At 41.5% G+C, this 284923-nt stretch overlaps 1 protein-coding gene and 1 long non-coding RNA gene across 4 annotated transcripts; one reads left to right on the top strand and one right to left on the bottom strand.

The window, feature by feature from the left end:
- The first annotated feature begins 28852 nt into the window (after positions 1–28852).
- Positions 28853–215637, top strand: rnf220a (ring finger protein 220a). Of its 3 annotated transcripts, XM_032565517.1 has the most exons (16): positions 28853–29424; positions 43073–43160; positions 45444–46507; positions 169922–170051; positions 177559–177607; positions 181735–181830; positions 184586–184628; positions 187230–187354; positions 189253–189382; positions 196882–197074; positions 197531–197586; positions 197725–197842; positions 204963–205074; positions 207798–207992; positions 208434–208508; positions 213412–215637. In XM_032565517.1, the coding sequence occupies exons 3-16, from the start codon at positions 45853–45855 to the stop codon at positions 213481–213483; spliced, it is 2049 nt and encodes a 682-aa protein (XP_032421408.1). In that variant the 5' UTR covers positions 28853–29424; positions 43073–43160; positions 45444–45852; the 3' UTR covers positions 213484–215637. The 3 variants fall into 3 exon arrangements, with proteins under 3 accessions (XP_032421408.1, XP_032421409.1, XP_032421410.1); XM_032565518.1 differs by lacking the exon at positions 207798–207992 and having other exon boundaries at positions 28860–29424; XM_032565519.1 differs by lacking the exons at positions 28853–29424; positions 43073–43160; positions 45444–46507; ... (2 more) ...; positions 181735–181830; positions 207798–207992 and adding an exon at positions 184199–184426.
- A 55391-nt stretch (positions 215638–271028) lies between these two features.
- LOC116721220 (uncharacterized) lies at positions 271029–272278 on the bottom strand. Its single transcript, XR_004339555.1, has 2 exons — positions 271762–272278; positions 271029–271359 (listed from the first exon to the last, which is right to left on the bottom strand). It is a non-coding gene; the product is annotated as an uncharacterized LOC116721220 (long non-coding RNA).
- Positions 272279–284923: the final 12645 nt, after the last annotated feature.

Here is a 284923-nt window from a genome sequence, read left to right on the forward strand (position 1 = left end):
CGTCCCTTTGGTTTGAGGAGGGATTTACTCCCTGTTAAGAAGAGTTATGTACACTTTGACGCTTTTTTACGCCCTGACTCTTGTTCTTTTGACATATTTCACCTGAGCCTCTCACCCACTCCGCACGTGAATCCCCGGCTCAGACGCACTTTTAAGAAGAGAAGAAAGAAATCTTATTTGATATTTGGCATTAACCTTTTCACATTTGAGGTTCTGGTGTATTTTTGAAAGCTGTTTTTTTTCTTCTTCTTTTTTTTCCAGACAAATGTGTTTGCAGCCCTGGTGCGGCTGTGTAAAAACGACCAAGTCTAGGGTATAGCACAATTCAGAGTGCTTTACGCCACAAAGACACAATTAAGTAACCAATTACGAAACAAGCAATGAACGTTACATTTTGTCAAATTCCATCATCAAAATCATCGATAAACGTCAAATATATTGATCGATGTTCCAGTTACTAGGCGTCAAAGTCGGCTCTCAACCGGTTGGGTTTTTCAGCCCTGATTTAAAGGAGCTCAGTGTTTTGGCTGTTTTGCAGTTTTCTGGAAGTTTGTTCCAGATTTGCGGTGCAGAGAAGCTGAATGCTTCCTCTCCATGTTTGGTTCATCTGAGCGAGGCAGCGTAACTTTTTTACTGGAGATTGTTTTTAAGCGAATTAGGTTTGTTGTAAAAGAATATTTTAGTAATCGAGTACTCTATAGAATATTTTCACGATTATCCGAGGAATCGGATATCTCTCTCTCTGCGCCATTCCTACCGTTCGCTCCAAAGCGAAGCGAATGCCGTCCGAAGCGATTCCGACGCCAGAAAAGTTGTCATACTCCAACCATCGCACCGCAAAGTTCAACCCCTTTTTTTTGCCCCCAAAACGCCGCACAATTCAACACCACGCTGCCAGCACTTCACAACAACTCATAGGCGTAAGTGAGAGCGCTGCCCTCCACAAATAATGATCCGGCCGGAACACGATGCGCTACGCAACAAAACACAATTTAACGAGGCTTCGAGGCAGATCAGTTTTCCTGGAGGAATTTTAACAATCGAGGTACACGAATCACTCGAGGAATCGTTTCAGGCCTAAAGCGAATGCGGATAGATGTTAGGTTCATTCACACCTTAACTTTTTAAGTTGACGAGACTTCCTCTGGCATTCGAGTCATCAGTCGATGGCTTTCTACTTCCCTGCGGCATCACGCAGATACCTGTTATTCATTAAGGCTGGACAAGGTCCCACACTCATCTTGCATCCACACACACTGAGCAGGATGCCAATGAAGGTTAAAAACACTCCAATGATTAACAAGCAGCGGCACTTTGGGGTCATGAAATCTCCTCATCATTTCGATGTCATCTGTATACCAACTCTTTGATTGGTATACCACTTGCACACTGTACATTGTGCGTCTTTACACTGTAGCTTTTTTCTTTGGTCAGTTTTGAATCAAGTTTTTTAAAATGAGTAATGTTATTTTAGTATTGCTATGTCCAATAAGATTTCTTTCTTCTGTAGGCCAACTCCGTGGTTGGTAAACAGCGATGCAAATGTACAGATATTTTTTTTCCTACGTTCACAAATTGGTTTGAACGGAGGTCGGATTTCTTTGGCATTGAAAACACTTCAGGTGGATTTGACATAAAGAAAGCACGAATATCTGTAAACCAGCTTTGTTTACTAAATGTCCCAGAGGATGTGTGAGGATGTGGACCTTTTTGTTGTCCAAAACCTCTGGGCACTAAGTGTGTATGAACCTGTGTGATGAGCTAAAGAGAGAGTAATAGAAGAACCAGAATCCTGAGATAATAATAACAATAGTCATAATAATGTTAATCACTGATAAGTCATGATATGTCCAACTGGGGAATTATTTTTCAAATGGGTTTAGATTTTTTTTTTTTTTTTAAACCCAGGTTATATGTGTATGATTTTTAAATTTGGTAAATAATCTCAAACATTTGCAAATTGGCAAATACTTTCTGACAGAGAAGACGAAATGCTAAAGAAAAGGGCTGCTCAAAATACTGAAAGCAGAGAAGCCAGCAATTGTGCCACTGGAGATTTTTAATAATTTCTTAAAAGGCAAATTTTAATAAATAAAGTCTCACCCCCACCAGTTTTTTTATTTTATTTATTTATTTTTTTTTGTGCAATTTGATAGTGTTGCAATAAAAAAATTATTAATTTTAAGTTTGTATGCCATATTTCTTAATTAGGATTCTGTTATATTTTTATCTGAAGCAATGCTGATGTTTGAAAATGTGTATTTTTTTAATATTCTGCATGGATTTATGGATTTATGATGTTTAAATGCAATGTTTACTACAGTTTGTTTCCTTTACCCCCCCCCCCCCCCCCCCCCCCCCCATTCTAGGGCAAATCTGTTAAGGATTTTCTTAGCTACCGATTCAAAATATCAACTCCATGTGTGGGATATAAAAAAAAGTGCTACTTCTCATGGAAGGAAAAACACATGGATGCAAATTAGGAAGGACTATTTATCTGTTTTAAATCAGAAAACATCTGCAGATTGCTGAAGTGCAACATTCACATTCAGCCAAAGTCCTGTTGTTGTCCTGACTGCTCAGGATGTGACCCTGCTCCTTGACGTCATAGACACACACACACACACACACGCACACGCCCCCACCCCCACACACACACACACACACCCACTCAGTGAGAATGGAGTCGTGGAGTCACACAAAACAATGTGTGTATGGACAGGATATGAGGCAAAGGAGAAAACCTGGCCCAATCTCCTAATTCCAAGCTTACAACAATAACATTTGATCATCAGTTTTCTGCGTCGGAAATATCACATCAGCTTTTTGGTGGGAGTCTGAACATCCACACGTGTTGATATTACAAAACTCATGATTGTAAGCGTCCGTCAAAGTCTAGGTTATGCTTGAAATGATCAGAAAGTCTAACTTGCGTCCACATTATTGTTCCTTCTTGGCGTAGAGATTGTAGATTTAGTGAAATAACTCGTATTGACGGCTTCATTCTCATTGCGGAAAACCTTAAACTGTGAAAAAAATGTTCTCTTCATCCATTTTTACACAGTATATCAGTTTTATCAAATCCATGAAACGGACCCCTACGTATTTACGCTGCAAATGCCAACCTGCTGATCCTAAACATGCTTTTAGGCCTTTCCAAACTGAGCCGCAGTTTGTAGTAAAAGTATTGCTGATTGCATTTGTGTATGCAATTTGTGTATGTGCTAGTCTCACTGCAAGATGCCCGTGCCTTACTCACTGGACGAAATCACAGAAATTCCTAAATTCCTTTTTTTTTTTTAAACGTAAAAACTCAGTTCTCACACTTGATTATTAATCGATTGATTTATCTAAATATGTCATATTTCTCATGATAATGGGGCATCTGATGAGGATTATTCAGCAAAAAATTAGAAAACTATATGGTGCATACACATACCACACAACAAGAATGCAACGCCTGAATGATTATTTTGAGCAATGCTCAATCAGTCGGTCAGCTCTGAAAAGGGCAAAGGTCAAATAGGGAATATTCAGAATATTTTACAGTCATCAACCAATAACTTCAATAAATGGAGCAGCTTAAAGACTCAGACAGAAAAAGTGCAGTGTACACAAGTACATATCTCTTGTTTTTGCCGTTATGAGCATCTATAGTCAAGATATGATATCTCTTGGTGCATTTATTGTCAAAGTAACTTAGGAAAACAATGCTGCCCTCTAGAAACTGCCCCGCCTCCCTTTGCCCCCCAGGATTTTCTCTCATGCAGACTTCGGCATATCTGCTGTGAAATGTACAAGATCTTCCCAAAACATTATTTTGGTATCCTGTTGGCAAGTCAACCTTCCACCACGCCAACACACTGCCACAAGGTTGTGGTTTTGGTTTGTTACCACGGAGACTAGCACAGAGCGACGGTCGCAGTGTGGCAGCGATCCTCATGTTGGCAGGGCGCCGAGTGACAGCCAGACACGCGCACGCGCGCACACACGCACAAATCACACACACGGCCCGTCTCTCCTCGAGGCTCAGCAGGCAGGGCGGGTGGGCGGGATCTGTGTGTGTGTGTGTGTGCGTGTGTGTGACAGTGTAAAGCAGGCGAGGGTGACAGTGACGTGACACTGGTGAAATAATTATGAGTCCAAAACAGGGCTGACAGGGAGCAGCCCATGCCCTTCAACTATCTGTCAACTGTCATTAAGCCAGAAGTCCCGATGCACACAGCCTGAGGAGAGAGGAGGAATGGGAAGAGAAAAGGAGCGAAAACAGGAACTACAGAGGACAATATAAAACCGGGCCCCAAAAGCCTCGTGTCACAGAAGAACGCAGATGTTCCGTTCCCGACCGCAGTGTTCCTATTAAAACGGCCTGTAATGACAAACCTTTCTTGGTGGAAAAAAAAAAGACAAAAAAAAAGCTAGGAACTTGTCGGGACTTCAGTCGATTCCAACTGTTAGTGAAGGAAAGTCAATTTGTTTTATGTCACCTTGTTTTCAGGGTTTGTCTGTAAAAAATAGTATTGTTGTATTTGCTGATATCATTATTATTACCATTTCTATTTGATGGCTAAAAAAAAAAAAGTGCAGCTTAACAAAAGTTAGATACTTGTTGATCTTACGGTCTGTTCTAACTAAGAAATCCCCCAAAATTCTTGGCCCACTTGTTGACAAAAATGGGAAGCCTTTTAAATGAAACCCAAGATACTTTCCGGAACAATGAAATATCAGAAGATTTTTAGATGGAAAAGTTTGGATCAGCAGCTTTAAACCTGGAAGGAGCTGCTTCAGAAAGGACGTAGACGTGTCTCGGCCGTCTGCTTTACAGGAGGGCAGGGCGAAGACGGATATTATAAGGACGACTATTGCAAGAGATTCTTTTCCAGTTTGTAGAGAAATCAGAATTAGTCTTGGGTCCATGTGTTCCCCAAAAGTTCAGCTCAGCGTGACCAGTCTGATTATTAGGATTCCCGCAACAATGTCCCAATGGGTTCTTTTCTTCCCTTTTCTTTTTTTCTGAAACACAAAAACTGTAAAGTGTGATTTATGAATCGCATCATTTCAAAAAACATTACAGGAAACCTTTTACAAGAGAAAAAATCTGGGGTGGCGTTTCCAAACCTGGAGTCAGCAGCGTATTTAAACAGCACGCTAAAATGTGCATTTGCCACATTTTCTCATTGAATCACCATGACGGTAGTTTAGAGGGGATATTGGAAAGCGGTGAGCTAGAATTTCATTGATAATATGATAATCAAATGTGTATTTAGAAATCAGTGAATCTGAATATTCCAAAAATAAGTAGCACAACGGAAAGGGGAAAAAGATTAGCTGTTTTAGGGTACGAGAAAATAGAATCGTTGTCCACAGTATATGACAGAGGGAAGAAGCTGCAAGAAAAGAGAGCAGGAGAGAAGGAAGCGATCGATGATTTAAACAATAATGGAGCCCTCTGTATTCACTGTCACACTCTCACTTTCGGACGTCAGGATTGTCTTACAGACACACACAAGTCCTGACTGTCCATCTGGGTTACGTGACATCTCGAAGCTGTCTGTGAGGAAGCCTCACTGTCCACCTACCGCTTTCGGTTTCCTCTCGTTGACCGTCCTCTCATGATGAAGTCAGCCCCTTTAAGCCCTTTCTCCATTTTTCTTGTCGGAATTTTTGTTTTTCCATTTATGACCGCAGTCGTGAAATAACCCTTGTTCCAGAGTTACTGGGCCAAGACATGACTAAACAACAAATGAAGCATTATAGCTTTCAAAAATCCCATTCTCCTACACACACATGCGCACCCACCCATACACACATACACACACACACACACACATATTTCAACTGCTAGTCAGCGAAGATGCCTGTGTGAAACTCCCTCGTTGCCTCACTACTCGCCTTCCTCAGTCTTTCCTTCTCTGCCACTTCCAGCCTTCTGTTTAAATTAAGGTGAGCTGACAAACAAATTATATCTGTCACATCCTGTTTGCATGAACCAGACGGGAAGTCAATAGCGTCAGCCATTTTGGTTGGCCTGCGCTCTAATCACACTTCAGGTCCGTGGCAGTGAGTATAAGGCCGAGAGGCAGCGGTGGGGACACGGGCTTGGCGAATAACAGTTCGCCTAATAAGCCCATTCCGCGAAAGAGATGTACGGAGCCTGGTGCCGGGAGAAAAACCGGCGAGTGACTGAGGGTCACTGTGCGTAACACAAACCCTGTAAATTCTAGACACTAACAGGTACCATAGAATTGCACAAAAATCTGTGAGGGACGGCGGAGTCCCAGAGCGAAATTCTGTGAAAGAGGTGAACGGAGCCTTGTGCCAGAAGCCCATTAAAATGTTGTTTACATCGTTTTAAACTGTGTGATTGTGAGCGGGAATAAAAACAGCAATAGGTATTTTGTTCCATATAACACAGTAGGAGTGTAACAGGTAAACCTTTATGGATGCAAACTCGACTAAAAACCCACCTGTTTAGGATTGTATTTGAAACGGAATCAATTACAAATTTATTGATGGAACTTGACTTAATGTTGTGTTTTGATTGTTGATTCTATGTTGAATTGTGTTTCTGTGTTTGATATGATGTAAAGCACTTTGAAATGCCTTGCTGCTGAAATGTGCTATACAAATAAAATTTGATTGATTGATTGAATAACAACCCTGTGCATAATCGGGGTTGTTCAAATCAAAGCAGAGCATTTCTGCTTATTTATTTTTCATTTTTTAAATGCTTTTACTAGAGTCATTTGCAGATAGTATCATGTTAAAACATGACAGGAGTCACCACATGTTGTCAAAAAGATGGAATCTGTCATTTACAATGCTCTAAGTTTGCCTTATGTAGGAAATATCCCTGAAAATTTGGGTGTTTTAGTTCAAGCCTGAAACTCAACTTGGTCCTTTGAGTCACATTTTTATTAGTCAATATTTTTTTATTTCTTATCACAGTCACAATTTAAAAGTTACACGTATGCTGTACATTTATGATTGGTTTCTTAACAGATACCCCTTGACAGCCAAACTATACTTTGGGGGGTCTTGTCTGATTTAGCCAACACATGTAAAACACAGTACTGCTCCTTAATTTAAGCCTCTAAGTTGAAATTTACTTTTTTAAAACATGAAATTTTAGATTTATCCACTGGCTGTCCAGAGATGATATGATTTTTATATATATATATAATCACCACACAAAATAAATCAAACCATGTGGTCCATAAACTCCATTTTGTGTTTTTCCACAAAAAATAGGGTTGCTTTTAGGAGGTCACTGCAGTCATCTTACCTTCCTGTTTATCAGACAAACGCCGACCGTCTCGTTTTTTTTCACACTTTCTCTTTCTTACAAACACACAAATGCCCCCCCCCCCCCCCCCCCCCCTCCCCCTCCCCCGCCCACCACACACACACGCATGAACAGCTGTAGCCCTCTCCCTGTGGTGGCTTATCTCAACGACATCCGTCAGACTCAAATGCTTCAGGCTGTCTTTGTGTAGGTGTGCCTTTTGGTGTATGAGTGTTTGAGCTTTAAGGTCAAGAGTCAAAGGTCAGGACACCTGCGGGGCTCATTTAGACCCTATTTCCTTCTAAGATACACAAGTTATGTTGAGTTGTCCTTAAGCAAATGGCAAAATGGGATATTATAAAGCGGTCATAAGGTTTAAAGAATTAGTAAGTCTAAGACTGAGGGGACCAGTTCAGCTTTTTCTTTTTCTTTTTTTTTTGTTAATCTGAACTTGCATATGTTGATGACGTACATCAAACCAATTGTTTTAACGGAACATTGAGAATTTCAGGTTCAAATTCAGAAGGCATTAAATAGTAAATTGCAGAACAGGCAAGCATTGGTTGCCGTGACCCTATCCCTACAAGTGGAGCTTGGTTGGCCATAATCTTAAAACTAAATTCAAAATGTATTAAACGCTACATCAGAGCTCGGGTCTTTCTTTGCAGTTTCCTCATCCATTCAGACTGACGCGTCCAATTTGTCCGTTTCTCTGGCACGCCGTCCTTTTTTACTTGTCACCCTCAGGTTAAGTCTTGTATACTCATTTGACCCCGGCGCTCTGCTGTTTAAAAATGCATGAACAATAAATAAGGATTCTCCTCTCATTGCTACTTGCTCTCTCTCCTACTCTCTCACGCTCTCTCTCTCTCCTGTCTCTCCATCCATCTCCTCATGTTTGTGCAGAGCTCATTTAGGCTCTTAAAGGAAATGGAAATCCGCACGGTGACCCTGCAGTCACCGAGGTGCCTAACTGATATCCTCTCAGTCAACATTTGCAATTCTTTGACTTGAGCGCACTGACTCCGTATCTCATGGGGCGGACGTATTTTAAAGGCTCTCGCCGACTCCAGCCTCATTGAAGTCGAGCATTAAAGAACTCCGATGTCCCGTTTATCAAGGAGTGTAACTCTGACGCCCGACGGAGCCTAAAGCAGCCGTCTGTCTAGCCACAGTCTCACTGTAAGGTCGGCATGTATAAAAATGAAGGAAATAAATGCACTGCTGTAATATCTGATGCAGTCTGGAATACCATAAGATTACTTTACTGTTCTAACTTATATTAACCGCAGCTTACAGGTTGTGTTTCACCCAAAAACTTCAGTGTATTTTCCTGGGATTTAGTGTGATAGACCAACCCATAGTAGAAGAAGAAGTTTTATTTATATAGCACCTTTTTTGGCAACATGGCAGTTCAAAGTGCTTTGCATGAATTAGAAGAGCAACAACACAAGTACAATAAAAGAAAAACTACACTTTAAAATGTTCCAGTTGTTCTGGGTTGCTAAGCAGACAGTATTTTTCTCAGTTTGGTTAGTAAAGTATAGGGCTAAATGTTGGTTCTCCATGTTTGTTTCTCGTTCTGGGTTGCTAAGTACTCTGTAATTTATAAAGCAACAGGAGTTTTTCTAGGTCTTGCTCCGACATCAAAATTGTAAATCTAAATGTTGGTTCTTCAGTAGCTCCAGGGGGCGCCACCACACATCTCTCTAAAAAAACGGGCAGGCAATGAAGAGATGTGGTCAGCGTTCTGTCAGAGCTACATTCTCTTTTCAATACAGTTCATGCATGGACACTGATTTGCGTCTTTTCACTGCATTACCTAAATCCAAAGGTTACACATATTTTTAAAAAAAATTCAGATAAAGTACCACAACACGGATAGATTTGTACCTACAGCAAACTAATCGGCTAGTCTGAATTATAAATGATATTTTCCAGCAATGAATTTCCGTAGGACAAAATGAAGTATCTGGGTTTATATGAATCCATCAAAACCTCAAGGTTCTCCGTTGCCGCTGCAGACAACATCATTGGAGCAACGGCCACAGCTCCTGCCCGCCCACATTCCCATCTTTCTGCCCAAAAATAGTGAGGACCAGACTGCAAAGGAGACGCTCCAAATTGGCTAGAACCAAACCAGACATTAACCGGCCACAGTGAGACTTGACAATAGCGAAGCGGCTATAAGACGCTCCACTCTTCCCTTCCTGCCGTCTGAAATCTTGATTTCCAAATAAAATGCTAGGCCTTATTTCATCTAAAAAAAAAAGGGAACATTGGACCAGTGAGTGGTCTTCCCCTTAACTGAGTAGCCTACCAACCCAGACTGAGAGACCAGTCATAGGCTCAGATGTATTGAGGTAAACAGCTGACTAGCTAATACCCAGAATTGAGCTTTTTCACAATATTCTAATTTTCTGACATGTTGAATTTTGGGCTTTCTACATCTGTAAGCCATAATCATCGAAACTGTAAGAAATAGTGGACTGAAATATTTCACCTGGTGTAATAAATCTATATATGAATTTCACTTTCTGAAACGAGTGACAAGAAAAATTAAACTTTCCACAATATTCTAGTTTTTGAGGCCTGTAGGTCTAATTCATTTTGTTTACGTCTTGGTAGTTAATTAGCAATTGTACTGGTGTGATTGCTAATTCTTTTAGTCACTAGATACAATATAATTCTCATAAGTAATGTATCCCTCTTCTTTCCTTTTCATGTATAGAAGAGATACAAACTGTTGGAATTAAATAAATATTTGCTTTAATTACTGAGGCATTTACCAACACATGTTGGCTCAAAAGTTTTTCAGTGGATCCAGAATTTCAGCAGCGTTTTAAAAAATATACAGGAGTTTCTGTCAACATTTGTCATAAGATAGACAACCTAAACTGAACTATGTTTTGAAAAAAACATAGCATTTTCTTCATTGTTCTTTGTTTTTATTGAGGAATTACGTAACTGGATGTGAAGTGATTTTAAAGTCGCACTTGCTCCAACAACTTCACAAACGCACTTTGTTTCAATGTGACATTCAGAAATACGGTTGCATCATTAAACTGACGTCTGCACGTGTAACTTGGGTGCAACCGGAAGATGGAAAAGAAACAGACCAGCAAGGACAAATGCTTTAAAACTGCAGGAGATCCATCAATCTTTCCCTAGATCAATTTCCTAAGGGCCAAGGGATCAAGAGGAAAGCCTGAATGGGGTTAATCTGTGGAAATCATTTTGTTATTAATAATAATTTCTCAAATATCTAACAGCCGGGAAAGACGTACTGTAACGCTAATCAAAGCTGATGCCTTTGCACATCAGAAAGTTTCCCCCCCAGTCTCGATCGCCGCAAGTGGTGTGTGGATTCAGTTCTTTTGTATCCACTGCGACCATGAAATGAAAGTATCAATCCCGATGCGTTCCAGTTACTCGTGGTGCAAATCTTTGCTTGAACTCACTAGGAATTAGAATCTCTTTTTAAAATGATCATAATGGGAGTTTTTAATCATAAATAGTTGCTTTCAGTTCCATTGGTCCTCGGTAAACGAGCCCTTTTTTTCCACATTAATTGCTGTTTTGCTCATAAATAGTCACAATATTATGTTTTTAAACACATGCAAAGTGTGTGGGTGTGCGGGCGTGTGTGTGTGTGTGTGTGTGTGTGTTGGCGTGCGCATTCTCGGAGAGTTAACACGAGCATAATGAAGTAGCAAAAAGCCGCCTTCGTCCTCAGACCCTGAAACAAGCAATTATGCCTAATTTGTCCTTTTTAAAGACACAGGGAAGCCATTTGTCCTAAAACACACACACACACACACACTCACATTTTATACACCACCACAGTGAGAGAATATTCATGTCTCTTCCTCCCCCTCCACAAACACTTAGGACCTAATTATTGTTATTAGCATCATGCTTGAAATCTCTCCACAAGGGCATGTCAGCGTACTTCAACATCTGTACACTTCCTTTCTTTCATCAAAGAAACGGACGAGGCGGGGGGAGAAGGGGAGGCGAGCTGGATGAAGCGACAAATAAAAAATGTTCTGAGATCACCTTGAAAAGGCCTAATCAAAGCGTTCCACACTTTCAAATTCTTTTGTTCCACTCACAATGAGCCCGTTGCACGGCGGCTGTAATGGGCTCTAAAACATCGGTACGATACGTACATGAATATTGATTTAGCCATAAGCGTCACCATTTCCATCACGGGAACGTTGCTGTGATCTCACTATTACCGCAAGGCCATTATGGCTAAATGAGTTTCTTACCGTGACAATATGTTAAATATAAAGTATGGATTAGAGTGCCGCTTCTTACCGCCTACCTGTTTGAGATGAATGCGATAAACACTGGTACGAATCAATGGATTGCATGTTAACTTTAATGTAATGTTTGCCAATGAATTTATAGGACTAGTGATGGGACGGCTGTAGCCCCATATCTTAGCTTAACTTGGAAAAATATGAATGCTTCGTACGTCAATACATCCATTTGCGTTTAGTGTATATATGAGAAGTCGTGTATTTGTCTAACTTTATGTATGTATTCTTGGTTTTGTGTAATGTTTAATCGAGACGGGAGTGGTGCAAAACTAAGTAGGTCTTCCTCAACGCAGTGTACTGGTTGAGGGGAGGGACAGATTTCCCACCTGGCTGTCGTTTCTGCCCCCCTCTGTGTTTTCATGCAATGCTATGATCTCATGTGATTGGTCGCAAAAGAGCCACGGTGCCAATTAAAACACAGTTTTGCCATGTGCAGGGCGGAGGCACTGAGAGTGAGAGCTGAGCAACAAAATGAGACGGTGCTTTTGAGCAGGACATATTAAGCTACAGAATGCCTTCTTATTGGCCACTTTATTAGGTACACGTGTTGGCATAAATAGCGGTGAGCAACATGGCTGGAATAAAAGGAATTTTGGCAATTATATGTGGTAATGTTAACGTGCTGAAACTCAAACTGAGGATCAGAATAAGGGAGAACTGTGATCTGTGTGACTTTGAGACTTTCATGGTTTTTGATGCTGATGATGCTAATACACCCCCCACCCCCTCCAGAGCCATTTCTTGAATTTAAAGGGAATGGTCCTCTAAACGGATGGTTGTGGTTGCTCTCGAAGCAAAGTTAAAACTCTCACCATCAATAAATAAATCATAAAGTGAATTTCGCATCCCACATCGGACTTTGTTTTTCTGTTCTTGCCCTGAGTTGCCTTGAGGATAAGCAGATACGCCCTCTTCTGGATGGCAGCCACAATACAACACTAAAACCGGGTTATTGCTGTTATTATTGCCATTGAGGTTGCTAAGCAGATGCAATTTGTTAAATGATAAACCATTTCTAAACAATCAGAAGCCGTATTTGTTTACATCCCTTCTCACAACTTGAGTGCCTCTCTTTAACACCTCCGAATGGAAAGACTTTCATTCTTATGCTTAACAGCCACTTGTTTTAATGATAGTTAAATATCAGATGTTATTTGCAGAGGGAAATTAAACAAATAACCTTTTTGTGAAACCTTCTGTTGGCAATAGCTAATTTAACAGCACAGTTTCCGACTGGAGAGCAACTATCAAAGCACTATTGTCGATTAGAGTCAATGTTTTCCACAGAAGAGAGAAAGCACCATAATGTTGAAAAGTTACTTTATGAAACTGGGGGCTTGAGGCAAGACGGGATCTGCTTTCAAATCAAAGTACCGGCATGAAGACCATGGCAAACAGGGAGTCCACAACAAAGGCAGGGCAATGCCAGGTTGCTCATTCTCTGGTCCTAGATACCAAGGTGAAACGTAGGCTATGAGCGCTTGAGGCTCAAGCGGGGTCAAGGTGGCAAGGCCACATCTGCAAGCAGAGAGATCATCATGAAATGCACGGGGATGTATAGGCCCCATGTTTATGGCCCAACTGTGTTTTGTGGGCTTCCTGTTTTTTTTGTTTCTTGTGAACCAGCATGAATTAAAGGCATATGTCACCTCCGTAGCACAAGGACCGTTTAGGGCCACGGTGGCCTTTTTGGTTTCTGCGGGCCGAGATACCAGTGCAAAAGGCACAGATCGGGTCAAAGGAGGCCCACAAAGGGGTTTCTGTTTTTCACGTTCGGTGTGAAAGGTGGGCCGTGTATGGACCTCAAATCGTATGGCCTGAGTGGGATCTTTGTGGTCCGCCTGTTTCTGTGGGCCCAGGTACTGGCGTCAAACGAGGGGCACTTGTAGTCTCCATCACTTGTGGGGGAGAGCCTGTTTCAAACCACAATAACGGGCCCTTCTAGGGCCTGACAGGGCTAAAGCTCAAAGTCAGCCTAACCCATTCAGGTTCCTCTGTGTGCCGATATGTTATGGCCACCACATGTCATACATTTATGATAGTTGTGGGGCTCAGTGTGAGCCCTACAACCTCATTTATTGGGCCACATTTACTGCCAACGGTATCCCTAAATTGGACCAAGTACTGGCATGTTTGTTGGGTTGTGTTTATACATTTGGTTATCAAAGGTAAACTTGAAGTTTAGTTGACAGGTTTCTTGTTCGGACCATGAAATTAACCAAAAAAAAGTTTTCAAAATCCCCAAAAGAGTCTTTAGTTTCCCGTGTCCTTCTTTTCTGCTTAGGGTCACACTCCCAGCTTAAGCCTACCGTAGTTGTTAACAAGCAAAAGGTGAATGACATGCTCCATCAGAGAGGCCACAACGGAACCTTTAAAAACAACTTACGCATAAAAAATCTTCTATTAAGCAATTACAACAAGGTCTTTGTTTTGTTTTTTGTTGTTCTTTTTCATAACGACATGGTCTAAGGTGATTCAATTCAACATGTTATATATTTTACACCTAAACACAGTGTGCACATCTAATCAATTGAGCCGTTGACTTTTTAATGGCCGCAGTAGAGTGTGCTGCCGAATGGATAAACACACACGCACACCCCCACACACCAAATTAACTGTCTTGCTCTCAACTCTAATGCATCTGTCATTTCAGGGGTAAAACCCCTTTGATCTCTCTCTCCTTCTCCGTCTGACAGCCGGCTCGCTGCTCACTGGTCCTAAATGAATTGATATTTCTTCTGGCCACTTGAATTTGTCACTTGACTTCTTTCTCGGTGTAATCTTCACTCCTCAGTAGTAGCAGTCCCCGGCCTGTGTGTACGTGCATGTGCACACACACGTGCGCGCGCGTGAGCGAGCTTCGAAACCTGGCTGACAGGGTTTCTGTGTTTTGGATGAAAACACATGGCTAATAGAGTCGCTGACTGTCAGGCTGGCTAGTCAGAGAAAATGCCTCCAGAAGGCCTTCATGACGATGAACCTGTCACAGGTGATCTCATTTTTCCTTCAAAAAAACCAAACAAAGCAAAAAACAACAACAATGAAATTTAATCGCTTGCAGAGGCATGACTAACACAGTGTAGGAAGCAGTGTGGAGTAGGACAGTGTGGAAGTATATATATTGCTTTCTGACACCTGGACTTTGTCACTGCACAAAATGCTTCTCAACATCTCCCGGTTGGGAACCTGAGATATTTGGTCTTTAAAGCTCCTGATTCAACAAGCATCTGAACAAAAGAGCAACTGTTGAAATAGAAAAAAAAAAAATGGTTATTGAAATAAAACTGTTGAAATGATTCAATCTGCTGGTTTTCCTTAGAAAACTTTCGAAACTAAGTTGAAAAACAAACTGAACTTAATGTGCCATTTGATAACAATGGTCAGTTGGAATGCATATGATTAAATTAAAATTGCATTTTGTTGTAAATCGCCTCAGGATGACCCTACGAATTGGCGCTATATAAATAAATTGAATTGAATTGAATCGCACCAGTCTGTCCTTGTTGCACAAAACCCACACAGCCTGATTCTGTCATCCCCATATTTCTCAGTTTAGATATTATTCTTATCCTAGTTCTCACTTTGTCAAAACGTAACAACGGTCAACTATGCCGAACATTTTAACTTTTTTAAATTTTTTATATCGATATTCTTTAAGGGGTTGTTGAAACATTTCAGTGGATTTAAGTCCATTTCACTCTACTGTGCTTAAATCACGTTCAATATATCCACTGCAAAAAAATAAAGGATTTCAGGCCAACTTTTTTTTTTTTTTTTTACAATTTCTTTGGAATCTCTTCTGTAACAGATATGGGTTTGTTTTTTTTCATTAGATTTTAACATCTAATGAAAGAAAAATGCCTTAAATCTCACCTTTAACTTACTGAATATTTTACTATCAACACACAGCTGATGGACATCAGCAGTTTGCCTTCTGTCACAACACTGTGTTATTCCTCCTTACCTTTCCATCCACCTGTCACTCAGTTCTCTATCATGTACAGTATTTTCTGTCAGTGTGTGTTTTAACAAAGGAAGCGGAGTATCTGGAGGTGAGCTGGGTGATGGACATGTTTTCACACACTTTAAAACACCGAGAGGCATTGCTTTAAAAAAAAAAAAAAAAAAAAAAGCATTTTCCTCTAATTTGTTGTGTTTAAGTTTGATTCATGAAGCTCCTGCTGTAATTGCTTAAGGTTCATAGTAAAGTGAATTCAGTATTGAACTGCAAAAGCTTCCCTGTTTGAAATCAATGAAGGATGATCTTGGCTTTGTGTAACTTATTAAATATGTCATAGAATATATTTTTAAAAATACTCAAACTGCAATATGCTGCAATAACAAGAGCCCTTCTTTAAACTTTGCCTTTTCTTGCTTTTTCTAGCACAATGATCCAGTTGTTTGGCCATCACCATTTTGCAGAATCTGGCAGAATCTCAATTAGTTTTCCTGCTCTGTACTCTCTCTCTCTCTCTCTCTCTCTCTCTCTCATTTTTTTAGGGATAACTTAAACAACTCAACCCCTAACAATGGCCTAGTGCAAACCCACAAAGCAGTGATGTGTAAAGAGCGAATCACCACACTCTTTTCCAGCTTCCAAAAAAACCCAAAACACAACTACCAAAGGATACTTTGCAGACTAATGGTCGTCAGCAGATTCTACATCTACCCTTTCATCCTTCCAGTCTAAAAATAAAAATAAAAAAATGTCCCAGAAGCCCGATTAATTCATTTTGATGAAAAAGAAAAATAATAACAATAAGAACTCTGAGGCTTTGTCTCTCATGTGTTTTTCCACTGCAGGTTTTGCTTAAAGCGTTATAAAATGCCTGAGCCTTCGTTCAATCACTCCACATCTCTATCAAAACGGCAGTTGGGGGAATATGGCACAATAATATTCGGCATAAAATCAATGGCTTGTTTAATTTAAAGAGGAAGCAAATGGGGAGGCAGGGTAATTGCAGAGAGAGGCCCACAAATCAACCGTCCTTGTTATCCCATTTGATGCACCATTAAACATCTGCAGGAATAAACATTATTTTTAGCTCAGCTACCAGCCTCTACCAACTATAGAGCAAGGGGAGCAGATGGGGGAAGCAAAAAAAAACAAAACAATAATAATAATAATAAAAAAGATGATCTTTAATGCCAAAAGTCTGTTTTTTTTTTTTTTTTTCTATTGGTAGCTACTGGGTTTTAGCTTGTCTTGGCACATATTTGAAAGAAATGGGAGTGGATCCCAAAGGAGAGGATAATTCCCAAGCTCATTCAGGGTCTTCCCCAGTGTCTTCTCCCAATGGACCTTACCAAGCTCCGCCCACAACCGACCCACGTGACCGCAATTCTCACAAACAAAGCCTCGCGGCGCTTTGTTTCTATGTAAACATGACTGATTAGTGCATCATTTCTACCGGATTTTCACAATATATCAGCTACTACAATGGACAGAGGAACTAACAAGTTCATGTCATCATCTGGGAGGAGGTTACTGGTTTCTCAGTCACAAGCTGGTTGCAAACCTGAGGCCAGCAGGTGTCAGTCAGTTATGGTAGATCTGAAATTTGGTTTGATGACGTCAATATGAGAAGCTACAGACTGATAGGAGGAACCAAAGAGCTCTGTGAAGGTAAAGGCAAATCTTTTGAAGTTGGGACATAATTAATTTAATTTCACATAATTACCACGGTAGAAGCTATTTGTTTGTTAAAATTTTATAAAATATATTTGTTCTATTTGATGTTTGTTGTGAATGACGTAAACTCACAAACGAACGAGGTAATTAGTCCAACGTATAGAAACTACAGCGGCTGTAATGCGCCACAGCAAAGGTAAACAAAGGTAAAATAACCCGAACAGGTGATCAACTCAAAACCACTCCTACCTTTTTACTCTCTCTCTCTCTTTGTAGTTTAAGCACACCTGTTACCGTGGCAACCACCTGCGCCCAGCAAGACGAGCAAAGATTACGTTAAAAACATAACATTCAGTCCGTTACGATATCAAGTTTCCAGGCTTGATATTTATTTCTCGATTATTAATCAGCGCTTCCCTGAACACAGCGATGGTTGACTGACTAGCTGTACTTGGTGCTAACGTGGCTAACACTAGTAACAGTTTAGTCCAAAGCCTTTTCTGCTAAAATAAAATCTTTAGTGTATGTCAGATACAGACACATTGCATATTGATCTGTTTAGCTAACGTAAGACTGTGTAGCAGACAGGCTTCAAGGTGTACAAGTTGTATCAGTTCTGCCATTATGCTGTACTTAGCTAACGGGAAGCTAAGCGTGTTTGTGAGACGGCCACGCACGTGACCACGTAGAATGGGCATCAGCCAATGAAAAGTGGCCCCTGTGGTAAGGTCCATGGAGCATTCTTAGGAAAACTTCTAAAAAAAAAAAAAAAAAGGTACTTTAGACGCAGAGACATTCCTATTGCTGGGTTGCAGACACGTGACCCGGAAGACACGCGAAATTCAGACGGTGGTCAGGAAGTGTGGATTTCTCCTGTTCAAACCAGAGCAAAACGGAGCACAGTGAGTACCCAAGTGCCCTACATGGGCCGGCACAGACGTGGAAGCTCCTTCCCACCATTTGTAACCGGGGTTCTCATTCTTTTGCTAGTGAGAAATGTCTGACGACTGTAGATCTTTCTCGAAACTCTTCCGCCTTCTCCTGAGTGCTCACACCGCCAGTCTATTCAGCCATGCCCCGTACCCACGTACACAACTTCAACCTAAATCAAGGAAACATCTTGAAAACGTGCTGCTAATTGAACCCCCCCCCCCCCCCCCCCCCCCCCCCCCTCACACACACACACACAACATATTTGCTGACAAACCAAAGCCACCAGCAGGTTACAGTGCTCAGCCATTTTACAGATTTCGTTCGACCTTTGTTGCAGAAATTTAGGCAGACCGGCTCCAACGCTGTACGTACTGCTAAGGTGTACCTAATAAAACGGACAGTGAGTTCATGCTCGAGAGCCATCAGCTTTCCTCATATGTGTACAGATGGCGCACCTTTTCTATGATGCCCTTGAAAGTGCCCCTCTGGGAGTTGTCAGAAATTAACTTTATCTGCTCTTTAATTACGGTACATGCTTTCCGACTCATCCCTCCCACATCCCCAAACCCCGACCTCCCCCTCCTCAGCCCTGCCCGCCCCTCACGCTGTCATTTTCAAAGCTATTTTAAGACAATGTGTGATTATCTGTGACATTGCTTGACATGTGCCTCAAGGCGCTCTCTCTCTCTCTCTGTCTCTCGTTGCTCTCTCTCCCTCTGTTCCTCTTGCTCGCTCTGCCTTTCTGTGTCTTGCTAATCAAAAAGCCAAGCCACGCAGACTGCTCAGAGCAAATAACAATCCAGCTCCCGTATACGTTTGAAGTTGACAGAGCGACCGGAGCGCGGTGAGGGAGAAAACACACTCTGATCGTCCTCCTTCCCCCCCCAAACCCCTTCCTCGGTCTTGAAATGAACACGATATTTCAGCCCCAACATTTCTTGCACCGGAATTTTTTATTAAATTTTTTTTTTTGGATATCTTGTGATTCCCTCCACGGGTTGAAGTCTTTAATGAACAGTTTTTACTCACTTTTTTCCCCCAAAATATTTGAATTTCAGACATAATTTTTTTCTCTAGTAGGCTCTAACAGGCGTGTCATTTTTATGAGGTGAATATCCTAATGACGTTTCTCCTCCGACACGTTTTTAATTACCGCTACACCAAATATATATTTTTTTCAATTTCCCTTCATTCCCTCCCCTCCTGCCCCCTCTTCTATTATTATTATTCCACTGTATTAATATCATTAAGTTTAATTCACACTACGATGCCCGATACCTGTTTCACCCTGTCAGGACAAATGATGAATGCATAAAGTACCTGCTGAGAAGGAAAGACTGCATGTGCTGTGCAGATTCGTCACGATCGTAAAATTTTAATTGATGATTAATTAATCTCATAATGACTGAATATTAATTTAATCGTCTCCTATAAATATTATATCACTTTTACGGGATGAGCATGCTGATCATTGAATCATTTGCATAACTGCTGTAAAGAATAACAGCAATTCATCGCCCCTTACTGTATAATTAAGTCATTAATACAGAAAGGTAGTTTAGAAAGTGACTTCCTATTTCATGTCAAGTGGAGATTTGAAACAAAAAGGTGTGTGTGCGTGGGTGTGTGTGCGCCGGGGGTAGGGGGGAGGTTGCGATGAGATGGTGTCATCTAAGAGGCGAGCTTTAGTGGTTCTGTAAGTTCTGCTGTAATGTTGAAGCAACATGGCAACCAGGATACGTGACAAGCGGAAGTAGGAACGAATGAAATGGGAACACTTGGTAATAAAGTGACACGGAGCCAAAACAAGAATATTGTTTCATTAATAAGACAACAACGCAGTTTCCATGTAAGGATACAAACGTTGTTGCAGTGGATCTTTCTTTTTCACTTTTTAACCTTTATAAGTCAATTGACAAATTCTCGGGGTTTTTTTTTTTGTTTTTTGACAACAACCTGCTCAGGAAGTACCAAAACATCATACGACAAGAATTATTATTTTTATTTTTTTCTAGTATCGGAGTATAGGGGGCTGCAAATAAAAGCACACCACACTATTAATATTTATTTTCCTAAAATGCTTCCACTTCCACGCTAACTGCACTTTTGTGTCATTCTGTCTGCACCTACTGGATTGTGCTTCAGTACAACGGCTGGCAACAGGCTGTAGTTAGACAGGTGGTTGTTGAGTTAGTGTTACCTTGTGTAGATTTGTGGATTGTGGATGTAAAAACTCTACATCCGGGAAATCATGTCGTAGGACATGTATCGCTATATTTCATTAAGCTAGTTAGAATTAGAAGCGTAGTAATCTTCAACTTTTTGATAGACCTAAACAGCTTTTATACATATATATGTATATATAAGTTTACATTCTTTTTTATTTTTTTGTTTGATGCTTTTACTTCCTGACGGAGATCAAAGTATGACCAACAGGAAGTTGGTAGAAGTTCAGTCGATGGTCTCTTCTGTCATTAAAATCGACTATTCTGGACGATCCTCGATGTGTTTGTTTAAAGCACTGGTATCATTAGAGCGTCGTCTTCGTCCTGTCTCCACTTATCATATAATTAAATGTTTTACGTCTCAAACAGAGAAAGCATTTCCTCGTGGTTTCAGCTGGGCCCCGTAAAAACACCAACGGGGAACAAACAAATCGACTTCTGCAGCGTCGAGAGAGACGGGCCTCAGACGGCTAGCAGTGAAACATTGATGAAATTACCCATCCGCCTTCCCTTTAAAATGTTGGCCATGTATCATAGCCAGAGCAAATACCACATAATTACATAATTAATCAGATCACGTATGTTTCCCTTCCTTCATTTTTGCTCCTTTGTGCATGAGTCAAACGCATGTAATCACTTGTTCTGTAATGTAATCTGATCAGGGCCATGTAATTCTTCATTTTGCAACAGCTCCCTGGAGCAAGGGATCCGAGAGCGAGATGAATGCGGCTCAGCCTCCCTTCCCTGTCCTCTCTCTTCCTCCCAGCTCTGCTTTGCTTAAGCGGGGCTTCCTCGGCGCGGCGAAGCGCCCGGACGCGGCGCTTGTGTGTCAACCCAATCTCTCGCCCTCACTTGTCTCTTTACATATCTGTCCATCCATCTCTCTCATATTGCTCTGCTTCTCTCTCTCTCTTTCTCTCTCTTCTGCTCCTCATCTTCACCCTCCTTATCTCTTCCAATCTGTTATGCTTCCTTATCTCCATTCTCTTCATCCCCGTTTTCTCCTCTTCTTCATTTTCCTTTCCGACCCCCCCGCCGCCTCCTCCTCCTCTTGTCCCTTCCTCTCCCTCCAGTGGCGACACCAACCATCAGGTTCCATCTATCTGTGTGTACGTCAGCAATTAGAGCATCGTGGCAGCCAAATGCCAGCCATGTCCCCAAGCTACACACACACACAGAGACAGAGACTCAAAGGCAATGCCCTGACAAAACAGCATGAGAACAAATCACACCATAATTTATAATCTCGCCGTGCTAAAATCTCATTATATTACAGACATACGGATTCGGTGGCATGCACGGCCGGGGAGCCGGCATTATAAATTCCCACCAATCATAAATTATGAAAGGAAAGATAGAAATGACCAGTGCCTGTCCGGATTAGCTGTAAATCACCCTCAGACATGGTTTGTTTAAGGAATCAGGTCCCGTGCGGCGTGAGCAGCCTTAAAGGGCGTTGCTTGAGTCACAAAAGTGGCGAAGAGTCGAGTTTAAGCCACTTTGGATGTAAAGAGGAAAAATAGATGTCCAGTCCCCAGTTATTCATTATTAATTATTTTTCTTTCTGTCTGTTTAATAAAAATCTGCTAGATCCCACAAAAAAGACCAAAAATTGTATATATCTTATCAGGACCTTTTTTTGTTTTGTTTTACACTTGTCTGGAAAATGACAAAAAAGTTTATTGGTATTCCTAACTATTCACTATGAAGAACACAAATTACACTTTGCTCTTGATCCCATTAAATATTTTACATAAAATGACTCAAATTTAGTTGATGGAAAGCTTGGTATTTTGAATTTAATAATAAATAACAGAACCTTTGGCAGTAGTCAGTGGCAACTACGGATAGGGATCCGATGAGACGACGGCTATCACCAACAGGTAGTTTGTCCCACTCTTCCCAAGTAAAGGACTCATGCTCTCAGATTTTGATGGCTTGGCGTCTCCAAAAAAACCTTTTGCGTCGTCGTTCAATGGACTTAAGACAGTGGATCAATGTTTTTTGCAAGCAGACAAGCCACTGTTTTGCATCAAGTTTGACGTTCTTCACCTGCAAAGTACTTGATTTAGCCAATATTTATTGGAAGATGTGCAGAGATGTACAGAATTGTATTGATCAACCTGTAGAACTGCATAAAACAAGGACAGGATAGCGATATAGAAATGGCCAGCAAGATATAGGGAAGGTAACGGGTGGATCTGTCAATGACTAAAAACAAACCAGAGATATTAATACAGAGGAGAGTGATTATTGGCTCTTGGAATATTGGAAACAGCATAACGTAACAGGCTGCTGTTGTGAGGGAATCTAGTGGCTGACAAGAGAGGAGGGGAAATGGCACGGCATAACCACAAAAGGAAAATGCTTAAATCTGAGCAATAACTAAACACGGTCAAAATAATCTGCTTACTGTTTAACTCAGACTTGTTAGATGGAAACAAAGCGTCTAAACACACGGATGTCCTAAAATTCAGAAAGAACACAACACAGTGAAGAACTGAAAACAAACGAAACTCGTAGCAAAAGTTCTTCGTTTGATCGAAGTGTGTGAGCAGCCATAACCTGTGACCGAAGATGACGTATCTGACACTATAAGCAGTGAGTTTTGGTAGTTTTGATGCTAAATGCAGCAAAACAGCCTGCAGACAAAACCTAGCCCTTTCAGTGTATCAATGCTGATCCTTAAGAGTAGGCAGTATTGATACACAATGCATCAGACAAGTAAGGATGCCGAGGCCCAGTCGGCTAACAATAATCACTCCCACAGAGCAAAGAAAGAAAGTGACCGGGTTTGACAAATCATGTAATCTTTTTTAGACATTTTGTGAATGTGTGGATGCAGCAGGTACCATGCCGTACTATACAAATCAGACAAAAAGTAGTTGAATGCTTTATACAGTTTTGTACCAAGAAGTCTTATGCCAGCTATGTGGATGCCACTGACATGTACCTACCGTGGAAACCATATTCCCTGAAGTTTCTGGCCATTTTGAGCAAGAGAACACACCTTTGCACAAAGCGAAAATGGTTCAACAATGATTTGAGGAGCACAAGACAGAGTTTAAAGTACTAAATGGCTCCAGAGCTCTTAGAATCTCAATCCTATTGAGAATCTGTAGGATGCGCTGGACAAATAAGTCTGACTCATAGAGACCCCACTTTGTAACCTTCAGGACTTATCAATCAATCAATCAAATTTTATTTGTATAGCACATTTCAGCAGCAAGGCATTTCAAAGTGCTTTACATCATTACAAACACAGAAACACAATGCAAGATAGGATCAACAATCAAAACACAGCATTAAGTCAAGTTACATCAATAAATTTGTAATTGATTACATTTCAAATACAATTCTAAACAGGTGGGTTTTTAGTCGAGATTTAAAAGAAGTCAATGTTTCAGCTGTTTTACAGTTTTCTGGAAGTTTGTTCCAAATTTATGGTGCATAGATGCTGAAAGCTGCTTCTCCTCGTTTGGTTCTGGTTCTGGGGATGCAGAGCAGAACCAGAACCGGAAGACCTGAGAGGTCTGGAGGGTTGATACAATAAAAGCAGATCTTTAATGTATTGTGGTGCTAAGCCGTTCAGTAATTTATAAACTAACAACAGTATTTTAAAGTCTATTCTTTGAGCTACAGGGAGCCAGTGTAGGGACTTTAAAACTGGTGTTATGTGCTCTATCTTCCTGGTTTTAGTGAGAACTAAATCACTTATGTGATCTGCTGCTAAGCTACCACAGCGCACCTTCAAAAAGGCCCAGAAGGAGGGCAGTCAAATGGAGGCCGATACCAATGTTTAATGTATGATATTGTTCTTTTTAGTGGTGCTTTCTCCAGCCCAGGTTCAGGCTGGTGCATACAACGATGCCAATCTACCCAGAAGCATGTTTGCTCCCTTTGAACAAGCTCAATGGCCAATGGAAGGCATGAAGGCACCTGCAATTAAATAAAGGTAAACTCCATGTCTTCAACGCAACAATGTGAAATTGTTACAATTTAGGGAAGAATATTTGACAGCTTTGCTTGGAGCACAATCTAATCTTGCCATTTTAGCAGCAACAGATAATTAACTACGTGTAGTGGTATAGAAATATACATATTTCTACACATAGTTTCCAGGTGAGAAGTTCCGGTTGGGTAAAGTGGGCGTGGTATATAAGAAGCCGCTGCTTCCAGTGAGACACATGTCTTCCTCGTGCTCCCACTGTGCGGCTTGCATCCCATGGGTTCTGACGGTAAACGGCAACAAATTGCAAAGTGTGGTGCATGCTGCTCTGATTTCCTGGTGGTAAAACGCCACTGTGCTCCTCTCCTCCTCTTCCTCCTTGTTCTGCGAGTGTGTGTGCGTTTGTGTGGATTGAGGTCTGGTCTCGGTGCTGGTGTGGTGTGGTGACGGTGTCTTCCTCTTCTGTGTGCCGTGATTCCTGAGTTTGGGTTGTCTCACTGCGTCTGGTGCTTTAAAGGGTTTTTGTTGGCTGTGTTTGGTGGATGCCGTCCCTATAGTGGCCCCTTCTGCCGGTAACTTCAGCTACTGTAGTTTCTTCTGTTTTTCTTAGTGGGGTTTTTTTTTGTCATAAAGAACTGGTTTAAAAAAAAAACGTATTTTAAAAGAATTTAGTAAATAGCTTTTTGTAAATTTGAAACTGTCTCAGATGTCTCAATTTCATGCATAACTGAACCTGTGTGCCTTAAAACGAAGGTAATATTCCCTGGGTGAAATTCCCAGGCTGGCGTTGTTGAGCAACCTATTATTTGGGTCCAGAAATTTAAATTGCACAATATTCCTGAGTTTCATCTAGTGTCGCCACCTACTAATATGCAAGTATGCATGCGTAAACTCACTTTTCAAGAGAATGAAACATTGCTTTATTGAAACCAACTTTACCAACAACTCTTTCCACATCTCTTTTTTTTTGGTGGTGTTGTTTGGACCATTTTATCACAACCTCTCCAGTAGTTTTCATTTAAGTCCTTTTGTTTTTGAGGTCTTTTTTTTTTTCTTCCCCAAAGTGGGATTCAATTTACAGACAAACCTGGTCAAGGCAGAGGTGAGAGTGTGCCGCCAAAGGCCATTCCCGACCCTCGACTGTCAGCTTGGCTTTTCATTAGCTCTCTGCCACTTCGTGTCAGATGTCAGGGATTTCATAACACCGAGACGTGACTCAGTTCAGATGGACGCCAAGAAATATCCGAACAGCCCCGCGTGTCGACCCGACTCTTTGAACAGACGCTTACATCGTGTCACAGGACCATGGGATTATATGGGTGGGCACTTCAATACGGTAAAATATATTTTGGGTTAACAGAGAAGGGGAAAAGAAGCAGAGTGGAGACTTCTGGAGTGAAACAGGTGCAATCAAAGTGCTTCCTTGTCAATACACACAGAGGCACCATTTAAAAACATCAGGGGGCTGGACTAAAAGGGTGGCATTAGACTTTGAATGGAGAAGGATCTAATACATGGATGGTCCTCTTCCTCAGGCAGCCCATTGACTCCAAACTGAGCCTATTAGCAAGACAACACACCACTAATGGCAGTGCTACTGCTGCCGCTGCCCCTCCATGTGCAAGGAGACCACCCAGCACACGCACACACACACACACACACAAACCAAACGCACTCACGTTCCCTTTTCGCTTTTCCCACGCCATTGTTACATATCGTAGTCGGGAATCCGGATCAAAGAGTTACTTCCATTCGAAAACATACCAGTCTGTTTGAGTTAAACGTGGCTCCGTGTGCAGTGAGCTGGTTGTGGTAGATGAAGAGTCTCGATGTGTTCGTGATGCACTTTTAGATGCTGGGGAGGAGCTGGAAGAGGAAGGCTCATTTTGTTGGTAAAGGGCTTTCAAGGGACGCTACAGAACCTTTGAGGGTTTTGAGAAAAGGAGCTCAGCCGTCTTATCTGCACTTTTTTTTTTGTTTATTTGTTTTTTTGCTAACAACTTTTCATATAAATCCTGATAACCCACTGAGCAATCAACCTGATTCCAACGTTAAGGCCAAGCATAGGACTGTTGGCCATAAGGCAGTGTTGTTGCCAGTACGTAACGTTTGTTGCAAGAGGTGCAATAAAGTTTGATAATTCATACAAAAATGACAGGAAACTTCAAACTGAAGCTAAAAGTCGGCTCCAAAGCAAATTCATTCCTTTTTTTTTTTTTGAAGTTGTGGTATTACTATACAGTGATATCAATGTGCATTAAAATACTTGCGTTCAAAGCTTAAATGGATAGTTGTAAACGTGACAATGCATCTACATATCCGTACTGCACTGGTGGATGGAAATAACACACCTTTGAATGTTTAACATTTGGGTTGTGAACTAGCAATGTAGAAAGGTTAAGCCCGTCATTGACTTTGAAATTAGCTCATATACTCCTTGTTTTTATTGTCTAAAATTGCAGACAAAAGTGTCCACCTTTGGGCCAAACTTACAGCAGTTCAACCCATGTTGGACGTTAAGAAATCGTTCTCACTGTCGAGGTTAGATTCTCTCCCTACATTGTTGTTGGAAGCCGTTCTGGCCCTGTACATTCATCTGCTGATGATGTTACTCCTGAATACTTTTCCATTTCATGGCCATAGTCTGGCCCGAAATGCTTTACATGTTACGGTCTCTCTGAAGTTATGCACAAGAAGGTCTGTTTTCCAAGCAAGTAGCTGTCGGTATCTCTAGAAATAACCTTCCGATGCAAATATCAAGACAGTTTAAAGGTTCATAAAAGAGCAGTTGCGTAAATGTGCTGCCATTTTTTATTTTATTTATTTTTTAAATCTGGAGCTGTTTTATCTCAGCAGAAGTCCACTTTTGGTTTTGGGGCCTTTTATACTGGCTGTTTGTTGTCCCACTGAAGGCCAAACTTGTCTGGATCCATATAAAATTAAGATGCCAGATGCATTATACGCTGTAGACAGAATCTTACCTGCTTCTCACCTTTTAAAAAGGCATTACATTTTAAAAAAAAAAAAAAAATCCTAAAGAATCCCTTTAAATATTGATTTTGCGCGCAAAAGGCATTAGAGTTCTGGAACACAGTCTTCATTTATGCAGTCGAAGGCCAGTACACTCAGCAGTTCAGAGAGGAGGAGAAGCTCCAGGATCAAGGTGGATACACGTTCACTTCCACATGTGGCCAGCAGGGGGACGCAGCTGAGAGGGGACAGGAGAGCTGCTGTCGTTTAAGACTCGCGTTTTCCTTAGCAGATCATTTAAAAGCATTTTTTTCTCTCTCTCTCTCTCTCAAGTGAGATAAACTTTTAAACCCTGCACACGTTCTTCTTTATTAGTATTCAGAGCATTGGTCAACATGGTTTGATTTAGGAAGCTGGTAACCGGGAGATGTACTTCTAATTTAACTCCCATAAAGAGAGAAACAACAAATCAGGAAAGACAAATTAGGTATTGGATTATTATTATTATTATTATTATTATTATTATTATTTATTTTTATTATTATTATCATTATGAAACAACTTGGTTAAAGCCTCATTTTGGCTTTTTTTTTAAAAAAAGTGTTATTATTATAATGCATCTAAACTTCTTTATTGTTGCATCCAATGTGCAAACGGAGAATTAGAATTTGAGTATCTGGACATAATACGAAACTACACATTCTGACAAGTGTGTTTTATCACCGTGAGTCTCGCGTCCCTCAGCCACCCAGCCCGGCTTTAGTGAACTCTCTCCCTCTGTCTCACTAACTTCAGTCTCTCTAGTACCCACTTTCTAAGAGTGTCTGCTAGTCCACTTCTTTTTGTTAAGAGCTGGACTTCATTGGCTTTATGGCAAATAGCCGTCTCTCTCTAGCGAGTGAAAGAGAAAAACGGGGGGTGGAGGCTGGGGGGTGGGGGGGGGGGGAGCTAGGATGGAGGGAAGAGAAAGAGAGAGGAGGTTGTGGGAAGGGGGGATAATTCATTCACTTTGCGCACAAAGCGCAGTGGAAATCACCCAGGGGAACGAAACGCCAGACAGCAAAGGAGCAGGGGGGGGGGGGGGGGGGACAACCCAGTCCACAAAATGTTTTTATTATTATTTGATTCAAAATGTATTCTCATGTTTAATCTATTACACATATGAGTGCTTTAATCCGTAAAGTTTGCTCTTGCTCGGTTTAGGCCGCTGGTTTGTCTGCATTATGGACAACAGTTGAGACGAGGAGAAAAAACAAAAAGAATCGGGTGATTGTTAGATTTAAATAAAAAAAAAATGTTTTGTTTTGTGAGGTTTTCCTTCTCTGTGCCTCCGTACGGCACTGAGCAACCCGAGCGCTGCGCGGCAGCACTGCACCTCGGTGCGCCCTGGACCCCCGGTCACCCTCCTCCCTCCCTCCCCTCCCCCCCACGTCCCTCCTCATCCACCCCCACGCTCTCTGCTCAGCTCCAGCCTTACACACGTCGCTGTTGAGCACTGTGACTCCCCTCCTCCCCACTCTTCCTCCTCCTCCTCCTCCGCAGCAGCAGCAGCACCGCCACCCTCCCCTCACACCACTGCCTGCCACCGTTTCTGCGATCCAGCGCTCTCTCTCGCCGGCTCCGCCGCTCCTTTCCTCACTGGTCGTCCCTCTCTGTGCGCGATCGTGCCATTGATGCCCACTTTACAGCGTGTCTGTGGTGGAAAGTCAGCCTCTCTCTCTCGCTCTAAGTCCCTTACTCTCCCTCGTCCTACTCTCCGGTTGCGCTGTGGCAAACTAACAAACAAGAGGAGGTGTTAACTACTTATTTTTTCTTTTTCTTTTTTTTTTCTTTTTTCTGGCTCTTTCCCCTCCACCCCACCTCTCCAACAAAAAAAAAAACAAAACAGCTCGCCTCCACGTTATCTCTCGGTTGCGGCTGCGTATTCGTCCAGAAAGGGCCGGTGCCGCGCCGATGATACTCCCAACTCCGCAGAAAAGTTTTCGGTTTGTTTAGAGGATAATAAAAGAAAGAAAAAAAAAAAACGAAAGAAGGGGGGAAAGAAGAAAACGCCGGAAACCAAGCAGCCGTCTTCAGTAGAAGCGGATTCTCGCCACGGAGAGGTGAGTAACTCCTGTCTGTTGTTTGTTGTTTGGTTTTGAAGCGCAGAACACGTTCCGCTTTCACTCCTTTCCTTTCCGTCGCGCTCGCCGCGTCTCTCTGATTTCCTTGGAAGCGTTTCGAACTTTCTCCGCGACTGTTGCGCAAAAGAAAAAAGAAAAATTATTATTAAAAAAAAAAAAAAAAAAGAATCACAGCACGGGTTTTGGACACTTCACGCGCGTGCGTTTAAAATCTGTTTATAACCGTCTTCATTTGCGTGCGCGTGCAGGCGCGTGCGTCCAGTGTGCGCCGCGGGGTTCCCGTAGACGAGAAAAGTGGCATCTTGATTTGTTGCGGTGCGTGCGTCGATGCCATTACGCACACGTTGCTGTCACTAAAGCGCATTAGCTCTCTCCACAGAACGCAGCTGATGCTTTTCTCAACTTTTTTTATTTTTTTTTTATGAGTACTGAACGCAGATTTGTAGGCGAGGATTCGGCTTTCCGACAATGTTCCCGATCTTTTCACACTGATGGAACCAGAATTTAAAAAAAATTAAAAAAAAAAAAAGAAACTTTCTCCTGGAGTTTTTATCAGCACCCGCCGGCCTGCTGCTCCCAGCTATGTTTAGTTGGAGATCAAGAACACGAACCCAGCAGCTCTCTCTTTATCCTTCTTTTCTTTTCTTTTTTTTTAAACATACAACCAACAGAATGTTCCAGTTACGTTTACGTTAGGGTATTAAAAGAGGTCATAATATGGAGCGCATGTGGGGTTAATAGCCATATACTAACCAAGTTATAGCTGCGGTTGAATAAAGACCATAATGAGGTAAATTTGGATGCGTTGCATAAAGTAAGCCGACGTTTAACTTGCTGCTCTATATCACAGGATTTGCGTTTCAGTCCCACTTGAAAACTGTTCTTTCCTTTTGTTTTGTTTTTCATTCAAATCCTACTTTTTCGTATAATTAAAAACTATTTTAAGAAAACAAAGCAATGAGAGCGAGGGGAGGGGGGGGTGATGTGAGATTTTTTAGCACAAATTGGGGGGCAGATACGTGCATTTTACCTCGCAAATGGGTCATTTTTGTGGAAAACCTTGTTAAAGTTAATGTCTCGGGGAGAGAAACAGACGGCTTGCATTGAGGATGCGCGCGCACGTGGGCGCGTGCACGCACCCAAACATACACACACATGCAAAGGGGGAATAGAGGAGGGGGGGCGTAAAAAAAAAAAAAGAAGCAGTTGGGAAACACCTGTTAAGAATATAATTTACATCATCGGCCCCCCCACCCTCTCCTAAATAAGCTGAGACCAATGCAGCCTCTGGAAGACCCCTAAGGCGGGATTCCTCCAGCTTCATTCGGGCAGACAGAGCCCGAATACGGACTGAGAGCTGCTGCTGACTCGGTGTCGCCCATCATTTGAGTCTGAGGTATCTATTAAGGAACATATGGGAGAATTTAATAGGGTTGTGTTTATCTGTAATTTTAGAGGAACGACGAAGAGTCTGAAAAATAAAAGTGAAGTAAACGGAGTTTGAGTGAGCTTTTTTTTTGTTTGTTTTTTTTAAACGCTTCTCGTGACATTTTAGATCCGAGATGAAATCGTACCGACTTTTCCCTGACGTTTTCCCCAGATGATTTTGTTCCGGACCGCAAGATTTATTTATGTATTTATTTATTTTTGTGTAACTTGTTGGCAGAACGGAAGCCAACAAGTTACAAGGGGACGCGCACGCGCCCCCCTTTCAATCAGCAGCGAAGTGCCGCGCGGCGCTCGGAAGAGGAGAGAATAATGATACAATTAGAAGGCCGCGCGGAAAGTACGGCGGAGTTATTAGCACCAATTTTCCCGAGTTGGTGCCAACAATAAACTGCGCGTAAGAAAAAAAAAGAAAAAAAAAAACTACAGGCACTTCACGGAGAGCAAAGGTGCGCCCGGGGCGGGTCACCGATGATTGAGTTACGGCTCCTCCAAAAACAGGAACTCGGAGACTCCGTTCCGAGTCCGGGTCCGGAGCTCTAACCACATTCCTCCACGAGGAAGTCGTTCCGATTGATTTTTTATCGATCAGATCAGTCAGCTCTAGCTTTAAACGACCAGCAAAAGCTTCTTCTTCTTTTTTGTTTTGTTTTGTTGCAATTTACCTGCTGAACATATTAGATTAATTGTCTTTAAAGTGCAAAACGAGACGGTGTCGCAGGAAGCAGTTACCGCCGTGCCGATAAATCATGAGTTATAACAGAGTGACACGCCTGACAGTCATTCACTCAATCTGGAGTTATGTTCTAATTAGTCGATATTAATAAGAATATATTGCAAGAAATAAATTCACGAAACAGCTGCGAGTCGTGTTTTCCGCTCTTGAAACACGGACCTACATATTGTTTCTATGAAACAAATTTATATAAAAAAAAAAAAATCATTTTTTTTAATAAAGATTTTTTAAAAGCCTTAATTATGTAGATATATATATTATATATTGTATATATATTATTTATTGATCGTTTAGGTTTCTAAACAGTTATTTTCTGTCAATTCATTAAGGTTTTTTCAACATTAAAGTCTTGTCTAATAATAATAACAATCATTTAAAAAATAAATAATAATAATAATAATAATAATAAAATATTGAAGGACTCTTATTTTAGATGCTCTCTTCTGTTTATTATTTTACGGAAGGTTTAAATTAAATGCCATTTTTAATTAGGCCTGGATTGATATATATATTTCAAAGTTGTGGTTACTTATCTAAATGCAGTTTTTTCTTATCTTTTAAAAAGTGTTATTATTATTATTATTATTATTATTATTATTATTATTATTATTATTATTATTATTACTATTATTATTATTTCAGGTCGCAGCTCGCTTATTTATTGCGTGAGTGGAACTGTTTTGAAGACGCAATGTTTCTCACCTCGTTTCTAATTAAATCAATACATCCGATCGTATTTTGCAACTTTCGGCGTTATTACTTAGAACCTTAGCCAGTTGTTAGATTTTTTTTTTTTAAAAGAAGAACAAAAAAAGATACTATTTAGTTTTTTTAATGTTACTATTTATTTATTTATTGCGACAGAGTTTTAAAATCCGGTGCTCATGTGTCGCTTTTTATTTAAAGATTCTTCTTTCTTTTTAGGCCTGAACTTGTTTTTTGTTTGTTTGTTTGTTTGTTTACCATCTTTCTCGTCCCAAAAGTATCATCTATAAGAGCGAGGAAAGAAAAAAAACAGAGAGAGGAACGAAAGTGTCGATGTTCGAGGAAAAGTAGAGCAGAAGAGGATTTATCTGTCAGCGTTTTGCTCCTCCAGCAGCAGCAGCAGCAGCAGCCTCTCCCTCCCCCGCTCTCACCCCGCAGTCAGCTGTTATTGCTCCCCATTGATCTCCTCTCCTCCGCCCGCTCTCTCCCTCTTCGCCGCCGCGACGAGCGAACTAAAATGAATGTCCATTTCACGCCGCTCTGCCGCAGGATCGACGTGCGCGAAGGAGGGGAAGCGTCTTTGAATTTGGGTGCCAAGAAGAAAAAAACAAAACAAAAACAAAACAAAAGAAACAAAAACTAATCTCTCTCTCCGCGTCTCTAATTGCCAGGTGAATAAGTTGGCTTTCGCTTCCACGGCAACATCCACCGCGATTCAGTCAGTGAGGAAAAAAAAGAAATCCGGACACGCGAGTTTGTTTGAAACGACCTCAGTGCCACACCTGAACCGCCTCTGTTTATTTCTCCAGTTTATAATTAATAATGATTATTTATTTTTTTTAATGACGAGTTCGTTTTCTAACCCGATGCCAGTGGCGGTGTTTAAAAGCCGCAAAACCTCCTAGGGATTCATCAAATAAAAACAACTAGCTCATGCATAAAGTGTGTTTTTTGATCTTTTATGTGGAAATATTAATGCGTCATGACGCACGGATTAACCCCCCCTCCCCCCCTTCTACGTCCCATAAGATGACACTGATAGTAAATTACCCACGAGCCGCTCAGTCGCGACTGCTTTGATGACCCCCTTCAGTCTATTAAGTCCTATCAATATGTACTAAATCCTAATTCTTCATTAAAAGCACAACCAACTCCTTCTCTGCTTCTCGAGACCACACACCGTCCTCCCCTCCCTCCCCCTTCACTTTTGCGTTATTTTGTTGTGCTAATAAGAGCCCTTGTTCGGCACGCGGTGCGGTAATTGAAACGAACGCGTCGCCGGTAAATAACACGTGTTTTGACACCAGCAGAGAGGAAAAGGGGGGGAGGAGAAAAAAAAAAGAAAGAAGAAAAGTGCGCCGGACGCGTTTTGCATCTCCAAAAACTTTGCCATCATTGTTATCTCGTTCACGCCATAATGATCATGATTAGATGCGCGGCCGGAGGCAAAATCACTGTAGCGCTGTCGGTCTTATCAAAGACAAGAAAGGCGTGATTCCTTTATTGTTATTATTATTATTATTATTATTATTGAGGCATTGAAAATTGCAGCCTGTCCGCTGCTCAGATTGTGTTGTAAGAACTTTTTTTTTTTTTTTTTTTTAATGGATCCGTCTAATGTTCCGTGTTTGAACTTTTATTTTTGGAAAGCTTGGATTTGACATTTTTCATTGACATTATTATGCTTCAGCTTTTTATTTATTTATTTATTTATTTTTTCGGATAGAATTTTGTTCCGGTGTGACTAAGTGAGATTCCTATTTCTGCTGCTGCAGACCGTGGCGCCTCTGATGGAGGCTGGGGAATGGCCATCTCTTTAATTTACTGGCCACCCACCCCACTGCCTCCTCAGGCCGAAAGTCTTACACGGATAATGGTGTTTATTAATTTGAGTTTAGCATTTGGCAACAGGGCGACCACTGGGGGTGGACATGATCACGGGGTGGAAGGGAAGGTGGTGCAAAGGCCACCCCTTTTAAATTGACTGATCATTTCTATGTGCAGATTTTTTTTTTCTATTAATGCAAGCATGTTGGAGAGGAGGAGGATAAAAAACAAACTTGAATCAGTTGTTTTTTTTATTTTATTTTATTTTTTTTTAATGTTTTGAAATCTTGCCCAGCCTCGCTTTTAAAAATCATGCCTGAATGACATAGTGATGGACATTAAGGGCTCCGGCTTGCTGAATTTGAGAACTTAAAACGCTCTTCAGAAAACTCTGAGCAGGGGTTTGACCTGAATGTCAAGTTTTGCCTCGGCGACATGCCTATGTGAAAATCCTGAAATTCTGTCGTTGCGTTTGTGTTCAACCGAGAGCCAGATTTGGGAGGATGTGGGCCTGCGGGGCTGGAGCCACTTTTGGTGCCTTATCAACACGACTTTCTTGCCCTCGTGCAAATTAGAAACCGTTCGTAATTAGGCACAAATCAATTTTAACTATATTTATGCTTTCCCACGTCAAAGTAGACTTGTTTTGTTTTTGTTTTTTTTTTCAAAAGAATCTTTACATTTGCTCTTTCTAAAAAGCTTCTTAGATTCCAAATACCCTCAAACTTGGGGTATTTGGAATCTAACAAGATTCCAAATACACTGGATTCACTGGTGTGCTTACGGTGAATCACCAAAAACCAAAGGGAAGGACTTAAAGCTTGTTGCCATGACATCCGGCATCACTGACATGGCCCTCATCGAATAGTTTAACTTTTTTGTCATTCATGACAATCCAACAGAAATCAAACCCCACAGAAATTATGCTTGGAAAACATCCAGTCATGAATGTTTGGGGCCCATTGATTATCACCCCATTAAGCCACTGCTGAGATCTGGCTGTGACGTACCACCAAATACCGGCTTCCATCTCCTGATTACCTGTTCAAAGATTCGCAGCGTCTTTCTGTTGTTGTTTTTTTTTTTGGTTGCTATTTGCCGATTTGTTTGTGTCCCCCAAGGCGTGCCGCTGTTTAATATCTGTCACTTATACCTTGTTTTTGCCCCTTCATTCCCCTCTGGAGCCTTCATAAATCAGTCCCAACGTCATTTCCTTGCCATATCTTCGAAAAAATACATCTGTCTCCATTGCTAATGGCATCATCCGACAAAATTCCCTTCTGTAGAGCCGAGTTTTCTCCCTCTCCCCCTGCAAATATGCATACAGACACACTTATTTCTGTTATTGATGACAGGAAAGTGGAGTAGCTCCCATCCAGTCATTTTCTATTGGAAGGAAATCACTCCATAGAGGAGGATGCTGTGCTGTGCTTAATGGTTTGATTGCATTGGAGAAGGCAGCCCTCTCGTAATGCCGTTACAGAGGGAAATATCACTTGGAGACGCTATTGGCAACAAGAGAAAGTCAAAGAATTAGCCTAATGGGGGGAGTTGTGTCGGATGTCAGATACTTTCTATTCCCTATATTGCTCCGTGTCTCCGTCTCCGGTGCGTCTCACCATTCTTCTAGGGCCCAAACCGGCCCCTCCTTCCTCGCATAACGTCTCTCTCAGGTTTCTTCCCCCATTTGTCAGCTGCATTGCTTGACCGGATCACAAGCTCCCTGCTTGGAAAATAAGCTAATATGTGCCCACCCCACTCCCCATCACCAACCCACCCACCCACCCATCCTTCTACACACCTCCCCAGAAGACACTGTTGGTGCATTTGCTCTCATCGATTGCACACAGGCGCTATCTGCCTGGTTATAATCGTTCTCTGTGTAAGTCATGCGGGCAGGAAGCGAGGCTGATATGGAAGGGGAGTGTGGGTGTGTGTGGGGTGAGGGGAGTGGGGCAGGCTGATCAGCGTGTAAATGGACACGCGTACCTGCAGGAACACATCCCGTCGCACGTCTGCCTGTCCGCGCGCACTCCGGCTGACGCTCACGATAGACCCTCGCAAAATCGGGCCCCCCAAAAAAATTCCAAGTCGGCATCCAAGTCCTTTGATCGATATCATCCCTTTGTTTCGCTTTTATTTCCACCTTCTTGTCCTGGTAATCGCTTTCTGATTTTCAAAACGGCTTCTACAGATGTTGTTGTTGGGCCATCTCTGAAGGCCACCAACATTGAATGGCAAGCCAGACCCACTGCTGCCTTTCCTGCCAGGACGGGACACCCACACCAAAAAGCACAATAAGTTTTCCTCTGTTTTAAATCGCCGTCATAAACTATACAAAAGAGGATTACCACAGCAGAAATCAGTGAGTGAAAACAGTTTTTTTTTGTTTTTTTTTTAACCTGGCAGCAGTTTTTTCTTGTTAAACTTCATCTAATTGACTTGCATGCAGCTTGCTGTAATGACTGGCCGGCCTGCCGCCTGCCTGCCAGCCGGCTAGATTAGAGACTGCTGTTGTACAACCCAGCACAGTAATAAAGACTCATGCAAGGGCAGATGCTACCACACACACACTCACGCACGCGCACACACACCCAGTCACACTCTGACAAAGAAGATCAAAATCTTGGTATCCCTGTCAGCCAAATCTTTACCTACTGGTATGTATGAGGCAATATTAATCGATTTAAAGTAGATTTTAGATGGGGTTAGAATTCTACAAACCTGCCCATGTTCCATGAAGATTGAGAAAGTCTGCAATTCTCTACGTAGCATGCTAAACACATAAGCTGAAACGTGCTGCAGAGAGCCGGGCCAAAGGATAAGCGGTACATCCAGTTGCCTAGGGGGCCCCCTGCTGGTCTGGGGTGAGTGGGACGGGGAGCTCATGAGAGCTCAGGGTAAGGCGTGTGTGTCGCAAACGGATAAGGCGAAAATGTTAATGGCTGAAATGACACAGACCATGCAACAAACTCATTAGTGGCGGGAACGCGTCTCGTCCCATCCCACGCCGAGACATAACGAGGGATTCGGATACAAAAAAATTCTGTATATGTATTTATGTTTTGGTATCAAACCCACCATAGAATTAGTCGATAACAATAATAATAGATAGGTGAACCCTGGACACTGGCACTGATCACACTGTGTAAGTTTTTGGAAATTTACCAACAGATTTTAAAAAAAACAAACCAAAACTTTTTTTAAAAATCCAGAGTTTTCCCAAAACATTACCAAAGTATTGTCTTGTTCTGATGAAACCAGCGCCATGTGTCGTCTCACACACCTCCTGCTTAGTGGTGGATAACGAGCTAACTGGAAATGGGGCCCCGAGTCTTAATCTGCCTTGGGCCCTGTTTAACTTCAGGTCAGCTCTAATGTTGCACTTCACAGGAGACAAATAAAAAAGAAAAAGGGAAAAAAAGCTACTTAATATTGGTGCCTGGGAGCCAACTGAAAGCATAACAAAAGGAATAGATCTGGTTTACCAGTGGGCCAGAAATACACTTTGAAGGTAGGCATTTATGAGCAATGGAACAGCTAAGCCCTGTCTGGAACCAGGAATTAGCTGGCCCTGCTCAAGCGAGCCTTCCTAGTCCTACTAAAAAAAAAGAATAAATAAATAAAGTGCAAAAATCCCCATCACACGTCGGGGTTGTTTTGTTTTGTGTTCTTTTTCTCAAAGCGATTTCTCCTCTGCTGGCCTCGACTTTGTCTCTGAAGTCAAAGCGAAACTTAAGCAGTGAATCTTTTTTTTTTTTTTTTTTTGTTCTTTGCGGAAGCATTCGATAAAATCCATCAATAAAAAAAAAAGGCGGCCTGCTTAAATAAAACATCCCCACCAAACGTGTTCCAGTGAACTGAATCCAAGCTTATCCGATCATTATTGATTTGTATTTTTTTATTTTTTTGCTCCAGAATATTCCCCGAGCGTCATCGTCCGCCTCTCTGTGTTGTGTTTGTTTGCCTCTTATCAAATCTTCCGGCGATATTTGTCTCGGTTGTTGTGGCGCAGCAGCTGTCGACGAATAACACGCTTATGGATTTCATATCGGAGAGGGACGAGAGGGGAGAAAACACAGAGAAAGGAAACGCGAGATTAGATATTTGAAAGGCATTCCGAGACGATATTGTGTTTTTTTTTTCTCTTCCTTCTAATAGCTGAAAGTTAAGACAAGGACATGCGAAAGGAAAAGGAAGAGAGCGGAGAGACAAATGGCTGTGATTCTTATTCACAAGGACATTTGAGCTTCGCCTCATGGCCAGACATGAATGAGTAGATTTCAATAGTATCGACTGTTGCTTCGGACATCAGCAAACACACACGCTCTCTCTCTCTCTCTCGCACAGGCACAAACATCGCAGACCGTCTGGAATACAGAACGGACCTGTCTGCAGGTCAGGACGTTTCCATTTTGCTAAAAAAAAAAAAAAAAAAAAAAGGAGAAAAAAAATAAATAAAGGCCCCAGACGCAAAAACACGCAGGCAGTTTACTTTGACCATCCCCTTGCTTGTGCTTGCGTCATGACGGCAAAACGTTTTGAATCTTTCAGGGGTTTTAAATACGAGTGGCGTCTTTGTCTTTCGGGTATGAAAGCGTGTTTTCAGTCCTGGTCTACAGATTGTAAACTTTTTATCGTTTACAGAGCAAAGATCTAGCAGAAATCAAAACGCTATTCATAAAAAATCTTTAAATGAAGTAAACACCAGGACACCAGGATTCTATTCTCATCAAACCAACTTTAGCAGAACAGGCTCCTTGGTGATTTTATAAACTTTTCGCATCTGTGTGCAGGAAATTTGACCAATTTTCTTTCTCAAGTTGCTTCAGTTTGCCAGCTCTTCTGCTGTTCAGTGAAGCTCAGGTTTGGTCCTTTTGTATGGCGCTGCAGAGAGAGATGGCTGCATTCTTAATAGCTACAAGGTGCTAACATGGTATGTCTTCAAAACCAGACCAAATCCTCACAAACACCAGATCCTTAGCAAACTTTATGTTGTGCTTAATTGCCATCTTTCTCTACTTTGGTCTCATCCTGTCCAAACAACGTTGTTCCAGTAGCTGTGGGGTCCATCCATACAACTTCACCCATATTCTATTCTTTATATAGAGAATACACTTTTCCCTTGCTTGGTCTTTTTTGTAAAATGTGCTGTCATGAACCTTATGTTTCAACGGGCAAACTTTAGAGGCCCGTAGAGTCTCGATGTAGCTTGGTTTCTTTCTTCGCAGTTTCTTTGTCTCATGTCGAGGTGAATTTGCTGAGACTTCCAGTCCTTTGAAGACCGCCAAGGGCTCTAAAATGTTGCCACTTCCCGCTAATCATTCGCGCAGATAGAGTGATAGACTTGAGCTCGTTTTGAAATCGCCTTCCTGTATCGAACAATTGCCTCGCTCAGCTTACCTTTGACATTCAAAAGGAGTTTACTTTTAAAAAATAAGCCAAAAATTTTGGTCGGGCTTAAAGACAAACCAGCAAGGAACTAATTTCGTTTGCTTCGTATTAAGAGCAGTTGGTTTCGGTTGCTTCTGTTTTTATGATTTCTACATTTGAGGCCTGATCTTTGTGACAATGTTTTTAGCTCTAAAACTCTCATATTTCTTTTTTTTTGTTTGTTTGTTTGTGTCTTCACCAGGCAGTTAAGAGGACTGACATAGCTTGGCCTGTCTTGTAATAAAATACAAGAGTGGCACTTTCACGCTTGTCAACATTTTCTAAATATACCCGGAGAGCTGGAATCGTGAACACTCTTAACTCACACTCACATTTAGGTTGGCCCACGTATTTTTTTATTTATTTTTAAGACCGCCTGCTTTTCTCTCCATCTCCATTAAAAGAAAAGAAAAACCCTCAGCTCTTCGGCTGCTTTACTTTCCCACACACACACACACCCACCCCCCCACACACACACACACACCCCCACACACACACACACCCACACACACACACACGCAGCAGTCAAAGCTGACAAGACGTTTTTATGGCAAAAAAAATTGGATGCTCTCTCCTCGTTCCTCTCCGAAACTCAGCAGACACTCTGGAAAACTTGACATGACATGTTTCGTCTTGGTGTTGCCATAAAATGCATCAGTTAGAGTAGACACTCAAGGCAGTGCTGCTAAGAAAAAAGAAAAAAAAAGAAAAGAAAGCTATTTCGACAACAGTTGACAGAAAGGATATTTTTATCTACACTCAGAAGAGTTTGACGAAAAGGAAGAGTGTTGCATTATCTGAGAGATGAATGAAAGTACATTTTATTCTGTTTGCCTTGAAGTGTTGATCCTCAGTGCCCTTTAAATTTCACACCTGTTTTGTCTTACAATCAAATAACATTCTATGATTTAAAAAACAAAACAGCAAAAAAACCCCAAATTTTTTTCACAGAATCCTCGTCCTTCCGGTAACTCGTATTTGAAGGCCGAAGCTCTCCCCCCGGCGTCGATGCTAAAGCACATTGTTTTTGACACTGCAATTTCGTCGGACTTGCGCCACGTTGTCACTTAAAGTGCAAATTTGACGTGAAAAAGCCCCTGTCTCTTGCTTCTCTGTGTTTAATATCGCGCTGACAACTGTATCATTCCTGCACACTGTAATCAAATAATGACACCGTGGTAAATGTTCCCTCGTGACATTTCCTATTACGAAACGCGCGCGCGGCCCGGTGTCACACAATGCGTGGGCGGTCTCGCGCGGTGGTAAATGGGATTGTAAGTGGCATCCGGCCGACGCTCGGCGTGTTTGCATGGTAAGTAATTGCACTCGTATATTGATGATATGCATAGGTGTACGTCGCCTGGAATTATGATTGTTGTCCTGGAAATAAGGTTGGGGGGGGAAGGAAACACGCATCACTCTCCATTAACATCTGTTTGACACTTCTATTAGGGAGATATTACATGTGTGGCCGATTGCACTTTAAATTACACATAAGGGAATGTTTGACACCTACTCTACTGATAGGAAAATAATAATCAACGGTTAAAAGTTTTAGGGTATACATGGCCAAATTAATCCGTGTAATATGTCCCGTATGTGTGTTTTAACATTTCTCACATTATAACTCCCATTTTACCAAAAAATGCTACATTGTGAGAAACCTCTGCTTCTTATAGGTCCCAACGCATGGGGCTCATCAGAAGAAGTGCTGTTTTTGGGGTTAGATGTAAGGTTGGGTCGGGGTCATGGTCAGTGTACCACCAAGACACAGGGCAGCCGTTTTGGATCATAGAGACAATATTTGTAGCCTTTAGCTCTGATTACACAGCTCTGATCACATCATTGTTTTCCCCACTTTATTGCCTTAAAGATACATTTCTGACTCATGACTTTTCTATGCAATCTGTTACGGTAACAATGCATTGCAGAGCAATATGTCATCAAGGTTTCCCCCAGAAAACTAGCACCCAACCCGGCGGTTGGGTGCTAGGGCAGTCATTCATCCAACAGTTTGTCGTGTTTTTTGAGCTACAAAATGTTTAAAGTTGACAGGAAATTTGAAAATATCACTTGATAATTGTGTGTTGTTGAAATATTTGAAGATGAACACCTGTACACTGACTATAAAGTCTTAAAAAAATGCAAACATTTAAAAAAAGACTTAAATAAATAAGCAATGCTTAGCCTGGTGGGGGCACAAGTAAAGCCTGGTGGCCCGCCAGGCTTAAAATACACTGGGCTAAATTGTAGAGTTTTTAATTATTGTCTAATCAAGATGAAGTCTACCCTACAAATCAAACAAACTAAAAAAAGGATTCCATGAATTTGCAGCTGATGGCGCTTCCTTTGACTTTGTCAATCAACTTGTTTTTATTTGCATGCTGAGAATCCACTGAAAGTCGCCCAAGTGTGTTAGCAAACGCCAGCTGGTTACCTCGGTACTTAGTTCTTTGTGTCATCAGCACAAATATAAACAAAGCAGACTTTACACTTGTATCTTCATTTGCACTTTCTAAAACACTCTGGACATCCTGAAATCCTGATGTGGAAATCCATTTCTCTTTCCCTATCTGTGTTTTTATTGTCACTGTACATTGATTGGTGGAAAAAAAACAAAACATCACGAGACTACCTTTAACTCCATCTTTTATTCTTCTCTTGTTTCCTCACTTCGTCTCTGTCTTCTCCCCTCGCCCATCCTTTAGATTCCACCTCCCCTTTCTCTCCTTGCGCGTTGCGGCCTGTGAGGAAACATCCGTTCTCCTCTTATTGGATTGGCTCCTTCACTTAGTGGCCCCTTGAATCGCCAACCCCTTGGCTTGTTGGGGGTAATGATGATAAAATTGGAATATCTCTGTGCTCATCAGCGTGTTGCCCCCCCATGTATATTAACACCTCAGATAGCCTCTTTTTCTAAAGGTTGTTCAAGGGAACGCATGTACCGACACGCGGAGGGAACAGAGTGAAGAGCCAGTTGAGAAACGGTAAAAGAGAGCAAATAAACTGGACAGGAAAGTAACAGAAGAGTGGTTCAAAGAAAGAAATTTTACTAGGATTAAAGATGGAAGGTGCTACTTTCGGCGTGACCAACAATAGAGAGGAAAATAACAAGTGCATTGATGTTGCTGGTGAATTAGGATGAGAGATGTGTAATGTGACTCCGTGGCATCGTTCCAGACCAGAGGTGTGTTATCGTAAGCTGTTCTCACTCCACACGCGTCCACTGTACACTTGTGGTAATGTAAAACATCTCACCATCTCCTCCTCTCTTCCCCGGAGCACGGATTCCCACCACGACCCCAGCCCCCCCTCCCTTCTCCGCTGCAGCATTGTTTTCCGTGTGGGTGTGTGTATTTGTGTGGGAGGTACAGGAGAATGCCAAGTCCCAGATCAGATTTGAAAATTGATTTGAAAATTGACTGTTTTGGACAGCTGATAGCTATAAAAGACGTTTCTTCTTCTTCTTTCATTTCCCAGGGAGTTCTTCCTTTGATGCTGGATGGTAGTCGGTGAAGCTTTGAAGCTCAACCAGAGCAGCTCACTGCACCACTCGATGCTGTGTGAGGTAAAGTTTGCTGTGTGTTTAGACAAGCATACATTACCAGGGTTATGACAGCTACATCTATGACATGAGACAAAGATTAAATTTGATGAAAACTAAGACTCTATCTTGTCCAATTCGACTTGTTGATATATTTTTCTACTTTGAAACTGTAAAATAGAAATGAACCAACGTATTGTAGACTCAATAATAAACCGTGAAATGTGGCATTTTGTTGAATAGAAGCTATGAAGCAGATTTAGTCTTTTAGCTGCCATTGGTTAGGAATATCCTCACATTGTTGATGCGCCGTTTTTGTCTCGCCTATTACTTTCACTGTTTATTTTTTCTTAAATATAACTGCAATGATGCCAGGCAAATGGCTTGAATTACTAACGCTGTCAAATCGACATGGCAACAACTCAATAACTACTTCTTCCTTTTATACTTCAGATTCAAAGTGTCACACTTGGACATGGAGCGTGATCCAAAAATCACACACAAGAAAAAGTGACATTTTCTTCTTTCTTCCACTACTAAACTTGTTCTAATCAGAACCTTTGATGCTTTAAAAAAAGACTACATTGCTGAAGTTCAGTAGTAAATTCTTTCTTAGCACATAATGTATCCAAGATGCATCAATGCACAAAACTACAAGTTCCTTTTAGTTTGTTCAATCAACACAACAAGGCGGCTGAAGAACGGCTTCCTGTTTTAATAAGAGTCTCAAATATTGAGTCTACAAGTTGTCAAGCTTAAGTAAATGATCTCCATGTTAGGGGCTCATAATAATAATAATAATAATAATAATAATAGTAATAATGACTTACTTGATTCACAGATGATGCAACATGCTGACAGCAGGTTCACATTGTTTTGTGCAACAAATCTGACTTTAAAAAAAAGTTATTTTTTAATTTTTTTAATTTTTGACCTTTGTAATAAAATCTATTTTAGGCATTGCTTGTAACAGTTTAACTAATACATTTGTGACCTGTCATTTAAGAAGACTTAAGAAAATCATCTGCATTTTACGCAAAAAAAAAAAAAAAAGTATCTCCTCGCACATGTATGACAGAGATATCTTTACCCATTTTAAATGTAACATATTGGACTTTTAACAAGCCAGTCACCTTTAAATTGCCCTATGAAGATAAACATCTCTAAGATGCTATTTTGCATTTCATCGGCTTCCTCTCTGCGTTCCTCCAACCGACCGTGCCCTCCGACAATCTAATCCCCGGGAGAGAAAATTCTGGTCTCTTGCTTCGGATGCTTTATGCGGGAGGGTTAGGGGGGGTCGTGAGGTCAAGTACGGCTAATTTATTCACTCAGTCAGATTTCCTCTGACTGGTGGACGGCAGATGGAGAGGCCGATATGATATCGCCCATCTGAGTCACCCGGGGGAGAAAGACGAGGCTGAGGTGGAGACATCAGGGACAGATGTAGGGATGAGAGGAGAAGAGATTGACAGGAAAGATGCAAAAAGAAAGGGGGCACAGATAGCAAAAATTGGGGGAATTAATAGTGGTTAGATGGAGAGATAGGACGACACAGCCCGCAAGAGTGAGGGGCTACGTTCGCCCCACTGAGTCAGCTGTTGAGCTGAACATTGAGTCACACAGGCTCTTATCAGATGTGTGTGTGTGTGTGTCCCCTTATCTTAAGACAAGTGGTTCTGGTCCAATAAAATCCTGGGAGATGGTTGGTATAAGCTGCTTAAACCCAAGATCTGACATCGAGGAATGAGGGAGAATAGATAGTGGTGGAAAGATGAGAAGAGGTGATGAGGATGGAAGGAAAATGAAGAGGAGGAGGAGACGATCGGATAAGGAGTGCTGTGAGGACAAGATGAGAACGACTTGAAAGAGATGAGATGTGGAGAAAAAAAACGTAGAGAAAGAGGTGATGTGAGAAGGGTTTGGAAAAGTTTTTTTTTGTAAAAGAAGAAAGTGAAAGTGGGGTTTTGAAATGTTTGTACGCCATCTTTTTCAAAAAGGAAGGATTTGTGCAATCGGATCAACGGTGTCAACTTGAGGACACTTTTTTTTTTTTATCCCCGGGTGGTCTTTTTATTTTCTCTGCTTACAGACATCAGTCTGTCTGCTGAAAATGCTTAATGCCTCTTTGAGGAATAGCATTAGGACAAGAGTGTGTCTGGGTTCTTGTTATTTGGAATACATATCGAAAAGCAAAGGACTTTAGGTAGTTGGGTACCCATTTTTTGCATCTAAACGTGTGAAGGTGCAAAAGCATTTTGATTTCTTTTTAATTTGACCAAATTTTGTTTTTCTTAATCTTCTCAGATGCTGACTGCCAGAAGATGAGGAACCAGCTTTGACAATCCACAGATATCCTCCTTTTTTGGACCATTTGACTTCAACATCACATCCAGCATCTGCAAGCGAGGGAAGATTTTACCTGCTCTTGGTCCGGAAGACAACCTCCAAAACTGACTGGTCCAGTGGCAGTGGCATTTACCTGAATGGTCTGAGCCAAATCATCCCCTTGTGAATTTGGTTGCTGAAACAGTAGATGATTTGAGTTTCTTGAGAGACTTTCTCCAAAGACGAAATCATTTCAGTCAACATCTTAATCTCCTGATTCCTCTCAGACTCATTGCAAGGGCTACTGAGTATTGTCTTTAGCTTCCCTAAGGAGGAATCTTTTCCTCCTCCTCCTAAAATCCTTACAACGTCCTTCAACCGCCCAGACATGGACCTCCACCGGGCAGCCTTCAAGATGGAGAGCTCCTCCTATCTGCCAAACCCTCTTGCTTCTCCAGCCCTCATGGTGTTGGCCTCTACTGCTGAAGCTTCCCGTGATGCCTCGATTCCGTGCCAGCAGCCTCGCCCCTTTGGTGTCCCGGTCTCTGTCGAAAAGGATGTCCATTTGCCATTCAACAATGGTTCGTACACCTTTGCGTCAATGTATCACCGCCAAGGAGCGGTCCCTCCAGGATTTCCCAACAGGGACTTTCCTCCGTCCCTCCTCCACCTTCATCATCAGTTCGCCCCGCCCAACCTGGACTGCTCGCCCATCAGCATGCTGAACCACAGCGGTGTGGGCGCCTTCAGGCCTTTTGCCTCGCCTCCGGAAGATCGGGATGGGGCACCGGGCGGTTATCAATCTGCGTTCACCCCGGCAAAGCGCCTCAAGGGCTGCCTGGATGCGGAAGCTTCACCCCACCTGCGTTACTCTGATGCCGAGGGGAAAGAGTATGACTTTGGCGGCACCCAGATCCCTCAGGGAGGCTCGCCCAGTAGCGCCTTGAAAGCAGTTGAGGACAGCGGAAAAAAGATCTTCGCCGTGTCCGGCCTCCTGTCAGACCGAGAGACTTCCTCCAGCCCAGAGGACCGCATTGAACGCTGTGAGTACTGAGTTACGTTTCCCATAACCCTGTATTGAGTGTGATTGCACTTTCTGCACAGCTTACAAAGGAAATAGTTTTCTTTGGTAAATGCTAGCATTACCACTCTTAAACCAGCTGTTCTTCAAACTCCCAACATGCATGGACATCGTTTTATGGTCATTTATGGGAATCTGATCATTGTGTGTCCTTTAGCTCTGTTTATTTATTTTCTTTGTTTAGCCTTAAAAATGCATTGAAAATGTCACTTTTTCAACCCAAACGTCCCTCCATAAAGACCTTGGAAGACAGGTTTGGTTAGCCCATTTGACCAATCCCCCAATCACCCTTTAACCACATTTACACATCAGTAGGCATCTTTATGTGGTCCTAGTTTCAATATCTCATTTATCAACCACAATTTCAGATAACGGCATATTTTATGTCTATTCACTAAAAATTTGATTTGGGGAATTTGGAGCAGTGTATGGAGCCGTGTTTTCTACCAGTTTTGTCCATCACACAATTGAAGGATTTCACATGTCATATTTCTAATGATATTTTCCTCAATCATTTGACGGATTTAGAGATTTGGTCAGCCTAAGATAAAGACAGACACTTTCCTGCATTGCTTTCTCATAAGAACAACTTTAACAATGTAAAGCGAAAAACAAAGTTGCTACATTTTGTGAGGAAACTCACAGAGTTGTCTTACACCAATGAACAATTCCATCTATGTTCTCTTGTCATCATCTCTCCTGGCTCTTGGTATCCTTTCACAAGTCCACAAGCTTCACTGGTCTCATTAGCATTTACCAGTGGAACGATGCCATTTGGCCCTCACGCACTGGGGATCTGATCATTGTGTGTGCGCATATCTGTGTGTGTGTGTGTGTGACGGGTTCAGAGACTGGCCGTGCTCTTTGCCATCAGCATTCATCATCGCTTTGCACTGGCAGCCACATTGCCAAAAGATTTACCCACACACCCTTACACTTGGCAGGCTGCGTTTGCGTGTGTGTGTGTGTGTGTGGCCGCGGGGTTGTCAAAGCTCCAGGCACAAACACACAAACACTCTAGCAGAGACACAAACAGCTTTTTAGCATGACCGGCGACATCTCCTACACATGTCAACAAGCTGCGTCGGATCCTGGTGGCAAATTGGGAGATGTGCAGACGGAGATCCGGGCTCGCGCCGTCTAATTAGGGCGGTCCGTATTTTTCTGCATTCCAGATTAAAAGCTGTAACAGACTTTCCGCCTGTTTTCTTATCAATACATCTTCCATCTTCTCACTCTCTCTCTCTCTCTCTCTCTCACGTCTTTGGATTTGTGAGTGGGTGATTCGTCCATGATGGAACAGATGAGAGACAGAGACGATGACCTGAGACTGATCCGATAAAAAAAGAAAAAAGACCATCGCAGGAGAGACGGGAGAGGGTGAGAAAGAGGAATGAAGGAAGAAAAGTTGAGGCGGGAAATGAAAGAAAACGAGACCCAGCGGCGGTGGGAGGGTGGCTAAAGATTACGTACATGGGTGTGATTTAAAGAGACAAGATCAAGCACCAGGGACAGTCAAGTCAAGTGGAATGTCTTTAGATATTTTTCGAATCTGTACCTAGCCAGGTTAACAGTTAGCAAAAGCAGCTTCCACCTCAGCCGTAGGCTTTAAAGACATTTCAGGGTGTGGAGGAGCTGCTTACAGCACAGCGTTATGGGTTCTCCTTCACTGAGCTTGGCTATCCAGAGGAGCCGTAACGAACAAACAACTCTTTGGGACATTCCCATGAGGGTAATGCTTTTGCTGTTTCACACACACACACACACACACACACACACACGCCTGTGTGCACACCCCTACACACTCACGTAGCTAGCTGGCAGCTTCACACAGTAACCTATTTTGGACTGCCATACTGATTAGGAACTTTATTATGCTTGGGATCATAAAGTATCATTACTGACTGTGGTCACAGAGCAGTAACGTCTTTTGAGTCTTTATATAGAAGGTACACAAGCAGTTTAAAATATCATGTCAATGTTTGCACCATTTCACTACTTTGGGGGTTATTAGCATTTTTTTTTTCTTCTCAACTTCACAAAACACGTTTTATTGAGAAATCTCACGGACACGTTGTAGTGCGGCAAAGACGTCGAAGATAACAGGGAACGTATTGTCCCGGTGTGCGGAGGTATCTCGAGATAACTTTTCAGCGCTGATATAATTTGTAATCTTTGGATTTAATTTACAATTGCTAATAAAGTGCAGATATCTCTCGTCCACGTGAAAATTAATTACATGTGGCTTTATGGACGCCATAAACCAACGGGAAGCAAAAATAGTTCCAGGTTTCGCTGTTGATTACGTCGGATTTGTTTGAGTGTTTGAGCAGCACATGGACAGTAGCAACTACGTACTGTGCTCTACGTATGGACATGTTAAAAAGTTTGTACTCATTGAACATTTAAATATTTTGTCATGTCGCAACCACAAACTTTATCAAGTACTTTATTGGGTTGTAATATGCTAGACCAACAGCAAATGGTGCATAATAGGAAAATGGAGGACAAGGGTTGTTTTCGTTTCTTTCTACAAATGAAAATCTAAAAAGCGGTCCCTGTGTTTGCATTGTGCAGCCAATGCTAAGCATGAATATCTTCAGTAGCTGCAGGTTTTTCTGGATATGTTTTCTGTCATTTTTGCACATATTCAGACTAAGATTTTTGCCCATTCTAATAGTTCAAGGTCAGTCTGACTGGATTGAGAGCGTCAGTCAATTTTCAAGTCTTGCCAAAGATTTTAATCTGGACTTTGACTGTTCCATTCGAACAAGGGCATATATTTTGATTTAAACCATCCAGTTGTAGCTTCGCTCAAAGTTTACGTTCACAATCTTCCTACTGGACGGTGACCGCCATGTTTTACTGGGACGATGAGTAAATTAACCAGCTTACTTCCATAGAGTGGTATGGTATACCTGGACAGGACAAAACCAAATAAGACAAAAAAATGAAAAGATACATAGATACAACCTTCTTTACAACTTTATCCTTGTGCATAGGGTTTTATTTTGGGGGTATCAGAATAAAGTGGCCTGAATAGAACGGCATACCACACCAAAAAATATATAAATTTCTTTCCACTTCACCATTTTCCACCGCTTAGTTTCAGTCTATTGAAATAAACAAAACAAAACGTTGAAGTTTGTGTTTGAAAGTTGACTAAAGGCATAAGAACCCTTTTGTGAGGCACTTCATACATTATCTCTTTGTTTCCCAAGCTGATTTCTGTCATTTTTAGTATAGAAATTTTAATAGAATAATCTGCAGCGGCATCCTGGCATGTTCTTTTCCACATATAGGGAATGCATAATATATACAGTATATACTGTATATATATTTATATTTTTAATCATTCATTCCACTTACAATCCGATCACACCTTTTATCCAAGTCCATACGTGTAAATGCGATCCACGCTCGACTGTCTCTACGCATCAGAACAAAAGCATTAAGCGTCTCGAAAATCCCGCAATCCCCGTCTCTTCTGTGAAATTCGGTCGAGTCCGCTGCCACTCCAAGCAACAGTGGCCTTCTCAATGCTAAGCCCCCCTAGATCCCGCCACTGCACCGGCAGGCACGTCGGCTGTTAACTAAACCCGCTAACCTGTCAGCCGCTAAACCTGCACATAAAAGCCCCATCATGCCTTAAAGAGGGCCGCGCACGTCGCGCCGTTGCAAAAGCCATTAGCATTTACTGTACACAGATTGTCGAGGTTTTAGCATGAGCACAAACGGATTCAAGAGAAAGCAGAGGAGGAGGGTTTTGAGGTGCAAAAAGAGAGAGACTTAAAGAAGGAGTGGAATTATGGGATATGAGGCTGGAATTAATGGGACTGTTGACAAATTGAACGATCCACCCTTGCGGTGCACTTGTTTGTTTGTTGAGGGGATTTGCTGGTGTTGGATGAGGTGTCAGTGGGGAAGTTGTGTGTGTGTGTGTGTGTGTGCGTGTGCGGGGGTGTGTGTTTGTGTGTGTGTGTTCTTTGGTATCAGCACGTTCTACCCTGTTTGTTTTCTCCTGCCTCTTTCTTGTCTCCGTGCCTCCTCCTTTCCTCTCTCACTTCCACCATCCGCCTCCTCTCATATGCATGAGCGTCTCCCGGTGCGAGCGCGACAGCTGTAGTCTGTTTGTTGACGTTCTCTTGGCTCTGCACTTTTACAAGGCTTTGAGAATTACACTGAACCTGACCCTCAATGCTAAATTAAGCCTACTTTCTTTTTCCCCAGCCCCTCCCCTTTTCCTTTGTTGATTGTCTGTATTTTTTCTCAGGCCCTCGCGACATTATTTTTGATCTTCTTTTAAACCGATATTCTTTCCTCTGTTTTGAGAACCAACTATTCAAACCTCTGGGCTTTTAAACGTAAAATTTCCAACCAGTCGATTGTAAAATGGCAACTTTAAGAACACGATAAACAGTAAAGAAATCAAAAGAAGAAAAACCCGGCTTAAGCAGCGCCTGGCTAAAATTCTTACAAAACAATTTGTCTTTGTGTTGTTCACTCTTTCCATTAAGTTGTTAAAGGGGATCTGTTGTGCAAAATTCCTTTTTCTGTATGTTTTTCTACTTCGATTTGTGTCGTTGCTGCTTCCAGAAACAATCCAAGCCTTTTTTTGGCAATAAGATATTTTTTCAGAAAACGAGAGGTTCCAGAACCTCCCGATTACGAAGTCACAATGGGTGGGCACTGCCCCGTTGCCTAGCAACTTCAGTTAAGCCCAGCCCTTCATCTATCAGCCCATTCAGAGCCGCGCAAGCATGTTTGCTCAGTTGATTTTACCACTGTGTACTGTTGGAAAAGACAAGTGTTTTGTTGTTCACTTACAATTTACCGTTCAGAAACCACTTGCTGCATTCTTGATGTTTGTGCAGGAGGCTCCGGTTCTGCTGCTTCAAGGTCGAACATGTGCTGTTCTACAACTGTACATCTGTTTGCAGCCATTTTTGCACGTGCAAGAAGTGATTATAAATGACGCATTACAGGGTGGGGGTTGAGGGAGTGACCAGAAACAGTTTATTTGGATCTAAAGTGACAGGTCCATTATCTGAGAATGGTTTTGTGCAAAAAAAATGTAATGAACCTTTTTATAAAGACCCATCCTAACCCGTTGAAGGAAGCATGAGCATTATTTTGAAGTTTTGATAACTTTGTCCATGACCATTTAGTTTAGCTTTTTTTTGTTGTTGCTAGGTTTATTTTTCACGCTTTCAGGTTCAAAATAGAGCCATCTTCCATCAGACATTTCTACCTTTCATTGTCATCATTAGAGTGCTCCACAGCCACTTTGTCCACTAAACATTTAAAACGATTTTCTGTATTATACTCAAAGTTCCCTGTAAGCCAATGAGGTTGTAATGCCAATAAATGAATATCACTAACAGAAAGACAACTGGAGTTACTCTGGGTGTGATCCGAGGTCACAATATTTCCAGAAGATAGTAAAAGATCATAGATCCATAAATAGAAGCTGGGTATAGCACAACTATTCAGGAAATAATATGTGTTGACGTTATGTTATGGAGATTTGAACATTTTACATCTTTAACAATGTTTTCTTCACATTACATTTTCAAGATGACGCGTGAGAGATGAGGAAAAGATGGCGGCTGTTGAGGTTCCTGCGCAGAAAACAATGCTATACATGCACTAGCTGAGCCTCAGCGACATCATCTTCAAACACTCTGGATATCCAGTAAACACGCGGACAAAAATCTTCCCTTTGGAAAGTTTGTTTTTCAAAAACGAATCCACAGTCAGTGAATTGAAACGAAAGACAGAAATAAGGAAAGAAAGGAAGAAGGGGATCCAAAATGCGTGTTGGATAGCTGTTGTAGAAATGAGAGAAAGGAGAGTAAATTTTGTTTGGCAAGAAAAGAAACTCTCCAGGCGCAGAGGGCAGGGAGGATCCCGTCAGTGAGGAAATGGTGGGATGAGTTAAAAGGCGAGATAAAAGCCAATACAAAAAAAAGAGAGAAAAAGTTGTGGGAAAGAATGATAGAGCAGATAGTGGGGAGATCAAGAGATACTGAGTGAAAATACAGATCCCACCTGCCTGGTTTGACTTAGAGCAGAAGATTCGCGGTTATTTGTAAAATGAAAAAGTTGGCGTTAAGTCACTTAGCAAAAAAGAAAAAAAAAATCAGAATTCCCATTTATTTCTTCCCTTTTTCTTTTTTTCATTTTTTGTATTCCCAACGGTATGAGAACGGCTTAAATGTCAGACGCGCATGCAGCTGTTAAAACACACAGCGAGAGGCCTTCTTTTTTTATCCTCCTGCTCTCTTTTCTTCTTCTGTCCCTTCAGCGGAGCAAATCTCAGGCCCGTTGTTTCATCCTGAATAGTTGCACAAATGACTCTGCTACAGAAAAAAGTCAGAAAAGTAAAAAATAAATCAAACAAACAAATAAAGCGTGGGAAGGAAACCTTTTGTCTTTTATCCATCTTTAGTTTTAGCGGTGAAATTCCTGCTCCACAGCCCCTCCACTCAGTTAGATTTTGTTTTTAGACTAACCAGGTGGCACACACACACACACACATACTGTATATATATATACTATATATTTCTGTACTAATGTCTTTATTTTATTTATGTTTCAATATCATATCGCTGTCAGTTATTTTCATTTTGGTCTGAGTTAAAAACCAGCCAAGGAGAGACAGAAACACTCATCCCTTTTTGCTCGTCCTCACAGAAATCTGCCCTTCTCCCTCCTCTTCCTCTTCCTCCCCCTCCATCTCTGCCTGTCACGGTCTGGTGGCAGGGTTAAGTTAAGTAAGAGTGTTCTAATAATTAGGACTGGGACCTGCCTGCCTGCTCCCCAGTGTGTGTGTGCGTCTTCCTGTCAGTGCTTAGCCAGATGTTAAAAGGCTTGTCCCTCTCATGTTGCCTCCCTGTCAGTCTCCGCGGCGTGCCACACACACACACGCCCACACACACACGCACATACACCGACGCACACGCAGGGATACATGCTGGAGACCATCCTGCTTGTGGTGGCTTTGTTTACACCCGTGCGTGTGCCCTGCTCTGCCTCTCCCCACGCAGTCCAAAAGATGAGCAGCGATACCCTTCTTCTGCTTCTGGGCTGAAAAAACCCCAACATTTAAAAAAACAAATTTAAAAAGCAATTAGGGTGAATTCTACGGGTGCGTGTATACGAGCATGTCACTCGGTGTGAGGCTTCTGGTCACTCTTGCGACAACGCCCAGATCAAGGATTAGCCGCTTCCTGTTGATCCTTTTGTTAGTTGAGCCGCACCATTTGGACCTAGACAAATGTGTGTGTAGGGGGTGTGTGTGTGTGTGTAGGAGGACATACAAATGTTGATGCTGGACATTGTGAAAGGCACAAGAAAGAGAGAGCAGCATTCTGGCATATGGGTCTGTGGTAAAAATGTTCATACAGCTTGATTTTCTTGTTTATGCTTTGACAACCACAAACTTCTACATATTTTACTGAGATTTTTTTGAGGTAGACGGAACAGGATATGCCACGGTTACCAAAGTTTTTCTACAAATAAGCTTTTAAAAAGTGTAGAATGTGTACATTTATTCAGCTCTCTTTAACCAGAGAGCTGACACCAAACTGCTCTGCTTCTGAAAATGTGGTAGTAAGTGAAGAGAGTCCATCTCTATTTAATTTACCCTCCATATGAATCCTGGTGTTCTGCAAAAGCCTCGGATTTTTGTTTAAAGAAACAAAAACGACAAACAAAGAGTGTCGTGAAGATCCGTAATCGCATCAGAAATGACTCGGAGAAGTTCAGAGAGAAGTGCAAAGAAAACCTGATCAGGTCGGTTTATCTTTTGCACATAAACCCAGAATTATAATAGGATGGTTTAAATCAGAGCAGGTTCATTTTGATAGATCGGTCCTGTCAAAGTCCAGCGCTAAATCCAACTGTAATTCAGTTTCCTTCCACTTGAAAATTTTATACTTCTTGTTGTTCCATCATTAAAAAAATATATGCATCACCATCAAAGGCTCCAGGGTACTGACAATTAGCCAACTCTCTTACTCAACCGTTGACTTAATACCTGACTTGTTTCCTGTTTTAATCCTTTCACGATTTTTTTTTTTATAAAACATATAAAAATAAGGGAGCGGACAGGATGTCAATTTTGCTCTTCCTGTTTGACTTACACACACGCACACATTTGTATATATATGTATACACACACACACACACACACGGACAGAAGAAGTTCATAAGATCCCAAGTTGCAGGATTCCACTTTGTTCCCTGCGGTGATGTCAGCTTCAGCCAATAAAATGGCCCCCGTGTTAAAACTCCACTGAGTCACATACAACTGCAGCACACCTGGCAACACAACACACATTTAACTTTTAATATGTACGTGCACACACACACACACATGCCGAAATACACAGGGTCGTGTCATGACTGAGCCCTGAACCTTCTTCTTTCGTTGTCTGATCTCTCGGCGAACGCGTTCCAAAATGGTAAAGCGAGATCTACGCAGGTCGAGTAAACTTTATGAACGTTGGGGTAAAAAATACAAACACGCATTCAGTGCGTTTGACGAGCTTTGAACCTTAAGAGCTATGTGCTTGGAAAAACCTGAAATGGATTCCAGTTTAAATTTTAATGTGAAGATGCTAAAGAGCTTAAAACATCCTCGCAAAAACATTCATTGCGTCTGTTACGTCGCCATGGGGATGCTGTATTCAGAAGCCTTCACTGTGTGTTTTTTTGCGGGATCCGCTGTTCATTTTTGCCCTGCCGTCTTATTCGAACACCTGAGCCGCGGAGCTCTACAGCTCCTCTAGAGTTACTAAAGATGGCCTCTCTGATCAAATCTACCCTGAGAGCAAAAGGTTTTGTGTTTGTTTCGTAATTTTATCCCAATTCTAAAACCCCAATGACTAACTTAAACCTTAATGTTTGGTGTTTTCCTTTGAGGTCTTCGCAGAACATCGGAATTTCCTACGGACATTAAACCACACGCGCGAGATCTCAGGATAAAACAGACTGAGTTCATGTTTGTTTTTTTATTTTACTTTTCGAAGAGCATATATCTTCTTTGTTTCTCATCACATGAAGTCCCAATGAAACGCATCAAAGTTTGTGCGGTTGAAACATGGCAACAAGGGACAGAGTTCAAAGGTCGCATCACCTCGTCTTTTTCAAGGCAGGAGGAGTCGCTTTGTGCTCACCTCTCTGAGAAAAGCTCGGGGAAGCAGACGCCACCTCCATCCAGATGTGTTAAGAGATTCCTCTTCATCCCCCCCACCCCACACGCTTTCTCTAAATCTTTTTCTTTTCTCTCAACCCTCCCACTCTTCCATCCATTCTGTCCTCATCTTCTTCCCCCTGCCCCACTCCTCCTCCTCCTTCCACTTCTTTCCTCTCCTCAGTAATCTAATCTGCAGCCAGTTTGTGGATGCAGTCTAGTGTGACAGCCGCCCCTTCCACTTCTCTCGCTTTCACACACACAAACAGCAGGCCCGTTTCCAAAATAATAATAATAATAATTTTTAACAAAAGCCCACTTTCTTGGCAGTGGACCACCCTCTCCCCTCATCCCCCTTTTCTTCTTTCAGTCTTGGTTACAGCCTCTTTAACATTGAATTATTCATCAAATCTGATTGGGTCCCGCTGATGGCGGCTGTGATGCGAGCCGACGATTTGTGTGTTTACGTCGGTCGAATGTGTTGCGGGTTAGAGGATTCCTAACATGCTGTCACTTTGCAAGGCCGGACCGATGCGTTACTCGGCTGGAGACACGATCTTCGTTTTTGACGCAAGCAGCTAAAAAAAAAAAGGAAGAAAAAAAAGGTGTGTAAAAATAATTGGCAACATGATGATTGGAGTTTGGGTTATTTGACAAAGATTTTTTTTTCTTATTTAATCAGTGAAGTTCATCCACTTTATTTCTTGTCGTCACCTTCCTGATTCCAACCCAAAAGGATGAATGTTTGCACCTTCTGGAAAAAAAAGAGAAATATTTAAAGTCCCTTGAAAAGGTGAAACAAATCAATAAAGGGTGTTTTATATGCATACCAGAGTGTGTGCGTGTGAGTGTGCATCCTCATATGATTTGCATGCATCCATACTACTCAATAGTGGATGTAGATGCAGCTTTCTGCAGGGGCTTTTTTCTTCTTTTTTGTGCTCTTTTTTTAAACACTCTGCTTTCCTAACATCATTCTCTTACAGTGCACACTTTTCATGTTTTTTTGCATAAACTCCCCCCCAAAAAACATGAACTTGGGGAATGAAAGCATTCCCTACCGGAATTCAGCATTAGACATAATGGCGCGTGTCTTCCGCGAGTCATGATCAGATTTTTTTTTTTTTTTACACAGAAAGTCAGTCAGACTTTCTGAAAGGCATAAACAGTCGACGGCCACGGCTTCGCCCGCACTTCAGGACAGACGCCGGCGCGCCGAGGGCGAGCGTGTTGATGCTTGCACATATTGTGTTTGCAAGCTCAAACACCTCTCAGGACACTTCAGTTTGACCCCTCGGTGCCGGCGCATATCTAGGAGGCATTAGAGGGAGCACGCGTCGCCGCCTTCGCCCCCCCCCGAGTCGCTGAGTAGAGCCGGCGTGCATTCTGCTGCCCTCTCCGGGTGTGGCGCCGGGGTGGGGGTTGGGAGGTCGCTTTCAAGCAAAAGTGGCGAAGACTTCTGCTGCTTTTCCAAAACACTCGTTCGTACTTACTCACACCCATCTCTCCATTCCTTGTCACTGTGTATGTGTGCGCGCGCGGGTGGGCGTGTGTGTGTGTGTGGAAACCCAGCCCACTGTTCAGCAGATGAATAATTTAGCGGTGTGTGTATCATCTGTTTACCGTGCTAATCCATCTGTCAGCAGGCACCTATTGATTCGCGCCTGCTTGGTAATTGTGCATCCGTGCCACATGCACACACACACACACACACACGCAAATGAGCATACACAAGCCCTGCACGCATTACAAGACACATGCACACACATCAGTGCTACCATATGATCTGCGAGTTAGCTCATATTCCAATCGTGGGGTTGTCAGCAGGCCTCATTTTAACCGAGTGAAGCTGAATTTGGGGTCAAGGTTACTAAAACAACCTGCTACGGGCTGAAATAGCTTCAGATGCGGTTTTGTTTTGTTTTGGCTTCTTCTACTGTTTTCAAGAATTTGATTTAAAGGGTGCAGTGGTTTGGAAAAAACTTTCACGCCTTTCTCACGTGTTTTCTTTCCACGTTTAAACTAATAGCTGAAATTTCCCCAGTGAGTGGGAAGGGAAAGGATGCAAATGTGCGAAATTTACGTAAATGAAAATCTAAAAATGGATACATGCATGGATGTTTGCTATGATGCCCCTAAACGAAGTCTGTTGCAAACAATTGGTCAATTGGTTTCTCACCTAATTGGTAAGAAAAACATGCAGTTTAACCTTATTGCAGAGACTCAGCTGTTCTGTTAAGCTCTCATGTTGCATTAAGAGTTCATGTATCTTTGTTTTTATTTAATATGAAGAAATCAAAGAAATAAACTTGACTTGGTGGCATATGTGCTGTTTTCAAAATTACTCTAAGGAAGCAATTCCTTACAGCGATTGCTTTTCTGATGGGCTCTCTCGTTTAAAGTTCAAATGTTGTGACTAAAGTTTAATGTTGCTTCTTTTTTTAAAAAAGTTTTTTTAAATAGAAACTTTATAGTGAAATGTTACAAAGCAGCATGTCTCAAATATTTAGGAGGCAGAATGATTTACAATAATCAAAGGTTGCATCTTAACTATTTATTCTAAAATGTATTTTCTCTGTTCTCTTTTTTTTTTACGTTTCTACAAAATTGTAAAAGAAAAAAAAAAAAGCATCCAGTGGGAACTGGCCACAACATGCTAATCCAATATAGCCACTGTGCTTCTTTCAGCACTGCTTAAAACTCACTTCCTTTACCTATTAAAGGATATCATATGGCATCAGCATGTTGTCAAAAGTTTGAATTAAACTTATTTCGCTGATCGGGTACATCTCAAAAATGACAATTTTGCGAAAACAAGCTTAAAGGAAGCAAACTCTAACAGACTGACTGAGGCATAGTGGAGGAATAAGGATGCAGCTTGTGCTATAATGAATTCACGGGTGACCATTGATGGTTGTAATTATCAAATGACTGGTTTTAAAAGCTCATTGATTGATGTCATTAGCTCCATGAGTGATTGCTAATTGCCGCGCCGGAGTGTTAACGACACGGGAACGCAGGCGCACTGACGCGCCCGGCATTTATCTAAGACAGGCGCACATTCCTCCTTCTGGCTCGTGGACCGACAGGGCAGCGGCCGGACGCAGATACGTAAAACACATGTCGCCGAGGCAACAAGAAAAAGAGACGCAATCGAGATGAATTATGTTATTTTTATCGTTTTATTCCCCCGAGGGAAGTCTTTTTCATTTTTAAATTGTTTTCCAGATCACATTGGGTGCTTTTAGAAGAAACAAGCAGTAGCTAAACTGCTACTGCTTGCAGCAGTTCAGCTACATTCAAACAGGGCTTTAATGTTTAGCTTTTACATTAAAATTTGAATATATATAACGTGGAAGAATTTATATTGTAAAGTTAAAGAAAAAAAGAAACAAAAAAAAAACCTGGAGACAGATAAAATTGGTCCTAAGGTAGAACCGTGAGGAACACCACTATCCATTAATGCTCATTTTCTATAACATTCATATAAAACTTCCATCTAAAACAAGCCTAAATAGAGGAAACATTTTTATACATTCGGGGGGAAAAAAAAAAAAAGACTTTCAAATGAATTCTTCAAATCAGCTGCTTCACTCGAGGTTATGCAAGACTTTGCGGAGTAGCTATATGTGCAGCAGTATGACCTTCTGAGCAATAAAACATGAGATTATTATTAATATTTAAGAGGTGTCAACCGTTGGGACACGTGATGGGGGGAAAAAAGTGACTGACGGGACATTACGTTCAGGCCTTCAAGGCGTTCTGGTCCGCACACAAAAATCACAGGCAGAGTTCACCTCAGTTCTTGTAGACGGCCGTTCTTTTCTGTTTTACTGATCATATTAGTTTTCTTAACTTCGGACTTGAAATCTATCTTCTCTTCCTCAGACTTTGTGGAAACGCTCATCTTATTTTAAAGAAGACGCAACGGGCGAAAAACATCTCATGATTCAACACCTACCAAAAGTGAAAGAGATTTCATTTTGGTGCCAGGACGTGGCCTCCAGACGCACACACACACGCACGCACGCACACACCCCCCCACACACACACACACGCCTACGCACCCCCATATGCATGCATAACACAAAAATACAGATTTCGATGTGGAACGTCTAAAATCACATCTCCGTGGCAAAAATGTTTGGAATCCTGTCCTTTTGGAAATGCATCACATTGATGTGTTTGTTTCCTCACTCCTTGAGTGTAGCTCCTTCTGTAGGTGTGTGCGTGTGTGTGTGTGTGGGTGGGGGTGTGTGTGTGTGTGTCAGGGGGTGTTAGAAGTAGGCAGGGGCTTAGCAGAGCAAAAGAGAGCAAATCTGTCAGCTCTCCCTGGGCAGACAACCTTTCTGACCCTCATTCAAAGACATATTGATTCTCCTCTCCATCCAACAGGGGAGGGTGTGTGTGTGTGTGTGTGTGTGTGTGTGCGTGTGTGAGAGAGAGTGCTTAACACAGCCTCTTTACTCATAACTTCCTTCTTCATAAGCGAAAACAGTGTTTTTTCCCCCCCCTACCTGCCTCTAACAAATCAAATGTTGTTTTTTTTTCTTTAATTTCTGACTCCAGTTCAGATTTTTTCTCTTTTTAAATCCACAAATCTCGAAGCACTTTCTGACCTAGTTCGCTCGTCTTTGGGGTTTTCGTCCGCCTCGCTCTATTTCCTGCATGTTGCACACTGTTTTCCCTTTTGATGATGAAAAAAAAAAGAAAAGAAAGAAAAAGCATCAGTGGGTGAGAAAATAACAAACGGAGCATGCCACAGAGGCAAGCTCTCCTCTCGTCTCCACACTAACAGCACATTAAACCTCGCTGCGCACTTGTTAGATCTGCCTTGTTTCCCCAAGAAGGAGCCTAATGACCTGTGGGACGGCACCGATCGGCGCTCCGCAGACTGTTAGAGGCCATATGTGTACTCTCGCGTAATTGTCGGAGCAGTGTCATGCGCAGGTCGGGGTCGTGAGTGAAAGCCAAGCGAGGAGATGATGATAAAGCAACCGGAATCTTACAGTAGAAGGCGTTGTCACCCGTTCTGCCTCGTTCTGCATCCAAACTGCGACCTTAGCGTCTGAAACAGTCACAGATGATGTCGTGCGTGTGAATTACTACCGTGATCAAAGTGGTTTTCTTTCATTTTGGAATTTAAGATGACATCTAAATACATATTTTGTCTTGTTTTGCATCTTAGAGTCTAAAACAGAAAAGTTCTTCGCCGCTCGTCTGATTGATTGAATCCGAATAAGTTACAAAATCGCATAAACTTTGTCTCCGACTCTTTCTAGTTTAGTTACCCCTGGATAAATTTATTATAACTTTATTTATTTATTTTTTTGGAAGCAAGGTTCTTTAAGAGCAGCATAATCATAATATATCTGCACTAGATAGGCCTGTTTGTGTCTTAATGTCAGTTAAATCCAGATGAGCTAGTCCCTAAAGTCCGAAGCTAACTGCTAACGGAAACTAACTTTTAATTCCTTAAAAACAACTCCCACATCAAATATGGCGTATCTTAAATTCTAGAAATCCCACTTTGTGAACATTTTTGCTTTGAACACATCGGATGGTTATTTATAAAGAGAATCTACTGTCAACTTACAAGCTGCAAGTTGTTCTGATTGCACACCTTTGACATGACCTCCGTTTATGTTTCACACAGGAACACTCCTGGTGGTGTCGCCTCGTACCTCTACTTCCTGTGTAAGCTGTCACTGAATTTCCTGTAAATAACCATCCAATTACAACATGGCGATGGTTTAAGTGTTCACAAAAAAAAAAAAACGTTCACATAAACCATGGTAATATTCTGGGGATTGGAGTTGTTTTGAGACAGCAGAAAGCTGCTCTGGTCGTTGCTTTCGGGAGTTGTCATTAGCTTCAGCCTCCAGGAAAATCCATTTACGCAGACCCAATACACCTAGATGTGCTGACACAGTGTTAAGACTGCAGTAGGTACTGTTTATGAAAATGATTTTTTTCTTTACATATTTAGTAAAGCATGAGACAGATAATCTGTGAAAAAAAATCAAGCTCCTCTGCCTCATCTCTGTGGTCTTTCAGCCATTTGCAGAAATTCACCCAGTCAGTAAAAAACAATCAGAGCCGTCAGGAAGACTTTAGCGCTGTCAATCATCCTCCTGAATGCGCTGCTAACACCCTCACCCTTCCTCTGCTCAGCTACAGCTCCTTACCTCCAATGGAGCTTGCCATGAATGCTAAGGCTAGTTAGCATGGCCACCAATTATGATGGATAAACAGTTTTCCTGCAGCGTTAAGCTTTTTCTCCACCATTAGCACACCTGCAGTGCATACACTACTTGATTGGCCACAGTGAGAATTTTAAGAAACATGTTAAAAAAAAAACACATTTTTAGAAAAGTTACCTACAAGTTTAAAGGGTGAGAGCAACTGCTTAAAACACTCTGATTCTCTTACAGTATTCTCCCTTTTCCTCAAACGCAGTTATTCTGGGAAGTTCACATGAAAAGCTTCTGATCGGCTCATTCTAACCTTTGGGTGTCAGACGACGGGGGGAATACAGAAACGGCTTAAAGCCGAGCAAAGCATCGCCGACTTTGTCGGAGGGTATTGCTGAAAGTACGGTCGGAATCGGTGTGTGTCTTGAGCTCAAACGCCGGGTCAGATGTCTCTGCGACCCCGGCGCGGCAGCACCGGGTAAAATTTTCCGGTAATGGCCGGTCGCCGGGGGCAGCTGGCGCGTGGCCCCGAGGGGCGCCTGCTGCGAGAGGTAAAGTCTTCCACACGGCGGGGTGGCGGTGGTGTAATGTCGACAGAACGCACGCCGACCTTCCTGCTGAAAGCACACACGCACACACACACACACATGCCCAATACGTGCGCTGTTAGTGGGATAAGCTGAAAAGTGCTGCCTATTACAACCAAAGGCAGGTGCACCTGGACGCTGGGCGAGGAAGAGGAATAGAGAAAATGAGAGAGGTCAGAAAAAGAACATGTGAAAGTCGAAGCAGGTGAAGAAGAGCGACAGATTTGTGGATGATGATGATGATGATGATGATGATGCCGTTAAATCTGTCTGTGAAAACAGGTGTTGTGTGTCTAACATGCAGGCAGACAGACGTGACACCAAGAGACGGGAACAAGTGACAATCGGTTTCACTTCCGAAACACACAATCTAGTGGTTCATTTTGTACAAGAAAACCCAACATTCAGCATTAAAAGCCTAAAAAAAAAAATCCAGTTACATCAGGTTGTTGAACTGGATGTATCATTACATCCCCACTGATCACTGATCGCATTAATGGGCAAATTGCGCTGGTTTCCCGTTTGAGTTTGATGGCCTTCCATGTCTTAACTCCCTAGATAAACGGAGTTCTGACTCTTGTTCCTGGCTTACTGTCTTCTAATTCATCAACACTAACTTGCTTGTTTTACCTTTCTTTAAAATGATAAACATGAAAATTTGCTCCAAGCGTCACCACGAGCGGCCCCAAAAATCAACCCAGCGGCGGTGCTCCAGTGCTTCCTGCACCACGACTTGAGAACCATGTCGTTTCACCGTAAATATCGATTAGAATTGAAATAATCCTGCCTTAACGTTGCTGTTTCGGTCTCCTTGTTCCTTTGTCACTGTGTCCTCTATTTTTCTCTCTCTCTCACACACGCAAACAAACACACACACACACACACACACACGCAGGGCGGGCCACAGATGGCATGGTGGTGTCAGGGTGAGAGGGGTTTGTTAGGATCAAAGAGCTCCAGTGTGTGGCCCCTCCACCCTTCACTTGCTTTCTTCTTCTCTTCCTTTTTTTCCTGTGTGCCATTTTATTCCTCCCCTTCCTCTGTTTTCAATCTCTCTTCCTCTCGCCCCCCCACCCTCACCACCTCCAACTCTCTCTCTCGCTTCATCTCTGTTCATTTTTCTCCCTAATCTGTCCATCAGAAGTGTTGATAAATTATTCATGCCTCTGTCTGTCCCCGAAGCCTTGTCACCTCTCCTCCACCACTCGCCAGTTTCTCAGCTTCCTCTCCTCTGTTGCCTTCATCCCTTCCTCCTCCTCCTCCTCCTCCTGTTTCTCCTTTGCTCTCATCTCCTCTTCCCTTTCCTTCACCTCCTCCCCCTCCCTCCTCTCCAGCCTCGCACAAAGTTCGACCACACACGATCAAGTTGAAACCGAAATGTAAAAACCTTTAACTTGTTTTTGGTGTGTTTGCTTTTTTCAGAGTCAATGCCAATGTTTCGTTTTCTTTTGAATGAGAATTCGTTTGGAGGTTTCACTTTTGGATTATAGCGATATCTAGTTTTGTTGTAGTCTGCTTAAAAAAACAAAGTTGCAAGATTTTGTATTGTAGTAAATGTAGATAAATATGCACCAAATGAATAAATCAGAAATCATCTCATAAGTGGTGATTAGGTTTGATTTGGGCGATATGGCTCACCACCACCCAGGGTGTCAATACATTGAGGGCGGCAAGGCCACCAAAATGAGGATAATCTTCCAATTCCTTATGGTTCAGTTGTATTAAAAATAGTTATTTTAAAACGTTTCTACAGTATATTGAAAAATGCCGTAAAAAATATTGACAGGTCAGAAAGAAAATCAAAAATTGGTATCGGCTCAGAAAAGATCGATCGCTGCATCAGGCTTCTCTTAAATGTAGAGTTCACCATGACAATGGCAGGATAGATATGAAAAAAAACAACATTACTTCCTTTCTTCTTTTATTTCCTGTCAGCTTCACACCGCCCCGACGGAGCACCAAACACCAGGATCAAACTGGGAACAAAAAGAAAGATGAGTGGGGTAGAAGTGAAAAAAGACATTACATGGAAGGCATTACATCTTGCATCTAATCTAACTTTCCCTCCTCGAATTAATAAAGTCTGGTTTAAGACGGCTTATCCTGTGCAGCAATTACCTCCAGGCACACAGGCACAGACTCCAGTGTAGTTTTTAACCAGAGATAAAGTTTACTGTGGAAAGCTATTAATCATTGGAAATCCAGATGAACGCAAAAATTTGGGAATCTAGTGATTAGTAATAAATTGCCTTGTATTTCCCCGTAGGTAGAGAGTGTTTGTCTGCATATGTGTGTGTGTGGTAGCTGATGCCACAGTGCAAAGCACTCGCGTTGAACCCCTGGGATATTAGAATGCAGCTGAGTGTGTGTGTGGAGGCATGTTTGGGTATGTGTCACATATGGTGTATCTCTCTCAAAAGATGGGCCTGTCGCAACCACTCTCATCCTCGGTTACCACGACGATTAATACATTTTAAAAAATGTCCCCTCCACTTTCCCTCCTCCCCATGTCGGTTTCTCACACACGCCTACACCCCCCCCCACGCCCGCACACGCAGGCACACACTCTGCTCGCTATTCAGCGGGGGTTACTGCAACATCAGCAGCTCGCACATCTCGGCCTTCAGAGGCTGATCAATCTGAACCTCCGCTGCACAGATAAATTACGCAAGTCGAGGAGGAGGAGAAGGGAAAAGGTAGCGGGAAGGGATGAGAGAAAACAGAGACGTATAATAATGTGGACGGGTTAGTTTAAAAAAAATAAAAATAAAGCCACCTGGAAAATCCCGTTTTAGAAAAACGAAGAAAAAACCCCATCAAACGCAGAAAAATCTGAGTTTGAGCCGCATCGCGTCGATGTTTCATTTAGCTGCTTTCGGTCTAAAAACGACCGAGTACTTTAAATTCTCCTAAATGCTACTTTTACTAGGCCTCAATAGATGCCTTTGTTTTGAGGGAATGGGAAATTTCCCAAATCTTTTTTTTTTTTTTTTCTGTGAAGAAATGGGATTTTGGTCCAGTTTTTGGGGGGGGGGGGGGGGGTTTGTCATGAAGCTCACTTGGTCTGTCAGTGTATGACAACACACGTATGAAAAATACCGACATATTAGCATTTCTTCCAACAGTGGACTTTTATACAAAAAAAAAATTTCTTCTGTGTCCTGGGAGCCAAGGCGAACAGCGCGGCGGGTCAGGTTGCCTTACGGCGTCGGGGACGATTTGCTCCCTGGAAAACAGGAGAGTATAGGAGCTTGTGTCTGTTGCATTATTGACGTGAATTATTTGAAGGCGCAATAGATGCATCTGCTTCAGCAAGCGGCAAATCTAGCAGGCAGAAATCGTAACTTAGCAGGTTTCCCCTAGTGTATTACAAGCCTGGCGGGCCGCCGGGCTTTATTTGTGCCCCCTCTCCGCCCCACCATGCTAAGCATGACTTATTTTAGTCATTTTAAAATGTTTGCTTTTTTTTTTTTAAGACTTCATAGTTGGTGTTTAGGTGTTAATCTTCGAATCTTTCAATAACACATATTTATCAAGTGATATTTTCAAATTTCCTGCCAACATTTTTTAACTCAAAATCACGACGGGCTGTTGGATGAATGACTCCACCGTCTTTGTAATCTTTTATTACAAAGATTGTAATAAATGATGTGAGCCTGCACTAAAGCCTGTATCTGAATTGTAGATGCATATTTTCTACAAAACAAAACAAACTTGACCATATTATCACATTAAATTCTTAGACAATTTAGTCCAGCACTGATTACTTTTATGAATAAATAAATAAATAAAGCATTGTTTTAATTATTCTATCTTTTCAGTATTAGGACCACTTTAGGTTAAGTCTGCAGAAATATGTTGAATTTTTGGTTCCCCTATTTCTGATACTTTACAACACAGTCCACAGTTTGTGAAATCTTGCTTATTCATGAAAACGTAAAAAACTGGCGAGCGGTGCCGAGGGATGACCTGTTCTGGCCACTGATCTGCCGGCTCACAGTTTGTTATTAATACCCCTTTTTGTCGAGAAACGTCTCATAGATGATTCCTCTGACTATTACTTCATCTCCGTCTCGTCTGACATCTTTTTTTTTCTCCCTCTAACATTTGAAAGATCACAGAAATTTAAATCTCGCCCTCTGTGCCCGCGACAGCACGTGAAAAATATTTTTCTCCCCCCCCCCTCCTCATCCCTGCTTCGCCTCCCTCTCCTCTTATTCTTGCCGGTGATAAATCCATAGTGATCTATGACAGCTTTGTTGCTGCTGGGAGGCCCCTCCTGCCTTGTTTGGCTGTGATTCCAGCCGACAGCTTTAGGAGCGTGTCTTTATTTAAGAGCTGCTGTAATTACACAGGCTTTAGCATATGTAGACGGCCAGATATGATTCAAACCACCATGACAGGGGGAGAGGAGAGCTCAACGGGTGAATGAGAAGGGAGATAAAATACAATGGCGGGAAGCACGAGAGACGGAGAGCTGAGGAAGAGATGGAAGCAGGAGAAACAGAGAGGGAGAGACATAGTGAGCAGGGCAGACTGATGGAGCAATTGAGAGACGAGGAGAGGGCAGCAGGGAAGGGTGGGGGGGAGAAGAGAGGAAGAGATATGGTTTGGCAAATAAAAGAAGAGCACGGTGCTGCTGCAAACTGTTCGCCTTATGATGCCTCATTAGGGCTTAGGGCTGTAGATAGTGCCTGTTAGAGAGATCTATGGCCTCAGCGTGGAGAGAGAGAGAGGCTGAAGAGAGGAAAGTGTGAGGGGAAAAAAAAAGGAGAGATCAGTGAACAGGGCAGAAAAGGTGCAAGGCAAGAGCAACAAAATGAAACGGAGAGATTAAAGCACCCCCCCCCCATACGAGACGTTTCATCGATTACAATTAATACTCAAAAGTGTTGATAAGAGCTACAACAGAATATATGACTGCAAGGATGCAAAAAAACAGATTTAAGGACTGAAAGAACAACAAAAGATGGCAAGGAAGAGGAGATGAACACTCTATTGACAATCTATTGACTATCAAAGCGTTCCCCAAACGAGTGAGCTTTATGAGCTGATGGCATATCGGTGTGTCAACATCCTAAGACATTTTTGTAGTTTTTACTTCTGTTTGCCATTGAAGAACCATAAAAATCCAGGACCTTTTAAACAGCATTCCAAACTTTAATCGTCTTATGACCTCAATGTGACACAGTTTGAAGATCACCGTGACGTATTCATTTACTTAAAGTGACAAGCAGGGGAAAGAGAGAAATAACAATGCAACAAGTATCTTTGGAGTAGCTCCACAGATCCACAGCTGAAGTGGGATCATCTATAGAGCTTGAGAGAATCTGTTGGCAAAAAACTGTTAGCCACACACTCTACAAATCTTAGGCCTTTGCGACAAAGTGTCAAGAATGTTCAGTATAAAAAGTAAAAAGTCATGTTGGCCATGGTCAAAGTTGATGAGACAACGGATGACATAAAAAATGGGTCGATCCGGAAAAAAACCCCTCACACTCATCAAAACATGTTATGCTAGAATGGAGGTTCTCCTATTTGCAGGACAGCAACCCAAAATGTGCAGCCGGATCTACAGGGAAACGGTGAAGATCCCTGCATAATGCATGTGCTACAATGGCCAAGTCAAGTTTTCGATCAAAATCTAAAGGGTGAAATTTTCAAAATTTGACTCTCTGGATGTGCGGAACCTACAAAAACATTCCCCCGAAAGACTTGACATTAAAGTCTGTGGTTGTGACAGAACTCAAAAAAAAAAAAAAGTTCGAGCCACGTGAATGCTTTGGGCCAAGGCCGTGTGAATTCAAACGGGCTCGTTGAATGAGGAGCCACGAAAAAGATCAATTATTGTTAAAAGAGGAACAAAAGGGAGGAGAGAGCAGGACCGAAGCGAGATAAGAAATCCAACACCGACCAGGTGACACAACCGAGGAAGGAGAGGGCCAAAGTTCACTGAGAATAAACGTCTCCATTTCCCCCCCTGCGAGAAAGATAGCGGACCGTATATCACTCGGCCAAACAAGCGCTAATTAGGAGGCCGAGCTTTAAGAGGAGAGTGAAGCGGCGGTAAAAGAGAGGCAGGACGACGGGCTGAAGGCCGTTAATCCACCGACCATTGTCAGTCGGTACAGGAAGGCCCTCTCTGCATGTTTCACCACAGAGGAAGAGAGAGAGGGAGCGAGAGAGCGAGAGAGCGAGAGAGCCGTAAATCTGCGACGGAACCTGTACACAACGCAGGCACAATGCAGCACAGATGCACCCCTATGCGGCACATGATACCGGCTGACACTCGGTGACAAACTGCTTTCATCAGAGCCTCTACACAAATCAAGTGCCAGCCCATCTCTCTCTCTCTCTCTGTCTCGCTCGTTCTCGCCCAAACCCAGCGTGACTGAAGCATAATCAGTACGCCGTTCTGCCGCAGTTATCCAAAGTAGTAAATCAGAACTTGTTGTTTCTGTCCTGAAAGGCCGACGCTTATCTGCCAGCTACAGGTGTGTGCATGTGTGTGTACGGTCTGATGGTTATCTTTATCTTGTAGCCACAGAGGGGCCCTTTGTGGTCGCTTGCTGATTAGCTGTCTGTACACATGGCCGACCATAAATCCGCCCAATCTCTCCGCGAACCAATATTAGCACTAATGAGGCGTACGAACAGGAAGTGTGCGCGGGGAGTTTCTGTTCACGTGTGTAGGCGTGTGTGTGTGAGTGTGTAATAATTGCACTGTCATTACCACAGGGGTCCAGTTGAGGTTTTCTCTGATATTTGTACGGCTGACTCACAAGAGCTGTCTAAGTGGGCCATGGAGAAAACAGAAACCGTGGATGCACACTTGTCTTACCAAGACCTTCTCCCCCCCGTCTAAGTGATACTGTGACTTGCTCCTGCTCTCCAGTGTCTGGGGCAGACAAAAAAAACACACACACACACACACACACACACACACCAACACACACACAAATCAGGCTTACACCTCCCGCTGCACTCTCCACGGTCCAAACGTGCACATTGTTCATCTTAACCACCATCATTTCCCTAACCGCCGCTTGCGTCGCCGTGGAGGATCCCTTCAACTGGGCTGATCATAGTCATGATAGGCCGCATACGGGACCCTGTGCAGGGCGATGCTGTCCTGCAGGAAACACAGAGATGCATTTGGTCAGTTGAAGGTTTAAATAAGTCGTTGGGATGACGACACGTGAAAGACAAACACCTCTTTGATAGTGTTAGGGAAAATAGTTATTACAGATAAGCCACGCTGATAAATAAAATAATGTACCTCTAAGTCGTATTTTTATTTTTTTGGTGGGGGGGGGGCAAACTGAAGGGCTGGCCCAAGAATATATGAGTGCTTGAGAGTATATTAAAATTGCTGCGTCAAACTGGACTCTGAGATAAGAAGCAAAAAATAAATAAATGTTTAAGCGATAGTTTTGGATCCAATGCTATTCTCATTAGCATTTGACGATTAGTTGATTGATAATTAGTTATTATTTACACTGGAAATGGTTGTAGGAGGCAGTAAATCACCAATAATCCGTATGTCAAACACGTAATTTGATCAGTTTGTTTCCTGTAAAAAGCAAAACGTGACCACAGTTTAACTGAAAGTTGTCTAATTGACCTTTTTTTTTTAACACCCCATTACTTCTACGTATATCTGCAGACTGGAAATGTTTTGAGATGTCATCCACCACCACTTCCTGTTTAGAGACCCATCAGGTTGGGTGTAAATTACCACCAAGAGTAAAAATCACAAAGGCTGATGAATTAAAACGTTTTTGTTTTTTTTAAAAAGACTGAACAACTGTCATATTTTTAAAAGCAGAGCACTTTTTAAAGACGGTTGAAGTTCACTTTAGTCTTGCCTCCTGTCAGACAAACAAATAACTTCAGACAGAAAATATGTTTATGTGAGATGTTAACTGCTCTTAGCTACTTACTATAACTCACTTAAATAAATAAAAAAAATCACAAGCCATCCATTTAAGTGGGCTTTTCAGCACAACTGCTGACAGAAACTCCAAACTATGAATGATTTTTCTTTGCATGATTACAATAGAAATGTTCTCTATTGTCCCACAGAGGGGGGAGTTCAGGAGCGACAGCAGCATCCGATGTATGGGTTCACACAGAAAAAACCGGGCCAACACTTCCACCGATAACGGCAGTAATATCAATCTGTACAAGATTGTAACATGAAGATACCGTGCAATAACTAGAATGGAAATATTCCTTTCTAGTTGGCGCTAGATCCGAGGGATGTGCAACTGTGCATGTGTATTGATCTGTATTTATGATGAAGTACAGTACAGACCAAAAGTTTGGACACACCTTTCTAATTCAATGGGTTTTCTTTATTTTCATGACTATTTATAAGGCAAGAAATCCCACTTATTAACCTGACAGGGCACACCTATGGAGTGAAAACCATTTCAGGTGACTACCTCTTGAAGCTCATCAAGAAAATGCAGAGTGTGTGCAAAGCAGTAATCACAGCAAAAGGTTGCTACTTTGAAGAAACTAGAATATAAGGGGTATTTTCAGTTGTTTTACACTTTTTTGTTTTGTGCATATTTCCACATGTGTTATTCATAGTTTTGATGCCTTCAGTGTGAATCTACAATGTCAATAGTCATGAAAATAAAGGAAACTCATTGAATTAAAAGGTGTGTCCAAACTATTGTCTGTACTGTATATGAGTGCAGAAAAATAGCATGCTATCAAAAATGAGTAAAAATCAGTGTAACTGGATGTACAGTACAGACCAAAAGTTTGGACACAACTGTGTGTCCAAACTTTTGGTCTGTACTGTATGTATGCACGTATAGACCTCTGGTAAATCTTGAGTGCCGTTTGTTTCTCCTGTAGGTACGGTAGCTTTTGCAAAGTTTGCTTGTAACTCAGACCGGATTGACTTGCCCCGGGCACTTAGAAATGTACCGACCGTTATCCACAACGCGGTTTAGATGGAGCTGGAAAGCGATCAGCGAGCTTTTTACACTAATAGGGGTTTAACTAGTTGCATAATGTTTTGGTCAGACTCTCATTGTTCTTCCAAATGGGACTTATTGACCACTTGTGCAATCACAGTCCATCACCACACATATACAGTAGATTAGCAGCGGCCTCTAACTCTTCCCCCCCTCCTCCTCCTTCAAAGTCTCTTCACACCCACTCGTGTCTTCTTCCGGTGTTCATCTCCTCCCCTCTCTCCCCCCACTTCGCTTTCTAATTTGTAATTCCGCCGAAATGCGCTCCCGTGTCATAACTGTCGTGCATTACCAGTGTTGACAAAGAGGTTTACAATACATAATGATCACAACAATGCAAAGAGATGATTAAGGTTGCGACGTGATCATTTATGTTGCCTTTGTTTCCCCTCGCGCGCCGAGGAGAGCGACAGCAGGTAAACAGGCCCGGCGCTCGCAGTGGTTAGGTGATTCAGTGGCGTGGCGCGCTTCCGAATGGTAATTTGCAGAAATGAAAACTTAATCAAGCGTGCTGCAGAAGTGGCCCTGAATAATTTAACAGCGAGGGGCGTTGGGGGGAGGTGGGTAAGAGTGTGGTGGTGGGGGGGGGGGGATAAGCAGGCAGAGGGAGGCTGTCAGGAGGGAAAGGAAAGGAAGGGGAGATGGTGGAGGAGAAGATATTTGTCTCTCTGCCTCCCATCACATTCACCCTCCTACATTTCTTCCAACTCATTTGTCACATTTTGCTTTTCTTCCTGTTTTTATTATTTTTTTCTTCCTTTCTGGTTTGGACCGCCTTCGAATACAAGTCCAGTTTCTTCGCCAACCTGCCCTCCCGGAATTCTTTTCCACAATCCATTTTTATCTCTTTCTTTTCTGTTTCTAGTTTTGCAGTTTTTCCAGCCAGTTTGTATCTTATTTTCTTCTCGTGGCCTCTTCACTTTTCATCTTTTTTTCCACGCACACTTCACCCTCACTTCCTGTCTCGCTTTGCGTTCGTCCTGGTCTCGGCTGCGTATAAAGCAGCAACAAATCTCAATATTACAGAGTTTATCTTCGTCAAAAGCTTTTCTCGGCGGATAATGAATTACTGAGCCCCACTTAAACTTTTAATATCTCCCTCCTCCTACTTTATCTTTGATTAATTCCTCAGCCCGGAAAAGAAAGAGTTTCAATTAATACTAAAGCCATTAGTCTTACCATAAGGAGGAAGCACTTTTTTATTTGTATTTTTTTTTTTTGTTGTTATTCCAGATGAATCTCCTAACCCTCCAAAATGATTAAGAGATGGAAAGTTAACTTGTTTCATTTTTTTTTTTTTTTGAGAATGTTAAAATGTGAAATTGAATCCTGATTGAAAATTCTCACTCAAAAAATGTGTTTGTTTCTCTGAAACGTTTGAGATTTACTCTGCAGGATCGTAAAATAGACCTCGATTCTTTATATTGAGTTCTCGCAGTTTGAAATATGACAGTGTAGCTTTTTTTAAAAATCTAAAATAAAAAAATATCTATTTAAAACAAAAAAAGAGCATCTACAGACTGGTGCTATATGTTTATCAATTTATACAATTTTAAATAATATAAATTATATAATTTATAAATCGTATAATTTATAAATTATATAAATTATAATTTATATATAAATTGTATAATTTGTAAATTACACAATTTATAAAAACAATTTATAAATTGTGTAAATAATTGTTATAGTTATTTATAAAAATGCTAGATTTAATTACTTCAGTTTTGATTAAACCAAAAGCAAAAAGGAAACCAGACCAATAACCATAAAAGTACGACTCAAGTTCGTGTTGCACAGTATTTCAACTTGTTGCCATTTTGCCTGACCCTCCTCTTCACCAGACTGTCTCTGGAAGGCAGAGCATCTTCAGTCAGAGGCTCCTTCAGGTTCAATGCAGCACAGACGGCTGCAGAATATCTTTCCCGCCAACAGCCATCACCATTTTCAATAACTCTTTGATCAATCTAAATTAAATTACACAACATTTAATTTCCCTTTGGGGTTAATAAAGTATTTTAGAATCATGCATGTGCAATAAGCTGACGAGACCTCATAGACGACTGCCTGTTTTTGCCACATCCAAAGATATTTCCTCATTTCTCTTTACTTGTAAGCAAAGGCAGAGGTGATCATTAGAGAAAAGTAACAGGTTGGGGAGGGGCATCGCCGTACACGTCAAGCAGCTTTTAAAATGCTGCGTTCACTCTGTAGGAATGTTAGATTTCAAACCTCGACGTTTCGAAACTTTTATTTACACGAAGAGATTCAAACTCCCGGTAAACTCCGCTGAGTCGTGTCTCTGTACCATATGAGCACAAACAGGACAAACTGTCGCTTGCTATAGTATCATTTTCACAGTATTGTTACTCTAATATCTGCTCCTTGAAGTTGCATTAACAGCATCCTGAGTGTGTGTATCTTGCAGCAAGACACACACACTCGACTATCCTACATAGCAAGGATAGTAACTTTCCTTGCCATCTCTGAATCGAAGCCGTCAGAATATAGATGTTTACGTTACTATCGAGGTTGTCTCTTTATTTTTCACTACTTTTCTGTAAAAATATATGAATTCATCCTTTTATTTATAGCATTTTTTAAGGAATTTCAAAATGAAAAAAAAAACATATTTAAATAAAGGATCCCCCCCCCCTACTCTGAACAAGAAATATGGGCTGAAGAATTAGCATATGGGGAAAAGCGTCAGTAGATCATTTTGTGTGTTTTTTTTTTTTTAAATTTCATTTAAGTGTTTTACATATTTAAAACTCAATATTCAAAAGCTCCTTTTTTTCCAGTCTGGTGTGTATTTTTATTACTTCACCATTTTCTGTATTTCAGATGTTGATTTATATTGATCGATTGTAACCAAATAATTACCCCAAAGAAAAAAGAAGGCTTTCTGAGTCTTATTTTTTTCTAAAAGCCGGAGAGTATTTTTTTGTTTAGCTTTACCGCATATGAAAATGAAAATGTTTTACCAGCTTCAGTATTCTAATAGAAGCTTGTTTTTTTCACTCAGACCTCCATCGTAATTTATTTAGCTAAATGTAAGCCTAATTGAACATTTTCTGTTTCTTGTGTAATAGAAAGAAAGAAAAAAAAAAAACGTGTCCAGAGTTTGGGCCGAGTTTACAAAACTCGAGATAATGGGTTGGTAAAAGTTTCCATTCATCTCAGCAAATTGAATGTAAGAGCCGTGTAAATAAATTCATTTCTGCTTTACTTTTCTGACATAAACGTGCAATAATAAACTTTTTTTTAAAAGCAATCCTTAGAGGAAGAGAATCAAAAAATAAAAAAACAAATCTAGGGAAAAGTCCTTCTCTCTTCCCTTTACTCTGTCTTCTACACAAAAACCAGACTCTGAATTTTATTAAGTGCCCTTTAGAAAGAGTGAAAGTGAGACAAGAGGGGAAAAGTCACCCGCAGCATGGTAATCAGGCCGGGACCCAGAGAAAAGAGGAGAGTTTGTTAAAGGAGGAAAGACGGGAGAGGAGAAGAGGGGGAGGGGGTCAGTTTCAAAAACAGGAAAAGGAGTACTTAAATATTTCTTTTTCATCGTACTCCTGCTGCAGAGGCCTTTGACTTGACCAGAACAATATCTGGAGGAACAATATCAGAAAAAAAACAACACCCATTTCTAATACTTTTTTTTTTTTTAAAGCCTAAACATGGTTCGAACGGAATAAACGCTTTTTTTTTTTTTTTTAAATCACATTATAGGACAGGAATGTTCCCTTCCTTTGGTCCGGTAGCCGACTTTGGCCTTAAGTTCTCGAAGCACACTTTAAGCCCAACTGTACAAATGAGCAGTCTGAGAGCGGAGCACATGTGAGAGCAGGAGGAGACAGAAGGGCAGAGAGTGGCAGGAGATAGCAGGAGGAGGAGGAGGAGCTGGGTGATGCCCTGCATGACTGCGCTCTCCCCAGAGGAGCCCGAACACGCACGCTCTCCCACTTTCAGAACAACGGCGGCTGTGCGGGTGGCTGTCTTGTTGGCAAAGGTTTCTGATTTCACGGCCTACTGGGTGGTGGCATTCAGCCTTCATCAGGCAACCCCCCTCCCTCTGCACCCCTTCACCCTCCCCTTTCAGACCTTTCACTGCCCCCCACCCACTCCCTCCACCACACACACCCACACACCCCCACACACACTCAAAATAGTGACCCATCCCCTCTGGTCTGTCCAGTCAGTCTTCAGTTTCTTTCTTCCCAATCTTCAAATTCTTATTTAACGAAAGAAAAAAAATGGTTGTCAAATATTTGAAATGCAATCTTTGAAAGAAAAAATAAATGACTGATGATTAAAGTAAAATCCAAATATATCTGGGCTGGTCCAAAAAAAGCTGTGTCAGGTTGGACTTCCTGTGTCCAACCTTCCAGTTATTTTTATTTTTTTTTAAAGAAAGTTAATGCTGGCAAGTGTTTTATCATTATTTAACACTGAATGGGGAGAATAAACTACCGACTTTACAACCACACAAATACAAAGTCTCCGACTGAAAACTAGGAAGTTTTTTTTTTAACAAAATCCGCATTTAAAAAAAAAAAGAAAATATATGCTGAAGAATATTCTAAGAACAAATTAGAGCATTTTCCACATTAGCATTAGAGTGTATTATTTAAGCTAAAAAAGAAGGAGAGAGAGAGAGAGAGAATCCATCTTGAAGCTTGAAATAGGAATGTTGGAGGTCAAGAGACAAGAGGGCCCACAGACACACACATTTATACACTGGAATGAGAAGAGACCAGACTTTTCTTTGTTCAGTTTTCTTTAAAATTATATATAATGATAAATTATTTTCTATTAGCCAAGATAGAAAATGTCTATCAAAAGGAAAATAAACAGAGGAAAAAGTATTGACATTGGAAAAAAAAAAGAGAAGAAATTATATGCTTCTTAAATTACATGTCATTACAAATGACATGTTAAAATTAGCTATGCCTCTCACAGCAACCAATTGACAAATCTTGGCATAAACCCTCCTCCTAATCCAACCTTTTTTTATTATTTTTTTTACATGTTTCCAGTAATCATTTATCTTGTGTGATGAGCTGGTAATAGTCTTTTTTGGCTGGATGACCATAATGCAGGGGTGCCCAAAGTCAGTTCTCGAGGGCCGGCGTCCTGCACGTTTTAGTTCTCTACCTGGTGGTGGTAACAAACTTTTCAGCATGTCAGGGTTCTTCTTAGGCCTCTAATGAACCATCATTGGATCCAGGTGGGTTAAACCAGGGAAAGAACTAAAATATGCAGGATGCCGGCCCTCGAGGACCCACTTTGGGCACCCCTGCCCTAATGAATAGCTTCCACCACGGATTCCCTATCAGATTGAAGTCAGAACTACGACTGGGCCACTCCGAGAACATCAAGTCTGCTTCCTTTTAGAAGAAACGTGTCGCAGACGTTAAAATATCGCTTTCAACCTAAAGTTGAGGGTATGAATCATTTTGGTTCAAACATTTGAAGCAAGGTGTTAAATAAACACACGGAGAGCCACTTATAAATGAGGAAAAATCAAACATAAACAACAAAATCATTTAATTCAGCGTAAAGACCCGGCTTATGTCGTTTATTTTCGCCGTTCCTCTGAAGCTCAATAATTCACCCCTGTTGGAGTGAGGACTCCAGCTGATAGGCGGAGACGTCCCTCCCGTCTCTTCACCTCGTTTGTACAGATACAGTAGATTGAAGCCTGGCATCCTGCACTGGAAGCTCTTTTTAATTTAAGACTGAGCTGCATTAAGGACCAGTTGAAGAATTGCTTTCCTGAATTTACCTTTGGACTGTAAAACTAAGTCTCATTAAAGAAGCCGCTCCGTCCTTCCCCTACCAGGCTATTAACCCTTTGTGATATATATATATATATATATATATATATATATATATATATATATATATATATATATTTTAAGGAGTTACACCATAAAACCACTTTTGTTTCCTTTCTCTTTTTTTCTTTAATGGCCCCAAGTGAAAAAAAAAAAAAAAAAACAGGGTTCCACGTGAATTTAATTAAAGCTTTCCTCCGAAAACGTCCGGCCTCGGTCCAAATATTTGAAGAGAGCAATGCCTTCCTCCCTCCTCCCAGTTGATTAAAATATGTGATATTTCACATTAGTTTAGTTTTTATGGGCAGTGAGGTAATTCGTTGTCACTAAATGGCTTGTCAGAGTGCTCTGTGAGTGATGTAATGCTATGAAGTCTATCGTTTGAATTGCCCCTACGCCTATTAGAGAAAATCGACTTCTGGGCCCATTATTTGATTATCTCGCAGGAAGTTTGGTGAAGGCTCTTGGCATCATGTTATGGGAAGGGATTGAATTTTTATTTATTTATTTTTTTTCAGCAGCTGTGAAAGTGGGCCAACAGTACGACGCTGTGTGTTCAAATAAAACACCCAAATGTCTCAAAAAACACACTTCACCACGTGCCCACACGCCTTCCAAGTCGCTTTTACCCTTTAATTAAAGTATGTCAGGTTCCCTGTGGTTGCAGAAACACTTGAACACGTTCTCGAGGTCCCGTATCAAGGTAAAAAAAGAGAAAAAAAAAAATAATCTTGATACCGGAGCCTAATTAACACGCATCTAAGAATACTCAGGAGGCAAATTAGCACTGCCGTCAGAATAGGGACAGTGTGTGTGTGTGTGTGTGTGTGTGTGTGTGGGGATGCGGGTTGGGGCTACAAGACGAGATAATTCCACTGATGCATATTTATCTCATGCTAATTGCCGTGCACGGCCCGAAGAAAAGCGTGCACTTAATTAATTGACATGGAGGGGGGCGCAAATGAATTAGAGGCACTCAATCTGGAGAGACGGAGACAAAACAGAGATGGGAGGAGGAGGAGGGGCGGGGTGGTGGGAGAATTGGTAAGAGGTAAAGACAAGAAGGCACAAACTGTATCATTGTTTCCTGTTTATATTGCGTTAATATTTTTTTTTTGCCTAAAATGTAATTTTCCATTAGAATAAACTTAATAAATTACCTTTTTATTTTCATCCTGTCATCTTAAAATGAAAAATTATAACATCCAGACTTTATAGGACTGACCAGCACAAAGCTATGCATAACTGGGAAATGAGAGGAAAGGAATTCACATGATTTAAAATACCTCTTTTTTTTTTTTTATGCACAAAAATCTTAAAAGTGTGGAGTGTATTTGGGTTCGGTGCCCTCTAGGCTTCTCTAAATTTCAATAGTCGCCTTCTTGAATTTTAGATTACACGTTCAATCGTTTGTGATTTTGCAGTTGGGAACTTAAATTCCAATTTATTTAATGCTCAGCCAACGTTTGCCAATTTCCACTAATTAAAAAAGACCTTAATATCATGTATATCATATCATGCTTAACAATCGGTGGTCCGTCACATGAGAGCCCAGTAGTTGAAAGTTTGTAGTGACAAAATATATTTTAAAAACTCTAAGAGACAAGATAAAGACCACTACATTGATAGGTTTTATGCACTGGAGGGCGGATGCTGCATTATGAGGGCAGGTGAATTTCGCTTTGTGTTTTCCAAACAAGCGGGCCACGCCGAATCTGTTAATCGGCCCTAAATGTCCGTCGCGGTTTTGTCACTCCGTGTGTCCTTAAATGCCCGGATTTCAGAGCTGTTTTGTCTCCGAAATTGCTGTGTCTGTCCACCTCGCCCCGTGTAATTCGGTTTGTGAAGCCGGCCCCCTACGTTACGGGGGGACCCCTCCCCGCATTCGCACACACACACACAGGAACACGCTCCCTTCATACCTCTCATTTTATTTGTTTACGGTCCTCATCGCGCCCCCCCCACCCCGCCTCCACCACCCCGTCAAGGAAAACAGAAGCGGGACCTTTTTTTTTTTTTTTTTCCACGCCCGCCTTAAACCCCCTACTTGCAACCCCCCACACCCCCGCCCCTCCCTCTTTGCTCCGCCCACTCGGGAGGCACAAGAATTAAAACAGAAATGTTTTTGAACGCACTCACAACACTCATCCATTTCAAGCCACAGATGGTCTTTTCAATGAATGCTGTGAATGTGGGAGTTTACCATCGCCTTTTAGACCCCCCTTTACCCCCCACCTTCCTCCTCCTCCACCTCTTCCTCTGTGTCCAGGCAGCCGTTTTGCTCCTTCGTTTCTTTTTCTCTTTTGTGCACCCATGGTCTCTTTTTCTTTTCCAAAATAAGGGGGGGGGGGGCAACTCCTTTGTGTCTAACCAACAGCCGCTGACTATACTTGCCTTCTGCTCTTCTGCCCCCATTTTAACCTTACACACATCGTTTCTAAAAAAAAAAAAAAAAGATGCTAAAATGAAGTCCTATAGTGCACAGGAGCTTTCTGGAAACGTTTTGATGAATAAGTTCTCGTCTGAGCCGTGATGCTGCCGTTTCGTTGTAATCTCGAGAGCTTGTGTGAAAAAAAAATCTGCCAATAAAGCCAAAACATTCTCGCTCGAATTAGTCAGGGTAACACTCGAGAAAACATCATTGCTACTGTACAGGAAATGATAAAACCAGCCACCTGTTCCTCGCTCACACACATACACACACACACACACGACTCTAGCAGGCGTTCTTCCTCTGCTCATGCAGGAGCAGCCAGCTGTCCTCGTTGGTGGTCTGAGTTATGCCCCGAATTTTTACCCGTATGTAAAACAAAACGCAATCCTGTTTTGTGCGCGACTCTCGGCGTCGTGTCGTTTTACGGCGTCATTTTTACGCGTCTACGTTCTTGTTTGACAAGGCGAGGCAGGAGGGATGGGGTGAGGGGGGGTAAAGTTTCATTCACTCCTGCAACTTCGTTCCTGACTTTTCAGCTGTTAATGTATTTAAAGCAGCCGTGAAGCAGAGCTCAAAGGTGACGGCAAGGTGGAAACATGGCAAATGCTATAGGATGTGGATGGTGTCTTCCCCCCTGGACCCCACCTCCTCCACCCCCTGCTCTCTCCCTAGGTGGCTGCGGTAATAAACACACAAGTTGTCTGTGTGTCTTTGCGGCCTTGGCAGGTTGAGGCCTACTTAACCAGGCGAAGCCGCTGCTCTTTTTTTTTTAAGTCCCTTTGAATGCCTCCCTTTGTCGGCAACACGCCACCATGTTAATGTCATGTACCATAGAAATTGCCGCGGCTATGGCTATTAGCCTCGCCGCTAAAGTACAGAGGGGTGATGGAGAGAGAGGGAGCAGGCGAGGCTGCCACCAAAACCCACCGGCTTCAAATGCAGGACTATAATTGCATTGCTGTGAAGAGGGTTAGCCCTGTCTCTCCCCCTGTCTCTCTCGCTCTCTTTTTCCTTACACCACCACCCCCCACCACCACACACACACACATCTCTCTCATTCTGCCTTTCTCTCTCGCCCCCCACTCCCCCTCCGTCTTGTGTGTGCGATTTGTCCCTTAAGCCGGCGTAACGTCTCGGCCGGGGCCGCAGAATGTGGAGAGCAAATTGGAGGCAGAGCGTGAACAATGGAACATGCATCGCTGCTGGGACATTCTTCTTCTTTACTGGGACCAGTGGGGATGGGAGGGCGGGGTGAGGGGGGTAGGGGGGTGAGGAAAGAAAGTCATTTCGTAAAGGGGGAACTCTTGGGTCATATGGAGATTCAGATGCAGACTCTGGGCGTCCGGCAAAAGGTTGTGGTGGATTTGCACCAGCTAATAACAGAGCGACAGATTTGTTTGAATGGTATTTAGATATCAGGTTGAATTAATAATTGTAAGAAATGCTTAGCATCTATTAGTGCACATGCTGTCAATATTTTGTTTTACCTCCTTTTTTTTTTTGCCAGGAGGCAGAAATGGGAAGAGTAGCCAAAAATTGTAATCATTACTTTAATTTATTATTAGTGAAGCAGAAATGAAAATTAGTCCGCAGGTAAGAGTAGCATAAACAGCTGTTTACTGTTTGATTTTAATATCTAAAAAAAAAAAGATGTAGTCAGACACTAAAATATAAAATTGTTTGAAAATCCTGATATTTAGGGAATAAAATTTGATAAATAGCATCAGAAAGCAAATTTAGGTGGAAGAAATGCACGTTTTGCAAACTCCACATGCTTTACATTTGTGATGGTAGGACAAAATCCTCATCTTTTTTTATTTTTGTTTTTTTTGCAGGCATATCTCAAACAACTCCGGCTTTATTCTCTGACTCTTGAAACTCTTATTCTCAGAGTTTGGACACTCTCCGACTCCAAACATTGCAATTTTGCTCCTACAAAATAAACGCTGCATTTATTGGAGAATCTTCAAGCATTTCTCCGCATCTTCACCGGTACTCGTGTGGTTGGTGCTGTACGCGATACATAACGTGCGCAAGTAATGAATCATATCAGGAGACATCCTGTCAGACCGCCACCTGCAGAGCTTCAGATTTCTTCCATTCAAAGTCGCTACATCATTATTTTCCTATGTTTGTTTTTAGTTTCGTGTTTCATGTGGCCCACGTCTACGTAAATCTCAAATCCGTGTGTTGGAATACATGTATCTATGTTTCAAGCCGCTGGAGCCAGATCACCGGAGAAAAAGCATATGGGTGGGAGATTAAAGGAGATAACAAGAAGACAGGAAAGACAGGGGAAAGGATATAAACATGAAATATGTACAAGTTAAGCTGAAAAGCGCAAGTGACAGCAGGGAAGCACAAAACGGAGACCTTGAGCACAAGCTAGAAAAAAGTATTAAGTAAAATTCATGCTGGACGGTCCAGTGATTAGGGTATTTCTTTTTTTTTTTTCTTTGACTGCATCATTTTCAGCTGTTAACATTTTCTGACTTGACCTCAGCCGCACCTGAGTACAGAGGCCCTTTGAAGCCAGACGGACTGAGGCGAAGCGGGATGAGGCTGGGGAGGGGAAGCACGAAAAAAAAGGGGCTCCGACAAATGAGAAAAGAAGTCAAACGCGGCACACAGAGGACGAAGAGAAGCAGAACAGCTTGTCTTCGCTGGTGAATGGTGACGTGTATCATTCACGTTGAGTCAACAGATTAGCGACAGAGGAGGCTTAGCTGCTCCTGGCCTCCCTCGTTTGATGTTTCGGGGGAGGCCTAATTTGATTTTTCACCTCCCATTGTTTCAGCGTTGTGTGCCCCTAATCCACTTTAAAGTGGAGACAGCTTTCATCCTTTTTCTCTCTCGTTCTTTTGTTATTCCCGCATTCTCCAACATTAGCAGAAGAACTTGACTGCTGGAAAAAAGTCGCCAGCAGCATTTTAATTCTTAACTCGGGACGCGACTGGATTTTGAGCTGCGATATCTGATGGTATTATGACGCCTCTGGACTTCCCGCCAAAATGTCTGTCTTTCTAAGCTCTGTCCAGTTTCTATCTGGTTGCTAATTTGAGCAGTGAAGCAAGAGTAAAGTATTATGACAGGAACCAGAAATGGAGTTTATTAATATGAGTTTGAGTTCCTGTTTTTAAATTTGAGGCTCTTATTTTGAAGTAAGAAAGGAAGTACTTAAAGGGATCCATGTTTAGTTGTAACAATGGACTTTATTTGAGAAATATTTTAGATGTAAGAACAATACTGTTATATTCTTTGGTATATAACTAAACAGTTATTGTTTTAGCATAAAACTAAACGGCACACAGTTTAGTTTTTATAAATTTTAATAAAACAATGTCACACGAACGTCGTGTCACGCTGCAATTCATTCTGGGTAAATTACGCCTATTAGTCCAACTCAGCCCAGCCAAAACAGCGATGAGTAACGTCATTTTCATTTGAATCAGAACGAGTTTAAATTTATTCCGATGTAGAAATCACGAGAGGTGATGAAAATGAGGAGAACCAAACAGAAACAAGAAACAATGCATTTTTTTTCTGCATTTATCGGTCATTTTTAGAGTAAGACTAGCTTAAATAGCTTAGCGAATAGATAAGTTCAGTTTTTGTACCGTCAATACTGTTTGTTCAGAACACAATATTTGCTTTGTGAATTTTGTGAAGATAAATAAAAAGGTTCGTCAAAATATTCATGCTAAAATAGCATCTTGTCTCGCTCTCAGAAACCGCTTGGGTATGAGCTGGACCGCTATTTTTAGCAGAAAATACTTTTATACACTTTTTGTTTTTTAACCTGCTACGTAAGATTGCTCTTCCTTTTTTTGTTTTGTTATCCTTCACTCAAGTAGATCTTTTGAAATGAAGAGTTCTGCCAAATCTTGATGGTAGTAAAATTTAAAAAAGGGTTTCAGGGATTTAACTTGACTAAAAGATCTCCCTTTACCCCGTCCTAACCTCAGCTGCAAGCTGTGTTACCCTGAAAGAAAAGCTGAGAGGAGGAAGAATAGTAAGGAGAAAAAAAGGTGGAAATTGTCACCATTGATACCCCCTCCTCTCTTTCCTCCTCTTTTTTTTTACCCCCTTCCATGGAAAAAAAGGGCCATCCCCTTTGCTCAGTGACTGCACTCAGTTCACTATGAGGGAGCTTAATGCACCCTACCCTAAAAGTTCCTCTGAAAGAGGGACAGAACCGTCCATGCACACATTACCCACGCACACTTGCTCTCAAAAAAACCGGCAGACTTGAAAAGAGCAACACACACACACACTATCTCGTTTTGTGTTGACTTGTTCTCCACATGTCTATATCGCCTTCCCTGCTCTTCTCGTAGCATTTTGTCATCACTTACATTCTTTTCCTTATGCAAAATCATTTTGAATCACAGTAATGTCAAAAAAAAAAAATGCTGGATGGAAAAACAAACTTTCATAGCCGGAATTTAAAATCGTCTTTTTCTGGAGGTTTGTGAGTGTGTGGGTGTGTGTGTGTGTGTGTTTGATGGATTAGCTCTATGAGGGACTCAGCGGTACACTGATATCTTTGCTCAGTGCTCACAGCATGATACACTGGATGCTGGCACGTGCTACCAAGTCTCTCTCCACACATACACATAAATCTGTGAGCAGGGATTTGGTGTCCAGCAGTGTGCAGACAACTCAGTAGTGAGCTGTCACTCTGCGTGTGGGTGTGTGTGTGTGTGTGTGTGTGAAGCCTTGTTCTTCTAACGGTCCTCTAATCCTTCCAGAGTGGCCCTGATAGCACTAATGACACACACTGGGACACTACAGGGTGCTGCACCTGTGTGTGTGTTGGAGCCATTACCACTTGCTGTGACACTTAAACAAGATACTTTTTTCTGTCTTCTGCCTTTTTTTTTCAGTTGGGGTTCTTTCTATATTTGGAACAAAATTTCTAGTGAATCAAACTCACACAACTTAAGAAATATGTCTGATGTAATTTAAAAATAAAGAAAAACAGAGCAAATTATAAATTGTCCGCTCTGGGTTTGAAGCAGCACCGCATGGGAGGATGATGCAGTGGTTTCATCAGGGTTGTTTTCGGCTCCAATCTCAGCAAGGCTGACAAAGAAAGTGTGTGTGTGTGTGTGTGTGTGTTGTGTGTGTGTTAGAGAGAAAGAGTTGACGTCATGTTTGAAGGCGTTTGACCAAAGTCAAAACCTGCACCTGTTCTGTCTGAAAAGTTTGGTATACACTAAAGGTTTGCTTAACTTTGTAGCTGCAGTCGTATTTTTGGTGTTTTTGTCTCTTTTTACAGTAAGAATTTGGATATTGCTTACTTTCCTTCTAATCCTTCTAATGCACAGTTCTTTGAAGCATGCATGCCACTTGATTTGTTTTCCCCACCTTTCCTAACATTATTATGGCAAACTTCAATGTACTTTGCAGGATTTGATTTTACAGACCAACTCCTGGTAACGAAATACCGACAACTCAGCTAGGCCTGTGATTCCACGGGTGATTCGAGTACCTCGATTATTAAAATTCCTCAAGGCAAATCTATCTGCCTCGAAGTTTTGTTAAATTATGTTTTACTGTTTAGCGCACCTTGTTCCGGCCAGATCACTATTTGCGTTGGGCACCGCTCTCACTTCCGCCTACGAGTTGTTGCTAAGTGCTAGCAGAGAAAGAGGAAGCCCTAATTCCAGCAATTCTTAAGTCAGAGATTCTTAACTGAATCACAATCTGGACTTGGACTGGTCCATTCTAGCACATGACTGTACTTTACCCTCAACCACTCCACTCTATGTTTGGCTCTGTCCCTTCTGTAGAAAAGCAACCCCACGGCACGATTCTGCCAAAAAACACAAGTTTTCGCCAGACTTAAGAAATTTTGCTGTGCCTTGCATGGCTTATGGTAAATGATTTCTGTCAGCTTTCTTTCAACAATGCTTTACGGCATTATGAAGTGCACAACCAACAGTGTCAATAGGCGTCCTGTCAACCAGAAAAGTCCCACCTGAACAAATGGTTCCTGTGGATCCACGGTTACCATGGACTTCTTTCTTTGATGCTGCTCTGCTTAATCCTTTCCTCTCCGTTTTCCTTTCCCAGCCTTATAAATTCATCTGGATGAACAAGATGTCTTGGTGAGTAGTGTAGTCATGTCATATCCTTTCCATTTTAGGATTATAGATCAAACGGTGAGGCGTTCAAAGCTCGGGATGTTTTAAACTCGCCTTGAACGTGTCCAAAACTACTTTTTCTCCCTGGTGTTGGTTTTCACGATGCATCTTTGTTCACTAATGTTCTCTTAAATTTTTTTTTTAAAACTCACAGAACAACACTGCAATTAGATTACTCACAGGTGGACTCAGCTTAATCATAGTTAATCATTGAATAAAACTATTTCTTGTTTTTTTTCTTTTCAAAAAAAAAAAAAACGCGTACCTTTTTTCTTCCACTCCACAGTTATCCACTCTTTGGCTTATCTCATAAAATCCCAAGTGAGGGAATTTCTAACCACACTGAACATAAATGCATGGCATTTTTTGCAAGGCAGTTTAGTTATAACTGTTTATCTAATTAAAGGGCTCTTCAGGCCTGGAGGACCTGAAACGCATCGTATCTCTCCAGAGGAAGCAGACTGTTCAGACTCATAAACTAAAAAAGTACCTGTTAGCTTAAAAAGACTGCTCTGATACTGGACTGCCTCTGGCTGCTGGGCAACCGGCTTCCTGCATACACACATGCAATGCATGTTGGGGCCTCTAACTGACAGGGAAATGTCTACAGTATATGTCCCTCAGTGGCAGGTCCCAACACAACCATAGGTGTGTTTTTTATTATTATTGTTATTATTTTCCTGTAACAAGTTGCATCCCAAATGAACTTCTACTTCTGCTCGTCATAACTCTATATGCATTTAGCTGAAAACATGACTCAGGTTCCGGTCCTGTTATCACTTCCGGGATACTGGAAGGCGAAGGAATTAAAACTCAGCAGTCGCCTTTTCTTCTGCGTTAGGAGAAAAAAAAAATACTGAAAAGTATCTCAGTTCTGCCCTGCTGTTGCTTCCCCCCTTCATTTGTGCGAGGAGGACGTTTCCATCTCTGTGTCTGTACCTAAAAGACCCATTTGCCTTTCTGTATGTGGGGAGGAAAGAGGGAAAATGGAACAATCTGCTTTCCCTGTGCGTGTGTCTATGTGCAGGCGTGTGGGTGTGTGTGTGTGTTCGATGGCAGCAAAGTGACGTTAGATTATAGGGTCTGGTCCCTGAGTGAGAGGTGGAGGGAGATGCAGGGGGTGGTAGTGCAGGGACAGCCAGTGACATGATGGGACTCCTAATGGCCATAATTGGCCCTGGCTTTGACAGCAACTATATGATAGCTGCACAATATACACAGCCCAACCTCGCTGTGTGTGTGTGTGTGTGTCTCGGTGAGGGTGTTGGTGTGATTCTTTAAGGAGAAATTTACACAAAATTGCAGCCGGCTTGTTGAGCCGCTTGTTTGCAACCATTGCCTGTTTCTATGTGTTTTTCTTTCTTTTCTTTTTTTGTTTGACTGTGTAGATGTGCGTGTCAGATAGAAATATTGTATAAACACAGTTGACTTGACTCCTGACAGGTGTAAAAGGTAGCAGTTAAGCCTGTTCCCCTCCCACCTGTTTTCTGTTTTGGTGGGTTTTTTTGTTTTCTTTTAAAGCTACCTAAACCACAGTGCAGACGCGCATACAGTGACACTGTGTTTGGCTTTTATTGAGTCTTTTTCTTGATGGAAATAAAACCCCATCCAACTAAAGCATACAGAAGCATTTTCACCAAAAAACGAAAAAGCTTTGTCTATGTAGGAACTAAAAGCAATCAAAACAAATAACTATATCTATGACTAAACCGGGTTCCTGTGGAGTAAATGTCTCAAATTTGATTTATACATTTCCAGGTTTAGAGAAGGATGGATGGGAAAAAGTATAAAGTAATTATTTGTGTATTCTGCAGACGCTCTCTAATCATGCTCCTGAAAAATTTTATCCATCCATCAAGGTTGCCTACTTAAAGTCTGACCTTTGTAAAAGTAATATTCTTTTAACTTGGCCAGAGGAGAAGTTTCTGTAAATCTGCACTTTAGAAAAGCACCAAATGACACAAACAATAAATTTCAGACCATGACAAAAAAGTTATGCGTTCGTCACAAACTGTCACGTCCTTTCAAAGCGGGTGAGTAGAATTAATAAATCTGTTATTCGGGAATTAGGTTCGAGTCTCGTAGAGAGAAAAAAACGAGAATACGATCCACCGCACCTGAATGATACGAGTGTGTGCGTGTGTGTGAAACTGCGCCAGAACGCTCCCTCTGATCTAAGTTCAAAGACAGAAAGAGGAAGAGACTCCAAGTATTCTGGCTCCGGAGCAAAGATGAGAACTAAAAGAAGGAATAGAAGATGATGCAAAGGAGATGGGGGGAAAGAAAAAAAAAAACGTCAAGGAGATGGAGAAGATAAATCTAGTAAAGATTCCCCAGGGCGGACAAATCATTCAGAGCACAGATGAATACGGAGGTTCAAAAAGCCTGTCTCGGTCCCTTTAGGAGGACGCTGCATCTGCGATTGCTCATAAGCAGATTCCTTGCGAAAGGTTGTTGGTGCCGTTAACCTGAAACGACTTCGGCCGAAACCCGTTCTTCTGAAAGAATGAGAACGATTTGGAGAAGGAACGCCAAAAAGCTGCGTGGACAGAAAACTTCTGTCGACTTTGGACCAAAACCGATTTGAATGGAAAAACAGGTAGGATTTAATTTGCTTGGGAAATAACACTGGCGCTCTTTAAAGATGCCCGTAAAGGTGAGTTTATAGGAGCAGCAGGGGGCCAGGATGGCGCTGCCCAAAGCCATTAAAGGTTGGGGAAGCGTATGGCACCTGAAGATGCGAACCATAGCAACCTAACCCTTAAAGGGTCAATGTGTGTGTGTGTCTGTGTGGGGGGGCAGGGGTGGAGGAGGCAGTGGATGAGTCTGATGGCCTTAACAGTAAAACTAATAGTAGATAGCTGCGCCTCAGTCGGAGGCTCGGGTCTTTGTGATGGTTCCAGCTGCTTTCAAAGGACACACACCAGCTTCAAAATGAAACCTCACACACAAAACACACACTCCCTCGCTGGGAAAAAAAAATTGAGCATAAGCTTGGTTCAGATTGAAAGACAGCAGAACAAAATAAAATAAACACAAATTTCTTTTGCAGCTGGATACCGAGATAAAAATGTTCTTTGTCGTCTTTTGTTTTCATTGATCTCAGCGGATCTCGCTCCTGGTGGATGCAGAGAAAAGGTTGTGTAAAAAAAAATAGAAATAAAAATCGGAGACATTTCAGCTTCAGTTGGAAGTTGCTTGGTGAGGGAAATGTAATGTTTTATGGTGCGGTTTCCGCTCATCTTACTTCCTGCATCATACACCGCGTCACTCATGCTTGTTTCTCTTGGTCGTAAATGTGAAGCTTTAATGTACGTTTGGCTACTAAAACACACACGGTCCTTTGGTGTATGCGCGTTGGCGTGTGTGCGTGCGTCCACACATGAAACAATGATGCCGATTTCTCTTTGTTTGAATTGGGGCGGCTGGACACCAGTCTGTTCTCATTCCTTTCTCCTCACCAAACACACACTCTCACACACACGGGTGGACAGGTTGCGTCTGTTTTCTCGTGGAATGAAGGTGTCACGGGTCACCAAGAAAGGCCAGGTCTGCTTTTTCATTGGGCGACCCTTACTTTCTACTTCCTGGATGACCCGGAGCCATCTGGGTAAGTGATTGGGTTGAGAACAAGGAGAAGTCTCCTGAGGAGGGCTTCAGCAGGGCGGCCAGCCGGTTACCCCGTTCGGGCCCGTCACTCCTGCGAATCATAGAGCCTAAGTCGCTAACGATCAAACCAGCTGAGTCACAAAGGTTTTAGACCTAAAAGACGTCAAATATTTCCATCTGTCAAAGTGTTGGTAACGTAAAATAAAGAGGAAAACAAATTGTTGTTGAGAAACGTCCACATGAGGAAGAAAGTGATAGAATTTATTAAAAGGTTGGAGGTTGATGGAAATAAAGTCCATACTTTGCCATTTTGGCCCATCTTGATTCCATTTTGTACCCAAAAATGGGTACAAAATGGAATTTGTACCTATTTTATACCTATCCAATTTGGGACATGTGACACCCAACTTTTATTGGGTATCACATGTTTTATTGGGTGTTGTGTCCTGCCTGGACATTTTCATCAAGCCGAATAACAATTTTTTCATCATTAGGGCTACAAATTGACACATGGAGATGAAATTAATAATTGAATTATGGAGATAAGTCATAAAAGGCTCTAATCTTATGTAATTTTAATTCAGTTGTATATTGAAAGCTGAGGCTGCATTTAGCCTTTAAGTAGTTTATAACCCCCTTCTTACTGCTTCTGTTTTCTGGTTGCGCCATTCCTGTAACCTAAACCATGATATGTGTATTTATGGAGATTATTAATCATAAAAATGCTCAAATTATCAATGCTTGTATGTATGAAATCTCTGTGTTACATCCTTGTGTAATTCATTTTAACACAGATGCAAATGATGCCATTTGACTGATATGAGATATGACAAATCCTACATAAAACCAAAAATAACTCTAACGGACTGCTTGCTCCTTTAAGTTATATAGTTCCATTTCTCACAGTAGAGAATAATAGAAAATAACAAATTACTTTCAGACTCCTTAGCTGTCATTAGGAAACCCGTTTCCTCATGGGACCCACTGGAAAACCTGTCGGCATTTCGAGGGCGACAGTTAACCCTTTCATGCATAGTGGTCACTACAGTGGACAGCTATCTAAAAGCCATTTTCTTGTGCTTCCTGTGGATTTTTATGTTATAAATGCACACAGACCACTGAAGTGGACACTAATGCATCATAAAATATACCATCAACTACTGGCCATCAGCTGCAAATGCAAGAAATTATTTTTGTTAAATACAATATGGCCGACAGACAAAAAAGCATGAGAACCGACCCAGTCCCTCCTTCTACTGTAGACGACTCTTGCAAGTAAAAAAAAATATTATGACATCAGATAACCCCTAAGGAACAATACTACTGATGTATTTTTCAAATAACAACTTTGTATTTGGACAAAATTACAATTGATCACATAAAAATAAAAAATAAAAAATAAATTATTTTTACAAAAAAATGTTCCTACCTTTTTTATGCCTTAAGAAAAGAATTTTAAAAAATGGAAAAAAAATTCTGACACAAAGGATCATAATTCATGCATCAGAGGGTTAAGGGTTTAAAAAACAGCTAGCGAACTGGGTATGAAAGCCCCCCATTTTTGCCAAGAATTGACGCATGGTCAGTACAAATTGTCCCGCGGTACTGGCACTGTTTCTTGAGAAGCGATCCAAATATTCTGAAGATACAAAAAGAAGTGAAATAACCAGCACCCACATAATTTTCTTAAGAAGCGCTGCGTAACCGCCTGTTTCCATTTAGTTTTGGTTGAAGCTCAAGTTAGTTAGCCCCTAAAAACGCTCACCACGGATAAAAACAAACATAACTCTGTGCAGGGAGAAGACCAGAGTTGTACGTTGACCACGTTTTCTTAAGAGTACAATGTGGGTAGAAAATTGACAATTACTTTTTTAATCATCAGTTATCAGAAGGGATGTGAATTGATTTACGGTCGGCATGAAACCGTAAAGTTGGGTACAAAATGAGCAAGAAGAAATGGTCAAGAGGAGAACTGCCCAGCATCTGTCACTGTTGATCGTAACTTGTTGTTTCCCAGGCTCTGCCTGTCATTTTCGTTTTTCTTTTAAATACTGTGGTCTCTCCATTTCATTGCTCGACTCAAGTATGGTCTGCGATTCCACAAAGGCAACAAATAAAACTTTGTACAAGCAGAAATATCTGAACTGATTCTTCGAGACAACGGGATCCACAGTGACAGAACGTGCACACTCAGTAAGAAATTCAAAGACGAGAAGATAATGGGAACAAAATAACAGAGAGGACATCAAATTATGCTGGCAAATCACAACGTACAAGAATGGAAGAAAACAGAAAGTTATTGGTTTGCTGCATCCAGTCTTCCTCAATGCTGCCGTTAAAGTCCAGATTTCATTCCTCCCTGCAAACTGTCTCCTACCTTTTCTGTGATTCCTGCTTTCCTGTCTACTTTCCCTCCTTCCTCCACGTCTCATTTTTTTTCTCCCCCCCCCTCATCTTTTCGCTCTTCCACCTCCTTCCTCTGCCCTTCTCTCCCAGTCTCCCCTGTTTTATGAAGGTAAATTTATAGGTCTACCAGGAGCTGTTAGCAGGAGGTGGCCTGTGCTGCTCAAACCACAACAAGGTTTCACCCTCCACATGGAAAAGCCTCAGCATATTGGGCATACTGGGCCGTTTTCATCACCAAAACATCACACCTGATATCGCGCACTCACCTCGCATTATTATCTACTAATGAGCTTTACTCCTTTTCTTCCCTCGCTGCTGCACCTTGTCATCACATTTTCTGAGGAGTGGAGGGTTGTGTTTCTCCCCCCTGCGCTCCCTTGTTTTTCACTTTATACTGCTCCATCTAGCATTTGTTTTTTATTGGTCTACAAGGAGCAGTTAGGCGGTGGTGAGCTCGTCTGTTTAACCAGCACATATGTTGTGCTGTTTTTTTTTTTTTCACGTACCAATGTTTAAGTCGGCTCAGCCAGTGCCCAGGTATATCATTTATGGGGAGTGTCACCCCTCTCTCACTAACTTATTTTCTACTTTATAGAAGCACGTCTGCCTTTTTTATTTTTATTTTTCAAACGCATTGACACGCCGATGCATTTTGAGTACATAAGATTATTTAATTTTACGACGAGGTTTGAAGGAAAGTAGATGGAGTTGGGGGTGGGCTGACTTCTGACACAGTCTTATTTAAAGGAAACACCTGTTTTATTTTTTATTGGTTTCATTCAGGATGTTCTGATTCAAAGTCTAATGCTCAATAAAATTCAATACCATTTAGGCCTATATGCGCATTACTTACTCTATTCCCTCAATGTTACACTGTCCCCGTCTAGGTAATGTGATAATATAGTACTTAACTCACTTCTCTTCACTTCTTTTATTCTTTCTTGACAGCAACAAATATTTTGGCCCATCCAGTTTATTTTGTTCATCTTTTATATGCTGCTCTACCACAAGGTTACCTTTATTAGGAAAGCTGCCATAATGCAGTGACGCCATCAACTAAAACATGTTTAACAAAAGATACATCTGACTTGACACAATCAGCAAATGTTTCTGTAAATTCATACCTTTGTCCCGTGGAGTAAGGGCCAGAACTTTAGCAGTTTACTAAGGTTTTAGGCTAATGCTAGCATGTTTGCGCTCTGTTTTGATACGACTTGTTGATAAGCCAGCTCTCAGTATTTCAGTGTGATTCCAGTCAAGTGTTTGCGGACAAAGCTTACCAAAAAAGTTGTTTTCTTGGATAAACTTAGCACTTTGTTTTGCATGTCATTAAAGAAAAATGTAACGGCTGGTGTTTTAGCTGCTTTCTGTGTGGCAAGGACAGTATTCAATTTATGTTGGGGAGAATTCAGATCTGTTTGAACAGTTTGTGTTGCCCTATAATGGTTTTTCTAGCCATGCACATGAAAAAGGCCCATAATCATCAGGATTAGCAGCGTGATCATCATGTGCTTTGAATATAAAGTGCATTTTCTTCTTGAATTTAACTGTTTTTGTATTTCTTTTCTTCCCATTTTCCTTTGGTCGCCCGTGCCAAATCCCCTCTCCCCATCTGTCTCTCTGCTACAGGTAAGTGGACTTTTGTTTCTCTCACGCAAACACAACCACACATTTTGCAAAGCCCGTCTTAAAAACACCTAAAATCATGAGACCTTGAATGGGGGGAGAAGCGAGGGCGTCGAAGGGGTTTAGGCTTTTATGATGTCGTTGAGAGAAATAGTCTTGACTTGTGTGGCTGGTTGTTAAAACGGTCCCAGGTCATTCAGGGAGGGAAGGATTAAAGAACTATTATAGTCAGGCACTTCTTATTGATGAATCAGCAATACTCACTTTCACTTTTTATGAGTGCCCACAAAATGGTGCTCTTGCTAAGCCTCATGTCTTTTACCTAACTGAGGTAATGCAGTCCAATCAGAACCGATATAAAAGTTCCATTTCTGTGCTTCACTTCGTTGAGTTCTGGCTTTGATTGTTTTGTCTTTCGCTAATTTGACTCTCGGTCTGCCTCCTTGTTAAATGGACACGCCCACACACGAGCACGCACTATGACACGCAGCGGCTGTAATTCCTCAGGATAGCGGTAGTCATGTCAAAGGTTTTTACTGATCGCTTGTCGTCTGGTGGGACCAAGGTGACATTTCCTCTTACGACCTAAAATTGAAACACAGTACATGTCTATCTGTAGGCGTGTGTGTCCCCCTCTAATGAGGGGTCTATATGCAGGGTTGGCAGCATATTAAATATGTAACAGCAGGTTGGAAATGGGTGGCTTGTCATACACACAAACAGACGCACACACACATATGCTTTTTGCTTTTTTTCCTTCCTTCCTTTCTTTCATCCAGCGTCTGCTGTTTACCCAAAATCACTGCACATTTTTATCAGGTAGGATTTGTGCTGCAGAAAACATTGAATAAAAATCAAACTTTTGTTTTGTTTTTTTCCCGTGTTTTATACATTTTAAGTAGTAGAAGCACATTGTACTTTTTCCGTGGCGATCTTATCCGGTCCTGGATGGGCTGCTCGGTTGCTAGGATGACTCCACAACTATGTCTCAGCCGTGGCCACACACAACCTGCTTTCACAACGTTTCTAAGACACACACTGGCAACCAGTTTGTACCGCACAAAGGAGGCTCCCACCCTCTCTCCTGCTCCTCGGATGCCCATCGTAAAAGAACCAAGTCTACTGGGCCTTGAAAAAAGCATTTATAGCTCATGAACTGCTACGTGTTGCAGTCACCAACTTTTCTTTTTTTTTTCTTTAAAAGCGGAAGGAAAATCATACAATGGTTTTCGAAATCCTTCACAAAAAAATGTGAAAAGTGTGATTTTGGGGAAGGTCTCTGAGGTTTTGTTGGAGAAAATTAGAAACGTAAACCAAGGAGCACAACACACAAGTCAAGGGTAGAACTTCAATAATCTCCTGAAGACTTAGTTCTCATAGTAAGCAACAGTAGTGGTATTATAATGTGGTAATGCTTTTCTTCAGCATAAACAGGTTATCAGGTAAGAGTTGATGGGAATGTAGATGAAGCGAGCTCAGCAGCAGGCGGGTTGACACCGAAGCCTTCTGCAGGTTCCATCATCCAGCAGCTTTTAAATTATGTTAGTTTATAACCCCCCTCTTACTACTTCTGTTTTCTGGTTGCGCCGTTCCTGTAACCTCCAAACGCCAAGCAATACAGGCAGAGTTACAAAATATTCGATCAAAGCATATTCATCAGTCAGAATGACCCAAAAAAGTCCCAGCCTTATCAAATCCGTGGCAAAATCTGGAAACTGCTGTTCACATGTGCTCTTCATACAATCTGAGATTGAGCAATTTGCCCAACGGAGATTGTGCACAAACTTTAAATATGTAAAGCTGGTGAGAGTTGTAGCCGCCACTACAGTGATAGGTGGCTCTAAGAAGTGAGACTGAAGACAAATGTATCTCACACCGTTTTGAACATCACGTATTCTTTAGTCTTCATTTTGCCAATTATGCGCTTCTTTTAAAACATCTTTTAAATGTCCTAAATTTAAAATGTCTGCCTGGATATTTTTCTTATTTTAATGTATTAAGAGCGTCCTTCAAATTGATTTCACTCCCTGCTACGACGGGGGTGAAATTATTGTAATACCGCAATATTGGCTGGAAAGCGCAACGTCTAGCCTTTTCAGAAACTGTTGAAATTTTTCAAGCACCGCAAAGTGTGGCAGAATTACTGCAAATTTGGCTCTGTTTAGGGTTAATAGAGCCCCAGTAAAATGCATTGAAGTTGCGACTGGGACTCAAAAAAAAGAAAAAAAAAAAAAGTTCAACACATACAAAAAAATTTGCAATACACCATCTCTTTTTTTCCCCCCTTTTTTCCTTTCTCTCCTTTCCTCTCCGTCCGCTTTCCTCACCTTGCAGCTCTTTTTATCACCTCTGTCCTTATCCTTTCATTTTCTCTTTACCTCTGCCAAGATTGATTTCCTCTCTCACTATTTCACGCAAACCTCTCCTGTGCTCTCCAACACAGTCGGTGTGGCTCGCTAATACGGACACGCACACAAGCGCACCGACTTCTGAGAGTCGCTATAATGGGATTAGAAGGGTCTGCTGAAATATTGAAGAGTCCCGATGCAAATAATGAATAGGCTGGCAATGTGTCTTGATAAGTGTGGGCGAGTGTGTGGCGAGCGTGAGTACAGATGCTTAGCTGCACCCTGGGAGTGTGTGTGTGTGTGTGTGTTGCTAACAGCCCGTAATGTATGGTGGGTTCACCGTGCAGTTAGTACAGCCTGGAGGTACAACGAAAGCATCGAGCTCAAAGACACACTTTCCTCACACGCACGTACACACACCGCCCTTCATCAGTTTACAGTCAGGGCTTTCCCACTTATCAGGCAACCACACTTACATCTGTCTCACAGCAAGACAAGGAGAGGTACACCGTGAGTGTGTGTGTGTGTGTGTGATTGCACGACTCCTCATTCAAAGTACGCGTACAAATGTGACGACGTACGCTGCGTGCACGTGCGCATTCTCACGGTGGCGTACGGTTGCTGGCTGAATGGAGGAGAAAATTAGAGCTCGTACGATAGTCACGCCTCACGCAGTCGGTGTGCGTGTGCATCGGGGTGGGATGACGGTCACTGGAGCCCAGAGTTGCACAAAGATGGTAAAATATCAAGGAAATTTGATATGAAGCAGAATAACAACGTGGCGCTATCAGAAAAACACGCAAGATAGGTCAGGTTTCTATTTCCCCACCTCGCCTTTTTTTCTCATCCATTTGTGCTTCTTTGCCGCCAACGAGAAGAGCTTCCTTTTTTCTTTAGTTGAACTCTGTTCATATGGAGGTTCGTTGGCCTGTCCACGGCGTGGAAGAGAAAAATGCTCCCATAGTTATACCTTGTCCAAAAAACTGTTGGCTAAGCCACGTCTGTTTCCATACTTGAGCATATGAAACCAATACGATGACATTTCACAACAACATATTTTTGCCAAGAAAGTCTCAAGAAATAGAATAAAACAAATGAAACAAGTGCAGTCCAGTAGTGGCAGCCTTTGATATTTCAGTACCACTTACCTGACAAAAATGTCAAAGGTGAGGAGACTCTGATGGCATTATGTACCCTAAGGAAAATTAATGATTAAGGTCCGAATTGAGGACCAAGATTACAGGTCGAAGTTTAGCTAGTTTAAAATCCTGGTTCAGGTGTAATGGTAAAAAAAAAAAAAGAAAGAGGTGAAAATGAAAATGTCTCTGAAGTTTCTCTGTTGATGGGAATACAAAAAGCTTGAGGGCGATAGAAAAAAAAAAAGCTTCCAAACCAAAAGGTTTACTCAATTAATTTCTAAGTCTTTACATATATCAATCCGGTGAGTCGTGGTGCTGGGATTTTCACTCTTAAATTCGGCCTTGCAAATAAGTATACTTTTAAATTACACATTTTTTGTTACCCTCATTTCAATCCTCAATTTGTTTTATACTTTACAGTTTATAGTGAACTATTACGTATAGGTCATGTTATTTTCAACACTTACAATTTTAAATTCCAGCCATGACCAAACCCAATTGGACGAGAGGTCATGACTGCCAGGTGTTTGAGCCAATAGCGTGCCAGGGGTAAATCCCTCCCTTAGGAATAGAGCAGCCCTAATCAAGCCCTTGTAATACACTGGTTCCCGTTAGCTCCCAGGGGCTAATTAGCATTCTAATTACAGATTGCAAATGAGAGGTGCGTTGATTGTGTTCTGCCTGTGAGTGTGGAGGCTCAAGAGAGATTCACACACACACACACACACACACACACACGCACATGCATCTTGCATGCTGCCACACTCTCACACACTGAGCGATCATCGTTAAGAAGCTTATCATGCTCTCGTTCCTCTGTGCTTTTCCAATCTCCCTCTCATCTCGTCTCGTTACGATCACACTGCAATACGCTACCATACACACACACACACACACACACACACCCCCACACACACACATAAAAGCTAGAACACACGTAAACTTTGCAAACACACCCGCATGCAGATGTGGCGATGAACACCGAAGATGGTAATAAAGAAACAAACATAAAACATTATATACTGCCAAAGTGTTGCTGTTGTTCCTACCAATTAACACAGCGCTGATTTACCGCTCGAGGGGAGGGGAACGCTGCTGTGCAAACCACAAAGGTGCGATACGCGCCCAACCCGCACACCGTAATGTGTGCATATGAACCTGAAAATCAAATTGGGAGGGAATGGAGTGGACCGAGGGGCCAGGAATAATGAAGGAATAATTCGGTGTTGCATTAAAACCAGAAGGCGCCCGTTTCCGCTCGCATGTTTGCGTGTGCGCAAGGCGTTTTGAGACTGGTGGAGGCATGGAGAGGAGGAGTAGATAAGAGCAAACTCACCAGCAGCATATAATCACGTTATGCTGCTCAGTTAGGAGCTTTAACGAGGCGCCTGTGCTGCACTTCAGGTCACCGTTTGGGTGTCGCTGACATGTGAGGCCATGTCTGTCTATCAACCAGCATTTTTTTTTTCTTTTAAGAAAGAGCTATTTTAATTTTAAATGGATTCTCCTCAACAATACAGCACTTAGCTAAAGCTATTTACCCTATTGAACATTATTACAATTTTCAGTTTACAACTAAAGGCTTCATTGTATTTTATATAGGTTTTATAGCATAGATTAACATGGATACAAGTCTGAAGTGTTGTATATAAATTAATTCCGTATTTTATATTTTTATTAGAAGTATTATTATTATTATTATTATTATTACCACAATAGTGATGTACTCCATGGATCTGATATTTTTTTTTAAAGAATAGCAAGAATACGGCTAATATTCAGAGAAAGCCATAAGAAGTCAGACATAAACATTGTCTGTTTCTTATAACACACAAAATGGTAAAACGTGATGGTGGTACCATCATGCTGCAGGGATGCTTGTGTTTAGCAGGTATGGAGAAGCTGGTCAGAGTTGATGATAGAATAAAACTTGACTGAATACTCTTGCGAGGCTTACTACATTAATTGTTTATTAGGTTAAATCTTAGAATTTATTGGACTTGTCTGATCTCTCTATTGTGTTTTCGATCAACTTCACATGTAAATCATTCATTATAGTCTTTGCCACCAGTTCCTCAGTTATTTGGCACCCCAAACAATTCCCATAACCAAAGAATTTTCGTAATTAAACTGATCAGAGTCTATTTAAAAGTGGAAATACAAGAGAACACACAATTTAATGCATATGTGTGTTGATATTTATCAGTGGAAATGTGACAAACAAAGCAGAGCAAAAAATATCACTTACAAGATCACTTACTAGTGTTCTTGTGGTTAACAATCCCCCCCACTACAGCAAGATTTTGCCAATATTATGGAGAGAACGGTATGAATCTTTATTAATATTATTCTCCACTGCAATCTCATGGACATAAAATTAGGATCTGGCCACCCGGTGATCACAGATACTCTCTGTAACCGGGGTTATTGTCTCACTTCTACTGGTCTGACCGCAGTTTAAAAGCAGTGGTAAAGAAGAAAGTGAAATTGGAAACTCACACACTCGCTGTGTTGGCTGGTGTGTGTGTGTGTGATGTGATTGATGCTCAGCAACCTGTGTTTACTCTTGTTGGCCAATTGAAAACTCAACCTGGCAGCCGGCGAAAGCACAATGCGGTGCGGAGCTAAAGCAGCATTGCGGCCGCAGACACTGAGACAAATAGATAGAAAGCTGTTAAGAGAGGAGAGGACACAGTGGGAGGGAGGATGGTCGAGCTAGGTACACTGTCTGCTGATAGACGGCATTAGATTTGATTTAAGCTACGGGGAGAGAAACGGGAGATCAATGACGGAGAGAAACGGAACAGATGCCGAAAAGAAGGGGGCAGAAGAAAGTCAAATAGCTACAAAACGGGGCTAAAAAACAACTAAAGACGCGATCCGAGGTATTAATCGAGACAGACAAGACGGTTGGAGCAAGAAACAGGAAAAAGAGATGGGCCAGGGTGGAAAAGGCAGAGACAGGGTTAAAGGAGAAAGAAGAGCCTGGAGAGTGGGAGGGACAGAGGAGTGGAGATGCTGGACATCACTGTCGGCAGATCTTTAAATGAAAGGCGACAGTGTGTGTTGGGGAGAAGATTGGAAGGCATTAAGGCTTGGCATGTTCTGTGACACCCTGAGAGGCTGAGAGGCCCAGAGCGTGGGGGGAGAAGGCCAATTGAATTCTCCTACCAAATGCCCACTTGGCCATGTTAAATCTTTCTATGCATGGCTGTGTACATGCATTCCTATGGAGTAAAGGGTTCCACAGTGTGTGTGTGTGTGTGTGTGAGAGAGAGAGATGCTGAAAGGTAAAGAGATTTAGTGAGAACAGAGGAGAGGAGGGGGGGATCTATAAAAGACATGCTGCCCTCGCCTTTGTTCACAATCAAAGCCATGACTTCGGCTTATCGGCTGCTCAGATTTGTGCCGTATCGATAGCACCTCTGTGTGTCTGTGTTTACAGATAAACGAGGGAGACTGGAGAGAGACGGTCGCTCTCTAGAATGAATATGTGTGTTTTGCACAAACAAAAAGACTGCTAAACGAGTTGGTATGAAATGTAAACACGAAGTAAGAGTTGCTTCTACTGCTCTCTGTCAGTGAAGTCATGAGAAGGTTAATGAGGCTCTACATACCAATGAAATCAAAAAACGAAAAAAATTTTTAGTCTATCCATCTGCCCATTTGCTTTCTTATCACACAATATATCTAAGCAATGGTGTGATATTTCACATCAAAGTGAAGTCCGGATTGTTGAGAAAGATCAAGTGACTTTGTCGTTATTTTAAGTCCGGGATTAGCACGTGAAGCTTGACCTGCTCTCAAGCTGTATCTACGCTTGGGACTCTCTCTTTTTCGCAGGAAGGCGTCCTCCCCATCCTTCTCGACACCGAGTCCGGGTTGAACCGTTTCCAAAGACGTCTTTGTGGGGTGTTGTGTGATTGGTCAAAAGGTTGTGGATGTGTTTAATGCGGAAATGCGCTCAGTAAGCAATATAGATATTTTGCTTCCGCTATCAAGCGGGCAACATGAATATTTTTGATGGCCGTTTGTCAGAAACGGCAAAGAACTATGCACATTTGTACGATTCTTAACAAAACACCAACAGAGATTGTCAAATGGCTAAAAACTCTTGGATAGAAATTTCAAGAGGAGGCTGTCTGCAGAAACATGTGGCACTCTCCCTATGACAAGATGTACCTATATACCTAGTGCAGAAAGGTCTACTTTTCTGTATGAAAAGTTTTTGCGAACATCGTGCAAATGCATGACCACAGGTCGACTGTTTCGGCTTCTGATGGGAAAGCCTTCACAGCCCTAATAAGTAATGGACAAAACCCTCCAAACACTGTGGCAAACGGCAATTCTGCACCACTCATTTTCTGACCCACTTATTTTTCCTTGCAAAAGATTTCTTTCTTTTCATCTCAGACAGAACCGTCTGCTGAGGACGAATTTGACACATATAATCAAGACGTCAACATGTACACATTAGCCAGACTGGCCTTCCTCGAAGCACTCAGCTTTGAGTGGCACGGAGATGCTCATTTCCTTGTTTGACCACAATGAAACCACCTTTATGCGTGTGTTGGTGTGAGAGTGTGTCGCACCCAAAAGGAAAATCGGAGAGGGAGGGTTAGTGTGTTGACTGCGTGCGCGTGTGTGTGTTGCTTAATAGAAGGTGGTTAGAGGTGTCACCCTGCACCCATTTTAATGTGCTCCACAATTACAGCTGTCATGGCTGGGAGATAATGTGTCAGGCTGTTTTTCTACACGTTCACCCACACACACACACACACACCCACCCACGCACGTACGCTGAGGTGGTAAAATATGGCAGACAAGAAGCAGTCCTCCGCTCATATAAAACACCTCAACGGCTCCCATCATCATAGTTGTGTGTGCCTCTGTGTGTGTCTGTGTGTAAATGCACTAAAGATGTACTCTGTGCCTCTGCCCATGAGTTATGAGTTTGTGTCGATGTGTGGCAGTGCAGGTGTGTTTGGGGGACGGGGTGCACTTGTGTCAGTGTGTGACAATATTTGCTTTGTTGAACGAGCCTTCTGGTGAAAGTCAGGATGGTTGTAGAATTCTTCATGTAGCGTCGGAGCAGCGGCAGGGATGGGAAACACGGGAACATTCGCACACTTTACCAGCTTCTTTACGTAAACAGTTGGCAGATCCTGGAAAGCATTTAAAAGATGTGCAAAGCATTTTTTCTTTTACATAACTCACTAGCGAATATATTGCAAGGCCATCAAAGTAGGTAAATATTAGCTCAATCCAAGCATTTGGCATACTGAGATGAGTAATTCCTCATTGTTCCAGACTGAGCATCAGCATAGCATAGCATGAGATCCGTTATTGGGTCATTGCTGTGACATTTCGTGGCATTGGGGTACATTACATGTTTATTGTGAGGCCAAATAATCTGCATAAATTGCCTATATGAGACTGAACTGATGTACACTTACCGGGATAGCTCAGATTTAAATGTAGAAATGACACCTGTCTGACTTTACCCATAAAGTGTAGGAGCAACGGTAGTAGGAGTCCATCCTGTAATGAGTGGGTTGCCAGTTCGAACCCCCCAGTCAGTCTCTCTCAGTTGTTGTGGCCTTGGGCAGGACACTTCTTCCCTGCCTTAACCTCCTGGTGGTGGTCAGAAGTGGTCGGGTGGTGGCGGTGTATGGCAGCATCGACCGGGCAGCTGTGGCTATATTCCACTGGACCAGATAAAGCACTATACAAGTACAAGTACATTTACCATAACGAATTAGTGCTAAAAAGCTTCCAGCTTATATTTTTATTACTTCAATTGTACCCTTCTAAATCACTGGCACTCTTTAAACACTAGAAAATAAACTGTTGCTATGGGGATTTGGTGATCAAGATGCCATTCAGTGAGCTCTGGAGACTTATTTGCTTCCACTGCCATCTTCTTCATTGCATGCTTTAAAAAAACCCCTAAAAACTTGGGTCCTACTCCACAGTTAAAGTTGTCTTAAGCTACAAAAGACTGACAAAACTTATGAAAGGCACAGTGAAACCCACTTTTTATTTTATTTTTTTAGAGTTAACATTTTTATACAAAAATCTCCTGGGATGAGATGAGAAAACGTGAGAAATTATTTGGGCGGCAGCAACTTCAAAAACAGGCGACAGACATTATGGCATAACAAGAAAAAATGTCCAGGACTTAATTTGGGTTGCGAAAACCTCCTATTTTCTCAGCAGTTAGTTAGCTGATAAATAAAATACATTCTTTTTATTTTCTGTTTGAGATAAATACAGCTGCTAAATGGTCTTGTATTGACTTCATCTTTGAAATATCTGACCCTGTGGGGATGAGCAAGGTAACCCCATGCTTTGAGCTCTCTCTTGGTGTATCCCCGTCTCTCTGAGAATGACTTTGTCTCAGTCTGCCTCTCTTCACTCTCCCTCTGAGTGCTCCAGAAATTGGCAACGTGACCTCTAATTCTCCGGAGACGAATATGTGCACATAGATAAAAAAAAAAAAAAAAAATAGAGAAAAGAGAAAAAAAAATGTCTGAGGAAGAATCGACTCACTGGTGTTTTAATGTCATGCATTTTAGGCAATGACTGGAGATTATACCGCACGGTGCACGCGCACAAACATCTAACGCCGGCAGAGTCAGTCACACACAGGTTTGGCTTTTGGGGTGTGTGATATCAAATCTCCCCCCTCCAAATCTCTATTCCACCGTCACGCAGCTGAAGATGCAAACACAGATGATTACCGCTCTCTCACACACACACACACCCACACACACACACCCCCACATGTTTGCAGGCACACGCGCCTACACATATCCAAACGCTCGAACGAGGCGCACGCACACGTCCGCGCAGATGCGCACGTAGAGGGGTAACCCTGGTAGATTTATCAGTGGAGGTCTGCAACACAGTGGCTGCCTTTCTCATTTCATAGGCCACCGGGGCAGAACAGGCATGGGCTTGTTCAAATCCAACCCAGCAAGACCACCACACACAACCTCAGGCACACACACACACACACACATGCATAGAAACAAACGCATGCATACGCGCTCTCTCTTTAGCGGCTTAACAGATGCCAACCAGAGTTGTTGGAGAGGAAAGCAGGGAGGGATAAAAGAGAGAAGACACAGGCAGGATGAAAGAAGAATGTGAAAAAAAACCAAAAACATATATATATATATATATATATATATATATATATATATATATATATATACAGTATATATATATATATATACAGTATATAGCTTTTGTTAAGCAAAAACAGCATTATTACAGCAACCTAAAAAATGTAATGAAAGACACACACCAACCTGCAGGTTCCTCGTCTTTACATGGGGCAGCTCAGTGATGCTCCATTCTGCTGCTTGTAAAACACACGGATACAAATAAATGAGGGAATTGCGATTGCAGGCATTCTCTGGGTTTTTTTTGTGTGCGTGTGGGCGTGTGTAATGTGTGTGTTTGCACACTGTCACTGGAGAAAATCTGTGTTTTCAGAGTGCACAGTGTAAGACCTAAATTTAATTGGATTCTTTGGAAATGATGGAGGCTTATTGGTGTAATGGCATGCTCATGGTGCGGTTGGAGTGAGCCCCTGTGGCAATACCTAGTGCCTCGTTAGCTTGCCAGCCACACGTTCACACAAAACGCTCACACACACACACACAGACACACACACGAAAAGACTGTGTAAAACAAATACGAATAAGATCATGGGCAGAGGCTTTGATGAAAGGACTTGTAAGAAAAACCACACGCAACTTTGCATGTTGAACATGTGCACACATTGACACAAACAGCGGCTTGCAAAAGCATCCGCGAAGCTTTACTTCTTTCATTTTCTTTTTATTGTTCACATTGAAGCTACCAATTTTGGTGCGTTTTATTGGGATTTGTTTGACAGGCCGACAAAAAATAAAGAAGTCGTAATTGTAAACAGGGTTTTCAAAATCTGAAAAGTGCGGTGACCATTTATGTCGAGTCCATGTTTTTCAGAATCGCCTTTTACTCCGATTACAGCAGAAATTTTTTTTTGCATATCTGACGAGTCTCGCTACCAACTAGCGTCAAGAATGGGCTCCGTTCAGAGGGGAGTGTTTTCAACTTTGCAGCGTTTTGCTTTAAGGTCAGTAGGGTACATTTTGTTCTCAGCTGAGCGGAGCAGTGTCCTCCACATGTTCGTTGTGTCCCTTACATGGATTGTGGTAAAGTGCAAGCAGGACTTTTTATGAGTTCCAGGCAACAAAGCTTTTTTTAATTTTATTTTATTTTTCTTGCTGCTCTTCCACAAAGGCCAGTTTTTGGGATTGCAAGGCTAGCAGTTGTTCTGGCAACAGTTTCTTCCACCTGCACTGTGGATCTCCGCAGTTCCTCCAGAGTCAGAACAGGCCTCCTGACTGTTCATACGGCTAATGTTTAACTGACCTTTCGGTGTCAGTGGGCTGCAATCAAGCCAGATCTTGGTAAACTGAAGTTGTACTGAGTCATTGAACACAGCTCTATGAGATGTTCAAAGCTCTCGATAATTTTTATAACCCAATCTCGCTTTAAAGACTTTAAAATGTTATTTCTGACTTGTCTAGTGTCTGCCCTTCATAGAGCTGCTTTTTCACAACTGTTCTCACATTTCTAAATAATCTGTATTTATTTACTCATGTAGAAAAGTTTTTGAAGGGTCTCTAAAACATGTATTTGTTCGAAACTTCCAAATGAATGCATTGTGTGCAAAGAAAATAACGTACTCTTGAAAATGATTGTTTTGGGCCTCCTTGACATCACAACTAACTAGACAGTAGAGAGTCTCTCCTGTTTTTCTTCACCCAATTTACTTTTTGCTCTTACTTTCTCCACCTTTTTCCTCCCCTCTGCTTTGGTAATAAGCTCAAAACCTACCACTGTAAGACCAGTTGTTTCAAATAGGTGGCCAAGCTCTCCATACCTTCTTTGGAATTCTGTCTTCTTTGGTGGCTCTAAAAAAAGAGCACAGCGAAGCCTCAGAAGAAGGAATTCGGGGACAGAAGATTGAGGGATTCTTTGATCTGTCTGGTTTCAGCTGAGGGAAAATAAAGAGGCAGCCAGGCAAAAATATACAAGGCCCAGTGTGGAGCCTGGGCTTCACCCAAGGGAGGCAACCCAGAGGAGGAGCCCCATGTAAAGGCTTGAGCGCTGCCCGGCAGGGCCTGCACTGTTTGTGTTATTCTAACATGGTTAGCACATGGGTTAAACTCCCTGGTCATTTATTTAACACACAGGCTCCCTATGGCGCTTCCAGATGCCACAGGGTTAGAGGGAGCAACACAAATCTCATGAGAGGACAAATCCATTTGGCAGTTTGTTTTTTACCGATTCATTTCCAGTAAATGTCAGATGTTGATCCTCATACAAGCAGATGAAGGTGCATCGCTGCACAGTTAGTGTGTTGATTTTGCTCGCCCAATACAAAGTTTACAACTGCACTATAGCGTCGTTCACCAACCACTTCAAGCTAGGACTTACCCTTCTCTGTGTGTTTTCTTGAAAGGGCTTTAGCGAGGGGGTTGCAGTCAATCTGTTCTTATGACAACTTTGAACCACCAAGAGAGGTAATCGCTGCCCTATTATGGTGGACTTATGTAAAGGTTAGCCTGCTTTGTGGCTTGAGGGTGTGAAATGACAGTTGGTCTCTGCAACCAGCTGGCCACGAGATTTAAAGCAAAAACACACCGGATCCGGTGCATTGCAGAGAGTCCTGCACATCATTTCTTGCCGTTGACACATATTGCAAGGTGATGGTAAACTCCATGAGACAAAGATTGGTGGACTTCAGGGTATAGAGTTTTTCAGTAGTCGGATTAGAACACAAAGCGAACAAAACGCATCACCCCTCCCTGATCTGCTTTACCAATTATTAAAGCAGATGTCCTGACACTACGAGTATGCAAAATGATGTCTCAGCTCTGCGAAGTTACCCTCCATCTCATCTTTGAGGCCTTGTGACAAATATATTTTGGGGAGGAAGTTTTAGGTGACTAAATTGTGCAGCAACCTACTTGTCATTTGTTAAGAACCTACAAACCAACCAGGCATACTCTTTGTGGAAGTATTGTTGGGTATCATTGAGATTGAGGCAAAGTCCAAAGTATGAGAAATATGAGAAACAGCTTGTAATCTGTGCAGTTTCTACTATTTTATGTATCTGCTCTCCACAGTTAGAATCCTAAATCAACATATTATCATTTTCATCGTACAATTGGAAGACCCATTCCTTTGTCAGCCGATTAGCTCACTTTTTTGTGGTTTTGCTGCATATTTAGGTTAAAAGCAAACGACGTGATGGCTAATTAATTCTGTCATTGTCTGCCTATGTGTTCATCCACACATACACACACACACACGCCCACACATACCCTTACTTCCACAAGCAACAACAACAAAGTCTGGATGCCAGTTGGACGTTGACTGCCTTATGATATTTGGCAACCTTGTTCCTCAAACAGACTAGCTCACACAATCCCCTGTGGATGGCTATACCACAAACTGTGTTTGTGAATGTGCGCGTGTGCGAGTCTGTGTGTTTACCCAGGCAGCAGCAGCTGTGTCAGTAATAGCTCTCTAAGCTGCGGGCTAATGACAGAACTCAGAGAAGGGGACTCTAACATGGATAGATGTTTAACCCCATTTAGCCCCGATCTGGAGACCACTGGGCAAACACCATGTAAGCACACACACTTACTCTCTCTCTCTCACACACACACACCCCTACACGCCGACCCACATCCATTATATCTGCCACAACTTCTTTTCTTGTGGCTTCGGTTTGGTGTAAAAGAAAAAAAAAGGAGACATGGTGCAAAAGATACACAGGAGAAAAGAGATGGAGGGCACAACATCCTTCACCCTATATATCAGATCTGCTTCTTTCACCCTGTTCCCGTGGCAACAAGACCTCACACACAACAAACCAGACCTCAAATCATAAACGCTCCCACCACTTACACACACAAAAACGCACCCCGTCTTGCACAAAGTCAAACGCACACACTGTCCTTTGGAGAGCAAGAGGGGACAGGTGGTCACATCAGTTGTGCCTGTTTGGGGGTTGTTAGCTTTTAGGGTTACAATGCTTGTGTGTGTGTGTGTGTGTGTGTGCACCACGGCCCAATCATTGCTCAGCCAGCAGTCTATTGTCCAGGCCCATGAAGTGACTGTGAGGTCTAATTAGCAAGTTAACAAGTTAAGAGGTGGAGTCTGTCAAACGCTTAGCTCTTTCACCCCGAGGGTCAGAGCACCTTTGCTGGGTCTGGATGGACTCTGTATGCTTTGTGCTGTCGGGGTTCCACACAATCACCAGCTGTGTTTCTTAGCTTGACCCCCCAAGTTAATACTTCAGAGAATCGTCTTTTTCTGTATTTACAGCTGCAAACCTTTGGGGTAGGAGAAAGATAGCATCCCACGGCATGATGCCTCCTCCACCATGTTTGGTTGTGACTGTGGTGTGTCCCTGGTGATGTGAATACATATTGTTTTGCTCTCTTGTTTTGTCTTGCCAACAGATTGCTCAGCTGTTTTCCAACTCTTCCAAAGAAAATGCATACTTGTGTTTTCCTGCAATGCTCCATTTTTTCAACGTGACAATAAACGCACTTAACCCGATGGTCAAGCAAAGCTGATTAGCCTTTCATAATTGATAGCAGAAAAGCAAATGTCATCAAAAAAAAAAAAAAGATTTTCCAAAAGTTCAAGGTGACGTTTGTTGAACTTATTCAGCCTGTATGCATGCATGTTTTTTTTTTCTGGGAAGTTTGAAGTGTAATAATCAATGTGGTGAGACGCCATGTCTGTTCTGGGTGTCTTTATGACATTCTTCAGGACTCATTTGTAGCTGAATCGGCCACAGTAACGGAAAAATAGGGTGAACTTCAAATTCCTGTCTACATCTTTACCCCTTTCCCCACATTTACGTAATTTGCTTCTTTTAAGACCTTGATGCCAGCAGTTTAACATACTGGAAGTGAGTTCAAAGAGATTTAATTAAATGTAATTATCACAGGACTGAAGCTGAAATGATTACTTTCTTTATGTGACCACATTTTCTTAAGACCATGCTTTGGGCTTTGGTTCATAAACTTTATTTTCAGCAGTTCCACATGAATAGCTGATCCATTTCTCCCTCCACTCTTCTTTTTCTTTCTCCTTTTTTTCTTTTTTCCTCTGTCTTATGCACTCTCTGTCTTTCTCCCTGTTAATCTGTCTGTCTCTATATCCGTCCCTCAATGAACTGAGGCTCTCTACCTCCCACAAAGGCAGCACCATATTTCTCCTCTTAAACATCGGGGGCAATGCCCATTGTCTGGAGGACATTGAAACTCACTTACAAAAGAGGTGGATGGCTCAATGTGTGTGTGTGTGTGCGTGTTGGCGTGCGTGCGTGCAAAGTAGGGGTTCCCCCACCTCCCTTTAAGCAGACAAAGATCCCAATTTGTCACCGCATGTACAGCTGTAGACCAAATGGGTTCAGTTTGGGTGTGTGCGCATGTTGGTGTGTGTGCGTGCGTGCATTCGATTGTTTGAAGGCGGAGGGGCTAGGGGTCGGGGGCTGGGGGAGAAGGAAAAACAGGGATACGGGAAAAGGAGGGAGTAACGGAGGTAGGATACCCCCTTTCTATCCCGGTACAACCTCTGAGGGGCCAGTTGTCGGGAGGGGGTAAGAGGTTAGTGAGTAAAAAAAGGGGGTAAATAGTTTTTCTGTGGGAATGTTTGTGTAAGGAGACAAAGCGGCAGCCCACTCTGCTGCTGTGTGTGGGAGAGGGAAAGTGTTTGAGAGATCCAAAGGGGGCTGGTGGAGAAGTTGAAATGGCACTTAGAGTGATGGGTTTGCCCAGGGAAAGTCTTGGAAGCACCTCCCGCATCCTCCATCCTCTTGGTGACAAATCGCTTGAACTAAACGTGACGCAAAGACCACTTGGGAATGATTTGCTAGTAGGTCGAATTTTTAACTTTCACTCCTTTTAAATTTCACCTCAGGTAAATAACCTTTAGAGATTTTAAGGCCTCAACATTCTTATTCTGCCCCTAGAGCTGGGGGGTTCAAGTCTCAGACTGTGTCATGGTTAAGTCTCAAAAACAAAGATCTTTGACTATTTTTAAACTCGCGCTCTGCAGACTTGACTTGGACTCAAAGTTTCATAATTTATCAGAATTTAATTTTGGTGAAACACTCAGAGTAACACACTCTGACAGGCATATGAAAAAGTCTAATGTAAAAGGGTGTGATTGATTTATTAACCGGTGGACCGTATCATTTCCCAGTTAAAATCTGTTCACTTGAGCTCTTATTTCATAAGAATGACCACAAAGAAGTCGCTCAAATTCAACTTTTTTGTAAAATGACTTTGAATCATTAAAAAAATGTTACAATTAAAAAAGTAATACACTTTGTATGCAAAACTTATCTGTAACTCGGTATGTTTTTAATATGTTTTGATGCACAGAAGCAAAGAAGAAAAAAAAACAACTAACTTTAAGAAATTGGTCACCACGATTTACAAGCAGCCTCACACACTGATGACTAAAAATGTCCTGGCAAAAAAAGTCTCTAAATATATATAGACCAGTTTTGTTTTCACTTCTTCTCTTGGCTGAAGACAAACTTGAATCTTTGTGTTTCTGGCACCATCTGTTGAATGGGAGTTTTAGCGTTATGTATCATATGTTGTTGCACACAATCACAATCCTTGGCTTCAGGCAGTAAAACTGGACCGAAAAGCAAAAACAAAACATTTGTTGCCTGAATCACATTTGGCCTGTTGAGTAGTATAACCAAAAAAGCAAACAGGAGAAATATTTCATTTTTCCCCGTTTGTAGAGTAAATGACGAGACAACCGGACCAACTATACTTTGATCCTACGTTCAATAACCCCTGACGGTAGTCCTCAAAAATATTGCCTAATTTATTTATTTATTTTTTTTTTTTTTCAGCAAAAAGCAAGTTGAGTTTTACATATTTAAGGGACTAAGTTTTACAATTATGCTAACAGAGAATCAGTAACAATCACCCGTTTCCCTGCGTCTCACCGTCTCCCAGAGCTTCCCGGTCAGGTCAGCTCCACCCTGCCTTGCAGACCTCCTCGTCCCCTGGCTGGCCCCACATGTTGTGACTCTTGACAACTTCTCCAATTTGCTCTGCTGTGTGAAGAGGCTGGGAGCACATTGATGTCTTCCCACCTACACACACGCTCAGGAGTAATCTCCTCCTTTCTCGTGGACACACACGCACCCGAGCATCCTCACTCGCCAAAGTCATCAATATTCTCCCATTTATAAATGATCTGGCCCTGGGATAGAGTTTCAGACCTGCTGGGTCCCTCTTATCTCCCCCCATACACACCCATGCACGCACGCACACAGTCACACTCTTCACTGATCATTGATTACCTTCTCAGATTTAACACAGCTCCATCGGTTGTTTGAGCAGCAGTGGGGACCTCTGTCTCTGCCCATGTTCATCCCAGATTCGCTGTGTGTGTTTTCTGTGTGTGTGCGCGTCTGTTTGATCATGTGCAGTTAAATCAGCAGATGTGTATGCGCTGCGAAGGAAGGTCAAGGGAGTAAAACAAAATCACACTCCTACTAGTCATTTTGCTGCTTATGAAAAAAACAAAGAATGATCACAAAGAATGATCCTTCACTTATGAAAAAAACAAAGAATGGATGGAAAAGAAAGATGGAAACAGTGGAAGTGCACGCCAGCTTGTGTGTGTTGGAGTGTGTGTGAATCTATTTCAGGAATGATGTGAACATTTCCTATTGAAAGCCACAAATCATGTATGTGTTTGGATTTGTCAAGCAAACACAGCTGAGAATAGGACTTGGAAACAAAACTTTGGTGTTATAAGAAGATTTCAGTGATACCTTAGTATACAAATTGAGCAATCCCAAAAAAAGAAAAAGTTTCCCACATATTTTGGTGAAGGGAATCTGGGCTTTATGTCCCACTTTTTACATTCATTTGTGTGGCCATTGGAAAAAAGCAGTGTCAACGGCTACGACACAGGCGCATTTCCATTGTCCATAAAATTACAAATGTAAATTTGCTTAATAGAAACACCCCTATTTTGAAAAAAATTAAATAAAATTCAAGATTTTTGATTAAATGTTTTTGTGCTAGGATGAGGTTGTTTTTCAGCCACATCAACATTTGCGTATTTCTCAAAACTGCAAAAGAAATGTTTTAGTTGGGGGTTTTTTTGCATCAAATGAGTCACGCCAGTTTGAATAGAGCAGCTCGTTTATGGCCTGTTTGGACAATGCAAAAAGGTCTCACAGCATCTCACAATTCACCAACAGTTGAGTTTATCACTTGAACGTGTTGAATCTCTTGTAAAGCTCCCTAGGATAAGGGGCTTGTCGCCCCAATGTCTGAATAACACACAAACAATATGATTTATTGCGTGAACAAACTTATTCACATGTGAATTTAATTGGATTTTTTATTTAATGTAAACACTGCATTTGCAAAATTGTGTTTTGCAACTGCTAGCCTCTTATATGTTAAATCAGACAGATCAATACAGCCCTGTTCAGAACTGTCAGAGCTAGGGATGCACAATATCATTGGCATGGTATCGGGCGATATTAGCTGTAAAATTTAATATCGGACATAAAAGGTGTTGTTTTTATATGACAAAGCAGTGACAATGATGCCTGCAGCACAGCAGAATGTTAAATATGCACTGTTTTACTGTTGTCATTGTCTTAGAGAGAGAAATGTGATGAATAAATTTGACATTAAGCATAATGCATTTTGAAAGTATTACATCATTTTCAGCCTCCTCTTTAGCATTTGCGTTTGGTAGCAGCTAAATCGACAAGGGTAAGGCAGTATTTTAATCCACAGTAGAGAAAGCCATATAGCTTCAGTAAGTAGGCGTAGGGAAAAATATTGGTATTGGTGTCGTTTATGGACCAAATGAGTTTTGGTATATCGGCATATAGGATAAGGACCAAAAATCCAAGATTGTCCATCCCTAGTTAGAGCATATGACTCTTACTGTATGGGGGGAAGTAACCAAAAAACAAACAAACAATGTTTATAATTAGTGCGGTAACTGAACATATTTTTTGCTGTCACCAGTGTGCATCTTTTAGCATAAAGACGTGCAGTCGTTGTCATTACCGGCTCACCTGCAGCCACTCGCTCACTCTCCGTTTCCCTCCCTTCTCACGCCACGATTGGCCACGGCTAACTGTAGATTCCTTATAACCCGATCCCGTCTAAATTTGCAGGCCTTTCCTCATTGATTTCCCCGGGTGAAAATAAGAGGATAGGAAAGCATGTTAGACGTCTCCGGAATCAGAGCCAATCCATTAGCAACAATCAATACACTGGCCGAGGGAAAGAGCGTGCGCGTGCGAGAGAGAGAGATTGAGACAGAAAGAGAAGAGAGAGGGGAAACGTGAGTGTTGACAAAACCAAATAAATATAGATGCGCAGAGAGAAGAAATCAGATTAGCGCTGAGAGAATCTAAGCACAACACTTTTAACCCCTAACCTAACAATCTGTGTTTACACCACAGTAAGGAGAGGGAGAAGGTGGGAGTGATGGGGAGGAGAGAGTTTGCGGCTACGTGGAGAGCGCGTCTGTTCCCAACTTGAATTTAACAAGGTTTTCATGCTGCTGATGGGTGGCATTGAAAAAACTGTACACACGCACACACACGCACGCCTACACACACAGTCGTACATTCACGAATAACTGTTGACATGCATGCTATTGTCATAATTGCTGTGGTTGAGCGTAATGTGACTAAGGATTTATGGCTTTCTTGCGGTGCAGTGAAGTAAGTCCTTTTTATATAAAGATTATTACATGGTTTGAGAGAGGCCAAATGTGGAAACACAGACCAGATGCTGCTCAGTAATTCTCCTAATTTTGTCTTTCTTTGTGTTTTGTTTTTCATGTGGCCCGTTCTCCGTCTTTTGGGTTTCTCCATCCAGGTAAGTCTGTGTTTTTTTTGTTTTTTTTCTCCGAATGATTCACTGTCCAAAACATATATACAAAATCTCTCCAAACCCACTAGAAGATATAAAATGCAATTTTTGATTCTCTATAAAGTTCATACACCTACTAAATGGTCACATAGCCTAACTTTTATGGTTTATAAATCAATGTAACACTTGGTCAAGATATAAAACGGCTTAATGTGGAGAAAATTATTACATCTCTACACTACAATATCGTGAAGCAAGTACAGCGGTCCGCCCTCTGGGTTTCCCCCTAATATACACGTAATCATTTTTGTAATCATTATCGAGATTCATTAGCGTTAAGTAAACTGAACATCTGGTCTTTGCATAAAGCTTCACGGCAATAAAAATAAAAAATCCAGTGTATAAATGATGAGACGAATGTAGTTCGAACAAAAAGAAAAACTTACACAATACTTTCATTTAGTAGTTTATAGGAAGGTTAGAAAACACACATACACCAAAAAAAAAAACCACACACGCACGCACACCCCCACACACATCTGCTTCTGCTCTGCTGTACGACACGTGGAAACAGAGCGTGATTGAATATTTAGTCATAGTGGAAATGTCACGTTTTTGGAAAGATTTTTCTCTAAAACTGAATTTCTGCAATAATACTCCAGTGTTCAGAACTGCACTTGTCTTACCAATCATCCTGTGTGCTCTGCCTGGAATCAACTGACAAGTCTTATTAGTTCAGATCAATGAAGGTGTAAAAGTTCTGAAAAGAAAAGAAACCAATCTCTGCTTCAAGGCAGTGTTGCATTGTACCTTTGTTCTGAGTCAACATGTTGTTTTTGTGCATATTTACAACCTTGCTTTGACTGACTTGACAACTTGGAGATTCCAATCGGTTTCATAAGCAAAGATAATCACTTCCTGTTTGGTTTAGTCTACTTTCTGAGACATTGTCTGTTCTTATCAAACTCTTCACCCAAAAACAAATAGTGTTACAAAATTCTCAAATGATTGCTTTCAACAGTAGTTTTCGATTTAAAATGTCCTGCAAAAGTATTCCTTGGACTTTTCACACTTTGTCTCACGGTGACCAAAAACTGACTTTTGCATGATAGACCAACAGCAAATAATTATCCTGAAAGAAAATAAGCACTTTTCTGAAAGCTTAACATATATTTCTATTCATTCGCATTCGTTTACACCCTTCCTTCGTAGCTCTGGTTGTATGCGCAGAGTAAATGTTTTGCTGGAATATCGGCCAGCTTCACAATTGTAGCGTTTAACGATCTAAACATCAACTCTCGCCAACTTCTACGTCCCTGCTGAAAAAAGTCACGATGCCGCCGCCACATTTCATTTAAGAGATGGGGTGTTCAGGGTGGTGTCAAGTGTTACGTTCACATTGTCTTGAATGTATGCTAAAATCCTTGGTCCCAATCCTGTCATAGCTTATGTTTGCTGTGTCACCTGACTAACAGAAAAGCTTTTGGGGTGTTCTGTTAATATTTTTGCCATCTTTTCATATATTCCCCATTTATGAAAAGATGGCCACCAGTCTGTCAGCATCCACTGGTGCCCGTGTCAATATACCGTAGGTTTGTATTTGTGCTATACATTGTTTATTTTCTGACAATCAACTGCCCTTAAAACATTTCTAAAACCTAAGTTTGCTTTAAACTTCTCTGCAGCTTTATCCCCGATGTCTCTGGAGTGTTACTTAGTCCTCATGATGCTGTCAGTTCTTCAACAAACCTCTTTGCAAATTGGGTCAAGTTTGAGGTCGCAAAAGGACAAAATGTAAAAAAGTATAAGGTGTATTCTTTTGGAAGTCAGTGTGTTTACACATAAATATTACTCAGAAACATAAGCAACCCTTTCTACAGCAAAAAAAAAATAAATAAATAAAGGTGTTACAAGCCTATGACTTGAAACTGTGCAAACACTACCTGAAAATAGATCCTTGTTTCTACCCTCCTGGAAAATAATTGCATTCAGGAGATCGTTCTGCATTACCATGTTGCTCCTTTCAAAGACTTGTATTGAAGAGTAAAGAGGCGTTCTCCACAACTCTGACTTTGATAGATGGTTCCCGTCCTCAGCAAGAAATACTGATGTCATTATCTATGGATCGGTATTCAATCAGTGTCTTATTTTCAATACACGGGCCATTTTTTAAGCCTTACACTCCAAAGGAGGTTTCCTATACGGCATATCCTATTAAGTTGAATCAGACGCCTCATTGCAGCTGGAATTACATTCAAAGACAAACTGTCAGTTTAAATTTCTGACTCACTCGCCAGCAGCAAGAAGCATGTTGAGAAAAAAAAAACACAGAAAGGAATAAGAACATTCATTTCTCCCTCGCTGTCTATACTTTTTTTTTTGTTTCCACAATTTCTTTCGCCATAACAAAAATAACAAAACCTAGTACCGTCTTCTGAAATCTAAGTGGAAATTAGCTACAACTTTATTGTTGACTGTCCCATGTGTCTAAAGCTTCCTGCCTTTCTTTATTGTGTATCGAACAATAAATAATGACTGGTTTGGCCTTAAAGACGCTTTGCTTTGTTGTCTTTTATATGTATCTTAATGGTTCATGATTGCCCTGCAATGACAGTGTCTGTGTCTGTGTGACAAAAAGAGGAGGGGTTCTTGTCTGTTTGCTTGAATATATGTTTGAAGCTATGTGTATTGGTGTGCGTACAGAGAGTATTGCCTGCTACGCTTGAGCCCGTTCAGAAAATAAGCATACTATTGACACTGACAGAAGTGAATGCAATTTCTAATCTTGATTATTATGTGCATGAAACATATCAGTCTGTGCTTGTCCTAGTTTTTCCCGTGTCACGTAAGGACCCCCTTCACAACGGATTAAGACCATCACTTGGTGTCTATGAACCTCAAGAGAAACTTGCGTCAAGTTTGAGGGCAACCGTGATGCCTCTGCACCTTGACGCTCACCACTAAATTCTTTCATTGCTGCTTTAATGGCCACACAACAATGTTTAAACAGTTTCGATCTTTCATGCGCCGCGCCACAGTCTCGATGCCCCTTAGAAGACCTCTACAAGATTCTGGTTCATTCAGGTTCTGGCTGATTTTTAATGTTATTGTGAGGTATTGGGTTGGTGTGAAGGGAGCCTTAAGGACAAAGACACTGAGAGCATAGAGGGAGAAAGCTATAAAAGTTGGCCGGTGATTGGGCCTTGTAATAGTTATCAGTGTTTTAGGGCAAATATTATGGCCATGTAACGAAGGCCTTGATTTCTTTATTAGCCTCTTGAAGTCATTTAGCTTGCGCTTACCAATGTGACCCTCTCCAGGGATTCCCTTCAAGTCCATCGCTTCAAACCCTCCCTGACCATCACCTCATCCCTCCTTTCCTTCTCCATTTTTTTCCCCCTCCCACAGCGCAACCCTTCTCCTCTCTACTTCTCGCTGCACCCCTTGATGATGAAATCAAATTAGGTGCACTGGATGGGCCTAAATCATGGCTCGCGTTGCAGGCCATGACATAAAGAATGGCCGCGACGAGGTTACTGAGAGTTCACCATAGATAATGAAAGAGACAGCGGGGTAATAGCATGACGGAGTGGTGGGGTTCAGTGTACCGGTGGTGGAGGGAGGGGGGGACTTAATACAAGGGGAGGGTGGAGGTTCATTTGGAGGGTACCTGCTTATATGACCATCTGGTTAGGGACACTCATTCTCCTCTTTTGGCACCTTCTCCCTTCTCAGCTTTTCGTGGCTGATCTTGCAATGATGCAAGTCTTTTCTCCTGTCCTCTCCTTCATCCTTTGTCACCACCTCATTCTATTCTCTTCCTTGTTCCATCCTCCCATTCATCCTTCTTCCTTTCCATGTCTTGATGGTGATAAAGGTTTCACACTCAATTAACTAAAGTATCACCTAAAAGGGGAATGTGGCTGGCATTATCAGGAGACATTCACTAAGTACTTCCGTGATGCTTAGCCACTTCTGTAATAACTTATCTCTTCTGAGTCTATTTTGTCAGCGAGAGCGTCTCCTGATTTTGCCAAGCCTTGGTTTATTTGACACTCGGCATTAGTCGCTCTTCCCTCTGGTTGTGATAAAAGCAATAAATCTTATCAAACATACATGTCCTGCACTTTTTCCCCGATAATTCTCAACAAGAAATTTACAGCCGAGCTTATTCAACAGCAAAAACACCACAAATATTTTGATCACGGAGCCTGACAGTGCAGCGTTTTTCAAGTTTACCCAAAGCGTTATCACAAACCAGCACAACTAAAAGCTCTCCCCACGCAAAATTTCTGTAAGATTGATGTGACCCCTGTTCTGGCAGAAAGTTTTTTCATGTAAGATTTTACGCTACATGGCTCCAACAACGGACTCGATAACTGGGTCAAGATGCCCCGTATCCTTAGAAGAAAAATAACCCTAAAACATTGTTTCCACTTCTTTGCTTGACTGCGGGGCCAATTTTCCCGCTTATTCAATGCATTCCTGTTTCCCAAACCGCAGTAGATTGAGTTGATTCCAAGAACTTAATTTTGGTTTCATTTGAAAACTCTTTGTCAAAGTCTTCCTTTGCACCACTTAGTAGATGTCCACTGGCAAACTTAAGACCTGGTTTTATGCTATTGGACTGCAAGAGTTTATCCCTATGTGGAATTGTGTGTCACCGACGGTGTCCTCGGCTGTTCTCCTACATGCACTGATCCCAGCTCCTGTTGATCCCTCTCTCTGTCTCATGGTCACCCCACCACAAAAGCTTGCACTGAGCCTTACATTGTGCTCCTTGCATCTCTATTTCTTCCATTTCTCATTAATTCCACCAGTTTCATCAACATTTGTCACTGTCTCAGGCTTTTTGTACACGAGTTTGGAGCTGATTTCAACCATGTGCAAATCTATTTATACCTGATGCCCTTTAAGGGGTCTTTGGTCTTCCTTACATACACCTAATGAGCTGATGTCAGAAATATCTGGCTGATTGATTGATTGGGAGTTTGAAATGCCTTAAAGGGATATAATATTTCCCTGGAAGACATAAAAATCAGTATTTTTATTTCACATTTGATGCATAATACTGTACTAACAAACTTATAAAACCCACATAGGATCACATAGTCATTCCCCACACTTTAAGGGTTGAACATGGTTAAACATTAAATGTAGACATAATATCTGCTGCCTATTGATAGGTTAAAAATAATCTTTATGGCATCAGGGTGCCACATATGTCCAACACAGCCTTGTATTATTTTTATGGTTAGATTCCAACAATGTGTCAAATCAATAGAGATTAATGTTGATATGACTTTTTTGCCCACATTAAAACAGGCTGTCAGTTATAAAAGGGAACACACTCAAATGTTTCTGTGGAGTTTTAGCAGATGGTTCATCATATCTCGGAGTGTGGGTGTGTGTGTGTGTGTGTGTCTCAGGGCTAACAGGACACCTGTTGCTGTTTACAGTCTGTTGTTTTTCTCTCATTACTAAATACCACAACACATACTATACTGTTTTAATACACACTCACACGCACACACCTATGGTGCTGTTCACAAACACTATGGTTTAGTGTGGTCCAACACAATAACATAGAATGATCCTTGACCTCTTCCGTCGAGATTATTTCCTTTTTTTCCTTCCTTAATGGGGCAGGTAGGATATCTGAGATCATGGGGTCATGTGGATTTGTTGGTCAGCTGCCAAACTTCACTCCTAATTAGCGTAACTGCAATGTTGTTGCTTCAACCCAACTTTTCAGCCTGAGATATCACCTTAAGTAGTGCAAAAACACATAAAGTATCAGTATGTACATGTATGTAGTGAATCCTTGCCTGTGTCTAATTCCAGATCCTCACTTAGTTTGTTTTCAAGACTTTCTAGGATACTGTTAAAATATTTTTTCTTTAAAGATTAAACTGTGGGTTTCTGTAAGAAGCTAAATCTAAATGCATCTCTCTCACCCAGAGATCTCTTATTGACCTTGAAGCCACCTTGTCCTTCATTCACCAAACTGGGCTTTAATTCTGTAGGCTGGGACGACCAAACGGAAATAAAAAGCCCATTATGTGTAGCCTGCGGCGGGGGCTTGTTGACTGGGTTTTATTACAGCATGGGATGAGAGTGTTTGATGCCTTCATTTAGGGTCCCGAGCTCCCGGCACAGAGAATACTGTGACAGTACAGGTCCCCGTGGCACTCCTAAAAGACCCCGTGACGAAAAAAAAAAAAAAGACACCCTGTGTGTGTATATGAGTGTGTGTGTAGAGTGATGGCTTGGCCCTGGCTTTCTACAGTACAGGCTGGCACGGTGAGGCACTCCTGTGTAAACGTCCTCGTAAAGCTGACAGACAGACATATGTATGGATCCTCCATTAAAGTTTTACCACTAATCAGTATGGATGGCCCACCCAGTCGCCTACTGGCTGATAACTCACTCACTACCCAAACGTTCTCCAGTTAGCCTACTGCGGCTGTATTCTCCTTAAAATCTGTAAAATCATATCTGTCAGTATCCTTAACAATGGTGGGACTCTGAGAAAAGAAAACGGATGATGCAGCTTTTTTTTAAAAAATGTTACAAGTAATCAAATTAAGTTTATCCAAGTAAATACATTAAGTTTATGACGTCGTCATGTAAATAAATTGTGTTTGATTTGATTACATGTAGCAAATTAACTCTTTTTTTTTTAAGTTGGAGCCCCATTCTCCTTTTTCAGTGTATGTATCCAAAGAGCTGCATTAGCATTCACTGTCAGTTTTAATATAATTTAAAAACTAGGGATGCCCCGATGAGACTTCCAAGTAATTTAAGAATAGGCATTGACTGACGCTGTGTCACAGTTTATTATTTTCACTAACTTAATGCCGTCTACATGCTGGAAAAGTTAAAGGTTCATAAACTATAGCATGACACACTAAGCTAAATTTAGCCTGCTATCTTTTTAAAGAGGTCACCGTTGCTTTTAGCCCTTTTAGTTTTTTATGTCTCTTTCTGAAGAGCTTTAGTCTTTGCTTTCACTTTGGTATTGATATAGTAGTAATACTATCTGCTGTAGTATTAAGAATGAGGGCGGGTGGAGCACTGATTCATTATCATTCCTAAAACCTGCAGTGTGCAGTAATGCTATTAATCTCAACTGAATGTTGCGAGATGCTTCAAAGAATTTTTTAAATCAGCCGATTCCCACTGCTGACACCACCTAGTTCTTCAAACCGTTATCTGCTTTCAGAGTGCTAGTGGAGACACTGTTTTAACACCAGGGGATCAGGTAAAGTTCATCAAGGGGTTGGCAGACTCATCAAAATCTATGTTGCATGTCTTGCGGTACATAATGTATTGTAACAATATCAGCCAAGGTGTCATGAGAAAGTGAAAAATGGGGGAAGGGAAAATTGGGTGACACAAATGGAGGAGGCGTAAGGACCGGTGTGGGATGACTCTTTGAGAAACAAAGTTATTTATACTGACCTGCTTGGCATTCAGTTAGAATTTCTCATCTATGAAGTTACTTCCTTCCTTTTTTCCTTCTTTTGCTTTTCCTTCCTTCCTATTTCAATACCTGACAGCAGGAGAAATATCCGACATACCTTCACTGTGAGTTTTTCTATTCATGATTTAAAACAAAATTCTATGTGAACCCTGACTTTCAAGTACGTCCCTTATTAACTGTCTTTTTTATTTTTGAAGTAACGTCACAGTTTATTTCTTTAACGTATCATTTAGGAGCATGTTTTGTTCGCTGTCTGACCTAAAAAGATCGGACCCACTTTGTGTGCCTCCCTGACGTTTTTCTTGACCTGGTGTGTGTGTGCTTCAGATGTGTGTATTAGCGTGTGACGAAGCAGCAGAGTAAATAAACACATCGTTGGGGAGGTCACAGAGGCAAAGGTGAAGCAGCGGTTGCAATCGATACCCCTGGGGTATATGTGGGCAGGTGTAAGCACCAGCACCCCTCCTCCTGAAGCCTTTCTGTCCCTAACACTGTTACCCAACTTGTTAGCCAGTGAGGGGTGACCCCCACACACACACATTCCGAATTGCACTGAACTAATGGCCATTAATGAGAAGCGACCAGGGAGGGAAGCCCATGGGACTCATGACGCGATGAGCTACACAGTCAGTCACTGCCTGGATGTCTGCATGTGTTGCATATAGGTGTACCAGAGTGCTACATTTCCTAATATCATTAGGTGAGGCTAATGTGAGGTCATTCTCCAGAGTGTAGAGCATTCTTACTCACTTACAGTGCAACCCCGGAGGGCAAACGAGCCCAGATGACCTGGTCAGACACTTTCTTGTTATCACAAATTATTACCTGGATTTCCTGGAGTTAAGTAGAGACCTGATCCTAGTTGACCAAGCAAAAGTGTTGGAGCAGATCGGTTTCAGATGTAAGCGAAGACGTAGGGAAATAAGGATTTGACTGAATCGTTTGTCTTTCAGCATGTTATCTAAAATCCCAATGGAACATTTTCTTAACCCAAAGTTCAAGCTGCGATGCAAACTTAAAAGCACCTCTGCAAGACACCACCCCTGTTAGAGTATTTAATTTGTTCAGTAAGTAATTTTTCAAACCTATACGTTGGTAAACTTTGAAGTCAAGCAGGCAAAGTTGCTCTTTGTTGCAGAAAAACCTAAAATCCATTCTTCAACCAAGCTAAGGAGAAAGAGTTTAAAAATGATAGTACAAAGTATTTACTTTTGGATGGTTAAATCTTGTTTCTTTAAAGGCTTATTGGGACGATGGACACCAAATTACAGAAGTTAGGAGTTCCAACCAACCAATCGTCCATCCATCCTACCATCGCTTCTGAATAGGATACTAGACATGAACTCCTGTACTTGAGGCCAAGAAAGACATTCAGCCTGGAGGAGGCAAACCTTTTCTTTTTGTTCCTCAGATGCAAGTCTGAGGCCAATGCAGTGGAACTGAAACAATGTCTGATTCGTCTGTTTTGAGAAAATGTCTGCGCAAGAATTTTGATAATACCATCCGTCCTGAATAAGCAGGAGAAACAAACAAGCAATATGTCAGACGAACTTCGAAATCTTTTTTGTGTTGTTTTTTTTCCATTCCTGCTCCTCAGACAGCCCCAGCCGATGACGAGCTGCGTTGCCTCGTGATTAGATCGCCAACGCTATGTGTTGACCAGATATGAACACCTGTCCCGGCCCTCCTTATTCCTCCCCGTCTGTCACCCTCTTTCAGTCGATAAGCCTCTATTCTCCTCTTTTCCCTGATATGATCAGTGTCTTCAGAGGCACTCAGACCACTTTCGCTGCAACTGTTAACCAGTGTTCCAGGCAGCCCGCTGCTATCAGGGAAAAAATCATGTGAGCCTGTCTGCCTACGTAAGTGGGTGCTTGCCTTCGTATGTGTGCGCTTGTCTTGTGCACGACTCCTCCCGTCCATCTAGCTGTCGGCGTCTATCGACCAGGGGCCATCATGTGTGTTTTGGCCAGAGCGAGGCCACAGATGCTACAAGGCTATTAGGTGCCCATTGTTTGTTTTGAATGGCAACGGAAACAAAATTGGTCTCATTCTGATCTTATTGTGGGTAACCCTACCTCTCTCTGTGGCCAAGGGAGGCAAAAACCAATCCTAATTCACTTACCCCACCCCGACATTGGCTTTTCTAATGCTTTTTCGGGGATGAAAATATGGGCGACATGCAATAAGTGTCGACAGCGCAGAGATCCTAAAAGCGAAATTGGAAGAAAAATAGATACATAAATACATCGGAGGGGAAACGGTTCACAAAAATGTATTTGGTTCCATGTTTTCTCTGGCTTTCTGCCTTCCAATTATTGTCTCACTACAGTGTACTGTATTTTTTTGCTTCATCTATCTGACTTTTCTTTCCTTCGATGTTCGTTTCCTGTCGCCCTTTCATTTTGACTCCAGTCGAGAAGAAACGCTCTTAAATGGTTTACAATTTATAGAGTCCACAAGTGGAACCGATTGATAGGACATTTTAACCGGAGCTGACCAAGCCATTGCTTTATTTAATAGCGACAGACAGTAAATAAGTTTGAACCGCAGTCACCACCATACAGAGTGTACAGTGTAGTATATGTTGACTGTAGATGTTATTGTACCACTGGCATAGTTAACCTTTTCTATCATCCAGAGCCATATATGTTAGGTGATTCAAGAATTCAAAAGTGGACTATATTGGATCCCCCTTCAACTTTTTTCACAGGTGTTCACATTACGACATAAATTACTAGATATTTTTTGTATGATTTTATGTCAGACCAACTCAGCGCAATGCATATTTGTGATTTGTAAGAATGGTGATGCATGCTTTTCAGATATTAAAATTAAAAATCATGCTTTAATACCTCTACATAAAAGCCAGTGCAATTAGTTCCCTTAAGAAGTATAATACTTTGCAAGCAGATTCCATCTGTGCGTAATTTGCTTTCGGAATAGCAGCCAAGAAGCCTAGAATAACTGTGAAGGAGCTGCAAAGGTCCACAGCACGGGTGGGAAAATCAGCCCTTTATGGATAAGTGACGGGAGAAAAACTTTTGTTGAGAGAAAGTCGGAAGTATCCCGTTTGCAGTTTGCCACAGTTCGGGAACGCAGCAAAATTCTATGTGGGGCAGAAAACTTTACCCAGAAAGATGCCACCATGTGCATGGTGAAACATTGCGGTTGGGAAAGTTTCATGTTGGGCAATCCAAAAAAAATTTATAAATAAAGTTAGGGGCTGTAAAACGTTTAAGAGTGGATTGGAGGTTCACCTTCCAGCAGGACAACATCCCAAAGCATACCACCAGAACCACTGTCCCAATGTATAACATGGAAAGCATGCTTATGTGTTAGAATGGTCCAGTCTAATTCCAATTCATAATTTATGGAAAAGTCTTGAAAATACATGTTCATAACTGTTCTCCATCCGGTCAGACTCCGCTTGAGCTATTTTTCGAACAAGACTGGGCTGATATTCTTGTCTCTAAATGTTTTTTATTCTCCAAAGTATTGTGTTTGTCTGTTTATGATGGGAATTGAGTGTGTGTGTGGGGGAGTGGGCGTGTGTGTGTGTGATTTCTTGTTTATTTTATATATATATATATATATATATATATATAGGGTGAACAGAAAATGGATGGATGGATATATATATATATATATATATATATATATATATATATATATATATATATATACCTTGATATCATTAACAGAAATTTTCCTCTGTCGCAAAGTCAAACCAGGATGTTCCTTTTCATATTTCCATAATTAGATGAACGTTGTTCTCTACTCTGCCTGGCCCATAATGAGCCTCCTCTTTAACGCCAACCAGCACACAGCCATCCATTGCAGGCCAAAGCTCTGGAGAGAAATCCGATCTTCCCACAGTGGCCAACTCTGCCCTCCCGTCTGCCTTTCACACAAACACAGCAGAGAACTGCCTTGCCCTCTCCTCTGCCCCCTGTACACACACACCCCTGCAACAATGTCTGTTGACCTTTAACACCAACGCTGCCCTGGCAGATTAGTTTACAAGTGGCTTGGGGATGTCGAGTTTCAAATGTTAACCTCTATGATTTTCATTTATTGATTATAAACACTCTGTTTGGTCATGCCATCAGTACCGACACAGTCAGTACTGATGCAAGTGAAACAATGAGCCATCTAAAATTTTGAGTTCGGATTAAAAAGAATTCAAAGTATCGCAAGATAGTGAGGATGAAAGAAATTGGTACCCGGATTTCAAGTTATTTTCAAAATAAAAAATCTGACAAATGTGGATCATTCAGTTGGCTTCACTCTGATTCTCCTACATGTAACCTCTGAAGTCACCCATCTAGTAAATAAAGCCAATTTAATCTCATTATAAACCTCAAAAGGTTGTCAGAGAATTTTGGTGAGCATAAAGACCAAGGAACGCAACGTAGAGAATGAGAAAATTAAAGCAGATTTAGGTTAAAAATCACTATCACTGGCATTAAACATCTCATATTACATTGTCAGATAAGTTTTCTGAAAATGGAAAAGGAATGACACAACTGTAAACCTACAAAGACCACCTGTACAGTGATGGGAACGAGAGCATCTAGTAAGTAGCCGTGCTAAGGCAGGACAACTATTAGTCATGCAATCTGCAACTCTGACATTTATAAAAAGGTGACCAGAAAAAGGTCATTTTTTGGTGGGGGGAGGCTTAAAATCTGGTTTGCGGTTTGCCAAGTCTTGTAGAGGACCCAGCAAAAATGTGGATTTGTTGAGATTTTCAATTATTTGAGGTGAAAAGCTCTGACTCATGACACAGAATTATATCGTTCCGCTGTAGAAACATAGCGGTGGCTTCGTTGCTGAAGTCTTCTGAGCAGCGAGAGGGAAGCTGGTGAGAATTTTAGAAGAAGAAAGACTAAAACACTCAAGTTAGAGGCTGCCAAAGGCTTGAGACTGGGGCAGCAGGGAAATTATCCTAAAAAATATGCAGCCAGAGCTGGATTGAGGTTTGTGGTTCTGAGGCGACAAAAACTCAAAACAATCAAGGTGTGGGAATACTTTTTCTGGGCACTTTGAATGTTTTATGTCACTTTTATTCACTGCCTCCTAGAACATAATGTGATAATATTTCAATTGTAGCGCAGGAAAAAAATACCATTAAAAGTGATGTGGTTTTAGACATCATTGAAAAGCACGCAATCGGGTGAGTTGTTTCTATATCAACAATGAACATTCCCTTCACAGCCGAGTACTTTTTTAACAGCCAACTTTGTTTTTACTGATCGTATTATGAAGTATTATATCCTGCAAGTAGACACATATATGCTCATCGCATCATATGATGCACAGCTATACCTTCTCCTGCACCGCAAAGCCTAGCACAACCAACCCGTTGCTCCGTCAACATGCATGAACACGCACACGCACGCAAACCCACACACTCAGACGTCAGCGATAATAAGTGGAAAGTGAGTAATAGCCTAGATGTCTGGCAGCCAGCTGCTGGGCCTACTGTTTACATGCCAACTGATTACCCTAATTTCAAACGCATGCATGGCAGTTAAGCTGATAAATAGCCCCCCCAACACCACCACCTTCTATTTCCCCATTGTCAGCCACTGCAGGCCAGCCAGCCACCCAGACCTATAATACCTTTTTGATTATTCAATAAATAACACATAATTCGACATTGATTGGACCCTTGAATGGGCTTTGTGGGAAGGAGGAGATGGGAAGAGTGGAAGGGGATTGGAGGGTGGGGCAGGAGGGAGGAGGTTGGTACGGCGGTTGAGTGGGTATCGACCAGTGGTGGTCAGCGCTTCGATGACCATTGGTCGTTAGGGTCAGTGCTTCGCGAAAATACACACAGAGCATGGGCCGTCTTTGCATGGAAGCACACACCTCTCTGCCTGGAGTCTGATTTGATTACAATAAGGGTCATTAGTTCAGCCTCAACGCTTATGTCCAAACAAAGATGTCCACGACTAATGGGAGCGACTTAATTATTTGAATGAAAGATACGCAACATTGAGGCAATATAGATAAACTTTTTCTTTGTCATGGATCACATTTGAAAACAATGAATGACTATATCTGTCCTCTTTACCATTTATTTTCAAGTTGGAGCATCTGCAGAAGACGATTATGATGACTTGTACACTAAACTCACAAGCTGGTGCATTGACAGTGATTATGGCCTTCAGTGTTTCCTCCCTTTTGTTGGTTTTGACCAATTATCTTAACTGTGTTGATGAACATTGATTGCTAACTCTGATCTTTGCTTCTGGCAGTGTGACCTTACTTCATTGCTTCCAAACTTTGCAAATGTGCCTCACGCACCAAATTGTCCCTTTTTGCATTTGGTCGGTTCTTGACTGTGACATGGTTAGTATGGACTGTATTGAAACCTGTCCACAAATGGATTATTCCTTTTTCCTAAGTAGGATGGATTTTATGGTGCTTGCCTGATCACTATCTGAGACCCCACTGATCGTTAATGCGTGAGCGTGCGAATGTGTGTGTGTGGGGGGAGGGGGGGCGGGGCGTGTACGTGTGTGTGTGCGTAAACCCAGCTGCCTTGATGTTGCCATTGAAGTGTCCCTGGCGTTGTACTTATTGGAGTTCCCTGATGTTAGATATTGGAATATTGATCTTGTAGAATGTTTAGCTTTCACTCCTCTCTGGTTTCATTTATATGCTCACACAGCTGACGCCCGCTTCGCACAGCGGTACACGCTGCAGATGTGCCAGTACATGAGGGACTGAGATCAAATCAAACTCGCAATCAATGCGCTAAAAAGATTTCGGTTTCAGACGGGATTTCACACCAAGCATCTGGAGCGTCTAATAGGAGATTGGGTCACGATCAAATCAACAACAAAAAAAAACAAAAAAAATTGCTTAACAGGAGCTGAATAAGGTATTTACATGATTTAATTTCATTTCAGGCATAAAATTAAGATGGCATAGAGCTATAGAGACTGATATTGATAACCTCTTGATTGTTGCACCTTTTTGTGAGTGAGCAAGTGAGCAATTTTGTCCTAAAGGGAATGTTAGAAGCAGGAAATATGGCAATGTGTTGGCTAGATGCCTTGGTAAGAACATTTCCAACATTGCAGCTCATGGAGGGTATATTTGTCAAAAGTTGTCAAATGTAGGAATAGGTGAACCAAGACAATGGGTCACTGACTCCATAATCAATAATTAGTAGACTGGACCCTATGGTCTCAACCAGCAGACAAAGCACTCTAGCTCAAATTGCTGAAGAAGTCAAATGTTCTGATAGAGAGATGTCAGAATGTATATGTATGTTTATTCCATATAGAGCAAGGTTTTATGCCTAATTGGTGAACTTCAGCTTTACCCTTAGTGGGTCAAAATCTCCAGAAGCAACTTGTACTTTTTAAAGGGGTTAAGTGGCAAGAGCGTTTTCCTGGGGAACATTTCAAAATCCTGAAACGTATACAGTTTAGTTGAGAACGCCTCGCGACGAGCACACACACTCACGTGTGTACAGATCACACTCATGCCGTCATCACCACTTAAAAGCCAGCTAACGCCTTAGAAAGGAAAATAGTAAGCAGCAGCGCTCCACGTTTCAGAGACTCCGACTGAGTCTCCCTTTAACAACAGTTACATTGCAGTGCAGCGTCGGTTTCCTATTAAATACCTTCTCCAAATTACCCATTATTTCCCCCTATAAAACCACTGCAGACTACATCGGAGGGCTGTTTTATCCCCCCGTCACCCCACGTCCTTTTGTTTCTGAAAACATGTTTCAACTTAATGCAACTGGGACAGCTAAGATGGAAAGGGAGAGAGAGAGTTTGTGCGAGAAACGAGGGAGGGGAAAGAAAAGGTAATTTAATGAAGTGAAACGTTTGATGTTGTAAATAAAAAGCAGGCTGGTCGTGGGTGAGAGGCTAGAGCTAATGGACTTTGTTGGGTGGGAGGTGTGGAGCTGCTGATCTTTAAAAAGCCTAAATAAAAAAAGTGAACTTCTCAGATAGGATGCCAAGAAAACTTCTGGCCCTCTTTGCCGGGTCTTTCGCCCAGGGCAACCACATCATTGGTAGGGTGTGTTGTACAATCAGAGCAAAGTAAAATGTGCTGGCAACCTTCATGTGAGTGTGTGGGCGTACGATTATTTGTGTTTGTCTTGCATTCGCCTGCTAATTTAGCTCTGTAAAACAGAAGCCTGAAAGGAAAGGAGCGGAAAAAAAGATATAAACGGCAGAGATGAAAGGTGGCGAGAGGGAAAAAAAAGGAACCGAGAACAGGAAAAATGAATAGCAATGGTAGTATTTTTACAAAGTGGAAAGAATATAGTGTTGAAAGAGAATAGGAGAAAAGGAGGATAAGAAAAGAGCAATAAGGAAAATAAAAGGGCAGAAGGGGGAGGAAAGCAAAGAAATGAGAATATGCGATTATGAAGGTTAAACAATGGCAGTGGTCATTATGCGTCACTTTCAATGGAAGGGAGGAGAGAAATCACTTCCCATTTATAATTCATATCCTCAATTACCACTAATAAAGTGGCATGAATGGAGCTAGCCCAGGGAATGGGGCCGGAACAATTACATGTAGTATAGCCTGGCATTAACATTTTCTGTTTGAGCATTTTTCAGCCTCAATTTCTCTTGGAGTTAATAAGAGCGATGATCCCTCCCTGACTTTTTCATGAAATTATTGTATGGTTATAATATTCCAATCTATTAGCCCTCCTTCTCCTGTAATGTATTCTGCCATTTAATAGCCTGACCTGGCTGGATGGAGAGATGGTTAGCGAGTGAGAGAAAGAGAAAGAAGGGGAACATGACATTGATGAGAGGAGTAGATCTTGTCGTTTTGACCCCTAGGGCGGTGAGACAAAGGTCTGATATACCTCATACAGTGTTTGAATTGAGGTCTTCCCCGAGGCCGTGCCTATCATCTGGAAAAATGTCCGTAGCAGTGCAAGCTTCTCTCACAGGCCAGGCTTAAAGCACCAGCATACCTGATTTCAAACATTTTACTTTGTCTTTACCAGGAAGGACGTTTTATTGCTGATTTTTTTGTTTCTCTTGTTTTTCCATACTCATTGGATCACCTGACCATCTTGGGGAGAAGGCCCGCCGCTCCAAAAACATCCGAACGCTCATTATTGGTCAACTTTTTTATTGTTATTAGCGAGTCAATCAGTACACGAGTTCTGATTAGTGCCATATTAATCTTTCCACGCATTCTGCTGGAAATGCTGAGGGTTGTGTGACGTAGACAGAACGTCTGCTTAGAGTTTGAAATTCCAAAAAACGCTAGCTATGTAGCATCTCTAAGTCGGAACACTCATACCACAAAATTATTCTCGATATGCATAGTTAAACATCTGCATTGGCCTGATACATAAAAGTAGCATTATTTGGCTCTAGCTACAGTCAGTTCAAAACGTTGTACTTTATCAGGAATCTGAAGTATGAGGTTTCCTTTAAGACGTATCACATTAGTCCTAAGTTGAATGTTAAGTACACAAGGGCAAAAAACTCATGGAAAGACCCGCTGACTCTCCGGAAACATTGCAGATATAAATGGATGACTTAATCAAGTTGGTAGACTGACCAGAAACACTGCAAAGTCGACCGATTTGGCTGTTGAATCACTGTGTTGATTTGAGTCCAGCAGACTCATCTGAAACACGACAGACCCGGGGAAACACAGCTGGCTGAAAATATCGATTTGCTGACGTGGGCTGGCAGACTTAGTGGGAACCCCTCTGTCTCAGATAATTCAGTTCATTGACTTCTTCCACATTGACAGCGCGCACTCAGCATTGGTACAACTTTCAGGTAAAGGGCGGTGTCATACCTACAGCAGTCAAAAAAATAAAAATAAAAAATAGCAAGTCAGATCAGGAGCAGAAGAAGAAAAATAACATAACACATATCATAGTGTTGTGTTAGTAACTGTTCCCATCTGGATCAGTTTTCTCTTAAGAGATTTAAAAAACCCTTTATTGATTAGCTGGTAGGAGATTACTTTCTTCTCCTCCAAGTAGACAGTTTACAAACCAGCATATTATCACCTCCTGAATCCAAAGCAACTGCACTTTTCTTTTTAAATTGGTGTGCTACAACACTCACTCAAGTGACTCAAGTGAACCAAATCACTTCAGTGAGCGAGTCAGATTGTCCCAACTCCATAAAATGAACAGATTTTACCACCTCTAGTAAAAAAAAGCAATGTTGGAACATTATTTGCTTAAAGCCCTTTTTCTTTGTATGACATTGAAATGCAAGTCAGATGTGCATGGCAGGAGTAGTAGTATATTCAAGTTAAGCAATTCCACCACTAATATTTTCAGCCTGTATTTGACAATGTGGTTAATTTTGTGAAACTATTGACTATTGTTTAACTTTTATGAAAATGGCTGTATTTCAAGCTCTATTTTTTCAATCGGAATGAGAAGGCTGTTAAACACCCCCAGTCTCAGTGATTGATAGTTGCCCGACCCTGACAGGCCTCCGTATTCCACCTTTCGTCCCCCCGCAATTGTACTGCCTCCCTCTTGCTACTTTTTCATCCTTCCACATAAAATGCCAAAACTATTCAGCGAAGATGCCTTCTTGCTCTTGAACAAAAATAACAAAGTGTTGGGAGCTTGTAAAACCTTTGCAACACTGACGTTTTAGCAGACTCCGCAGTCTTAAAAGTTCTGTTGTTCAAGGGGCAATAATTGTCAGCACCACAACAAAGTGGATCAGAAGTGCCATCATCTGGAGATTTTCAAATCTTCCCCCAATCCCTTACGGTCCGGCATCTGATTTAAGGGCTGCACCTCTGGTACCACACACACACACACACATACACACACCACAGATGGAGAGACGAAACAGACTGGAGGGCAGTCTCTCTTGCAGACTATCTTTTCTTCCACACGCACATCCACCATGTGGCTAGCTGAGAGCCAGCTGTTACTTTCCACTTCACATCACTATGGGCTAACGACTGCTAATCCCCCATAGCTTTTCTCTCAAAGGAATTGAGGCAGCAGCCATGATCTAACCCCTATTGAATTCTAATTACCCACCAATGGGATTTCACAAGAAGAGTTCCCTCTTACCACCAACATCTCCTCTGACACATCCCACATGGATTCCACTGTCACATTAAGACCGGCATACAGTCTGTAAAGCCCAGTTTTTTTAATGCTATCAATTGGCTTCCTTTTTTTTTTTTTATCACTTGTTCGTCATGAACCGCACTTGCCTCCAAAAAGTGAATTGAGAGGCAGCAGACATCGTTGTTTTTTTTCTGCCCGCATAGCAACAGTTGCATCCTTGACTTACTTGCCCACCCCTTTCTTTTTATCCTGGCAGGTCGGCCCCTCTCTGCCTGGCAGGGTCCCTTGTAAAAGAGCAGCTTATATGAATGGAGGCCCAGCAGGGAGCCTGGAAAGCTCACACTCCTAAACCCTCCCCTCATCTCATGTACACACACTCCTACTTGGATCCCTTTATCATTTTTGCTCTTACCTGCACCTACAAATTAACGGGTTTGTAGGTTGGACTCGTTTGGAAAAGCACAAAATCATTAACGTCCAGTTGGAGAATAGTGGGATTAAGGATTTTGTAGTATCACAAACTTCTGCTCTCCCCTCCCCTCCATACAATACAAAGATTTTATTGCACCAAGCATTGACTTCTTTTCTTCCAGAGCACAACACTGGACAGTAAAACAATGGGTGGCTCTTGGGTGCCCTTTGGAGGTGGAACCATGGTGGGATTCCCGGTAGAGACTAGGAGAGAATGCTGCCATGGTTACAGAGGGTGGGATTGGCTTTAGGTGGTGGAAAAGACCACGCAGTGAGAGAAAGTCCTGTAGAACTAAAGCTGTCTTCTTTTGACGGAGCTTTTAAGACAGAAATGAAGTTCACTTTTTCCAAGCAGGAAATGTTGTTGGCTATATTTGTGGAAAAAACGTATAGTCTCTGCTGTACAATTGTCCATAGACCAATCATGCATTCAATTTCTATCAGGTCATTACAAAACTTTGAAGAGTACAGGGCCACAAAAAAGTCCTTGTGTAATTGTTTTTTGCTTGAATTGTCTTGCCACATTTTTGGAGGGGTTTTCGGACATGGACATCCTGTCTAAGATCATGCCACAATGTCTAAATCTGATTAAGACTAAACTTTGACTGGACCCTGCATTTTGTTTGAGCCATTTTGGGGTGAACTTTGTATGGCTTGATGTCCTGGGGCATAACCAAGTGTGCTTGAACCTACGGTCACAAATTGATTGCCATTCATTCTCCTTTAGGATTCATTGGCAGAGAGCGTAATTCTTGTTTTCATCAATTACAGCAACATTTCCAGGTCCTGAAGCAACAAAGCAGGGCCAGATAATTACATGACCACAAACATGTTTGGAAGTCGCTTTGGAGTTCTGTTTTAGTTGTTTGCCAAATGTTAAGTTATACAAATCTTTCATTTTTGTCTCACCAGTCAACGAAATGTTTTCTCAAAGGTTTTATGGTTGATCAAGATGTTTTTTGGTAAATGTGAGATGAATCCTTGTGTTCTTTTTGTTCAGCTTTAGCTTTGGAACTTTTCTTTGGTTGCCATTTTATCCCAGTGATTTTCTTATCACTGACTAAAAGTGAGACCTGCAGTTCTCTCAATGTTGATCTATGTTCTTCTGTCATGTGTTTGAAATATCAACGCTCTCTCAATTTTTTTGCTTTTGTAGGCTGCTCATTCCTGGGAAGATTCACTACAGCTCCACGTCTTCTCGTTTTGTGTTCAATGGTTCTTAAGGATGTTTGCTGTAGTTCCAAGCCTTTGAAAAGCCATTGTTATCCTTTCCAGCATGATGGATATCAGTGACTTTGTTTCTGTGTTGTTTATGAATTTCTTTATTTTGTGATACGATGTGTCATTTTTAGAGATTTTTTTTAAGCATATTTCCGATTGTTAGACAGATTCTGTTGAAGTTATTTATCGATTCTACAGGTCAAGGAATCATCAGCCCGGGGAAAGTAAGAAATCACCCTGCCCCCATTTAGGTGTCAGTAAAAGGCAAAAACGGAAAAAATGTAAAGGTAATCTCCTCTCATGCTTGAAACATTCACTAAAACCAACTAATTTCGGTTAGTGTTTCTCCTTGTTAAGCTTAATCTGAGTAAGTAATTATGATATCCACTCAAAAGAGAGAACTGGAGATAAAATTTGGTTTCACTGGGACAGAAGCTAAAGGTGAACATAAGTGTATTTGTGGTCTTGGCATCTGTTTTTGAAAATCCACTCATTCGCACTTTAATGCCCCTCTCTACTTTTAGGTTATTATTGTATAATGGAGAGATGGAGTCACTGCATGGCTTGTAACCACACACACACACACATACTGACCTTCAAATAGCCTCAAGAACCACAGGAGACTTGACAACATCCAAAACATTTGATTAAATTGGACTTGTCCACACAATTCGGTTTTGTTTTTCACCTTTTGAACGTGAATGCTACTTTAGCACTGTTTTAACAAGATCCAGTCGCATACACTGTTAGTCTTTGTTTTTCTCTTCCCCCCCCCTTCTCTTCACACACTTGCCTTGCCTCACTTTTCTCTGAGTAAGTGGGTGTAACTCAAGGCCAACATGCGCTCCACGAGAGCAGAGAAATTTGTTTTGTTTTTTTCTGAAGGTGGCTACAACAAAAATTCAGTTGTATCACACCAGAACATTTCATACTTCCATCGTTGCTAGCAGACGCCACACAGGGAAACAGGTTCTGGCCCGAGGAACAAACTGCAAGAACTCCTAAATGAGGACTGAATGATGTCATTCTGTTTGGAAAGAGGGAACACTTTCTGTTCTTACGGTAGATCTATAGGCTTTTACAGTGCCTTGCAAAAGTGTTCATTTCCTTTGAACATTTTCACATTTTTGTCACGTTGCAACCGTAAACATGGTGGTGGAGGCATCATGCGCTGAAGATGCTTTCCGTGAACATGTAAAGGGAAGCCGGTCAGACTTAAAAGAAAGATGGAGGGAGCTAAATACTGTGCATTACAGGGAGAAGGATTGTTAAAAGTTAAGAAAAGACTTGATACTGGTGTAAAGTTTCACATTTTAGATAGCACTGAACATACAGTGAGAGCAGCAATCAATTATTGTTTTTTATCAAAGTAAAGTAAGTATTAGAAAGTCCAGTCGAAATGCGGAACCAAATCCAATTGATAATTTGAGGTGAGACTTAAAAGTTGATCTACATTAATATGGTTTTAATTGGTTTCTACTTCCAATTAATCACTGCTTTGTGGGTGTGTGTGTGTATATATATACAGCGCTGGAAAAAATTAAGAGACCACTTAAAATGATCAGTTTCTCTGATCTTACTGTTTATAGATATATGTTTGAGTAAAATGAACATTGTTCTTTTATTCTATGGACTACCGACAACGTCTCCGAGCAAACATTTAGTATTTATTTGCAGGAATTGAGAAATGTTCAAAATAACGAAAATGATGCAGTATTTTCAGACCTCAAATAACGCAAAGAAAACAAGTTCATTTTCATTTAGGAACAACAATACTAATGTTTTAACTCAGGAAGAGTTCAGAAATCAATGTTTGGTGGAAAAACCATGAGCTTACAATGGGGTTCAGTGTAGTGGTCTCTTCATTTTTACAGAGCTGTATATATATATATATATATCATAAAATATCCAAAACATTGAAGTCTGTCATTGTAATGTAATAAATGTGAAAAAGCTTAACAATGAATGAATACTGTTGCAAGATACTGCATTCGCATTCATCATTTCTAAGGTTAAGGAAGGATTTTACAATAGAATTAGGCGTAGGGTTGTATTCAAACAGATTGAGGACGGAGGAAAAACTCTCAAAGGATGAGGCAAAGTCTACAATGCACATGCCAAAGCTTCTCTCCAAAAAGAGAAAGCCAAAGCCATTTTCCCATAGGAAATGGACAAATAAAGATCCTGAGCTCTTCAGACAGAAGAGTCCTCTTGGTGTATTTTACCCCCTCAATATTCATGATCGTATATCATGGCTTTTACAAGGCTTCCCGTGCAGACCAGCTGTTAAACAAGAGAAAGAGGCACGTTAAAGTGGAAGTAATCTTAAACGATCACAGTTGTGCAGCAAAGAGGGACGACTCGCAGCCGCTTTACCGATCCAGTCAAACAAGACTGCCAACCTTAATGTATGCAAGGTCGCTTTGCCTGTTAGGCCCTGAATGAAAAAAAAAACATGAGCTGTGCTTTGTTTAGTTAATTTCCTCTTTTTTTTTTTTTTGCATGATCAAGTCTGTGTCAAAGTGCGCTTCATGGCAATCTATCCTCTCAAACATGTTTTATAGGGCTTTGGCTGCTTTGACCGGGGGTGTAAATGTGTCATACTTTATTAGAAATCCCAAAGAAGAGGGCTAACATTAATCACTGGCTCTTGTTTATGAAAGTCGTAAATGTTTCACTGAGTGCTTTATTGTCCTCTGCCAGATTTGGAGGCGCATATTGAGAGCATTCAGTCCACCGCTCTATCATGACGGCACCCCGGACTCCTGAGAAACTCTCTCCCTCTCGCTCCGGCTCTCTCTAAGGGCCTCTGCCTCACATGTTGTCAGAAAGTATGACGTCACCCTGCCCTTTGACCCAAGCAGTCCTGAGAGCACCGACTGGATGATTGGCTTATGGAGGACGTCCACATTGACTCCAAACTCAATTCTGCTGATGTCAGGCGCTATTAAAACTGACGACATGCACCCGCAGACCGGGCCGGCGTGCTGGGCACGACTGTGCAATGGTGTGTGTACGGTAACGTGTGCATGTGTCCGCTGATGTGCAGTCATGTTCAGGGTTATATAGGTCAAATGTCTGAAACTGGAACATCTCCCAGCTGAAATACCAGGCAAAATGTCAGAGTCTGCCTCTGCGCGATCCCTTCGATCAATAGTTCAATTGGACATAAAGGCATTGTTGTAGGCGGTGGGCTAACATGCTCATCACAGCATCTGAGATACCTCACCTGTTTTCACCTTCAACTAATTTTGCAGCCTGTAAGTTAAAATGAACGGCGTACATTCGTAATTTACAACTTCCCTTTAAATATCGCTGGAAACGTTGTATTGCATTCCCTATGATACGAGTATGAGACCTAAAAAAAAAAACTGTGACGAGTCTACGGCTTTGTGCCAGTAAATCAACATGAACAAACATGTAGGCTTTCTGCAGTGTGGCCACCGTTTCAAAATGTGTTATTGACGGGAAAATGCTGTTGCCAGATGAAAGTCATGAAACAGAGTTGTTCTCTGCAACACAAACACAGCAGTGTACACATTTAATTTGACAAAGTGACCAAGATTCAACTTAAGCTAGAGTTTTTTAAATTTTTTTAATTTTTTATTAGGGGTGTCCCAATAAGGATGTGTTGTCCTTGATACCATCAGAGTCCAATAGGACTAGAAATAATGACTGCTTACACCAAACAGTGGCAGCATTTGACATATTTTCGATTTCAATGGGGAATGCAAACCCATTGCATTACGCAATGGGTTTGCGTAATGTTCAGAAAATATGCTGTACACTTGAGCTCTTTCTTATTCAAGATCCTATAAAGCTCTATTAAATATAAAATGTGATTGTTCGTCTTTGTTTACAAAAAAATACTGCAATTTGAAAACCTGAGGTCAGCAATATACACAGCACATAGATTCTCTAGTGCTCCGATTGAGGTTGTAAATAAATAAAGTAAAACCTTTGATTTTATTTGTTATATCCCAAAAAATTTTGTTCTTATTATTACGCAGAGAACACTTGTACTTTCCTTCTCCCAGGTGTTTATGATGCTGCAGATTTCATTTTGTTCCGAGTTCTTCATGAAATTTCTTTCTCCTACTGCCAATTTGTTTTATTATTGTTCAGAGCAGCATTCTGCAGAGCTAGGCTTACATTAGCTTGTTGCTTTAGGTTTTGATAATGCTCAACAATTTGACTTAAATAAGTTTTAGTTAATTGTGTTTGAAAACTTAGGAAAAGTAGTTTTCCTGCTTCTGAATGGCCAGGGTTCAATTAAAAGTGCAACGTTACAACATGTTGAATGTACAAAAAGAACGTCTGAACAGAGGTGAAGGTGTAGGAGTTAACTTGCTCTTTCCTTCACTGAAGTACAAAACCACTTTGATAAAAAAAAAAGAAAGAAACTGATTTCACTGACAGCTATAATATTGCAAAAATACAACATGACATTGTTCCACAACTTACAGTCTTTCTCAGAGCCCTCATGTCTTCCTTTAGCATTTCTGTCGAGTCAGTGTTCTCCATAATGTCGCCTACCCTCCCTTTAAATAGGCCATTAATATACGGTATCTCCACCAGACGTCTCCATTGTAAAAACTTATCCTTTCACCGCTGCTGCTTTTAGCTTGTCCCCTCCCCAAAAGTCCCACGTCGAAGCGCAAAAAGTCCGAACGCCGCACCTCGAAAGGCGACTCTCTGCCGCGTGGAATCGCGACAAATCATAAATTCAACACTCTTTCCCTCCCGCCCTCCATTTCTTACCCTGGTCGCCCTCATCTTCCCGCTAGTTAAATGTGGAATAATGTCATCTTAATGATTATTTTTTTGCAGTGTGCCATAACAGCATAATTCAGCGATGGTGTAATGATTTTTTATGCCCCTGACATATTGTTTTGCAGGGAGTGACATAAAAGCGCAGTGACATGTGGCATTTTGGGAAAGGTCAGGCGCCCCATCTAGGCCGCCCGTCCATCTTCATAACGTCGCCACTTGTCATACGGAAACTGGCATCACCAATCTTTGTCTCTCGTCGTCTTCCGCTCCCATTTGCCTCTTCCCCCCCTTTTATTCTATTTTCTCCTCCCGTTCGTGTTGCTCTTTTATCATTCAGTACCTCCTGGTTTAATAATGCGACGCCTTTTCGGTTAACTTGTCTCTTTAGGGGAAAAGAAAACAAGGTTTCACACGCAGACGCAAAAAGGAAAACCCACGAGGCTCGAGGTCTCGGGGTTTTGTTGCGGGGGCCCGGGGAACGCATGTCAACACCAGCTGTGAGGATCGCTGCGACAGAGAGAAGGGCTAATACTAATGTGATAAATACGTCAGCGCTCACTGCAGGCACTCTGTGCGTCTCTGAATTTGCTTGATGGGTTTTGAAATGCGCCGTGAGCCGAGCACTTGCGCCAAGAGGCTCCGAGGCCAAGATTTTGTCACGTTTCCTTCAAAAGCAAGAAGAAAGAAAAAAAAAAAAAGAACATTAACTGAATTTAAAGGCCACAAGTCATTGAAAAACATTTAACTTTTTCCTTCCTAAAAGTCTTTTTTTTTTTTACTTGTAGTGGATTACACAAAAGTGTACACACCCGTTTTTATGGTGTAAAACAGTGACATGGTAATAAATCATTCCAGTGTTGTTGTTTTTTTTAACCGTCTGTAATGTCAAACTAAAAACAGATCTATTTTAAGGAAAAAGATGACATTTTCTTTCTTTGTTTTTATTGCACAGATTAACAGAGATTTCCTTCTAGACTCTGAATCAGCCAAAAACTCCCCAAAATTGTTATTTTCCCTTTTTATGAAGGGAAACAACTAGTGTTTTTAACTGTTAAGTTTGGGTGTTTGCTGACACTCAATGTGATGACGAAAAAAGTCAAAAGGTCCGGGAGGTTTTGGGTTGAAATTGATGATCACTTGTTAATCTAATCTGATTTTAAAAAACAAATAATTGTATTTCCTTGGTGAGGCCCTTCCTTGCTAAGTTTCACCAGGTTGTCATTTGGTGATGCACGGTGTTGTTTTAGAACAGCATTCCCTATTCGCTGGTCAGTAGTTGCAGTTTGAACCGTCGCAGATCCTTCTGTGGAATGTAACGTCAAACTATTTGACGAAAATTCACCGATTTGTACATTTTTATCCAAAATATTTGAAAGAAAGTGCAGCAAGGGAAGCTGAGATTTGAAGACGCAATACTACTTCACACGCTATTGGCTGGTGTTCACAAAGCAGCCAATCAAAAAGCACCATTCATATTCTCCTCTCATTTCCTGAGACTATATTAAGAAGTTCAAAGCTGGCAAGAACTTTTTCTATGTCCAGCTTAAATTTTTTTAATTTCCCAAAATGTTTCTGCACGTTGGGAGTAACGTTACAGTTTTGATGCGGCCCAGCCAGTGTCCAGACATCGGTCTCACAGAGAACTAGGACTGCACAATGCGTCGCAAATATATCACCATCGCAGTCTTAGTGTGTGCGGCAAACATTTCACAAAGCACTGCAACGACTGTTGGATGATATATTCCAACTTTTATGAATCTGCATTTGCCACATTAATATATTAACATCAGAAAAAAAAAAGTTTCAAAATAGTCTAATTTTTACACTGTTTCAGTGTTTTTAGGGAGATTCTTGTCTCCTTTACCACTGGAAACAAACTTATTTGGGGTAAAAAATAAATTGTCCTAATTTGAAATCAGCCACGGGTAATGAATAATTATGGGTTTATGAGGTTCTGGAGAACTCTTTGTTACCTTCGGCAGTGGCATCTTCATACTTTCTCGTCTGTTTTAACCTCTGAATACCTTAGCAGAAGGATACAAATGAGCAAATTTCAGGAAAAAAAAAGGTTTTTAACTGAAGTTAAAAAACATCCATATTACCACAATCTTTAAAGGACAAAGAGGATTTTTTTCTGTTTTCGTTGAATGTTTTCTTTTTGAATGTTCAAAAAACAAATATGGTTTTGGAAACCTTTACACTTCCTTCCCATTCCTCATGTCGTTGCTGCTTTTCTGTTGCCTTCTGCTCTTTCAATCCGTCCGCCTTCTGTCTCGGATTAGCACTGCATGGTGACTGAGAAAAAGTTTCCGTGTAAATGTGTTTGTGTTTAATTGAAAATCATGTCATTTGATCCATGCCGGAGTGGAGATTTCCTGCCGTAAAGGTAAATGGAGATGTAAAAGCGTGCGGGTGCGCCGGGTCGACCGGAGAGCGTCTGTGTGTTTGCAGGTCGCATAAGGCCATGACGGGTGAGTGAGATGTAATTTCCCAGCTGTATTACTCAACACTCCCTTTCTGACAGCTTTAATGGTGATGGCCTTATTATAGAGAAGGCACCTTTCATATGTGTGTGTGTGTGTGTGTGTGTATGTGTGTGATCATTCTAATGGTGACGGCCATATTATAGTGAGGAGAAGACAGCTAAATGGCTGGGATTTATCTCTCGTTATTGCAAAAAATGCTCCGTCCCCTCAATATGTCTGAGTGTGTGTGTGTGCATATTGTGGCGTGTGTTTGAATAAATGCTTGTTGAAATAAGCGCAGTTGTTTCAATTTGATTCTCATGGACCCGAAGCATTTGCAGGCGTGTGCGAGAAACTGCGTTTCCATAAACCGAAGAGCTGCGCAAATTGAAATCACGAAAATAAATCCGCTCAATGGAAACGTGGCAATGTAGAAAATATTGACGGTTTTCGATAAAAAGTTGCTGAGGTGGTTTTTCTGCCGTATGGAAATAAATGTATATGGCAGAACTGAAATGGAAACACTTGCTTTTGCGTCACACGAGTAAGGAGCCGGATGTCGCCACACACAAAAACCACGAAGAAGACGACAGCAGGTCGTCTCCTTCGTGGTTTGTACTTTTCTTTTGGACAATCTGGAGCTAGCTCAACCAGAACGCTCACAGCATTGCACAGTTTGTAAAAAGTTGTGTGTCGTTCAATCGTGTTGAATCCGTAGTTCTTCTGTGAAATCGCAGTCTATGTTGCTGCTCCCCAAGTAGGCGGGGCTTGTCTCTCCAAGACGCCGCCCTCTCCTCTGATGGCTGATGAGCACTAGCGTAGCACCATGGCTGAATTATTTATATAATCTCCTCTTACTATTTACATCTGTCGTTGCCATGGTTTTCAATTACTTATCGTGAACAGGCTTATTTAATTTTCTTTCTTATTTAATGTTAACGCCTCGATTGCGACATTGTGTTGTTGTTTTTTTCGTTACATTAGCAGAATATAGAAAAAGATTTGCTCACATCTATAATAAAAACACAACTTCAAGTCTTCCGTACTTGAAGCATTAAGAAAATAACCTGAACACATGAACCAGTGTTTTATTTTTTTACATCATTATTGTTGTACTGGTCTGATTTACAGTCACATAACTCCTTGTCTTGCTCCTCCATCTCTTTCCCCGCCGCCTCCTGCCCCTCCCGTCTTTCACCACACTGTTAGCTAATCGGGTCGTCCGTCTCGTTCTCAGGGCACAACTTGCTTCCTGTAGCTGCACCCTTTGACAGCACCTGCTGAGCCGTTGCAGAAAAGGAAAAGGGCTGCGTTTGGCGTGCGGTTTCAGGAGAGCTAACGGATAGCCCGTAGTTACACTACAAGAATGCACTCGCTGCCAGAGCAGGTTAACCTCTTCCTCGTGTTACACAACTAGGTTTGAGCCGGGCCGCCTTTATTTTCTCCACAAAACTAAATCACTCATGACACATTTGTTTTTAGTCTCTCTCTCTCTTTCTGTTTAGACACATGTCTACACACTCTTGGGGTGCCAATATATTCAGCTCAAGAGACAACATGATTGGTGACAGAATTGAGAATTTATGAAAATGAGATATCTGTCCATAACTTTTTATTAAAAGAGAATCACTTTTTTTATTTTTACAGATAAATTGGAGGATTTAAAAGAAGGCTCTTTTATCAGTGTACAATAGTTTGAATGATCCATATACTGTGATTTTACATTTGTGTTATTCTACGTTGGTCTTCACATGAAAACCATGTGTTTTTTATTTTACTTTTAAAATAAAAAACACTTCATAAATATTTACTTACGCTTTGAGGAATTCCTGTTTTATGTAAAATTTGTCAGCCTGGATTTTACTAGTCAAGGTATTTGGTATTTTGAATTAGAAAGAATCTAAACTCTGAAATAGCTCGTTAGCCTGGCAGCAATGTTAGCTTTTAGAGGCAAGTGCTAATCTTAAGAGGAACTAGCGGGTTTCTTAAGGTGCTTACAAATCAATCGCATCTCATCTGTCACAATTTATTTGTCCGTTTTTCATTATGTGTCAGGGAAATGATTGAAAAGTGGCAGAGGTTTCTTTGGTGCAAATTCAGTAGAAAAGGTAGAGCGTGTATAATTATAAGGAGATATTACTGACTTGCAAAAGTGTCGGAGCCTTTAGAGACTAGGAAATATTTTTATTTCTCGTCCCCACGATATTTCTGGTATTCTCATAATGTAACATCCATAAGCGCTGATCTGTAGCCTGAAGCCCGTTGAACCAGCCCCTTTCCCGGAGCGTGCTACGTTTGTCGGAAGCATAAAGTCTGGCTTGATAATTGGTTAAATATAAAATAAAATATCATCTCATCTTTAAAGCTACCTAAAGAGTCAGACGCCAATTTTTAGACGTCAAATTTTTGATATATTCAGTTTTTTTATAACAGAGGGTAACATAGTCACTTGATTGTGCTATAAAATGGCATTATGTGCCTGGAAAATACATAATACCTCCTTAAAATAACAGAGTATTTGTTGTTTTTACAAGTCCACAACTATGTTAATCCCTGTAGTTACAGCTATTTAGAGGAATAGCAGAGTCAAAACAATACTAGTCATGAAAATGTATCATAAAGCCATTTGTCCTGGGAAAGCCCATCCATGATTCATTTTACTGAACAGGACTCAAAATGTTACCCCTCTTTTTCCCTGGACGTCCACATACGTCCAGGGAAAAATACTTATAACAAAAACAGACTACTTTGAGAATATAAAATCCACATGATAAAATGTGTGAATACAAAACTTTTTTTTTTTTTTACATGTTCTGAGTGCTTACACTGGCTTAAGTTCGGATCTGACAGCGTCCAATGGCAAATCCGTCTTTGAAAATCAACACTATCCACAAGCAATATTATTATTTTTTTAAGTTATTTCTTTTCTCATGATTTCTGAAAACTAATGCAGTGGATATTTGGAAGGCAAACATTAACATGAAATGGTTCTATTAGTCGACTCTTTCACCACAAAGGGTCAATTATACTACTTCCTTTTCCAACTTCGAATGAAGAGTCTGCATCTACAAAGCTATATTGTGTATGTTTTTTTTGTTTTGTTGTTTAAACTTTTACAACTTAAACACATGTACTCTAAATGGTTTCCTTAATTTTGGAGACATTTGTGTACCATGGAGATCCATCATGCAGAGACAGGAGTCAGAACACGTGAAGAAGATGCTTTAAAACGTGTGTGCGCTTTCGATTTATGTGTTGCATAATGGTACTTTATGCCAAGAATGTTCACCCAGCGAACAGCAGAAGCACTTGATCCTGAAGGATCCAGCTCTCATCTCATTCTGCAAACAAGCATGCTGCTGGAGAAGCAAATAGGCCGTGTTTATCCTGCATCATCGCACCGGGCCTGCCCCCTCCTTTCACAGAATGACAAGTTCTGCTAATACTTCCCCTAAACAGGCGGCATATCTGATTAACACAAATAACCGAAATTAGTTCACAAACCCTCGGATTTCAGTTTTGAGTTCAAATTTCTGTTCTTCACAATTACATTTTTAATGAATACAACTATATTGTCCCTGAAGAACCCTCAGAGAACACACAACGTTCACAAAGGGAATGGAAAAGCAGCTTTTCTGATGCATCCTTGATGTTTTTCTTCAGTGTCACAGGGAGTGAAACGTGTTTGGATATTTGATATATCTATGTGAAGAGCTACATTGTGTGTCCACAGTTTCATTTTTACATCCAGACCTTTCCATTGGGTGCTGTTATTTGCATACCATTAGATGAATGCCCACTGTAGAAAACACGTTGCTTAACAGAACAATGCTGTGGCAGCACAAGTGTACGTGCGAAATAAGGTTTAGTCCAATTTATGTACTATGTATAAATCTAAGTATTTATCTGTGTTTCTATCTGAGCAATAACTTCACGAAACAAAGCCCAAAGAGGTGCAGATCTGTCACATCCTGTGTTCACTGTAAGCCTTCGTGATAGAAGTTTTGATTTGTCTGCTGCCATCGCTTGGTGACATCCATTCCTTTTGATGCGAGATAAAAGAAATGACATAGGTAGTTAGTTGTCTGTGCGTTCAGAGCCGTGAGCCGGTCTTGTAGCAGAGCGGGTGATTTTATTTATTTATTTCTTTTACTTTTGATGATACAACTCAAGAAGAAGAGAGAAGCAAAGCTGTAACCTGACTGGCGAGACACAAAAGATAGGGACAGATACGACAAACGTAGAGCCAGACGATCTGTTTCCTGCATCACGATGTTTATTGCCACAGCTAATTCGCAACAATTGCCCCGTAACAGTTGGCTTAGACAAAAATTTAAGATCAACAGTAAATGCAATAGAATGATGAAAAAGAGATGTGAAACAATGTATTTAAAGCTACTGAATCAAAGCGACTCTGAAGATGTTATGGTGTTTGAGTTTCACATGCTTTTTTTTTTATTGAAGTTTACTTTGTAAGAAACTGTTTATTTACACGCTGTAAGAAGGTTGGCCTGTTACGTTATGCCTATGACTCATGAAAAGTGTAATGGTTTATAAGAATATGGAGGATATGCATTTCGTTGAGGTTAAATAAACGCTAGGCTAAGAACACTTACACTAATTTGAGCCAGAGTAGCGTATCTAGCTAACGCGGCTTATCAGAGGTTGGATTTTGTTCTTTCGGCCTCGTCCGACCGTTACTGTGTTAAACCCAGATAATTTTGTCCGCTCAAGCAACATGTTGGCCTTTTACAGTAGCTAATTTACGACATGCCTTCTTATCTCTCACTGGGAGGGGGGTGGGGGGAGGCGTAATTTCCAGGACTGCACATGTTCAACACGGCATGGTGAGTTAAAGTCAAATCTAAAGGGGTATTTATTAACCAATCAATATTGATATGTAACTAATAGTGCCATTCGCAGCACAATAGTCAGCGACCGTGTTCGTGTTGTAACCTGAGGGAATTCTTCTGTGTTTTATTAGCTAGCATTGCTCCCAAAAAAAAAAAAAGAAGCTAATTTCTTTTCTCATAACTTACAGTACTTTTTCTTTTCTTACTGTCTCTGCATCCATGTCTTAAGATCTTCGAGCTCTCTGTTCGGATCCTCCATCAGCCCACGTGTCCTCTAATCTTGTTTGTCAGAACTAAATGAGCTGCCCCAGTGAGGTGTGTTAGCTGCTAATGAATTTATTGCTTTATAAGATGGGGGGGGGGAGAGGAGAGGGTGGGAGGAAAGGGGGACACGAGCAGTAACAATTTACTGCTCTCATAAAATGCTGGAAAAAAAGAATGATGTTATTAACCTTTACTAGTTGATGTGTACTAGGTGGTCCCGACTGATGTGGTGTATGTGGGTCAGCAGGAGAGAGCGTGGGGGAGGAGGGGATGGTGCTATGCTTTTGGGGTGGTTTGTATATATTGCGGAACATGTTTGCGTGGCTACTGTCTGCGTGAGATTAGCTATGTCTAAGTAAGTGTTTCCCCAGCGTAGGGGAGGGAATGGCAGCCGCAATCAATTAATCGTTAATCATTAGCGTGTTATTTCAGTTGCGTCCAGACTGACCGGAGACAATAAATACATATAGTCAATAAAACGGCAGAGCACCATGGGATAGGAGCGGGCTGACACATGAGCCAAGGTGCCAACATCATCAGCCCAACCATAAACCTGGAGCCGGTTATGGCTTTACACTCTTGTTCTTATCTGGACTCACTCAATTAAATGGAGAGAATATTAGGTGAACGAAAGCTGGACATCCTTTGGGGGAAGACAAGATAAGAGGAAAAAGGGAAACAGACATCAAACAGTGGTGACTTTCTCTTTCAGGGCGTCGGGACGCACGCCAGACCTGCAACTCTGCCTTTTTTTTTTTCCTCAGTGCCTTCAAACAGTAAACCATTTCCTCCACGGTCGCACACTCAAACGCTCTCCGCCGGCTAATAGATACTGGACTAATGCCTGGGCTCCACAATAAAGAATAAAGATGGATAGATAGGGAGGGAAGCAGGAGGAAGAGAGAGGAAAGAAAGAGTGAAGTGAGTTATGAAGCAAGACCCAGGGGGTTAATTTCTCACCGGCAGTTTTCGTACCCCGGCGCACACACGTGTCGAGGCTGATGCCGGGCCACGGCCAGCCGGTAGCACGCTAGTTAAAAGTGAATAAGTTTATGGCCGGCGTAGGCCCCTCATACATCAAGGAGCAGTTTGTTTAGCCAGCAGGGTGACAGGGTACAGTAACATGGGCAGGACCGCAGAGTGGCTACAGCTGTGATAAATGGGGGATTACAGGAAGGATGGTGTCGCTGCCTCTGTATGGAGGTGTGTGTGTGTGTGTATACGAGAGAGAGAAGAGGGAGACATCAAAGCATGTTTTTTAGCCCTGAGATTAATGGCAATTCCAGCATTTGATCTGAGAGATTTTTTTTTTTCCCCCTCTATTTGAAGAATGCCTTTTTGAAGCTGTAAATATTGCAGACACCCCTCGCAACATGGCTCCCGCCGTGCAGAGTGTGAAAGGATTTCTCTCTCCAGTATTGACAAAACAGCTTACGGCTCCGAGTGTAAAGTTTTAATTGCCAAATGTTTCTTCGACGTCTGCTTCCATTCCAGCAGACTGCTTATAAAAGATAATCATTTTTGGATGTTTAGGATTTGATGTCGAGCACAGCTTTGCGAAAAGCACTCACAGATAAGTAGGTGTACTTTGTTTATGTTTCACCTTTCGTAGATAAAATCACAACGTGCTTTATGAAAATACAGATATTGGCTTACTATGAAGCAAACAGGTGATGGTATCATAAGAGGATCATAAAGACATTAGACCAATCAAAAATGAAGTTGTGGATTGGTCTAATCCACAACGTCATGAGTTTGAATATCTCATGGCGTACATCTAAATTCAAGGCAATCGTGGAAGAAAAACAAAGGTGAAAAACACTAGAACAAAGTTTCCCAAAATACACAGCCGGAGTAACAATGGAGTTAATTAGTTAAAAAAAATGATCTAGCACTTTTGTAACCACTCACAACGTTTTACACTGGAGCCACATTCACCAAATCATGCATTTATCTGTCAATATGCAGATTGTGGAGGTTACCTGTCTTACCCAGAGTCACGCTGACCTGTGGCAGGTAGGAAACAAGAATCGAATCCACCTCTCCCTGCTGAGCCACGGTGACGAACTAAATCCAAGCTGAGACTCTGTGGCAACGCTACAAAACCGTGCTCTTTGTCAAATCCGATTGAGCTTGATGTATTTTGCAAATACAAATGGTAAAAAAAAAAAAAAAAGTCTATTAGATTTCCAACCTTGGTAGAGAAGGCTGTAAATGTAGTGAAAATCTGGAGCGAACTTTCAAAACAACTGGACCACTGAGTTCCCACCATTTGATTTCTAATAACTGGAACATTGATCAATGTATTTGACGTTTATTGATGATTTTGATGATGGCGTTTGACAAAATGCAATGTTCATCGCTTGTTTCATAATTGCCTACTGTATTATGTTTGTTTGGTTTTTTTACCACTCCAGGGGGTCTTTTGTGGGCTCTAGTGTCCCTTATACAACAGTGGGCTGACAGGAAACGGGGAAGGAGAGGGGGGAAGACATGCAGCAAATGTCGTCGGGTCCAGGAGTCGAACCCGCGACTGCCACGTCGAGGACTGAAGGCCTCCAAATACGGGTCGCGCTAACCACTACGCCACCACGGCACGCCCTGTATTATGTTTTTATGGTGTAAAGCACACCATGAACTGCCTTGCTCCTGAAATGTCCCACACAGACAAACTTAATTTGAATTCACTTGACGGGTGGGTTATGCTAAGTATCTTTTTGCCATTTTCAACCAATCCTATTACATTACGAGTTTTTAAAAAGCCTCGACTCTCTGGTTTTCCATCCGTCCTTCACATCACCTTTGCTTCTCCGTGGTCCGCCCTCACGCCAGCCTCCGCCTCGCACCGATCCAGCTGTGGCTCCAGCTGTACCACGGCGCGGAGAGACAATGAGCCAGTGTGGGAGTGAGTTGCATGCTCTTCTATGAGGATGCAAACAATAGACTCATTATTGCTTGACCGTGGAAAAAAAAAAAAAAAAAAAAAAGGACAACAAAAACTGCTCTGGTTTGTTTGCTAAAGCCGCCGGACTCCCTCCGTCGCCGGTTTGTCGAGCGAGGCAGCCAGAGGGGCAGAGTGAGAAGAAGGCCGTCCAGATCTGGAGGCAGTCAGGGTGATAAATAAATAAATAGACAGACAGGGAGACAAAAAATAAAAAACAGGTAGACAGGCAGGGCATGAGCGAGGCCCCGCCACCCATCCTGCCTCCATTTCTCCACCTATAACTCACTTTTCTCGCTCTATGAGGGGGTGGGCGGGAAAGAAAAGAAAACAATAAGATATAACAATTGGCAAACGGCTGAGGCAGGCGGAGCATTACAAATGAAATGTAATGTTGTTACAGTTTGGAAACAATGAATTATGAGGATAAGCGGGGATCTGTAAAATCGCTGTAGCGATTTACCGAGGTTTCATTTTTCAACTGTATTGAATTATGGAGGGATGGCCTCAGTCAACTGCAAAATACAAAACGAGGGGGAGAGGATGATTCACCGTTACACTCTGTGTGGGTGTGTTTGTGGATGTGTTTGTTTCCTCAGTTGCATGCAAGCATGTGCAGCATTGGCCGGTGGGGTGTTTTATTTACGCTGCAGCATTTACATGCATTAAGTGCATGAGACTTTCCGTTGAAATGCATCTGTTGGCGTGTGTGTGTGTGTGTGTTTGTCTCCCTCTAGACCTGTTGAGGCCTTTCTCTTCCTCAGCCCTGCCGCACATGTGATAAATGTCCCTTATCGCCTCTGTCATTGTAATAGTCCCACAACAGGCCCCGGAGAGAGAGGGACAGTGCAAAGCGGGAGAGGGATGAAAAGACAGATAGGTTGAGGAGAGAAGGAGGGAAACAGGTTAAGCGGTTGTTGAAATCGTAACGGTTACAAAAAAAGAAGAAAAAGTGGAGGAAGAGGACAGAGATGGAAGGACGGTGGCGGCGGAGTGGGGGATAGCCAGAGTTATCAGCTGGTCTTGTAAGGGAAGAATACGCATCAAGCTGCCAATCATCTGGCCTGAAAATTGCTCTGAGATTTGAGTCCCAAGACGGTGAGAGTGTGTGCGTGTGTGTGTCCAGGCAAAGCCCATGTCGCCTCCATGCTATTACTGCCCCCATCCCCTCTGCCACGACCGTCTCGCCCTCTCCCCGGTCACCGTTCGTAAGCCTCAAACTCAAAAAAACACTCCTCTCATCCCGTCACTAAAACCGACACTCAGCTCATCTGAGCCACCGCCGCTGTCGTCCGCGGCGACGGCTATCAGACGAGGGAAGGAGACGCTGAAAGAACGCACACGGGTGGTACGATGGGAAAAGAAAAAAGGTGTAGAAAGAAGAAAATGGAATGGAGGTTAATGTGTGAGCAGGAGCCATTTCAGTGGCTTTAATTTTCTATTGATTTTGGCAGCAGACTTGTCGCCTCAACTGTGTGTATGTGTGTGTATACGAGTGTGGGCGACAGACAGAGACCCTCCAAGCTGTCTCCATCCAGAATCTAAAGATGTCTCAGCGTAAACAAAAGCAGAGACAACCTAATTACTGTCTGGTGAAAAGCGCGTCGCACCGAAGCCTTTTGTTTCTCTCGTTTTATTTTCATTTAGGAATCGTGACTTTTTTTTAACAACCTTATATAATTGCCTGTAAAGCCTCTTTTTTTGTGTGATCTTAGATAACCTGTCGACAGGGATGCAGTTGAGAAAAGAAACGTTCAAAACCAGGCTCAAAACACCCAACATCGACAGATGTCAAACAGGTGTGATGATTAAGAAATTAGGACCAGGTGTGAGGGGGGAGACCGAAAGTTTAATGGTTACATGTTCTGTTTGGTAAAAGCAGAACGTGTAACCAAAACGCACCACGGGCAAAGACGAACCTCAAAGAAAAACGAATATTAAAAATCATTAACTGAGGATAAAGAAATGTGAAAACACACTTTAATAAGAAATAGTGTATCTCAATAGGATTTGTTTTCTTTTCCTGTTCATTGTTCACAAGTAATACTCCATGAAAGAATATTTATTTGTAGAACAATGTGGCATTCTAAGGTCTGAGTGAAACGGCAAAGAGCCAGCGAGAGCAAAGTCTAATGAAACACCTCCCTCTATTGGACAATGATGAGATGTTGCCATGCAGCTCTGGGAGCAAGTTGGGAGACGAAATGAAGGAAAGGAGAGAAAAGGTGAGAAGAGGACGGAAATGCAAAAGAAGCAAGAAGAATAAAAAAAGAGAAGGAAGGAAAAGGCAAGACAGCATGGAAGAAGAGGTGACAGAGTGCTGTAAATCAAGAGTGAGAGCGCGTTGAGAAAGATCACAAAGATGTCCGATTTCACCCAAACATGAAGTTACCCTGCCTCAGGTAAAATCAATGAAATACCTGATTCCTGTAGAGATAGATGTAACAGCTCTTCAAACATTTTCTAAATATGTTCCCATTCCCGTTTTTTTATATTGCTTTTGTCTGTTTGTTTGTTTGTTTTTTCTATTGTACTTTTGTTCGCTTGTATTGGTCAGTAAGTAAATGTCTTTTTTTTTTAAATAAAAAGTATAATTTAAGGAATTTAAATTTGGGAACGGTGTTTAAATATAGCTTTCACGAGAAATAAAGAAATCATGTGGTCTCTTGTCCAGGGGCTCAGAGCGGCCCGCTGCATCGATGCTGCATCGACGCTGCCATGGCGACGTGGCATGCAGACGAGTTTCCTACCACAAAAAGTGACACATAAAGGCAACCCAAAACTTTAAACTCTTACCTCGCACCGACGGCGACCGTTAAACCATTTTTAGCTTTTCGCAGCCTGAACTCGGACCACACCAAACTGACCTTTGCTCTCGCCGAGCTCGACTTGATGAGTCGTGCTGACGGAGATCGGCGAAATGCTGGAAGTTTGCTTTGTGGACGTTTGATTTCCATTCTGGTGACACTCCTGAGAGACGGGTAATATAGCAGACAGCTAGATAGATGGAAGGGAAGACTGCTCTCTTTGTATGAAGGATTATCCCCTATCCTCTGTTTGTGACAAGAGCTGATAAGGGCCTAAGAGGAGAGGCAGCAAGAGGCTGAGAGGGCTGGTGACACACACACAAACACACACAATCCACAGCGACAGAGATATCAATCCATCATTTAGAGCCTGGGATTCTGCTAGAGGAAATAGGTTCTCTTCAATTGCTGACAAGCCAACATGCACACACTGCCAACACACACAGACACACTCACCTCCAATGTGTTTGCTGTACAAAAGGGCTCATGAGGCTTTCCAGTTAAATAGGCCTGTTTGAATGACTGTTCAATTTCATCTACTTATCAGATTTACATTTGCCATTGTTGTCACCGAGGTTGTGGGTTAGTGCGTTTAGAGCTTGTTGTAGCCTGAATCACATCAATGTTACCGATAGAAATCGATAATATTAAACGGAACAATCTTGGATGTTGCTTTCTTGAAGCCAAAAGTCGTAGAACTATTGGTTTTAAGAGGCTGAAACGCCATTATACCAACAGTGGCAGCAGAATCCAGTTGATAATAGGCAGGATAGAGGGATGCCTTTATGTTCTCTACGCCAAATTTTGGCCAAACCATGCCCCTTTCCAGGTCCTTAAAATGGCCTTTCTTCAGTATTCTGGTGTTTTATTTGACTTCTGAGTTGATTTGTATGTCTAGATGCCTAAACGCCACCATAACAAAGCATTAAAGAGCAACAGAAAGGTGAACTGAAATAAAGTGTCTGGGCCAGTGTACAGAGTGGCAACTTTATTAACTCAGATCTTAAGAAGAAACAGAATCAGTTCTCACTCTAGACCAGAAGACACAAGTCATTAATGTCAGTTGCACGGTGGAGAAGGATTAAAAAAAAAAAAAGTAAAGGAATCAACAATGTGGCTCGAGTTGTTCGGAGATCAAATGTTGCAGAGACGTCGGGATGAAACGGGGAGGAGCCGTTTCAGAGCCCCGCATTGCTCAGCTCCAGGTTAGGTGGCAGGGCCATTTGGCAAAGGCGGCGGTGCTAGACTTGATGGATGAGACAAACTGCAGGCTCTTTTCTCTTGTAACTTTAAAATCATTAAGCCTTTTACACGGCCATGCAGATTTTTATGGCCACCTCGGACAATCTGTCGGCGTTGGTGCCTTTTAGATCAGCAAGATGGGAGAGGACGGAGACGGGCGGTGCCGATAATGTCGGGACTTTCATCTAATGTGATAGGTGTCTCTCAGCAGCAGTTGGGTTGAATTTATAATGCCATTTCTATGACTAATCTATTTTGAGATTTCCTTCGACCCGTTTTAGTGCAGAAAACCAAAGGCACTCTGCTTTTATTGTGCAGCAGTACAATAAAACTCTGCAGCATGAGTAACATTTGTAGTATTGCCTTAAATATTACAATCAAAAAAATCTAATATTTAGGATGCTGAATCAGTGTTGTCACTGTGAAGTCACACAAATGTAATTATATCATTCATATACAAGAATCAGATTTACATTTATTTAAATGCATATTTATCCCCTCTGATCCTGCTAACACGAGGCAGGTGCAAAATGCAGTTCAAGCATGCAGCAGGTAAACGGAGGGGGGGGGGGGGGGGGGTTGGAATAAGAGGACAGCATGACATTGATGTAAGATTTTAATCTGCCGCTCCTCTTCGCCAGGCACGCTTGCTGTGCCAAATACGGCGAGGAATAACCAGGAGACACACGGCGAGGATATGAGCTGTATTAATAAAACCTCTTTAGCCAAGACAAACTTTTACCCGGGCGAAGCAGCGAGCAGCGCAAAACGCTAACAAAACATAATTGCGCCTCTTTTTAATAAAATGCTGCTTCCTTTTCTTCTCTTTCCTCCCTGAAGTCGAGCTGTGTTCCCCCGCACAAAAAGGCCAATAATGTTAATGATAAGCCCGCAATAACAACAGGGTGGGTGGTACTGTGTTGCGCTCTGAATATTATCAATAAGGAATCGCGTGTAAGTCTATCCATCTCCTCCATCTCCCCTGTCCTGCTTCCACAGACTGCCTCCTCTGCTGTTAGGATTCAATTAACACGGAGCAGGCAGCCACGGCACCCTCATTAAAGCTAATTAGTTAAAACATCAGCCAATCTAGCGTTAATTGGCTTTGGTAATTAATTCAGCTGCTCGACCATATGAAGGCATCAGGGAGCGGGGTAATGAGAGGCAGCAAAGGGGTGTGGGTGGGGAAAAGATGAGCAGGATTTAGGGAAAGAAAGATAGGAGATGAGTAAATGAGACAAATGATCACTAGACAAAAATACAGTTGTATGTTTTGAGTTTGAAGTTTGAACACACAAACTATGAAGTGCATATAACAGAAGCAAATCAAGTGAAATGATTCTTGAAGTAATTTCTGAATTATCTTCGATTAAAAGGCGACACTACACTTGTTCACAACTGATGCCACCGGTCACTACAAGATCAAGCATAAGGTGACGGCAACGAGTTGGGCTGAGAACGCCGTAATGTTGATGGAGTCTAAGATAATATTAGTAGCCTACATTGATGGTCACCCTTATGCACTCGCTTAGCAGCTACTGCAAGTGAGTTCAGCAGCAATGAATGTTTCCTTTGGCTTTCAAACTTTCACTCGAGGTGCAGCTGAGTTGAGTCTTTATTTTAAAAAGTAGATGGTACTGCAGATAAAATCTGCTTGCGTCCAGCAACAGGTAGCAAAAGAAGATTAAATAGAGGAAGTGCATTCCTATTTATGGTCCGTCAGACATTTTTTGGAAAATTTGTCCTTTCTGTGTTCATATGTACACGGATGGTCAAAACGACAGGATATGTCCCCCCAAAAACAGTGTGCGCCATCAAGCTTCTGTTGCTAGATGGCGCTCATGGGCGAAAAAAGTGTTGGTAGTCACAAGGTGTTAGCCCTCGTTCATGGTTTTGTGTATCAGTCTGACAGACAAATATGTTTCAGATACTGTTTTACTCTTTCTGTTTTGCGAGAGCCTTACAAAAATGGCAAAGTAAATTTAAATGTAACTGAACTGCGTTTCCAAGAATTTTAAATCTCCTACACATTTAAAAGCAAATACCTCCGCATGGCAGATGGCTATGGTTTCGGTGTTGTGCCCTAGTGCTTGTTAAGGTTCTTAAGCCAAGATTTGGTCCATAACTGCAAATTGTGGCTCTGCTCTGTGGGTCACCGATTGGCTAATGCTCCATTAATTTACCTTTGTCTGCCTCACCAATGTCTCTCTGACACACACACACGACGCATGCAGGCACACACACTCTGACAAGGTGATGGATTGGATAAACAGCTGTCAGTAGTTGAAGATAACCTCACTTGCATCACCGATGTCTCGGAGACAGACATGTGTGCGCATCGGTGTCCCTGGAGTAAAAGTCGCTACACTCACCCTGAAACCTATACACATGCACACACACCGACGTACACGGGGATCATCAAATGACCATTTGTCATTGTAAATTCTGAAACGGGCCGTTGATGATTTATGATGTGGCAACGTGTTAATGTTCCTGGCTCTTTGTTTTTCCTTTCCAAAATACTTCAGTATTCAGTTGAGGTTTTTAAAATGTTGTCTACATACATTGCCGGCCACATTTATTAAAAGTGATGGTGAATGTGTGTAAACAACCCTTATTTTAATAGGTCTTTTATACCGGTGCTAAATGCTCTTAAGACATTAGAAATATCTAACCTTTACTATCAGTATATCTATCAGGAAAAAAACGTCAATTGGTTTTAATAAAAGATCCCCAGGTCATGATTCATTGATATCCTTGCTTTATGTTGTACAACCTCTTTTGATAATGAGATCAATTCTTAGTCTTCTTATACAGTTGAAGCTATGGATATTTTTACTCTCTTTTCCTTAACTCACTTCATAGCTTTTACTACAATTGTATGCAAGACAGACATTCTTGACAAACAATTTCTGTTGATTGAGCTCTTTATTTTTCATTGTGCTGAAACACACTTTTCAGCTTAATAAAAAGTATTTGTAAAAAAAAATTACATTTAAATCATTTATCCATCCATCCATCCATCCATCTTCTTCCGCTTATCCGAGGTCGGGTCGCGGGGGTAGCAGCTTCAGAAGGGAGGCCCAGACTTCCCTCTCCCCAGCCACTTCTTCTGGCTCCTCCGGGGGAATCCCGAGGCGTTCCCAGGCCAGCCGAGAGACATAGTCCCTCCAGCGTGTCCTGGGTCTTCCCCGGGGCCTCCTCCCGGTGGGACGTGCCCGGAACACCTCACCAGGGAGGCGTCTAGGAGGCATCCTGACCAGATGCCCGAGCCACCTCAACTGGCTCCTCTCGATGTGAAGGAGCAGCGGCTCTACTCTGAGTCCCTCCCGGATGACTGAGCTTCTCACCCTATCTCTAAGGGAGAGCCCAGCCACCCTACGGAGAAAACCCATTTCGGCCGCTTGTATCCGCGATCTCGTTCTTTCGGTCATGACCCAAAGCTCATGACCATAGATGAGGGTGGGAACGTAGATCGACCGGTAAATCGAGAGCTTCGCTTTTTGGCTCAGCTCTCTCTTCACCACGACGGACCGGTACAGCGCCCGCTTGACAGCAGACGCTGCGCCAATCCGCCTGTCGATCTCCCGCTCCCTTCTTCCCCCATTCGTGAACAAGATCCCGAGATACTTAAACTCCTCCACTTGGGGCAGGACACCCCCCCTGACCCGGAGAAGGCACTCTACCCTTTTCCGGCTCAAGACCATGGCCTCGGATTTGGAGGCACTGATCCTCATCCCGGCCGCGTCACACTCGGCTGCGAACCGCTCCAGCGAGAGCTGCAGATCACGATCTGATGAAGCCAAAAGGACCACATCGTCTGCAAAAAGCAGAGATGAGATCCTAAGGCCACCAAATCGGATCCCCTCAACACCTTGGCTGCGCCTAGAAATTCTGTCCATGAAAGTGATGAACAGAATCGGTGACAAAGGGCAGCCCTGGCGGAGTCCAACTCTCACCGGAAACGAGCCCGACTTACTGCCGGCAATGCGGACCAGACTCTGACACCGGTCATACAGGGACCTGACAGCCCGTATCAAAGGGCCCGGTACCCCATACTCCCGGAGAACCCCCCACAGGGCTCCCCGAGGGACACGGTCGAACGCCTTCTCCAGGTCCACAAAACACATGTAGACTGGTTGGGCGAACTCCCATGCACCCTCCAGGACCCTGCCGAGGGTGTAGAGCTGGTCCAGCGTTCCACGACCAGGACGAAAACCACACTGCTCTTCCTGAATCCGAGGTTCGACTATCCGACGGACCCTCCTCTCCAGGACCCCTGAATAGACCTTGCCAGGGAGGCTTAAGAGTGTGACCCCTCTATAATTGGAGCACACCCTCCGGTCCCCCTTTTTGAACAGGGGGACCACCACCCCAGTCTGCCAATCCAGGGGAACTGCCCCCGATGTCCATGCGACATTGCAGAGTCGCGTCAACCAACACAACCCTACAACATCCAGAGCCTTAAGGAACTCCGGGCGGATCTCATCCACCCCCGGGGCCCTGCCACCGAGGAGCTTTTTAACCACCTCGGCGACCTCGTCCCCAGAGATTGGAGAGCCCAACCCAGAGTCCCCAGGCTCCGCTTCCTCAGTGGAAGGCATGTTGGTGGGATTGAGGAGGTCTTCGAAGTACTCTGCCCACCGGCCCACAACGTCCCGAGTAGAGGTCAGCAGCACACCATCCCCACTATAAACAGTGTTGGTGCTGCACCGCTTCCCCCCCCTGAGACGCCGGATGGTGGACCAGAATCGCCTCGAAGCCGTACGGAAGTCTTTCTCCATGGCCTCTCCAAACTCCTCCCACGCCCGGGTTTTTGCCTCAGCAACCGCCCGAGCCGCATGCCGCTTCGCCCGCCGGTACCCATCAGCTGCTTCCGGAGTCCCACAGGCCAAAAAGGCCCGATAGGACTCCTTCTTCAGCCTGACGGCATCCCTCACCGAAGGTGTCCACCAGCGGGTTCGAGGGTTGCCGCCGCGACAGGCACCGACAACCTTGCGGCCACAGCTCCGATCGGCCGCCTCGACAATGGAGGCACGGAACACGGTCCACTCAGACTCCATGTCCCCCACCTCCCCCGGGACGTGTTCGAAGTTTTGCCGGAGATGGGAGTTAAAGCTCCGTCTCACAGGGGATTCCGCCAGACGTTCCCAGCAGACCCTCACAACACGTTTGGGCCTGCCAGGTCTGACCGGCTTTCGCCCCCACCACCGGAGCCAACTCACCACCAGGTAGTGGTCAGTGGACAGCTCCGCACCTCTCTTCACCCGAGTGTCCAAGACATACGGCCGCAGATCCGATGAAACGATGACAAAGTCGATCATCGAACTGCGGCCTAGGGTGTCCTGGTGCCAAGTGCACATATGGACACCCTTATGCTTGAACATGGTGTTCGTTATGGACAATCCATGGCGAGCACAGAAGTCCAGCAACAGAACACCGCTCGAGTTCAGGTCGGGCGGGCCGTTCCTCCCAACCACGCCCCTCCAGGTCTCACTGTCATTGCCCACGTGAGCGTTGAAGTCCCCCAGCAGAACAAGGGAGTCCCCAGGAGGAGCACTCTCCAGTACCCCCTCTAAGGACTCCAAAAAGGGTGGGTAATCTGAACTGTCGTTCGGCCCGTAAGCACAAACGACAGTCAGAACCCGTCCCCCCACCCGTAGGCGGAGGGATGCTACCCTCTCGTTCACCGGGGTAAACCCCAACGTACAGGCGCCGAGATGGGGAGCAACAAGTATGCCCACTCCTGCCCGACGCCTCTCACCCTGGGCAACTCCAGAGTGGAAGTATGTCCAGCCCCTCTCAAGGAGACTGGTTCCAGAACCAGAGCCGTGCGTCGAGGTGAGACCGACTATTTCTAGCCGGAACCTCTCGACCTCACGCACTAGCTCCGGGTTTTAAATCATTTAAAACCTCTTATTTTGGAGAGTTCATGATGCACATTCATCCTCGCAAGTATTCACGCTTTGCTTCACACCAAACCCACCTGCAGTGTTTGTTGCCAAACGGCTCTGTGTTAGTATCATTTGACTAAAGAACATGCTTCCCTGTAAAGTCACACCAGAATCCATGAAAGACCCAACAATAGTTCACTTTTATGTCAAGGTTTTTCAAACAAAGGTTTTATTTCACCGGATTGCTAGGAGTAGCAACAATTTTGGTTGAGTTGTTTTTGATATTTGCTATGCCTATTTCTATATCATATATCTATATTTGAATATATTTTCTCAGATTTAAAAGTTGGACTTTTCTAAATTCTCCAGTTAGAGATTCTTCTACTTCAGCTGAAGACTAACTCATCAATTTTAAGATTAATTACACATCTTTTTTTGGCATGCCAGTTAATTTTGCTGAGAATAAGCCCGTTTGCTCCTTGCAAATGTCTTGTCAGTAACAGAATAATTAATATTTTCAACATAAAAACTGCCCTGCTCATGTAAAATAATTACATCCTCTATTTAGGACTTGACTCCCCGCTCTCGCTCGTGCACGGAAATGTTGTGACTCGAGCCGTCAGCAAGCACGGCCGGTTTAGCACCCAAACGCACGCACCTCCAACACACCTTTTCCCCTTCAATCCCTCCATCCAGCCATCTCTTCATCCCTCCTCTCCACCGAAGCCGACATTTCATTTGCTTTGCTAAAAGTGACAACCCCAGGGAGCGAGGGAGGGATAGTGAAAGAGCCTGGTGATGAGTTTTGAGCAGGGCGTGGAGGAGTGCTATTTAAAAGCACCATGCATCATTGTCAGGGAGTGAGGCTGCACACACTCACACACACAAGCTGACAGATACAGGAAATGCACACATGCACGTAGAAACGCAAAGCAGCATGGGTGGCAAACTGAAGTTGACCCCCGTTCCATTTCATCAAATGCCCTCTGAGTGAGCCAAACAGCCTCATCTGTTTTACACACACACATACACACACCCAATCCCATAGACAGAGATCAGTGTCTAGCCTGCTTAAATCACAGCTCACTTAAGCAAAAAACCATATCACTTCACACACACACACCTTGCTAGTCCCATTTGTGTTAATATGGCCTCTGGTTTTGGGCTTTAGGGCTCATATTTGCCATTATGGAGATGACGGCTTTACGGAGCCCCTATCACCTCACCTTGCATCGTTTGGGGAGAAGACAAGGAAGAGTCAAAATGAGGGCTGACACCTCGGTGGGATTTATTTGATTGCGGATGCGAGGCGGTGTCATTCTGGAGAAGGGGAGTACGGCAGAAGGAGGAGGAGGCGAAGGCCCCCGGACCCTCAGGCTAAGCGAAAAGGAGACAAGAAGACGGTGGCGTGGTGGGTGTGGGGAGGATTGGTAAAAAATTTTAAAAAAAGAGAGAAATAAATAAAGGACAGGAAAAGGAAGGAGGGAGGGGTGGCGGTGGCAGAAGTGCCCCCCACTTTTCCTTTCGCGAATCAAATCAAATTCCCCTTATCGCACATTATTTGAAGAGGTTATCTGGCGCGGTAATGCGGTTACGCGCCAGGCCGCGGCTGAGAGATTTCCTTGTTTACCAATGTTGGCGGGTGTTATAGCTAACCAGGATGGGGGAGAGCAGGGAGTGGGGGTGGGAGGCAACGCTGGAGAAGGATGTGGAAGACGTTTGGGGAAACTGGAAACTCGGGTTGCGGGCAAACACTTGATGCCTGCATGAAAACTCATGTAGAGGAACAAGAATGTATACAATGGATTTGTAAAAAAAAATGTAATTAATAACTAAGTAAGTGGAGCGTTTTTCAAGGTTACAAAATCAGACTCTGCTTATAGGGGCTTTTTGCAAATCCATTCGGGGAATGGTTTTACAGCATGTGCATTTTGCAAGAGTACCCGTTGCGTTGCATTGTGTGTGGGGAATTAGAGTGGGACCAAGAAAAAAAAAACATGCAGTATATGTGTGTTCTAGGCCATAAATCTCTGTCTTCTGACTCTTATTGTTGTGTTTAAATCCGGTTAACATGCCCAGCAGTCATTAGCTGATTGTGCGTATAATTTACAGGTCTGATAAATTCTCTTCAGAACATATAAAGAAAAAATGTAAAATAAAACGATCCGGTTGGTGGAACGTCAGCCATTTCATTCCTGTGTTGATGCAGTAAAAGTTCAAGCTAGCTTTTTTCTCCCCCTTCTTTGCAGCAGAAACAGTGTGCTTCCAATACTCTTCTCATGTCTGTGGATTTCGGCGTAGAGAGAATCTCCAAACTCACTTACAGGACCTTGAAATGGTATTGAATCAACTTAAACATAAACTTACATGTAATCCATGTGAAAATTAATTAAATCGACAAACACAAAATAATACCTAAATGTGAAATAGAGGTAAATTCTGTTTTCAAAACCTTTTATGAATGACAGTGTAAAAGAATCTTGTCAGTATTTAGATTCAGACCTCTTTACTCTAATACCCTTTAACATAAGAAAGAGTTCAAGTGATGCCTTATTAAGTCATCTAATTAATAAGCTTTGTACAACATTGAGGGCTGCACAGTGGCACGGTTGGTAGCACTGTTGCCTTGTATCAAGAAGGTTCTGGGTTCGATTCCCAGGCTTTCTGCTGGCCAACTCCATTCTGCACGGAGTTTGCATGTTCTCCCTGTGCATTCGTGAGTTCTCTCTGGGTACTCCGGCTTCCTCCCACAGTCCAAAAAGATGACTGTCAGGTAAATTGGTCTCTCTAAATTCTCCCTAGGTGTGTGTGCATGGTTGTGTCCTGTCTGTCTCTGTGTTGCTCTGCGACAGACTGACGACCTGTCCAGGGTGTACCCCGCCTCTCGCCCGAAACGTTCGCTGCACCCCTCCTGACCCCTCTAGGGACAAGTTTGGACAGAAAATGGATGGATGGATGAACAACATTGAGAACTAAGGGTGTCCTGATGCTACTTTTTCACTTCTGATACGATACCGATATTATTGAAGCTTTGAGCATTGGCCGATACTGTTTTCAACCCGATATGATATCAGCACAATTCATATGTACTTTTCTGACTTATTTTGTAATGTATGAGAACAACTGACCCATTTATTATCAACCAATGAGTTTGTGAAACAAGCTCTGCTGGATATAAATCATGGGGTGGACTAAATGCTGGAATGGATTGCTTCTATCGGCATGCCTACATTGGAGATTTTACATGCATCCTGATATCACCCGATAATTGGTTTTTGGCTGATATCGGACTGCTATCAGTGTTGAATCGAGACACCCCTATTGAGCACTGTTCAGTCCATAATCAATAAAAATGGAAAGAATGTTGCACAGTTTTGAACTCACCAAAACATGTACCGTAAACTGCCAATCAGAATCATTAATCAGAGCTAAAAACAAAGTAACTCTGCAAGAAAACATTTCAGAGGATTGAAGAATAAAATGGTTCATGTGCCTTTTGATGGTTACTAGGTGTATGAAGCGCTTGCTGAAAAAGTAATCCATCCATTTGAATCAGCAAGTTCCCAAATGCCGGCTTATTGGTGCTGGTCTATCAAGCAAAATTCTGATAAATACCTTAAAGCTGTTACTTTATAAAATGTGACTAGAGTTTTCCCAGGCACTGTACATCCACTGAAAGGCAGCAGTGCTGGGGAAGATAAAAGTGAAGAGATGACACGTAATACGGGTCATTAATGGGATTTGGACCCTCAGAGTAGCGGGGACACGCTTTGCCTCTTAGCCCATTGAGCCGTGAGGACACCCCAAAATGGTGTTTTATCTCAGGCCCCATTGAGAGCAAGTATTGAGCTGACAATCCTAGTCCTCCATGGAGGTGGCCTTTTACCTCAGCCTATTGTAGTCTGTGACTAGCCGCCTGCGCTATCTAGAATCTATTGATTCCCACTTCATCTGGACCTGAGCAATGGAGGGAGAGGAGAGAGACGGAGAGGAAGCAGTAAAATACTCCTTAAATAGTTAAAAGGGAATTTTTTGTGGGGAGGGGGAGGGGGGCTTGCAGGGGGGATGTTTCTGACAAAACCACTAAAAGCAGAAAGAGGTTTTCAAAAGAATTATACAGGCGTCCACATCTGTTAGAGCACAAAGAAAGACCAGGGATGGCTATTGTGCGAAATCCACACTTATGAAATTACAGAGCAAGGAATGCCAAATAAGTATGGGATGGTAGGAAAACAGAAAGAAGTGAGAGAAATTAGAGCATTTGATAGCGTGGATTAAAGGGAAGGGATAAAAATACAAGGACAGGACGCAGTAAAAAGAAGACCACACGTCTTTGGTCTCCACTCTTCCGTATGATCCGACTTCCTCCTCCTTACCATCTGCTGTGTGTAATGGCCCATGGTTGTGTTTGTTTGTGGGATTTATCCTGTTATTTTAGGGTTTTAAAAGCCTGGCCAAGGACAGGTTTCATTTAAACACCTCCCGAGCTTCACTTGGAACTTGAAAAGCATGTAAGACACGAAGATGTTCTGTTTTTGGCATACAACCAAGTCGATACAGAAGAGCTTTTCAAACTGTGGTACAGGTACAACAGGCGGTACTACTGGTGTTACCTGGGCGGGGGTTTAGTAAAAATGTTGATGTCCGAAAGGGAAATGTGAACAAATTAGCTGTGATGATGAGCTAAGCTAATGTGTTAGCTACACAAAGAGTGTTGTGCAATTGTTATTTTTGCAAACTACGCCATAAAGCAGAACAATATGTCTGCCTTCAAATATTAACAATAGTTTCATTTTATAAACCCCTGGCAGATCAGTGTGAATGTGCCAAATAGGAGCCAATCAGATTGTGTTGTGCATTCTGTCTCAATTGGTTTAGTAAGGTAGCATATAGCAACCTGTTTAGTTGCTATCTTTGAGACAGTACAAAGAACAAAGATTGTGCTTTGCAAGATGTCTTTAAGCAATAATTTATTCCGTAAGGCAAGTTAAAGATCTGGTGAGCTCCCTTTATTGGGATGAAATATAAAATAGGTCTTTGTAAAATCAAAAATGGTACTAATTATTTATTTACTTTTGCATCTGGATGTTAATTAATCTTCTACGGATTGAGTCTTAGGAGGCCACTCAAGCAGCTCCAACTTTTAACACTAACCGTGATTCTTGGGTTCAGCCAGACAAATTATTATTTTGTTACTACAGTTGGTAGTACACAAATTGGACGGAGGACGAACGGATGACGGATGGATGACCTGAACAAAACCAGTGAATGTCTCTTGGTGTCGATGGAAAGAAAGAAACGTTGCACCAGGGAGAAGTAGCGAGAGGAAGATGTTTTAAAAGATGGGTGGAAAAGGAAATTGAAGATGCAGAGAAAGGATTGAGACAGAAAGAAAGACGGACATTGAGAGAAAGAGAGATGAGATGATCCATCTTGGCCCATTAGGCCTATATTCCATCATTCTTGTCATGAAGGGAAACATCCTTGTCCAGTCCTCCATCCATGCGTCCATCCAGCATTCATTTACTCTCCAGCTGCTGTTTCACTGAGGAATCTCCCAACTAAAAAGTCCTGTCAGCCCTATTTCCTTGACTTTGTCTTGCCTCTGCTCCCCCCTCCACCCTCCACCTTCTCTGTCTGCTGCTTCTTCCCTGCGCTTCCCAAGATTAAACGCTCCCTTGTTGGACCACAGATTGGAGCTGTGAGGTCTAAAGCAGGACATGTGGGAAGAAGTTGTGTGTATGTGTGAGGCTCGTGGCCCAACATTAATCATGTTTAAGGGGCTGACAAGCTTGGTGTGGGACATCGCATCACATCAACACTGCTCCCTTTCCTGTTGTTCCTCTCCCTCGTTCACCGGATTTATCTCTCCGCTGGCCTCTCCCCATCGCTCACTTCCCTCTGGGAAAGGATGAGAAAGAAAAACAGAGAAGAAATGTGTAGACGATGTGAAATGGGTGAGGAAAGTGACTGGAAATGTATTGTAAAATGTGCATTTTCCATTCACTTCAACGCCTCCAAGTTCTGGGGGGTTAACAACTCGTGCAAGGTACAAAATAAAAAGTGTCTCAAAGTGTTCTAACTTGCTTTCTACCACCTATTTTTTAATCAGGGGAAATTTGCATCTCTTCTTCTATGAAGAAGTTTTGTTTACTTTTCCATGAAAGAACCAGGTCATCTTTAAGTTATGGTTCTTTGGTTTTAATAGGGGAACTTAAACATGTTTCCTTGGTACCTATAAAAATTCAAATCAGTTCACAGTTGCACGTTTTCCAATCCTTCCTTTTTCGTCCCTCTCTGCTTGTTTGCTGTTATATCTCTGCGTTTACATTTCAGCATCGATCTCTGGAAAGAAAAACTCATTTACAGTACATTGAACGTATTATAATTCAAAGGAAAATGGCTTCATGTTGAAATGCAAAAAAAAAAAAAAAAGCGGCATAACTGCTGAATACGTATTTGATTCCTTTGTTTTAGCATTACAAAAGCCTGAAATTGCACAAATGGAGGGTTTTGTACTTTGAGTGCGCGTTTGTGCAAGTATTTGTCAGGAAAATTTTGGATTGGGTTAGATGGAGCCCTCAATGCATGCAGACTCAGGATTGCAGTGGATTCTCCAGCCTTGTCAATAAAGTTATCTTGTCAATAAATTATCTTGTCAATAAAGGATGGTGGGGGTGGGAAGCAGAGCGAAAGAGTATTCATACCTTTTGATCTTTTCCACACTTATATTATAACTCCAAACAAGTATTTTACTGCCATTTAATGTAACACGTCACAACAAAGTACCATATACTGTCATTTTGAAGTAGAAAAAAAGTCAGACATGATTTCTAATACTTGCACAAGTAAAAATCAAAAGTATGCAGAATTATTTTAAATCCAGCCCCTTCTACTCCTACACCCCGTAAATAAAATCTGGTGCAACCAGCCTAATTGGTAAGTAGAGTCCTCCTGTGTAATTTAATCTCAGTACGAATACAGTTTGCCTTATTGAGATTTATTTTGGATAACATGAGTGAACAAACGGCATCATAAAGACCAAGAAACACAGCAAGCAAGTCAAAGCTAGAGTTCAGGAGATGTTAAAAGCAGAGTTAGAGTACAAAACATAATCTCCAACTTCAAACAAACGGCGCTGACCTTTTCTGGCCAACGTAGAAAGCGATCTGCGGTGAGGAAAACCAACACAGCTAATCGTCACCACAGAGAAAGGTGGTGGCGTTCAGCGGGGCTGATGACCGGCCTGTTATACCCAAATAATAAAGCTCATGATAATTTAACTTTACAACATAGACATGCCTGCAACAGTGGAGCTTACAAGTTTCACCTCCACAGAGAGCAACTATGTCGTTCTGAAATCCATCTGACATGAAGTACAACAAACCAAGAGAACAACAGAAACATCAGGCTGCTGGTCACTAATGATGAAACAACACAAATTCAAATCAGTTCAGAACCGCGGATAGCGATCGGATCATTTTAACACTTTATCAATTTCAACTCAGAGCCTGAAGCCTGGTTGACTCGTTGAACCGAGCACGCAGCAGCGCGCGTTGAACCAGGCACGCAGAGGCACGCATGGCGTGTCGCAGCACCTCGTGCACCTCTGGATCTTTGTAACTCGGCACGGATCGCGCGCGCCGCCATTCACACAAACTGGACGATCTCTCCAATGTAAACCTTAACTATAAACACCATACTGCTGTCTTGGCTCAAAAACGTGCTAAACCCGAACTGTTGAAACCGACTATAACTTCTGTCCCTGATATCACCGCTGTACCACCGACAGAAAAGGGGATGTAAGCTCGGTGGCTGGAATGATACAATTTACAACCAGTCTACAGTTAACTCACACTTTGTGAATAATGTCAGAGTTGCTACCTGTAACTAGTCCGGCTCCTTCGCTGGGCTGGCAGTTTTGGCGGGTCTGAATCGCTGCCAACAAAAAAGTCTGGTTCATCTCCAAGACAAGGAACAAAATATGCGTCCAGTTTTTGGCTTTTCCTTGCCCTCTTTTTTCCATCCTTTTCACTTTGCCGCTCCATGGAGCTCCACTCATGTTAACTTAGTCTGTAGAAATGCTCTAGCTAGTTTGCCATCTGTTGCTAAGTGACTGATGATGATGACATTGGTGCACGGTTGGTGACAAGCTTTACCCAGAATACACTTGGGAGACAATATGGACGATCCACTTGTAATTTTGTGTCCTAAAGTTAAATGTAAGAGTGAAAATAAAGCCAGTCATCTAGTACAACATTTTATTCAATATTTTACACCCACTATGTCACTAAAATTAGTCGGTCTTGTAAAGTTTTTAGCAACCATGAGTCAACAATGACTGGGGCAGAATACTATATAATTTACAGGGACACCATGCTATATAATCCTATATACACCATACTCAACAGGAGAGGGCCCGCTTTCTCCAGCTCTCATCAGGCGGCTTGGATCCGTAAAGTCTTACTCTGCCTCCCATCTTGCCCCGCTGTAGGCCCGGGCGTGGGGCCCGCCGCCCCACCCTAGGCTCCCCTGAAGCTCTGCCCCTGGTGTTCAGCATCACGTTGTGGGGAGGCTTTTGAAAATGGAGCATTGCTTTCTTTTGCTTTACAGTTATGCGCTACTTTGTGTTACGTGTGTCAAAAAGTTGTGGTAAAATAAGTTTGTAGTTGCGACATGACAAAAAGTGGAGAGACCTCACTGCACTTAAGGGACAATGAAGTAAAATTGTTACAAAGGAAAACGTTACAAAGAGGAAAGAAAAAGCAGGCATAAAGAGTAAAAGTTGTTTTATTTTTCCCTTGTCAGACAAGATTTCTATTGCTTCTGGCTTGTTTAAGTAAAGGAGGAAAAGCTTTGTATAGCCCCACATTCTAACAAAGAAGCAATAACTGAGTGGGTACATTGTCTGTTCAATCCTCATGCAGAGTATATGATAGAAATACATGATACGCACATGTACGATTGTGATGGTCTCGGTGCGCAAGTCAAAGTGGGAGTCCTCCTGACCCGACTCTCCGTGATGCCATGGTGACAAATAGTCTAAACAGGATGTCCTGGCTGAGACGGGGGACCCTTTTGTTCGCGGGCTAAAAAAAAGCCGCATTTGATTGGCTGAGCTCTGGAAATCAGGAAGCATCCTCCAAAACGAACCACCGATACAGTTTCAATAGCAGCTGCTATTTTTAGCCAGCCCAGACAGACGGGGCGGTGAACTCTAAGGGCCGCCGTACGCCTACGAAACACAAAGGGCGCTGGACGACCGATGAAACGCATGCTGACACACAAAACAGGTGGGCCCCACCCTGCTGCCCTGCTGATCAAGGACAATGAAGTGAGGTGGTGTTGGCAGACTCTATACAGCATTAGCTCATCCACGGCAGACACTTCTTTAAGTCCCCCTTCCTCCCCACGCACCTCCCTCTCACTTTGACCTCAGAGCAACATTACACAATAAAGTCTGTGCAGCACTCTGGTCCGCTTTCTGTGTGAGTAATCTAATGTATGTTCACTTAATGTCTGGGACTTTATAGAGTAAGGGTGGGGGGGGGGGGGGGAGTGCTTTCACCAGCAAAGGTTATTCTGAAGGTGCTGGATTGTTTCTCCAGTCACTTGATTTTTTTAAAATTTAAAGTGCTGTGCACAAGTGCTGATGATCCTCAAACTTTTTCTTACTTTCTCATACATACCACGATGTAGCAACGAATCCGTATGTCTTTGTGGAAGTATCTCAAGGTCAGCTGGGTTGGGTACAAAGCACGGTCCATAAGATTCTTATTGTATCGAGTTCTGGACTTTGACTGGACCAGTCTCTGAGCCATTCCATTGTAGCTCTGCTTGTATGTTTAGGGTTATTGTCTTGCCCCCATCAACTCAAGATTAGCTTCCCTATAGTTGTCCTCTACCTGACTTATACCAAACTCTAACTGGGACTTCCACTCTTCCACTTATTTATTTATTTTAAAATTTATTATTCCAGCTCCTTTCCTTACTTTAAACTCCTCCACAACTTCTTCCCTGTCCTATCTTTAAGTGTTCCTTGACTTCCATGATGTCCGTTTGTTCACTCATGATCTAGGTTTTCACAGAACAGCTGGATTTATATGTAGATTAATTCACACACAGGTGCTTTCTGTGTTGTTGACGTTTGAAGTCAACAACACAGATATTTTTGGGGGGGAATCTGAGTAAAAGGGGGGCTGAGAGTACAAGTGAGTTTTTATTGTACCTGTGGAAGATTTTGGGGTCGATACATGGAAAAACGTGGAAAAAGTTCAAACGGTTTGAAAAATTTTGCAAGTCACCATCAACTTTGGGTTGCACTTTACTCAAAGTTAGATTCTGTTGTTGCGCTGATGCCGTCTGTCCCTCTTTTCTGTTGTCTCCAGGTAAAAAGAAGATGTCTCTATATGACAGCCAGGCTCCCGTTTGTCCAATTTGCCAAGTGCTGCTGAGGCCCGGAGAGCTACAGGAGCACATGGAAACCGAAATAGAGAGACTAGCCACAATCTGCCTCAGGTATGACTGTGTGAGCTTGTAATTATGCAGAAAGCTTCATTTTGCCCAAGCCAAACCATGACATCATGTAATGCTAAACTACGGTCAGGTTTTAAAACAGGTTGAAAGACACACTGTACAAAACGCAAAGGTAAACCAGAAAAGAGCATTGAAGACAATGGTTGGCGTTGGCGTCATTTAACCCGTAAGGCGTGGGCTTCGGCTTAGTTCAGCTCGGTTCTCCGAGCAATATTTCTCCGGTACGCGCATTTGGGTGCCATAAATCTGCATAAAAAGGGAGAAGCATGCCGTCAATATAAAGCTAAGTGTTTCCTACTGGGATTAGGATTCACACCTGTGACCTCGGGTTCCCCGCCGCCTCTTTCTCCTCCTCGTGGCAGTTGCACGAGCCGTTTTATGACAGATAAATCAACTCCAAGCCCTTTTAACGATGGGACACAGCCATTAGGGTCCATATTTCACCTCAAACACATGCCAAGCTATGTATGCGTGTTTGTATGTCTGCGCGTGTTGCTGCCCCCCCCCCCACTTGTCAGTGTGTGTGTTTGTGTGACCTGCTGTGCACTTTGGCGGCCCAGCTTTATGATAGTCCCCATTAACCCGGGGAAAGAGGGCAACTGACTGCGTCACCCCGCATGGAAATCACTCTGTATTTCTCCAACCTTTACACTTGTGGGCTTCTGCTGTCCCTCTGAATCTACGAGTTCCACCGCATCCCTTTATTTCTCTTTGTCCACAATCACCCTCATCATCTTATATCTTAATATATGTATATGAATCTATCTTCTCATCTCTAACAGTCCCTGTCATTTTTTACGTTTTTTTTTGCATTCTCTTTTTCATACAGGCACAACACAAGCATCTCTAAGAACTTTTGCTGTCTTCATGTGATATATAAAAACATGCATTAGAATCAGATATATAGTCATGGTTGTAGTGAAGCTTTTTTTTTTATTTTTGCATTGGCTTACTATTCAACGCAGCAGTTCTCGCTATGTGTTGTACACAGGAAAAAATACTAATCACACACTGCAACCTTTTCCATTTTCACTCCATTTACTATCTAAATATTCACCTGCTGCTGTGCTAATTAACTACTAGTGCAAATCTGGCAACAACTCAAAGTTTTATAAAATCGCTTTCAAGCATGTTAGTGTTTGACCTTTTTGAGACTAGAGTTAGGAAAGTAGAAGCGTGCTTTGTTCTTGGCCTGTCCTTTCTCTTTAGCTAGCTGTTAGCTTTAGCTTTCAGGACTGGCAACTCTAATTTTGAAGTTACCAAGTGAGTAGTGTACTTCAGATATGAAAGTAATTGTCTATATCACTTCAAAAATTCTGAACCATCCATCGATAATTTTTAAATTTGTTTGGAAGTTTTTATAGGTAGCAATTCCTCTCCTGTAGCAGAAAGGCTAACAGCTAGCCAGCCAGGGTCCTTTGTTTTAGGCAGATTTCAGTAAATAAGAAAATTTCAAACTAAAATGTTTATAGTTGTGGGATAGAATGCTATATTAATAGATACTCCTACATTTTAACAACACAATGGCTTTACGTTTGTTGCTCCTCTATCAGCTGAACAGATTATCAGTTGGAAGCGATGCTAGTTAAAACTTAAACAAACTTACCTGAAGAAAATAATAGCTCGTAAAACCTAGGCACTTTGTACAAAAGAAATGTTAGGATTCATTAAGTTTGACGAAGTTTTTATTGTCAGTGACACACTTCTTAAATTTTTCAGTGCCTTCATCAGAGTCTATGCTTGGCTTGCTGTTATTTGATAATCCAATTATCAAAAAATGTATGAAAACGTAAGGATGAGAAAAAAAGATGCGTCAAGATGAAGTGAAACTGGGAGAAAAGATATTCTCTTGTTAAACTTCAGCATGCAGGTGTATTTCAATTAATAATGAAGGTTAGTTTGTCCTTCCCTCTGGATACCAAACTGGTGAAACTCTCTCTCTCTCTCTCTCTCACACACACACACAGTTATTTAAGGAAATCGCATCATCCCTGGGTGAAATGGGATGGTGGCTAGCGTCACGCCCGGCTGATTTACCTACTCACCATTAACCCAAAGACACACTGCAAAAAAAAAGGGATGATGGGGGAGGAGGTGTTAAATGATATAGATACAGTGGACCAATTTTAGACATGTGCTGAAGAAAATAATAATAATAATAAAACAAAAAATCCATAGTTTTTCACATAGAAAGTAACAAACAAGGGGGGGTTGTATGTGTGTTACATCACAGAACCGACCTTATGCTAAATCACCTTCTGCCTCTTCCTCTCTCTGGCTCTCTGCATGGTGGCAGCCATCATTGAAAGTGACAGTGGGAATTTGGCCCAATTTGTAGTAAATCTACCTTTAATGACACGCAGGCGGTTGCGGAGTGAAAAAAAACAAACCCACGGATATGGAAATGAAAGGACGCGTGCGCGCGCGCTGCATCTTGCTTGGCTCTTAATGCCTGTTCTCCAGCGTGTCGCTATTTGTTTTCTGCTTCTTCCGCTCACAGTCCTGTTCTGTCTGCATGTAAATGGTTGTGGGTTTGATTACAACTGCCTTCCCGCCCGCCTGCCTGTCCTCCCTTGCGGCTGTGTCACTTGTTCATGGGCCGCAGCATCTGCGAGGACATGGAAATCGCACACAGATGTAGAGCTTGGCAAATGGAAATCTATCATGCCCCGTACATGTCAGGTGGCTCAGGGGTGGGGGTGGAGGGTGGCAAAGTCATTTACATACCCCATCATACTACACCCTCCTCCTCCTCCTCCTTTTCCCACCTCTGCTGCCCCTTCCTCCCCCTCATCCTTCTCCATAATCAATTTACGTCCACACGGCCAAAACCCTTACCTCCCTGGCAGATGACACCAAAAAAAAAAAAAAGGCAAAAAGGAATCAGCGTCTTGAATTTATTGTGCCATCAACCTTCTTGTTTTCACCAAGAACAGCCCGATCGCTTAAATGGATTGTAGGATGGCTGTCGGTCACATGCAGCGTCATTCCCTTGACCCTTTTTTTTAATATACATTTTGTCCCGTTACAACCACAAACACAAGTGAATTTTTGTTTGCGCATAGAGAGCCACAGCTCCAGATGGAGTATCTGTCAATAGGGTAACTAGTCATTGGTCACCATCCAAATCTGGCCTTTATACAAGTGTGACAAGAACAAAGCTGCTTTCCAAAGGAAGCCACAAGAACCCAAGTATGGGACATGCATGAGCAGCTCTGGACAGATGAGAACGAAAGTGAACTTTCTGGCCAACAGAAGAAAAAACACCCGATGCACGCCACCCTGGGCGCACTGTCCCTTTGCTACACATGGTAATTTGAGGCACAGGGAAGATGGTTTGAGTCAGTATTGTCTTAATTATTATAAAAAAATAAAATAAAATAAAAAATGCACAAAACAGATAGAGGTTTTTGGTTGTGAGACACCATATTCAGATTTCACCAGGCTTAGCTTGTCCATATCAGGGGAACCATATCATCCATATCAGGGTGACTGTGGGTAGGGTTTTGTGATCGGAAGGTCATAGGTTTGATTCCAGCTTCCTCCTGCAACATGTCGATGTGCCCCTGGGCAAGGCACTTAACCTCAAATTGTCTAATGATCTGTGTATACATTTGTGTGGGTGAATATGACTCTAGTGTAAAGCGCTTTGAGTGGTCAAAATGATCAGAAAAGCGCTATAAGTTCAGTCCATTTACCATCAAACACAGCAGAGGATCCTTCACACTTGCTTTTATTTCCTATTCATAATCTTGTAGTTTGTGTTCAGACAGTCTCTCTCCAGTGGTGGGACAGGACAAAGACCTGTAAGAAGCAGGAGGAAGAGAGGGAACCCCCATGCCCTCACCTGTCCTCCGTTTCACACTTCCCTCATTATCAAATCATTATCAAAGCATATTTTAAACTGTATCTGTTCCAGCTGCTTGTTTGGCGGGGTTTCTGCCTCCCGTGTTTCTTTCTTTTCTTTTTTTTTTTTTTGACGTGCCAGCCAGCTGGAGGTTCCAGGGCTTCCTATCCCCCACTCCCATCCCCGACATCCCCACCACCACCATCAAAAATTCATAGAAACCACGACGAACAGATGTGTAAACCCCTAAGAAGAGGCAGCGCCAACATTCCTATCACTCCCTCTTGTTTTCCTTCCTCTCGTTTTCTGTCTCCTTTCATCATTCCTCTTTGTGTTGCCCGCTCATCCTCTCTTACCACATCTTTCTTTCACCTCGCGTTCCCCCCGCTCCCCAACACCACCACCCTTTTCCACTCTCCTTTCATCTCTCCATCACCCTCTCTGTCAATGTGGCAATTTCCCCCCACACCCCTGTGCGGCAGGCACGCAACTGCTGTCCCCTCGCCGTCTCGCTCGCTCTCCCGTCGCTGTTTGACACTGTCAACAAGCAGGTGGAGGTGGCTGTTATTGTTGACGCCTCTGCAAAGGTTCCAGGTAATGAATAAAAGGGGAGATCGAGGGAGAGAGATGAGAGAGAGGCAGAGATGGGAGCGAAGAAGTGAGAGAGGCGTGTGCGAGGGAGAGGGAGAGGGGGAGGTTGGCAGATTTGGCTGCGTTGCGCGGCAGCTTGACTGTGTCAGCCCCGTGTTTGCTTTCTTTGTTGCCGAACGGGAGCGGCCAGCACAGACAGGCTCGGATGCGGACGCACGTCCACAGGTGCATGAGCAGAACTTAACTGGCTCTCACATACCTGCTCTTTAACGTGACACTCAGCTACTGTTTGTAACATACGGTTAGATTTCGTAAGCACGAGTCCCGACTCCTCACTCACAGTTTTCAGGCCATTCCCCAGTTGCTGTATCAGCACCTGGTCAAATGTAGACCAGATAAAAAAGCTATGAACTTGCCCTTTAATTTAGCACCAAATCGGAAGCCGTTAATCAGATACCAACTCAATTTGCGTTAGCATTTACAAACATATTTTCTGGTAAATGAGTAACAGAAAGCGTGTTTTGGATGCCAGTAGCCTATAAACTTCCCCCACCTTCAACACACTTACGCCATCCCTCAGACCTTGCCGCCCTTGTCATAGAGCCGTACACATATCAAAAGCCACCTCTGCTCCAAACTGAAATGCTGCTTTTAAAGAGACAAGACATGTTAACTTTGACAGCGTGAGGTGCCATCTGCACTGGAGTTGTTTTATATGAAAATATATATATATATATATATATATATATATATATATGTTTTGTTTTTGACCTCGGACTCATACAGAAGTTGGATTTAGGGACTTCTGACATGATAATTTTCAGAAAATGGTTCCTTGGTTCTATAAATCTTAAAGCTCCACCCTTGTTTATCATGTAGATAACCAATATGCCTTGTTTCATAACTGACCCCCCCCACTACTTTTATATGCAAGTGCCTGTTCTTCTCTGTTTTTGTTTTTGTTCCATTTCCATGGCAGTGTTACAGCGCCACATACAGGCCAGCCAAAGTTGCTTGCTGTCCACTTTTTGATGGCAAACGTTATAGAAATAACAAATAGATGGAAATTAGATTTTTGGGTTCTCCTGTCAGGTTTCCATAGCTTCTTGTTTTCCTACCCTTTTGCTAAAGCATACACCTAGCTCTTAAAGCTGAGATTTGTTTTTTAGGAATACAGACTTGAAAAGTTTATCAATTACGTATGGAAATGACAATATTTCATTTTCTCAGTTAATATTTGAATTGGAAAACTTTACATGATTTCACCACCATTTTCACACAATGCATGTTATAATTGAAATAATTTATGATGACTCTGTGGAATATTTCAACTCTCATCATGTGGGAGACCATTGTAGAAGCTGATTCCTGTCAACAGATTTCAGCTGAAAATCCAGCCAGTCAGAAGATTTACCGCCTCCAACTGACGAATACGCCCTTTAAACAGAGAAAGAGGTCAATTTTTGGGCTAGAGCGTGTTTTTGGCAGAAATGTGACACCACAGTCATTTTTTTAAATGTCAGAGTGAGTACACTGCAAAAAAAACTAAATCTGACCAAGTATTTTTTGTCAAGTTTCTGGTGGAACTATTTTGAAAGCTTGAAATAACACAAAACTAACCTACAAACAAACTTTCAGCCAGATATATGAGCTTGTTTTAAGTCAATAATTCCCTAACATTAATGAAAAAGTACTAGTTCCATTGGCAGATTATTTCACTTGTTGCATGGGAAAAATGTCTTGTTATAAGTAAAAAAAAATCTGCCAGTGGAACTATCAATTTTCATCAATATTAAGGAATTATTGACTTAAAACAAGCTCATATTTCTTGCTGCGAAAATGTCTTAAGTTTCCTAAGACATTTACACTAGAAACGTGACGGAAAAAAGACTTGGTTAGATTAAGATTTTCCTGCAGTGAAAACATGTTTCATAAATTATATAGGCTACCGTGTATGTAAATGTCTGGTATTAACTGAATGTTTAATATAGATTAAAAAAAGACACTATTTCCTATTGCAGAGGAGAATGTTTCACTGGCCCGTCCTTGTTGTACGCCAGTTTGCAAATTCTTCCGTCAGATAAGTAACACATAAATAAAGCCTCTTATTTTTATGATCCACCCGTTCAGCCGTTGCAAAATAAAATCCCTGGTCTACCGGGGCATGCTGTCAGATTAGAGGTTGCGCTCAATTCAGTTTTGGGCACTGTTCCTTCCTCAATCTGCCATTGTCTGTTTGCCTGTGTGTGTGTGTGTGTGTGTGCGTGTGTGTGTGTGTGTATGAGTGAGTGACTGCGCCTGTGTGAGCGTGTCCGAGGGTCTGGACTGCTAACGGGGTCTCAAAGCAAACATGACAACCCCTGCCTCGCCGTGTCAATGTCAAGCCTGTTGCAACGCTCCATGAGGCTCAGAGAAATTTATCTCAGTGTCTGAGTGAAAGAAAGTGAAGGAGCGAGAGAGAGATAGGGGATGATGGGGCGCGGAGAGAAGGTAGAAAGAAGGATGAGTGGATCAATTGAGAATGAGCATCAAGGAGAAATGTCACATGTCTGGTTTGTTGGCAAGATAAAGCGCAAAACTGTCAATTTTCTACATTTTTGACTCCCCCCGTCCTTCATTTCCAATCGAAGCTGTCTCGCTTGTTTCCGAGCCAAATGATGGTCCTCGACATATTTTCAGACTGCCAGTGAGCGCCGTTTGGCAACACTGGCAAATTCTCTTGTTTCCCGCCTCCCGACACATGTTCCGTGTTCATGTGAAAGCGCGGCGGCGTTGGAGAACGCGTTGCTTTTTGGTGGTCGTAGCTGCTGTAAAGTGCCTGATGGAAAACAAAAAGGGATGACGGCGAAAGGAAGAGCGGGGCGGATAAAATGCACGCGAACGCATTAACAAGAGTCTGGAGAATTTGCTCTCCGATGTGCTGAAAATTTACAGACATTGCTTGTTTTATCAAGGGAAACGAGCTGAACAAGTGTGCCCAGACTCGGCTCAGCACCACATTATTGTATAAATCTTCACTAAATTCCTTCTTGTCCTGTTTCCTGATTGCAGTAAGAACCCCTCGTCCAAGGATGGCATAGCCACTCCGGGAACTCCCAAGGTAAGGAGAGGCTCGTATTTCAGAGCAGTGTCTGACTTTCGTGTGGATGTGATTTGCTTAGTGTAGAAATAACATTGTTGGAATGATTCATTGCTGTTCTGTCAATCAGATCTGCGCACATCTTTTCTTGTATTTCCCACCAACAAACTTACCCAGAGCTGAGTCCTGTGGTTCGCAGGCAGACGGCCCAAAAGGAAATGTATTGTCTGGTTTTCTAATAAGATGAGGAGAGATTTAAGGAGCATTTCCGAACCGCCAGACATAGAGCATTCTAGAAGTATTCTGACACGGTGTAATGGCAATAATTTACAATTTCTTGCCAAAGTATTTGCATCCTATCAGCGTTTTCACATTTTTGTTGAGGCACAATCATAAACCTCAATAGGATTTTATCTAAACGATCAACACAAATTAGTGCATAATCAATGTCATGTAGAAGAAAAATAACATCGTTTTATGATAAGAAAATCTTAAAAGCCCGGTTTGCATTTGTGGTCAGCCCGCTTTTACTCTGATAGCTCGAACAAACCTCAAATAAACCCTCAGAGAATAAATACCACCCTTTAAAAAAAAGTGCTTTGGTCAGACAAGACAAAAACGCACCACCCGGAATGCACCATATCTCACAGTGAAACATGGTGGTGTCAGCGTCATACTGTGGGAAAGGATTTTTCAGGAGGGACAGGGAAACAGGTCAGAGTGAACGGTAGGATGGATGGAGCTAAATGCAGGGTTGTCCTGAAAGAAAACCTCTTAAAATATCTTAAACTCTAGTGGAGGTTCCTCCGTCCAACACTAAGTGTAAAGTTGGGTCACAATTGAAAGTTTTACGTCAAAGAATCTGACTGAGTTTGAGCTCTTTTTGCGAAGTCAATGTCCAGATGTACAAACTGGGAAAGACATACCTCAGGGTTTCCCCCAGTGTATTATAAGCCTGCTGGGCCACCAGGCTTTACTTCCCCACCCACCACGATAATAATCATTTGTTTATTTTAAATTATTATATATATACTATGGTCTACTATGGTATACTATTGTCTATGGTCTATATACTGTATATAGACCAGTAAAAGTGATAGCAAAGGTGGGTTATGCTAGGTTGATGAATAATAAAACATCAGTAGCCTTTAGCTGACAGATATCTTTTTAAAAAGATAATGGCATACACAACCTACAGAAAGACTAGTTTTATTCAAAACTGCTTTATTTTCTTTGTTGTTGAGGTTTTATTTCCATAACTTTCTGTTAACGTTTAACATTTTTTAACATAAAAACACGGTGTAACTGATGGGCTGGCCTGGTGCCACTACCACCAGGCTTAGATGGATTTTTGGGGGAAACCCTGTACCTCCTAAAAAATGGTGGCTTCGCAAAGTATTGACTTTAAGGCTGGATGCAAATGCCTGCTACACTTTTTAGATTATTTGTTTCATCTTCATTCCATACCAAAAAAACATGTAGTCTAAAAAGTCCAGCTGAACGAATGTTGCCTCCAGTTTTTAGTCTAATTAATCTCGTCATCATAGAGCAACACATGAACATAGAAAACCTACGGTGACTTTTCTAAAAAGGCCAAACCTAAGCCACCCCGTTCCGCATTCGTATTCAACCTCTAACCGCAGAAAGTCGGGAACACCTCGAGTCAGGGAGCGCTTTGACTCGAACATGAATCCACTGGGGGATCTTGAATAAATCAGTACTCCCCCCACGCCCTCCAACGCTTGGTGCAGAAGGTGCTGACCCGGGCTTAAAACAGAGCGCTGGCGGTGCTGCGGGTGGGCTCGTACTCCAGTGAGGCAGGCGGAGGAGGGTTGAGGGGTGAGCGCTGGCCCTCCTCTGCAGCCGTGACTGCGCATCTTACCGCTGTCGTTTAGTATTCTGCGGCAGGCCGTGGAGAATGAAGAGGGCCGGTCTGAAGCATACGGGCTTGTTGTTGTTCTCCCCCGGCTGCTGTGCACCACCCATCCATTTCATACCTGGGATTAACCCCCAAACTCCTCCTTATGTCTTTTTTTTTTTTTCTTCAGCTGTACTCGCAAGGTAGTTTTGTAGAGAAAAATGTAACACATTCGAAAAAGAACCATGCTCAGATATCTGACGCGATAAGTCGTAGACGTAATCGCTATTCTGGCGGGTTTCTTTTTTTCTTTTCTTTTTTTTACGCTGGTCTTTCTGCGTGTTGATTTAATTAGCGCTTTTTAAAGACCAAATTTGGAGAAAGACCTTCATTTATAACCTCTTTGTAGATTACCACTAAATGTCATATTCTAATGATAAAACTTAAATATATCCCTCGACCGCCCCCCCAGGTAAAGGATTCCTGACCTTTTTAAACCTGTGAAAAAGAAGAAAGATCAGACACACACACACACACATACTCGCACACGCCCACACACACACACACACTCAGAGAGGCAGAAAAGCACCATGCATAATGTCCAATTTACTGTGGCAGCACTGGAGGTTGGTCATTTCTCACATATTATTATTAGATTACTGCTGTCGAGCACTTAAGCCTCTGCTCTGCCCCTTTCCACTTGATTAATAGGAGATGACTGTAAATACAAATATTTCACAGCTGCCTTGTAAAAAGAGAAGAAGAAGAAGAAAAAAAAAGCAAAAGCAGCCACATAAGCACAAATGAAAATATAAGTACGGAGGGAGAGAAAGTGAGAGAGTGAGGGCCGACAGTTGTAAAAGAAAGACATTACCTTCCCTCTCCCCTCCCGTTCTCTCATACCCTTGTCTTCCTCTTACCACCCTTGCTCCTCGGTCACTTGCGAGAGTCCCCTGACTGTCTTTGTCACAGGGAAGAGGGTTAGAAGAGGATATTCTTTTATACGCGCGTGCCTGCCAGAGCGGCAGCACAAAGTGTGGCGGGACAGATTTATGGACAGGCGGTGTCCTGTAATGTCGGATGTTTACCCTCTCTCCCGCCAGCCCTCTCCTCAATTTCCTCCCGTTCCCTCTGAGGGCTTCCTCACTTTCCAATCGCTCTTTCTTCCCTAACTCCTCTTAACGTCCCATAAACATTAAGTCTAATCAGAGGAAGGGGTTTTATAGACAAAGTCAGGCAGGTTACAGTCATCATCGGTGACGTGTTGCCCTTAGCAGCTGAGGCAATAACACTGCCGGGGTTCTCCAAGGGTAATGATTCCGGGTCTTTGCTGCGTCGTAGATCTTCGAGGGACGTAAATAAATGTTACAATTTTGTAATACAAATAAAGAAAACCCTCACATTTTACACTCAGCTGCAGTGTTTTGTAGTAAGTTGCTTCGGTTTTGCACGGTTGCTTACTCATCAGTCCTCATCACATCATCTGATGCTTTAAATGGTTTCTCTTCTCTGCAGTTTAACTTTTGAAGTAAAGACGATGATCTGCAAACTGCTGCTGAAAGGCAGAAAGGCCGTTTTTTTTTCCTCACTGCTCCACAACTCGGTTGTACAATATGGATGTTTCTTCTTTGTAAAGTTTATTTATTTGAGGTCATTGAACTCTGTGTAAGCATCTCTTAGAACCAATTTTCTTTGTAAGTCCAGCAGCTGTGTATGTTCCGGTTTTCCCTTGCGAAAATCACCACGGGCTTTTAGCAGACGGTATTTTTTTTGTTCTGTCTGTGTAATGCAAACAGATATTTGCTATTAAAGTTTTCAAACTTAAACTACATGCTCTTCTACTGCTACCAAACTATATCAGAGTGTCACACGTTTTGCACAAAATTCAAGTTGTTATTAAATACCTTTGCAGTCCAAATGATCAGGGAAATGCATGATGCTACGCTAACCTTTTAAAAAATTTTCACTTTTATTTTTTTTGGGGGGGTGGGGAGGGTTGGGAGAGGTTGTATACATGTGTGTTCTAAAATAATAAAAACTTTAATAACAAAAAAAAATAATAATTTTTCGCTGTTTTCTCAAGTTGAACTGTTGGGGGAAACATGCTCAAGCTTTGATATCTTTTCTTCAGCAAATCTCCGTACTTTTTTGCTCCTTATTATCCTGTTGTAGCTTTCAGACTGCAATATGTTATAGAATAACCATTTCTCTATACAGTGACAACATGACAAGATCATTTGCGTAGAAGATGACTTTTTTTTTTTCCTCCCTTCTCTGTTTGCCTCTCCAGTCGATGCTTTTGTCAGTGCACATCAAGAGAGAGGGAGAGTCTCCGGTGGTGTCACCCCTGTCATCTGAAGATGCCCACCACTCCGACAGATATCAGGTCACAAAAGCACATACACACACCGCTCGAGGCAGTCATGGTTGAAGTTATACTTTTTTGTTAGCAGGAAGGTCATCTCTTTCAATAGAAAACATCAGAAATGTAGTTTATTAAAGGAATTTCATTTCTTTTAGTCTATAAGTTCAAGCATGATTCATTCAGTTTTCTTACTAACCCTCCAGCTTAGGCCAATTTATATAAATGTTTATCTGTACTTTTTTTTTTTTAAAGAAAATCTCTCTACTTTATGGGCTTGGAGTTGAGATACCTCTTAATCCGATCAAGTATTCAAAAACATGAACTCAAACCTGACATTAAAGTTAAAAAAAAGTCAAACATGTTGAAGTTGAAATTGAAAGTTACATTAAGGCTGTTTGAACAGTCTAACAAAGTGTATGTGATGATATGAGGCACTGAAGTAATAATGACGCGTTAGCGGTAGAATATTATGGTAAATTGTGCTTTCTGATGCCTTCTCAGCAGTTAAGCTGAATAACAGACCAATCTTCTTTAATCTCAGATGTCACCCTGACTGCTTTTATCTATTCTATTCATCAAAATTTGTTCGGCTAATTCTTCTGGCCGTGATGTATCTCCGGGTTAAGTGAGTTTCCCCCTTAACACCATAAAATAAGAACTATTAAGTTCATGCCGACGTTACATCCATACGTTTGGGATGACACAGCTCATAAAGACCTTAAAGCAATAAAGGAGATTTTCTCATTTGGTGAAACTGCTGAAATCACCTTATATTATACAAATGATTAAGTCGATGGGGACTTATTTTAACACCTTGAAATGAAGCATAATGGAAGACTTTACCACCTCCTCCTTTTCAGTCAGGTCTGAGTGCTCACAGGCTTTTTCGCGTCTCCTGGAAACCTGACCTGTCCTCAGCCGTTCACTGAGTGTATCATAATGATAAGGTAGCGATGGTGGTAGTGATGCACGGCCAGCGGGCCAATAACTCAGAGAATGAAGAGGGAGGAAAGGATCAACGAGGGGGAAGGTGAAGGCCCAGCTGCTCAACGGTTTCCACCAATGGCAGACAATAAGAGCATCGTTGCAGTACCATAGAGCGGGTATCCATAACTGTAAGAGGAAATGCTTTAGTCAGCGTATAGTCACTGCGTTTGGCCCTCCAGGTTGAATCCCAGCAGATCTGAGGGACACATTTTGCAAAAGACAAAGGTGGATAGGCCAAATGAGTCTGACCTCAATTAATTTCATAATACTGTACATTTATTGCTGAGGCCATTATTTTTAATGATGCAGGTAATTCACCTCGGGCAGCATGAACTAGCTCAAACCCCAAAATGTTCCAGATATGAGCACAAAAGAAAAAACAAAATATTAATAATTTATCTCCCAGTGATACATTTACTCAACTACAGTATTTTTAAAAAACCTTTACAATTTCTGCTATCAGTTTTTGCAAATGACTACAGTGTACTTGACTGACTCACATATTATAATGGTTAAACACCATATTACACAATGTCCAATAAAACAAACTCTGCAGCAACTGCAGAGATCCATAGCTCAGATGGGAGTATCTCCAGACAGGAAAGCTAGTGGTCATGCACTCTGGAAATCTGGTGTGTGTTGAAGATTACCAAGAATAAATCCCTTGCTGGATGAAAACTGCATGACCCAATCAAAGACTAGACCCAAATCAAATTGGGAAGATTTGAAAATGTATGTTCATTGTCTGGTGTTACAAAGTTTTAACTATTTAAGGGGAAAAAATCAGTCTCAATATCCTCAAACACTGGTAGAGTACACCCTCATAGCTTGTATCTTTTTCTATTTTTGGCAACAAAAAAAATAGCAATAACAAATAGCAAAAGAAAATAGCAATAAAATAAAATAAAACAATATACCATCTCCTTGCTACTTTGTAGTGGTAAAATTTGTGGAAATTCATCCAATTTGTGATTGTAGCATGAAAAAAAAAAAAGATTTGGCCAATCTTCCTGCAACCCGACTTTGTACTTTTGATGCTTTATTTACATTTAGCAAATGTTAAACTCTTGTCTTTCAAACAATTACAAAATTTAACAGTCGAATGTAAATTTGAGAGTGGTCATTTGAAATAAAAATAGTGACACTACCCAAAACATAAGAGAAAAGCTCTAGAAAATAACCAAGATTAATAGTATAGACATATTTTATTATTGTGAGACATTTATAATTAAGTAAATAAATCAAATAAATAGCGTTAAAAGTAGCCAAACCCACCTAACAATAATCTCTATGTAAATCATCAGAATTGCCTCCTGGAGGTTTAGTATGAAACCCGCTGCTTCCCCCTAGTGACCAACAGGCGAAATAACAACCAACGTCTTGCACCCTTCCGTTTCCTCAACGGTCACGTGATCACAACAGCCAACATGGCGTCCGAAACGAGAGCTTTATGCCGACTCGGGCGCCACTTTCAATCCTTTTCCATCCGTGTGGATTTGTAGTCACAGCGCTTAGTTTGTTGGGATGTAGAATATCTGGGGGCAGCCCTGAACTCGGTGCGGCAGCGAGTTTTAGGCCCGCTGTCGACAGGGAGCGGAGAGTTATGGAAGAGGTGGAAAACAAGAGAGAAGTAGGTGGAACTGTCTGTCTTGATAAGCGCGCCCCCCCCCAGAAAGTATCCAAAACAATCCCACTAAGAACAGCGAGATTTGCTCTTGTGAACACTGCCCACTGTCTAATGAACGTCTAATGAGTATTTCCTCTCTCTCCTTTCTTCTTTTGCTTGCAGACATTTTTACGAGTTCGGGCAAACAGGCAAACGAGATTGAATGGTATGTACACATATCGGTTCGGCTAATTCTGTCGTTTTAATTTGCCAGTAGCATGTGTTACTCTGAACTTTGAAATTAATAAAAGTTTTTGACAAGTATATGTGCTTGTAAAGCCGCAAGAGCTAATACGTAAACTAAAGAGTTGCATGTTGAATAGAGATGAGAATAAATGACCTCTTTACCAGACCTATATACGAATGATACACTTGATAAAAAAAATACATTATGATATCAAATGTGCTCTATTTATATTTAAAAAATATCTACTTGGGGAAAAAACATGCACTTTCAGTGTAGGGGTTTCCATGGAAACCACAACCTAACTTCAGTGTGAATCTTCAAGAAAGTAAATCCTTTTTGTAAAGTGCCTTGCAGTGGAATTGTATGAGATAAACTAGTGTACAAGTAGCATATAATTATTAAACAGAAATAAATGTTTTTTTGTTTTTTTTAATTACACAAAAATCTGAAAAGTGTGGCCTGCATCATCTTTTACTCTGATGTAACTAAATAATATCCGGTGCAAATTATTTCCTTCTAATCTCTTCGCAAAGTCTGGCTTTGTGTGATGTAATCTTTATAAAATACATCTGTTTTTGAAAACCTTTTAGAGAACTTCAATGAACGAACATTATTAAGACCCAGGAAGACAGCAGAAAGTGGAAGATAAAAACATTTAAAATAGGGTTAGGTCATAAAAAAAACACCAAAAGCTTTGAACATTCCACATAATCTGGCCTTTGTTGAAAGAAAGCGATAAATAATCCCACTAACATCTTGTCACGAGCGCTCATGGGGCTACAGCAAATAAGTACTCTGGAGGGGTCACATTTCACCAGAAAAACAACCCTAGGCACACAGCCAGGGCTACAATGTCATGTTTTAAATGACATCTGCTTGTATTGTTCTGAATGGCCTAGTCAATGTCCATACCCCAACCCAGTTGGAAATCTGTGTTGCAAAAACTTTGACATGTGACGTTCACAGATGGTCTCCATCCAGGCTGATTTGAGCTGGAGCTATTTTGAAGCGATCAAAGGGAAACATGCTAAAAGCTGATAGAAAATACTGTGAACGGACAAAACAGGTTCGCATCAGTGACGGTGAAAATAAATGCACATCACACTTTCCAGATTTTGGTGTGAGAAAACAGCTGAAAGGCATGTATTTTTTTTTTGTAAATATTGAACTTCACGTTAAGTTCTACGTTGTGTTTGTTAACCACAGTTGTTTTACAAGGCACTTTTTAAATCTGGCATTTTGAGAAGTTCTCTCCATGAGGGGACTTAAAGGTTTGAGCTGCACGTAATTAGCAGCCTTTTCCTCTCCTCTTTAAACAGTGCTTCTCTTGATTAATGTCAGGAAGAAAAATTGCATGGAAGCCCCTTCTTCTTTCGCTCCCTCCACACTCTTGCCCCGCAGTTATGGCATGCTGCCTTATGTCCTCCTCCTCTTTCTTCTTCTTCTTCTTCTTCTCCTCCTCCTCCCTGTGTCAGTTGCTGCAATCCCTCTTGGCCTCCTTTGCTTTTCCCAGCCAGCTAAAAATTAATGTCCCCGCGCGCCATTTGCAGTTAAGAAAAAACGACAGAGACTCGGGGTTCAATCACGGCTGTTTGGCCCTGTTAAATTTCTAATTAAATGTGTGGGTGGATGGGGGTGGAGGCTGAGGCTTGGGTGGGGGCGCGGGGTGGGGGGTGGGGGGGATGCCATGACAGAGAAGCAAAAAAGGAATAGAGCAAAGGCACTGATGTAGAGAAGAGTGGAAAGGAATTGAGGGCGTCGCATCCAGCTGTTTCTCTCTGAAGATGTTCCAGAAGGTGGCAAGTTTGAGCAGATCAGCCATCTTTAATCAACGACATTAGAGCTGAAACAGTTAATTGTGATTAGTCAGTTATTGAGATAATTGACAACTAATTTAGTGATCGATTAATTGCTAACTGGAGTACACAGACTCAAAAAACTGTACAGAAGATATATACATCTTTAATTCAAGATAAAAAAAAAAGAAAACTTTCTGTAAACATGTCCTTGCCAAACTGCTTAAATGTCAGTTTACTACTGTACAAAAAAAATCTCCTTCTAAGCACCTTTTGATATCCAATTAATCAAAGACATTGTATTTGCTAAAGTAACGTTGTGTTATTGCATTTTAGGCAGTAGAATGGTTATTTTCTTATATAAAAATGAACTGAATAATTTATTTGTATCTTTTAATGTATTTCTAGTCTATGCAGATGGCTTAAATGAAAAATCTGCAGAATTTGCCAAATTTTTGTATCTGATTAATCAATTAATTGTCAGAATAATCAATTAATCGGCAGAATAAACAACTAATCGTCAGAATATCAGATTAATCGTCAAAAACAATTGATTAATCATCAAAATAATCGATTAGTTGTTCAAATAATTAATTAATAGCCAGAATAATCGATTAATTGTCAGAATGATCAGTAGATTATTTGATAACTAATATAATTGTTAGTTGCAGCCCTAAACGGTATAGGTTTGTGAAGAACTCAGTGCAGACATTCCAAGATAAGTATATTTATTTGTTGATTTTTTTTTTTTTATCCCCTCTCTTTCCTTGTCCCTCTGCTCCAGCTCGTATAGGCAAGATGAAGAGGAGGAAGCCTGAGGAGGGGGGGCAGGTATGTCCGCTGTGCAGCGCCCCATTGGCTGGGAGCGAGGAGGAGATGAGTAGACATGTGGAACAATGCCTGATCCAGGTAGTACAATCCCGGGCCCTAGATCCCCTGCCCTGCCTACCGCCCCCACCTGGACGGCCTATGTCTTCCCCCTCTCTTCCCACTCACCTCTCTACTTCCAGTAGATTCTGAGCAGTCTCATCCATGCTGTACTGTACAAACAATCATATCGGATCAGCTGCGAATGACTTGAGCGCAAAGGGGTAATATTCACACCGGACTCGTGCAGTCTGTTTCTGCATGCCGGTGTTTTAAACGAGTCGGCTCTCATCTGCAGGTTATCCCATGTGACACGGTTTTAGATGTAGCCCTCACTACCTGTCCCAGCTTTGTCTTTAGTATTTACTTAACAGCTGTCGCCTCTTCTAGAGTAGATGTTGAGATAAATCATTGCTACTAATGAACTTCTTCTCTATCTCATGTCACTGATTGCCAGCCGTCAAACCTCCCAGAGATACTAATATCTCCCGGCATGATTGTTTTTCATTTGTTGCAACAGTGAAAGGATTCTAGCGTACACAGCCTTGCCAAAGTATTCATTCCAATTCAATTGGATTTAATAATGTCACATATTCGACATTAAGAGAGTGAAATGTTTGTCCATGCATCTTTGCAAAGTCTCCCCTGCTCGCTCAAATTGGATGGAGAAACTCTGTGAGTGGTGCTTTTGAGTCTCGCTTCAGATTTGCCTTCCGATTTCTGGACTTTGACTATACCTTTCTAACAATTGAATATTCTTGCAACAGAATTGTGGCGTGCAGGTCTAATAGTTATGTCAACCAGGGCTGCACCTCACAATTATTTTAGTAATCGATTCATCTTTATGATTATTGAGATGACTAATAAGATAGAAAAAGGTTGGCACATTCTGCAGATTTTTCATTTAACCCCACACACATTTTTGTACAATATTAGATATACTGTATGTCAAAAGATGCAAATAAAGAAAACAAAAACAACAGTTTTTAACTAAAATGCAATAGCATAGCTAAAGTATACTGTTGATCATTTGTAGCAAAAGATGCATCTGCACCTAAAAAACATTTATTTTTTTTATGAAAAGCTCCATCTTTTTGCTTGACTTAACATCAGTACAGCGTAAGGCTGATCTGTTGACTATTTTTTGGATTAACTGAATAATATTTTGACAGAAAAATTTGCTTAATGGGAGATTTTTCTGCTAAACTTGTACCACATAAAGTTGCAACTATCCCACTTGAGGAGTTCTGGGTAGAACATATTTAAAGACAAAAGGTTTTTTTGTTAGTTTTGGCTTAGTTACGGCTTTGACTATGTTGTTCTTTCAGAAATGTGCATGTTTTTTGGGTCTTTTTTTTGTTTGTTTTTTATTTTGATACTTATACATTTTATTTTGAAAAAAAAAAATCCTGAACCTTAAATTATTGTTCTTCCATTTCACATTTTTTCATTACTTTTGTTGGTTTGTCACTTAATACAACACACTGAATTTTGTGGTAGGAACCTGTCACAGTGTGAAGGTGTGTGAATACTTTTGCAAAGCATTCTATCTCAAACATTTTAAAGAAATGTTTCCCGTGAAATCTTTCATTTTAAGTTTATTAAATGAACTAAATTTGTGTAGTTTAAATGCATGCAGGTAAACGTCTTTGTTGAATGTTTGCAGCAGATTGATGTCTATAAAATATAACAGTAAAAGCTTGGTGAATTTCAAGTATGACTTATTAGTATTTAAAAAAAAAAACAAGGCAGCATTAAATTTTGGTTTCAGTTTTGAAGTACAGGTAAAGTTTGTATGGATATCTGGTCTGCCACCAAATCGAATCCTTAACCTTGAAAGAGTGCGGAGAGAAAATAAATTTACGTTTAGCCAATTTTCTTTGAATCATTCTGTCTTCTTTTTAAAATGGGTCCTTATTTGTTTGTTTTTTGTGGGCCAGCGCGAGGGGGCTCTGGCCGACGAAGACTCCGCAGACATGGACGGCGAGAACGGGCGGGGCTTTGACGAGTACGAATGGGCGGGGCAGAAAAGGATCAGAGCTACGGCCTTACTGGAGGGAGGCTTCAGAGGTACAGACACATCTGATGTGATTCTTTGTTAGTGGCTTTTCCCACCAACTCCAGACAGCGTGGTACTGCCATGAAGGCGTGTGTGTGTGTTTGTGTGTGTGGGGGCTTTCTGACGGTGTAGGTGTCTGGTCGGCTGACTGACTGACCTCTCTGAGCTCGGGCGCCACACTCAGTTCCAGCAGTTTGTTCTCTCCTCTCTCGTCCGTCTGTCTCCTCTTTTGTTTCCCTGCTCATCCATCATTCAGCGCTCCGCTGTCCAATGTGAGCGGCGTTAGCTCTCCGAGACCGGCGTCCAATGTGACCGGCGAGCAGTAATGGTACCTGTGGTCTAGCGTCAGCGCGGGCGGTTCCGGGGTCAGTCTGGCTCGGCTCGTCTGAACCCCGCGCAACCCTCTGTGCGAAGGGAAGGAAAACACATTTAGCTGGGCAATTGACCCGCTGGTCACCGCTTCGTGTGTGTGCCCAGAAATGCAATTATAGAGCCAGATAGGAGAGCTGGTCATTGGGGAGCGCAGTAGCAGCAGCAGCAGCTCAGGGACACAGCACACCTTATGTGCAAGCACTTAGCTCAATATGATTCCCTACTTTTGTTAGCATCTGTAAATTTCATAAATACTTTATCTTCTTTAGATTAGTTTTGCTTAAAAGGGTTGTCTGTTTTTATATGAGAACCAATTACAATTGAGCTTCTTTATACCTTTTTTTTTTTTGGTTTGCAAGACATCAGAATTTGTTTAAAATGCCACATTCAATCAAATTCACAGATTCAGATCCCAAAACCACTTGCCTAAGAGAAGTGCGACAAGATGGGAGAACCTCTAAGAACCTAAATGGAGGATATAGGTCTGATCTAAGATTATTATCATAAACTTGTCAAGCGAACATGCGTAAAATAGTATTTTGTATACCAAATATCTATGAAATTGTCAGCAAATCAAGAATAATTCTTAATGCTTTAAGAACAGAATTTATACATTATTTTTGCTTTTCTGCTCTTTTATAGAGTGGCACAAATAGAGCTAGTTAGTATATAACAAGTTGGGGTTTCTGGTATCTGGTAACCAGATAACTTCAGATGTCTGATAAGCATCTTGCTCGTAGGTTGCAAGCTGTAGTTTTAAAATGCTTTAAGTGATGGGCGTCCATCGTTTTACTTTCTGCCCTCTGATAGTCTGTTTCTAATAACTGGAAGGATTTCCATAAATTCAAGCTTGTTTTATGTGCCCAAAAATAACATCTAAAATAATAATTTACCCGACAAGGTCTGTTTTTAACGAGCCCAAAAATGTCTCGTGACAAATCTTTGCTTTGTTAACTGGATCCATGAACTGCCTTCATCCTGATTTAAATAAAAATTATCCCACATTTTATCTTCATTGTATCTCTTTAAGTCGGGGAGATAGATGGTCGGTTTGAAGCAAACCGCGGCGATGCGAGGCAGATGGAGCTGCAGGCTCCCCATCTCCGCTTTCATGTGTCCCTCTCTGCGTTCGATCTGTTGTTAAACACACATGCTGGGGCCTCACCTGCCTCCCTTCCTCTCTTCTGCTTGCCAAGTGGAGACAAGACAGATCAATGCTAAAGTCTCAACTAAAACACCACAAAGTGAGGCACTTAGGGGGCAGGGAGGTGGATGGAGCCCCTCTTCATCCGTCTCCCGGGCGCTCCCTCCATCCGTCCGTCTGCCTTTCACGTTGTTTAAAGTTCGCAGCCACAGCCCCGGACCCTTCTGTCGCGCTCTAATAGGGAACCTTGTGATGCGGCGCAGATAACCGAGGTGGCCTGGGGAGAGCGACTTGAAACACGGAGACACACACACACATTCGCGCGCGCTCTTCCATCTTGACAGAAGGCTCAGAAGGTGGATTTTGTCTTGAAAGCTGCTCAGTGGTTCTGACACACACAGCTGCATCCAGTGGGCTCTCTGGAGCTCACGACCGGCTAAACGGATATAGAGACGTTACGGGTGGGGGGAGGGGTCCTTCTCAGCTGGCAAGATGAAGAGAGAGACTATTCCTCTGTGAAGTGCCACCATCCTTCTCTCCCTTTGAGAGGCCGGGGAAGAAAGACGTGAGAGGGGGGGGGGGAATCGAACAAGATCAGTTTATGATTCAAGTGTCTGTGAGTGAAGACTTCCCTGTGTCTCACACCGGCTTAGGCGGGTTGAAAGAACCCGTATAACTCAGATAGAGTTGTCTTTATCTGTCTGGTGGTCTGTTCCTGCAAGCTGCAAAGTGGACAGATTTTACGCCCTAACTTTCCCTCATACTGCTGGTCACTTTACAAAGTTTTTGTGTTGGTGCGAAATGCAAATGAAGTTATGACTGGAATGATGTAGTCTTTTTTTTTTCTTATCAATTCAGTTCAATCTAACACCACCTCAAAAGTGATAATTTTTTGTGTAAATAAAGATTTGTTCCATAATTTCCAGACTATTAACATATATACAGCTCTGGAAAAAACGAAGAGACCACTGCACTGAACCCTATTGAAAACCTCCTGGTTATTCCACCAAATATTGATTTCTGAACTCCTCCTGAGTTAAAACATTAGTATTGTTGTTCCTAAATGAATATTAACTTGCTTTCTGTGCATTATTTGAGGTCTGAAAGCGCTGCATCTTTTTCCTTATTTTGACTGTTTCTCATTTTCTGTAAATAAATACAAACTTTTTGCTTGGAATTTCAGAGACATGTTGTAAGTAGTTCATAGAATAAAAGAACAATGCAAAAAAAAAGACAAATTCTTTAAAGAATGTATTTTTTTTATTTTTACAATTTCAAGTCATGGTTTGGAATAAAAACTTTTTTTTAAATTTTTTTTGATCACAGTTCAGTACATTCTGGTACATGCATTAGTACATGGAAAACAGAAACACAGATGTGAGCCAAAGCAAAACTGAACAGACATTTTCAGTTCACATGTAACACTCTTTGTTCATGTCAACTTATAACTTTTAATATCTATGTTGGGTCTCTTTAACCACTTTGATAGCAGTTTGGTCGATGAAGAACCGGACGATGGGCATTAAAATGTGTCCGCCTCCAATTTTCTTTAAATCAGCATGATATTTTTGAGTCATATGCATTCAGCATCTATGCACCACAAATTTGGAACAAACTTCCAGAAAACTGTAAAACAGCTGAAACACTGACTAAAATCTAAAATCCTTTAAATCTTGACTAAAAACCCACCTGTTTAGAATTGTATTTGAAACGTAATCAATTGCAAATTTATTGATGGAACTTTAATGTTGTGTTTTGATTGTTGATTCTATGTTGCTTTGTGTTTCTGTGTTTGTAATGATGTAAAGCACTTTGAAATGCCTTGCTGCTGAAATGTGCTATACAAATAAAATTTGATTGATTGATTGATAGCAACATGATTTATGTAAGGGAGGCTTCGAAACCATAATGGCTTTTAAAGATAATTTATGACCAAAGACTCGAGGCCTCACCTCAGCTGATGACTTGTACTAGTTCTAAAATGATTCTGCAAATTAAGACACAATACGGATGAGGAATAAATAAGGTAATTAGTTCAACATAGAGCCTGTTTTATTTCTTCACCTTTTTAACAAATATTCTAGGGTTGAAAATGGCTAAAAATGTGAACCAAAAAATACTTTCTGAAAGGGAAGCAGCAGCAGACAGATCTCGAGGTGTGATACCAGGCCGTCCCGAGACACTCTGGAGGAGAGGAGGGGGATTACTGGCGGTTCAGTTGGCCCAGAAGGATTGAGGAGAGGACAAATCTCCGCTTTGTACATGAACTTCAAAGATGACCGTCTCATGTCTTTGTGTCTGGCTTCCTCTCTCCCCTCCCCTCACACTCTCTCTCCCTCTCTCTGTGTGACCTGTAAATGGCAGGGAGATAGTGTGATCACCTTTGACATGCCTCCTCTCGGCTTCTTAGGGGGTCCCGATAATTGCTATGGAAACAAGATGTTGCCGAGGTCATTGGATTGGCTGAGGCGAGCTGCCGGTCGGCCTGATGAGGCCTTTGATCGTGCCCGCCTGTTCAGATCTGCGCTTGTCGCCTTGTTGTGTTGACATGCATGTAAATTGAGGCTCTCTTTCATTGCTGCCACGAACCATACAACACAGAGGAGGAAATATGTAGTTAACATGTTAAAGAGTCAGCGATATTGCAGGGAGGGGGCTTTGATAATGAGACAGATCGAGGAGTGGAGGAAGTATTGATTCAGATGATTTGGCTAGCTAGCTGTTTATTAAGATGGGCTAAACACAGTAGAGAACAGTTAAAAAAAAAACAAATTTATATGTTGGAGAAGTTTAAAAAAATAAGCTAATTGTGCGGGAGGGAAGAAAAAGTGGAAAATGAGGCAAGAAGAAGAAGAAAAAAAGAAAAGTAAAGACAGGGGTGGGGGTGTTGATACATAATGTGAGTGAAAGGCAGTTAGAGTGTGGCTGACCTTTCCCTGGCCAGATTAGATTGGCCTGCCAAGACTGCTTAGAGGAACAGATAGAAGAACAGGGGGATCACACACATTCAGAGCAAACAGGCCGCACCAACCCTGGCGGTGAACACACTGCCACACATTTACGGTGTGTGTATTCACTCCCAGTCGGCTCAGGAGGCGTCCAGTTTACAGTAGAAGTGCAGATACTTAAATTACGGGGCTGAATCACATTTAATAAGACAGTTACAAATGTCGGGGGGACCCAGATATTTCTTTTTGTGTGGTTTATATAGATGCTGTGTGTCCTGAAGCATTGAAAGCAGAATTCACTTTTCCTTTTTTTTATTCTAAGAAACCTCAGCGACTGGTGCACCTTCCTCTTTTTTTTTTTTTAGGTACATCACACTTAACTTTGCAACATTAACATGTAAATGATTAATTATCAGTCTAGGAAATAAAATGTATTTATTTGAAGCAGAAACACTATTTCTGATTGGTTTAGACCACCATTGGAGATATATATGTCTGTTGTTGAATACAGGAAGCTGGCCTGTCAGAGACTTCTTCTTCTTTCTCTTGAATGACTGGCGCACTGGTGCGACTTCAACATTTTGTGACATGATCTCATCAGTGACCAAATTGGTTTTACTCTAGAGCCCTGAACCATTATCAGTCAATTTAATTTAGATAAATTTCAACCTGTTGGCTTAAAATTAGGACATTAAACCTGAAAGATACTCAACAAATTACAATACTCACTATGAAGATGGAGGAAGCCAAGCGGAGATTTGTCTTATGGATCTCTGAAAAAAGAAAAAGAAATGTAACTGCACTTAAAAATGCTAACTCAATAAATCATTAAACTATGCCCATTTCTATGATGGTGAGTGGGCTAGGTTCTGCTTAAGTAAAACATTTCCAAACCATGCCACTTTCATCTTGATATGAACAGCTTCTCCTGGCATGCTGTATGAGGCATATGCTAATCACATCTTCAGTTCTGGTCTCTGGTCACAGTTGTTTTGTCATCCATTCATAAAAGGATTTCCCGCACAGCCAAATTCTGTCTGACGGCCTCTTTCAGCTCTTATGATCTCAACTTTGAGTTCACTCTATCTTCAAGTCCGGGGCACATCAAGCCGACTGAATTTGTTGTTTAACCCGCCCCATTTTTTCCAGTTGCGTGGTTTCCCTAGCTAAAGAAACTTGTAGGTTTACTTTGCGTTGTAATTGTCTGCATGAGTATGACGCCTCAGACTAAAAATACATTGAAAACTATGTTTATATTGGCATCTTTACGTCATTCCATACATTATCCTCATCTATGCTCATCTACCTACCTCTATAAATTCCTGAGTTAAATGTGAGGGCAATCTGTTGGCTGTATTGTAGAGAACGCTTTCGGGCGAGCTCAGTCGACTGTGTTGCTCTCTGACAAAGACCCCGCAGTGGAGTGAGATGCAGTTGTTCGCTGATAGCAACTGTTCCAGGAAGTCTAGTGTTGGGACTCACACAGGCGGGTTAAACGGGATGGGTGTCAGCTCCGTCTGGTTCTACCTTCAACTCCCCCCACGGACACTCATAGGCAGCCCACTAGTCCACCTGAGAGCTTGTAGAAATTGGAATAGGTGTAAATAAGATGGCTGTCAGGCCTGTCACTGGCTGACACACACCAACGGTTTCAGGCGCAACACACACGCATGCAGCCCTAACGGTAAAGGGTCTGAGTAATATACACATTTGAACACAAGCATACCCCCAACTACTTTTGTGCTGCAGATAGACATAGTTTAAGTGACAGGTGAACACACCCCCACACACACCTTGGAAGGATTGGAGAGATAGGACCTAAGTGACAGAGGGACAGACAGTCTCAAACAAACATGGAAAAGACACCTGTAAGTGATGGACACACAAACACACAGAGCCAACTCCTTGGTTAAGTAGAGCTGAAGGGAGCAGTCAGGCAGCGGTAAGGGTTTGTCTGAGCGTTCATTACTTGGTTTATATAGGTGCCATTCACACACACGCATACACACTTACACACCCGTCTCCTTCTCAAAGATTGATGGGTAACGAGTCAGTCTTCATCTCCTTCTTTTTGTCATTTGTCACCCGGGTTTCTGAAAGTCTTTAAGTTGATTTGCAGAGCAGTTGAGTTTAACATGAGCTTTAGCCGTCTCAGAAAGTTAGGTCGTTTCCAGCGTCATCAAGCAGTACGTTGTTTATGTTGGGGGCTTTAAATAACCCTTAATGATTAAAAAAAAAAAGGGCAGACATTGTATCAAAACTGTAAACCATTGAGATTTTGATTTTCCATATTTATACTCTGTGTGTAAAAATATATGTTCTACTTCTAATTGGATATTGAAGGTATATCAAGTCATGGGACAATTAAGAACAATGGTCCACTTTCTCATGTGTACCAGTAGTAAAAGGCACCTTTAACCAATATGCTAATTGAGGGTGTTTTCACAACCAATTGTCCAGTAGACTCTGTTTCTCTGGAGACCTAAATTGCAATATTTGCTAAATTTTCAGCTGGTGGTTGTCCACTGCAGTGTCAAACAATCTAAACTATTTTAAAACCTGCCCTCACCTGGTCTATGGTGGCTGTATCAAGAACTACTGAAGGAAATTAATTACATAAAAACCTTAGAAGACGTGAGCATAACGTCCTTCTTCATGAAATGTCAACAAAAATAGAGTGGCATCAGATTTTTGTCTTTGGTAAAAGACTACAAACCATTTCTCTCGCTCATTTAAGACTCTCACGTTTGTTTTGGTTCCATTTACCCAGAATTCCCTGTATTATAGTTCACTTCCTGCTTTCGGAGCGGTCGCCAGTCTGCTTGCCTCATATGCATTTGAACCGCTCCAGAGTTCACTTCGACTGAACTGAGCCCCAGGTTTTTTTAGATAGACCGCTTCTTTTGGTCCGCATCTGAGTTCCCCAAAACGAACTGGTCTTTCTCAGCAAACAAATTAGAGTTCTATTAAAGCGGACTAAACGGGGCTGATGTGAATGCATCCTTAAAGTATTAGTGTGAAAATGTCTCTCTCTCTCTCTCCACAGGAACTGGATTCGCCACATGCAGTATCAAGGAGAGCGCGGCGGACAGTGACGCCGACCTTGACGTGGACGGAGACGACACGTTGGAGTACGGGAAGGCCCAGTACACTGAGGCCGACATCATCCCCTGCTCCGGAGCCGGGGAGGACCAAGGAGAAGCCCGGGAGAGGGAGGCGCTACGAGGAGCTGTGCTCAAGTACGACGTCTTCAGCAAAACGATAGCCGTGTTTTCAACGGGTTTTTATTTTTTTTTATTTTTATGGGCATTTCGAAGTATTCTATTAGAGACAGTTAATTGTGGCGGTAAAATTTGAGTTAAAGGAGTGAACTTTCTTTTTTTATGTGTGATTAATCCTACTTTGCAGCCCTTACATCTTGTTCATTACACTGTAGCGTAACGTCTGACAAAATTACGCTCTGGTTGATTCTTTGTTGATTTGCTCCAAGCCGGTAGACGAACATACCTAGTTTGCATTTTCCTCAGCTTCTTTCTTTTTTTTAAATTTTTTTTTACAATATTTAAAAACGTTTGCTTAAAATTAGCATAACAATTAGGTGGAAGCATAGATAGTGGATGAAATACTATACTTTGCACGATGGAAAGAACACATGGGCTGTTGTACATGCTGATGGTTGTGCTATTTTGTTGCAGCGGCGGGATGCCTTCCAACAGAATAACGCCCGAGTTCTCCAAGTGGGCAAACGATGGTAAGTAAAGCACTAATTGTGCTATTAAAAAAACAGCAACATTATTACTGTTCCAGGCAGACTGAAATGGAGATCTGTGGCAGGCAACTGTGATAGACAGGAATTCATAAGTAACTGTTACCTTTTTTGCGACCACAGAGATGCCTTCAACGAGCAACGGGGAGAGCAGCAAGACAGACCCCAGCACTCCTTCATCATCGTCCTCCTCCTCCTCCTCAAATGCTCCACGTACCTGTAAAAACAGCGAGATCGAAAAGTAGGTGACAGTCTAATAATCAAACATGGAAACATGATAACGCAGATAGCAACAATCAAAATTTAAAGCCAGGATTCTGTGAATTGCTTAGTAGTCTTTCTGCATTTACGCCTCGTGTTTTCTCAGCATCCAGATAGTTTTCTTTCATCAATCTTCCTGCTTGGTTGCAAAAGGATGCCTTTCTCTTGACCTTTCCACATTTTGTCATGTAACACCATTTGCAAAATATTTGATTTAGATTGCAATATTTTATGAAGAGCAGGCATAGACATCAGCTGCTAGATGTGGAAAGCTTGTAGAGACGTACTGTGTCACCAGAAACCTAAATAAAATATTATTTGCGGTTGTATTGTAAAAATGTAAAAAAGCTCAAGGTGTAAAACTGCCTTTTCAAGACATTATTTTTACCCAGCTGCTAGCACTTAAGTTATGGTATGGTCTTCACAGCTTTGACTAACATGTACCCCTTTGACTATGGCGACAGTTCAATAGAATAGATTATTTAAATGAATTAATCAGCACTGTGGGTGTGCACATTCTCCATTATAAATATCAGCAGATTGGATAATTGGTGGACAAACCGAGCCGCTCGAGGTGTATTGATTAGAAACTCCACCGTCAAGACAAGAGTGAGTGTTTGTTAGGTGTAGAGATCCATCTAATGCCCGGTTCTTACACAGAACGTGCAGCTATTCTGATATTCAGTACAAATAGTTAAGCCAGTTCACCAACACGCTTAAAAAAACCCCTTAAAATCTAACTTTTGCAATAAACAGATACATGAGACTTGTACAAAGTGCCTGCTCTGTTAAAAACTTGAATGAAATATGTTTAATATGGTTTAGTATAACACTGAAAATCGCCACCTGTTGAATTGAGGAAAACAAAGCAAACATAGGCATTTTATTGAATGGAAAAGTCTTATGTTTCTGAAAAATGAACAGAAACGTTTAGTGAAAATAGTCCAAGTAAATGAGTTTTGTCTCATTAGAGATTCTTTGCAAATGTTAAACCAAACCACACAATAAAAACTGCTCCGAGTCAATTAAAGTTGATATAAGAAGAAAAACCCCAAAAACTATTTGTGCTACATAATTTTTGACTAAAAAGCTCCAAACAGCCTCCATGCCTGTCGAGAAATATCAGATTGACTTATTTGCACATCCAGTTAGCACAATGAGCTGATGGCTGGTCGTACACCAACCATAATTAAGACGTTTCCGTCCTTGCACATCTCTACGCATGGTATGAACTCACATTCATTAATGTACAGTTTGTGGTGGCTGATAAGAGTCTCTTTCTTCTTAATCAGAAGTGAAACATGGAGAATGCGCCTGATGAATCTTTGGCCTGTGCTTCATACAAACAAGTTACTCTTTTAGGTAAAGAAGGAGAACTACTTCTGTCAGGAAAGGAAAGCTTTGTTGAAAATAGAACATATAGCTCTTTATATTATTACTATTCAGACCAGAAATAAGTGTCTGTTTTTAATAATAATTATAATACAACCTAAACAAATGCACGTGTCTAGCGCTGTGCAGGAGAAATGGCTTGTCGTCTTTTACCAAAGAGAAATTCTACAACTGGTCAAATCTGATGCTACTCCATTTTTGTTTACATTTTAAGAAGGAAGTTGTGCTCATGTTTTGGAGGGTTTTATGCTGTTTCTTTCAGTGGTTCTAAAGGAAACAACAGGTTCTTCAAATTTCGTTGATTTGACACAGTGCGCTGAAAGTGAACCACACCAAATGTACCTGATGATCAGGTGTATAAAACACCCTAAATTACTCAAGGTGGTTAAGAAACTATGTGAAACTTTAAACATTTAAAAAAAATTAAATTAAATAACTTCTCTTTTAAGTTTGAAAGGACCAGTACTGGACTTTGGACCAGTACTTTTCTGTTCCCACCATTGTCCTCGTCTTTGTTTTCTGTCACTTCTGTGGAGCAAATATTGCCGTGCTTTGCCACACGATGTTTTCCTGGAGACTTTTAGCGGTCACCTGGAGCAGAACACGCTTTAATCTAAGTGTCCACTTAGGGTGAGGCCAACTAGATACTGAATGATTGCATTGGAACAAGCAGTCAGGTGCCTGGCTAGAACAATTCCCCGCCTCACTCCTCCACTCACTTGCTATAAATGCACGTATTTGTGGGGCTTCTGTGTCCTTCCATCCTCAAATGAAAATGAGATTTGTCTCCTTTTGTTACATTGATACATTGTGTGTGGGTGTGTGTGTGGCTTTCCACAAGGTAGCGTTGGTGAAATCTCTCTCTGTCTCTGATCCCAGATGGGTAATGATCTGGTCGCCTCCCGGGGCGTCCTCGTTCCCCTGCTCATTCCCCTGCAAGATAAATGAGTTCTTTCTCTCTCTCTTTCACTGATACACACACACACGCACACCCCCACACGCCTACATACATCGCCTGAGATGTTCTTTCCTCCAAGATAAATGGCCCCTCCATTGCCGCCAATGCGATTGCTGCCAAATTTGGTGCTCCAGCTGGAACAATGCGGAGTGATTTCCATGTGGTTTCTGCAAATAATTGAATCTGTCCTCAATTTGGAAGTGATGAAGCTAGATTTCTACCCCGCGCCCCACCACCCCTCACACACACGCGCACAGGGACACACACGGACTCTGCCCCAGTCGTCTCTACATTTTTCCTTGCTTTATTTCACTGTCCCATTCTCTCTCTGTCCTGTTTTTCTCGTTCCTCCCTTCCTGTCCTCTGTCTCAATTCCTCTCAGCTATTTACAAGGTCCCACCAAATCCCCCACCTCTTAACTTTTGCTGCGGTTGCTCACACATCGGGAAGAGGCAGGGGAAATCAATAGTGACTTAAATGTTTTATCATGGTGTCTCGGTGTAGTTAAGGCCTTTGCTAACAGGGTGCAGCACAGAATGGCGCTCGAAAGAGATTTACAGCAGCAGCACATACTTGGGAGATTTATTTAAGGCGAAAATGTTTTACCAGAAGAGGATTTCAAATTAATTTGTGTTAAATTTTATCCGCTGTATGTTCTCCTGCCGAAACAGAAGCGAGAGTGAGACCAAAATGTAGATAGACAGCAGATGAAGACATTGAGCTGATTGAGATGGATGGTAGAAATCCCCCGCTACACACACACACAAGCACACGCGCACACACACCCTCACTCACTAATGAAATGAGAAATAACGTCGCAGATGCTGGGAACAGAGCACTAAATAGAGGAAAAGCAGAGCCATCTATCTGTCTCTGCTGGGCTTTCCTGCTTGCTTTTTTTGCCATGAGGAGGGCTTCAGATGGAAAACACCAAGCCGAATTAGCTGTGGAACGGCAATAAAGTTGAACCGAAGTTTAAGCAATCTGGCATTTAGATCGAAGTAATGCATCAGTTCAAAGCAGGACAATGTTGTGGGGTTTTGTAGTTACAGAAACTGTTTAGCACAAACAAAGCAAGCCTGCACTAGCAGTGCTGAATCCACTGAGACTAAAAGGTAAAACTGTTTATACCCTTTCAATGTTATGTTATGTTATATTTCCTAACTGACAAAAACAATCTCCTATCGTTTTACACCCTCAACAGCACATGAATGTGTTTGAAGATCTAAGAAAGTCATGATACATAAAGGCAGGTCTTTTCATTTAAAGCCTTATCAGGATAAAGAAGCTTAAATATTACTGGTCTCCACATGGACACCTTTTTCAATAGACCCGGCAGTCCTATGAAAAGAAGAGCAATTCATAGCATTTATGACTCGTCTCTGTTCAAGGGCTACTGTACCTTTCAGGTTAATCCAGATTGTGATTGCTCAACCCGTGTCCAACAGGGACATGAGTTTTTCTATTTTGGCTAAAAGTCTCAACAGTCTTGAGCTGGTTTAGGTCAGTGGAATACACAAAGGATTTGAGGATTTTCACATGCGAGACGTTACCGCTAAGCCTGAAGTTCTTTTTTATTATTTTCTTTTTGCTTGGCCCGATTAAGTCGTATTATTTTCTTCCAAACTTCTTCTATCTGCAAAGTACTCTGTTTTTTGGGGGTTTTTTTCTTTGTCTGCTTTCATTTAGATGCTCACATTCTGGCCAAAAGATTAATGTTATTACGCTGGTGGAACATGAAGCAATTTGTTTTGTCTGTGTGCTGAATAAATATTTATAACAGGAGATTAAAAAAGCGGCATGCTGAAAAAGTGATCAATGTCAGGAGGAAATGAGCAACTTTTTGTCCAAATCTTTTTTATAGTGTCTCTTTGGAAAATGAAAAATATCCCTCGACAGAGTTCAGTGGGTGACGGAGCCACAGAGGGACTTAATAGAACCGTTAAAGGACAGTTACAGTCCAGCTTTGTCCAGGGTCTGCGGCTCTTTTATAAGCTGGCGAGCTAATCAAGGCTAAATGACTTTTTACAAGCTCAGCACTAATAAGAGGAGAGGGTAAGTCCGTTTATAGGGCACAGTGGTGGCACGACAGTCTGGGTCTTTATAGACACAGGATGATGTGGATGATGGCTTTACAGGGAGGCGCAGGTCTGCTCTTCATACATGTTTAGGAAAGTACTTAGAACTTACTGCTGATCCCGCTGACTCGAAGCAGTTCAACCGTCAAAGACCTCCGCATCCTGCTGGAAATTCATCAGGAAGAACCCAGAGTAGCTAAACCGTTCTTGGTCAATTCCATACAATGGCAAAAAGGTGTTAACTCAATATCTTTGAGTTTTAAGACAAGTCATGCAACAAGATTTCTTGATAGTGAAGTACACAAAACTTAAACCAAGTGAATTCGGTCTCTCAAATAAATGTTTATTGGCAATGTCAGCATGAGTTGGTCTGGTGGAATGAGTCTTCGCTATTAATATGAGGGTGTTTGCAACTCATTAAGGTCCTTTTCTAGCTGCATGACTCGACTCAACTCTTCACAGTTTGGTTGTATTTTTATTACGATTGAGCAACAGCTCTCTAGTGGGTTGGGTGTTCATGTAATTGAGTGGCCCCGGAGTCTAAAAAGTGGCATGACACGATCTTTACGGGACACAAACACAACACAACAATGGAGGATATGAAAGCTAGAATAAAGCCAGGAAAGGCTGTGGACAGTGAGACCAAATACGCTAAAGAAGTGCCGTCTTCTGACGTCCCATTTTCGTTCCGACTTGGCGCATTAGGATCCTCAGCGAAGAAGGGATCGATACCACAGAACTGATACTAGTGGAAAACCCTTATAACAGAGTCAAATAGGTAGTAGTGGAAAATGTTCATGAAGAACTACTTCTTATTCTAGTATTAGTTGGCTTCTTTATTGACAGTCGACTAAAAACAACTTGGCTGCAACAAATGATTCTACACGTTTTAGTCATAAACCCAGTTAGCTCAAGTTAACTGTGCGGTTTTTGGTGGCACCTCATTCATGAAATGTTCACATACTTACAATGTATTTTGTTGAAATACCTTTTAGATGGCTGGTGATTCCTACGGTATGGTTAACCTTGCAAAATATACAATCGTTTATTCATGTCACAAAAGTGAATCACCTACCAATTGCTTTTATATAAAACAGCTTGCCAGCCAGTTAGTAGGCTGACAATGCTATTTTTAAATCAGTGTTATGCTAATTAGAGCTATGAATGGTTATTTTAATGTTCCCAAAGTATGACTGTCTGTGTTTATGGCAAGCAGAAACATTTCTGAGCAGTCAGGTTTATCTTTTCTGTAAGTGTGAGAAAAAAGAACTAGTAGATTTTTTAATTTTGTTAGCTGACCAGCAGTGAAGAGAAACAGGTGAGAGGGCTAGCATTAAATTATTCTATGCTCATGCATCTGGAGAAAATTGGTCATTCCATCACTTCCTCTGATTAATACATCAACTATTTATTGCTGATATATTAGAGTATAAGTTAGCTAAAGCTATTTGATTTTAAACTTCGACAGACAAATGAGACAGTCTTTCACTATCCTCTTGTCTTTGCTGCGTTTGTTGGAAATGGAGCCATATCTTGCACCCCCTCCGCACCACAAACACACACAGCTACTTACTGCTTGCGTTTACTGTCCCTTCCTCCTCTCTGCTTGTCCTTCCCCCACCAGATCAATACCGTAGATCAGCAAAGCTATCAGGCTGCAGAATGACCACATCACCATAAATACACACACTCCTCGTAACACACAAACACTGTCGCTGCATCTCGGCGGCGAGCGAACGGACGGCTGTAATAAACATCAGCCGGCTCGTGTGCCCGCGACTCGCTGTGCCGAATTATCATCAACGTTTGCGGTCGGTATTGATTCGGTTATGGCTGCTTCATATGCTGCTGAACAGTGTTAAATGCACATTTTCTGGTATGGTGATGCACATTAGTCAGAGGGCTGCTCACGGGCAGGAAGAAAGAGAAACGGATGGAATAAAGGACAAGAGGAGTGAGAGTACGGATGTGAAGATCCAGAAATAGAGAGGCAGGATCATAAAGTGACATGGGCAAATGGAAATATATAAACATGGAGATGTTTCAGCATAAATGCCAAGGAAGTTAAACTTTCCTTGGACTAGCAGACTTATGGATATTAATTGAGAGATGCTGGAGATATATATCAACAATTTTTTTTAAATTTATCTGAGTTAATTGAAAGGAGTCCATATGTGGTCATGAAAAACATGGAAAAGTAAGGAATGTCTAATAAGTTGTTTAAAAAGTGGCATGTAATCGGGGAAAAAAGTTTCCAAATTTATATAGATATACATTGAAGTTTTTGATAAATAAATGGTTTTTGTATTTATTTACATATACATGACATGTTTTCATCAAATGGCAGCTAAAGCTTTCTCCAGATTACATGACATTTTGTTTTTGAGTTATTTAAAAACAAATAAATTCGCATGTGAATATGAAAAATAAAAAATGGACCATCTCTTTTTTTTATTTATTAGATAGCAATATTAAACTGCACTGGTTTAGTTTAGTTCGGATAACAAACTAAACATTGGCACTTGATTTATTTATTGTTTCAAACCAAATAAACTTAGTTCAGAAGCTGTGATTTATGAGATAACATCCACATTTTCATAATAGCTATAAACTAATTTCCATAATACTTGAGTACCTACTCTTATTTGTTTATTTTTCCCCTTGTGCCGCAGGGTGACAGAGGAAGAATCAACAGCTACCACTATGGAGGCTCTGAAGGCCCGAATCCGAGAGTTGGAGAAGCAGATCCTTCGGGGAGACCGGTACAAGTGTCTCATCTGCATGGTGAGCAAATCTTCCTAGCTGTCCGCCAGGCTGCGCATCACGCCTCAGCCACAGCACCTTGCAAAAGTACCTACACTCCCTGTACTTTCTCACATTTTACCACAAAACATAAAACGAGTTTCGATGTTTCAACGCATGCTTATTTTTATTGGAAAGAATTAACTACATGAGGTTACTCTGGAGGAGCTGCACATATCCGCATAACAGTCCACTCAAAGTCCAGAGCTAAATTTGTTAATTTTTAATAACTGTCTGTGACTAAGGCCAAGGGGTGTGAATACTTTATGCAAGACACCTTGAAAGTTTTAATATCAATCGATTCAGTTCCTCAAAACTGAGGAAATCTTATTAAGAATTTGAGGCAAAATCTGCATTTTTTATTTTAATTGAAGGCTATTTTCTCTGACCATTTTCCATATTGCTCTTCAAGAACTCCACAGACTCCACATTATCTTGTAGCCTGCCTGCAGCTTGCTTGTTCTACCCCCATTTGCATGCTATGAGTAACATCTATATTTACCTTTGACTTTTGTTTGGTGCTTTTATGTATATTTTGTGGGTTTAGCCCTTGCATGGCCCCGCAAGTTGATGCAACTGTCTGCGTGATACTCATGATCTAGTCAACAATTTACCTGCTAGCTCAAACCCAAAGGAAGAGTGTGAAATTGTTGCTTTTGTATGTTAGCCGTGCATGATGGCAGCTGAGTCAGCGCTAAGGTGCTCTGTTGTTTAGCTGTTTTTAATGGAAATTCATCAATCAGTATTATCAGAAGAAGGGGACAATATTCATGTTTCATCAGACACCTTCCAGCTGAAGTTACATCCCGTGATCGGTGTTTGTCCTCCCCACTTTATATCAAGTACCCATTCTGTCATCCTTCAAGCTTGTGGACAGTTCAGCATTGGCATTCTGTCCCTCTGTGTGTGTCTGCGCGCGCACGTGTGTGTAAAACGGGTAATTACCAACGCCTGCGCTCTCTAAAGGTCGCTTAGTGCCTGAGGTGACACGGAGGGCAAGGCACAGCGATTGATCACTCACTGCCCCATGGACACGCGTCTCCTCGCCACTCATCTGTCACTGTCCCTTATCTCTCTCACACTCCGGGGGCCCTGCAGAGAAACGCAAATATGTGTCCACACTCCTCCATCTAATCTGTCTCTGTCTGTCTTTAGGTTGTCTCTGTCCTGTCACGTTGTCTGATCTAAAAGTCATCAGATTAGTCTCACTTGTTGCCAGGGATCGGGCGGATTTTTGAAGGAGGCGGAGGTTTCCGCCGAAAGCATCACAGCCGATGCATAAAAATGATAATAAAAAAATAACTATGAAGTTGTCTCAGTGATCAGGATTATATGAGCAACATTTATACATATTCCATGGTAATAATTTACTTTAGGAATAAGAACGTTTATATCATTGTCTCATGATTTTACTAAAACATATTTATTCCTGCTGCCACCATGTTGGCACATTATTCTACCTTCCTCTAAGCAGCTTAGTGCTCCAGCACAGCATCTGCAGTGGATTCCTACCCCCACCTACTGGTCATTTTTGGAAATTTAGTGATTCTTGAAAATATTTCTAAGCACAAACCTATTGCTAGACTGATAGTTGTTTAATAGTAGCTAATATTCTTGGAAAACAATGCAGTTACAGAATTATTATGCAGTAAAGCTTTCATATTTTGTCACATTACAACCACAAACTTTGCTCAATTTTATTGGGATTTTTATTAGATAGACCAACATAAATTTCTCCACAGTTGTCCTGAGGAAGGAAAAAGGCATTTTGTTTTTAAAAGTTTCTTGTCAGCTCCTTAACTCTTTAGTTTAAAGCAAGTTTAGGTTTTACAACCTAACCTACCAAGACATGGCTGTCCAGCTAAACTTAAAGGGTGGGGAAGAAAAGTATTATGTAAAGCAACCGCTACAGATGTCATCACCTGAGAATCTGTTACAGTCACACAGTCCATTAATCTGTCCATTTTTTTTGGAAGAATAGCATAACATTATTTTAAGAAAACCTTAAGAAATCAAGTTTACAGTTTGCTGCAAGCTTGGCATGGGACAGCAAACATGTGGAATTAGGTTCTCTGGACAGATGAGATAACTGAACATTTTGTAATGCAACCCCAGCACCAAGTCTTAAATTAACACTGCACATCACCCTGAACACACAAATCCCCACAACGAAACACGACAATGGCGCCATCATGTTGTGGGAATGCTTCTTCAGCATGAACTGATGTTTGAAGCCACGCAATGGGGAATCCTCTTAGAGAACCTATGTGTTGGTCTGTCGCAAGAAATCCCAGCAACAAATTGGAGTTTGTTTTTGGTAGGTAATATAAGGTGACAATGGCAGATTCCCAAGGCACTGTCTCTTGGATAAATGTAATGTTTCTTTTTTTTTAATTGACATTAAACCTGCCAAACAAAGTTGCCTTCCTCCTTGAGGGAACTGGTTTAATGCTGAGTCAACCTTCAGTCTACTTCCTGAGGCGAAGCAGTTCAGCCGATTGCGGTGTAGTCACAGACTCTCTGGCCATCTCTAGCATCAATCGGTGTGGCCGTGTGTGTGTTTGTCCTCGTGCCTGTCTGTTTGCACTTTAGTGTCGGTGAGCACGGCGAGTTGAGCTTCGTTGATTAGCTGCCGCCTTTCGCCCCTCACTCTCCTCTCCCCGAACTCCCACCCCACCTCCCCCCCGCCTCCCCTCCTTCCGCAGAGAAAGCCTGCTCTCAAGCCAGGCGCAGAGATCAAGAGCATAGGGGTGTGGTCGGGCTCCCGGCCACTGGCCAACGAGGTTGGAGAGAGGCAACCTAAGTCCCTCCCCCTCGGCCTGTACTGCCTGTACAGGGGCCTTGTGATTGGGGGCTACAGCAGCAGCATAAAGAGGCTCCTCCCACAACCCCTACGGAGGGTAAGGCGCTACCTCCCTCCTACCTCCCTCACCTCTTCGTCCTCTTCCTCACCAACTCATCCCAACTCATCTCTCCATGTTATCGCTGAGATGAAAAGACAGCTGTGCTTCTCCACGGCTTTGTCCCCCCGCATCCCCTCCCTCACCTCCCCGTACCTGCCCCTCCTCCCATCTGTAGTCGTTGCCTGCCCGATGTCGTGTCAGTGAGTGTGTTTCACCCCGAAGGTTGACGGTTGAGTCTTACCCCATTGTGCTGCCTTGCTCGGTGGTTTTTGTTTTTTAACACCCCCCACCCCCCGCCGGCTGTGTTGTTCCATGGACAGCGGTCCGACATTGTGAACTGGTCAGGAAACATTGCGGGGTTTTGGTTGGACGTTGGCGACTGGAACTTGTGTCACTCGTGAATCTGGTGAAATTTCTCGATTTCTTTCTCCTCTTCAGGACTCGTACACGATGCCTCTGACGTCCATCCAGTGTTGGCACGTCCATTGTGAAGAGTGCTGGCTCAGGACTCTGGTACGCCTTACCGCACACCCCCACACGCACACCCACACACACACACCCAAACACACTCTCACATCCTCTTCTTTCCTGCAGCTCCTCATTTTATGCAATTATTGCAGCCTCATTTCACAGTCAGTGACTTTCTCTCTGTTCTCGTGCCCAACAGGGAGAAACTAAAATGAAATATTCCCCAAATGGCTTGTTCTAATATTGCACTCACAATCCAGGCAGTGCAAACACTTTTAGCCTCAGTGGGGGAAGAGCTTAGATGGAATGGTCCCCAAAAGGCTTGTTAAGATGCTGGAATAAAGTAGTGAACTCAGACCTCCGATATCTAATACACAGTACCTCAGGACTGTGCACATACACACACACACCCCCACACACACACACACACACACACACCTCTGTGATTCTGTTGGTTATTAGTTAGTCTAATATATTCAGTTGAGTGTAATTAGCCGGTGCTAATGTGGTAACAAAGAGTAGAAGAAAACAGTGTTGCTTAAGTCGGGGAAAATGAACAGTCTCTATTCGGTGCCCCTCTCTCAGACTACCTCCTCTTAACATAAGCCGCTTACTGCTGTCTCCTCTTCTGCCGTTCCCATTTTGTCACAGTATTTCCCTCAAGTCTTGTTCAACTCGCAGACATATTAAAAGTGACACTTTTTTTTATCTCAAGGAAACCATGACTACAGGATTACTGAGCACTCATACAGGATGTAGAGTACAAATTGCCAATGTAACATGTAGCATCATCTGCAGCGCCAAGACTGTTTCCTCCGTGCAAATGAATGCATATTGAGATATATACTGTATATACATATTTAAAGTCTCAAGTATTTGCCGATTTCAGCTATTTGTAAATCAAATCAAATTTTATTTGTATAGCACATTTCAGCAGCAAGGCATTTCAAAGTGCTTTACATCATTACAAACACAGAAACACAATGCAAGATAGAATCAACAATCAAAACACAGCATTAAGTCGGTGGTTGTTGTCCCTAATCTATGTGAATACCAACAGTCCTGAGTATGTAGTGACAGAACATATCTGTACACAACCTTCCCAGAAGAGTTGAAGTTGTTGTAACTAACATGTTTACTGGAATCTTACTAGACAGTTTTAAGACACTAGATTCCCAACAATGCCTCAACTTTTCATTTGGGAAACCTAAACCAGTAATCCCACTACTGCACAAATATTACAGAGGACGTGAGTGCATTATCTACTCCATACAGAAAATGTCATTTGATTCTGATAGCCTTCCAAAACAAACAGATGTCCCAAATAAACTTTGATGTAGGTTTCAAGACAGAAACCAGATCTGAAGATGTGGACAATGGCGACTAAATTATCACCTTTTGACAATGAAACTACTTAATAACAAAGTCCACCATCTGACTTTTTGGTCAAACTGAATACCAACTCTCTGTCTGTGCTGCACATCTACCCTTGTTCATCAGTCCACAAGCCACTGTGTTTTCTAAGCGATCATATCGAACCTCTCTTCTTCCTGCTTTTGCTGTACCATCGGCCAATCATTGGCCTTCAAAAACCTAACCTGATCTGATGGTGATGATCTCTGATCACAAAAACATCTGCCTTCACTGCGTTTAGATTTTTTTTGTTTTGTGATCAGCAGCTGTGATCAGCGTACGGTGAAAGGAGCTGCTCCTCTGGTGGTGAGGATCAAATCCAGTCCCGGCTCAATCAGAGCATCTCCGATTTAGCACAGTGGGATATTATGGTCTGCCTTTAATAAGCTTTTATTTGGCATTTATACTTGTTAATGATTGTTTGGAACATGACTTTAATTTAAAATCAATGATGATTCATGAAGAACTTCATCGGGGTACAAAGAAAGCCGCCGCCTGCGCATGTTTTATTCATTACCTAAACTGTAATTTAGTTTTCGAGAAAAAGTGTTCTGTGTACCTGTATTTGCTGTGCGTGCTAATGTATGCGGCATTAAACTCATAGCCTGGAGACGGCTGTAAAAATGGGAGGGCCGAGTTGATCAAAGTAAATGCCGAGGAATCTAGTTAACACCAACCCCCAGCTCCTTACTGCAGCAATGAATAAGGCAACTGGAGCGCAGCATGACGGGAGCTCACCCGTACGCGCTTACCGACCACACCGCACAGGAGTAGTAAGCTTTAATAGGTGTTCAAACCAAAAAAAAGAAATGGTATGCTCAAATTATCAATTAAAATGATTATCTATTGAGAAGTTGGCCTGATATTTGTACCGGTACTTGTTTATTTTCATCCCAGTTGAGCCATGAATGTTTGCAGGACTTTATCTGTCAGATCTTAAAGCACATTTCAGATTACCTTCACCCAAAGTGTGCTTTAAAGGTTTGGTCTTGCAGCATTGAGGCAAAAACAAATAAAACAATAGAAGGTTACATTTCTTCTTTTTTAAAATAACAGATAGACATTTTTTTGTCTCTTTTTATTTTGATGGGTGCCGATATAAGCGTTGACTTTAATGCACATACACAACTTTACACACACCCATTGTTATCAATTTTAAATTATATTTCATAGTTTTAAGAAAGGTTTCAATAGATAAAACAAGGTATTCACGCATTCTTAAAAAGTGTTAAATTCATGTATCTATGTAACAATAAATCAATTAGTCGTATGATAATTATTTCCATTCGCATGTTTCATAGTTTTTCTTTTTTCTCTCTCTCTTTCTACCGGGACTTCTCCGCAAGAAAAAGTCCCGCCGTGCCAGCCTCAATTGACTTGAGGCTGCCGCTAACTAGCTGCTAATAAACTCTTGTTCGCTAGCTAGCCTTTTTTTTGTTGCATCTGTCATTGGAAAGTATTAATTTGTTTTCAGTCGGTTGGATGACATTAGTCTTCGCCATTGGCTCACTTCTGTTGCCAACCCATCTGATGCGACCTTCAGACTGTGCAATAAACCCCCCAAAAATCTTGGCACTACTAAAGTACAAAATGTGCAATTTTCTTTTGTACATTTCTGGGCAATACGGCTGAAAAATGTACCACGTTATAAACGTTGCAGGTCTGTCGACATCGGTAATTACCGATTTAGTGTTTTGTTTTAAATATCTGAAGCGCAGCCAAGGTGGAGGCGTGACCTTTCCTGTTTTATCCACAATTTCCTCTCGAGCTGTTGCTCATTTTCTCCCTTCACACCACGCCGCTCTTGTTTATTTTGAAGCGGTTATGAGGCACCGTGGCGCAACTTTATTAAACTGCTGCTGCTGCTGTGCGAGTTACTCAACTCAAAACACTGTAGCGTTGTTCGAGAAGACGATGATCCCCAGCTTCGTCTGTAATGACTACGCGGCAAAACCGGGCAAATAGAAGGCGCCTGCAGCTAGCAGTTACCAGCCAACGCGGAACAAACAGGATGGAAGGGAAGCTGAAAAGACGGGAGGTGGAGGAAAAATTCTTGAGGCCACCCACTCCGAATCGAAGAGCGCTCTCTGCCCTGCGTTGCGTATTATCACCTGCTGCTTTACTGCAGATGGCGCCCTATCAAAGCAGAGTGAGGAGAGGGGGAAGGGGCGAGGAGAGGAAACGGTGCACTGTTGTAAGCAGGTTAAGTTAGACCCACATTTGTAGGAAGGAGGTAATGAGTCGCTATAAATGTTAGTACTTTTGCCAGGCGTTGATAAGCTTTGACATAATTAAGAACTCGGAGACTCTACATATGTTTCTTTGTTGAACCGAGTGATTTATTTTGACCTACATGAGGTTTCAGATCCATCTCGTTGAACTAGAATATCATTTAAAAGCTCATGTGTTTTAGTAACAGGTCAAAAAGCGACAGTGATATATCGATTAATTACTCACAGAGTGATGTATTTGAAAGATTTATTTGCTAACTTTGTTGTTCACAATGAAAAACCAAAGATTTGTTTATGATAAAATTGCAATATCTCATAAACAACAAGAAAAAGGACTTCTAAAACAGACATTTTATGTTATGCCATCATAATCATGGGGAAAACTGCTGATTGATAGTTGTCCAGCAGACAATCATTGACATCCTGCATAAAGAGGATAAGACATTAAAGGTTTTTACGAAGGAAGTTGACAAGGTGTCATATTTAAGTATATTTATGGAAAGTTAACTGGAAGGGGAAAAGTGTAGTAGAAGAATAGACCCGTCACAATAACACATTTTGCTGGATGATGAAATTATTGCGATAAATTATATTCTTTTGAGAGCATTTTTAAGTAATATATTGATAATGGCAAAACAAAGAATGTTTCCCTCTCAAAGAAAATAAAAAACTTCAACTTTGTAAAGAACACTTTTAACACTGGAACTAAGACATTTTAAATATCCAAAATAAAACACGACAATCAAAACTAATTTTAAAAAATGACTGAAGTAAAAAAAAAAAAAAACACATATAGCCAAAACCATAAATAAAATGGTTTATGAGTAAACAAAATTACCCTACGAAAGATATTAATCATCAGAATGGAAATTATCAAGTCACTCCTGAAACGTCTTACCTGGGATTAGGACAGACAGAACTGGCCTGCTACTTTATGTGGTCCAAATCCTCTATTTCAGATAAGAGTCAATTTTGCATTTCTTTTGGGAATGGAGCTCTCGGAGTCTAAAAAGACGAGTCAAGAAAACACAGAGTACAATCAGATTTAGATGCACTGTGAAGTTGTTTTGAGTTTCCATGTTATGGACATACTTGATGAGACACAGAACGTAGAGTTTCCATTGCTTGTACATTATGAAAATTCAAATGAACACAAATAAAAACAAGGAGTTGCATCACTCTTAACCTTTTTGAATTAAATTGTTATGTGAACAAACATCCTCACCTCAAACACCTATGGCATCATAAAGTGGCCTAGATCACATTAGCAGCCAAGCTAACTCTTCTCTGTCTGCTCACCACAGGGGAACAAGAAGCTGTGCCCGCAGTGCAATACCATCACCTCACCTGGAGACCTGAGGCGTGTCTACTTGTAAAGAGCACAACGGCTGCCTCTTTCATTTCCTTCACCTTGGATTCTCCCTTTGCCCCATCGTCACCTTTAGCTTTCTCCTGTGGACTGTTCGCCCCATACCTCCGAGAGCATTTAGAGACAAGACAGCAGTCTTTGAGACTCCACTGGCTCTTTTGGGAGGCTAACACTCTGTTGAAGAAGTGACGTATAGACACTCTCGTTGACTGTCCGATCGTCCATTTGCAGAAAGAAAAGAAAATACGGTGACCCGAAGTCCCAGATGCTTAACAAATAGGTTCCACTGAAGGACTTTGTCAGCGGAGAACCCTTAACCCCACCCATAAAGAAAAGTCCTGCTGACTCCTGGTAGCTTCACGCTGCTGGGGATGAACTCCTCGTTCCTGCGCTTCTTTAAAATTTGACTCCAGCTTGGACAGCAGGATCATCGTTGATGACTTGACAGAAAGCTTCTTTGAATTATTTTATTTTTTTTATTTTTTTCCTGAAAAAGCAAACTCTTCCCTCACAGAACTTTTGCTTAAGTGTTTGGGGGAAAAGACTGGACCAGCCACCAAGATTGAGCTTTCAACCAGAGAATACCCCTCCGAACCTTTCTACAAAGAAGTTTGATGCTCCCTGTCCTCCACTTCTTCTTTTCCCGAAACTCTTCTTTTCTTTTTCCCTTTTTGTGGTGTTCCAGTGAAGTAAACCAAAATTCGCCCCCCTCCAAAAAGCAGTGCAAGCACATGTAATATAGTTCTATGTAAGTTTACAATGTTGGGTGTAAATGACATGGAGATCTCATACTCACTTGTACACGCGAACACTCACATTGCCATCAAAAGACACACACTTGAAGTATACATTTAAAATCCTTTTTTTGTTCGTTTGTTTTTTGTTTGAGTCAAAAGTCAGTTTGGGAATAATGTGTGTGTGAGGGGGAAAAAATGGCTGGAATAAAAAGCCTCTGTATTTTTGAAAAGAAAAAAAAAAAGATCATTTTAAGGTCTGTTGAAGTTTTATTTGATTGTACAGGAATAAAAAGAAGATAATAAGAATAATAAACTACTCAAGACTAGATTGTCAAGATTTTAGGTGGTGTAGTTTTTCTGCAGGTTACCCTGGAAAACTAGATCAGAACATAAAGCCAGGACAAATGTTAGTTCTGTTGAGTGGAGAGATTCCTATCGCCCGAGCCTTCATGAAACCCTGCAGAGCAGCCCAAATGTTCTTTGATGTTTTTAGCATAGCTTGTTCTTTTTCGCCAGCCATTTCTTCTTCGTTTCTGTTGGGGTTATGCCATGATCAGATCATAGTCAGCAGACACTTATTTTTTTTTACCCCTACTTGTCTCCAAAAACAGTTATTTTTCCTAGTATTCCCATAATGCTGTGCTGCATAAAAAGATCCCAAGAAGCAAGTCCAAAGGGCTTTTTGTTTTCTTTTTTTTTTTTTTTTTCCCTCTAAGCAGTAACAAATGAGTAAAGGCTCTTTAAAGGAAAGATGCCCAAGGCTACACTGGCAATCTCCACCAACCCAGAGCATTTTCCCCTTTTCCCTTTACCGCAGCAGCATCAGCAGCCAAGATGGTGGTGTGCTTTGTGTTTGTAAAACTATGTAATCTGTGATGTCTGTATTGTTGTAAGAAATATTGGGAAAAAAAGAAAAATAAAACTTCTCAAATATCACGAGTTAACTTCCTCACACAGGATGAAAGGTGAAGAAAAGTTGGAAGAAAAAAAAAAAACCCAACCCTGGCAGATACGGCTTTAATGCAAAGGCGCCCACAATTTCTATCCTTTTAAAGCCTTTTTATGCCACAGCTTCAAAGCTCTCCTGCTCAGTCATAGTTATCTAAGAACCAGATGTTTGGAATCCGCGCTATGGGTCACTTATAGAACAAGAAAATTCTGTCTTTGTCACCTCGGATGTAGCTTTTTCATTAGATATACCTAATTCTACAGTTAGCTTGACAGTGGCAGGTGAAATACTTTTGAACAAGATTTGTAACTTTACCCCATTACTTTAGAACAAGTCCGTCGGACTTTGCCTCCTCTTATAAACTACAAGAGATTTGCGTCAGTTCCCGTTTCTGTCTTGTACGTTCATGGAAATGGTACGTGTCTTTCCCATTTGTAAGATACAACTGACATGGATTAAATACCTAAATATCAAATGGCATCCATTGCATTTTTTTTTTTTTGCAGATTCCCTTGTTTCTTGTAGTAATTGTTTTTTTGTTCTGTTTTTTTTACGGGAGGATGTTATTTTAGGTGATAGCTCGTTTAATAGTATGAGCTATAACGTCGGTCAAATTGAATTCGCAGTCCAACCTTCACGCCCTTGGCAAATAATGAGTGAAAAACATATAAATAAACTCTTACTGGCTCAGTCGTGACCCAGGTGAACACAAATCTGGTTGTTGAAAGATATTTTTATTAGGAACAAGAAGATCTATGTTAAGAGCAACACAGTGAGGGTTAAACTATGCGTCAGAATAAATGAGGGGTCTAATGAAGAAACGGCGAAGGCAGCCAAAAATGACTTGGGCTATGGTTACTCATCTAAAGAGCTACAATGAGGAATCGGAATCAAATGGAAGAATCTTGTCTTTCAGACTGTGGTTGGACAACTCTTAACTTTCCAAGAACTACATGCCATATTGGACCTTAGCTGGATAGCACAAGTTTTAAAGACGCTTTGGCATGAAGGCAATCATTAGTGGAGGTGGTTGAGGAATATAAATACCTTGGTATTCATTTGAACAACAGACTTGATTGGAGGTTCAACAGTGAACCCGTCTACAAGAAAGGACAGAACAGGTTGTACTTCTTGAAGTAGCTTAGATACTTAAAGGATTACAGGAAGATACTGCAGATGTACAAGTCTGTTGTTGATTCTCATGTCTTCTGCCGTCATCAGTACCAGGGACATACAAAGGCTTAAACCTGATAAAGAAAGCTGGTTCTGTTCTATGGATTTTGTGGAACCTCAGGAGACAATGGTGCGAAGAATGATTTTAAACAAAATCAAGAAAATTATGGACAATCCTGCGTATCCCCTTCATGAGGCTATCAAAAAAGATAGACGAGAAAAAAAGTCTTCAGTCAAAAATGGCTTCAAATTTGCACCAATACAGACTGCCACAAGAGGATCTGGGCGATTGCTTCCTGGAGGCACGGGCTGTGTTGAGGTTTTACATTTTATCCGATCGCTAACGTTGGCCTGTAATGTATCTAATGCGCCAGTTTGACGCTGAGAAGCTTACTGGAAATTGCCTCCCCTTTCAGCAACTATACCCGATCCTGCGAAGAGAGAAGTGCCAATCCCAGCAAGGCTGCTGTTAATGTCAAGTCAATATTTGGAAGGCAATGGCCAGACTACAGCCATTGGCCAGGTACAATAACTGTAGAAACCATGACAAGTATATTGATGATCACATCACCTTCCAGCCCTGTCCTGATACCCCTTCACCTCACCCTTAGATGATCATGTCATTCAACCACAACTGCAGTGTCAAAGATATCATTTCTGCAAATAAGATTTCAAAGACATTGTAACCATCTTCAGAATTTAGCTGTACGTACGACTTCAGGCTGTGAAGAAGAAAACTATCTTTTCAAGATGCAGAAGGGAAGGTTGGATGATTTCTCTGGGCAGAGTTGTGTAATATCAAGTGTGCTTTCCTGCACACTGTTAATGGGTGGAGTAAGAAGAAATTCTCCCCAAAATTGTATGCTCATTCATCACTGTGAACTAATCACATTAAGGCTTTGAAGCGTGAAGAGGAATCGTAAGACGGACCATCTTCAAGTGATAATTCTAGGCACATCAGAACAGCAAGTTGTGCAAAAGTTCAATTGACAAAGTCTAAGAAAAATCAAAGATGGCTGGAAGAAAAACGCATGGCAGTAACTATTGCAATGTCCAGAAATGTCTAGTTAGTATCGACAGGAAGTCTCACAGTCAGTCAATGCCAAAAGTTGCACTTGATTCCACTGGGATTTGCTGATGTAGAACATTAACTTGCTGGTCTTAACCCTTTTCTGATATTGGGTGTGAAAAGGATGAGTTATAGAAGGAGGCAGTGGTCGTAGTTGCAGGATTCCCAAGCAACATCAAGAAGAGAAACACAAAGGTGAAAACAGTGCAGTTGTGGAAGATCAAGGCCTGATTGTTCCAGCGTTAATCTGGGCTTTCGATACTTCAACCCCCATATCAGACTTTGGCTCCCGCTTCCTGATGAAACAACCTCAGCGATTTCTGTTAAGTCCTTTGAACAGTTCAGAGGCCGTGTAAAAACCTCAGACTCCCAGGCTGTTTGGTGGACGATCTTGGCTTCAAGCTTGACTGTATTAAAGTGACAGACTCCGTGAATGGCAGGCTTTCGACTTTTTGCTGGAAAGAAGGACAGCTACGTTGGCCACAGATGTCTCTATACAAGTCAGAAATGTTTTAATTGAACATTTTGACTTGTTTATCTCAGTGTGACAAAAAAAATAAAATAAACGCGAGACAAGAAATCCTAAGAAGAATCCTAAGAGTCCTTAGAAATGTTTTACGAACCACAAGTTCAAATCTAGATAAGTAGGTCTGCCGCTATCGATGACTTCCATTTTCCGTAAAACCAAAAATAATGAAAGCGTGGGAGAAAAATGGGTTTGGTCCGGATCTGGTAAAAAATAAATAACGTGTTTAGATTCAAACAAATGGCTTTTAGCCGTTAACTTATTTGCATAGTGCACGATTCATTCCGCGAGTCAGCAGACCACCGCTCTAAATGTTTTCTCCAACCACTGCAGACTGGCAGAAAAATCCTGCTGCGACAGACGTTGCCAAAACCGAGGCCTGTTCTCCATAAAGTGAAATACCAACATGTATGAGGGTTTGATTGTGAGTCAGTCATTAAGACAAGTGTTGTCAGATGCCAATAAAACTTTACACCTGGGTTGAAAACCGCAGCGAGATAGGAGCCTCGCTTGAAAGGCGAACTCTCACCGAAGTCGAGATGGGAAGGAATGGCAACATGCTGGCAATATCGCTCCCAAAAACCACAAGGTATCAGAGGATCGCGACGGCAACAGAAAGATGACACAGAAAACAGCGTAGCAGAGATGGGAGATGTAACTGAGATTAATGTCAGCATAAGGTTAAGTGTAATTGGGCCTTTCATGCCTCGTTTTGCAATTGCAATGCAAGTGAACAGATCATGTGGTGCAGAACGGTAGTAATAGGTAACAGCGGTAGTAACAAGCAACCATAGCCGCAAAAGCAATCCTTAAGCAAATTGATAGTAGCCAGGAACAGTTTAATTGCTTTTTGAATCGGGAAGAAAAGCATATGCAGCGCAGTATTGCCACCTAGAGGTTTTTACCTGACATGCACCAAGTTTTTCCCCATAAATAATCTTGCGCTTGCCGTTGGATATCTGACACCAGATCCTCGGATGACATCTCTGTCCAGGAAAACTCTTGTGTTTTCTGATTTTTATGCTTGCTACACTTTTGGTTAAACCGTTTTAGAGAAACCTGCAGCACCAAACAGCAGAGCTCATGATCGAGGAGCTGCTTGCGAGGGTAATTAGAGGGGGAATTACTGCAGTATATCCTCTCTCAGTACAACGGACTGCTGCTCAGATCTGCATCCAAGCTTCAAAGAAAAGCTGCCCAAGGTAGGGCCTTATTAGACCCAGCGTGAAGACCCAACCCTTTAAGGGCTCCTGTAAGTGCTGTCAGATGTTAATAAAGTCTTGGAAGAGAGGTAATCAGATGAGGAGTAATGTGTTGCAGAACATTTTGGGCAAAAGCGATGCACTGATTATACAAGTAGCAGTCAAGTGTGCAACCAATTAATCATCTGGACACTTATACTTGGGATTGTGTGTTATTTAGCGTTTCCATTCAGTGGGACAACATCAGCGTTCATAAGCTTACAAGTTTGTTTCAGTCTGTGATTGATGTTGAAGGTAACGGAGGTGTTGCATGGACATGTTGCAAGGCCTTCCAAAAGTATTCCCACTATGTGAAGTTGTTGTTTGTCAACTCTGACATTTTTTTATGGTGTTTTTTTTTTTTTTTTTATCTAACCATGGTATCATTGGCCAAATGGTGCGAAATTAAGCGACGGGGGAAAAGGATGCGATGTATTCATTTTTCCTATGAATAAAAATCTGATTCGGCATCTGTCCAACATCCCTGTCCCTACTGAAGACGAGCATGATGTTGCCACCAACATCTTTTACCACGGTGCGTGTCTTCAGGGGGAAGTTGCAATGTTAGCTGACTAATAAGATGAAAATGAGTTCCTCCTGAAGAGAGGATCTTTCAGTGTTTATTTACTGCACTGGTTTTTTTTTATGCCAAATGGTACACTTTTTATGGCTTTCTTCCTGCCACTTTTCCGTAATAGCCAGATTTTTATGGAGTTCCTGACTAATAGTTGTCCATATAACGACGACTCGTCAACCTGAGCTCTAACTCCTCCAGAGTTGCTCCTCTGAGCACGACCCAAAGGCCGGGCCGTCTCTTTAGGTGGATGGCAACGCACAAGTGGATCTTACATGCTGGACTGAGTGGCTTATGGTAAGATGTTTAAAGCGTTTTACACCTTCTATACCTTTATACTTCTCTACATCGTTCGCCATGACCTGTCCGTTCTGTTCCGTGGTGTTCATGATTGCCGTTTGTTCTCAAACAAACAACTGAGGCCTTTACAGAGCAGCTGGAATTATTCCTGGACTGCATTGCACACAGGTGGACCCTATTTACTAATTAAGGGACTTTTAAGGCAATTGGTTCCACTCACTTTTAGTGAAGGATATCAAAATCACTACAAGCATGGCATGGCATGAAGTCTCTACTCTAAGAAACTACTTTTCTTTTACCTTACTCTTCCCAGTTGTGGATGTCTTTATATTGGCCTACAATATAAGACCCCCCCAAAATATTGTGAGATTTCTGGTTGTAAAGTGGCAAAACTTATACATGTGTATAAAGATTAAGTAAGTTGAGCACTTTAGCATATGTACTGTGTACAATGTGGAACTGATTGACATTCTTATTCAAAAACAACAAAACATAGCAGCTGCTTAAAACTGTGGCTATACTTCACTGACTGCAGGTAATTTATGCAACAAGTTTCTAAATAGAATCTGTGTTTTATATCTAAAACACACATCTGAACGAGATTTCTCTTATTAAATCTGGTACATTTAGAATTGTATTTTATCCTTGTTGGTATCATCTGATGCATGAAAGTAAAACCAATCATTTTTATTTTTTTTATCTTCTTTTTGTTGTTTGTTCCATCGGCACAGCTCTGACATCAAAGCCATCTCTTTTGGAGGTCACACAGTGTGAGTCCTAATGAGGATGTACACAGCGCGGTGTGGTCATTATCGGCATTTTATAAACACAAGCCCACACAGACGAATCAATATGACACTTGATAGTACCTTCCACGTCCACTATTGCACCCAGCAACTCCTGAAGGTTCATACGATATATATTTATATATATATATATTTATACTAGTATGCACACAGCGCACGTGAACAGACCCATAAATACACACGTGTGCACACATTTTGACACAAAGTACATATTGATTTAATGATTAGTACACACATACCGTTGGCCAGTTCAACAGGACTGTTTAGCTGCAGGCTGGGTGCCAGAGGTACCAGGCGATCTATCCCGGAGGCGCCTGCAAGAAGAGGCAGGAAACTGAACCAGATTACAGAAGAAAGCCCTGAAGGCTGGTTAGCAGCCATTAGGATCACTAATGTCATCAAGCAGCTCCACCCAGATTTTTTTTTTTTTTTTTGCAACTGAAATCTGAAATAAAATCCCCCAGCACTGCAACTTCACCTGCAAAATTGGCAAAATCAGGGAGAAGTAAAAGTCAAATGGATTTTCCTTTAATAGTTTCACCAACTTTTTTTGATGTGTTGAGTTCATTCCCCTGGAGCACATTTTTCATGTGTTACGATCATATATAACATGTACTTCAATATATAAGATTGTGTGTATTATTTGCATTGCATCTGATGAACCAACACTAGTAGTGCATAATAGTGAAGATGAAGGAAAATGGTATGTAGTTTTCAACATATTTTATGAACAAAACTGAAAATCCCTGGCTACATTTTACTCTTTGATATTACCCAGAAACTAAGTTCAGTGCGACCAATTACATGTGTAGCTGCTTGGTAGTTGCCAAGATACAAAACAAAGTTGGTAGTAAACTAACACCTTAACGTGCAAAACATAATGTGTTGGCAGCTTGGTGGATGGTGGAGTTGTGTTTGTTGTTGTTGTTTTAGCAGAAGAGGGGAGCTGGTAGGAGTCACGGTAAGAGAAGGAGTTTTCTTCTTCATCTTGAAGTTTTTGAATATGTAAAAATTTAGGGATTTCTTCTTTTTTTTTCCTTCCAACTCTGTCTTCTCAGAATTTTAAAATGTTTGTTTCCAAGTCGGACCAATGTCGGTGAGGTTTGTGTCATGTCGCATGCTTAGTTAGACCCTGTACGCAGGCGAACCTGCTAATGCTGAGAGCGCTTGCCAAGTGTCGACCTTGCAGTAACAGCGGGGCGCCACGAGGTGGCAGTGCTTCCTTACAAACATTAATTCACCCGCTCCTTCGAATATGCCCCTAAAGTTTACACTGCTCGTTCTGTTCTGTTTATTCCTGCCTGTACAGGATCGTCGGACTCTTCCTGACCTGTCTCCCGCGTTACTTGGTCTTTATTATGATGTTTGTTTTCTAATAAACCTCCTACAAAGCAAAAGAAAAAAAAAAAAAAAAACGGATTTACTGAGATTAAATTAAATACAGGTTGACCATTTTTACTATTTAGTTGGACTTTAATTATAACTTTTGAAATATTTCCAAAACCATTTCAACCATCTCCTTCCCCATGCTTTCTTTTGGTCTATTCCATTGAATTTGGTAAAGAAAAAAAAAACAAAACTGTTTATGATTGTAGAATAACAACATGAAAAAGAAGGAGTACGAATTTATTTACAAGGTGTTGTATTTCGCGTTAAAGCATAAAGTTCTCTCTGGTGCTGAAAGGAAATGCCAGTGTTTTATATAGGAAACAAGCAGAGCAAAAGACAAGATGAGGAGTGAGGTCATGTCATCTGTTTCATCTCTTCCTTTAGTAAACCCCTCACCGCACCTTCTTTCATCTTGGTCAACCCCCCGAGGGGAGAACACTGACCCACTGTGGGGGTGTGTGTAGGCGTGTGTGTATGTCAAGCAAAGAGATGGTGGTGGTGGTGGTGGTGGTGGGGGGTTTGCCAGAGGATCCCCATTTCTTGAAAGGGACAGATGACAACCTGAGATAATGGTGCTAGCGGGGGTGGAACATGAGTGTGTGTCAGTTTTCAGACCCAATTTCCTCCTGAAATCAGCTCAGAAAAAAAATAAATAAATAAATTCTTCACACGACAACACGGCCAATAGATCACACAAACTCAATGAAGTGTTAAGCTTCTTAGCTTAAACCCTCAATCAACAAAGCAACCCAAAACCGCCCGAAACAAACATGTTGTCTACAGGTGTAAAAGGACGTGCACTTAGCACCTGTTGCCTGGCTCGAAGCACGCCCATTTCATCTGGCCTGCGCAGAGCTACACTCACATCCTGCTCTCGCATGGAGAGAAGCAACCCCGGCATTACCCACGCTCACGGTTGATCCTGACTTGAGTCCAAGTTAATCCTACCTGCCCGGTGCGAAGAAAAGACAAACTGTTGACACATTAGGTGGGGCCGTGGCAGGGAACACATTGTCTCGTGTTGGTCAAGCTCTGTGAGACTCAACAGCAGACTAGATCTTTACTACCCTGGTGGAACCATAAAAAAAGGCCAAATATGTTTGTCTTGTCTGACGGTTGTAAATGTAGCTAAAGCCTCGCTGGGATATCCCATTGCAGTTCCTACTGTCGTCCTGTTTGGCCTGAAGAACATCAGCGGAACATATTAGGTAACAGCCGGCTTGTTCGGAGGCGCGTCTAATCTTCCCAAAGCCTGACTGTAGATAGATAGATAGATAGCATTTATTGTCATTGAACAGAATTCAACGAAATTTCCATTGCAGCTCCCGTGCAAAAGGTCAAATATATACAGTATAAATAAGCAAACACACAATAATAATAATAACAATATATACAACTAAATTAACTAAAGGCACTCAACCACACCAAAGAAGTAGCAGCAGGTCCAATTATGGCAAAGTACAGATAATGTGACAGTGCAAAGTGCAGAACAATATGGCTGTGTGGGGGTGGGGGATATGTATGTGTGACTGCGAGGTTATGATATGTGTGGGAGGGGGGGGCGGCAGGGAGTAATGGCTCTGACGGCTGTGGGGAAGAAACTGTTTCTCAGTCTATTTGTTGTAGTCCGTATATTCCTGTACCGCTTGCCTGATGGCAGCGGCACAAACAGTCTGTGGCCCGGGTGGCTGGAATCCATCGCTATGGATCCAGCTCTCTTCTTGACCCGGTCTGTGTAAATGGAGTCCAGGTCTGGGAGGGGGCATCCCACAATGCCTTGTGCTGTTCTCACCACCCGTGTCAGTTGTTTCCTCTCCAGTGCTGTGCAGCTACCATACCACACAGTCATGTTGAGGCAGAGGATGCTCTCGATCATCGCCCTGTAAAAGTTCACGAGCAGCCGTGAGGAAAGTCCAGCCCGTCTCAGTTTCCTGAGGAAGAAGAGCCTTTGTTGTGCTTTCTTCACCAGGTGGGAGGTGTTTGTGTTCCAGGAGAGGTCAGAAGTGATGTGGAGGCCCAGGAACTTGATGTTGTCCACACGTTCCACCACTTCTCCATCTATGAGAAGGGGAGTGTGAGCCGTCCTCCTGGACCTTCTGTAATCCACAATGACCTCCTTGGTCTTCCCTGTGTTCAGCACCAAGTTGTTGGCTGAACACCACTGAGTGAGCTGCAGAATCTCCTCTCTGTAGTGGGTCTCGTTGTTGTCTGAAATGAGACCCACTACTGTTGTGTCGTCCGCGTACTTCACGACTGTGTTGGTGGGGTGGATGGCCACGCAGTCGTGTGTAAACAGGGTGAAGAGAGCTGGGCTGAGCACACAGCCCTGCGGCGTGCCTGTGTTGAGGACCAGTGGGGACGATGTTGAGCCACTTATTCTCACCACCTGAGGCCTGTTGGTGAGGAAGTCTCTGATCCAGTGGCACAGTGAAGCGGGCAGCCCCACCTCGAGTAGCTTCAGCACCAGCTTGTCTGGGATGACGGTATTAAATGCTGAGCTGAAGTCTACAAATAGCATCCTGACGTAGGTGTTGGGATGCTGCAGATGGGTCAGGGCTGTGTGCAGAGTGATGGAGACAGCATCCTCTGTTGACCGGTTCGTTCTGTAGGCGAACTGAAGGCTGTCCAGGTTTGCGGGGATGAAGTCTCTGATGTACCTCAGAAGAATCCTCTCAAAGCACTTCATGATCACCGGGGTCAGAGCGACGGGCCGGTAATCGTTCAGGCTGGTGATGGACCTCTTCTTCGGTACAGGGATGATGGTGGAAGACTTGAGGCACTCAGGAACCATGGCGAGCTGCAGGGACAGATTGAAAATGTCCAGAAACACTCCTGCCAGCTGGTCGGCGCAGGTTTTCAGCGTCTGGCCTGACACCTTGTCCGGTCCTGGAGCTTTGTGGGTGTTGATCCTCCTCAGGGTGGACGTCACCTGATGCTTCTGTAAGACGAGGGGCTGGTGCTGCTCTTCCAGTTGGGGTAGATGTGCGGCTTCTCTGCTGCCCGCCGTGTCAAAGCGGGCAAAGAAACTGTTTAAGGTGTCAGGCAGGGTGGGGTCGCGGCTGGTCAGCTGAGTGCTGTGTTTGTAGTCCGTCATGGTTCTTATGCCTCTCCACATGCTTCGGGGGCTGTTGTTGATGAAATGTTCCTCAATCTGCTGTTTGTACTGGAGCTTGGCCTGCTTAATACCTTTTTTCAGTTCCGACCGGACTGTAAGGTAATGATAGGTTTTGTTTGCATGGTGCTTTCTGTAATCAGCAAAGGGATAAAGGAAAAGATCAGCAGAAGGTGAGAGACGACACACGTGCTCCACAGCGCAAAGAAGGGGCGCTTGTAGAGGCTCCTTTTGAACAGGAACATTTTGTCAGGTTGAAATTATTAAACCACCCCTTCTAGTTCATCCAAAAGTAATACGATCACGATTGGATGGAGTCCATTGGAAGTTCACCTTTACAGCTGCTTGTTCTCAATGCTAGTTTTAGTCATTTATAGACTAAATTGGCAATCGTGCTTCGTCTAAATAAACTGTTGCTGCTCTTTTGCACTAACTTAGAGAGCAGAGTGGACGGTTTCGTCGGCTGTGGTAGGTCATCCAGGCCCTGAAGCAGCAAAGCTTCCCAAGACAATTGTCCACCTCTGTGTTTAACTGACATGATTTTAGTTTTCAATAAATTTAATGGAACGTCAAAAATAATTCATTTCGCCTCGTTGGTTAGTCTCACTGCAAAATCCACTTTTTTTAGTCCTTAAATGCATTTTTTGTGTACTTTGAGTGTCTAGGAGTACAAATATTGTAAATATATAATCTCTCCGTGCTGAGTAGATGTCTTTATGTTCTTTTTGGGTTATAATTTGGGGTCTGTTTATTTTTCCTCTATTGCCTGTGGTGTTTTCTTGTGTATTATGTCACCACATTTGCTGTGGAACTGCTAAACAAGGCTGTGACTTAAATCCCAGTTTAACTGTCCAGTTTCTCCAAATGGCTGGAATTGGACACAATAACAGAACTTTTCCCACAAACAAAAAACTATATTTGGAAAAACAAAGACATTTGCTTTAAACGTTAAAATATTTTTTGCTTTAAAATGGTTTGACAGACATTGTTTGTGTGCATCAACTTTTCAACAAAGCAGGTAATACTAACTTTTATGCTACTCTTATACAAAATGTTTTGGAAAGATATTATTTAATGCCTTCTGATGTGTTTTCATATTTGTCTTCTTTAAAGTACTGTACCAGTGCAAAAGCCTTGGTACAGTATTAAAAGTTTTGAGAACAAAAGAAATCAAATCCTGTTTTCAGACTGAAAATATGTGCTCTTGGATTATGCCAGAAAAATTCCCCCATGAAGAAAAAAAATCGGCGGTTTTGTGAATCCGCCGATTTTTTTTTTTCCCCCCTCACCGCAATTTTGTAGTTCAAGTTGAGTAATGCCGACGTTGCAAGCAAGCAAGTCAAATTGTTCGGTTCTAGCTTGTGTACTAATGCACAGGATTTCTTATAAGTTCCCGCTATTAGAGCCTCTTCGAAGTGTCTGGTGAGCATGTATTTTTCTCAGGAATGCATCCACATTAGTGGGAAAATCAAGAGGGATTTTCCGAAAGACTTCCTCTGGTTGAGGCTTCCTCCTCTCTATGGGAAAAAGCGGGACTTAGCAAAGCGGTTAGCTCCAAATAACGCTTAAATGTCAAAAGCTTAATTTACACATTAATTACGTGCGTCCCGGCTATTGGTTTGATGGTAGCATTATGTCGAGGCTTTGTTTACTTCATTCATATTGTAGTAGCATTCTTATTTTAATAGGTATCAGACATTCATGGACGCTGTGGTTGAACTACGCTCCATATTGTAGGTCATTGGTACGAATGGAGAGAGTCTGGGTCAGACTCAGGCTCGAACATGTGTGGAGGCTATGTTTGTTGACATCTTTACGAAACTACAAAGATGGCCGAACGGGGTGGAGTGGAACGCAATGCGACCTGGGGGTGGGAGGCAGGGGGAGACATGTCTCATTCATAAAATAAAAATAAAAAATGCCTCTCAAAACAGGGGCAAACTAGGGGTCTGCAGAGATACATAGAATAGACCATAAGTGAATGATTTACATGTAAGTGTCACTAAAATGATTAAAGTCATGAAAAAATGTGTGTTTATTTCTGAAAGATAGAATAATGTATTTTAAGTTGTTTGGTTCACGTTTTAAGATTTGTGTTAAATGATTGTATTTTATTTGGTGTCAAATTATTTTTTGTCAAATGTTATTGCGAGATCTGTGTACATGTGTGAGGCTGCGAGACTTAAATAAGCATAGAAGAAGCAGAAGCTCGTGCCAGAGCTATGTGTAGCAGCCTCATGTCCTGTCGTTGTCAAGGTATTTTGTAGTTATGTTTGTAATGTTTTGTGAATTTATTGGTTATGGTGTTTTATGGTGTTTTAATTACTTAATATTTTGGTTTAGAGTGAACAACGACGAATCATTCGGTTAAAGACCTCCGAAGTGGCAGGTGGCCACGAGGTAACTTTTTTGTCAAAGCACGTGTCACCTGTCTGTTTGTAAATGTATCTATGTCTAAAGCTTTGTCTTTTATTTCTGTAGTTTTCATGGCATTTAATAAAGAGCCCGTCTTAAGGAAGCCGTGCCAGAGTTGTCACTTTGGAGCTACATTACATTTAAAAAGGAAGTGTTTATAAACACACGCGCACACACACAAAATGTAATTTCTTTCCAGCATGCTGGCATGTTGCTTTACTTCATGTTGTCAAACAGGTTCTGTTGAAGTTGAACTTCTCGTTTCTGCAAATCTGGCAACAATCAGGCTTGAATGTAGGTCGTCAAATTAAACAGCAACAAAAACAAAAGGTATTTAGTCACAGTTTACGATTTGTCTTTTTTTTCTTGTTTTGTTTTTTTTTTTTTTCGGTCCTACTTTGTCAGTACATGGTTTTGAGTTTAAGATACATTTCAGTTTCCCCAGTGTTATGTTTTGCCTGTGTATGTTTTCCATCACTCATATTGAGTACTGGCGATTTTTAGAGCAACATTTACTGTAGATACTGAGCTTGAAGACCGGAGTGGTGTCTTCAACAGTCGGATCGTTTAGCTGACATCCACTGCGCTGAAGAAATAAGGATATCGCAAATGGACTTTCAGGATATCTGGTGGCGTTTAGTCGTGAATGCAGCCTTGTCTTTGTTGGGCTCTCCTTAGAAGCTCACCCCCCACCCCCACCCCCATCAACCTCCAAATCCTTCGATAATCAGTTTGTAACACTTGTAACCGACAGAAGCTGATCCATGTCCTAATCCTCTATCTAAGATTTCAGTTTGTTAAAGGGGAAGTGTCCAGTGTGTGTGGCTGTTATTGTTGATTTTTGCAAGCAAGTGGGTAAACCTGGCGCTCATGCTCAAGCAAACAGTGAGACAATGCTCGGCTGGTTTGGGATTAATGCAGACACGGATTGAAGTCCTGCTGTTTCTGGCTAATGCACACATTTGCCTGTTGACAAAACCCATCAGACAACGGTACCCGTTGACTCGCCAAACACAAGACGGACTTTAACCGACCCACATCCTGAGCCCTGACTAATCATGCCACCTCATTCTCAGGTTGGAGATTGTGGTCGTCGTTCTTAGTGATATTTAATGTCTCGCTCCAGGCGTTCTCACAAAGACACGAGCCCCCCATGTTTCTTCATGTCTTTGAGAGAGATCAAAGAGAAACTGCAATGTGAGATTTTTCCCTTTTTTTGTGTCTTTTGAGTAGGAATTGCATGAAAGTGACACAGTTCAGTGAAAAAGGTGTTTTTAGACGAGCTCTTGTTTTCACCGTGGTTTAGGACCGTTGAATGGGTCGGTTACCTACAATCACACAAACTCGGTTATCTTCAAAAAATAAAGCGTGTTGCTCATTTGTTGTGCTTTGACCAAGGCTGTAATGGTTCGCCGCAGTGAGCTATTGGAAAACATTGGCATGCATGCCCCTTTTTACTTTAGTACCCCTCATTAAAAACCAGTGGCAGGGGCGTGCCGCGGTGGCGTAGGGGATAGCGCGACCCATGTTTGGAGGCCTTGAGTCCTCGACGCGGCCGTCGCAGGTTTGAACCCGACGATATTTGCCGCATGTCTTCTCCCCTCTCCTTCCCCCTTTCCTCTCAGCCTACTGCCATATAAGGGACACTAGAGCCCACAAAAGACCCCCTGGAGGGGTAAAAAAAACCCAAAAAACAGTGGCTTTAGAGGCCACCAAATGTAGTAATTTAATGTGTGATTTACTCTGTGTTAAACCCAGTGGATCCCTTTAGAGGACCATCTGAAAACATTGCTGAATTAAAAGCATTGCGATGGCATCAACACAGCAGAAAGATCAAGGATGAAGTTGTGGAACTTTTAATCGTTGTTGGATCATAAATATCCCAAGCTTTGATTTGGTGCTGTTGGTCTTAATAAGATCTTTGAAGATTCCCAATAATGGGTCGGTCTTAAAGGGTCTGTTCTTTTGCGGTTTTGGACCTGCTTGTCCGGGAAGACATCGTTATGTGAATAAAAACGTGTGCACTAAGGCTCAATTTTAGGTCCAGGTAGTTTGCGGTCCGTACGTCGCCCTTGGGGACGTTAGTCTCACTGCATAGCCTTTCGTTTCGCTCCTCTGCAGATGACTTGCAGATCTATTTGCCTTAAAAAGCAGAGGCGGACTCATTCCGGCAGGTATTGTGTTGTCATGAAGACTCTTAAGAAGTGGACTTCCTGACGTTAAAGATATTTGTCATTTCTGGCGACTCTGCTAGTGAAGATTTTGATGTTTGCAAATGTTGAAAACCTTGGCATTTTACCTTGAGTACTTACCATCGGTCAGGTGAGTATTTTTATCCAACCAAGCTCTCTTATCATCAAAGCAGCTGGTCAGGATTGAGAATCAGTTGCAAGACGTAAAGATAAAAAGAAATTCGCTGTTGGTTTTATCGTTCTGGTTCAATCTGAATGTGTTTCCGACCGTTTTCCTTTTGGCCCCGTATGCTCCCGTTGCGGCAGCCGGTTTTGCTACACGTCTGTGCAGCCTAGTGTGTTTCTTGAAGGCACGCATGTTTGCAGATGCAGCACCCTGAACACGTCCAACAAAAGAATACACCACGGCTTTATTTTTGTACGGTTATCTGATTTGTAAATTCCCACTGATTTTAAAAATTAAATTCTAAAAATGTATGCGTTTCACAGAAGACAGAATAACATGGTATGTTAAGTAAGAGTAAAAACGTACTTCATTAAGAGGCTATTCATGTGCTATCCGATCATCTGACTTAATGTTTAAAAACATCAGACAGACAAAAATATAATATCATGTACAAATTCTGGTATTTTAAAGACAAATAACCCATTACAAATTGCTTTTCATATAAGATTTGTATTTATTTTTCTTTAAATAGGGTTACGGGAACTCCACAAAGCATCTCTGCTTAGAGCACACAAGGGCAAATACCGGCCCTGTTGCAGAGACGACCACAAAAATTCGGCAAGCGAAACAGAAACATCGTACAAAGAAGTGGAATTTATTGTGGATTTGTGTTGCTGTCAGAGACCTAAGAAGTGGTGGTGGTGGTGGGGGTGGACACAGGGACGGAAGGGATAAAGCGGAAGACCAGAGGGGAGCCGTCTGTCTGCCTGAGTTGTGAGGTTGAATAGATGAGAGCCAGCGTTGCCCCAGGCCGCACCTGGCAGCCTGGCTGCCTGCCTTCGTGCTCGTTCCTCTTTGACTGTACTCACCTGTTCAAATGCATCCCTGAACACATCAGGAGGGACTAGGGGGCGGGGTGGGGGCGTGACGCTGCAGGTTGGGTTTGGATGTTACACATCACTTTGGATCATGCTCACTGACTGTCTTCTGCATTCTTGCCTTCATTTAAATACTTGCACAACCGTCACAAAACTTTTTCCTCTTTTTTTTCTGCTTGATCAAATCAAAGTTTGATCAAACAGTGAAAACCAGCAGACGAAGCAAAAGGCAAAAAAAAAAAAAAAAGTAGTAGTCTTGGAAAAAGTTCTATACCCGGCTCGAACTTTGTCAGGACAAAACACATCTGGTTTTTAGCAAAGAGGGCAGAGAAGAAAGCCATTGTTAACAGAGATCTACAGTTTGAGTGTTGCCATAAGTAATGAAATGGACACAAATAGCAAGCATGGCGAGAAAACCTCATGGCGTGGAAAACCGACACGCCGTATCACCCATAAAACACCACATCGCAATGAAACAAGAAGACGGCTACATAGTGCTGTGGGAATGGCTTTCTCCAACAGAGAAGAATGTTTCGAGACAAAGGAACGATTAACAGAGGTAACAGAGAAAACAATGTGTTTTCTTTTTTTGTGTGTGTAACCCCCATAAACTATTCTGATCTGTCTGTATGTTTGTGTTTGTTTTGTTAGTTCTTAGAATGTCCTGTAGAGGGAACTAGACCCACATTTCTCCTGTGTCGGTACGAGAAGAAGAGTAAAGAAGAAGAAAGAAATGGCAGACTAGGTGGACTAAGTACATTTCAGCAGAAGTAGAGAAGTTACTACGCATAAGTGCTGCTGTGATACAAAAGAAATTTGTTTATTTTGAACTGGATAATGTACATTCTGTTCTGAGAGTTCTCCGGTGAGTCTGTTGTTTTATTTTCAGCTGCTTACTTACGCAGAATGGCTACCTAGCTGGAGCTAACGTTGCTCAGTTTTATTCGAACTGGAAAAAAAAACCAACCGGAGTATAAAGTGTCGCTCTGTAAGCAGCATAGCTCTGTCAAATGAGACTGTTTATGATGAAGTGATGTTTATTAACTAATTTCTTTATTACTGAGCGTTTTTGGTTTATTTTAAACGCTAATTTGGTTTTCACTGAGAAGTAATTGAAAGATTTCTATGATTTCCGTAAACCTGCATGATCGGTTAACGCTCTGCATGCAGGTTGGGTTTTTTTTTTATTTTGGACGACCGATACCTGAACGAGCCAGTGGTTCCAGAAGCAGGAGGGTTCCGCCGCCATCTTTGTGACTCGGACTGAAGCTTGGAAAGACGGAGGGACTGGTGCTGCTGGAGCTGGATGTTTTGCGTGGACAACAGATAAGCTTATTGAACAAAAAGGGGGCCCCGAAATCTTTTTTTTTATTCCACAAACTCTTTGTTCATGAACATTTTCAGAACTGACAACTTATGTGCACATTGACTGAACTGACTGACTGAACTGTTATATTGAAGGACTAACTGGAATATGTAATTTCTTTGTTGAAATGAGCTTTAAAGCTACAGTTTAGAAAACCTACCCTCATTTTTCCGAATATTTTATTTTTTTTATAAGGGTGGACAATTTAAGTTTTATACCTTAATTTTATTAAGGTAATTAGTGTACCTTAATAAAAGGTAATTACCTGGATTATTTTTTTGTGGGGAAAGAAAATTAAACTTGAGTTGTTAAAACTTGTATGCCTATCATCCTCCTGTGTGACCCTAGACCAAAAGTAACTTTCCTACTGAATTTATTGCTAATTAAATTAAGTAGTGGTTACATGTGCAATGACAGTAGTCCACAACCAAAACGCAAGTATAACTAAACCAGAAACAATGGAGAAAAACAAAAGGAGGCTCCTGGTAGTTTACGTCCTCGCGTATAGCAGAAATCATTGAAAACTTCTCTCTTCTTCTGTCGCCTCCCACCTCCTAACTTTGTCCCACTCTCCCATCCATCGTTCCTGAGCCGTCTTGCATCGCCCGCGCTGAGGGGAGAGGGATTTTGATGTCCCAGACAAAGGACAATTTGGGTGATTTCCTGTGCGCCAGTGTCATATGATTTTGTCCTGAAGCGGTCCGGGCTCGAGAGCCCTTTGTCTGGCTTGGCCTGAGCCATGGAAGTCAGGCTTCCCTTCCTTTTCATGTGGCCTGTGTGAATGAGACGGGTCCGCGGCTATTGTGGTGTGATTTAGTGGTTTATCCGCTGGATCCAATGACGGAGGGTTTGACGTGCAGTGTTAACTGCGTATTTGATACTACCAGCCAGGGCTTTCACAGGGATCGTCTCCCTACGTAGAGATGACTTGCGCATTGTCAGAAACAATAGCTTTTGTCGCGCCGGATAATGGATTTGGTTTTTGAAGAGATTTCCGTGTTTCTGCGGTGATTAGAGGGCTTGAATGTTTTAAGTTGCCTGAAAAGTAATGGTCTTCTCTTTGAAGGTCAGCAGTAAGCTGACCTTCATTGTTGTCTCCCTTCAAACTTCAGCAGAACTGAACTGTTCAGTTTCAGTTTTGTATATACACCCTTTGTGGTTATGCTGCAGGGGCACCTCAATACACCGTTTTTTAAACTTTTCTTTTGAAGTTAAGAAAACGAAGCAGTTTTCATGTTAACATAGACAACTAATAAAAACTTAGCAGTATTACCATCAGTTTCTTATCAGCACTAAATTTAAGAATTATTTCACATTTTATATTGAGCCTGCATTGTGTTTGGTCTTCTGTTGTTCAAAGATCATTAAATAAAAACTTAAATTGATCAAAGCTGGACTGGATAACTCTACATTGAACAGAGTGTAATTTCAATCTGGATGCAACAAAGTCCTGTGGTATGAGGACTTGTTTGGCAAGGCAAGTTAATATGTACGAAATGTTTATTAAATGCAAAAAAGTATTTTCAATATTTCTTTGGTATTAAGTCGAAGTCGAATAAGCTTAAAATCTCAATATATAGACTAGTCAAATCTGGACTGGAAGTTTTAGAGTTTTGCGTCTTGAAAAATTATTACTCTCTGAAAATAAGGTTTACCAAAGTAATTATAAGATTCTCATCTTGCCTTGTGAATGCAATTTTGTGTAATGTCTAATCTTTTGAGCTGGATATTATGTTTCGCCCTTAATAAAATTCATTCACCTCACTGGGGTTGAGTTCTAAGCAGGTACTGGTATTAAATGCTTAAGCAAAATCAACATAGCGCAATGAACATCTGGAAGTTGGTGTGTGTGTGTGTGTCAGGGAAATGACATCCTGGTTAGTAATCTGCTCTGACATGGATGCTTGAAATGATTTTAATCAGGAAATTTCAGTCTTAATTTAGAGAGTCTCTCTCTGTCTCAACTTGTTCCTGACCTGAGAATGGCGATGTTAAACTCTCTGTGGGAACCGGGCCTCATATTCTGGTATTTCTGACAGCTGCTAGCTCCTTTGCTATATTCAAGCCCTAAACACATCAGTTGACTTACAGGTTAGAATTGGAATAAGAAATGAAGAAAGACTTACAGTTTAAAGGCAGAAACTTTAAAGGAATTGAGTAAATGAAAGGTTTTTGGAAAAATTCTTATTGACTTGAATTCAGTCACACAGGCAGATTAAGGTTAAAAGTGAACATATTTTCCACCTCTGGAAGATTATAACGTTTTGAAATTTGTCCAACAAAACCTTTGGGAGAGTCTTTTTTCTGGAAAGCTAACTGAGCAAGTTTGTAAGGAAAAAAAGAAACAATATTAAAGTCTGTAGTATCATTTCTGTACATTCAGACTTAAAATGAAACAGCATGTTCAGTATACCTCGCACTTTGAAGAGGACCTCCACCATGTTTTTCCCCAACCTACAGTACTTGGTGTAGAAATATTAACACTACATACAGCAGAAGTTAAATTTTACACAAATGCAAGATGACATCAGGTGGAGATCAGAAGGTGTTAAAAAGTTATTTTGCATTGAGGACAAAGGACCTCCAAAGCTGCTCTGCTGTGCATTAGTCTCCTACTGCAGTGGCCCGGTCAGTGAAAGCAGAGCAGAATCTCATAACACACCTCACTGCTTTAGTATGGAGACTAGTTGATGGCGTCGCCTATAAACCTTATGAAAAAAAAATATATATATCTTTTTTGGTTTTGGGAGTTTCACATGGAAGATTTTCCAGTATTTGCATTTTTAAGACCACTGCGTTCCTGCCCCTGTACATTTCTAACGCATGCCATAGCTGTATTGTCATTGTATTTCTGAAGGTAGAATAATTTTGGATTGTTTTAAAGTCGACTGTATAAACAGAAATGGGTCAAAAACAGCGTATTCATCAGCTCAATCTTACAAAACTTCAATATATATATATATATATATATATATACAGTACAGACCAAAAGTTTGGACACACCTTCTAATTCAATGGGTTTTCTTTATTTTCATGACTATTTATAAGGCAAGAAATCCCACTTATTAACCTGACAGGGCACACCTATGAAGTGAAAACCATTTCAGGTGACTACCTCTTGAAGCTCATCAAGAAAATGCAGAGTGTGTGCAAAGCAGTAATCACAGCAAAAGGTTGCTACTTTGAAGAAACTAGAATATAAGGGGTATTTTCAGTTGTTTTACACTTTTTTGTTTAGTGCATATTTCCACATGTGTTATTCATAGTTTTGATGCCTTCAGTGTGAATCTACAATGTCAATAGTCATGAAAATAAAGGAAACTCATTGAATTCAAAGGTGTGTCCAAACTTTTGGTCTGTACTGTATATCGATATATATTGGACATTCTGATACCCAGCTTTGCTAGAAGGTAGTCTGCTATATTCAGTCACACAGGCAGATCAAAGGCAGTCACGCACTTGACAAATCAAAAAAATGTAATTGTTAAGTGACAACCTGGTACTTCAGGGTGTGTGAAGGTCCTCTGCAAATGTTTGATGGAAACTTTTGTGACTCAGGGATTCCTAGTGTGTATATGACCCCTGTCCTTATGAGTTAGCAAAGTATACCTAGTATACCTTGTCCCTGCCATCTTGGGTAGATAGTAGGGACCTGAGTCAGTATACCTTGACTCAGGGTCCCTGAGTAACAAAGTATTCACTTGTTATTTTGTCCAAGATGTCACTGATCCACAGAAAGACAGCAAATTTTAAGCAGAATACCTAAACAAAAAAAATCTTAAGAAGTTCTAGCTAAATATGTAACTCAGCGCTGGTATATTTCATCAAAAGTCACAACAAGTCTATGTAAGTCTATTCTATTTATGCTCAGTGTTGGTGACCCTTCCATTTCTCCTTGGCTGAAGTGATTGTTGGAATGAGGAATCCCATTGATTATTCATTCAATTCACCAGGCGATGAAGATTTCCCCCAAAATCTTCATCGCCTGAAGATTCCTTCTGTGAATGCATGTCACCTCCTGTGACCTCCGGCGAAGACAGACCTGTTGGCTTTGATCACACGCTTGTTCTTCCACAATGTGCACCACCCACACACACACCCCGTCACATTCAAGCACACCCTCTGAAGTCCTCCACAGCGCCTGTTCCTCCACAGAATGATGTGCAACGGGTTGACCTTGTAACAGAAGCCATAGGTACCGGTGTGTGTGCTTGCGCACCGCCTTGTGTGTATCCTCTTTCAGAAGATGGATGTGAATGATATGTGATGATCAAACCTGCTGATACAGTCAACTGACAGGGCCAGGGATACATGATCCCTGTGTAAGCGTGCTTGTTCAAAAAAAAAAGAAAAAGATAACTAAGTTTTACTAAGACTATCTCAGATTAGATGTCTCCTAGATTTTGGGTAAAAGGCAGTAGATGCCTTATTTAAGGGGGGGAGAAACCCAAAACATTTGGTTTAGGGTGCAAAGACAAAACAAAGGCAATCAACATTAAGATACACTTTGGAAGCAACATCATTTGTATACAACTGAGGTAAGGAATACTAATACAGAATAATCTGTATAACATTAGCCTTATAGTAAGATCAAAGGTAGTACGATAAATAAAACCCTGATAGATCAAAAGACAAATCTAGTGTAAAAACAAAATGTGACAATTACTGCACATTTCATTTTTAAAATGTTGGTTCCAGAGTTGAGGGACTTTGAAACTAAGTTGTGTCTCCATTTGTTTAGTCCCTGACCTTGGATCACACACTGAGGAGGTCTCTGATTACCCAAGGGTTCTAAAGTAAACGCGATTAACATATGAAAATGTCTAATCAGAACGTATTATTGTTCAGCGATTGGCAGACATTTCTGTTTTCTCACGTAGGTTTGGCTTGAGATGGTGACATCGTGGCACAAAATGCAATGTTCCTGTTCCATAGCACATAAGTGGCAAGAGAAACTGTGACAGATTTCAAATCAAATTTTTTTTTTATTAACCAGAATTGCCATTCATTACCCAACAATAATTAACTGTTTTCAGATGTACACTTTCTAGTAACTGTGTTGAATACAGCTGCTAAAATATTTGCTAATACAAATAGTGACTTAGCAAATCACATGGCGGCCTCTAAGGGTGCCGTCACACCAGTCCTGTTTAGTGTGATTTAATTGAACTATAGTTTGTTTGGCTAGAAAGTCCGGTTTGTTTGGGGAGATGTGAACTCACAATCGAACTCTAAGGCAGGCCAAAAGAAGCAAACTCCGATTGGCCTTGAATGTAACCTAGGTCTGGGCTCGGTTGGCGTAAAGTCTGAGGCACTTCGACTGTGAAAGCCAAGCAGACCGGAGACAGGTTCAAAAGCAGGAAGGACTAAAGAACAGAGCATTGTGGGTAAATACAACCAATATATGTGTGAATATATAGCACTGTCAGGAGAAATGGCTCGTGCTGAGCCCATTGTTGAAGAGTGTGTGTGTTCGGCACGTCTGCCAAAGACAAAGGAGAAATTCTACAACCACTAAAATCTGACTCCACTCCATTTTGGGTTGCTTGTTTTTGTTTTTTGTGTCGTTCCCTTCTGTGGATCTTGGTGCAGTGCCACCACAAGCAAGAGGGTAAAAAGGTTGCTCAAAGGGTTTGCTTCATTTGACACATTTAAAAGCAGCCAGTGAAAAATCCAATCAAACTAAGGTGCAACATTCAGATGGTAGCAGTGCACATATCTATCATCTAATGGCTTCTTCCAGCATTTTAATGCATCATGTCACAAAGTGCGCATCATCTTAAAGCAATTGGAGAAAATATTTGCTTTACTCCAACTGTTTACACAGTCACCACATCTGAATCCAACCAAGCGCCTGTGGATTGTGGTGGAGCAAGAATTTCACATCATGGAACCTTGTACAATTGCAGGGTATACCTACAAAAGGGACTCGTTAGTGCAGTTTTCATTGTTTTAGTTAACTATACAGAGGCTTTTTCTTTTTAAAGTATGTTTCATATTATTTCAATCTTCTGAACCATTTGGCGCAGATTTTTATTTGTGTTGAAATTTGGATAGTGTGCTTCAGAAAAAAAACAAAAAATAACTTTTTTGGTCTCAAATGTTGGCTGTGCAGGCCTCTATCTGGAGAAATCGACTAATTTAAATGACGCAGTCAGGGTGTCACAAAACATGCTACGACTATCAATAAATTGATTGTAGATGTTATTGGATTGTTGTTTTCCTCTGTGTAGGTTTTGTCGTTTGCCCGATGACTGTTTAACTTGGTTTTTCCCCCAAAATTGAAGTAACAGAGTAAAAAAAAATAAAAATTATTTTTGACCATGGAAACAACTTCTGTTGGCTTGTACAGTTGCTTTCAGTAAATATGCTTTTAAAGTTCGGACTCAAATCTAATAGGTAGGGCAATTTGTTGTGCTAATATTTACACCTTGCTAATATTTGGACTTGCAGAGCAGTTCACCAGAGAAGATGGGACTCGCTGTGTCAAATCAGACAAGTCGTCTTACCAGCAGGTGTTCTGTGTGCATGCAGTGCTAATATTGCGCAACAGTTTTGAAATAAATATGTTTCCACTCGAGCTATAATGTTACATTTGTGCAGGAGTTGTTGTTAATCTATCTGTGTGGAGTGGATGTCGTTGCACAGTCAAAAAGGTTGTGTCAATATTTCAGTGATAAAGTGATAACGTACAGCATTGCCTTAAACTAAGCATTCGAAATAATCACTTAGGATCAAAAAACTCTAAAGTGTAACATTCTTAAATTTTCACATAGGTCTGGCTTTTTTTTATATATATATGTATATTTTTGAATGATTATTTAAATAACTATAAATGGTCATTAACAATATTTTGATGATCTGAAACTTTTAAGTGTAGCAGAAATAGAAGAAATCTTCAGGCAGAGGTAGGTAAAGTAAAGTCAAAAATATTTTTACTCGTGTGAAAATAAAACGTTGCCATCTAAGAAATTACTCAAGTAAGAGTAAAAAAATATATTTGGTATAAAGTCTACTGAAGTAGTGAACAACTGATCAAATTATCAATAATTTAATATTTAAAAATGACATAAGACAGACCAGAATAAGAAGTTAAGTGTGTGTAAGACACAAAAAAACAACAAAATGAGGCAAAAATAATTTTTCAACAACAGTTTCTTTGAAAATAAAACTACTGAAACTTTAACAAAAACTGCAAGTGTGTGTCTGGTGAATTTCTGGTTAAAATATGCTTGTTTTTTATTCAATGAAGTTACTCAGCGGGTAGAGAATCCAGAAATTTTACTCAAGTAAATGTGGCGAGCCTTCATAATAAGGTTAGTCAGCTAAAAGTAAAAAGTACAGCATAGTAAAAATGCGCCTAGAAGTAAATTTTTTTCCAAAAAGTAACTCAAAGTACTACCCAACTCTGTCTTTAGGGGGACAAATACTTTTTCACACCACTGGAAATGAACGTTTCTTTCCTCGAATTAATAACCACATTGTTGCTCAACCATAAACTCGACAGTTGTGAAACAGCAACAAAGCCATTAAGAGAGTTCTAGTTTACAGCCAATCCTTTCCCCTTTATTGGACCAATCTTATCAATCTGAGAGCACCAAACCTTGAATGCAGCTCCGGTTTCAGGATGTGTGCGTTCATGTTTTTATGGCACATTCTTTTTATGACATTGTTGCTGTAATGCCCCTAAAGCATGTAGCAGATTTCTGTAGAGTGCAGATGGAAGTCGCATGCAGAATGTACTGTATATCCCCTCTACGTGGGGCGTTGCATGATTAATCTTCGTTACACAAACACTGTGTAAGGATTTCTCTGAGTTTGCACACGGTATGCAGTTTAAAGTAGGGATGCACGATATTATCATCATGGTGTCGGTATCGGCCGATGTTAGCAGTAAAATTTAATATCGAACATTGGCGATTCTGTCAAAAAAAACCTCACTTTTGTTGTTAAAGCTTTTGTTTTCATATAACAAACCAGTGACGATGATGCCTGCAGCACAGCACAACCTCAGATTTGCACTGTTATAGTGCTGTCATTGTCTTAGAGCAGGGGTGTCCAAACTTTTTGCAAAGAGGGCCAGATTTGATAAAGTCAAGATGCGCGGGGGCCAATAGTTTGTTCGGACATTTTTTAACTACAAAAGTGTCATGCAAATACACAGTTATAAAACAATTTTCATTGTCACAATTATCTTTATTTTTCAAATGACAAAATAACCAAATATAAGCCACTCAGGCAGATGAGAACAACTCTAAAAACACAAATTCTGCTTTTCTTTCATATCTGGAGAGTCAGATAACATTGAACAAACTGTATGAAATACTTTAAATTTACATGAGTTTAAAAATATCTTTGCCTCAAGAACATTTTAAACAGGAGTTATAAGTAATGCAAAGTTGTCTGTTATTATTAAATCTTAAAACAAGTGAATTTTGCTCTTGTCATTTACAATATCTTTCAGAAAGTAATAGTTTGTATCACATCTACAGGTTCATAACCAAATCTTACTCAAGAGTTTAATAAAAATAAGTGCCATAAACCCAAGTGCATAAATGTTCTTTTGGCTTTTCGCTGCTGATAGTGACAGACGTTACCGTTCAAAACACTCAGTTTTATGTCCTCAACTCTCAGTGCCACACTGTTACGTGCCAGGCAAACATTTGCAAATTCTTGCTTCTTCTCAGGGCAAATGTTCTCCACCATTTTCATAACACAGTTTTGATAAATGTATCTTCAGTAAAAGGTTTGCCATGTTTAGCTATTAACATTAACATCGTAGCTTGCTTTGGTGGTATTTTCTTTTGACTCAGGCCTAAAGAAATCGCTGTTGTGATGCCAGTGCAGCTTGGAGCTGCTTCAGTTTTTCAGCACGGTCACTCCCTGTTAGCTTGTTGTATGTGTTGGCATGTTTAGTCTGGTAGTGTCTCTTTACCTTGAACAAGGCAACCGTCTCACAAATTAGACAAGCATAATTGCCTTGATTTTCAGAAAAGAAGTATTAATTCCCATCTCTCTTGAAAGCGGCGGCCCTCACTGTAAACTTTCCTCGTTTTCTTTGCAGTGGCCATGGCAGAAATGAGTGGAGAGGGGTTCGCTGCACCGAGGCAGAGACTGATAGTATTAAAGTGGTGCTGCCACCATTTGGTGAAAGGAGGAATTACAGTTTCAAGTTTTATGATTTATTTATTCTGTTTCACAGTGCAGGCGGGCCATAAATAATACATTATAAGACCGAAGCTGCGGGCCGTATGAAATCTGACCGCGGGCCGTGATTGGCCCCCGGGCCGGACTTTGGACATGCCTGTCTTAGAGAGAGCAAACGTCATGAATAAATTTGACATTAAATGTAATGCAAGTTGAAAGTGTTGCATCATTTTGATCCTCCTTTTTATTATTTGCCTTTGGTAGCAGGCTAAATTGACAAAGATAATGTAGGATTTTAATCCTCAATAGAGAAAGCCATATAGTTTCAGTAAGTAGGTATTGCAAAAAATATAGGTATTGGTATCGGCTATAGGCCAAATGAGTTTTAGTATATCGGCATATCAGATATCGACCAACAGTCCAATATCTTGCATCCCTAGTGTAAAGTGCATGAAGCATATCATAATATATTCCTTCCTAATCTTTCTGGTAGGCAAAGTACATCCTGAGATCTCTTGACCGCAGCTCTCTTTAAGTGACCCCACAGAATTTTCTTCAGATTAACCTCTTAATTTCTTTCTAATTAAGTCATTCTTTTGTTCATTTGGGTCATTCTTGTTCTCACTAAACAAACTTAAGCACTTCTTCATCTCTGGTTTCTCAGATTTTAATTCGGAGCCTACGGCTTTTCAGTGTGCTTTACAAGTATAGGCACTTTTCTCCTTTTGTAAAAAAAAACCCCACCCCCAAAAAACAAAAACCCAAACATGTTTAAAGTGACGTGAAGGCCGCAGCACTCTAAATTCACCTTTAAGAACTCTTCCTGAAGACTGAAATAAATAACTAGACCCATACAGTAGAGATTTCTTAACGCTCCTCGCACTCAGAGCCTCATTTTGTCTTATTTTGCTTTCATTTATGTATGATCACTAACTGTCACAGGCACAAATTGCCACCAGGTTGTACAGATAAGCTATTAACATATTTGTATTGGCATCTGATCTCATTTTCCTTCTTGCCCGGATACTTGTCTGCCTTTTTGTTTGTGTATGGCATGGCCTCTGATAACCTATCACAATCCCTTCAAGAGTGTGTGTTCATGTTTCAGTTAAGTCTATGTGCTTGTGTGTGTGCGGGTGTGTGTGTACAGGCTTCCTCAGAATCATTATGTCCATACAGACAACTCATAAACATAATTGGCTGATAAGAAGAGGAGACGTGATGAGTTGGCCTTAGCTCATCTGACAGCAGACATACACACACACCCCTACACGCACACACACTTAGATTCACTGCATAAGATCGTAGAAAGGTTTTTATGAATTTTTAAAGTTTTTTTTTGAGAAAATAGCATTTTGCCTGACTAGACTCTTGTTCTGAACTGATAGATCAGAGGAATAATTTGTGCGTCATAATGAAATCTAAAAACACAGAGGAAAAAAAGGCGTTTAGCAGTAGACGAATGAGTTTGACACGTGAAAGGTTCTGCAAAAACCAACGCATAACTCTGGAGATGCATATCAAAGTTTAAAACAAACAAATTAACTGCTGTTGGTATTATCGGCATTCACGGTGTTTGATGTGGGGAGCCGCACAACCTAAGAATGCGTGCTGTGTGTATATTCCCATGCAGATGGCTTTACATTAAACAAAAACAAAGAAACGGCAAAATTAAAGCATGAATAAAGGAGAATTTCAAATGTGGAGGGAATCTGATCAAGTGATCAAAAAGGGGGGGGGGGGGGGGGGGGGGGGGGGGGGTAAGCCCAACAGACAGAATTGGAGATATGTGGCTGCCCCATACCTTCTGTGGTGCCACTGCTGCAGAAGCATCTGAAGGGAAAATCTCTCTGAGCAAATGAGCGTTCCATCTGAGGCTTTTGAAGTTTGTCAGCAGCAAGACTCAACACTTCCTCTTTGCATTACAGAGCCAGTTTACGGTTGCATTCTCGAGGGGGGAAAAAAAACAAGACGTGCTCGCTTCATGCCGGCATGAGCTGGCATTTTTTTTTTCCACCCCCTGCTCTTGTAAAAGTATAAATGCACAAGGAGCCTGTCTTGTCTCGCTTTGTCTCTTCGTTTGACTCATTCTTTTCTCATGGCGACGTGTTGCACATGTACATAAACTACATCAGGAATTGGCACTATGTGAAGTTGCAACGAAACGCAATAACGTTCATGGTAATTTGCTCCGATGTGTGAATTATCTTAGCTTTAGAATGAAGCACTGAGTGCTGACATGCTTTAATATACAGGCTTGCTAAACGAAATCTGCTATGGCTCCCACTAGACGTGTGGCGATGTATTGGCCAGCTGATCTATCGGCGTCGATTTCCTTAATTTTGGTAGATCTGTGATCGCCTGACACTTACATGTGAAAAAGATCTTTAAATCAACCATTGTTCTCTTCTGCTCCCCCGTGAGAGAGGTTTGACTGACGGACATGAGCCCCCAGGTCATGCCTGCATGTTTGCAGTTAATAGTCCCCCCCCTGTTGCCAACTCAGCGACTTTATTGCTATATTTAGCAACGCTTCAGACCAACAAAGTATTGGTGTCGGCCAGAATCGGAATCGGCAGGTCAGGGATTTTAAAGATCGATAATCGACGATCGGACTGAAAACTAAAATGATGGTTCGCTGGAAAGGGCATCCCTGCTCAAACAGGAAGAGACTGCACAAGTACACAGGAAGCTTATCGTTTTATAACCGCGTGCAAACAGGACTCTTTGCACAGATCCCTTATTTGCTTTGCCACATTCTGCAGATGCAGAAGTAAACAGATGCACAAGTGGTGTGTAATCACTCTGGGCATGCAGCCCAAAGTTCTATACTCTTAGTTTTGTTTTTTTTTCCTCTCTAGGTAACCATATTGAAATTCATCCAACACCTAGTAAAAATGTCGTTTTGTGTGTAACAATAATTAACGATAAAAAAGTCAGTAATGCGATAAAGGGGGCCCAGAAGGGGATACACAATCTTATAAATTTGCTACAAGCACCAATATTTTGTTACATTTATTCATGAAATTGAACACATCAGGCTCATAATCATGTTTTTTTTTTGTTTGTTTTTTTTGCGCTTTATAGCATTGGACCTAAAAGAGATCCAATGCTGTAAATTTCTCTGAAAAATTTGCTATAAAATTAGCTGAAATTAGCTGTTTCGGCAAATGTGGAAGTTCCACGTCTCAGAAATCATCTCAAGAACCACATAAGCTCTTCTCAGGTAGAAGGGAATGCTTTAGTTCATGTTGGAATATGTAAGATTCAGGCATTATGGTGCCAATTAGGCCACTGTGCAGCCCCGTGTTTATATGTTTATGAATTAAGAATAGTTTTCCTCTGAACTTTTCAATGTGAGAATACAATGAAGTAAAACAATTATTTTTATTTTGCAAAGCCAAAAGTTGGTCTGATTAATCAGCAAAGACTATAAAAACTACTTCCTTTCATCACTGTACCCTGACATCTATTTGTTGTAGAATACAACTGGCTGAAGAGCTTCTTACATTCAAATAAAAAAAAAAAATCTGGCTTGAATTTAGCTTTTCTGTGTGAAGAAAATTCAATATAAAGAATGTATGCAGTATATATGCATGCTAATTATTATGTTCAGCTGTAGCAAAGTTTAAGTACACCCAGTAGCCTGGAAAAGTATTCATACCTCTCAAACTTTTTTCACAAAATTTGTTGTACTTAATGGGATTTTATGCGATGGACCAACACAAAGTAGCACAACGAAGGTGACACAAGGTTTTCAAATCGTTTCACAGATAAAAGTTCGCTGATTGCGGTTTTCTGGCCAATCGGCGATGACCGATATTTAAAAAGCCTGACCTGCCAACTCCGATTTTGTCTGATACCAAATTTTTTGTATGAAATGTGGCTAAATATAGAAAGACTGTCACTGAGTTGGCAACAGTGGGATAAATATTGTTAACTGAAAACATGCAGACATGATCTGGTGGGGCGGTCTGTCAGTCAAACCTCTCTCAAGGGAGAGCAAAAGAGGACAGTGTTTGATTTTTAGGCCTTCGCTGAGGTAGATCAGATCGGTGGATAACATCGACTTCACGTGTAAATATTTGCCAATCACTGATCTCCCAATATTAAGGAAATCGGTGCACCCTTAAATCTAAAAAGTGTGGCAACCTCCGACCTTTACTCTAATACTTTTAAATACAATCCAGTCCACCTTAAAGAGCATTGCTCAGTAAATTGTCAAAGAATTGAAAGACCAGGGCACAACCGCAAACCTAGCAAAACATGGTTGTCAACGGAAACCAACAGGACAGGCAAGTACAAAGTTAATCAGGCAAGCAGTAAATACCCAGATAAGTGATGATGACATTGAAAATCATCCGTCATGATTTTTGCCAGCAGGGACAGGGAAGCTGTTGTTCCATAATTGATGGAAAGACAGATGGAGCTCAGCTGAGCAATCGTAGAGGAGAACCTCTAGGATGCAGAAGATTTCAAAATTGAGTGAAAATTCACTTTCCAGGACAATGACTAATGCCTGCATGCATTAGACTTGGTCAATCTTATGTGTTAATATAACAGTCAAAGTACCATTAAGGGGCGACTGTGGGTTATGGGTTCAATTCCAGCATTATCCTGTTGCATATCTGTGTGCTTAGGGCAAAGCACTTAACCCAAAGTTGCTGACAATTCTGTGTATTAGTGTATAATTGTGTGGGCTATTGGCCTCAAGTCTAAAGCAATTTGACTTGAAATCCTTTATTTAAATTCAAAGGACCATGTGAAAATCTGTGGCATGACTTGAAAAGTGTGAGCTATTCTATAACTAAGAATTGGTAAAGCTTTTGCTGTGTAGATGTATCCCCCAAAGATCCGCTGCTGTAATTGCCTTGGAAAAGTGGTTCTGCAAATGATTGACCCCGGGGAGCAGAATCCAAATCCAAATACGTGCTTACAGAATCTGAAAACCTTGTATGATGTGAGTAAAGTTCCATGGATGTGCAAAATACTGTTCAAGAGATGACTGTCAATGACAAAACCATACTATTTGTAACCACTTCTCAAGCGGATCATAAAGTCTAAGGAGTAAAGACAAGTTCATTGTTGAGTTCCTGGGATTTGCTTCTTTTAACTGTCCCCCGACCACAAACTGCACAGTTCCTGTCTCTGGTTATTAGATCCATCCACGTCTCTGATTTTGCAGACCAATATATGTGCTGTTTCCTCTCCGGTGGGAAGTTGGGAAGGTAAAAAAAAACCCCAGCTCTGTTTCCGTCTTCATGCTAACGAGGGTCTCCAGAGAAGCGGCATTTCCTCTTTTGAGGAAAACACACACACACACACACACGCCTACTGACACCAACCCTGCAGACAGAAGGTTTTTCCAGTGGGGGATCTAGTCTCCTTCCCCCACTTTGGCTTGTCTCCATCAGTTAGCTATAAGCTCTTAAAAGGGCCAATGGGGACTAGTTAGTGGTCTTGCTTGGCTGTGCCTGATCCCAAATCATCTACATTCACAAAGAGCAGCCATGGAATAACTTAACTGTGGTCTAAACTAAGAGAGTGTTTTAAATTAACTATTTTATGTTCTTTGCCTTTGTGAGCTGGCGAGTATGAGTTTATTTTTGGCAAGTATATTGCTTTTCATTTGAGAAGCGCGCCGCTGAATCTTATGCACTGGGGTTCACAGGCCACACAGAAAGTGGGGATTCCAGTGGGTTTTTTCCCTAAACATCCCACCTCCATGGTTGAGGTGAGCAGTGGAGACAGACCGAGTGTGGGAAATATTTATCCAGGCCAAAATAGCATATTATATCTTTAGCTTGATAAGGTTGATGTAGTTCCTGTCCGGTCTGCAATTTGGTTTATGTCTCCAATTTAGGCACCGGTTACCAGAAAAGGTTGTGTAAGTTGCAAGAAAGCCGATGAAGAGGCGATAAGAGAAGTTTGGAGAAGTTTCAGTGTTTTGCTCCAAATCCAATTAGTGTCAAATCTCAGGGCTTATTATTTGTTTTTGCCTCCTCATTAGAACTCATGAACGTTCCTGATGATGTCAGCCTAAGCAAAGATGTAAACAACGCAGTCAGTTAATTAATGGCAGAGTCTCACACTTATCAAAGTCAGGTGAAAATGATTCTCCACAAACAGAGTGTTGCGCGATAAAGAAAGTTTACTCTGCAGTGGTGAGCAGACAGCGTGACAGCAAAGTTCAGCCGGCTGCTGCTGTGTTTCCAGTCGGCTGCCGAAGAACCCAAGAGCAAATACGGGAGACGAACCGTGTCGTCACCGTCTTCAGATGTGGGGAAACCTCAGGTAGGAAGACAAGTGAAAGTCAAACTTGCACACTTTCATTTTGAGGAAACTGTAGTCAGCGATTTTACAGAAGAATGCCATCACATGACTAACTGAACTTTTGATGAACTCAACTCTGGTGAAGCCAGCTGCACATTGTTCAAGGATGCTGGTGCTTACAAATAAAGGCTTCACACCGCTCCGGGTGAGAATCAGAAAAGGTTTGCGTGGCTGCCGCACATGTTCACGGCAGGTCAAAAGCTTGCGTAAAAAAACAGTAAAAAAGAAAAAACTAATCAAGAGCATTGACCCTGGTTAATAGATTCATGTGGCTTATGCTTAAGAATAGTTTGAAATAATTCCAAAGAAATACCATATCTTGAGTTCAAACTGGTGATGATTTAATTCTGTCGGAGCCAAAACAGTTTAGTGTGAACGCCAAATCAAATGAAGGTTTGAGATGTTTTGGCATTCTGCCCCCACCCCCTAGACTATCGGTACCCTTGTCTTCTACAATTTATTAGAGAATTATCATTGTTTTCTGGATTTGCCTATTATTCATATCTCTAAGGTCTTTCACTGATGTTATGAATTAGTTCATTTCTGTTATTCCTTTCGCTTCGTCATCTTCTGCAGTGTTATAAGCTGTGTTGGCCGAGTTGCATCGTACTCCTTGCCTTTCCTCTGGAGCTCATTGAACGACATACCAATTAAACAATACAAGTCAATTTGCCCTGTGGCTATAATGCTGAAAGTTTCCAAATAAAAATGCTGTAATTGCTGTCCCTGGCATGCTGTCAGGAATTCTGTTTCCGCAACATTTTTCCATTCCTCTCTCCCTCCTCCCCCCCGCAAGTACACATGACAACAAAATAATTTTACAATCAGCAGCTAGGAGCCTGCGTGTTGAGGCTCATTCATTCTCAAACACTAAACAAATATACAATGCAAATACATTTTTCATTAAAGCAGAACTTAAAATGACAGATGTTCGCAAGGATTACTCCCTCTGTCTTAAGACTCACTATTCCCAGAGTCGGCATGCCAAACCCAGTCCCCTCCAGCTAAATACCTGAGCGTTGTTAGCTAGGCTAGAGCAAGGTTGACTCGCTTGAACTAACCACAGTCATTACTGTCATCCTAGCACATGATCAAACAGTTGGGGTGGGCTGAGAATGCACGTATGTATATGGCTGCCTGATTGTGGGCGTGTGCGTTGTAGTGCGTGAATGCCAATGGGAACGCCAGAGGTTGGAATTCCAATTGGCACAGCGGGAGATGGGTGTGTTAGTTAGACCGGCCAGTCTGCGGACTCCTGGAGAGAGGTACAACTCACTGACACCGTTGAATTTCTGCCAAAAAAAAAAAAAAGAAGTTCTCTGTGTCAAAGATTTTCATTCATTCTTTTCTAAATATCCGTAAAAAAATAAAATAAAATTGCCCTAATCACGTGTGTTTGCGACAGTAGTACAGTGACTGATTCACATAACATCTAAAAGATTGGGGAACAAGAATTATAATTGACTGCAACAATTTGAAATAAGATGGCCGAGTAATTATAGCTTAGGCTATGGGGTGTGTGCTCACCTGCTACCTGCTTCTGGGTTGTTTCTGTCGCATCACTGACAAACTTTCAGACTTCCAAGGATGTTTAATTTCCTAATGCGTTCAACTTTTGAGTTTCTGTCGGCTCATATGTAAGAACTGTACCAGGAAAAAGTCTAAACTAACGAGAGTTCATTTGAAGGCTGCCAAAGCAAGTTGTTCCATAATAAAATATTTTTAACATCTTTCTCTCAGCCAAAAGCAGTTGTTCTGATTTCGTGGACATATTCGTGCAATCTGCATGGTGTTGCCTTGATTTCATACTGACCAAGATGTCACCTGCGTAAAGCTCAGTGTCCTGAAACGTTCAGCCAATACAAAGCATTTCTCCTGTGGGTGGTGTTGTAGTCCCATTCCCAGCAGTACTCCCCACCAGCAGAGCAAACTCCCGTCACAAAATGCCAATTTTCCTTCTGCTGGTCAACGCAGAAGGAAGCTGGATGGAGCAAATCATAATACAATAAAGTAAGAAACCATTCAAGAAGCTTTCGGAGCCACGACGCTCAGGTGGAAGTTCACGTGATCTATACATTTCCCTGCTTTAACACACGATTCAGGCAATTGCAGTTCACCTAAAGCTGGTGGTACATTGATTGATTGGTATTAATCAACCGTGATTTCCTTTAAGAGTGGGTATTATATAAAATCGACGTTTTGAGCTTTACGTCATATTATAATGTTGTTCCCTCGTCAAAAACATATATGGAGTGTTGCTTTGATTCTGTCATGCATGTTTGAGGAATTCTTCAATCTCCCATGGCAACCATTCAGGGGTGCAAAACGCTTGATTTCGCAGAGAGCCGTCTTTTCCATGCAGCTTCTCACGTCGCGTCTGCTGAGCTTATTATACAAACTGCTTCTCAGTGCAACACTGGTAGAAATGTTAAATCTTAACGGAGAAGCTCCTTAAAGAGACAGAGGCCCAATTTCAAGGCGTTAAATTGCCAAGTTAAATATCATTTAAATCATGTTTGATATATACAGGATTTCCACAACAACTGTAGGTAACATGGTTACTTGATTGTGTTACAAAATGGCATTATGTGCATGGAAAAGGCATCATACTGCTCCTTTCAAGAAGATCTAAAAATACCTTCAACATTTAATGCATTCATCCTTGTTTTTTTTAAATTTTTCATCTTCATTATCTGCAGGCACATTAACAGACTCCACTCAACAAATTCCAAAAAATCTGTTTTCCTCATCCCCTTTTACTGGATTTTATGTGTTTTCACAGCTGGCTGTGAATTGCATGCGTCAGTGTACCGAGGAACATCAGGTACAAGAAGTACCAGGAAGGAAAAAGTGACAGGGACAGAGGGTGAGCATAAAACTGTAGCAGAGCAGGAAATGGAAGAATATAAAAGAAAGGTCATTGCTGGCAGCTTTGAAGCATTCAATTTTAGATAGTGATAGGCGTGTGCATGTTTTCAGCGAGGCATGAGCGAGGATGTTTAACCAGTTTTTCACTGGCCCTTGACTAATCTCTGCGTGGGAATTCTCAAAGGTCAGAGCAGCTTGAAAAGGTTTTGGAGACAAGTGGACACAAGTCATTCCTCACTGATGTACCAGGATGTGTGACTGGACAGTGTCAGTGAGAGGTGCTACCTCATGCGTCTCCTGACACATCGTTTTCATCAGGTTGCTGGCGCTAATCCTAACATGACCTGCCGAACATCTCGGCTGAGCTCTGGACTGTCATGTTGCAACTTTCAGTAAAATAAACATCCATCCGTTTCAAGGGTTCATCTCTTCAGCTTCCCTTGTTCCTTCTGCTTGATGTTTCTGTCACAAGTTTGACAACTCCCAGTTTTTGCTTTCCAGCTGAACTCGGAAGTGGTTTGTGCTCTGTGGTTTTGTTGATCTGGACATTGACATCCCACACTCATCACAGAGGTTTCTACAAACTAATTCAGCCACTCGGGGCGTTTAGAGTTTGCTTTTTTTGGTCCAGATCAGAGTTCGATTGCTCCTTCACATAGCCCATCCATCCATCGGTCTCTCTATTCCTGCTTACCCATGCAGGGCTTCGGGGTTCTGGCATGTATCTCAAGTGGTCATTGGAAATGCAGGAAGCACCCTGGACAGATCCATCTGCAATATGGATAATACAAGGGCAGAAAAGACATTAGCCGCTTAGGAACACACCTATACCTAAGGGCAAATTTAGGTCTCCAGTAGAGCTAGGATGAGTGGTTTTGTACTCTGCCGAAACCCCAGTGTACACATGGGGAACATGCAAACTCTACGCTGCAGCACCGATGCAGGATAGTTAGATGTTTTTGGGTGATGACGGTTATGCTGTTCAGGTGTGGTTGTGTTCCTTTACTTTTTCAGGGTTTCGTGATGCAGTGGCCTTTGGTTGCTGGGTGGTTTCTGTCAGTCTGGGCAGTTTGCAGGTCTTTGCCCCTTGTCTGTGTCATTGTCCACAGGGTGTCTTGGTTCCGTCTTTGCCCTGTGCTTTGTTTTAACACCTGCAGGGTCTGAAGGGTTGTTCCCCTCTTTCTTCAAACAGCATCCAGCTCTGTGGGCACATCGATAGTAAAAATCAGGTGTGCACAGACTGACTGGGCTTTTTCATTTGCTACTCTTAGATGTTTAATTTCTTTTAATATTTGAAAATAGGGGAGAAATTGAAAGAAAACAACAGCTAAAATGCATGCACTGCACAATCTGATGATTAATAGAAATCTATCTTTATTGCAGGCACACACATTCCAAAACAAGAGCATGATTAAAACTAAAATGTAGCTAAATGGAGATGCCCAATCGCATGCCCAGGCATAGTCTCCCAGCATGCTCACAATTGGACAAACTTTGCTAAATACACGAAAAGAAAGCTTTGCCCTCCCTTATTGACACAACGCCTACTGCTCCTCGTTTCTCACACGCTGTTATTTTAGCTCTTCTATTAACACCTGCAGGATCCACACATGAGAGATTACTCCATGTATTGGCTAACATCCTGAATTATAACCTGTTTGGGTGTGTAAAAAAAAAAAAAAGAGAGAGAAAAAGTTTAGCCTTTTACCATTGAGTGTGAATTGACAAGTTTAGGCTTTAGTGTTACTGGAAATCCTTAAGGTCATGCGGGTCAGGTATGCTACTCTGGAAAGTTAAATGACTCAACAGACCGTTATAACCCTCATGTTAGGATGGTTCCTGTCTTGGCAGCGTTAACTTCGTTAGCTTAGATTGCCTGACTTTGTTCGGGAAACCCACGCAGGTTCTCAGTTTTCTTTTTAGGTTATCAACTTCATTCAACTTTGCATGTAAGATAATGAGACACACAACATAGCGCAGTGAAAGCACCTGGTTACTGAAGTGATTTGGGCTTGAATTACTGTACTGCACACTAGCTGTAGCTTGCAAAACTACAAGTCCAAGTCATTTTGCGATTCATTAAAAAAAATAAATAAATATTGCCACTCATTTGCGCCACAGTCTTGTGCCACATCCATCCTCCCACACACATCACGTAAACACCACACCCTGAGCTTCCCATTAAGTACGAATAAAAAATAAATCCGGTTGGTAAAAGATTACAAAGGTCCTTTGCATTCTACTTTGCTCCTTTTCATAAAGCAAAAAGAACATTCTGATAGCTTTAACTGTATGAGTCACAGTATCCAAATTAATCTGGAGTTATGATTCTGCGGAGAAAAAAATCCCCTTAAAACTGCAGTATGTAACTTTTATAAGTAATGTGTTTTTAAAACATTTTTGTTAAAACTGGCACCATCTCATGATGGTGAACCAAATAAAAAAAAAAAAAAAATCAAGCCTCTCTGCCTCCCCCTTGTGGTCATACTGCCACTTGCAGAAAAACACCACTCTTGGTCAGAAAAACCAATCAGAACCAGCAGGAAGGTCTTAGTGCTGTCAATCAAGCCCATGTACATGCTGCTCAATATGTTAATGGCGTAGAAGCAACTTAAGGTTACAGGAAAACTGTTCATCGTGTCATCAGTTGCCATCCTAGCTAGCCTGAGCATTCACGACAGACTCCGGTGTGGGGAACTAGCGGTAGCCTAGCAGAGAGCAAAGGAGAGGATGTAAGCAGCACATACACAAGGGTGATTGATGACAGTGATTGCTGTATTTCTGCAGATCGCTCTAGGACCACAGGCAATCTGAGGATTTTTTATTTATTTTTAATTTTTTACTGATTATCTGTTTAGGATAGCTCAGTTTTCGAGTCCTTCCCATATCGGCTCACCAGGGCCAAAAGGCCGGAGTCCACCCTGACGACTCTGATGGCTCAAATTAGCATCCCTTCTTCAATTGTAAATGTGGTCGTTGACCGTCAGGCCAGAAGGTAGGAATGTGAATAGTCCATGTTGGGGGTGGGTGCAATCTATGATGGAGGCAGCTCTACAGTAGACTCTCCTGTAGGTAGTGCTCTTCAGTTTAGTTTTGAAGCATACATGAAGTGTTTTTGGAGAGATGTGACCTTTTGCAGCTGATCCATGATGTTGTGCTGCATTATCCAGGTCATTTTGCCAAATGTACATAGAGTTTGCAAAACATACAATCTGTTTCAAGAAATGTGCAAAGGTTTTTCTAAAAGAAATTAGCAATGTTTCTCTTTGAAATAAAGCTAAGAGGGTATAAAATGACAGTTTAGAAATAAACTAACCAAATTAATTGTGTTGATCCACCTCAAAAAAACATGAAAAAAGTGTAAGCAAAAGAGATCTGGGTCTCAGGAGGTTATAATGATTTCATTGTGCTTTGGTGCGCCAGTAATGGCTTTATTTACGGAACAAAAGCGCCTGTTGAAAACAGCTAATACATTGGAACCTCAAACATTGTCCTGAGCCGTATGCAACGAAATTCCGTTCTTTATACACCCTGTGCATTGAAAATGACAACAAAGTCAGTCTAAGTCGAAGTCGAAGTCTAAGTCTATTGTGCAACTGTGAGATGCGTTGAGGCCATTACCAGGGTACTGATAAGGTAATGGCCCTATTTACTGAACAAAAGCACCTGCTAGATAAAATCCTTCAGGCCAGTTGGACTATCGAAGCCGAAATAGGTATACGTCAAAGTGGACTAACTCAAGCTATTCTAGTGTTAAACTGTCAGGACATAGTGGTAATCAGTGATGGCATAGTTACTTTGAAAAAGTAACTTTAATCGGATTACTGATCACTCCTTGAAAAAGTAACTTAGTTAGATTACTGATTATTTGATTTGGAAAGTAACTAAGTTACGTTAAAAGTAACTTTTATAGTTACTTTCAGCAGCTGCTAACAACAACGCTCTGCCACCTGTGAAAATTACATTGAGCTTTGCCAAAACTTAATTGCAAGTTATTTTATAAAGGTAACATCAACAATGTGTTTCTACTTTTAAGGTTGAACTGAAGGGGAGATTGTTTAATGGCTACAAAAGTACTTTAATAATTCATGCGTGTTTTTGTGTGTTCAACTAATGTCTGGAAAACTCTAAGTAGTCCCCCCCTCTCTGCCCCAGCGTCCAGATTCTGCGTTACGGCCCTGTGTTTGCTGTCAGAGCACAGAGCTCCTCCTGCAGCTCCACAACTCAGATGGCTCCTGCACAGATTTGTGACATTTATCTTAATATTAATAATTATAATGGCGTTTAGTTGCGCAACTTTATTTGTTAATTTGTGGTTGTTTTTACGGTTATTGCACTGTTCATATTAGTCTCTGTGTTTTCTGGAGCGCAACGCGAAGCTCGACGTCATTCACAGCAAATATATTAACTTGACATTAACAAAAACACAGCAGGATGGATCATCTGGGAAATGATGGACAGGGAGAGTCTGACTAAAACTAAGTGGATGTCAGTCAAGTTCTGGGGTTTATGTCTGCTTATTTCCAAGCCCAAAAACCGCAGCCAGCGACTCATTACATTTGGAAGCGACTTTAAAAAAAAAAACGAGCCCAAAGCCGCTTATAATAATCGGACTTGGCAAAAGAAACTCAAAATAGTTCCTGTTTTTCCAGCAACAAAATGCCCATCTCCCTCCATTGCTTTTGTTTCTGTCCCTCTTGATGCTGTCGCATAGAAACGGCGGTCGCTCCCCAAGACTCGTAGAGGAAATAAAATAAAATTACAAAAGAAAATAGTATTGCAAAGTGGTTTTGATAAGTAACTGTAGTCTGACTATTGGATTTGAAATAGGTAAAATTTACACTTGATAAAATCATCTCTGAAAATTAACTACATAAAAAAAAACAACAAAAGGCCTTCCGCTAAATATTCTCATCCTCCTTGTGAACATTGAGTCATTCTTGTTGACAAGAGATCAATATCACAACTGATGACTGTGTTTGTATTACTGAGTCCGCACGCTGTAGTGAAATAAATGGTTGTTTATTGGAACGTCAGCGGTGACTCAGTAGGTTAAATGGTGGCCACATTTGTTTCTGGAGTCAATGTTGATTTTTTTTTTCAACCTCGACAGAAAATGTATCAAATCAGCAGACGTCTTATCTTTCGTGACTAAGGTAAAAATAAACATCAATAAATGAGTCGCGTTACTGGATGAGACATCGACAGGAGTTGGGAAAACCAACCTGGATATATGGAAGAATGAATAGCAGATAAATTGAAGACTTATCTTGACGGGATTGATAGATATTCTTCTTTCTTATTGCTTATTGCTGTGGAAGAAACAGTTAAAAAAAAATATTTGTGGCTTAATTTGATTTATTGTGTTCTATTTTGTCACCACCAAATACAATCAGCAATAGATCTGATCTTTAAAACCTAAAAGAAAAACTAAGTATGCACCGACTGATGACTGATATCTAGGTTTACCAAAGTGGTGGATTGGTAGAAAATCTTCCATTTGCTTAGAAGAAAAGGGGGAAAAAAAACAATCCATCATTCTCTGTGGCTTTGAGGTTGGATTGTTTTCTGTTTGATCAGGCTCAAGGTTCTGTAAAATGATTGTAGATTTGGTGTTACCATTAGAGCTTTTGTGGTTTTTGAATCGAAATAACAAAATGACAGTGGCATTTTCACACTCAGGCGATTACGATTACCTTCTTTACGGCGTCTTCCTGCAGGTTTTATTTTTGGGTGAGCAACCAAGTGTACTGTCGAATACACGACAACCCTGTTTCATAGTTAGATGTTTATTTTTTTAGGAGGAAGCAATTACGCTGCCGTGACATAGTGAGTCTGGGTGGAGTCTTTATCCCTCCTGTTTGTTCACTTTCTGATGTGCAGTAACAATGTTCCCGGGTCAAATTGACCCAGGGAATGTTTACTCATGCAGTACAGTTTCAGAAGCAAAAAAACATTTCACAAGAACATATTTGTACCCAGGGCTGCACAGAGGAGCAGTTGGTAGCACTGTTGCCTTGCAGCAAGAAGGTCCTGGGTTCAATTCCCGGCCCGGGGTCTTTCTGCACGGAGTTTGCATTTTCTCCCTGTGCATGCGTGGGTTCTCTCCGGGTACTCCGGCTTCCTCCCACAGTCCAAAAACATGACTGTCAGGTTAATTGGTCTCTCTAAATTCTCCCTAGGTGTGAGTGTGTGTGTGCATGGTTGTGTGTCCTGTTTGTCTCTGTGTTGCCCCGCGACAGACTGGCGACCTGTCCAGGGTGACCCCGCCTCTCGCCCGGAACGTTAGCTGGAGATAGACACCAGCACCTTCCGACCCACTAGGGACAAGGGTGTTAGAAATGGATGGATGGATATTTGTATCCGATTATTAACTATTAATTATTGCGCTTTGTTTTTTATTTTTACAGTCCACTAAAAAAACCTACAGAAAAAAATAAATGGTTATTAATGAAAGTGATTTATTTAAAATTATGCATACAATATATGTATATTTTTTTATGTAGTGACATTTATATTGAAGCTTCAGATATTTTTTTCTAGGTCAAGTTGACCGGCTAATTTGACACCAAAACAAATGACTCATGAGGGTGTGTACTGATAGTACATTTTCCTCAGTGGCTGAAGTTGAACCAGAAATAACTGAACCCAGAAGTCAGTTCCCGGTTGATTCATCCTCACAGAACAAAGACTCCAAAATATGAGTGTAAATGCTCGTCATTCGGTCCCCTCCATTTCTCCCCTAAAACACGCCTTCCTTCTAAATTAGTCGTTTCAAGAATGATTTTCCGTATTGAATTGGACGCACGTTTTATTTTACAGGAATGCCTTGCTTGGAGGAACGTGATTAGTGTTTTCATCATTTGATTCATAATAAGAATAATCAAGACTCAGAATTCACCTCCATGCAGTCTTCAGCTTCAGACACCTCCTGCTCTACTTCACAGTTATGATCAATCAATCAATCAATCAATCAAATTTTATTTGTGTAGCACATTTCAGCAGCAAGACATTTCAAAGTGCTTTACATCATTACAAACACAGAATCACAATGCAATATAGAATCAATCATTAAGTCAAGTTACATCAATAAATGTAACTTCCATCTTAATCAAAGATAAGTTTCAGGGCTGTCTTTTTCATTTCTGTTGGTCGTTTTCTGTAGCTTTGAAAACGACTTATGTATGCAATGTTTTTAGGACTTCCTTATACAGAACATTTATACGTTCTCCCCTCCTGAGTGTCCATTGTGGGTGGAGTTTCCCCATGGGAACAGAAAAGGTTCCCGTCAAAAGACACACACACCTGCATTCTTGCAGTTTACGAGTGAGGCAAAGAGAAAAAGGGTAGGGATTTGTGTGTGTGGCTGTTTAAGGTGAATACATTTGCAAAGTACCAAATGGTATTGAACACTTCTGACCATTTCTACCCTTCAGTTCGTCTGCCGGGTCAAATCAATCCGCACAGTATCTACAGCGGGTAAAATGAGTATTGAACAGATCACAAAGGTGCTGCTGACATGAAATTTTCACCGGGTGCTGGTAACAACCCAAGTAATCGATACATAGAAACAAACCAAAGCAAATAATGACAGTTGATGTGTTCAACTATATATTTTATATTTTTATAAGGGATCAATTTGACCCGCAACATAACAGTTAAGTGTTGGATTAGTAAACCAATGTATGGTTAATTTTTCATTAGGCTGGTAATAATTTTCTTCGGTAAATGAGTTTCCCTCGATAACATTAGAAGAAGGGGGAAAAAATTCATACAAGGCATAGATATTAAAATTAATTTTGTTGACAAAACATTCTCTGGGTTTCCTGTTGCAGTCTTGTTGAAGAAATGAAAACAGATTTGAAGGGTAAAAGTTTAGATGATTCCATCTGCAGGATGTATTTTGCGAGGCCGCCTTTCTGACAAACAAAGGTGGCATGTTCAGAAAAAGATCGGTATCCTAACCTGACATAGTACTTAATAGATTTGTAAAAAATATTATTAGGTCCCATCCAGCAAGGCTAAAACTCTAAGCATAAAAAGTTGGGTTATAGTAGAATAATTTAGATTTTAATTCCGTATCAGTGAACTCAAAGCTCAAATTTGTGACATGAATTAAAAGCACATTTTTAAACAGACGCTCTCCATCCAATCTGACTGACTTCAGAAAACAAGAAGGCTTCCAGAAATGCAAAGTCAGTAGAAACATACCCCGAAAGACTTGCTGCAATTGCTTCAAAATGCTTTTATTTTTACAGAAAACTGCAAAGGACGCGACTTCTTCTGTCTATTGACCCCAACACTTCACTGCAATAAACAAGTTCTGACAGACATCCCGACTGTGTGTGTGACTATGTTACACTGCTGTGTGGCTTCGCTGTCCTGCGGTGTTATTTGCCGTTATCCCAGAACTCTGATGGTGTTTGATATCAACCCCTGTGGTGCCCTGCTTAGGCCCTCTTTAGCGCCTGGTGGGGTGGCCCAAAGGCTAGGGCAAGCCTGTGATTGTAGCCCCCCGCAGTGCTGGGAATGAGGGGCCTGCCTCCCTCCAATTACACCCAACCCTGCCCCGTGAAACGCAGGGCTTTACGGCTTTTATCCAATATGAACCCCAGGCAATAGAGGGCAAGGAGAATAGGGCAGCAGCAGGTAGTAATGGAGCTTAAATGGCAGCAGGCATTCCACAGTGTGAAGCCTGACTTACGACCGGAGACCGGTAAGGCAGCAGGTGAGCAATGGATGACAGGGGGAGCTGAGGGTTTTCATGCACATACGACCAAATACAGAGTTCATTTTAGGAAATCTTTTATGGCACCGTTGAAGCTGTTTTACTTGATTGACTCTCATCCATATAACATGAAATTGACGCAAGACATTTACATATTTGCGTCTGTAAATAAGACGCTGTTGGAGTCTGACATGCATTCAGACTGTTACTTTCTGGTTTTAGGTCAATTAAAGTTATCAAAATCTGTCGTGCTTGCTAATTAACGATGGAGAGAATTCTGGAGAGAAATTTTGGCAACTTTTTCAGTGAGATGGGCCCACAGGTCAGGGTTGTCGAACCTTTCGGCAATTTTGTGAAAGGCAAGACGGTGATTGTAAGCTTCTAATAAGTAAAGTCACAACATTTGAATTAAATGAAGACATCTTTGTGGAAGTGTTGTACACCAAATTTTGATTTTATTTTTTGTGCTGAAATCAGATTTTTCTTTTTGCATTAGTCATTCATATTTTAATTAAATTTGTGCAGAAGAATATAGATGTCACATGGAAGCACATATTTTAACTATCAAGCTGTCAATCAATTTTGAAGTTATTGAGCACAATGCAGTTGACAGAATTGTCACAATATCATAACAAAGGAAGCAAAGACAGAAAGAACAACTCAGCATTTTTTATTATTATTTTTGTAGCATTGACTGGATCTTCTGTAGAGAAGTCCGTTTGGAACCAAGAGTGGTTTTGATTACGATATGACGATTTTCTTCACAACTGTGAAGTACGGAGGTGGAAGCATCATACTGTGTGTGTGTTTTACTACGGGACGTCCTTAGCACATTTTTTGGCAGTTCTGAAAAGGCGTGTTCAAGTGGGGAAAAGGTTTTGGATCCTTTGATAGTCCATCTAAATATTTTTGCTTCAATTGTTTATCAACCAAAAAGGACTTGCAGAGCATCTGTTTGCAGATACCTAAATGTATTTATTTTGATTATTATCTTTTCATACATTACATCCAAAAGTAAAAGAAAATTTGAAATGTTGAGCTTGAGAAGGAAAGCTTACAAGACACACTTTGACTTGTTTGCCTTGGTATTGCATACCAACTATTATGCCGCTGTTGTCATGGAGATTGTACAATATATTCAACTTGAAACATCTGATAGCAAAAGGAGCTGCATAAATAGGAAGGACCTGAGGAAAGAGGCAGGACAGGTATTGTTAAGTAGCAGGCTGCTGCACAGGGATGACTGCCTTCCTCAGTGAAGCTACTGGTCATAAATTAAAACATCTCAGCAAATCAAAAATCCCTGCTTCTATCAAATATTCTGCTATTTTCTTAAGCACTAATTAACTTAACACTAATTAAACTGATATAACTGTTAAAATGATTTATTGATGAGTGGCAGACTCGTAAGAACTCTGATACGATCAACTTTTTTTTTTTTTATCTATGTGCAAAAACACTGCCTGTGGCTGAGAGCTAATTGTGCACGTCCACATAAAGACAAGTTTCCATTGCCACCACCAAGTTTCCGTTGTGGCAACACCATCAGGTGGAGATACTTTTCTCCAGCAGGCTCGGACTGCCGCTTAGAGTGGATATGAGGAGGAATGGCGCAGAATGCCGGGCGATCGCGCACCAAACCCCAGACTGACTTCGCCAGACTTCCCTTGAGACTGGAACAGAGGTCCTGCTGCAACGCACCAAACATACAGCCAGAGCTTCAATGAATGTTTGTAGCTGTAAAGAACTATTTTGAAAAATAAGGTCCATCCATCCTTTTTCTAACACCCTTGTCCCTAGTGGGTCGGGAGGTGCTGGTGTCTATCTCCAGCTAACGTTCCGGGCGAGAGGCGGGGTTCACCCTGGACAGGTCTCCAGTCTGTCGCAGGGCAACACAGAGACAGACAAGACAAACAACCATGCACACACACACACTCACACCTAGGGAGAATTTAGAGAGACCAATTAACCTGACAGTCATGTTTTTGGACTGTGGGAGGAAGCCGGAGAACCCGGAGAGAACCCACGCATGCACAGGAAGAACATGCAAACTCCGTGCAGAAACACCCTGGGCCAGGAATCGAACCCAGGACCTTCTTGCTGCAAGGCAACAGTGCTACCACTGTGCAGCCCCCCTCACCCCCCGCACCCCCAAAAAAGATTGACAGAAGGAAAACAAAGTGTTTGACATACAAGCTACACTCCTCCTCCTATCCACAGTGGGGGTGTGGGGAGCCCAACTTAGCCCGCGTTCCTTTGTCAGGTTTGAGTCTAAATAAACTAGAATTGTTTACATTTTACTAACTGCTTTAACAGCACAGTAACGTCCTAAGCAATCATCAGTAACTCGAGAAGCACGGGCTTCCACAAATAATGAGGGAGATTTTGTGGTGGGGTGGGGCCTTCAGGAGAGATACCATACAGGTGCTTTAACACCTGCTGTGAAGCTCGACAGCCCAGCGGAACAATGATGACAGAAGAACCGAGTGGAATGGCCTAAACAAAGCCTAATTAACCGTTTGCGTCTTGAAAACGGACTAAAAGCTCCAAAGATTGATTGTTGTAAGCTCGAATCGACTGTTATTCCTGTATTGAAGTATTTGGAAGAAAAGCTGCAAACACTTTTTTCTAACATCCATCACACTCCACAACGATTTATTTAGTTCACAGATCCAGTTTGTTGCTTTTTTTTTTTAGTCTGTAAGCACCATTGCAGTGTAATTTATGTTGATGAACATCAAGATATATAAATTTACAGATTTATATCTGATTTATATAACACAACTCACCCAAAGCAACTTTGGGTGAGTTGTGTTTCTCAGCTTTTACCATAAATTAAACCTAACTCATAACAAATACTGTTTATATACGTGCATGTCATGCATGTTCCAAACACCCGATTCATGTATAGCCTTTCTTTTTCTATTTAAGCCCCGACGGCTCAAAAGAAACTGCCGTTGCGTTAGGGTGACGAGTAAACTCAAAGTGAAATCCTGCTTCTTGTTTCCATAGCGTCTGTGGAGCCAGAGTTGTTTTTGGCTGCACATCGTCTCCTTGTGATTCTTTTTTTTTTACGGCATCTGAGCCACAGTTGCGGCGGCGCTTCCCCTCTGACTGGAATTTAGCGGCACAATTAACAGAAACTCTCTCTGAAGTCTTATCAGTGGCGACAACACAAGGACTCGAGCGGAGCTGCGGAGTGGCAGAAACACTAACATTTACTTTGCCAATTAAAGTTTGACTCGCTTTATCGGCGCACAGGCCGACGGAGCTAATAAACCAGAAATGAACAGCAGTAATGATTTTTAACAGGTAACATGTCACAGCACGTCATGGTTCATGGAAACGGTCATTACAGAAATTTCTAAGTGTTTCTTTTTTGAAGTTACTTTGACTCAAGTTATGTGTCAGAATTGGCCTGATTACTAAGTTCGGTTTTAAAAAAGCAGAACAGCAGCCATCTATACAGGTCTGTTACATCTCAATAAATAATGAAAATGGTTCACACTCGGTAATTCATAAAATATATGTATTCATATTTCAAATATATAGTTAATCTTTTTATGGTAATGGATTGCAGCTAATTGAAGCTAAAAAATGTATGGATTATTTCAAAACTGAAAAGTATGTCCATGTGTTGTACAGTGAATACAGTTTTGGTCAGAGCTGCTTTTGCATGAATTACTGCATCGGTGCGGCGTGTCACGGAGGATATTAAGTCTGTGGCTCTGCTGAGGCTTTAAAGGAACCCCTCTTGCTTTAATGTAGGTCCATAGCTTGTCTGGTGTCTCGTCTTTCTAATCAGAAGGGATAACATGGTCATTAAAGCAGGGATTGGTGTGAGATTTGGCAGTATGAGTAGGGGACAAGTCCTGCTGGAAAATGGGAATAAGGAGGAGGAAAAAAAGTGAGCAGATGACATGGCTACCCAAACTATCTGTGAAAACGTCAATCTGTGTCTCATGCAACTTTTTATCCTCAACACACTGGTTCCTTGGAATATCTACTTTCACCTGAAAAGGGAACTTTTGACTTCTATCGAATCCTTTTTTTCTAAGTCTGAGTAATTTTCCTCTGACATCTCTGGATCCATGAATTTTGAAACGATAACAATGACATCAGTTTTATTAATATTCAACAAGTTGAACAGATACTCCAGATCCCAATCACACATAAAGCACACAAGCTCGCCTAACGTTTTCTCAGCAGTGACAAAAACTACTGACTGTGGCACGAATAAGTACATTTGTCCGCATCTGGAGGAGAAATCTGCGCTAGACCCATTGTTAGCCCGTAGACATTGTGCCTGAGCCCGATCCAACCAAACCGATTTATTTAATTAGAAGGCGTGAGCCCATACCCGACATACTGTTCCAATTAAAATTTTACTGCTTTCGTTTTTATACCGCCATTGTATAAGCGGTGTTGCTTCTCCCGTTTTTAGCTTTGGCCCAACATCTCCCAGCTCCATTTTCTCGCCTGTTGTAACCGCAGGGTGAGTCAGGTGCCAATCATCTGGGAGGTGTGGTTGATGGGAGCAGATCAGGACAGGGCCGCGAGCGCGTTTGGTTGTACAATGCGCTGTTATTGCTACTGTCTAACTAATTCCTGTACTTTACTTTCTTTTCTCAACAATGTAAACTACCTCCTTCTCTATTTAGACTACAAATAGATTAACACAGCATAGCATTCTCGTTTATGCTACATTGTTCTGTGTGTACTGTAGGCTTGTTAAAGCCCACAGATGCCCAACCCGACCGTCAAGCAAATAATTTGGTCACGACCAGGACTGAACTTTCGGGTTGGGCTCAGGCTACAGGTCTAGACACTGATCTGCGCTCGGCTGCTTCACTGGAAATTAAAATGCCGCTTCAGAGTTTTGAATGCGCTTTTGGACCAGACACACTCCAAAGCGTCTCGTTCGCAACTCTTCCACGCGTTGGCAGCTCCCGGTCAGCAAGATGCATTTAATTCATCTCGCTGACGAACCAATCAATTTTATTGATTGGTCGCTTCCGCAATGTATTCTGTGCGTAAAGTTGGAAATATCCGCGTCTGCGTCCCACTCCAGTACAAGATGTTTTAACAAGACAGTGGCCAACAGCGTGTGACATGAGTCAACATGACATGAAGACGATACGAACCTTAAGTCTGTTTCAAGCATTATATGTTGAAGGTTTTCGTTTTAATGTTCTCTGATCGTCTTGTGATTTATGAGCTACTACTTTCCTCTGTTTTCACCGTTGTTGAATTATGTTGCCCCTGTAGCACAAAGCATTTATGCAAAATCTTCTAGCACTTAAAAAGGTAACAGGAATCGGCAATGAACTGAACGACACACAAACCTATTTACAACACACGTTGTCACGACAACTGAAGCACACAAAAAAAAGAGGATTGTAGTGTCCTGGGGCGAGACGAGCACTGTGCATGCAAAGCATTTCCCTTGAATAGTTGACAGAGATATTTCTTGATACTTAAAACAACCTGATGCAATTAGCAAATCGCCGACCTACTTAAAAGAAGTTGTGTCACACCACATACACACACACCCCGATAGCAATAACAAAACTAAATGCAATCAAAAACAACCATTAATCATCATGAATGATGTATGTGAGAATGTGGCTATTCTTATTTATTAGTTTTTGTGTTTTTTTACCAGTTATTTGTTATTTCTTACATTGTGTGTGAATTGTGAGACAGTTATTTTTTGTTTTTAAGCATATGCACTGACTGATGGCACTTTTTAAATTTTGTTGTTCTTGTGACAATGACAATAAAGATTTATCTTATCTTACATACTCATCCAACATGTTTGCATTTGTACTAGTGCCAACTGATGAGGAAAACCATCTGTACATGTTACGGAGCTCTGCTGAACATTTGCATGTTAGCGTTTTGAACCCAACGGCGGGTCTGAACGGCCGAACGCTATCAGGAAAAGCGATGGGATGTGCCATCACTTGTAGATTTTAGTTTTGGGTGAAACTTTCAGGAAGGCCGAGATGATGCAAGAACTCCTTATCGCTCAGTCGAGTCACCGAGTAGAAATGACTTTCCACGTCAGAGTCGATACCGGAATGCGGTCACGCACATCCGCGTAAGTGGGTGCAGCCAAAAATATCAGGAATTAATCCAATATTGTACACATAGTACAACAGCATGATCAAATCGGGGCTATAGGTTCTAAACTAATAACGAACGTTTTGCACAATTCACCTCATACTGTTTAATCCAGGGGTGGGCAACTCCAGGCCTCGAGGGCCGGTCTCCTGCAACTTATAGATGCATCTCTACTTCAACACACCTGAGTCAAATAATGAGGTCATTAGCAGGACTCTGAAGAACTTGACTGCACTTAGGAGGTGATTCAGCTGTTGGATTCAAGTGTGTTGGATCAGGGAGGCATCTTAGAGTTGCAGGACACCGGCCCTCCAGGACCAGGATTGCCCACCCCTGGTTTAATCTAACAAAATAAAAAATGCAAAGGGCATGGCACGTGTACAAACCTACCATGAAATGGATGTTATCATTAACTGACACAACTCTGGAAAAGCTACTGAGCTTGCAATGCAAAAAATCTGTCAACTGGACAATTATTGGTCTGACACTTTACAAACTTTCTTTTATGGAAGAGCTGGTAGAGCCGTTAACAACCACCTCGTTATTAACGGGGTGGTGTTACATATTTTTCCAGGCACATAATGTCATTTTACAGCACAGTCAACTCACTATGTTACCTTCAATTATAGAAACGCTGTGTATATCAAACATAGCTTTCACTTTGGTGCAGTCCCACATCCTGCACATGTAACGGGTGACAGAGGAATAAGGAAGAATCCGCTGGTAATTTGTTATGGTACCTTTTACTGCATCATGTTTTCTCTCATATTTACTCTTTTCAACACGATGACTGTTGTTTTTCTGCCCTTGTCATGAACCTGTTTATGCGTTGCCTTGTTTTTCATGGGCAGTGCCCCATCAAGCATCAAGTGGGCCCTCGTGTCGATCAACCCTTTACTTTATTCGCACCAGAGTGGAGCACTCGGTCGCAATCCAAAAAAGTTACAGCCGGACATCTGAATGCATTTTTTTTTTTTCATCCGTACCACAGCTGCACATGAGAATGAAGCGTGTGTTTTGTTTTGAAAATTGCCCAATGAAGGACAAGAGGGGCAATTAGAGAGACTGCGGCTCCCCTAACCCGACCCAATCTTTCTGTTTCCGTCTGTTTTAAATAGTAGCAACACGCAGATTTCTGCTTGAAAGATCTTGCGTAAAATCCAGAAGCTTTGGGATTCATCTATTCCTCATTGGGAAGTGAAGGTTTCCACCCAATATCTGACAATCCCTTAAAAATAACTCTGATGGGAGAACGTTAAAATCTGTTTGCATACCTGCTTATCACATTTCCAGGTCCTCAGTCGGCCAAACACCGCAGTGACTCATTGGGTTTTTGTGAGATGACAGTTATCGTCAAGTGATTTTTCAATCATCCTGACTTATTTAGAGCTGTAACGAGCTTTCTCCACATACAGTACAGACCAAAAGTTTGGACACACAGTCGTGTCCAAACTTTTGGTTTGTACTGTACAGAAGACGTTAACGTACGTTGAGAACAATATGAGACAGCAGGCGATTCTTTTGACAAGAGCAAGAGCAAAGTGAATAAATTTTGATTTCTAAAATCTAAAATGCCCTAAAATCTAAAAGACAAAAAGAGTGGGTTGACATAAATCAACCAAGTCACTTCTGAATAAGTTTTTTTGTTGTTGTTTGTTTTGTACCATGCTTTGATTATAGCACAGCAAATCAATTTCTGGCTCTCACCACTGCAATAGCAATTTTTATGTATATGGAGATGAAAATATACTAATTTTACAGAACTCTGACTAACAACTTATTTATTTTCTGGAAGCAATTTCTGAATTCCTACAAGCTACTGAATCACCAGGTTGAGGTAAAGACTTTCTATTGATTTCCCAACTATCTGTTTCTTGGATCTCAATGGTGAACTTTTACCCAGCTTGTTTTTTATTAATATATGTTCTAGTTTATTTGCAACATGTAGATCTAATTTTTTTTTTCACATACGTAAGTTTGATGAGACATCAACTCCCGGAAAGATGAGCAACCACAGTACCGAATGAAGCATGAGGAGATTAACATAGTTGACTCACTTTTTTTAATCCCCAAAAACAACAGACTTATCAAGAACTGGACTTCATTTCTAGAATTTAAAAGCAAATCATTCTCGTCTTCGCCAGAAAAGTGTGTGAATTTAACATCATTTGTAAGAGCAACAAGGTTTTGTTTGAGTAGTTATTTAAACAGAAATGAAATGCAAAGTACTTCTCAACAGCCTAGCACAGAGATGTATTAAACCCTTAGACTTTATAAGGGTTGTGTCTGTTGTGCACTGGGTTGACGCAAAAGTTTATGGGGCCTTAAACAGAATTTGCTTTGGGCCCCCCTTATGGTTAAGAACACTGCCACCAGCACTTTATTAAACTTATGTCCAAATTCTATGTTATTGCTATTAATTACTCATAATAACACCAACAGATAATTAGTAGTTATTATTTCCTGAGGTGTGTTTGTGAAAAAACAAAAACAAAACAAGCTGAAACACTGGAAATGTTAAACTTGTATTATCAAATTGTAACGACGATGACACAACAGGCCAACAATAAAGGTTGTTCTTTGTACTTTTACTAAGTAAACTCACAAATTCCTTTAAATCTTAAATTATAATTCTAAATTGTATACAATGTATCTATGTTGAAACAACCAAATCAAAACAACAGTATTCTCACCTTCAAAAGTAATAAAAAATGAAAACCTGACGAGAACATGTCTGCTTAGTCGTTAGCGCTTTAATGTCTTCCCACGAAACTGTAGCTTTTCCTAATTTCTTTGGGTAGTTTTTTTTTTTTTTTTTGCGCAAACAAGAACAACTCAGATCTACCGGTTCGTCTTGAATGAAAGGAGGTCTACGCATTTTACAAGTTGGCCAGGGATAAAACTCTGCGCACAATCTCTCAACTGGGATTTGACCCTCGTTTTGTCAAGGCTACGGAATATTTCTGCCGTGTCGATAAGCGCCGTTCGTGAACGAAACGTCCAGAGGTCATTTCTTCGATGTTGAAAACGCAGCACAAGAAGCGACGACAATGCCAGGCAGAGAGAGACAAGTGCATGACGGAGTGAGAGCGATGAGGGAGAAACGTGAAGAAGAGATGTTAGTGGAAGGGAGGGAGGGGGATTGAGGAAGTGGCGGGTCACTCATAAGGGCTTTGCTTACATTGATAGAGAATACAAAGTGTCAAGAGAAAAGAGGTTGGAGAGGTTACTCCATACGAAGAGAGCTGTATCTTACTGTCGCCGAGTGACAGGTGAGAGGCTCTGAGAGTTTAGAAAAGGGTGCAGCCGAGATAAAAGACAGCAAGTCACCGAGAGGCCGTACGCTGACAAAACAAAGCAAGGTCAGTACATTTGCTCAAAGAAAAACTTCCTGCAAAAGGTACAAGTTATCATTTTAGAGGCTGCTGCTGTTGTCGGTGCTGAATTTCTCCAGTCTGAAGCTGGGCTGAGCAAATCTTTCTGTGTGTGGTTGTGGCCACAGAGGCCAGGATTATCTCCAGACACTGAAAGAGTTTTCCACAACCTAAAACACACAAGCAACACTCGTCGAAAAGGCGATATGTTGTATGTTTGCTCTAGTCCGAGGATTTTGTCACAAAGCCGTCGCACGAGTAAATAAATAATAAAGCGCGCACACGGACCAACAAGGACACAGACCTTGGGCGACCTGGTGCTCAGTGACTCATTAATCTCATGCGTCAAAATTCTGCATGCCATGCGACTGATGTCGGCTCCAATTGCTGTGGGATAAATTTCCACTTTAAAAAGCCTTGCTGCCTTGCTCAGTAAGGAGTGATAAAACTGAACTACCCCTTCTCAAGAAATATGTGACACCAAGAAATCTGGTGAGTTTTTGTTGGGTTTTTTTGTTGTTTTTTCACAAACATGCACATAATTCTCTACCGAGACCAAGACATTGAAGAGGGCCTAAACCACGACTTTAACTTGAGCTAAAAACAACCGTTCATCCCGCAGATGGTTCTCCTAAAATCATTAAAACATTGCTAGGTTTATGAAAGCATTCAGATTAGGAAGATATTCCTCAAGTTGCATGTTGATGCATGTCAAAATATTGCTTGAAATGTGTGATTGAGAAACCCGAATCCGATAAACCATAGTGAAAGTTGGGAAATGGGACGCTCTTTCACAGAATGACCTTGGGGCTGGTTCAAACAGCCGTCATCCAGAGGTTGACGATGACGAAACGGGTGCCACCGTCATACACTGTGTGGTGTGTCTTCTTCTATTCTTTCTTGCCACGTCTTACGACAAAACCTCGATTCAAATGTTGTACATGCATTGCATTGTTGTACCTGAAAAGTCCCAATTGAATTATTTGATTCATGCTACATCCAAAAGCACGTAAATGCAACCAAGAAAAAAAAAAAAAAGCTAATGTGCAGTATGTGTTTTAAAGCTGTGAGAAATGATCACAACTACTTCTACTGCCTTCTGTTTTGCTTTGCTTGTTTATTTAAGTAAAGCTCTAAAGGCTCTGGCAAAGTTATTATATTATTATATTAGGAGTTTGCATCCCTCACACGAATGCAAGCCAACCTTACCAGGTAATCCAGTTCCTGTTATTTTAGTCCGGTCTACAAACACGCTGTACGTAGGCAAACTTGAAGACATTCTCACACAGCATTTAATCTGGATCTCGTCCAAAGTACATTATAACAAGTGACCAGTGTTGGGTAAGTTACTTTAAAAATGTAATCCGTTACAGTTACAAGTTACCTTGTTTAAAATGTAATTGTAGTGTAACTTTTTCGATTACTTTTAAAAAGTAATGTAACTAATTACTTTTGATTACTTTGAGGTTTTAATGAGTATTGACCCATGTTCAACATTTAATTTTTGAGAACTGAGTGGGAACCTTAAAAGAGCACTAAGCTGAGAGGGAATTGCTGACAGGCAATCACAGGAGGTCCACAAGAAGAGATGCCAGCACCAGGCATTAAAGATTTTCTCAGACTCCTCTCATCGGGCCATACTCTTTTCTGCTCCTCCCCTAGGCTCTACCATTTACGCAGTTTGCAGACTAACACAAGCAGGTTCAGAAACCACTTCTTTCCTACAGCGGTCACCTTATTGAACTCTTCCCAAAGACCAGTCTTTCCTTCCCCTCTATCCATACCTTACTGTACCATCCCAACATTTGTACAGTGTTCCTCTTCAATTCGCACCTGTATAGCCCTATCTACAGTGGCTCTGCACATACATGCATTTCCCTAGGGGTAATTTATTTATTCTGCTGCACATATCTATCAACCATCTTTCCTTACCCTAGCTGTGAATAACTGCATTTTATCTCTAAATACTGCATGCTGTACAATCTGCACACGTTGCACTTGATTAGATGCCAAACTGCATTTCATTACTTCATACATGTGCAATGACAATGAAGTGCTCTAGTTTAGTAATAAATAAGCAAAGTAAGACTTTTACATCACATTTTATTTTTCTTGATTTTTTCTTTGCACACCCTTGCTTGTAAAATTAAACACGGCATAATACAGTGCATCAAGAATTAAGATGGACGATGGGTAGTCAAGTTAGTCATTGAACATTTAACAGTCAATGGAATGTTGACAAAAACAGAAGTGTTTGCAACATATCATTCAAAATCAAAACGGAAAAAACAATAGTTTTCCAAAATCACACAATCACTGTGTTAGACAAGCAAAACAACTGTGGACACTGTGGATACTTCCCGAGTATCAGATGGACTAAACGTGCCTTTCAGAAGAACGCCTGGATGCTTCCTCTGAAAAGAGAGAGAGAAAAAAAGATAGAAGAAAAATATACTATAATTAATAATTATATGTTCAAAGTAGCATTAATTGGGGCCTGCCCATAGCAATGCATAAGGAGAGTAGTGACTGACTTGCGAAGCAAGTTATAAAATTCCACTTAGCTTAGCATTTATGCTAATTTTTAGCATCAGAACGCTGGGTCCAAACCGACGGGCACACTTTGGCAGGCCCCAGTTACATTTCTTCAGGAATTTTCTAGTTTACTTTATGTTCATCATGAAAACCATAACACTAGCACATTGCATACAATGTCTCATGGGAAAGAATAGATTCCAACGTTTGTCAGGCATCAACACCAAACAGTCAAATATTCGTAAAACAATACGCTTCGTCTATCAGTGAGTTGCACTTACCTCTAAATGTTTCCTCTGGTTTGACATAGATTGCTTCGACGTGGACAAGTTCTTGATAGCCGGCAAACACTTCTTGCACTGCACGGTTAAATTTGAGCCATTTTCACATATGTAAATGAAATGCTCCTTATATTTCCAGTGCTGGAAGGCTGTCATTTTTGATGCGCTGCTTGAGCTGAAATGGAACCGTCCGCTCGCTTGCTGTTCCTCCAGGAGGCTCCGCCAGCACAGGACGGACCATCAGTGGCATTGCGGCTGGCAAATATGATAGAGACAAGGAGCCGTAGCGGGAAACGGCGATATAGGGCGCAAAGCAATAAAAATATCATTACATATTTCGCAAAGGTTTTTGTTCATATTTTTTTTTAAATGTAACTAAATTTGTAATTCTTAATATTTTCAGAAGTAACTGTAACTGAATTACATATTTTCTCATTGTAACTGTAACGAATTACAGTTACTCATTTTTTGTAATTAAATTACGTAACGTCGTTACATGTAATCCGTTACTACCCAACACTGCAAGTGACCAGCTTTCAACAGAAGTTGATGAGAATAACAGGCGGTGAAGGAAAGCCTGAGGGGTAAAACTAAGAAAGGTCCCCAGGCACATTAAGGTAGTTGTTGTTCCTCTGTAGAAGGATGGCAAAGATACGCCAGGCTGAAGCTCACCTCACACCTGTAAACCTTAGAATGTGTTTATTTTCTTTTAAATAAGTAAATAATCTCATATTTGATTATTTACATTACCGACTGAGCATTTTGTATAAAACAGAAGAAAAAGTGAGCAAAGTCCAATTGAAAATGTCATAAAATGTTTTAGTAGTTATTATTTTTAAGTTTACAAAACATTTTTTAATGAACGGGACACAGCTCCGGTCTTTATTTTAAGCTATGATAGATTCAGTTGGGCTTCGTATCCAGAAGTCATCAGTCACCTGAACTTTAACCTCTGTTACTGACAGATGTATAAATAAAATATTTCTTTTCTACCAATCTCTGGCTTATTCCCTTTGACATTTAATGGAAATGTGTCTACTATCAATTTAATCAATATTCTATTAAGATATCTGCCTTTCTAACACTTAATCATAATATACTCAGTTACTGTTTTTGGTTATTTACGCACAGAGGAACTCGGTATATTCTACTTCTGCTCCAGTTTCTAAATACTTTGGAAGAATGACGTTTAAGTTTAATCAAGTCGGACATAGGAAGTAAGAACTAGCCTCAAAATCCAACATGGCCACCAGTCACCAGGATAAAATGAACCGAAATCAACTTCTCATTTGCGCTTCAATATGTGAACTTGAAAATATTCCTGAAAAAAACTTGATAATTAATTTTTCCAGATCTGTTGCTAAAATCCATTTTCCTCCTCAGAACTTTAGCGCTGACCGTCGCCTCGTCTTGCGATGTGTGGCAACATCCCCGATGATTGTTGCAGCTCACGTTTTCCACCAACGTGGGTTGACTCGACGTTCCCTATGTCAAGCTTACTTGTCGACGTGTTTGTTGCCAATTAACATAATTGAATTTGTCACAACCTTCCACGCAGGTGCAAAAAAAACAAACAAAAAAAACGGCACTATATTTTGCAACTATTACATAAAACCGGCGCAGGAATGCGTTCCATGACACTTGTCTTAATTCCTCGAGGCTTTATTTGTTTATTCAGCCATTGTCTAATTCACCAGGTGTGTTTTTAGTTGGCCAATCCCTGCATGCATGAGTAAAAAGAAGGCAGGAAAACATTCTGGGCAGATCGCGGTTCGAAACCTGGCATACCAACCAACGCAGTCGCGGCCACAAGTTGGACAAAGGATTTTCAAGGTTTAAAAGAGGCTTCAGCTTCGTGTGATCCCAACAAAGAAGGAAGCATGAAAGAGCATGATAACCGACAAACATTGTTACCCAATGACTAATTCTGCTGCTTCTATTTTTAATCCGATAGCCATTATATCAAGGTTTATAATGCAGGATGTTATTTGTTCTACAAATTCACTTCTTTTATATAACGTGCAATTCGGTGTGTGCCACATTTGTCCTTAGATCGAGTTTTTCCTGTAATATAGGAGTCGCACACGCACACAAAAAATCAGACATCTTGTCAATCAACACACTGTAGCAGTTTGTGTTTAGTAGTGGTCGCAAAGAAATTCTTATGCAAACGAGGAAATTGTGTTAATTATTATTATTTTTTTTATAAACTGTTTAAAATCCAAACAGGCAATGTGGTATTTCCTTTGTGTCGGGATTGAAATTCAAATTTTAAAGCCTAAAAGTAGAATATTTAATCAAATTGCACAATAGCTGAGCTGTTTTTTGTTTTTTTTTGTGCCAGTTGTTTGGATTCTGTTTGATTCATAAAACAAATAGTTCTAATGATACCCAGATCCCAACCCACACTACCCAGTAAGCTTGTTTCCGCTTGAACCAATTCGGCAGAAGATAAAACACATAAGTTAAAGTTAAAAATGTTTTAGAATCTAAATTTATAGCATCCAGTTTTTACTGGTACATACTTTTATATCCTGGCAAACATTCTTATGGAAAAAAACATTTGCATTTTCTCTTAAATTCACTTAATAAATCAATAAAAAGCCATAATTTCTCCCTTTAAGTGTCAGGCCTGCCTTTGTCTTTAGCCCAAATTTGGACGTGGAGCATTTTGCCATAACTGTGCTGTGCAATGAGGACATGTCATTTATAAATCTAATTTTTTTGAGTTACAAATGTGAAATTCTATCTGTCAATCAATGACACTGCTGTATTAATCATCCCACACATCTTTTGTTTTTAACCCCCGACCTTTTTTTATTATTATTATTATTATTAAAAATGCATTGAGGCATGTGGTTTTTTTTGTTTGTTTTTCGGGTAGTATGTCCTACATGGTTATCATCAACTTTCAGACGATATTAAACATTTAATATCAGAAGCAGGTTGTAAACAGCACTGATTGACATAAATATGTAATTTTTCTCATAAGTGCAGATAGAATTTGGACCAGCTGCCTTACAGCAGAGTTGCAGGATTGTCGTTTTACGTTATTTAATTGCATTATAATCTTACGTTCTGCCACTTTTGTTTCTCAGGATCCTTTGTTTCCCATGTTTTATGACAAACGCCATATAAATTTAATTTGCTCTGTGCGTTTGTGTGTTTCTACCATCGTCCCTGGAAGTATGTGGGTGTGTAAAAAAAAAACTAACATGCAACCCAACGCTTCATCAGTGGTAATAGTATAATTGGCTGGCGGTTTTTCTCTTCATGTGGGCTACAGTGGGTGATGTTATCTTCAAACCGCCGGCGCCAAACCAACAGAATGTTAAGACAGCAAAATAAAGAATGAAAAAAAAATGGAACCGTTACTAGCAGCCTAGTTTCTAACAAAATGTGTGGTCTCTTAATGACGCAAGAAGCACTGGAGTAAGGATGGCAGCGATTGCTCTCGCTGTTTGTGTGTTTGAGAGAAGTACAACAGATGACCTACATTTAACTGCAAAAGACAACAAGTCATTGGGGGTCATGTTGGAGTAAAACTTCTAAAATTGAATTCACTACGTCACGGAGGAATACACCGTTCACACACCCTGGTACAAAATGCTAGGCTTTTGTGGTTAAAAAAAACCCCAAACTGAAATCAAAATCAATAACTTCATCAATCACAAAAAAAAAACATGAAAATCCCCAAACAAACTTTACAAAGACAGGTAAACAATATACATGGTTGTTTATACTCACTATATTTGATAGCAAAGGAGCATAAGTGTCTAAATTAGGTTGAAAAGGACCTTAAAATATGGTATTTGTGAAATGGAGTGCACAGTTAAGGTACAAGATTTTTCATTTGCAACATTTCTTTCCCCTCCTAACTGATGGGTTTGTTGTAGTTAGGCGCCAGCAGGAATAAACAGCTGCAGTTCATTTTTTGTGTGTGTGTTAAATAGTGCTACGTGTGTGTGTGTGATATTAAAAGTGGAAAAAAGTTTTCAGGTGATTTATCATAAATGTGACATTTACACACTTCTGTGAGCCATTAGGAGATATGTCATCTCTATCGCGTACGGAGGAAAAACAACTCTAAATGATTTATTTATCACGACTAGATAATTGTATAATAATACACTAGAACATTTTTTTTTTTTAACCCAACAACTTGAGAACAGTAAATAACCATTCCAGGAGCTAAACCACAAGTTGCTGTGCAAACCACCGAAGCCTAACATTTCATCATCGCATGCAGGCGAGTTGATTATTTGCGTGGGAGACGAGGTGATTTGTACGAAGTCTTGTGTTGAGCGTGTTGTTGCAGAATACGATGCGGCTGACTGAGCGCCAAGTAAAGCAGAAAACGCTCCGCAGCGCCGTGCAAAGACCCACTCGCAACGAAACGCGGGAGGCATTCAAGGACCTGCGTCGTCATCTGCGGAGAGGGCTTTGTTCCAGTCGGAGCCGCAGTCAGTCAGTGCATGACAACGCGGCGCTCTCTGCATTCCCTGCACTTTTTGAAGTGTGCACGTTGCCAAAAGAGTTGGGCGTGTTAAAGCCAGTACTTTGTTATATCATCAGCTTCCGTCATGGTGACAGGTACATGCACTCTTAAATAGCCTCACGGGTATCGGGTCATTTCATGCTCTGGTAGATGCCTTGTTCGGACAGATGACATTGTTTTGTTTTGTTTTTATTTTTTAATGGTGCAATGGCTTTAACAGGCATTCAGCTTCTATGCACCACAAATCTGGAACAAACCTCCAGAAAATGGAGTTCCTTTAAGTCGAGACTAAAAGCCCAGCTGATTTTTAAACATTATAATCGACATTTTTGACTAAATGTAAAGCCTCAGTTGTTGACTGTGGGTTCTGTGATTTTGTGTCTTTGTGTTTTTGTGATGTGAAGCACTTTGAAATGCCTTGTTGCTGAAATGTGCAGTACAAATAAAACTGATTGATTGATAATACCCCTCATAGATACAAAAAACCCCAGCAATGAATAATTTATATCTTCTGTTGCAAAGTAGAGCTGAGGAAAGGTATTAAAAAAATTAAATAGAGAAAACGTCCTGGGTAAAATAATGAAAACATCAGTGGCCGCGTGGGACATTTCTGGAAGAGACGTTCCTCCGAACGTCGTTTCCACTAATCTGTGGTGGACAGGCCGGACCGCGCAGAGGTTCACCCTGAGATAATGCTTTTCTCTAACGGAAATACCACAGGCCGGAGTCAGATAAGAGCTGCGAGGAACTGTCCAGTCCTCTGGCTTCTTCTGTGTGGATGAGGAGATAAGACGCACCGGCTCACTGTGGCTCCCGAGCAAAATGGAGGAAACTCTTTCTCTGAACAGCCTGACGCTTTTTCCTCACCTATGCAGTCGTGGCGTGTTTGAGAATTGATTTCCTGACATACAAGGGAGTCGGAGGGAAAGCACGGTCAGTTGGAGGTTCCTACAAGAAACAAGTTAGAAAATTTAAAGATGTTTTTTTTTGTGTGTTTGTTTTTTAAATAAAATAATAAATAAATAAATTCAAAATATAGGAACTTGGGCAAAAATCTTACAAATTTAACTGGAAACCGTAAGTGCTTCAGCTGCTAAACATGGAAATATTTAGACCCACCAGTTGATTGTCCTTGAAATCACCTTTATTTCTTCTTCTTATTTACTCTTGTGCTCCTGTTTCTCTTCAATCCTTTGTTTGATTATTCTCACCTCTGGTTATGGCCAGTTCCTTTTGATGTTTCTATTCCTCATTACCTTTCTAATATATTTATCTGGCTTAAAGCTGAACAATAATCCTGGCTGGAAGAGTTACGCTTCCACGACCACTTGACGATTCTTCATTAAAATGGTTTTAGTTGTGTTATTTTTGCTACATTTTATAATATGCTGGTCTACTTTGGACATCTGCGTGAAAATATTTTGTATCAAAACAGTGTAAAGCCACATGAGAACAGTGGAATTTCGTTCAACAGCCGTGGCATAACTAAGACGGCAGATTCACGTGCCACATTCTCCTCGGTTTCAATCAAAATGTCACTGGGATGCAGAAACTTGGAACAAAATTCAAAAAAATTGAAAGAAATATTTAATTTATGCCATTGATTTTATTTTCCTCTTTACTCACTTCCTCTTGATGTATGAAGATACAATTTTTCTCGCTCCACAATCATTTTCCTGTTTAGTTATGTCTTTAAAGGTTCATGACGAGAACAGAAGTCAAATCAAACTCCCAGGACACAAATAGTTTAGTTTCCATCACAATTCACACATTTACTATTTGAGTGAAAAATAGAAAATTAAGGTAAAAGTCATGCACACTTGTATTTTTTATTTTATTTTAGTAGTTGTTTACCTACAGTGAGTTAGTGTTGTGCATATTTTGTCATTTTCAAAATATGCACAATTTGGTTTGTTTTTTGTGCTACCCGGCTTGTTGACACAAAGGTTTGAGGCAGACAAACAGCGGTTATCTGCAGCGGACCTCCTTAGGTCTCCAAAATGTGACAGCAGAGCGGGGGCAGGCGGTGAGGCACATGCGATGACAAATCGTAACAAATTGGAGGAGGGGGAGGTGGAGAAAACTTGTCAGCCTGACTTGAAAAGCCCAAAGATGAATGCGCTGGAGCTAAGCCCTGTGCAAAACATCCAGAGACCACCTCCGGGTTTCCGTGACACGTTTGGGAATTAGTCCGTCAGTGCGTCGCTTTCCAGAAAACTGCGCCGTTGAGCGTACATAATGATTATTTAAGACTATAAATGCCAGCTTTCTTGAGAATAACAAACAAATTAAGAGATTTAAATACGCAAAGAGAAGCCTGCAAAGCGACGGTCTTGTTAGCTGAGCGGCTACACGGCTTTCTCGTGATGACGGATACGTCTTCGACTTGTTGTACGGTGCCCCAACAAAACGGGTTAAGATTACAGCCGTTTAAAGCGGCACACAGCTACTCTCATCTATTTATCACATGTGAAATTAAGTTTATATTGATCTTGTGTATTTCTGCTGTGTTTGCCGGCTTAAAATGCCAAGTTTACTCCTCATGACCCAGACAACGGGATTACTTGCACAATTCCTTATAAAAGAAAGAGCGGTTTGCGGGTGCTGTTTTTTTATTTTGATTATCTCACTCATATAATGTGGATTTTTTTTTTACTTGTATAACCTGAAGTATGTTTGAAACAACAGAGGCAAACACAAGTGGGGTACTAATTTTAGCGACAGGTAGAAATGCTGTGCAGACACATCCTGGTTCTGCAGCACAACCTCTTCTTTGACATTTAGGTTCTCTGCCAACAGCTGCTCCATGAGTCAAGATATTAAAATAACTAAATCTTCCTGGTGTTGTGTAGGACCCGCCTAATGACTAAAGTAATTTGAAAATGATCACCCAGCCAAAATAATAATAATATGCAAGAAGGGCATTTCCAAAAGAGGAGAGATGTTGTTGAATAAGACATGCTGCTCTCCATTTGACAACTGTTGACGAGGCGTAAAAATCTACATTTCTGTCAAATTTGACGCTTTTCAGTTCTTTGCTGTGGGTCGACCCAGATTGTAACCACGTTTCTCTATATTTAAACATCGTACTGCTTTCCTCAAGTAAATTATATCTGTCAAAGAAAAATGCAATTGACCAAAAATGGTGTCTGGTTAGTACATGATTCTGGCACAATTGCCCTTACTCGACCTGAATACACACTCTTTCTACCTCCTCTTGTTTTCACTGCCCTGCCAGACCCATTTCACTCCAAAACTCCCGTCACTTTACTTTGCAAAGTGACAAGAATCAGTTTTTGACCCCCTGGAAATGTAAGATTTAGCTCACTCACAATGCAAATTTGTGTTTGTTTTAGTTTCCTTTTTCTAGAAAGTTTGTCTAAAAGTTTGAACATTGTTTTTTTTTTTGACAGCCACAGCAGTAGGACTCTTCATGGCCAACAAGGACACATTTTAATAATAACTGTAGTCTATTTGTAGTATACAAAAATCTCTAAATTCTCCAAGATTTTTCACTGCCACCTGTTCCCTCAAGACTTCATCTCTCTCCATAGATTCCTCTTGGATTGAGGTAACTTCATTAAGTTAATCTTACTCTTAAGCCTCTCCGTCGTTGCTTCGGCGTTACGTTTTGAGGTATGCGTGTAGAATGGTCACGCTGGAGTCTTCACCATGATTCCTCCGCTGGCTGCGGGAAGAACAGTTTATGGCACACGGACCAGTTCATTGGTCTTTAGCAGCTATAAAGTCATCAGAGAACCACCCTGAAGAATTCAGATGTTTACAGGCCGGCTTCAGGCAGGCCTGTACCTGTGTCTCCTATAGCAGCATTAACTCCATCCATCATAGCGTTGCGCGTTGCCAGTGTTGTTCATGGTTACCACAGCTCCAACTGCCTTTGGTTCGTTAACAAGCCCCTGTCTTTCTTCTGGTCAAACGCGCCAAAAGTGTTTGCCTCTTACTAATTGGCTTGTTGCTCATTTCAGCCATGCAAGAATCATTTCTTATTTTGCCTAGTCTTGCCACAAAAAAAAAAAAAGAAAAATCTACTTCAAACTCATTACAGTAAAAGTCAAGAGTTTCTGTAATCTATTGATTGATTGTTTTCCATATGCCACGTGGGTTCAGGAATCTTAATTTGCCCAGGGGCGTTGTTGATTTTTCAAATGCTTATTTCACTCAATGACATGCAAACCAGTTTACCGGCCTTATGGATCGTTGTTTGAAGCGGCGCTGCAGAAGGTCTGCTAACAGTGTGTGGTGCTGGAACATGAAGCCGGCGCAAATTAACGGCGTGTAAGGCCTTGTTATACATATTCATTTCATTTTCACAATAATGGATTGAACCTCAGGTCTTTATCAGTCTCCCACTTTAAGCCATGAGTTAAATCCAACCCCCCCCCCCCCCAAGAAAAGAAAGGGCTGATATGTTTACGTAACAATAAAAAGAAAAACTGGATCAAACAGACACAGAACATAAATGGCAGAGAATCTATCAGATTGCACATGCTGGATCCTTGCCTGTTCAAAGTATGCTCTTTCTCTCGTTCTCTTTCTCTTTTTTTTCTCTTCTCTCTCTTTGAAGGAGGCCCTGCAGCTATTCAGAGCTTTAATCTCATAATGGCTTCAATAACAGCAACCTTATCTTCGTGACAGCTATTTCAAAGGCCTGGCAGGTTTGATGTACTGTACACCACAATGCACACTAACAGCACAACACAGACCCACGGGAATACATTATGAAATGCCTTTTGTCAAAGGAAATTAGGAGGGAGAGAGGATGGGGGCTGGGGGGGGGGGGGGGGGGACTGGTAGAAAGGGTCGGGTTTTCGTAAAAAGAAAATCGTAATTGGTGCGAAGCTTGCAACCCGAAGAAAGACGAAGCTGCGTGACGGTTGCTGAAGTGCCAGGAGGTTAGTTTGCCAAAAATAATTAGTGAGTTAAAGCAATTAATTAAATTTTTTTTGTGTCTGTTTGATTAAGCCACAAAAGACCGTTGCTAAGGAATTTGGCCGAGTGTTGAATCACAACCCACTTTTATATTGAACTTCTGAAGAAGAAGAAAAAATGACCAGAATTGAACTTCACGTGATAAATCTTTACATAAAATTTGAACAAAGATGTGACATGTTTCTTACTTGTTGAACACATGCAAATAGGCCTGTCACACTAATCAATTAATCAATAAATCGCATAATAAATGAAAAGAAACTCGATAATTTTCACGTGCGTAATTTATCGTTCTTCTCTTTTTATTACCAAGGGCCGGGTGATAAAGGGATAAAGCCTGGTCTCAGCTGGCCCTCATTTTGAAGGACAGTTTTGTTTATAGATGCTTCATTGTCCATTTCATTTCTTCTTTCTGTTTTTCTTTATTTATTTTTGGATATTTGAAATGTCTTCCAGTTCCAGTGGTAAATGTCCATCAGAATTTAAAGTTTATGGATCTGTAGGAATGTGTTCCCTGCATCGTTAGTCTTACTTGAAAATGGTCTCAAAACAACAATAATTATCGTTCATCGCAATAACGTCTCAGGACTTTTTATCATCCAGCAAAATTTGTTATCGTGCTACATGCAGTGTCACATGTGTGTAACTGCTGATTCTTCTGATTTTATTAGGTTTCTAGTGTGGCTACACCAGATTATACGTTTGTGTGCGGTGATGGAACTGCTGAGGCTTTGATGACAAACCCTCGCTCTTCTTACTGCCTTCTGGAGACGACAGAGACGAGGAATCTCAACTCTCTGCCAGAGTTTTGAATCGCAAATTGAGATGTGAAGCCAGATCCCGACAACGACGCCAAAACGTGTTACCGGTGTCACTGCTCTGTTGTTCTGCCTAAACCTGTCCCTGCACCAAAGGCACAGAGAAGCGTAGGATTGGATTTTATTAAGTCATTAAAAGCAAAGGTCTGGTGAGGTAAAAAGCACTTATTGATGTTTCTGATGCAACATTCTGCATGAATCCCCGAGGGTCCTGGCGCTTGTTGCCTTCTGCGTTAGACCTTGCTGTAGATTGAACGCACGTGCATTTGGCAACTGCAGCATTTGTTCTTTGTTCTTGTTTTCCACAAGAACAAAGTGACCTACCGCTCCAGAGAAGTTGCAGACGAACAGCTCGAGCAGCACAGGGAGTACTGAATGTTGACCCGACTGACTAAGCGTGAGCGCGATGCGCCAGAACAAGCCCGGTCCACGGCGCTGCTCCAACCTGCAGTTCACAGGACCCAGAGTGTTGTAGTAACTAGCTATATTTGCTCAGTTACATTTACTTGAGTGACGTTTTTGGAAAAGAAAGAAAAAAAGTACTTTTAGGAGTATTTTTACCACGCTGTACTTTTTACTTTTACTTGGGTAATTTTATTATGAAGCATCCCTGCTCTTATTTGAGTGAAATTTCCAGATTTTCTACCTACTGAATGGAAAAATAAACATGTTTAAATCTAGAAAAAGTCAGCAGAAAAAGACACACATTTTTGGTCAAGTTTAATAAGTTTTACATTGAAAGAAACTGATTTGGAAACATTTTCTCTTGCCAGATTTTGTTAGTTTTTTGTTATATGAATTGTTGTCATTTTGGTCTTTAAAATACTTTTTTAAATAATAATTAAAATTCGTCTTATGATGCAATTTTGAAACATTAAAGGATTGATAATGCCGGTCAACAGTCAAAAAACAAGTTCAACTGTTTTAGGGTAATTTTGATGTTCTGAATCCAAAACTCACATTGGCTTTTGCTCATTCACATCAACTTTCTGCTCTACGGATCAACATGAGCATCAAACTGCATGACTTGTTCTCACATATGCATCCGTTTATTGAGAATCTGGGATCAATGAGTGACGAGCAGGAGGAGAGACTCCATCAGGACAGAAAAGAGACGGAGAATTTTGCACAATGGAGACGTAATGTTCAGTTTACATGCACTTACCCTCATCAGTGTTTATTGTTCAGTTTACAGAAATCCAAGTTTGTAGCAATTAATTAATACACTCTGTCAGAAAACAATATTTTCTTTCTCCTATAACCGAGAAATATTAATGAAAATGAACTGATAACGTCACAAACATGTAACCAATTTAGTCAGAAGATCGGATTTCTCTAAATCAAATTAGAATAAAAACTTGACGTCATTGAGAAAAATGGATGTGATTTTTGGATTGAGTGTTGCAAAATAGTCCTAATACAGTTGAAAAAACATCGACAACTTCCAAAAAAACTTTTTTGCAAAGCCTTTTAGAATCAGTTTGCAGTTTAAAATCGGAAAACCTTTCGCACGTAAGTAGAAAAAAGTTCCCTCCGCGTTCCATCGGATTCACTCCTCGCCCCTCCTCCACTAAGGCAGAGACTCCCGGCCCGGTCCCAGTCACTCATCCCACTCGGCTCCCCTTTGTCTCCGCTGGACGGGGGGATTGAAGAGTGTAATTGGTCGAGCCCGCTCAGGTGAAAGCAGGCCTCTTGTCTGGGGACACAAAACCATCTCTCTGTGTGTTGTCTGCAGTAACTGCAAGGTCAAAAGGACACTCCACATTGGGGGACTCACACACACACACACACACACCCACACACACGCAAACACTCACATAAAATACTCCTCATTCATCCTCCAGCCCCCGACAATTGGTGCAGCTACCTGGGAAAGGTAATTATTTGCTCTCATGTCCATCTTCTGGTTTTCACAAGATTTAGCTGTCTGATCTGAAAGAAACCAGATCAGACCCGCATTAGTGTTGGAGAGGTTTAGGTCTTTTTTTTTTCTTTTTTTTTTTTTAAACGTTAACTTTTTAAACAAATTCAAATACCTGCATGCTCCTCAAAACAGAGATGGTCTGTTTTCGGTGCAATGGCTCTGTCTTGCGCGTGGCTCACTTTAGGAAATGTCTCTCTGATTTTTAAGAGGTTTGATAGCAGAACGTTGTTGCTGCGAGCGTGTTTTGTAGAGGAAAGATCCCCTTCAGACACGCAGATATTTACATTCAAAAGTTCAAAAGTATACATTTGAAATCTGACAGCCATGTTGCGGAAAACTAAAAGTCGAGTAAAGTGCAACGGGCTACTCCAGTTCCTCTCCAGTGTTGTCCCGGAGACATGTCATTTCCACGGTTTTGTGGGTAAGCTCTAAAAAATGGGACTCTCCCCTTTGTGTGCTCATCCTTTCCCACAGCCCCTATGTTAAGATTCCTTGGAATACCAAGCACAAAGCAAGTTCTGTGTGACGGCACAGGTATTGGCGGTATTTATAACATCAACAACAAATTCTTCCATCTCTAACTGGATGTTTTGTAGTTTTATGGACAGACGTGCAAAGCGCTGATAAACTCTTGCGGTTCTTTAGCCTAGACCGTGACCCTAAATATGTGCCTGATTTGGGAGACAAATAATAAATTGTTTTTCTGAAAGTCCACCTCAAACTTTACAGCAGCCCTTTATGTACCACTGAGCAAATCACATCCTAAAAGGTCAACTTATCGTGAGGATAACCAAATCTTTTACTTCGGGATGGCTCATTACTTCATATGAAACAATCAGATACAAACAACAAAAAATAAAAATAAGCTCAATCATTTTGAATACAGGATGTTATGGATCTCTAGTGCCATTGAAGAGAAGGTTGCCCCTTGTGCCTGGCGACTATTTCTGAGTTGATTTGTTCATGCTTTCG

The sequence above is a fragment of the Xiphophorus hellerii genome, chromosome 6 (assembly GCF_003331165.1).
Source record: "Xiphophorus hellerii strain 12219 chromosome 6, Xiphophorus_hellerii-4.1, whole genome shotgun sequence".
In the NCBI taxonomy this organism is placed as follows: domain Eukaryota; kingdom Metazoa; phylum Chordata; class Actinopteri; order Cyprinodontiformes; family Poeciliidae; genus Xiphophorus; species Xiphophorus hellerii.

Excerpts from the sequence above, each read along its gene's own strand:
- rnf220a (XM_032565517.1), top strand. The coding sequence starts at position 45,853 with ATGGACCTCCACCGGGCAGCCTTCAAGATGGAGAGCTCCTCCTATCTG. Across the intron at positions 170,052-177,558 it reads CTAGCCACAATCTGCCTCAG|TAAGAACCCCTCGTCCAAGG; the intron begins GTATGACTGTGT and ends TCCTGATTGCAG. Across the intron at positions 184,629-187,229 it reads CAGGCAAACGAGATTGAATG|CTCGTATAGGCAAGATGAAG; the intron begins GTATGTACACAT and ends CCTCTGCTCCAG.